The 287,515-nt window shown below is 49.0% G+C and overlaps 3 protein-coding genes across 7 annotated transcripts; 2 read left to right on the plus strand and 1 right to left on the minus strand.

Moving 5' to 3' along the window:
* Positions 1-8,706: 8,706 nt before the first annotated feature.
* On the plus strand, positions 8,707-119,967 carry SCMH1 (Scm polycomb group protein homolog 1). Of its 5 annotated transcripts, XM_030538753.1 has the most exons (16): positions 8,722-8,781; positions 10,891-10,971; positions 33,831-33,914; positions 37,516-37,584; positions 50,030-50,100; positions 51,054-51,288; positions 57,295-57,383; positions 58,600-58,843; positions 90,354-90,586; positions 92,274-92,400; positions 93,789-93,989; positions 100,617-100,799; positions 102,401-102,532; positions 106,396-106,599; positions 114,260-114,402; positions 118,051-119,967. In XM_030538753.1, the coding sequence occupies exons 3-16, from the start codon at positions 33,890-33,892 to the stop codon at positions 118,174-118,176; spliced, it is 2,082 nt and encodes a 693-aa protein (XP_030394613.1). In that variant the 5' UTR covers positions 8,722-8,781; positions 10,891-10,971; positions 33,831-33,889; the 3' UTR covers positions 118,177-119,967. The 5 variants fall into 5 exon arrangements, with proteins under 5 accessions (XP_030394612.1, XP_030394615.1, XP_030394614.1 ...); XM_030538752.1 differs by lacking the exon at positions 10,891-10,971 and having other exon boundaries at positions 8,707-8,781; XM_030538755.1 differs by lacking the exons at positions 10,891-10,971; positions 102,401-102,532 and having other exon boundaries at positions 8,707-8,781.
* A 101-nt stretch (positions 119,968-120,068) lies between these two features.
* Positions 120,069-149,503, plus strand: SLFNL1 (schlafen like 1). Its single transcript, XM_030538757.1, has 4 exons — positions 120,069-121,037; positions 140,376-141,219; positions 144,755-145,444; positions 149,346-149,503. Exons 2-4 carry the CDS (start codon positions 140,806-140,808, stop codon positions 149,475-149,477), a joined length of 1,236 nt encoding a protein of 411 aa, XP_030394617.1. The 5' UTR covers positions 120,069-121,037; positions 140,376-140,805; the 3' UTR covers positions 149,478-149,503.
* A 4,438-nt stretch (positions 149,504-153,941) lies between these two features.
* On the minus strand, positions 153,942-179,668 carry CTPS1 (CTP synthase 1). Its single transcript, XM_030539050.1, has 19 exons — positions 179,563-179,668; positions 178,328-178,505; positions 177,254-177,424; positions 176,157-176,257; positions 174,994-175,110; positions 173,028-173,111; positions 172,694-172,774; positions 170,515-170,666; positions 166,348-166,480; positions 164,874-164,962; positions 163,395-163,489; positions 162,380-162,442; positions 161,720-161,763; positions 160,563-160,659; positions 159,169-159,224; positions 158,982-159,078; positions 157,999-158,143; positions 157,087-157,177; positions 153,942-155,393 (listed from the first exon to the last, which is right to left on the minus strand). The coding sequence occupies exons 2-18, from the start codon at positions 178,491-178,493 to the stop codon at positions 157,093-157,095; spliced, it is 1,776 nt and encodes a 591-aa protein (XP_030394910.1). The 5' UTR covers positions 178,494-178,505; positions 179,563-179,668; the 3' UTR covers positions 153,942-155,393; positions 157,087-157,092.
* Positions 179,669-287,515: the final 107,847 nt, after the last annotated feature.

Here is a 287,515-nt window from a genome sequence, read left to right on the forward strand (position 1 = left end):
TTTTTAATCACGATTAATTTTTTTAAGTTAATCGCGTGAGTTTACTGCGATTAATCAGCAGCCCTACTTTTAAGAGAAAAGGGAGAGAGCATCATATGTGATAGATAGTCACGGAGCTTAATGCACTTCTGGAAAGCACACATACTACAGTGATGAGGGCTGTATAAGAACCTGAATAGAAAGAAGAGTCACAGAGAAAGTGTGTCACTTATGCTCACTCTTGAGGTTATGGCTCCATTGTCTCAGTATAACACAGCTGTTGTGGACGGTCATGATCACCCAGAAAGAGAGGGTCCCTCAGATAAATTGACCTCTCCCATGAAGGGCTTTGAATATGAGGGTTTGAATCTGACAATGATATTGAACGAGAAGCTAGTGTTGGGCTCTCAGGGCGCTGAGTTGTATTCTGAACCAATTGCAATGTTTACAGATGTATGGTTTCGTTCTTAGAGACAGTGTATTACAGTAACTGAACCTGGAAGTTATAAATTATGGGTCAATGTGGGCGTGGCAAATCCAAGACCCAGAACTGGTGTGCAGGGAACAGCGTAACTGGGAAATCTTGCTGCACTCCAAGTTCTGAATGGCAGAGAGAAGTGTAGGGAGATGTGTTGCTTAGCATCCTTGCTGGGGCAGGTATATCTGTTTTAAGGGACGGGGGTGAGATTGGTCTGTGCTAGTTACACTAGTGTGGGGGCAAATGGGTGTTGGGGGTCTGCGCTGCTAGGAGGGTGGTGCTCAGAAGAGAGACTGACTGCAGCTGAGGACTGTAGCTGTGACTAGTGGAGATCTGTGCCCTGACATCATGCCGGGGCGGCTCTAGGTATTTTGCTGCCCCAAGCAAGGCAGGCAGGCTGCCTTCAGTGGCTTGCCTGCGGGAGGTCCGCAGATTTGGCGGCATGCCTGCGGGAGGTCCGCCGAAGCCACGGGACCAGCAGACCCTCCTCAGGCATGCCACCGAAGGCAACTTGCCTGCCACCCTTGCAGCAACCGGCAGAGCGCCCCCCGTGGCTTGCCACCTCAGGCACGCGCTTGGCGTGCTGGTGCCTGGAGCCACCCCTGCATCATGCTGTGTATGTGGGGGGCATCTGTGTTTTTTGGAGGAGCTCAGTGGGAGGCTTAGTAGATGAGGCAGGGCTCCATGCTGCCAGAGAGGTGGGGGCTGTACCAGACACAAGGCCATTGTGAAGAAACTAAATTAATTCTTTGCATTGGTCTTCACAGCAGAGGTCCTGTTTTGTATTTGGTTGTCATGGTTTTTGTTCCTATGGCAACTGAGTTAGATTATTAGGGGATAGCCCAGCCAGCTTCGGCTGGTTAGGCGAGCTCTGTGTCTGTAAATAAATGATAGTTTTGTTAGCTGTCTGCTGTCTGGCCTAAAGTGATTTCTTCCTAAACCGGCTGCCCCCAAGGATATAACAGGTCCCCACATCCAAGCCATTCTACTGAGGTGACAAATGTGAGGAACTCTCCCAGACTGAGCTGTCAGTAGAAGAGGTTTTGGAACAAATTAGTAACTTAAACAATAATAAGTCACCAGATTCAGATGGTAATCACCCAGCAGTTTTGAAGAACTCAAATACACCTCTATCTTGATATAACGCTGTCCTCGGGAGTCAAAAAATCTTACCGCATTATAGGTGAAACCATGTTATACTGAACTTGATTTGATCCACTGGAGCACGCACTCCCCCCCCGAGCACTGCTTTACCGCATTATATCCGAATTAGTGTTATATCGAGCGGTGTTATATCGGGGTAGAGGTATATATGAAATTGTTGAACTGTTGTCCATAGGCTTTGGCTTCCTCTGGGCCCTGTGGATGCTCAACCCCTTGCTCCACCCCAGGCCCTGCCCCCACCATCCCTTTCCACCCAACTCTCACCTCTGCCCTGCCTCTTCCTACCTCCACCCCACCCCTTTCCCCAAGCTCCCACCTCCACCCCACCTCTTCCTGCCCAGTTTTGCTCCCTCCCCCGAGCGTTCTCTGTCCCCACTCCTCCCCCTCTGCACCTCCTGTATGCTGCAGAACAGCTGACTTGTGGCAGTCAGGGAGGCACTGGGAAGGTGTGGGAAGAGTTGATCGGGGCTGCCAGTGGATGGGAGATGCTCGAGGGGAGGGGGATGCCAGTGGGTGCTCAGCACGCGCTAATATTTTTTGGTGGGTGCTCCAGCCCTAGAGCACCCACGGAGTTGGCACCTATGCTATTGTCCCTTAATCTATAACCTGTAACATATTACTTAAATTAGCCTCTGTATAGTAAAGATAGAATTATCAGACATGTAGATGAATGTAGATGAATTCCTAGACACCATGGTGCAAATAAGTGATGGTCACATTAACACCACCCTATACCGAAAACCTACTGACGGGTATGCCTACCTTCATGCCTCCAGCTTCCATCCTGGGCACATCACACAATCCATTGTCTACAGCCAAGCACTGAGGTATAACCGCATCTGCTCTAACCCCTCAGACAGAGACCAACACCTACAAAATCTCTACCAAGCATTCTCAAAACTACAATACCCGCACGAGGAAGTAAGGAAACAGATCAACAGAGCCAGACGTGTACCCAGAAGCCTCCTACTGCAAGACAAACCCAAGAAAGAAACCAACAGGACTCCACTGGCCATCACATACAGTCCCCAGCTAAAATCCCTCCAACGCATCATCAGGGATCTACAACCCATCCTGGACAATGATCTCACACTTTCACAGGCCTTGGGTGGCAGGCCAGTCCTCGCCCACAGACAACCTGCCAACCTGAAGCATATTCTCACCAGTAACTGCACACCACAACATAGTAACTCTAGCTTAGGAACAAATCCATGCAACAAACCTCGATGCCAACTCTGCCCACATATCTACACCAGCGACACCATCACAGGACCTAACCAGATCAGCCACACCATCACCAGTTCATTCACCTGCATGTTCACCAATGTAATATACGCCATCATATGCCAGCAATGCCCCTCTGCTATGTACATCGGCCAAACTGGACAGTCTCTACGGAAAAGGATAAATGGACACAAATCAGATATTAGGAATGGCAATACACAAAAACCTGTAGGAGAACACTTCAACCTTCCTGGCTACACAATAGCAGATCTTAAGGTGGCCATCCTGCAGCAAAAACTTCAGGATCAGACTTCAAAGAGAAACTGCTGAGCTTCAGTTCATCTGCAAATTTGACACCATCTGCTCAGGATTAAACAAAGACTGTGAATGGCTTGCTAACTACAAAACCAGTTTCTCCTCCCTTGGTTTTCACACTTCAACTGCTAGAACAGGGCCTCATCCTCCCTGATTGAACTAACCTCGTTATCTCTAGCTTGCTTCTTGCTTGCATATATATACCCGCCCCTGGAAATTTCCACTACATGCATCCGACGAAGTGGGTATTCACCCACGAAAGCTCATGCTCCAAAACATCTGCTAGTCTTTAGGTGCCACAGGATTCTTTGCTGCTTTTGTAGATTAATATGTTATGTTGGGGAAGATCAACATGGCTTTTGTAAGGGAAATCATGCCTCGCCAACATTCTAAAATTCTTTGAGGGCTTCAACAAGCATATGGACTGGCGTGATCCAGTGGATATAGTGTACTTGGACTTTCAGAAAGCCTTTGACAAGGTCCCTCACCAAAGACTTTTAAGCAAAGTAAGCAGTCATGGGATAAGAGAAAAGGTCCTCTCATGGATCAGAAATTGCTTAAAAATTGGAAACAAATAGTAGGAATAAATGGTCAGTTTTCACAATGGAAAGAAATAAATAGTGGGGTCCCCCAAGGACCTGTACTGGGACCTTTGCTATTCAACTTATTCATAAATGATCTGGAAAAGGGGGTTGAATAGTGAGGTGTCAACATTCCCAGATAATACAAAATTACTTCAGATAGTTAAGTTTAAAAGCAGACTGTGAAGCATTACAAAGGGATCTCACTAAAGTGTGTGACTGGGCAACAAAATGGAACATGAAATTCAGTGTTGATAAGTGCAAAGTAAGGTAAATTGAAAAAAGATAATCCCAACTATACATATACAATAGAAGGGTCTAAATGAATGAACTGTTACCACACAAGAAAGATCTTGGAATCATCATGGATAGTTCTCTGAAAACATCTGCTCAATGTGCAATCTCACTCAAAAAAGCTAACAATGGTAGGAACCATTAAGAAAGGGATAGATAATAAAACAGAGAATATCAAATGCCACTGTATAAATCCATGGTACACCCACATCCTGAATACTGCAAAATATATATATATTAGAATTGGAAAAAGAATAGAGAAAGACAACAAAAATGATTTAGGGGTATGGAACAGCTTCCATATGAGACGAGATTAAAAAGACTGGGACTGTTCCATTTAGAAAAGAAAGCCTAAGGGAGAATATGATAGATGTATAAAAAATTGTGAGTGGTGTGGAGAAAGTGAATAGGGAAGTTCTATTTACCTCTTCACATAACACAAGAACCAGGAATCACCCAATGCAATTAATAGGCAGCAGGTTTAAAACAAACATAAGGAAGTACTTCACACAATGCAGTCAACCTGTGGAACTTGTTACCAGGAGATGTTGTGAAGGCCAAAAGTATAACTGGGTGCAAAAAAGAATTAGATAAGTTCATTGAGGATACGTCCATCAATGGCCATTAGCCAAGATGGTCAGGGACACCACCCCATGCCCTGGCTGCCAGTAGTTGGGACTGGGCCACAGAACACTAGAACTCACTTTGAAGCATCTGGTGCCGGCCATACTGAGTCAGATCAAAAGTCCATCTAGCCTAGTATCCTGTCTTCCTACAGTGGCCAATGCCAGGTGCCCCAGAAGGAATGAACAGAACAGGAAATCATTAAGCGATCCATCCCCAGCTTCTGGCAAACAGAGGCAAGGGACACCATCCCTGCCCTCCCTGGCTAATAGCCATTGATGGACCTATCCTCCATGAATTTATCTAGTTCTTTTCTGAACCTTGTTTTAGTCTTGGGTTTCACAACATCCTCTGGCAAGGAGTTTCACAGGTCGACTGTGCATTGTGTGAAAAAATACTTCCTTTTGTTTGTTTTAAACCTGCTATTTGGTGACTCCTAGTTCTTGTGTTATGAGGAGTAAATAACACTTCCTTATTTACTTTCTCCACACCAGTGATGATTTTATAGATTTCTATCATATCCCCTCTTCGTCATCTCTTTTCCAAGCAGAAAAGTCACAGTCTTATTAATCTCTCCTCATATGGCAGCCATTCCATACCTCTAATAATTTTTGTTACCCTTTTCTGAACCTTTTCCAAGTCCAATATATCTTTTTTGAGATGGGGTGACCACATTTACACGCAGTCTTCAAGATGTGGACGTACCATGGATTTGCATTGAGACAATATGATATTTTTTGTCTTATTATCTATTCCTTTCTTAATGATTCCCAACATTCTGTTTGCTTTTTTGACTGCCGCTACACATTGAGTGGATGTTTTCAGAGAACTATCCACAATGATTCCATGATCTTTCTTGAGTGGTAACAGCTAATTTAGACCCCATCATTTTATATGTATAGTTGGGATTATGTTTTCCAAAGTGCATTACTTTGCATTTATCAAGATTGAATTTCATCTGTCATTTTGTTGCCCAGTCACTCAGTTTTGAGAGATCCTTTTGTAGCTCTTCACAGTTTGCCTGGGAATTAACTATCTTGAGTGGTTTTGTATCATCTGCAAATTTTGCCACCTCACTGTTCATCCCTTTTTCCAGATCATTTGTGAATAAATTGAATAGGACTGGTCCCAGTATAACACTACTATTTACCTTTCTCCATTCTGAAAACAGACCATTTATTCCTACCTTTTGTTTCCTATCTTTTAACCAGTTACCAATCCATGAAAGGACCTTCTCACTTATCCCATGACTGCTTACTTTGCTTAAGAGCCTTTGGTGAGGGACTTTCCACTGGATCCCCCTTGTCCACAAGCTTATTGACCTCCTCAGAGAATTCTAGTAGATTGGTGAGGCATAATTTCCCTTTACAAAAAACATGTTGACTATTCCTCAACACATTATGTTCATCAATATGGCTGACAATTTTGTACTTTACTATAGTTTCAACCACTTTGCCTGGTACTGAAGTCTGGCTTACCAGCCTGTAATTGCTGAGGTCACCTCTGGAGTCCTTTTTAAAAATTGGTGTCACATTAGCTGTCTTCCAGTCATTTGGTACAGAAGCTGATTTAAATGATAGGTTACAGACGACAGTTAGTAGATAGAATAATGGGCTAGGTAGAACATTGGTCTTAGCAGTATGGCCATTTTGAGTGTGCTGGGGAAGGGATATCTTTGTTGATGTTGGTGGAGGTCATGGGGGAGGGATGCTGTTTGCTGGGGGATGTCTCTCTCCAGCTAGGGAGATCGCTGGAGGTGTTTCTGAGGTTGGTGGAGGTGCCGGTGTATTGGGGAGGTTGTGGGAGGGAACTGTGTGCAAGGAAAAGTCTCTCTAGAGCTGGGGGGGGGTGGTCACTGCATGTGTTTGTGCTAGGGGTGAGATCAGTGGGAGTTTCTATGTCTGGTGGGAGTAGAGGAGTGGAGGTGATTTTGTGGCTGGGGGGTAGCCAGGGATAGGTCATGGGGAGGCTGAGTGCCAGGGAAGAAGGGAGGTGTGGCTCAGGGTGTCTGTGCTGAGGGGTGATCGGTGCGGGGACAGTTGGGGGTGTATGCCAAGGAGAGAGGACGACAGGTTTGTGCTGGAAGATGGAAGGAGGTAGCCGAGGGGAGGTTATGGGGGCTGGGGATCAGGGTGTCTGTGCTGGGGGGGTGCCAGGGAAAGAGGGGGGTTATGCTGCAGGAATATTGGGGAGGGTGATAGCTGGGGGTATCCCAAGAAGGAGAGGGCTGTGTGGGGTGAGATGGGGGCTAGACAAGGATGTCCCAGGGAGGAGAGAGCTGTGCGGGGGGAGATGGTGGGGTGGATGGGTGCCCTGGGAGGAAGGGACTGTGTGAGGAGATATGGGGGATAGACGGAGTGCCCAGGGAGGAGGGGACTGTGTGGAGGGAGATGGATGTAGACAGGGGTGCCCCGGGAGGAGGGGACTGTGCAAGAAGAAGATGGCGATAGCAGGGGGAAGATGGGGATAACCATGGGGTGTCCTGGGAGGATGGGGCTGTGTGGGGGAAGATGGGGGTAGCGGGGGGAAGATGGGGGGTAGACAGGGGTGTCCTGGGAGGAGGGTGCTGTGCAAGGGGAATATGGGGGGGAGCGGGGGGAAGATGGGGGTAACCATGGGGTGTCCTGGGAGGACGGGGCTGTGTGGGGGAAGATGGGGGTAGCGGGGGGAAGATGGGGGTAACCAGGGGTGCCCAGGGAGGAGGGGGCTGTGCAAGCGGAAGATGGGGGTAGCGGGGGGAAGATGGGGGTAACCATGGGGTGTCCTGGGAGGACAGGGCTGTGTGGGGGAAGATGGGGGGTAACCAGGGGTGTCCCGGGAGGAGGGGGCTGTGTGGGGGGAGATGGGGGTAGTGGGGGGAAGATGGGGGTAACCAGGGGTGCCCAGGGAGGAGGGGGCTGTGTGGGAGGAGATGGAGGTAGCGGGGGGAAGATGGGGGTAACCAGGGGTGCCCAGGGAGGAGGGGGCTGTGTGGGGGGAGATGGGGTAGCGGGGGGAAGATGGGGGTAACCAGGGGTGCTCAGGGAGGAGGGGGCTGTGTGGAGGGAGATGCGGGTAGCGGGGAGAAGATGGGGGTAACCAGGGGTGTCCCGGGAGGAGGGGGCTGTGTGGGGGAAGATGGGGATAGCAGGGGGAAGATGGGGTAACCAGGGGTGCCCAGGGAGGAGGGGGCTGTGTGGGGGGTGATGGGGGCAGCGGGGGGAAGATGGGAATAACCAGGGGTGCCCAGGGAGGAGGGGGCTGTGTGGGGGGAGATGAGGTAGCGGGAGGAAGATGGGGGTAACCAGGGGTGCCCAGGGAGGAGGGGGCTGTGTGGGGGAAGATGGGGGCTAGCGGAGGGAAGATAGGGGTAACCAGGGGTGCCCAGGGAGGAGGGGGCTGTGTGGTGGGAGATGGGGGTAACCAGGGGTGCCCAGGGGGGAGGGGGCTGTGTGGGGGAGATGGGGGTAACCAGGGGTGCCCAGGGGGAGGGGGCTGTGTGGGGGAGATGGGGGTAACCAGGGGTGCCCGGGGGGGAGGGGGCTGTGTGGGGGGAGATGGGGTAGCGGGGGGGGAGATGGGGGTAACCAGGGGTGCCCGGGGGGGAGGGGGCTGTGTGGGGGGAGATGGGGTAGCGGGGGGGAGAGGGGGGTAACCAGGGGTGCCCGGGGGGGAGGGGGCTGTGTGGGGGGAGATGGGGTAGCGGGGGGGGGAGATGGGGGTAACCAGGGGTGCCCGGGGGGGAGGGGGCTGTGTGGGGGGAGATGGGGTAGCGGGGGGGAGAGGGGGGTAACCAGGGGTGCCCGGGGGGGAGGGGGCTGTGTGGGGGGAGATGGGGTAGCGGGGGGGAGAGGGGGGTAACCAGGGGTGCCCGGGGGAGGGGGCTGTGTGGGGGAGATGGGGGTAACCAGGGGTGCCCGGGGGAGGGGCCGTGCCGGGGGCAGGCGGGCGGGACCCGAGGGCCGTGCCCAGTGGGTCTCCACAGCCGCCTCCCCTCGCGCCCCCCGGCTCCTGCTGTCCCCCGGGCGGCAGGGGGCGGCGTTGGCCGGGCTCGGCGGCTCCGCTGCCTCCCTCCCTGCGCTGCGCATCGGAAACATGGCGGCGGCGAGGGACTGAGCAGCCCCAGGCTCGGCGGCCGCGCAGGTGAGGGGGCGGCGGGCGCGCGGCTCGGGCAGCGCCTGTGCCCGGGTTCTTCCGGGGAGCGCTCGGGCCAGCAGGCAGCGCCTGGGCTGCCTCGGGGCTGGGCGGGGAACCGGGCGCGCAGACACCCGGCCTGGCCCGGCCCGGCCCCCCGTCAGGGGCTCCCAGCGCGGGCCCGCCCGGCCGCCCGCCCGTCCCCAGGCCCCTGTCAGGCGGGCTGCGAGCGCCCAGCCTGGAGCGGTCCCTCCCCGGGATGGTGTCTGCCCCTGGCCCCGAGCGCAGGCCCAGTCTGGAGCCGCCTCCCCGAAGAACCCCAAGAGGGGGTGCAAAGGGCGACCCAGCCCAGGCTGGGGGGACCCTCACCTGGCCCAGGCTGTCCTGGAGAATCGCGGAGTTCTTCCAAACGGGAGTGTGGGGGCTGCAGAGCATTGCTCCATACATCAGTGTTTTCCTGACTTCCCACAGCCTTGAACCGACAGCCCTGTCTGTTCTGCCCCAGCACTTCCTAGATCTTGCTTGTGGCTTGTGTTGTTGCAGTTCTGACAGCAGCTCTGCCCTGTTGTCTTAACTCTGGGAAGATAAAAGAGCAGGACATGGAGACATCATTTTTCGTGCCATGGAAGTTAGCTAGTTTTCAGCCATAATTAAATGCAAAGCTTTTAAGGAGGGTGGGAGGTTTGTTTGTTTTTTACAAGAGAAGAGAGAAGGTCAAGCTGAGAACTCATGATTCCTTCCAGACTGTGACCCAGTCCTGTAGGATACTTCTGTTGGCAATCCCTATTGCCTTCGTGGATGCTCTGTTCAGGCATGGAAAAACTTGCAGGAGTGGGGCCTCTTTCTGTACTTACACTTTAATACTCTTTCTGTAAAAAAAAAAAAAAAGTTTAATATTTGTTGTGTGTATGTGCACTAGGCACTGCATGTCGTGTACATACATTATATGTATTGCACCGTTCTACACGGTAATTTAGTACCGTCTTGCTCAATTTCTGATGCTAGAGGAAGCCTAAAGTACAGTATAACAGCTGCCACCTGTTGCTTGATTGTCATTGCTACAGTGTGTGCTTCTGTATTATAGCCCTGATAGAGTTAAATTTCAGAAGGTGTTTGCTTTTGCTAAACTCCCAATATCTGACTAGTCAGAACTGAGTGTTATTTTTTTTTAAACCTAGGCGAGGCAGGATGGCCTTGTGGATAAAACTTCAGGCTTTCCTTTCTGGGACCAGGTTCAAGTCCAAAGCAAGACTCATAAAGAAATAAGTTGAACTGTATTAACACAGCCAGGGGAAGGGAATTTGGATGGAGCAAGCAGTGCAGTTGATGATTGGTTTGATATAGTTGTCATTTCAGTATTCTTCAGATTTGCTGGTGTTTTTGATATTTATTTGATCAACTGTGGGTATCAAAAGCTGGCTTAGAATCTAGAGTTTGCTGTGTTTTACTTAGCAAGATCTGCATATAGCTATCTAAAAAAAGCTTGGGCTGTTAGTAAAATATATTTCAGGGGGAAGATTGGAGGCGACCAGCTGCCTGTGACTTATTTATTGTTCTTTTTATTAATTTGGGGAGGTGCTCTGACAGTGTGAGGATGAGGGCCTTATAAGTGCTTAGTTAGATGGATGTATAAATTAATTCAGTAATAATACTTAGTGTTTATATGGCAGCTTTTATTCAAGGCTCTCAGAGTGCTTCATGGAAAATAATTATACCTCACAATCTCATGGAAAGTGGGTGAGTAGTATTATCCCTGGTTCACAGGAGGAGAAAAACAAGACAGCGAGAGGTGAAATGACCTGCCAAAGACAGTACAGTAACCAGCAGGCCACACTGTTGTCTTTTTAAACTGGGGAGATCACAGGAAATTCCCAGGCAGTTTTCTGCTTCTTTCTCTCTATGTGGATGCTTTGGGATGTTGCTGAAGTACTCCTCTCAATGTAGCACAATATAAAAATGAACAAGTAGAGGATGGTGCTGGAATATCTATCATTGAAAAATGTGGCCCCTTACTCCTGAGGCATTTCTGGTGTGACGTAAAGGGTAATCCCAGTGACTGGGCAGATAAATCCCATAATTACTATCCCTTGGGGCTTTTCTTTGTTTACCCTTTGAAAGGTATCTATAGGAAAACATCTGATCCTTCCACAACCCTCAGAATGATGCACTCTGACAGAACTGGAAGCAGAGCAAGAAAAGGTTTGAGACTGTTGTATAAATAGCAAGATGTTTAAAAATAAACATAGTGTCAAATTTGCTGCTGCATGTCATTGAGGTTTAGTTTACATTTTTTTTGAAGCTGCTGTGTAGAATTATGCCAGTATTTTCAAGTCTGAATGGTTAAGTCTTATTTTCAGAATTGCTGGGTACCTCAGCTTCCTTTGACCTCAGTGGAAGTTGTGGGTGTTCCGCACTTCTGAAAGTCAGGTCAATTATTTAGGTGCCTAAAATATGGAGATCAAAGCCTAACTTTAGGCTACTGAAGCTTGACTATTTTGGCCTTTGCAATATAGTATTGTTTACTTTTGTTGTTGTTGTTCATATGATAAATCCTGCCTCATACTGGCTAAAAAAATCCATGTGATGACAGTTTCTGTTTATCTTTTTGGAAATCGGTAACACTGGTCAGGAAGAGTGTTTATCAATCCAGTTTCATATATAAATAAGTACCTGCTAACTAGTTGCAGAGAGTCACCTCTCAAAAAAGGACAATAGCTTTTTCTGGACCTCCAGCTTCATTTTCCCATTTGAATGTGTGTTTCACACTTTTCCCATCCTGACCGTGATGAAGATTTCCAGATATTCTAGCTCAAGACATTTGGAACATAGTATGATCAACGCACCAAGGATTTTGTGATCGTCATCAAAGCCATATAGAATTTCACAAAGACAGTAAGGCTAGAACTCATCTCCTGCTCTGAAAACACAGATTTCTACCACTTGAGCTAAAGGACAGTTACCATTAGCTGTAGCATTATAAGATCTCTGACGCACACTTGGGTAATTCTAAAGCCATCCAATAGAGAGTGTGGTGCACATACTAATAAGTCAGTCCATTACAATAGGTAAGAGTGTATGTAACATAACAATACATATTTTTATTTGGTTTGGTTTTTTTGAACATCAAAGTTTGTTTTCCCTTGAGGCAGATATTGACCTCAAATTCTTCTTGGTCAGTATTTACCTCACAGCTCCATTAACCATAACTTTTCACTTCAGGAGGAGTCCATGTCTGTTGTTAATAACTTTATATTCTTATTTCAAAACAGCAAGCATGAGACTGAATTCACTTTATTAAAAAAAGAAAAAGAAACCTCTCCCCAAAAACCCACAAGATATGTCCAGAGGTTAGAGCAAAAGAGTGAGTCAGCCATTGCTGGCTCTATATCTTTGGGCAAGTTGTTTCACCCTCTCTGTCTTGGATTCCTGACGTATAAAATGGGGATAATACGTAACTTTGACTTAGCTGTCTGGAAGCAGTGTTTATCAAATGCCTTGACGTCCTTGGATGAAAGGTGCTGTAGAATGGCAAAGTGTTGGTATTCACCAACTAACTGACTTTTGAACTATGGGGAATATTTTTTGGGTTGGGAGGGGGGAGAAATGAGCTACACCTTTTATCTTTTTACTTTATGTAGAAGTAACACAAGAAAAGCTTGAGACAAAGGGGTGGAAAGAGCACTGATCAGATTTTGGGGGAAAACAATGAAGAAAGAAAACAGTAAAAGTGCATGTAAACAAACTAGTTGAGCATCCGTAGGGGAGAGGAGGACTGTAGCTCTGGATGGCCTTGTTTTATGCACCTTTAAAATGTGTGTGACTGCTGTCCTACAAAGCAGACCAAATATATGTTTTGTCAGGCTGCGAAATTCACATACCTGTGTGCTGAGCTGTGTTTTTATGCAGAGGCCTGTGCTTGTTACATGAACCACTCTTATTTTCAGAATCTGGAGCCATATGCTACCCGTTGCTAAGTATGTGAACTTGCACTTTGGTGCCATCATAACTGAGAATTTGATATGTCTGAGTTTCTCATAACATTAATATTTTCAACTTTGTCCGCTTCTTTTTCTTTTCTTGTCTATTTTTCCCATTGCACTGGGTATTCAGGGAATGCAGCTGAAATTCAGCTACATTTTTTGATGAGAAGGGCAAATTTTGAATCTGTTGGTTTTTAACTCTCCCATTTTTCAAGTTAGTGGAGAAGTTGGCCTCACTATGGACGGGGCTTCACCCATTTTGTGGATAGACAGGGAATCTCGGTTTGTAGGGTAGTCGATCTGTGATAAATTTGCCCAAAAGAGCAGAAGGATACTTCATGCTTTTACTGAGTTTTTCCTCATAATAAGTTTTAAATAATCCTCACAACTCCACTGTGCAGTAGGTAACAGGTCAGTATTATCTTTCCTTTGGTGATAAGGAAACTGAGGCACAGAGATCAATTGATTTGCCAAGGCCAGAGAAGGCATTTATGTCAGAGTTGAAAGTAAAACTCTGGAGTTCCTGTCTTCCAGGTCTGTGCTTGTGCCACTAGACCTAACACCTCTCTCTCTAAACTTTATTCATGCTGCCAATCAAATAGCATCAATATGGGGGGAGGGATAGCTCAGTGGTTTGAGCATTGGCCTGCTCAACCCATGATTGTGAGTTCAATCCTTGAGGGGGCCATTTAGGGATTGGGGCAAAAATCTATCTGGGGATTGGTCATGCTTTGAGCAGGGGGTTGGACTAGATGACCTCCTGAGGTCCCTTCCAACTCTGATATTCTGTGATTCTATGAATATGATCTAAATGCACAAACACTTTTTGCAAATGTCCGACAGCTGACCTGCTTAGTCCCTGTGGCTGTACTTTAATTAGCTTTTGTGCATGCCTGCATGACATAACATGAGGAATCCAGAAATCTCCTGGGGGGTTGTTTTTTGAGCTTTGCTATGTTACAGGAATGGAGCTGTTAGTGTCACTGCAAATATGTAAAACTCAGCTATCCTCCCATTCAGAAATACACAGTTCTTCTCCACTCTTGGTTCTCCTGACAATGTGCCAAAGACTGTGTGGGGCTCCTTCAGGTCAATATATTATCAAGGGAGCTGTTCCAATTCATGCATTGCTGGAGCCATATTTACTGCTGTTTGGAGAGCATGCTGAGGGCAGATGCAGTGCAATGCAATCCCAGTGGAATCGTTCTGGCTTCCCCCTAATGTGTTATTGATGTCTGTGGTGCTGGGAAGGACACTAGGAAGCGTAGTTATTTTGCAGCAAGGATTACAGCTGTGCATACTAGCTGCTTGTGTGTGTTAAAGGAAACATCTGGTGCTTCTTTCAGTTTTGGTGTCTGAACGCTGCAGTCCACATTGAAAACTGGGCTCTGCAAGTCCTGACCCAAAACTACGTTTGTATAGAACCCATAACAACATATCAGCCATGTCTCTCTTGCCTTCATGTAGTTCAACCATGGGGTTAATTAAACCATGAAGAGTATATGGCCAGTGGTTGATTAACCCTTAGAATGAGTGTCCTCATCCATAGAGTGTTGGGAGATCAGAGCTGTGAGAACTCTGCTTCAGTCTTTGTTTTCATCTACCTCCCCCTGGACAGCAGCCCTGCCATATTTCCTTTTTCAAAGCCATCTCTCCTTCCCAGCTCCAAATAAGTCATCATCTCCTCCGCCCCCAGCCCCTTGCATTCCAAATAGTAGTACACCTAGCGATTCACCTTTCCTGCTGCCAGAGAGCCTAATGCTCCCTATCCACTGTCTCTTGACAAGGGTACTAGCACATCCTCCCTGGGCCCTGTACCGGAAACTCTGCCTTTACCTGCCTTCCCAGTATCCCTGCTGTTTTCCAAGCAAAGAGCCAGCAAACAGAGGGAGGTGGAGCCCTGTATGAGGGCTGGCTGGGAAGAGGTATGTTCTCTGCAGGGGAATGTGGACCAGTAGGACTCACTCTAGGCAAGTATCCAGCTCTGGCACTGCCTTGCATTGGCCGGAAACATACTCTTCCCCAGAAACATACAAACAGCCCACCTCCTGCCATGCTGCTGCGTAGTAGTTGCCTTTAACTCTCTAGAACTGGCCAGTCCCCAGTGTTCAATGCTTGGAGATTAGCGTGTATCTCAAGGTTTACAGCATGTGGATCAGGCTAGACATTCTGAGCGAGCATTCCCTTTCCCATAATGTCTTTCTGGGAGACACTGTGGATTTTGTTCTTGGCAACTCACTTTCTGCAGCAACACCCACCACTGCAGAGGGTGAGATGTTTTTGTCTCTCTTCTTAGGGGGCATCTTTTTGATCAATCTTTGTCCCATCTTTTTACGTAACATGGGTTTTCTTGTTCAGTCACCACAGAGCTATAGGACTCTGCATGAGAAATGTTGCATGTTTGCATATTACATGAGGGGTGTGTATCTAGTCAATGGGATAGTGACCAGAAAGGGAAGATGATGGAGTTGGAATGAAGTGGTTACACAGAATCTCCTTTCTAAAAAATGATATTTTACAAAATGTAAATGGTCCTAGTGCTTGTGTTCCTGCTATCCATTGGCCACTCTTATTTATGCACTGACCCTGGGCTCTTTTGTCCTGTTCCTGCAAACTACAAGAACCACGTGAAAAACATCTCCACAGTTACTGTTCAACTAACGGGAGACTGCAAAGCTTTCAGCCTCAAACTTGCAATTTAAATTATGAATAAGTAAATTATGAATAATTAAATTCATTAAATTATGAATAATCTGATGAAGAAAGTCCTTTTTATCCTATGTATTTCTATAGATTTTAAATTCCCCCCACTATATTGCCAAGAAACTAGAGAGGAGAAAAAACTCTAAAATGTCAAAGCTATGTTGGCTTTGACTTACGCCTGCCACTTCTCTTACAGTGTTTCTAGTGCCTGCTTCTGGTTCTTGCACAGTATTATTTTGTTATTTATTGTATGCATTGCAGTAGCACAGAGGAGTCTCAGTCATGGACCTTATTGTGCTAATCACAGTAATTAACAGTCTTAGAATTCTGCTGACGTCATCAGTGATAGTGGCAGGTAAAGGTGAAACATATTTTATTAAAGCTGTATAGTGTGAACTGCTGTGTTACTTGATATTTTCATAGTCAAAATGCATATGGTTTTTATAAAGTTTTCAGGAAGTAATGTCCTTCATTAAACCAACAGGATGTCATTAAAAATTACACCTGGATGTTACTTCAAAACATGATCTAGTGTTACTACTGATAAAGCCATTGCTGGCGAGGAAACAACAGTAATGTTAGTCCTCACGAGACAATAATAAACATTTAAAATGAAGATATACTTTCTATGGAACCTTATGATTTACAGCTAACTGCCATCTGTGGATAAAGGAGGCTTTTATAACCTCTCTAAGGGAATATCATAACATCTGTATGTTTTTCAGGTCACTGGTTGATAATTTTTGTGCCACATTGAAATGAAATATATAAAACTGAAATAGCTTGAGATCCATTCTATAGTTGGAGGAAATAGGGATATTCTCCCAAACTCTGAGCACGAGAGTGAATTCCTTACTTGCAAAGCCAAAACAAGAGAGAGAGGGTGAAATCTTGGCCCTGTTGATATCAGTGAGAGTTTTGCCATTGACTTCAGCGTAGTTAGGATTTCATTTCAGATGTATTATTGTAGTGGAAGTATTGAGGCTCTCAGTAGTACATGTAGGCATTCATAATATGACTATACCACTTCTTCATTGTGTGTGTTCTGTGCAGTAGCATCTACTGAGTGCCTTCCACCAAAATGGAGACAGAATCATAGATTATTAGGGTTGGAAGGGACATATTTCTGGTATATTTTCCTAGATTAGATTTTCAGAGTGTTGGTCCATCCAACTTCATTAGCATCATTGTGGACTGTCTTGTGAGAAGCTGGAGCCACAATTGTACATGTTCATGGTAGCGAGTTTTCTCTTGTTGTTAGCTTTGGCAGTGGAAATCATTGCTATAGCAGTTTTCAGTGTCTGTAGGCCCTAAACAGTCATTCTTCTTCCGCTTTGCATATGCTCAATTTCCTGCAAAAACTTATTTCTTTGCTGTCCACATAGAGTATATCCATGTTATAACGCCATAACTCTTGGTATCTGCGGTAGCTTTGACAAGTGACTATTCTGCATACACTTCAGACAGATGTCCAAGCATTGGAGGCCCTTATACTCATTGACCTACTTTCTGTGGTGTTAGCTAGACTCCTGCATAACTGTGCATTATGAATTTAAGCATGTTCAGTGGTGCAGTTTGATATTTCAAAGTGACATAGCCTGTCCTGTATGCTCCACACAGGGTCCTGAGGTGTCAGCCACTGAAGCAAACACTGGAATCTGTGCTGGCAGCAGTATGTCAGCTTCCACCAGATGTTACTCTTTTTTTTAATTTGCATCTATCTGAATACCAGTTCAGAAGCAATGTCTCTCATGATTCCTAAGTTGTGCACCAAATCACTGGAGGTCAGAATGCTTTTAAGATCACTGCACTTGGCACAGTGTTCTGCATCTCTGTTGTCCATGAAGTCCTCACTGAAATGTTTGTGTAGTGGAGGATAGGCATTGGTGGTGCCTTTTATAGATACCTGATTTGATGTCATCCAGTGGATAGCAATGACAGCTTGTCAATACTCATCAACTGTGATCAACTATGTCTTTACACTCACAACTCTTGTTGAGTCCTTGATTCTTAGGAGTTACAAAGGACATCAAACTTGCTGAAGACTCTCTGTAGGTGACAGACCCCACTGTCTTGTCATGTCATGTTATATCTCCAGTCTGTGACTGCAGCAGTGCCAGATGAGGAGATTGCAATGAAGTCAAAACTACTCCACGCATTTCCCCCCCAGCATGGCAGTTTCTTCAACAGATGCAAACAAAATAGTTGCTCTGCTTCAGGAAGGCTTCAGTGAATTGACTATGCCTCAGACTGTCCCAAAGAATTTGATATTGTCCTTGCATTCAGCACCAGAAAGAAAGTGGTTTTAAAACTGGGTAGCCTCGTTATTGTTCTCAGTCTCACAGGAGGGCCAAGTGGTTGCTTGATGATCTTGATTTATCTATCATCACACTGAGCTTGCACTCTTCTGCATTGTTGAGACAGCTTTAATTTTCATTTACTGTGGTAAACATTCAGTGATACTAGCACATGCTGCCTCAGACTAAAGAACTCTTCTCATATTGAACCTGTTCAGTTACTGCATGTTCATGTCAGCTGAAATATCAGTAAATGCCCTCTTATATTTTGTGGTTTTATAAACTGTACAGAATATCTCGCAGGTTGTTGTAAGTCAAGCACTGTGCTGTGTAACAGTATATTTTTTCCTTGTTGGTCATACTCTGTGTGTTCTTTCGCAGCTACAGGATGAGATTTTGGTTGCTTGTGGTCATGGTTTTTTTTCATTGACATCTACTGCACTTACATTAGTCAAAGTAAGACTACGTAGAGCCACACTTCGTAGAGAATTGAGTGCCATGTGTGATTTATTTTTATTTTGGTCAGTTTCCAAACTCTTGTCCTTTCACACTCACAGAACAAACTAACTCCTTGATCCTTGCAATTAGTCCTGAGTAATCAGTTTGGGTTTTCTCACAGGGACTGGCTAAGAATTGCCATTCAGCGCTGTTCTGCTAGATGTGGTGTGTGCTGTTGGGATAGAGTAATTAAGTGGCACACAGGGACACTTGTTTTCTGTGTTGGAATCTTCAAGTATTGTTTGCGTGTTGCTGGACTTCTCTTCACACACAAACTCAACAGATTCCAGAGACAATTTCGCCTGTTTCAGTAGACTCAAGATGTTGAATTCTGGGATCCCAGCTTCCTAAGTAACAAGACAAACCAAAGTTAATTCTATGCAATATGAAATGCAAATAGCAATTGATAACAGAAATCTTCTCTGAGCTCATTTGGACTTCCCTGGACTGGTGCTGCTGCAGCTCCCTGTTTCTTCTCCCAAGAGGCATAGATGTATTACTACAGCTCTGTGTGACTGAGAAAATAAAATTAAGGTGTGTGTGTGTGTGTGTGTGTGTGTGTGTGTGTGTGTGTATGTATATACACATATACTCACTGGTTTTGCTCCCCCACTCTCTGGGGTCTGTCTGGGGTCCTCCAAGCTCCCCTTCTTCTCTTGGCTGGGCTCCGCTGTCATTGGCAGGGGCTCTGTTCTGGTGTGATCAGACTGTTGTCCTTGCTGCTCCTTCTGGTGAGATAATAGATTAGGCAAGGTCTAGTGTGTGAAAGTGTGGCATGGTTTCTGCTCTAGGCTTGTTGGGTGGGCTGTTCCCCTGTCCCCCTCCTGCTTTGTCAGGAGTTGGACTTCTGCATCTCTTCTGCCCTTGAAACAGCAACCGAGGCTCTCCTCTTTGGTATCAGCAATAGCAGGTCTGTCATCCGTTTGGCTCTGCTACATGCAATCAGGGACAGGCTGGTTCTGGCTACCTTGAATGGCTTCCACGCACCCCATGTGATACCCTAGCACCTACAATCATCTTCAGCATTTGCACTAACATCTCCCAGGTTCAAAAAAGAGATCTGGTACAAGGGTATTCTTTGAGTAGTGTCCCTGAGGGTACTCCATTTCAGGTGTGTGGAGATTTTTGGTAACAGTGCCCATTCAGCCTCCACACTTGCTCCAGACATTTTCATGCCCCGTTGTTTTATGTGGTATCTTCATTACCAGAGGTTTGCAACCATGGTAGCCCATTTGTTACAATCCTCTGCTAGTCTCTTTGTGGATGACTAGTCCTTTTCAATCTTCCCATCCATCCAACTTCATCCTACATCATCCATCCAACTTCTTTTTTTGCCTTGTGTTCTTCTGCCATCTGTTTTCACTTCCAGTGCCCATAAACATTCATCACCTGCTGAACCTCTTAAAATGTGCCCTGCAAATTGAAACTTTGTTTTCATAAGCTCTCTGACTAGCATTTGCTCGGTTCCAATAATTTCCAATGCTGTTTTGTTGGTTACCTGATCTATCCATGATATTTTCAGAATGCACGGATACATAAGGACACACATCTCGAAGAACTCCAGTTACTGCCCAAGGAGAGTAATCTCTCCTTTTCAGAGGTGAATCCTTGCCTCTGAAGGTTATATACCTGCTTGGTGTGGCAGAGCCTGGATTTCTTGGCTCCTGGGGCATGCACTAGGGCTCACTTTCCCTAGGCTTTCTCTGAGACAGTGATTTTGAATAAGAAGACTGAGTTGGAGAATTTTATTTGTGGTGAGTTGGAAGGGTTTTTGAGCCAAGAAATACTTCTGTATGTATCTCTAGGAAGAATGTGTAAGTTCCTGGAGTTTTGTTGGGGCTCTTTTGATTACGTTCAAATAATTAATTTAGTGGTATTCTGAATCATTTATATAGCACTGCTAATTTATATGCCACATTACACACTCCTGTATGTTCCCTGCCATGAACTTCACAGTTTAAATAAGACAGGGCCTGCAAAGCATAGGTGCAGGGTTTATTAAATGAAACAAAATTCCTTGAGCATGTGTGTTGAGTAGATACTTGGGGCGCAGTCCTACTCTCCTATTTGTATCTTTGCGCACGGGGTGTTGGGTTACCTCCTGTGTAGGGAGGACAGTCGCACGTTGGCATTCCACCTTGATGATGATATGGAGCCCAAATGTTTGTCTCATGCTTCCGTTTTAAAACAGTCTTCTAATATATAGTGCTGAAACTGCCTTCTAGATACTATTGCATGATTCTGCCTTCATAACACTCGAAGGCAGAATTGTATTTAAAGGACTCCAGTGAACCACATAGTAATTCCAGGGCAAACTGCAGGTTGTTTTGATTTATGCTTAAGATTTGGCATATGGCTCAATGCAAATTAAAACAGCTACATGATAGTAACTTTACAGTCATGACTGGCACCAAACTGGCCTCCTTGTTCAGTCTCATCTGAGTGCTTGGGGTATGAGTGAATTCCCCTGCTTCTTATAGACACAATCCCTCCAGGTTAGGTATAGAACTCACTGGCATGGGGCACAGTTTCACTGCTGCTGCTCAAGCTATTCCTGTTCTGTGGACACAGATCTTCATTCTTCAAGGCTGTTAGTCCCACCAGCATCAAACAAACTTCAATAAATGAAACTGAATTACAACCTGGATGTCCAGAGGCAGGGCCTGGGACTCAGGAAACATGGGTTCGGTTCTCTATTTTGTCCCTCCTTCCTGGGTGACCTCACACAAGTCACTTTGTCTCTCCATGCTTAATTCTTAATCTGTAAAATAATATTTGAGTGCCTCCTGGGTGTGCTGTGGGAATAAATATATTAAGATTGTGAGGTGCTCGGATGTTGCTGTAATGGAGGCCATCTAGGTACTTTTGATATCTCAGTGGTAAGAAAGACTGCTCCCTGGGACAGGAAGATTGGTGGATTGGCCTCTGCTGGACTGCAGCTGTGCTGGCAGGGCCCCACTGCAGCTAATAATGATTTGGGCCTAAGGTTACTGACAGCAGTGCCTCTGCAAAGCACTGTGAAACAGGAACCTGCTGCTTTTTCAAGAGCAGCTGAATGGATTTGTGGCAAGGAGGAGTCTTTGTGACCTTCCTTTCATATCTGGATCTGGCACTTGGGCACCTGTAACCCCAGGGAGGAGAAATGATAGGGCAATGCAAAGTGCTGGAAATCATTTAAGCAGCACAACCAAAGATGAAAAAATCTCCCCAGAGTAATTGAAAGACAGAGCTGCAGCCTCTGTAACCCTATCTACAGTAACAGTGGAATTCATTTTGTATGATTTGATTACTGAATCCCCTTCATGTCAGACAGTCTTCACAGTGGAGTGTTTCCCATCTCCAGGGCAACTGGAGGCAGATCTTTGCTCTGAACCTGGGCTTAGAACAGGGGTGGGTAAACTGTGGCCCGGGGCTGCATCTAACCCTCGAGCTCCTGCCAGGGAGCAGGGTCGGGGGCTTGGCCCCACTCAGTGCAGCTCCTGGAAGCAGCAACATGTCCCTCCTCCGACTCCTACGCGTAGCGGCATCCAGGGGCTAGGCACGCTGCCCCCACCCTGAGCGCCATCCCCACAGCTCCCATTGGCTGGGCGGTGCCTGCCGCATAAGAGCCAGACAGGGGACATGCTGTTGCTTCTGGGAGCTGCTTGAGGTAAGCGCTGCCTGGAGCCTGCATCCCTGACCACCTCCCACACCCTAACCCCCTGCCCCAGCCCTGATCCCCCACCTGTCCTCAAGCGCCTTGGTCCCAGCCCCTCGGTCCCAGCCCGTAGCACTGTCCTGCACTCCTAACTCCTCATCTGCAGCCCCACCCAAGACCCGACACCCCCAGCTGGAACCCTCTCGCACCCCAGCCCTCAATTTCCTGAGCATTTATGGTACACTATACGATTTCCATACCCAGATTTGGCCCTCGGGCCAAAAAGTTTGCCCACCGCTGGCTTAGAACCATCCCTCATTAGGGCTCTTCAGAATTCTCTACCTCCAAGCAGCAAAGAATCCTGTGGCACCTTATAGACTAACAGACGTTTTGGAGCATGAGCTTTCGTGGGTGAATACCCACTTCCTCAGATGCATGTAATGGAAATATCCAGGGGCAGGTATATATATGCTAGCAAGCAAGCTAGAGATAACGAGGTCGGTTCAATCAGGGAGGATGAGGCCCTGTTCTAGCAGTTGAGGTGTGAAAACCAAGAGAGGAGAAACTGGTTCTGTAATTGGCAAGCCATTCACAGTCTTTGTTCAATCCTGAGCTGATGGTGTCAAATTTGCAGATGAACTGAAGCTCAGCAGTTTCTCTTTGAAGTCTGGTCCTGAAGTTTTTTTGCTGCAGGATGGCTACAGGATTCTTTGCTGCTTTTACAGATCCAGACTAACACGGCTACCCTCTGAGGGCTTGTCTACATCAGAAAGTTGCAGCCCTGGTGAGGGAGTTACAGCGCTGCAACTTAGGAGGTGTACACATCTGCAGGGCACCACCAGCGCTGCAACTCCCTGTTTGCAGCGCTGGCCGTACTCCCGTTTTGTCTTGGGTGTAGAGGATCCAGCGCTGGTGATCAAGTATAGACACTTACCAGCGCTTTTCTTGACCTCCGTGGAATAAGCAGGTATCCCAGCATACCTGAGGAAGCCTCTGGTAATCAAACTGGTCTCCTTCCCCAGCTTGCTCTCGCGTTCCCCGAACCCCGAGCAAGCAGGTCTCCTTCCCTGAGGTTTGCTGGGTGGTTCGGGGAACGCGAGAGCAAACCGCGGCGAAGCTGGTCTCCTTCCCCAGCTTGCTCTCTTGTTCCCCGAACCCCCGAGCAAGCAGGTCTCCTTCCCTGCGGTTTGCAGGGTGGTTCGGGGAACGCGAGAGCAAACCGCGGCGAAGCTGGTCTCCTTCCCCGGTTTGCTCTCGTGTTCCCCGAACAAGCAGGTCTCCTTCCCTACGGTTTGCAGGGTGGTTCGGGGAACGCGAGAGCAAACCGCGGCGAAGCTGGTCTCCTTTCCCAGTTTGCTCTCTCGTTCCCCGAACCCCCGAGCAAGCAGGTCTCCTTCCCTACGGTTTGCAGGGTGCTTCGGGGAACGCGAGAGCAAACCGCGGTGAAGCTGGTCTCCTTTCCCGGTTTGCTCTCGCGTTCCCCGAACCCCCCTTGAAGCCGCCCAACAGCGCTGCAGTGTGGCCACATCTAACACCACTTGCAGCGCTGGTTGCTGTAAGTGTGGCCACTCTGCAGCGGTGGCCCTATACAGCTGTACTAATACAGCTGTAACAACCAGCGCTGCAAAATTTTAGATGTAGACATGGCCTGATACCTCCAAGCAGCAGACCCAGGACTTCGTTTGTAGCAAAGCTTTTACAGGGTTTTAAAAAGATTGTAAACTCAATGTATCTCAGTTAATTCGTTGGCTTGGAGGTTTTTCTCCTCAAAAGTGCTCCAATTTTAAAAAAAGTTCTGGCTTTCTGAGGAGAGTTTAAAATTTCTGTTTAGAGTTCTGGATACCAGAACTGTCATGTGTGAACTGACTAATGGCTGCTATAATCTGGTCTCCTGCCTCAGACAATGGCCAATGCCAGAAGCTTCAGCTGGAAGACATACTCCTGCCCTCCTTCCTTTACCTCACAAAATGCAGCTACTTATGCAGCACTATACCATAGAGAAGGGTTTTCGTGCTCACCCCAGTTCCAGATACCTTTTACTTTGGAACATGGGATTGATGGTCTATGTAATTTCTGTCTCAGCTGTGTAATTACAGATGATGTTCTTTATCTGAATGTCTAATCCTTTTTTGAATGGTGCTGCTGAATTGCATTGATAAGTGTCCAGCAGCAGCAACATTTATTCCCTTCTATCTGTTTTAGACGTTTCATGTTTTTAATGCTGTAGAAGTGCCTATCGTACTCTGAGAGGGGCAAATGGGAGTCCTTGAGTGACCTTCTCCACACTGTTCGTTATTGTGTATAGTTCTAATCTCTCTCCTCTTGATTTTTTTCTTTTTCATGCTAAACAATTCTGGTCTCTCTATTCTTTTCTTGTATGACATGATTTACATTTACAAAAGATGTATTGGTTTGTTTCTGTTTTGTTCTCCACATCAAAGGTGTATGTCAGGATACCTGAACTCTTTGGCACTGTGGTGTAGTAGATTGAGAGTTCCATGGCAGCTTCATTTAAATTAAAATATGGAAGTTTTAATGCATAAAATTTAAAAATGCATGAAGCAAGCAATACATAAGCCTCTGTTCTTCAATTTAAGATTAAATTCAGTTTTTTATTTTGTCTCCATATTTTCAGTTTTTGATATGCATTGTCAGTACACATACAAAGCTCTGTGGCATAACTGTCTTGTAGAAGTTGTCCTGGGGAGCTGGAAGTTACAGCCAGGGCTTTGGAGCTGTGCTCCGGCTCTGGAGTAAGCTCCAGGCAAAAACCTGCAGCTCCACCGCTCCAGAGCCGCTCCGGACTCCGCTCCAAAGCCCTGGTTACAGCAGTTCTGTAGAGGCATAGTGGGGCTTTTGACATCTAGGAGGTTGTGGGATAAGTACATTAAATGTATGTTTCTGCTAAAATGATGTTCAATTAAACTCTTTAGGTTTCAGAGTTAATGTCCTATTGAGATGAATTTGCACCCGTGACTTATTTTTTCAGAATGATAGCACTACATCAGTATACATTTGGTTCATGCTTTCAAATTTAACTTGATATTAATATGGGCTGGAAACTTACTCCTTTTTTTAAAAAAAAATGAAAGCTTTGATTCTGGAGCCAAAGCATTGCAGGATACTGGTTACAAGTATTTTTTAATTCTTAACTATTTTGTCTGATACTGAAGTAAGGTTCGCTTGCCACTGATTCCTAGGATCATGCTCAGCAGCACCTTTGCAAAAACGCACATACAATATTGGCCACCCTCTAGTCTTCCTACATAGTAGCTGTTTTTAATGCTATATTATTTATTTTTATTATTAGCTCAGTTAATTTGGTCTTTAGTTCTTTCTAAATTCCAAAATAAATCATCTGGCTGTGGAGATCTACTGGAATTTAGCTTGTCTAACTGTGCCATCACCTCTCTTTTGATACCTCTGTCACTGACAATGCCTCCTCCTTATCTGTGCAGAGTAATCTCAAGGATGCTACTTCCCTCTTATCCTGTATTGTCTCCTTATCCTCTTTGATTGCCTCCTTTATATGTTGGTGGTCCAGCTGACACACACTCCCCAGAGCACACTGCTTCTGAAGTTCTTGAAGAATTCCTCATCTATTTTAGAGCCAAATTCTTCCATCAGTTACTGGCACACAGCTTTTGTTATTTGTTCTTCAAATATCCTCCTAGCTTTCAGTCCCTTATACCATCTTGTGCATGTGCGGGCATGCATATGTACACCATTTTTCTCTTTGCTATTCCTCCTCACCTCCTTTACCTTTCTCCACTACAATTCATTCACCAAATCTGGAGGAGGAGCTGAAGGAGGCATTTTTAGAACAAATAACAGAAATAGCCAAAACACGTGATCTGATAATAATTGGGGGACTTTAACTACCCAGGCATCTGTTGAAAAAGTAATACAAAAAGAGAGAAAATGTACAGTAAGTTCTTGGAATGTGTTTGGAACAACTTCTTGTTTCAGAAAGCAGAGGAAGTAACTAGAGGGCAGCCATGTTCGAGCTGATTATGGCTAATAGAATTGGTTGTGAATCTGAATATGGAAGGCAGCTTGGTTGAAAGGGATCATGAAATGACAGATTTCATGATTCTAAGGAAAAGAAGGACTCAGAGCAGCATAATAAGAACAATGGACTTCAAAAAGGCAGACTTTAACAAACTCAGAAACCTGCAGTGTAAAGTCCCATGGGAAAAAATATCTAAGGGAAAAATGAGTTCAGAAGAGCTTCTAGTTTTTCAGAGAAACAATATTAAAGTCACAACAGAAAATCTTGCGGCCACAAAGGAAAGATAGGAAGCTAGTATGCACCAGGAGCTCTTTAATGACCTGAAAAGTCAAAAAGGCATCCTACAAAAAGTGGAAACATGGACAGATTGCTAAGGTTTGAGTTCAAAAGAATAGCACGAGAATGCAGGGACAAAATCAGAAAGGCTAAGGCACAAAATGAGTTACACCTAGCAAGGGATATAAAAGCCAGTCAGAAGGTATTTGTAAATACCTAAGGATCAACATAAAGATGAAGGGAAGTGTAGGTCCTCTGCTTAGTGTGGAAGGAGAGCTAGTAATGGATGACACCAATAAGGCTGAGGTGTTTAATGTCTGTTTGCGTCAGTCTTCACTAAAAAGGTTAATTGTGAGCAGGTGCTTAACAAATTTAATATTAACAGTAAGGGGGAAGGAACAGAAGCCTAGTGAAAGAGCAGGTTAAGGAGTGTTTAGATGAGTTAACTGTATTTTTCAAGTCAGGAAGTCCTGATGAAATTCACCCTAGGGTACTTAAGCTCGCTGAAGCAATCTCAGAACCGTTAGTGATTATCTTCAAGAACTCATGGAGAATCGTAGAATATCAGGGTTGGAAGAGACCTCAGGAGGTGATCTAGTCCAATCCCCTGCTCAAAGCAAGACCAACACTAACTAAATTGTCCCAGCCAAGACTTTGTCAAGCCGGGCCTCAAAAACCTCTAAGGATGCTTCACTCTAAGGATGATCACTACCTGTTGAGTCCAACAATCTAGCCAGCTTTCTATCCACCTTGTAGTCCATTCATCCAATCCATACTCTTTTAGCTTGCTGGCAAGAATACTGTGGGAGAGCCATATCAAAAGCTTTGCTAAAGTCAAGATATGTCACATCGACTGCTTTCCCCATATCCACAGAGCCAGTTATCTCATAATAGAAGGCAATCAGTTTGGTCAGGCATGACTTCCCCTTGGTGAATCCATGTTGACTGTTCCTGATCACCTTACTCTCCCCCAAGTGCTTCAAAATGGATTCCTTGAGTACCTGCTCCATGATTTTGCCGGGGACAGAGATGAGTCTGTATTTCCCCGGGTTCTCTTTCTTTCCTTTTTTAAATATAGGCACTATATTTGCCTTTTCCCAATTGTCCAGGGCCTCCCCCGATTGAGAATGGGTGAAGTCCCAGCGAACTAGAGAAGGGCATACATAGTATCTATTTTTAGAAAGGGAAACAGAGGGGACCCAGGAAATTATAGACCAGTCAGCCTAACTTTGATATCTGTAAAGATACTGGAACAGATTATTAAACAATCAAGTTGTAAGCATCTAGAGGATAGTAGGGTGATAAGGAGAAGCCAAGAACAAATCATGCCAAACTAACCAAATTTCCTCCTTTGATAGGGTTACTGGGCTGGGGCAGAAGGGGACATTAGATATGATGTATCCTGCATTTAGTAAGGCCTTTTGACAGAGTTCCAAACTAGGGATATGTGCTCTAGTGAAAATACTATAAGGTAAATGCAAAGCTGGTTGAAAACTCATACTCAGAGTAGTTATCAACGGTTTGCTGTCAAAGTGGGAGGATGTATTTAGTGGGTTCCTACAGGGCTCTGTCCTGGGTATGGTGGTATTCAGTATTTTCATTAGTGACTTGATTAACAGAATGGCAATTATGCTTTTAAAATGTGTGGATGACACCAAGGTGGAAGAGATTGCTAGCACTTTGGAGGATAGGATTAGAATTTAAAATTATAAACCAATTCTCCAATTTACCAAGGTAATCAACCAGGTGAAATTCAGTAAAGACAAATGCAGAGCACTGTACTTCAGAAAGGAAAAATCAAGTGCACAACTACAAAATGAGGAATAACTGGCAAGGCAGTAGTAATACTGTGGAAAAGAATCTGGGAATTATAGTGAGTTTCAAATTGAATATGAGTCAACAATATGCAAAAATGTCTAATATTCTGAGTATATTACAGGAATATTTTATGTAAGAGATGGGAGGTAATTGTCCTGCTCTGCTTGGCACTGGTGAGGCCTCAGTTGGAGTACTGTGTCAAATTCTGGGTGCCATCCTGTAGGAAAGATGTAGATAAATTGGAGAGAGTCCAGAGGAGAGCAACAAAACTGATAAAAGGTTTAGAAAACTTGACTTGTGAGAGAAGGTGAAAAAACCTGGGCGTGTTTAATCTTGAAAAAAGAAAGTCGAGGTGGGGACCCAATAACAGTCTTCAAATACATTAGGGGCTGTATAACAGGCTTTGCTGGCTCCGGAGTTAACTCAGCACCCCAGTCATTCAAATCCCTACCTGTTTACACTGGTTGAGCTCTGATTGAAAAGCAGTGGGCAGATGAGGCCAGTAACTGAGTGGGGGTACATCTCAGGGGTTAATTGGTGGAAGTATCCCCAGCACCTAGTCCTGTATAAGCAGACAGAAATGGAGTGTCAGAGGAAGAGTTGGGAGCTTGAAGGAAAGCAGAAGTAGGAAGCCCTGCCTGCTGTTGCTACAGCACCCTTACTCAGAAGCAAATTGAGAAACTGGTGACTCATTGTAAATATAAAATACAATAAAACAGTGTGGTGGGGAAGGAGTGGTTGTGGTTTGTGGTTAAGGACTGATAGGACGCAATGACTGCGCTATGACAGACCGTTATAAAGGGGATGGTGATCAATTGTTCTCCATGTCCATTGAAGGTAGGACAAGAAGTAATTGTATTAATCTGCAGCAAGGGAGATTTAGGCTTGATTTTAGGAAAACCTTTCTAACTATAAGGATAGCTAAGTTCTGGAATAGGCTTCTAAAGGAGGTTGTGGAATCCCCGTCATTGGAGGTTTTCAAGAACTGGTTAGACAAACACCTGTCATGGATGGTTTAGATATAGTTGTCATGCCTCAGTGTAGGGGATGGATTAGATGATTTCTTGAGGTTCCTACCATCCCTATATTTCTATAGAGAAGGCTCACAGAATCAAACTAGGATATTTCAGGCTTGGAATTCCCTCTAGGTGCTTCTCCAGCTTCCCTTTGTTACCACCCAGTGAAGTGTAGACAGGGTTTGGCATTTCTATCACTGTGTCACATAACTCTGCCAACACGGCGATTAAATTGCTGGTCTTGTCTCTACAGCTTCTTCTAGGTCTATTTATTGATGATAAATACCCACTGGGAATTACAGACCCCAAAACTCCTAGTGTACACAAATTCAACCTCATACCAGTTTGAGAAGGGCTAGGGTACTGACATTCCTTCCGTGGTGCTGTCTCTAGACCAGGGATTGGCAACCTTTGGCACATGACCCAGACCAGTTTGTTTACCTGCTGCATCCGCAGATTCGGCCAATCGTGGCTCCCAGCCAGTGGGGGTTGCGGGAAGTGGCGTTGGTCGAGGGATGTGCCAGCTGCCACTTCCTACAGCCACCATTGGCCTGGAGTGGCAAACTGCAGCCAGTGAGAGCTGCGATCGGTCAAACCTGCGGACGCGGCAGGTAAACACACCGGCCTGGCCCACCAGGGTGCTTACCCTGGCGGGCCGCGGACCAAACGTGGCCGATCCCTGCTCTAGACCCATCTCAGAGGCTTCCTTCTAAAAATTGGGCTCAAATAATAGGTGCCTGATAAATTTGAATCCGCTCTTACAGGTTGCAGGGAAAAGGAACTTTCTCTTTCCTACTCCCTCCATTCCCTGAATTGCCGAGGTGTAGTTGTGCCTTTGTTGTGCTAACCCTTCCCCAGTCTCCATTTTTTCTGTTCTCTCCAGTGAATAACTCTAGGATTTCTTTCTGTGGGTAAAACTGACTCGACTTTTTTGGTCAGTTTCTGAGCTGCTTATAGGGCTCTGAAAAGCAGCAATGAAATCCAACTAGACTGATCAGTTTTCACTTTGCTGCAGGTTGGGAATGCTCTGAGCAGTAGCAGGGGCAAGGGAGCTGTGTGCAGACCTAGGAAGACAGCACTGTATTGGTTTATATTTTATTCATCTGTAAAAGGTTATTTTTGCGACGGGAAAGGCTAATTTTTTTTTATTTTTTAAGGCAAAGTTGCAATAAAATGTCAACATGCTATATTGTACGTTACTTATTATGTATTGAGGATCAGGTTAATATTCAAAGAACCTGACTAAAGATTCTGGTTTTCTGGCTGAGGAGCCTTTTTAAACAAACCCTTGGATTCTGCTGAAGTTGATAGTACTTACCTGGGAAAGCCTCCTCCGTGGCCAGACAAGTGGATTTGTCAGGCCTTGTTCATTTTCATATTAGACGTCTGGTTCCAATTTGGTTATTTATAGCCATGTCTGTGGTGCTTCTTACTGGTATTTGAACACTTCACCACATTAAATATCACACCAGTTACCTTTGGAAGGCAGAGCTTTCTACATCTTCCTTCTGCTAGGCTGGTTTCTTACAGAGATAGGGATTGGTTGTTGATCGCTTCTACATCGAGAGTCTGCACTCCGGTTGTTTGGATGAAGACAGAGATTCTCTCTTCTATACTGGCTTTCCTTCTAACTAATAAATGAAGAATCTATATTTCCCTTGTGTAGCTGGCCTAGCATGTGGAACTGTGAGTGGCTCAGGGAGAGCTGCCATAGTGGCTTTGGATTTCAGACTTCTGAATAATCTGTATTTAGTTTCCAGAATCTTGCTCCTACAGTTCCCTGTGGTGTTGGTAATAACCAGGGGTCCTAGAAATCCATTTGCCGTGGAAAAATGCTGAATTTGCATTTTTACAGAGAATCTTTGGTTTTTACATTTAGTGTGTGTGAGGGAGGCAGGACATATACAGTAGAACCCTGTTTATCCAAACCTTCATTATTTCTCTGTCCATGTTAACTGAACCACCCGAGCCCCAGCTGTGCAGGGCTGACCGCCCGAACCCCGCCGCAGTCATTCCCTGACGGTTATTACGGAGAGCTGGATTATGGAGGCTCAGATGAATGGGGATCTACTGTATATCAGTAAAACATTATGTTCAGCTGATCCCTATATATATTGTGGCTAGGGAAACTAAAGTTCAGCATTTCATTTTGATCATGGAAAAATGCAGATTTTTATGTTTTGTTATTGGAGAATTTTGGGGGTTTTTATCACAGGAAACTAGGATCCCTGATAATAATATGGACCATCAATAGAGACAGGCTCCGCCTCAACTTTCTATCGTGCTGTTTACATGCTGTATGAGAGCCTTCCTAGTGGCACCTTGTAGGCAAATTACCTGGCTGTTGTCATGATAAGTCTAACTCTTCTACCTATGCTCCTGGTAGGGGGTTCTTGTCATCAGGACAGCTTAAATATGTAATTTTTAGATTGCAAATGAATTGATTGTCTTAGTCCAGCTCTTAGCAGCGAGTTGTTCACTATGAATATCATCCTACTACCGTTGTTAAGGAAGAGGGAGTCCCTATTTTTTAGTAACATATTTACATTTTCCTGTTGGGTTCCCCAGTGGCAGTGTCTGTGGAGAAGCTGAAGAGGGGACAGGCTGTGGGGACTTGGCAGTAGTCAGTCCCTCCAGCCAGGGTTGAAACCCAGGCGGAAGGGTAGTGTATAGTGCCCATGCTGCATTTGTTCCCTCTATTTAACTGTATGGTCCTTGTCACCGTAGTGTCTGAATGCCTCACACACACTAGTGAATTTACCCTCACAAATTTCCTGGTGGAGAGAGCAGTGTCATCCCCACTTCATATATGAGGAACTAAGGTGTCTAGAGATTCAGGATGGACTTTCAAACCCACCAAAGTGACTTAGACCTCACATCCCATTAGCACTCAGGAAAACTCACCTCTCGCCGAGAGTCTGTGATAGAGCAGGAAGCTGAACCCAGGTCTCCTGACCCCCTCTGTGCAGTGCTTTAAATGCAGGATCCTTCTTCTGGCCTACGGCTAGAGGACGCAGTCACAGGCTCTTAGACAGCACCTTTTAACGAAGTGAAATTATGAAAGAACAATTTAGGGAGGAGACATTGAAGTTATGCTCTCAGGTTAAAAATTATATTTTAAATCATCTTCCTCATAATTCACCTTAAATTGTTGAAATGAAAAGAAAAGAAAAAGAAAAGCTTTACAGTTTCATTTCACTACATACAGATAATGTAAAGTTTACTTTTTGCTGTTCTCTCCAATTGGTCACCAAAACAGTTTAGTCTTCTTTTTTTGTTGTTGTTGGTATTCCTGTTGATTTTGGAGATTGTTTAAGGTTGCAGACACCGGAGAGGAATGTTTTATTTTAAAAAAATCATCCATTAGACTAAAAAACTTGTCCTAAGTTTGATAAAAGGCTGTTCTACAAAATCACAATTTTGTAGCTAAATTGCACTTGACAGTGTCTCTTCAAACAGAAATCTAGCATTGCATCCTGTGATGTGCTGCAAAGAGATTCCAATTTTGGACTTGCCAACACTGTTAAATGTGGGGATTTGTATTGACACACTTGCATCTTTCATGTAGTTCAGTGTCAATACATGCTTTTGCTAGCTTTCCAGACTCTGTCACTGTGGACTTGTGTAGGGCTTAGCCCGGGGGTCTCAAACTCAAATCACCCCAAGGGCCACATGAGGGCTAGTAAGTTGGCTGGAGGGCTGCATCACTGACACCTTTTCATATAAAGGTACAAAAGCCCCCTGCCCCCACTCCACCCTTTTCATGAGGCCCTGCCCCTGCCCTTCCTCTTCCAACCCCTTCCCCAAATCCCCGCCCCTGCCCTGCCTCTTCTCTGACCCCCCCCCCCCCCCCAAAGCACTAAGCACTGCCAAACAGCTGTGGGAAGCACCTGGAGGTAGGCAGAGGTGGGAAGCACCTGGAGGTAGGCAGAGGAGCGGGGATGTGGTGTGCTGGGGCAGCAGGGGAGAGGGGAGCTTGGTGGCTGCAGGAAATAACTCTTGGGGGGGCGCAGGGAGCTTGACGGGTGCAACAAATAACTTGGCAGGCCATGTGTTTGAGACCCGTGGCTTAGCCACTTACTTTAGGAGTTTTCAATCGGGGTTTAGGCAATACAAGTGAAACTGGCCTTCAGACCTCCTGTGTTCTGGCTAAGAAGGGAAGCATGACCTTTGACCTAAATGTCTGGAGTAAATCTCCAGCTGGCTTTGATAATCAGTAATACTTTCTTATGACAAAAATACAAATCCTTTGACTTGTTGGAAATGGACTTACTAGCCAGCCCTCCTCAAACTGGGAAGCAAACACAGATCAGCAGCTAGGACTTGCATTGCAGCAGTACCAGGAAAATATTTCCTACCTCTATGTCCAGTTCCTCTTACTAATTGCACAGAATTGCCATGTGCAATTCAAACTCCAAGTCCCATGCTGGAAATTGTGGTACTCTCATCGCCAGGTTAATACTACATTTCCATGTGTTTCTTTAATAAATGTCAGGTCTCTCTGTCTCTCTCTCTCTCTCTCTCTCTCTCTCAGAGAGCAAGAACAACTCCCCACCTGGGAGCACAGAGATTGGCATATGCTGTTCTTACTAATTTGTGCCGCTTCTGCTGCTATAAATTTAAAGTTGCTTGCTTATTGGAAAAAGACCGTTCTGGTTTCAGAGGGTTTGACGGTATTGTCCACATTAGCAAACGGAGATTTTCTAAGCAGTTTGGGATGAAAAGATACTTATTCTTCTCCACGGCATACTTATTTAATATTGCAGAGACTTGTATGATGCAGAGCTGGGAATTTTATCATGTTTATTTCTTTTGTCCTAGACATCTTCAGGTAGCTAAAGCCGAGCTAGTTCAGCCTAAAGACGGCAGCAAGCGGTATAATGCGGAAGCCAGGCCCTCAGAAAGGTAAGTGGTAATGCTTGGTCTAGGAGAAGGCCCTTCGGTTGGTTAGTTTGGGTATAAACTAATGAATCAATTGCAGATCATTAGAGAGTTGGTATGAAGATGGAGAGGAAGCTCTGGGACCTGTGTAGCAGTCTGGAGCAAAGCCCGAAGAGAAGGGAATGCAGTAGGTCTCACTTGGACCGCTTGGACAGTAGTCCACATGGGTAAAAGTTAAAGAAAAATCTCTGTTGTCATTTAGTCATCCCCATGCCAGTGCAGTCTGCTCACGAGAGACACAGAGCTGAACTGCTGTGGAGACTTCAGTCTCAGTGATGCTGCGGGGTGCTGCCAGGTCAGGGCAGAGATCATTGGGGGACTAGCATGGGGGAGCTCACACTGCAGCTATCTGCACTGTACCTGCTTCATCGGTAAAACTTCAGTTCCCATTGCTGCAGAGTCCCTTCACCATCTTGTGCACAATAATAACTGTCACAGACCTTTTTAAAGAAGCACTGAGTCTGGCTTGGGTGGCAAGGCCATTTGAAGGGAGCTTTTGCTATCCTCATAGCACCCCTGCAGCATCTGGGGCATCATGTCAGGCAGAGATATTCCACTGTGAAGCCTGGTCCATGCACCATCTGCTAGTGCTCCCAGCATGATCTGAGCTGGTGCTTGCTGTTAGAAGCCTCCCCCTTCTAATGAGGCATGAAACTGAAGACCAGCTTACCTTGCGGAGATCAAATATATCACAGGAACTTAACTCTAGTTGACTGAATCTTTCATCCCATTACAAGGCTTTTGCAACTGGGAGCACAGGGAGCACTGTGCAGTTATAAGCAAGCTACCTATGTGCTGTTTGCCTAACAGAAGGATAAACCCAAGCAGTCTGTTTGCATCTTAGCAGTTCGGGACTTTTGTTCTTTAAAGAAATATTGATTTCCTTCAGTGTTGTTCCATACATGTGCATTTCACTGGAGTGATCTCATCACACTGTCTACAGAGCATGGGGGAGGGGAGAACAGTAAAAAGAGAAGCAGCCGTTGCAGTTTTGTTCACATCTGCCGCATGCGCGTGTTTATTGCAGGAGATTTCCATGCTTGATTTCTTCCTCCTTCCCTTTATTTTTTTTTTGCCTCCTTTGCTGCTCCAGAGGTTTATCCTACAGGAGCATTATCCTCTTTCTAGCACCACTTGTCCTTTAATGAAGTGAAAGTAAATGAAGGAAAACAGGGAGCACATGCTGGGAGGCAGCTGGAGGGCCTGGAAATAAAAGAGGCAGGTTGATTAGTCAGCAGCGTGGCCTCTCACACAGCTTGTCATCTTTCGCCCCGTGGAGCAGGAGGCTAGGCAGTTTTGCCGTTGTGACCTTTGTGTTGTAAATGCAGTGCCGTATGTTCCAGAATCAATGCATGTGCTGGATACAAACAGGTTCCTGTCCTATTTACCTGGTTTTCTATAACTCACTGAACTTTTTTAACTAAAGTATTTGCACATCGGAGCCCCTGTGTTCCTGGAGTTTCTTTCCCCTTTTGTTGGTTTTGTGTGCTGCTTAGGAAAGATTTTGCATTAAAAAAAATTAACTGCAGAAATGGAACTTATCCTGCAGAGAACTCAATAAAGTAATCCAGAATGCCTGAAGTAGTGAGCATTTGAACAGAGGTATGGTATGGGGGAGGGGGCACTAAGTGCCCCCATAGGTATTCTCCATCGCTGTCTTCTGAGCTTTGTCTGCTCCATCCTTGCTTTTCTCAAGAGGTGGTAGAGCATCTCCTTCCCTGTGAACTATCAGTTGTTAGTCTGCCTGGGAACACTGATTGATTGCCCAAAGGCAGTGATGAGCTGCCAAAATCTTAACAACCGGTTCCCTCCTCACCCCACAAGGGGGTCATGGCCTGCCCCCGCCCCCCAGGACTCCTGCCCCATCCAACCCCCCGCATTCCTTGATGCACCCCCCGGGACCTCTGCCCCATCCACCCCCCTTCCCTGTCCCCTGCTGCCCCCTGCCGCCCCATCCAACCCCTTCTCTCATTCCTGATGGCCCCCTGTGACCCCTGCCCCATTCAACCCCTTCTCCTGGTCCCCTGACTGCCCCTGCAACCCCTGCCCCTGACTGCCTCCCACCGCCCCATCCAACCCCCCCCTCCTTCCTGACTGCTCCTCCAGGACTCTTGTCCCTATTCAACCCCCATGTTCCCCACCCTCTGACCGCCCCAACCCCTATTCACCCCCCCAACGCCTCCCCCCGAGCTCCCCTGCACTCTATCCAGCACCCCCTTGCTCTCTGCCCTCTTACTGCGCTGCCTGGAGGTGGCTGGCGGTGCTTCAGCCGCACTGCTCGTCTGGAGCCAGGCCACACCGGGTCAGGCCGAGCTTGCAGTCTTCCCCCCTCCTCTCCCCCCCCTGCTTCCCTCGAATCAGCTCTTTGCACGGGAAGCCTGAGAGGGCTGAGAAGCAAGTGGTGGCTTTGTGCTCAGACTCCTTTTCGTGGTGGAAGAGTATATTTCATAGAGCTGCACAAAATACTTTGTAAAACAGCATTAAAATAGCTTAAAAATGCAATGTAAAATAAATGAGTTAGACTGTAATAGCAATAAGGCATGCCGGGATGTGCATTAGTCAGCTACCAGTGCATGATGCAGCCTCGTTTGATAAGCAGCTCACCCAAATAGAGACTAATAGCCTATTAATGCATGGTCTGTCGGGCTTCCATGTGTGGAGTCGCCTGTTTTGTTGCTTATCACACTTTGGGAAGGGTCTGGAGAATCCCTCCATTTTTATGCCACTTCACAGTCTGGGGCCACTATCCTCGTGAGCAGAGGACTTGAAGTGACAGCCTGTGGAGCCATCAGCACCATTTCTTGAGCAGCCAGTGGGATGCTATCTAGCTGAATTTGGCTCTCTCTGCAAGAGTTGAGCAATTCTCTGTGTCTCAGACCCTGGTGACCTGGGCAGTGAACACCCCATACTGGAGCTCAGACTCCTGATATTTTGCGTGTGATTCTTCAGGACTTTGGAGGAAATCCATTGATGTCCAAGCCCCTGGATGACCAGAAGAGAGTCTAGGTGGGGGAGGGAATAGCTGCACTGACCTTTATTTGGAAATGGGGATCTGATCCAGGCTTCCCACTCCCATAAAACAGCACAGGGGGAGGCAGCTCCCTTTCACTTTCATTTCCCCCCCTCAGAGTCTGTCCCTGAAGCCTACTAGCCTTTAGCCTCATTTAAAATGTTAAAAACTAGAAGGTGAAAGGGTTTGTTCCTTTCCTCTTGGCTCATCATTAATGATGAATATTAGCAGGTGAGAGTTGATAGAGACTGAGACCCAGTAGACACCTGAGGCCCAGTTTTCCTTCTCTTGAGTTCAGTGGGATGAGGCAGATGTAAACTGAGATGGGGGCTTGGTAGATTCTGCAGTGGATGTTGATGCAGGGAGAGCGAGTCAAACAGTGGGAGCTTCCCTCTTGTCCTGGGGTCAGTTCTTCCCTGGGAGATACAAAGTGCCTGAGTCAGAGGAAACCAAGTCAGTGTCCAGTGTGTAGCTGCGTGACCACCTCATGCTGAAGGGTAGAGCTGAATCAGGCAGGCTTCCTCACTCACATGAATGCTTTGTTTCTTGTCTTAGCCATAGACTGGAAAGATGGTAGAAAGCACAAGTATGGCCGCCCATCAGAGTCTCCTTCCCAGTACCAAGGTAAGAAGGTACTTCTCAGCTCCCTCTTGTCCCTCTCCTTGAGGTTGTTGAATTGCTGAGGACCAAAACTCACCCCATATGCTAGAAAACTGGTGCAAACTGCATTTAAGGGGCCTTGCCCATAGCAGTAGTATGTAGAAATGACTGTTTGCACAAGGGTGCATGTTCTGTTGCACTATAGGGTTTCCTTACTTCTAGGTGAACTGTTTTTCACATTCATGTGAAATGGTTAATCCAGGCCCAGTCCTGTGAGTGCAATTGTGACTGTATCTGAACACTGAATATTGCACATTCCCATTTTTCCAGCAGCAGGATGTTGGTGTCCACCCCAGTAGACTGGAGCCCCTTGTGAGTCAGCACAGCTGGCAGTTTCTTAGGAGCTGAGGGCAAGGTCTGGAGTTAGCAGCATGAGAGTTAATCACTCTTTTCCTCCCTTAGAGACCATTGGCAGGGCAGGTTGTGGTAGTGTGCAGAGCATCTGCACATTAAGTTTATAAAACTGACAGTTCCTGCTGTCTTTCAGAAGAGACGTCTGGGTGAGTTCTGACTGCTTGGGGCAGTGTAATTTATGACAAGGCCCCACTTTTTACTTATCTTTATAATCTGGGTTTGTTAGTAAGGTTTAATTTACAGATTACCCACTAAACGCATCCACTGAGCCATAAGAAATTAACAAAGCATTCCCAGAGTGAATAGTTCCTAACATAGAGCACTGCATGCCTTTGTGTAGGGCGTTCTTATGTTTCTTAGAGCCATTAAAACCTCTCCCTGCTGTGCATGGGGGCTCTATGTTGTAGGGAAGTGTTAGGTCTCTGTATGTCATTGGGCCCTGAGGTATATCCTAGGGGGCAGCTCTGGGGATTCTCATGTGTGTCTCACGACTCTGCCTGAAAACATGAGCATTATCCACCACTATAGGGCAGCCATCATTGCTTGGAGAATCCTGCCTAGGCCCCTTCTGGTGGTCTGTAGGGACTTCTTCATGATCTCCATTTTGCTGGGTGCTGCATCGTTCCAGGACATGTGGAGGATGTACTTTTTTCAGGGACGAGATTGATTTGAAAAGGTGCCCCTCTCTGAAATTTGATAAAGTGGTGTGGTTTGCTATCCTTTATCATTCTCCATCCCATCCTGAAAGTCTCCAAGCTCTCAGCCAGGGTGAGGAATTGCTAAAAAGATGCACTGTGCTCAGGATCAGTTAATTGTCTGTAAACTGAACAAGTACTTGTGTAACAATAGGAATCCCCTCACTACAACAAATGCTGACTTGCATAGAATCATAGAATATCAGGGTTGGAAGGGACCTCAGGAGACCAGGACCAATTCCCAACTAAATCATCCCAGCCAGGGCTTTGTCAAGCTTGACCTTAAAAACCTCCAAGGAAGGAGATTCCACCACCTCCGTAGGTAACCCATTCCAGTGCTTCACCACCCTCCTAGTGAAAAAGTTTTTCCTAATATCCAACTAAACCTCCCCCACTGAAACTTTTTCTGCAATCTGCTACCACAAGTACTCTTGTTCTTTTTGCGGATACAGACTAACACGGCTGCTACTCTGAAACCTGTCATTATGCAAGGCACTGCATTTAGCTGCATGGAGTGGAAATCCAACTTCATGATACAATCAATTTAGGCTTAAATAGGGACTGGGAATGGCTGAGCCATTACAAACATTGATTATCTCTCCCCTTGTAAGTATTCTCACACTTCTTATCAAACTGTCTGTACTGGGCTATCTTGATTATTACTTCAAAAGTTTTTTTCTTTTACTTAATTGGCCTCTCAGAGTTGGTAAGACAACTCCCATCTTTTCATGCTCTCTGTATGTGTGTATATATCTCCTCAATATGTGTTCCATTCTATGCATCCAAAGAAGTGGGCTGTAGCCCGCAAAAGTTTATGCTCAAATAAATTTGTTAGTCTCTAAGGTGCCCCAAGTTCGCCTGTTCTTTTTACTGAGAACAGTCTAGCAGCATTCTCTTTGGAACCCCCTTTCAGGTAGTTGAAAGGAGCTATCAAATCCCCTCCTCATTCTTCTCTTCTGCAGACTAAACAATCCCAGTTCCCTCAGCCTCTCCTCATAAATCATGTGCTCCAGCCCCCTAATCATTTTTGTGTCCCTCCGCTGGACTCTTTCCAATTTTTCCACATCCTTCTTGTAGAGTGGGGACTAAAACTGGACACAGTATTCCAGATGAGGCCTCACCGATGTCAAATAGAGGGGAATGATCACGTCCCTCGATCTGCTGGCAATGCCCCTATTTATACAGCCCAAAATGCCATTAGCCTTCTTGGCAACAAGGACACACTGTTGATTCATATCCACTTCTCATCCACTGTAACCCCAAGGTCCTTTTCTGCAAAACTGCTGCCTAGCCATTCGGTCCCTAGTCTGTAGCGGTGCATGGGATTCTTCTGTCCTAAGTGCAGGACTCTGCACTTGTCCTTATTGAACCTCATCAAATTTCTTTTGGCCCAATCCTCTAATTTGTCTAGGTCCCTCTGTATCCTGTACCTACCCTCCAGCATATCTACCACTCCTTCCAGTTTAGTGTCATCTGCAAACTTGCTGAGGGTGAAGTCCACGCCATCCTCCAGATCATTAATGAAGATATTGAACAAAACCAGCCCCAGGACCGACCCTTGGGGCACTCCGCTTGAAACTGGCTGCCAACTAGACATGGAGCCATTGATCACTACCCATTGAGCCCAACGATCTAGCCAGCTTTCTGTCCACCTTAGAGTCCATTCATCCAGCCCATACTTCTTTAACTTGCTGGCAAGAATACTGTGGCAGACAGTATCAAAAGCTTTGCTAAAGTCAAGGAATAACACATCCACTGCTTTCCCGTCATCCACAGAGCCAGTTATCTTGTCATAGAAGGCAATTAGGTTAGTCAGGCATGACTTGCCCTTGGTGAATCCATGCTGACTGTTCCTGATCACTGTCCTCTCCTCTAAGTGCTTCAGAATTGATTCCTTGAGGACCTGCTCCATGATTTTTCCAGGGAGTGAGGTGAGGCTGACTGGCCTGTAGTTCCCCAGATCCTCCTCCTTCCCTTTTTTAAAGATGGGAACGACACTAGCCTTTTTCCAGTCATCCAGGACCTCCCCCGTTTGCCATGAGTTTTCAGAGATAATGAACAATGGCTCTGCAGTCACATCCACCAACTCCTTTAGCACCCTCGGATGCAGCACATCCGGCCCCATGGACTTGTGCTCGTCCAGTTTTTCTAAATAGTCCTGAACCACTTCTTTCTCCACAGAGGGCTGGTCACCTCCTCCCCATGCTGTGCTGCCCAGTGCAGCAGTCTGGGAGCTGACCTTGTTTGTGAAGACAGAGGCAAAAAAAGCATTGAGTACATTAGCTTTTTCCACATCCTCTGTCACTAAGTTATCTCCCTCATTCCGTAAGGGGCCCACACTTTCCTTGACTTCCTTCTTGTTGCTAACATACCTGAAGAAACCCTTCTTGTTACTCTTAACATCTCTTGCTAGCTGCAACTCCAAGTGTGATTTGGCCTTCCTGATTTCACTCCTGCATGCCTGAGCAATATTTTTATACTCCTCCCTGGTCATTTGTCCAGTCTTCCACTTCTTGTAAGCTTCTTTTTTGTGTTTAAGATCAGCAAGGATTTCACTGTTAAGCCAAGCTGGTCGCCTGCCATATTTACTTTTCTTCCTACACATTGGGATGGTTTGTTCCTACAACCTCAATAAGGATCCTTTAAAATACAGCCAGCTCTCCTGGACTCCTTTCCCCCCTCATGGTATTCTCCCATAAAGCTCCACACAAGGTCTCCACACTTGGCTGTGACAGTGTAGATACAGCTGCTTTCTGGGTGAGAAAGTGTGACAAAACAGGAATTTTTCATAATATTTTGTATGACTACTGTGTGTGCCTCAGTTTCTCCTAAGTGCTATGTGGTTAACTAGGTGGGGAGAAAAGGCTGTTTGCTCATTGCAGAGACCTGGAAATCCAGGTGTGACTGGCATGTAGCTGTCTGGGTGTTGGCCCCAGACAATGGCCCAGCCAGTTGGTACCTAGCAACTAATGACTGGGGGAGCCCACCCGCTGCAGGAAGCCAGCCAGTTTTGACCAGCTGGAGAACAAAGAGCACGGTGACCATTTTTGTATGGGAAACCAGAACAAAGGGCAGAGGAGGGGCCCCTGTGGGGGTCATTATGTGTGGGCTGCTGGAAGCAGGGCTCACTCTTCTGAACTGAGACTAAAAGGGCGGTAAGAGAGCTCTGGACTCCAAACTGACCCAGATGGACCAGGCTGTAACTTTCTGTTTTCTGTGATAGTCAAGTACTTTCTATACTGTGTTCCAGACATCTGGTAAACCTTCTGCTTTTACGTTACTGGCCCAGAGTCAAGAGTTGGAGGGTGCATTGCTCCCTTTGGGTGGATAAGTCTTCCCACGTGCCCAATTCAGGTGGACTCACTGTGAGGGGAACTTACGGTGTGCAGCAGGGGTGCTGAAGGCTCCAAGACTTGGTCCCAGGAGGCAGCAAAGCCAAGGAACTTATCCCAGTGAGAGTATGACCCTAAGGGGGTTAACACATTGAAGGTGTTCCTCCCAGGACATGTTCCAGAGCTGCACGAGAGCACCAGACTCATGGCTCTGTGACACAGGGTCCTAAACACAATGTGAAAATGGTTCCTGGCAGAGTTAAAACTGGACCAAGGCACCTCTTAGGACAAGGGAGTGGCAGCACATACTGTTCTAAACCCATTAATCCTGAGTGAATTCTTATTCTGTATGTGGCAGGGCAAGAAAGTGGAGTGCACCGAGTTCCACTGGTACCTGTGGTGAATGTGTAACCTAGATTAACAGCTCTGTGTTAGCGAGAACCCTTGGAAATTACAGTAAAGTAGATCTGCAGGAATTCTGCCGTCATCAAAGAATGAAAGCCTGGCAGCTTGGGAGGGTGAAGTCTTGCGTTTTGGAAAGCCGCTAATGTGATCGGAATTGCGAGCAGAGAAGACACTGGCGTTGTCATTTTTCTATACCAAATCTGGATAGACTGTCCTGCTTTCGTATGCTGCCCTGATACTATTTAGCAGGCTCACGTATGGGCTGCAGACTTTAATGGGATGCCTTGATCAGGGTAGGGCAAATTCTCCTTGCACAGATGCGACACAAAATGCACATACATCATGTTCAGTAGGAGTGATGACCCCTTGAGGATTGAAATGCTGATGGAGCCCAAAACAGATTTCATTTAAACACATAAACAAAATCTCCAGCTTCATTCAAATTCCAGGCAAAAGAATTGCATTAAGTACAACATATGGTTGTGAATTTAAACCAGTGCAATTCAGGGAGCTAAGACTTAAATTGGTCATGAGTTCCATAGCTTGACCCCTTGTGCACACGGAGTGTTTTTCTCTAGTAAGTGGTTTTTAAAGTGGGCTAGGGCCCAGTTCTCCCACTTTTACTCACACTGATTAAGACCTTCATCGAGGATACTCATGGAGCACGGCACTGCCTAGAGCAAAGAAGAGTGACAGTATGTTCATGCTGGCAGAGTTACTCGGGGTTTTATAGCTTTGAACTTCTTGGCTCTTGTGTGTTTAAGTCCTAGCTGTAACTCTGTAGTATGTCATGTTCCTCACATCATTTCCTGGTTTTGTTATTTTGTAAGCATACTGGTTTATTTGACTCCGCCGAACAAACCCTATTTGAACGTGTGATCATTCAGGTTCATGAAAGAGTGATGCTCCTTGCATATTGGCCAAAATTTGTGTGTGGGGGGGGAGGAGTGTCTGATGAGAAGTGAATTTAGTGCTAGGGAAAGATGCCAGATAGTGCTGGAGACCAAACTCTTTTCCCGTAGAGCAGGCAGCAGAAGGGCAAGCTTTTGTCTCTCTACTCTGTCCACATGCTTCACTGCTTTCTGTTTTTAGGGGTGAGAGAGAGAGAGTTCGGTTTTCATGGTCTATTCAGTCCTTGGCGCCTCTACTGAGTCAGCCAGCAAGGGGCCCAATTAGCACCAGTTGAGATGCTAGTTTATGTGAAGAGAAGAGCTCACTAGGAACTGGACTACAGCCACCAACTCATTTTGTATAACCCGCTGAACAGCCTTTCAGCAATATTCAGTTGCTACCAACCTGGGCCCTAGAGGCAGCATGATCCATAGCCCACTATCATATCTGATTTATTTAAAGCTAGCAAAACGTACGAATAGTAACAGAATACTGAAAACAGAATATTTCACCTGTGTTATATGGGAGCTCGGACTAGATAATCCCAGTGGTCCCTTCTGGTATTATAATCGATGACTGTACCATTCCTTTAAGATGTCATCAGAAGATGGTTTGGCATCTGGCTCCTGTGCTCTCTGTAGAGTGTGCACCAGAGGTGCTAGGCTCCAGTGCAGATAGAGTTGGAATTGAATGTGCAAGTTAATAATCATGTTTGGATCAATTTGGGAAGGGACCAGAGAAGCCAAGGTTAAGATGACCAAGCCTATTATATCTATATTAAATTGTTTGCTCTGTTTCCCAGTGCAGAGCTCCGGATATGTTCTCTACTCCCTGGCCAAAAAAACTTTTGGATATATCCTGCCTTGTTCTGCATCACTGACTGCTTTCCCTTCCTTGACAAAACTCTTGTGTCAGTCCACTTGGAATCTGTAAAATGGAGTAATGATATTTGCCCACCTTTGTAAAGCACTTTGAGATCTATGGATGAAAAGCATTATACAAAGGGCTAGGAATTTTTATCACTTCTGCTACTAATACATGCATTTGTGTAGAATGCACAAGTGTAAGTCATCCAAAGTTCATCGTAAGTTATCTGTACCATTCATTGTCTACGAGGGAGTGATTTTTAAAAGAAATGTCCTGTAATTAAATGTGTACATATGTATATAAAGGAATTACCAATACAAGATTGTGGGGCCCTAAGTATGCCACATTTGTTCTTTTTTTAAAAAGTCAGTATTCATTAAACAGAGAAATCCTCTATGCCCCCCTTTTTGCTTCAGTTCTTTAAAAATAAATTGTTACCAAAAAAAACCCCTTGAGAACTGAGTCTGTTTCACTGCTGTATGTCTGCTCACGTTATAGTGAGATGGCAGCAAAGAACACTAGAGTTTAAGCTTACATAAGTTTCCATTCTAACACACTGTTTTCAGTGGCACACAGCTTTCTTCAAAATTCACTGTTCAGTCTGGAATCTTCTAGGTCTGGTCTCTGCCAAAAGGTGGATTCATTTAGAAAATTCGAGCAGAAAGGCTTTGACTGGTGTTGCATAAAAGGAGAGAGGAGGAAAATAAACCTACTTCTCCCATAGTGTAAAAAATTAAAGCTTTTTTGGGTAAAAATCTTAAAAGCACCTCAGCCCCTTTTTCAAAAGTGATTTAGGCATGTAGTGTCTGTGCAGGTTGGTTTAAACCTGGCTTATACTGGTTTAGTTTGTATGACATGTAAGAATGTCCACTCGCAAAGTTGCACTTGTTTAACTAAACCAATTTAAAATCACAGCTTTAACTGGGACAACTTTTGTGTGTAAACCAGCCCTCAGTTTGCTTTTCAGTTAAGCCTTTCATCTTCGGGATTGCAGCTATGGGAGGCCATGCTGTTTGAAGAGACAATGGGTGCTGACTAACTGCTTAAAATGCATGTCTAAGGGTATGTCTACGCTATGGGATTATTCCGATTTTACATAAACTGGTTTTGTAAAACAGATTGTATAAAGTCGAGTGCATGCTGCCACACAAAACACAATAATTCGGAGGCGTGCGTCCATGTACCGAGGCGTGCGTCGATTTCCAGAGCATTGCACTGTGGGTAGCTATCCCATAGTTCCCGCAGTCTCTCCCGCCCATTGGTATTCTGGGTTGACATCCCAGTGCATGATGGTGCAAAAACAGTGTCGCGGGTTTTTCTGGGTAAATGTCATCACTCATTCTTTCTTCCGTGAAAGCAACGGCAGACAATCATTTCGCGCCCTTTTTCCCTGGATTGCCCCGGCAGACACCATAGCATGGCAACCATGGAGCCTGTTTTGCCTTTTGTCACTGTCACCGATGTGTACTGGATGCTACTGACAGAGGCGGTACTGCAGTGCTACACAGCAGCGCTACACAGCAGCATTCATTTGCCTTTGCAAGGTAGCAGAGACGGTTACCATCCCTATTGTACCGTCTGCCATGCTGTTGTAAATTGGCGATGAGATGACGGTTATCAGTTGTTCCGTACCGTCTGCTGCTGTCATGGGTGCTCCTGGCTGGCCTTCGCTGAGGTCGACCAGGGGCGCAAAGACCAAAAATTGGAATGACTCCCCAGGTCATTCCCTCCTTTATGTTTTATCTAAAAAGAGTCGGTCCTGCCTAGAATATGGGGCAAGTGTGCTAGAGAACCAGTGTACCAGAGAGCACAGCCGCTCCATGTCAGATCCCGCAGAAATGGTGCCCCTGCAACAATCCCACCCGTTGCTTCCCTCCTCCCCCAACCCTCCTGGGCTACCGTTGCAGCGTCCCCTCATTTGTGTGATGAAGTAATAAAGAATGCAGGAGTAAGAAACACTGACTTTTTAGTGAGATAAAATGAGGGGGAGGCAGCCTCCAGCTGCTATGATAGTTCAGGCAGTACAGAATCTTTTCTTTAGACATGAAAGTGGGGGGGGAGGGCTGATGAAGCTCAGCCCCCGGTTGCTATGATGAAGACGGTTACCAGCCGTTCTGTACCATCTGCCAGGAATGACCGGGAGTCATTCCTATTTTTACCCAGGCGCCACCGGCTGACCTCACCGAGGCCAGCCAGGAGCACTCACAGGATGATGATGATGGCTATCAGTCATTTTGTACTGTACGGTCTGCCACCAGGGAGGGGAGGAGAGAGGATGCTGCTGTTCAGTACCGCCGCACCGCGCCTACCAGCAGCATGCAGTAGACCTATGATGATATTGAAAAAAGTCAAGAAACGATTTTTTTCCCTTTTCTTTCATGGGGTGGGGGTGGGGGCTAAATTGTCGAGATATACCCTGAACCACCCCGGGCAATGTGTTTGACCCTGCAGGCACTGGGAGCTCAGCCAAGAATGCAAATACTTTTTGGAGACTGCAGGGACTGTGGGATAGCTGGAGTCCTCAGCGCTTACATTAACAATCTGTCAACAGAAATATATTGGGCCATTTTAGCAGTGAAACAAGTTTTAGTACAGTGTAAAAGAATAAAAAATGCGTGCTCTACCAGTGTGCATGTAAGATTATAGATGAATTGTGTTTCTGATATTTGAGAGATAATAAGTGATCATGTCCTTACAGATTCTGTCATTGTTCTTCCTGCATATACACATGGCGCAGAGTGAAGGTTGTGTGTATAATATTAACTTTTGCATTTCCAGACCTTTGGGTGCTTAACCACAGCACCTTATATTTTCTCCTTAATAAAGCTTTTATATCAAATAATAAGCTGATTAAAAACCTGATGTGCATAATGGGAACTGTAACTGACTCTATAATTGTTCTGCCACTGGTGCTCTTGTGATGATTTGAAAATAGAGGTCTCTTGGGTGCTGTTTGGATGAATAGAAGCTAATGTCATGCAGGCTCTTGTAAAAGATCTTTTCTCATCTGCTCAGTCTAAGTGGCAGGAGTCTTGATCTGCTTGGGCCACTTCAGTAAATTCCTCATTTAATAAGAAGTCTTCTTGGGAAGTATAACACTTTCCCTGGCCCTCCATGTACCTTTGAAGAGCAGTGCAGACAGTGATAAAATGTGCTCAGCCCTTCCCCTAGTGTCAGTTTCCAGCTGAAGAAGCCTTTGCATCCTCTGTAAATCCCTGCCTGGAGGGTATGTCTGGGCTGCCATTAGACACTCACTTAGCCTGTGGTCTGGTCTACACTATGCGTTTAAACCAATTTTAGCAGCGTTAAACTGATTTAACGCTGTACCCGTCCACACTACGAGGCCCTTTATATCGGTATAAAGGGCTTTTTAAATCGGTTTCTGTACTCCTCCCCGATGAGAGGAGTAGCACTAAAATCGGTATTACCATATCGGATTAGGGTTAGTGTGGCCGCAAATGGACGGTATTGGCCTCCGAGCGGTATCCCACAGTGCACCACTGTGACCGCTCTGGACAGAAATCTGAACTCGGATGCAGTGGCCAGGTAAACAGGAAAAGCCCCGCGAAATTTTGATTTTCATTTCCTGTTAGCCCAGCATGGAGCTCTGATCAGCATGGGTGGCCATGCAGTCCCAAATCCAAAAAGAGCTCCAGCATGGACCGTACGGGAGATACTGGATTTGATCGCTGTATGGGGAGACAAATCTGTTATATCAGAGCTCCGTTACAGAAGACGAAATGCCAAAGTGTTTGAAAAAAAAAAATCTACAGGCTACACAGTGCTGCGTGACAAGCGTAACAGGAAGCCAGAGACTCAAATGGACGCTCATGGAGGGAGGGAGGGGGGACTGAGGACTCCAGCTATCCCACAGTCCCCAGCAGTCTATGAAAGTATTTGCATTCTTGGCTGAGCTCCCAATGCCTGTAGATTCAAACACATTGTCCGGTGTGGTTCAGGGAATAGCTCGTCAATTTACTCCCCCCACACGTGAAAGAAAAGGGAAAGAAATCGTTTCTTGACTTCTTTCAGTGTCACCCTATGTCTACTGAATGCTGCTGGTAGACGCGATGCTGCAGCAGTGAAGAGCAGTATCCGCTCCTCTCCCCTCCCTGGTGGCAGACGGTACAATATGACTGATATCTGTCATCACCATCAGCTGGTAACCGTCCTCATCATAGCAACTTGGGGGCTGAGCTCCATCAGCCCTCTTCCTTTCCTGTGTAAAGAAAAGATTCTGTACTGCCTGGACTATCACAGCAGCGGGATGCTGGGCTCCTCTCCTCCGCACCGCTTAATGTCCTGCCTGGACTGTCATAGCACCAGGAGGCTCCCTCCCCCTCATTTTATCTCACTAACAAGTCACTGTTTCTGATTCCTGCATTCTTTATAACTTCATGACACAAATAGGGGGGACACTGCCATGGTAGCCCAGGAGGGTTGGGGGAGGAGGGAAGCAACGGGTTGGGTTGTTGCAGGGGCACCCCTAGAATGGCATGCAGCTCATCATTTCTGCGGGATCTGACATGGAGCAGCTGTGCTCTCTGATACACTGCTTCTCCAGTACACTTGCCCCATATTCTAGGCAGGACTGACTATTTTTAGAAACCATAAAGGAGGAATTGACTCGGGGAGTCATTCCCAGTTTTACCTTTGTGCCCCTGGCCGATCTCAGCCAGGGGCACCCATGATAGCAGCAGACAGTACAGAAGGACAGATAACCGTCATCTCATTGCCAGTTTACACCGTCAGCAGACGGTACAGAACGACTGATAACAGTTTCTGCTATCATGCAAAAGCAAATGAATGCTACTGTGTAGTGCTGGAGTATCGCCTCTGTCCGTGGCATCCAGTACGCATATGGTGACTGTATTAAAAAAAAAAAAAAAAAAAAGCTGAACGGGCTCCATGGTTGCCGTGCTATGGCGTCTGCCAGGGCAATCCAGGGAAAAAGGGCGTGAAATGATTGTCTGCCGTTGCTTTCCCGGAGGAAGGAATGACTGATGACATTTACCCAGAACCACCCGCGACAATGATTTTTGCCCCATCAGACACTGGGCTCTCAACTAAGAATTCTAAGGGGCGGGGGAGACTGCGGGAACTATGGGATAGCTACAGAATAGCTACCCGCAGTGCAACGCTCCGGGAATCGACGCTAGCCTCGGACCGTGGACGCACACGCCGAATTAATGTGCTTAGTGTGGCCGCGTGCACTCGACTTTATATAATCTGTTTTATAAAACCGGTTTATGTAAAATCGGAATAATCCCGTAGTGTAGACATACCCTGAGTCTGCACTGCCACTTTCAGTGCTAAAACTTTAGTCATTCAGGTGTGTGAAAAAACACCCCCCGAGAGACAAACGTTTTAGTGCTGAAAAGTGCCAGTATAGACAGTGCTTTATCGCCGGGAGCTGCACTCCTGGCGATAAAGCTCTCACCCCTCTTTTGGGGTGGAGTTTTTTATCGCCGGGAGAGCTCTTCCCCCGGCGATAAAGCGTGTTTACACTACCCACGTCACAGCCCTGCTGGCCCGTGCTAAGGAGTTGTTTAACTACTCTATAGACAATTCGCTGGGAAACTCTGCTTTCTCCTCTGGCAGCTTACATCATCATGCAGCCTATGGGTTTGTGAGATTGGTGAGAAAAGCAGCTTGTACCCAGCACAGTGCTAACACCTCCCCCCTCCAGCCTGGAAATCCAGGATTTGGGTGGTGCATTGGGCAGGCCAATACAAGCCAGTTCTTCTCATCTCTTGGGTAGAGATCTGGCAATAATGGTGTAAGGAGCCCTGGGTGGCTGCTTTCCTGAGCTTTTTGCTGTTTTCTAGGGTCCCATTTTAATCCCCTTTCCCCTCCTCTTTGCAGGTCACTTCACCTGGGATAAATACCTGAAAGAAACATGTGCCATCCCAGCTCCTGCCCATTGCTTCAAGCAGGTAATTTGTTGGGTGGCGTCTTGGGTGCAGGGAGTGAGAGTCTGTTTGTGATCCTAGAGCTCCGATTCAGGACAAGCCTTAGAAATAGGCTCTGGCCCTTTAATCCAAGAGGGAGGAGCAGCAGGGAAAGCAGACCCTTGGCAGTACTGTGTGTGGTTAAGCAAAGATAAAAGAGATAACATTCATGTCTTGTATAAATGTATAGAATAACCCAGAGAAGTTGACTCTTAGATGTGGATAGGTGGGAACTCAAAGCTGTGTGTGTCAGCTGAGCTCAGGTGCTGGAGGGAAGTGTGTATAAGCTGGATCATTGCTTAGTGTAGTTAAGATTTAGATTTCACTGGATGCAGGCCAGTAAAGGGAGTTTCTTGCATAGCTGCCCTTCTGCAAAATTCCCTGGATCTTGGTAAGCTGTTTCACTGTCTCCTGAGCTGTAGTATCCAGCATCTGGCTATGTTGCCTGGAGATGCAGGCTGCCAAAATCATCAGTCAATTTGATGTGAGGGCCCAGGACAGAGCTAGTAGGAGCGGGTGGGTCAAGGTGCATCAGCTGAACTGTCTGTGGAGTTCCAATATAAGCCTGTGCTACAGCTGGTGCAGGCATTTGCTTGGAGCTCCTTACTTACCCACTCAAAATGTATTTGTTTTATTGTATTTTAAAAGCAAGAGACAGTCTGTGTGTGTTGGGGGCTATTAAATAGCCCCTTGTGTGTTATGCTGGTGGGTGTCTCAGATGGGGCAAGGCCCCAGAAAAAGTGCTGGCTCAAGGCGATAGATTGTGGGTGGATGGGTGCCAGGGCCTTTGTTCACTGAGCTCTCCTTACTGCTCTCTGTTTCAGCATTGGCATGGAGGGCACTGTCCATCCTCAGCTGCCAGGAGCAGTGGGTCTTGGGGCTGGGGTTCTGGGAAGCAAATGGGTCATATGTGAAGTCCTGGCTCTTGTTCTCTGCAGTCGTACACTCCGCCCAGCAATGAATTCAAGATCAGCATGAAACTAGAAGCCCAGGACCCCAGAAATACCACCTCCACCTGCATCGCCACTGTGGTGGGTCTGACAGGTGCACGGCTGCGCCTGCGTCTCGATGGCAGCGACAACAAGAATGACTTTTGGCGGCTGGTGGACTCTGCTGAAATCCAGCCCATAGGGAACTGCGAGAAGAATGGAGGGATGCTGCAGCCCCCTCTGGGTGAGCCTGAAATCCTGTCATCCGACCAATGGAAAACAGCCACAAGCTGTGGGGGGATACCTAGTACCCTTTTTGCTTTCCCTGCTCAGTACAGGAAGGCATGGACTGTACTCGCCTACCAGGGCTTGTTTCACTATGTATACTTACCAAGGGGCTGTCACTAACCTGACTTCCCTCCACGCACAAAACAGACAGGTTCTCCCACAATGCACTGGGAATCAGAGTGGCTCAGCTTACTGAGGTGCTAAGAACCATGGGATATGACCAGAAGTCCTAGCACCTCCCACAGGTGAGTGGAGCACCAGTTTGGACTCACCGACACTTGTGTGGCTTTGCAGTGTGGCTGCTCACACCTGGGCTTCGCCAGCCCGGAGGCTTAGCCCCATGTGCAGACCACGCGAGTGAATCTACTGTGCAGACATACCCTCAGTCCCACCGCACAGCTCTGGGCTGGCCTGACCATCGGCCACTGCTTGTGACTTTGGGCCACCACTTGTGTTACCTGTAAGCTGCGCACTTGGGCGGCCACGCAGGAGAAATTCAAATGCTACCCAGCTGATTAGAGAGCATGCACAGCTGCCAGCATATGTTCAGGTGCCACTCCCCCCATGTCCTGCAGCTGCTCCCGAGACCCTCCTGCTGGCTGTGCAGAGCAGGGGTGGAGGGAGGAGGGTGCTAATGTCAGGATGTCCTCCTGCCCGTGTACCCCATCTCTGCAGAGCAGGGCAGAGAGGACAGCCTGGCTCAGGAGGACTCTGAGCGTCTGAGATCTGAATGATGAGTGGTTGAGTGCCTTTCTTAAAGAAACAGTGCACTGTTTCTGAGATTTCCCCAGCAACCAGCTCACAGTTTCTTCCCTTGCCCCCCGTTTCCCATCTCTGGGGCGAGGAGACAACAGGGCTCAAGACAGAGCAGAAGAGCTTTCCATAAATGTCTTAAAAAGACAACGCACACAAACACTCTTTCTCACTGTGGATCTCACTCACCTCCCAACACATACTTGCATTAATTTTGTTGTTACTTCTTGGTTCTTCCTGCAATGCACATGTATTCTCTGTAATTTTATTCTTTCAGAGTGTATTATTTTAGTGTTTTGACTGGTCAATGCATTTCATAATTTTTATTTCTCTCTTTCACTTAAGCTTAATTCTTTGAGTAGTGAGTTCTAAAATGCCTAACTTGTCCTGGCTGGAGTAATTAATTATCCCTATGGTAACCTTTAAAAAACATACATTATATCTAGTTTTTTTGTTTCTACCAGTGGCGCACATCCCCACATACCTTGATGCACATAACAAAATGTGTTCCACACCTGGATGGCAAAAATTAGAAGGAACATTGGTGCGAGTGGTGGTCAATCTAACTTGCAAGTTACCTACTATTAAAAATCTGTGAAACACAATATACTCTTCTCATGCCATCAGCCCTTCTCTCTCAGGGCTTGCCTACATTACCCACTGGATCAACGGGCAGCGATTGATCCAGCAGGGGTCTAGTCTAGATGCGATTAATCGACCGCTGAGCGGTCTCCCGTTGACTCTGGTACTCCACCAGGGCGAGAGGCGCAGGCAGAGTCGATGGGATAGCGTCCGTCGTCGACTTACCACAGTGAAGACACCACTGTAAGTAGATCTAAGTACGTCTACTTCAGTTACATTATTCACATAGCTGAAGTTGCGTAACTTAGATCGATTCCCACCCCCTAGTGTAGACCAGGCCTCCCTTCCATCGTGTTCAGAGCATGGTCATAGAATCATAGATTATTAGGGTTGGAAGGGACCTCAGAAGATCATCTAGTCCAACCCCTTGCTCAAAGCAAGACCAATTCCCAACTAAATCCCCAAATGGCCCCCTCAAGGATTGAACTCACAACCCTGGGTTTAGCAGGCTAATGCTCAAACCACTAAGCTATCCCTCCCCCCCGATGGAGGGTACCTTATTGGACCCTTTCAATTGTAACGTAGAGAATAACCAAGGAGAAGTATGAAAGTCCAGCTCAGTCATTGCTCCTTAACCCACAGCACTTTACATTTACTTTCCAGCCATCCAGGCATACTTGTGCCCGTGTACTAAGGGCCAGCACAGAGAATTGGGTATCAAGTGTAGACGCTGGCTGGAGCACCAGCTGGATGGGTTTAAATTACTCCACTCCTCTTAATTAAGACTCCCTGCTGGGCAGCAGACTAACCCAGTTTGAGGCCGTTTAAAGGAAAAAAATACATCTGCTTCAAATAACTCTCAGTCCTGCCTTGAATGAAAGTGACAGACACAGCATTTCATCTGGGTTTTTTAAAACTTTATTTGGCTGCAGTTATGTAAATGGCCTGGATATTAGAATTCACCGTTTCTTATCGCTCAGTTAAACACCACTTCACTCATTGGCAGTGGCCACATCGGTCTCCAGTGAGCCAAACTGATGCTAACTCTGTCCCAGTCAACATGATGCTATCATTCAGCTCCCAGGTCCCCATGAGATGTTCCTGTAAACCTGTCCAGTTAGTACCTCCCTATAGAAGTGGAACAGGCTATGAGACTGTGCAGTGGAGACCATTTCCCCTAAAGCACCCTCTGGAGGGTCAGGTGGACATACTGTGTAAGCTGCCAGCTAGCCGGGACTTGGGAATGGGGAGCAAAAGAAGAGGGATCTTGGCAGGGAAAGGAATGGTGTGGGAAGGAAGCCACACAACTTACCACATGAGGATACGAGAGTCCTAGATAACTGCCAGCGCAGGGCGCTGTGACTGTGGGTTCCCCAGACCACGCTGATGTGTGTCTGCTGGGGATCTGGCCCTGTGAGTCCCTAACCCAGTTCAGTGCAGAAGACACAGGCATGAGAAATCTCAGTCCTTTGACCATAGCCACCTTTTTTCACTTCACTCAGCTGAGGCAGAAACCCTGTATGGAGTTACTTCCTGCACATCTTTGGTGAGGCCAGAATGAACCAGTTTTGGAGAACCTAGTCTGTGAGAAAGGAGGTTCCTTTGGCTGTTGAAGTAGTCCCAAACTGAAGCTTTGGAGCACACAGTGTAGAGGCCTGGGTCTGGCTTACTGGCTGGACCCCATGAGTCTTGTTGCCTTGTCATTTCCAATGGACCATAGCTGCTAAAACCTGCCTGCAGAGATGGGGACTCAGAGGGTGAGGTTGAGAGGCAGTCCACTTCCTCTAGACGCTTCATAAGAAATTGGAGTTTGGCCTCTATGGATCTTCCTGCCATGAGCAAGCTGATCATTTCTGATGCATTGTACCTCTCCCACTAACAGGCGAGTCAGATCTGCTATGTCTGTCAACATTTGATTGAGCATCATTTATAATAAATGAAGTACCAGCATTGTGCCCATAAAATCTGCTGTTGCCTGCCCACAGTAGGCAGCCTGAGATAAGATGCCCACTCAATAGGAGCAGCTGAATCTTGTGTGTGTGCAGTTACCTGGACATGCCCACGTGCATATTTTGCATATAAAGCCCAAGGATCTGTTTTGGTCCTGACAGAGGTGTTTGTGCTATTCCTCAGTCTGCCACCAGAGGGCAATAAGAGTAATCATTACAGACTTCCAGCACATCTCGTGGTTCTGTAGGTGGTAGGTAGTTTGAACTGGATGTGGAGCGTCTATCATGCTGGGTTCTGATGGGACAGTCCCTGTCACTGACCTGGTTACTCTTGTGATCTGTTTAGAGGCAGGGTTGGGGACAAGAGGTGATAGATAGTCATCCCCTTATCTGCTGATCTCTCATAGCCCAAGTACAGGTAACAAACCACACTCCTAAGCTGCTGGACCTCTGTTCCCTCTCCACAGAGCACCAAAGCCTGGCATGTGTATGTGGCACTAAATGCCAAGTCTCTCACTTGGTATCTTTCATGCCTACTGAAGCTCCATTGTTCAACTGTTGTTTCTTGGTAGCATGAATCGAAGCGGCTGCTTGCTGGTGAACTTGAGGCTGGTGGGAGGTTCTCCCCTTTCCCAAGCTTACCTGACCAGCTGGTTTTCATGCCCTGTTTCCAGCGTTCCATGACAGAACTGTGTAGATCAGCAGTTTTCAAACTATGGGTCTGGACCCCAAAGTGGATCACAGTCCCATATTAATGGGGTTGCCAGGGCTCACGTTAGACTTGCTGGGGCACAAAGCCCGAGCCCCACTGCCAGGGGCCCAAAGAGCAAGGACTTCGCCCAGGCAGGGCTTGGGCTTTGGCTTTGTCCCCCACCTTCTTCCCCTGTGAGCGGCAGGGCTCAGGTGGGCTCAGGCTGTGGTCTCCTGGTGTTATGTAGTAATTTTTTTTAGTCAGATGGGGGGTCACGATGCAATGAAGTTTGAGAACCCCGGCGTAGATAAAAATGCCAGCTTTGACTTAGCTCATTGGGACATCTCTGGCATTCAGGCCCTGTTTACAATGGCAAAACTTCCCCCTGTAGTCATCACTGCTGCAGTTCCCAGGGAACTGTCCGTGGAAATCCAGCCCCAGGGTTAACTTTGAAATGCTATATGGATTTAAAGGGCAGCCCCTTGCTAAGCATCAGAAACTGACCCTTTGGAGCTGAGGTGCCAGGCTGTCAAGCCAAGGCAGTGGCACTGGACTCCTCTTGTGAGCATGCTTTCAGGGTCTGCACTTCCTGTAGCTGCCAGCTTCCCTCCTCCCTCCCCCCCGGGCCTTCCCACTTTGCCTTGGCAGATTGCCCACGGCAGTGGGCTAGCAGAGGGGTGCTCCCTCACACCGTATCCTAGCACAATTTCTGTAGCCTGCATTTTCTGTCTTCTCCTTTGTTCTTTTATTCCTTTTTGTCTTTGTTTCTATACTCTCCCAAATCGGACTGAGAGCCTGGCCTTTCTGGGATCAGTAATGCCAACCATTAAAAAGAGCAAGCCTCATAGTTCCCTTCCTTTCCCCCATGTGGTGCTGGCAGGTGTGGAGTGGGAAGCATTGGCCGCTGGCACTGCTGTTCAGACATGCTGCGTTTTCATACTTGCTAATAGTTTAGCTTCTCAGGTACAGATCCCTGTAATGAGGAACTCCATCAGTACAGGCGCCGACATTCAACGTGCCGGGTGTGGGGAGGGAGGGGGGTTGCTCGACCCCCGGCTTTGCCCCAGGCCCCACCCCACTCCACTTTTTCCCACTCCCACCCTGCCTCTTCCCACCCCGTTCTGCCCCCTCCCCCAAGTGCGCTGCGTTCTGCTCCCCCCCCCACCCGCGAGCCTCCTGCATGCCGTGGAATAGCTGATCGCGATGAACGGGAGGGAAGGGGAGGTGCTGATCAGCAGGGCCTGCCGGCGGGCACAAGATGCTGGAGGGAGGGGGGAATGCTGATAGGGGGCCTGCTGGATTTTATCCTGTGGGTGCTCCAGCCCCTTAGCACCCACAGAGTTGGTGCCTGTGCTCATCAGTAACACGTGGAAACCCTCTTTCTCCTCAACATACCCTTCTGGTCCCCCGAAGCCCCTTCCTGGTATTGTCATGGGCATTCCTGATACCCAGGTGCCCAGCATGGTATTGGTACCAATTGCTATCACCATCTTGCCCAGCCCAGCTCCTACCTATGCCTCTATCTTAGCTGCTTGCGACTCACCTCTGTGTGAGTGAAAGGTCAGCAAGGAAGCTGCTGGCCTCCATAGTACGTATATATGCACCAGGGATAACGTCCTTGCGCATTGATATCTTCTCTGCACCCGGTTGACTGCCATGTGCAAACACTAATTCCATGCAAAGTGCTTTGTGAGCAGGGCCAGGGCAGGGGCTTTTATTACAGTGAATAAAATCGCAGCCATGTCTGATTATTTCCAAGTGGGGACCCACAGCTGACATAATCCAATCTGCACAAAGGGCCATTCCTAGCTCTCCCATGTTCAGAGGAAAATGCTGGGGGTTCTTAAGGTGCATGAAGGCTGAGACTGGATAAATAGTCTGGAGGGTTTGTGACATGCAGGGTGTTCATCAGAGCAACCTGGGCACTGCCTCACCCAATGGGCCACACCGATATTTAATAGTCTCCATCTCTGCATCTGTTCTGCAGGTTTTCGGCTGAATGCCTCCTCTTGGCCCATGTTCCTCCTGAAAACTCTGAATGGAGCAGAGATGGCTCCTCTCCGGATTTTTCATAAGGTATTGTATTGTGTGCAAAGGGCTCCCCTTGGCACAGGACACCCAGGCCAGCTCTCTGGTGTGTCGTGGAGTTAGACACCTGCGGTTGGCCCATGCCAACTGACTCCAGTTCACGGGACTCGGGCTAAGGGGCTGTTTAATTGTGGTGTAGACATTCTGGCTTGGGCTGGAACCCGAGCTCTGGGACCCTGTGAGGTGATGCTCCAGTTTGGCCAATGAAGAAGAGTCCCAGTGAGACCTGGTGACAGAGCTGCCTGAGTGGGAGCCAGGGGCGGGTGAGAGCTACCAGGGGATGGTGGAAGGTTCCAGAAGGAAGCAGAAGGTCGTCCCTGGAAGAAGGCTGAAGAGAAGGAGAGCAGCAAGAGAAGTTTGCTAGCTAGCGTGTCCAAACCAGAGAGCACAGGCACCTCCCATTGCCTTCTGATTTGAAGCTGGAGAGGGCCAAAGGCGGGAGAACAGTGGAGGATTTACCTGCTGACGTCTCCATGAGAGAGAGCTGGGCCCAGAGGAGCCTGGAGAGGGCCGGGCAGTGAGGGATGCTCCCAGCAGAGAGGCTGAGGGGATCGCCCTGGGAAGAGCAGGGTTACATTCCAGTGCGAAGGCCTGGGGTGGCTGTGCTGGCAGAGGGACAGAAGAGAGCTGAGCAGGAGTTTAGGTGTCACCAAAGGTACCAGTGTGCAGTGTGAAAGCATAGAGGTAGGCAGGATGGCCACTGGGAAAAGTGGGGTTTTAGGGCTATATACACTGGGTATGGGAATTGTACTGTGGTTGGGATTTCGTTGGGGATTCAGAGAACTATGTTTGGGAATAAAGCAGCTTCAAGGAAGGGTTGTGTTTAAGCAAGAGAGCTTGAAGTGGATTTACTGGGAACTCTGAAAGCAGGGCTGCCTGAGACACTTTCTTGCATCAGTGTGCCACTGAGGAGCTGTCACAGGGTAGCTGCATTCTGTCACCCGGTTTGTCTGGTCCCAAGTGCAGAAAGCGCAGGGTGCCATAACTAGAGACCTTGCCTAGAAGTGCACATTTTAAACCAGCCCTGGTATAAGCTGGAGCCACGTCCTTTACCCTCTGACATGGGGCTGAATTGGTTCGGCTCCATCGAGCCCTGCTCATGTGATGATGTAGGCAGGGGATTAATCCAAGCTCAGGAGAAACCGACACACACTCCCTCTTTTGTCCCTCTTTTGTAACCACCTTTCTGAACCCTCCCCTGTAGGAACCACCGTCTCCATCCCAAAACTTCTTCAAGACAGGCATGAAGCTGGAAGCAGTGGACAGGAAGAACCCACACTTCATCTGCCCGGCCACCATTGGGGAGGTGAGAGGCTCCGAGGTCCTTGTGACATTCGATGGCTGGAGAGGTGCCTTCGATTACTGGTGCCGCTATGACTCCAGGGACATCTTTCCTGTCGGCTGGTGCTCACTGACAGGAGACAACCTACAGCCCCCTGGGACGAAAGGTAAGGACCACATCCCATCTCAGCTTCCTTGTCTGCCCAGCCCCTGTAAAGCATAACAAAGCAGACAGGGACTGGCAACTATGAGTCCTGCTTTCTGTTCCTGGCTCTGCTACAGACCTGCTGTGTGTCCTTGGGTAAATTTCTGCCCTTCCTGTGCCTCAGTTTCCCCACAATATGGGAAATGGTATTTGCTCAGCTCCTGGGGCTGGTCTGAAATCCTTGATGAAAGGTGCAGAGGAATTTTGCATTTTTCCCTGAGCAGGGAATTAGTGATTTCCCTGAGCAGGGAATAGTGATTAGCAATCACTATTAACAGTAGCAATACAGTGGAGGCTAGAGAGACTCTGAAAGCAGGTTTGTAAGTCCCGGCTATTCCTGAGGAGGGAAGGACCAGGTGGCGATGCTCAGTGAGATTACTCAGCTCTTCACCCTTCCCGAGATCCCTCAGAACCTGTCCTGCCTCTTCAGAAAACAGGGTCCCTAGTGCCTTCCATCCAAACTGGCAGTCCTGGGACTGCTGGGAATATAGCAGGGGGATTAGGGTCTCATGGGGTCAGGGAGCTGGGGAGCCAGGACTGTCCTAACTGAAAGGACTCTGCTCCCTACAGGAAAGGTGAGGAGGTAAGGGAGAGGCCCATCCGGGGGCAGAGGCACAGTGCCTGCTGTTCATGGTTTTGACAGAGTTGTTTTGCTTTCCCTTAGGTTGTGCTGTCCACTGGGGACCTGGAAAAGGCAGGTCATGCGGAGACGAGAAGCTGTGTCTGCTTCTCCTCCCCGCCCCCAGCAGCCTTGTCTGCTATGGGTTCAGTGGCTGTGACCCTCTGGCCTTGAGGGTGCCCCAGTGTCTGGAAGCTACATGGGGGCTGTTGAGGTGCTCTAACACCTGTTGCCTGCCTGTAGCTGGAACTGCCCTAAAGGACAGAAGGGCTGCCACTTTCCCCAGCCATGAACATTTGGCAGTAACATGCTGGCTGGCAGGTTCAGCAGGGGAGTATAAAGCATAAACCTTCAGTGAAAGGCAGCAGCTAAATCAGTAGGTTCTTCCTTTAGCTACGCACTTCCCTTCGTCTGTGACCTTTGAAGCCAAGGATCTGGCTTTGATGGAAGCCTTCCCTGTCCTTAGTGCCGCACAGCTAGGCCGTCCTCCCAGAGCCTGATGAGCTGAGATCTCCTCCAATTTGCCTATGAATAAACCCAGATGTGAGCTCCCCTTGGATTAGGAAGATGCATCTGGCTGATGGAAGCTGAAATTCACTCTTTGTTTATCTTGGATCCCTGCCTCCAGTATAGTTAACCGTGGTGCTCCCAGCCTCCCCCACTCCCTGCTGTTGGCTTGTTTTGCCTGCTGACTCTCCCTACGCTGTCATCTTACACGCTTTACCAACAAGTGCTCAAGATGCCCAGCAGGAGGTGCTCTTGAGCCAATATGATTTACCCAGCACCTTTGAGGTCTGAGTTCCAGCCAGATTCACAACACTTCTCTGGTACTTGCAAATGGCTGAAATCCTTGTAGGTTTTGGCTGGAGGCTTCTGTTCCTTGAAGTTAACCTAGAGGGCTTTGAGGATGATTTCAGCGCAGTGGGAACTGATTCTATGAGAACTTCTGATCTGTTCAGCCTGGCTAGCCGGGTGCTCCTTCAGACCTATCTGTGCTGAGGGCTGGGGAGGAAGTGAAGAGGCATCCAGAAATGGTACATGTCCAGGGGAACAGTACTGTATCATCGGGAAACATTTTCCTACCAGTTAGCAGGTACCTGTGACAAGCTTTCCCTCTTACATTGACCTCAGCCAGGTGGTAGGCATGGGAAATAGAACCAGGAGGAGGGTGCTTCTGGATGCGATATGTGGACAGTGCTCACTCCTGTCCTGCCCGTAGGGGGAAAGAGCCTTATTCGTGGCAATTGAAAGGAAATTTCCTTGGCCGGTAGCATTTCCCCAGGAAAGTTCAGCTCAGATTCTTCTTGTCACAAGATTTTCCTTCCCCCCTCCTCCCTCTCCTGGTGAGTACTGCCCCAACTCTGTGGTTTTATCCTGAGGAAGAAAAGTGCTGAGGATCCTTTCTTTCCTTCTGTCATTAAAACCCTCACCCCATCTGTTCATTCCTAACAGCTGCCTTCCCTTTGGACAAGAAGGGATAAACACAGCTCCCTCCAGAGCCTGTGAATTGCTGCTCCTAAAGAAGCTGGGGGGAAGGTTCACCTCAGACAAACTCCAGGCAAACAGTATGCGTTTTAATATGGCTACATGGTAAAAGTTACAGGTCTACATCTTGGAACAAAGAATGCAGGCCCAACTTACAGGAGAGTTGGCTTTATCCTGGGATGCAGTGATTTGGGGGTTGCGGTGGATAATAAGCTGATCATGATTTCCTAACGTGATGATGTGGCCAAAAGAGTTAAGGCAATCCTGGGATGCATAAGCAGAAATCTCATGTAGGAGTACAGGGGTTATTTTACTTCTATATTTGGGGCTCGTGCAACCGCTGCTGGAATCCCGTGTCCAGTTCTGGTGCCCACAATTCAAGAAGGGTGTTGATAAATTGGAGAAGGTTCAGAGAAGAGTAATGAGAATGATGGAAGGATTAGAAAACCTGCCTTATAGTGATAGACAGAAGGAGCTCAATCTATTTAGCGTAACAAAGAGAAGATTAAGGAGTGACTTGATCAGTCTCTAAGTATCGTAGAACCATAGGGTTAGAAGGGACCACAGGGGTCATCTAGACTAACACCCTGCCAAGGTGCAAGATTTGTTGTGTCTAAACCATCCAAGGCAGATGGCTCCAGCCTCCTTTTGAAAACCTTGAATGAAGGCGCTTCCATAACCTCCTTAGGCAGTCTGTTCCGTTGCCCTACTCTTCTTACAGTTAGGAATTTTATCCTGAGATTTAATCTAAATCTGCCATACTGTAGTTGGAATCCATTTCCTCTTGTCCTGACCTCTGTGGTAAGAGAGAGCAACTTTTCTCCCTCTTTTTTATGGCAACTTTTCAAGTATTTTAAGACTGCTGTTATGTTCCCCCTCAGTCTCCTCTTTTTCAAACTACATATACCCAGTTCCTTCAGCATTTGCTCATATAGCCTGTATTCCATCCATTTGATCATCTTTGTTGGTCACATCCGGTTCCTTTCCAGTTTCTCTATATCCTTTCTATACAGCAGTGACCAAAACAGGACACCGTACCCCAGCTGAGGCCTAATCAGCGCCGAGTAGAGTGGTACTGTCACCTCCCATGACCTGCATGCTATGCCTCTGTTAATGCAATCCAAAATTGCAATTGCTTTTTTTGCAATAACATAGCATTGTTGACTCATGTTGAGGTGTGATCCTCCACCACTCCCAGATTCTTCACAGCAGTGCTGCTGCCAAGCCAATTTCCCCCCATTCTGTACTCGTGCATTTGATTTTTCCTACCCAAGTATAGTACCTTTCATTTGTCTTTGTTGAATTTCATTTTGTTGACATTTGCCTCGTTCTCCAATTTATCAAGAGCTCTCTGAATTTTAGCTCTGTCCTCCAAAGTGTTTGCAACCCTCCCAGCTTTGTGTCATCTGCAAAATTGATCAGTATGATCTTTGTTCCTACATCCAGGTCATTAATAAAGATGTTAAATAACCCCACTTGAGACTCCCTCCAATCCGACATCATTCCATTAATAGTTACTTTTTGTTTGAAGTTGTTTAACCAGTAATGTAGACACTTAATGGTAGTTCCACCTAGCCCACATATCTCCAGCTTACTTATCAGATGGGAATAAATGTTTAATAGCAGAGAAAGGTGTAATATGATCCAATAGTTAGATACTGAAGCTAAATAAATTCAGACTGGAAATAAGGTATACATTTTGGACAGTGAAAGTAATTAACTGTTGGAACAACTTACCGGGGTGGTGGTCGTGGATTCTCCATCACTGATGATTTTTGAATCAAGACTGGGATGTTTTTCTAAAAGTTCTCCTCTAGGGATTGTTGTGGGCCAGGTCTTTGGTCTGTGCTATCCAGATCAGAATAGATGACCACAATGGTCCCTTCTGGCCTTGGAATCTAAGAATGCATGAAAGTCACACAAAGGGTTAACTGATTAAACAGGTGGCTTCGTAGAGCAGAATACAGAGGCCTAGTGAAGTGAGCTCATGCTGAAGAAAAGCAGAGCTTCAAAGAGCTGAGGTATGTTTTGGGGTATTTTAATGCTATTTCAAGTGTAACCTGTCTGTTCCGATGGCTGCCAATGGAGGTGGAGGAGAGGCTTTTTCTGGTCATATGGCTTATCTGATGGACCACAGCATGCCCCAACGGGCCCGTCTTCAGCAGTGTTTGTTTAGGCAGAGTTTGTGTAGTTTCTGGGGACTGGCCAACCATGCTGAACGGGAACTTTCAGGAGGGCACGTGTGTGAAGAGGGGACAGAGATCAAACAAAGGGGAGGAATCGCATTGCCTTTGGTAGGTGCTCTGTGCGATGACTCACCGGGGAGTGCTCTGTGGTGCAGCACAGCCAGATGCCTGCAGATTTCAGTTTCTTTACCTCTGCATCACTGAAGCTTCTCACATGAACATGGTGCAGCCTAGAGATGTCTTTTATACCACCCAGATGAAATGTGACTGTAGGTGGATTGACACATGTAGGTATGTTTCCCTGTCCCCCTTCCTTCAGCTGCAGGGAGAGGTTGGTGGTGAGATAATCTTTCTGATATGCTCTCTCTAAATTTGCCTGCTGTGTGCGCGTGCTCATTACACTGGGTTATTTAGGAGGGAGTGGGGGTGAAATTTCTCTTTCATATCCATTGTGATGCTCGTTTTCACTAACTGTCCAGTTTAACACTTGTGGTACTCAGTATAGCTACAGTTAGGGCAGATGGGATGGCCCACAGGGAATGCTGCTGTCTTCAGAGACAGTCAACAAATTTCCCCTCTTCCTCAACCAAGCCAGTGGTGCAGAAGCCAATGGGCAATACTTGTTATGCATCTGTAATGGGGTTGGGAAAATATCCTGGGAAGCCCCTGTGTTACACCCCTTTGTTCTACTCTGCAGTGCTCTCTGGGTGGATGTGCAGAAGGGGTTGATGGACACTGCTCATACAGATACTTTAGAAGATGTCTCCACACACCGGGTCTCATGTGCTTCATAGTGTGCTGCATTCTATAGCCTCACCCTAGCCACTTGTGTTTTGTTTTTGGTTTCTCCATAGGACCAGCCTATGGATTATCCACCTAGGTGGGTCACAGCAGACAGTTCTTTGTAAAGTCATACCTGTGAATGAGTTTTCTCAGCTGACTCTTCTGTGCATTGACAGTTTCTATATCTTTTGATATATACAGATACACGTTATCTGTAAAGACACAGTTTAGATACACACCATCTCTGGAATCATCTGTGGGTACCATGCAGCTAACATGGGGGTGGACTTCCAATTGTTAAACCAAGTCCTTAAGTTTTGATCAGTGTCATAGTAATTCAGGCTAAGCCAATAGCAGGCCCAGCACCTACTTTGTAGGGGAAGTGGTGGTGACTTGTATGTTAAGGTTGCCTAACCCTTTAAAAGTGTTTCTGACCGTTTTAAGAGCAATAGGACCTCAGTGTTCAGTGAATGAGGCAGAGGTGCTGGGGAAACAATTGTGTAAACTGTGGCAGAGCTCTGACCTTGCTCCCATGGGTCTTGCGCTTCTAGGCGGTTTATGCTAGCCTCAGTGGCTCACTGTGACCCTCCACGTAGCCCTTCTCTCTCTCTAGGGCCAGGTTACAGTCTACTGAGCCCTTTTCATCTTAGACCAGCAAGGAGGTTGGGGAGAGAACTCCCACAATCTCTGTTGCCCCTGGGAGCTTATTTCAGAACAGTTTAGCCTCCTGTCCTAACAGGGGCCTGACTTCCCCTCCCAGGAGATGTTCCTGTATTGGTGGGTTGGGGGGAACCGGCCCAGGGACTCTAATGGTAGCAGCTGTTGGCAGCCAACCTTTCACTGCCAGAGTTGCTACATTTCCCTGCGCCACTACCCCACAGCTCTCCTGCTTCTCTCTTCTTCACCCTTACCTTAGGGCTCCTTTAACGATGGGTTTAGGATGTCTTCATTAGCCAGACCTTCAGCCGCACTTCCTCTCCTCTGGCTCCCTGGTTCTCCCCTTCCTGATGGGAGTGAGCCCTTTTATAGTATCAGCAGGGCTTTAATTAGAGTCAGATGGTCACATTAACTTAATGGCCTCACCTGACTCTCTGCAGGTTAATTAGAGTCAGGTGTTCTCATTAGCCTGGCGCAGCCCCTGCTCTGGTCAGTCAGGGAACAGAAAACTGTTAATCCAGTGACCAGTATACCTGCCTTCTGCTACTCTGCTGTACCCAGCTGGCTTGGGTCTGTCACAAAACATAATACTGATGATCAGAAGAGGTTGCTAGGCATTCCCATTCCTGCAGGAAGGTCAGAACTCAAGACTGATCAGGTCTTTCCCTTTTTCCCTTCATTGTTACAGAGCTTTATAGCATAGCAGGAAACACATTGTGTGTACATCACTAAAGACTCAAATTTCCTGAAAGACCTTGTACTTTCCGTTCCTATACGGAGAAGGAATCTGGAGGTGATCTGGTAGGCAGGGAAGAAGAGAGTTGATCGCTGCAGGGCCTGGATATTTCACCAATTCTAGTCGTAGTTAATGTCATAGCGCACAAGTGAGATGATACCATACTTTCTAAGCTGCATCGAGGCCCTCAAGGTTAAGTGAAGCACTGAGATATATGGAGGAATGGGAGGAGTCACTGTGCCAGCCTGTCAGCTAAAATATAATCGGTGTCTTTGGGGAGAATCTGGAAGTGAAGTGAAGAAGTTGTATAGGTCACATGTCACTTTTGTAAAAAAAATGTCTTCCGTGTTTTAAGATTTTTATTGTATTCCTCAGGGCATGTGCAGTTAGCGTTTCATTTGGTTACTCTAGGATTAATTAGGAGGTTAATTAGCTATAAGGTAAATTGCCCTAATGGGCATGGCACGGTCTCCAAGAGAAGATGTGCAGGCACCAACAAGGGAGACTTGCAAAGAAAGGTTTAGATTCCGCAGCAGTTCTCAGATGCTTGGCAGATACTCAGTGGCTTGCACAGTCCTTCCTCGTGGTCAGCAGAATGACATTGGTGGGAGAGGATCCTTGGAAGCTCTTTTTCTTTTTCTTTCCCTCCTGTAATGGTGCATGGAGAACTGCTGAACTAACATGCTCCAGGGGAACAGCACAAGAAAGGAAGGGCCTGAACTGTGGTATGCCCTCATGCAGCAGCAGGGTAGCTGATGAGGCGGCAGTGAAAGCGTTAACTTTGTTGGGGCAGGCTCTGAGCTGGAGGCAGTTCTGTGCCTTATCGGAGTGAGCTGGAAATTTGAGGAGTGGAGTTTCTGCCTTGGCACAAACCCAGCTGGCAGAGAAACTCTGAGCCCAGCCAGGCTGGAGAGAGCTAATAAAGAACACATCCTCTTGTTACTGTGCCAAGGCCAAGGAAAGTTACAGTGGGTGCAGCAGAGATCCTGGTACTCCAATCAGATAAACAACAGGCGCTTCCCTGACTCCCTTTGTTCCTGTCTGCTGTTAGCTGTCAGTGCACTGCTCCCTCTGTCAGGCTGGCGGAATTCGAGGCGGTCTTGCTCTGCTTACAAAACAAGCAAAAGTTAATAGTTTTAAATAGTTACCATGGGGATATTTTAAGTGGTGCTTGCATACACTCCCAGACTTGCCATCTGTTGCATGCTTTCTGCAGTTTGCCTGTAATTCCAGTTGGTGTGCGCTGCACAGCCCTGGTTGGCATTGGTCTGGCCAGCCATTGTGTGTTTAATTGGGAGGCAAAAGTTTCAAGAGGGAACAGAAAGCCAGGAAATGCTGAATCCCTCCGAGAAAGTTGACAAGGCTCCCTGCCCCCTTCACCCTTTGCTGCTGCTGTCATGCAATTTATTTGTTAACTGCTTGGTGGCTTCACATGGACAGAGATGATGATCAGACTCAAATAACTAGAATTTCCTCCCTGAGGCAAAGGTAACAGATATTTTGTGATTTTTGTTTGTTTGTTCCTCTCTAGCGTTGCTCAGTTTCTTCTCCTTTTTTTGAGGTTAGGGTTAGTAGGAGGTGGGGAGCTGAGTGTCCTAGTGGAGGCAGATGAACATTTGCTATTTAAATAAGGTCTTGTGCTTTAGTGCTTGATAGAGAGAGAAGAAAAAATAACTTGTGACTGTAGGGTTTGCAATTGAAAATGAATGTGATTCAGGGCTCAGGAAGCGAGGTAGTTGGCAGAACTCCAGGCCTGGGGAGCTTACGAGAGAAGGACGACAGGGCTGTCATGCCTTTCTGTACTGAGCTGGCTGGTTACTGCTTGGATTTATGGCCCTGAACTCTACAAGGTTAGGACCGCACAGATAGAACCCGTGTGCCAACAGCAGGAGCAGCAGGAATGTTCTGGCAAGAAATCTCTCCATTGAGCTACAGTGTTTGTAATGTACGTATTCTAAATGCTGCTGACTTTGGGTTTATTGCTGGAAACTAACCAGCCAGACTCTGAAACCATCTGGAGCACGGGATCACGGTACTTAGCACTAATCCCTTCTCTGCTCTGAAATGCCAAGGGAGTGACAGTTTCTCACCCTCAGCTCCCTTGAGACTGCTCCTTGAGGAAAGGGGTTTGGTCGATGCAGAGTTCGGGGTGAGGAGTTAAGGGGCACAAAGAAAGCAAAGATCCAAGGTGGAACAGCAACATCCATAGAGACCTAGACTCCAGAGGCAGCAACGGACCAGGGATACGGGATTGTGGTCTAAAAGCCAACTTCAGAAGAATTATGGGAAATTCTGAGGTGACGTGCTCACTTAGTGGCTTGGTGGCCCACTGGATAGGCATGGAGATAAAGACCTGCCGAAACAAACTACAGACTACAGCCCTTTGATCCTAATGAGCTTGGCTCCCGCTGCAAGGTGAACTCATTTGCTAGGCACGTACCTTGATCCTTCTCATAACTGTGTGCTCTGTATTACTGCTGTTGGCAGTTTGAATGGCTGTGGAGCTCACGCAAGCTCTCCCTGACAGGCTGCATCAAAGGGGCCCAGTGGAGGAGGGCATGACAGTAGGTCCTTTGTAGAGTAGTGGCAGCGAGTCTGGAATGTGGAACCTGGCCATGTGGATTCTGGGATACTCTAAGTGAGTGGACTAACAAAAGCCTCATAAAATGAGAGGGAACTTGTCCTGGAGAAAGCAGAGATGCAGGAATGTGGATCCTAATGGCTTAGAATTGAGTGACACTGGAAATCGGAGCCAACCTGTCCTTAGTGGCAGGAGGCTGCAGCCAAGTTCAATTTCCTCATCCATTTGGTTCTGAAATTTCCCCCCACCTAAGGAATTTGGACTTCATTAAGGTGGTTTCTCTCCTTTCATGCCCCAGGGGTATTTTCAAAGTCTCTACGATGTAAAAGTCTGCACACAGCATTACTTTGAGAACATTTTTTGTGAGCAGGGTGTGTGGGAGAAGGGCTTTATCAATGGGAACCTCTTACCCTTTGGTGAATACAGCCAAGGGTATCACAGTAATACTTGCTGGTGGAAACAGTCATCTGTGCTGGGCTTCTCATGCTGCTGAGCCACACTGGCAGGCAGCCTGCTTGCTTGAGACTTCAACATGTGTCCCTGGTTAAGATCTTAGAGCGTGGTGTTCATATTGTCAGGCTGGGCGCTTGGTGGTGGTTTGTGATGCATTAACATGTCTATAAGGCAGTGGTGCTCCAACCTTAGTCACCCTCGTCATCCAGATTCCATCAAGGCTGTTGGGATCTATAAAGAACCTGTTTAATGATTACATAGTATTAGACAAGAGTAATCACAGTAGCTGTATCCCTGCGGATCTTTCTATGGAGGTGTAGTCTTCCTTGGCTATGTGAGAGCTCTCTGCTCAACTCCTTTATGTGTTGGACTCGTTACAGGACCTTTAGCCAGGCTGAGAAGCTTTCAGAGCAAACATTTCAAGCATTGAGTTTGTTGTGTGTCCTGTTTTAGCCTGAAGAAGAGCTTGAAAGCTTCTCTCTGTCTCCAGTAGAAGTTGGTCTAGTTACCTCCCCCACCTTATCTTTGTTTTAGCCAGGCAGATAACAGAGCTGACAAAGTGGCTTAAGTATGCTGCCTCCAGACCCTGTCCTTTTTCAGTGGAAGGACTGAGAACTGCAAACAATTCTGCAATTCATAGAATAGAACAGGGGTCAGCAACCTTTCAGAAGTGGTGTGCCAAGTCTTCATGTATTCGCTCTAATTTAAGGTTTCACGTGCCAGTAATACATACTAACGTTTTTAGAAGGTCTCTTTCTATAAGTCTATAATATATAACTAAACTGTTGTTGTATGTGAAGTAAATAAGGGTTTTAAAATGTTTAAGAAGCTTCATTTAAAAATAAATTTAAAATGCAGAGCCCCCCAGACCGGTGGCCAGGACCCGGGCAGTGTAAATGCCACTGAAAATCAGCTCACGTGCCACCTTCGGCATGCATGCCGTAGGTTTCCTACCCCTAGAATAGTATCGTCGAAGATGAGAGTTGGAAAAGACCTCAGGAGGTCATCTAGTCCAACTCCCTTCTAAAAGCAGGACCAGCCCCAACTAAATCATCCCAGCCAGGGCTTAGTCAAGCCAGGCCTTAAAAATCTCCAAGGATGGAGATTCCACCACCTTTCTAGGGAACCCATTCCAGTGCTTTATCACCCTCCTAGTGAAATAGCTTTTCCTAATATCCAACCTAGACCTCTCCCACTGCAACTTGAGACCATTGCTCCTTGTTCTGTCATCTGCCACCACTGAGAACAGCTGAGCTCCATCCTCTTTGGAACCCCCCTTCAGGTAGTTGAAGGCTGTCAAATCCCCCCCTTATTCTTCTCTTCTGCAGACTCAACAAGCCCTGTTCCCTCAGCCTCTCCTCATAAGTCATGTGCCCCAGCCCCCTAATCATTTTTGTTGCATGCATTGTGTCATTCTGAAGTTTTTTGCCAAGGAGATTGAAAAACTCAGGGTGTTGGAAATGATTTGCTGAGTTTTCCACTTCTAGGTTATCTGTTCAAATCCAGATCCATGCTGAATGTATGAACGTCATTGCTGTCCAGTAGATTTTTGATTTATGAGAAGTCAGTGTACATAGTCCTTCCTAGAGGATATGAGAGAGACAGTAGCCTGGTGGATAGACCACTGGACTGGAACTCTGGAGACCCTGGAATAAAACCTAGCTCTGCCACTGGCCTGCTGAGTGACAGGTGCAGAGAAGGACTCGCCCCAGTTCTCCTATCTGTGAAGCATGGATAATGATACTGACTTCATTTGTAAAGTGCTTTAAGATCTACTGATGAAAAGCGCTTGATAAGAGCTATTGGTGTGTCCATGTTCCAGAAAACCCAACTAGCACAGGCACAAGTGGAGACCCCTTACTGGTCTCGTGGAAAGGCTTCAGATTGAAGAATGAGGGAGCCAAGCTACTTTAGCTCTCCTCCAGTGGAGCCCTGCGGTCAGAGTTGAGCACACATGGCTGTGTGCAACTGGCCCTGTTGAGTCCAGTGCTGTGGGTACAGGAGAGACCCTGGAGGTGTGGTATAAGCACAGGTCTGCGAATTTGGAAGTGCTGGGTTCTAGTCCCAGCTATGACCTTTCTTGGTGACCTGGAGAGAATCAGTAAACCCCTCTGGCTCCACTTTTCACTCTGTGCAAATGGAGGTGATCCTCACTTGCTCCAGAAGGGTGTTGCGAGGGTTAATGACAAATTATATCATATTAGTTACGGGATTTGAATGTGAAATGCTGAGTGAGTGATAGATTGTATTGCCTATCAGAGTTCCAGACGGCCAAGTCTAGTACCTGCTTTTCACCAACACCACAGAGTGGGTACCGTGAAAGGAGCCGCGTCACATGTAGTGGAGCTTTTGGTGGACCTTTGTAACCAGGGAACTGTATTGACATTACCGAACTCTTTTCATGCAGAACACCTAGCATCCATGATAAGGTAACGGTATGGGCAGTAACTACTGACTAGACTAGGTGTGGAGAGGTGACATTTCCCTGGGCCTGAGCCAAAGCCCGTGGACTTAGTGGGAACGTTTCCAGTGACTGCAGTGGGATTTGGATCAAGCACCATATCCTCTTACCTGGTCCACTCACCACCCTACTGATATGACTGTTGCACAGTTCTGTCAAGCACAAACTAGGGTATGGCTACACTTACAGCCGTACAGCGCTACTGCAGCAGTGCTTTGAAGTGCGAGTGTGGTCGCAGCGGCAGTGCTGGGAGAGAGCTCTCCCAGCGCTGCAGGTACTCCACCTCCCCGTGGGGAATGCTTTGCAGCGCTGTAACCTGCTGCGCTCAGGGGGGTGTTTTTTCACACCCCTGAGCAAGAAAGTTGCAGTGCTGTAAAGCGCCAGTGTAGCCAAGGCCCTAGTGTCTGCTCTACAGGCTGCAGGGCTTTGATGAACAGTGCTAGATAGAGTGAGTGTAACTTTTCATTAATAGCTCTTTTTGTCCCATATCTGAGATATGATCCTGCTCCCAGTAAATCTAAGGGACATGATGATTAAAATACCAGGGGCTCATCATACTAGTGCTCCTCATGGCGCAGCTCTGTCAGTGGGGAAAAAACAGTGAGAAACTTTGGGAGAAGCAATTGTAGGGCAGACAAGGACTAAGGCTGTTGATGCCAAGCTAGGCTTGGCCTAGTGCCGTGAGGTGCATTGCTAAGTGTGCGAGCTTGATGTCAGGCCTGCAGCCTAGCTAATTACAAGGGAAAGGACTGTTTTTTTGGCTTTCCTGGTGTTTTGTTATTTCTTTGACCCTCTGAGAGTGTTTCTATAATCTCAGAGAACTGCCTGATGGAAGAATACTCTTTCCTTGTACTCCCCTGTCGGTCTCTCTGTATCCACCTGTTGTTTCCTCTTCTCTGGTTCGATTGTAGGCTCTTTGGGGCAGGGACTGACTTTGTTTTCTGTGTTTGTACAGCACCCAGGACAATGGGGTCCCACTCCGTTGCTGGGGCTCCTAGGTGCTGCGATAATATGAAAAATAAGAGTAAAATCTTAAATAAACTGCTCTACCTACCAGCCCCTTTAAGCCTTGTGCCTAGATAATCCCACAAGGCGTTCGGTTAACAATTAACCAGTAAGCCAGAGCTGAGCAAAGATCAGAAAAAAGGTAAAAACTAGGGCTGTTGATTAATCGCAGTTAACTCGTGATTAACTCAAGAAAATGAATTGTGATGGTAAAATGAATCACGATTAATTGCACTTTTAAATCTCACTATTAAACAATAGAATACCTACTGAATTTTTAAAATATTTTTGGATGTTTTTTACATTTTCAAATCTATTGATTTCAGTTACAACACAGAATACAAAGTGTACAGTGCTCACTTTATATTATTTTATTACAAATATTTGCACTGTAAAAATTATAAACGAAATGGTATATTTCAATTCACGTCATACAAGTACTGTAGTGCAGTCTATTACTGTGAAAGTACAGCTTACAAACGTAGATTTTTTTTGTTACATAACTGCACTCAAAAACAATACAGTGTAAAACTTTAGAGTCTGCAAGTCCACTCAGTCCTACTTCTTGTTCAGCCAATCGCTAAAACAAACAAAAAACCCACCCACCGCTATGCCTACGTTCATGCCTCCAGCTTCCATCCCGGACACACCACATGATCCATCATCTACAGCCAAGCGCTGAGGTACAGCCGCATTTGCTCCAACCCCTCAGGCAGAGACCAAGACCTACAAGATCTTCACCAAGCATTCTCAAAACTGTGATACCCACACGAGGAAATAAGGAAACAAATCAACAGAGCCAGATGTGTACCCAGAAGCCTCCTGTTGCAAGACATGCCCAAGAAAGAAACCAACAGAGCTCCACTGGCCATCACCTACAGTCCTCAGCTAAAACCTCTCCAACTCATCATCAGTCACCTACAACCCACCCTGGACAATGATCCCTCGCTTTCACCGGCCTTGGGAGGCAGGCCAGTCCTCGCCCACAGACAGCCCGCCAGGCTGAAGCATATTCTCACCAGCAACCACACACTGCACCATAGTAACTCTAACTCAGGAACCAATCCATGCAACAAACCTCGATGCCAACTCTGCCCACATATCTACACCAGCAACACCATCACATGACCTAACCAGAGCAGCCACAACATCACTGGTTCATTCACTTGCACGTCCACCAATGTAATATATGCCATCATATGCCAGCAATGCCCCTCTACTATGTACATCGGCCAAACTGGACAGTCGCTACGGAAAAGGATAAATGGACACAAGTCAGATATTAGGAATGGCAACATACAAAAACCTGTAGAAGAACACTTCATTCTCCCTGGACACACAATAGCAGATTTAAAGGTGGCCATCCTGCAGCAAAAAAACTTCAGGACCAGACTTCAAAGAGAAACTGCTGAGCTTCAGTTCATTTGCAAATTTGACACCATCAGCTCAGGATTAAACAAAGACTGTGAATGACTTGCCAACTACAAAAGCAAGTTTCTCCTCCCTTGGTGTTCACACCTCAACTGCTAGAAGAGGTCCTCATCCTCCCTGATTGAACTAACCTCGTTATCTCTAGACTGATTCTTGCCTGCATATTTATACCTGCCTCTGGAAATTTCCACTACATTCATCTGACGAAGTGGGTATTCACCCACAAAAGCTTATGCTCCAATACGTCTGTTAGTCTGTGAGGTGCCACAGGACTCTTTGTCGCTATTTACAGATCCAGACTAACACAGCTACCCCTCTGATACTTAAGACAAACAAGTTTGTTTACATTTACAGGAGATAGTGCTGCTCTGTTTTACCCACATTCTGCCATATATTTCATGTTATAGTTGTCTCAGATGATGACTCACCACATGTTGTTCGTTTTAAGAACACTTTCACTGCAGATTTGACAAAACACAAAGAAAGTACCAATGTGAGATTTCTAAAGATAGCTACACCACTGGACCCAAGGTTTAAGAATCTGAAGTGCCTTCCAAAATCTGAGAGGGAGGAGGTGTGGAACATGCTTTCAGAAGAGTTAAAAGAGCAGCACTCCGATGTGGAAACTACAGAACCTGAACCACCAAAAAAGAAAATCAGCCTTCTGCTGGTGGCATCCAACTCAGATAATCATAGAATATCAGGGTGGGAAGGGACCTCAAGAGGTCGTCATGTCCAACCCCCTGCTGAAAGGGGGAATCAATCCCCAGGCAGATTTTTACCCCAGTTCCCTAAATGGCCCCCTCAAGGATTGAACTCTCAAGCCTGCGTTTAGCAGGCAATGCTCAAACCACTGAGCTACGCTGGTTAATTAAAATGAATATGCATCGGTCTGCACTGTTTCGGATCGTTATTAAGCAGAGCCATGTCCTCTGGAATGGTGGTTGAAGCCTGAAGTGACATATGAATCTTTAGTGCATCTGGCACGTAAATATGTTGCAACGCCGACTACTACGGTGCCATGTGAATGCCTGTTCTTACTTTCAAGTGATGTTGTAAACAAGAAGCGGGCAGTATTATCTCCTGCAAATGTAAACAAACTAGTTTGTCTGAGTGATTGGCTGAATAAGAAATAGGACTTGTAGGCTCTAAAGTTTTATGTCTTGTTTTTGAGTGCGGTTATTTTTTTGTACATAATTCTACTTTTATAAGTTCAACTTTCATGATAAAGAGATTGCACTAAAGTACTTGTATTGAGTGAATTGAAAAATACTATTGGTTTTTTTACAGTGCAAATATCTGTAATAAAAATAATATATAGTGAGCACTGTACACATATTCTGTGTTGTAATTGAAATCAATATATTTGAAAATGTAGAAAATATGAGAAAATGTTTAAATAAATTATATTCTATTATTGTTTAACAGTGCGATTAATCACTATTAATTTTTTTAATCGCTTACCAGCCCTAGTAAAAACCCTTAGAAATGTGCTGATTGGAACAGATACCAAGTAGAGTGGAGAAGTGTTCTAATCCTGGACATGATGCAGACATCTGGTATCTGGAGCACTAATGCAGACAGAGAAGTGAGGCCACTATATGGAGACAGTCACTGGGGATGGGAATATTCAGCAGATTAACTGTGAAAGCCTCTCTTTAGTACTACCACTACTTCTCTGATGCCATGTGTTGTAACAGTGAGCAGTGCTCTGATTCTCGGGGGGTGCCAGCTGAAGCTGGCACGTGTCACAGATACCTGGTTAGACTATGCTGCTGGCCCCGAAGTCATGGCTGTTTCCGGAGGAGTGCTCGGAGAGTTGCCAGCTTCGTGCAGAATGGAGAGGCTGGGGATTAGTGTCATCCTGCCTGCAGTGTGGGGATGTTTATTTGGCTGCTTGTTTCTCTAGAGCAGGACCAAAGCTGCTGACTCTGCTGTACAAAGCTGTTGTACCCAAGTAACATGGGGAATTTCACAGCTCAGTGTTCTGCGTCGCTGTTGGAATCCGTGCAGACATTGGCTGGGCTGGGCAGGTATCGGTCTTTCCAGTCCCAAACCCTTGCCCAGCACAGCCTACTGCTCCCTCCCTTTCACCTCTTGTGAGCAGGGGGCCAACTGGAAAAAAAACTACACTTCCAAGCTCAGCCCACAAAATAAGTTCCATCCATTTGAGTTGCCAGCATGCTATACAGTTCACAGTACATTGTGCAGGTGTCCCAGCCATGAGTCTGAGTACTCTGGGAACTCCACCAGCTTGATGCTCCCTCAGAAGGGTTTGAATATATTTGTGAGCTCTGCTCCTCCTTAGGGGAGGGACTGGGGGCAGGGTTTGGCTCTTTGGTCAGTAGTGGGGAGAGTTGTGATCTCTTTCCGAAAGACTGCAGATCTGTACTCTCCCTTTCCATTCTTACATGCTTTAATGAGCAGTGAAACTGTTCACAGGTTGACAAAGTATCGCTGGGCATCTGAGTTGACACAGCCCTGAGCTGAATGGGCAGTGCATCCTTTACTGAGCCATTGCCTGAGGGAGACACTGCTGTACTACTTACACTTGGGCACTTAAGAATGTTGCCTGGAGTGGTGTGAATCTGAGACCCATCTACTGAGCAAATCTGAGCAATTCTTGGCAATGCTGGCCCTCCCTCCAGGCTGGCTTTTGTTTAATTGTTTTATTTTCCTAAATAGAAAGGCATAAAAAATGCCAGCTAAACAGCCACAACTTAAACTAGCAGCTTCGTCAGTAACATCGAAGGCATGTGGAACTTGCCCAAACACATGCAAACGTGAATTTAAATAAAGAAGCAGTTATTCCTGCCTTGTAAAATTCTAAGCCTTTAAGAAATGGGATGCTCTTCCCCTAAATATTCATAATTGCCATGTAATTGGGTGGAACATTTTGCATATTTGATGAATCTGAGACACAATTCAGCACACGCTTTGACTTTCTAGCCACACTTATGCTTTGAGTACTCAGGTCTGGCTTGAACAGGGCCGTGTCAGGCTTGATCTACCCAAAGCAGGGGCAGAGTTACGCACGAGTGGAGAGTAGAAGGCAGTAAGCAGGATGGGGCGTGCAAAGGGACCCTAACTTTTGTATTATTGGCAGTGCTGATGCACAGTTGCCAGTTAGTGAGCTCTAAGGGGGAAGTGTGTATCTAAGCACCTCGTGATTTCCAGCAAACAAAAGCATAACCAAATCCAGACTGAATTATCCTTAGCTCAACCAGAAATTGAGCTTGAGGCAGGAATTACTGGGTGAAGTTCTCGAAGTACTTGCTCACGTCCATTCCATGCTAGATGTGTGCACACCATGTGCACAGTTGCCAGAGTCTTTTCCCTCAACGGTATCCATTGTGCCAGCTCAACTTCCTCTGGAGACATGCGGTTATATGCTGGTATAAGGGCGTCGCTGGCCACACACCCTCTCAGTTTCTTCTTACTAACCCCTCTTACTCTGGCAAGGATTTCTTCCCAATGTTTTTTGGAGATTCTCTTGTTTCTTAGTTATCATAGTTAGTGTAAATAGATAGTATCAGAGGGGTAGTCGTGTTAGTCTTGATCTGTAAAAAGCAACAAAGAGTCCTGTGGCACCTTATAGACTAGCAGTCTATAAGGTGCCACAGGACACTATCGCTTTTTATAAATAGATAGTTCCTGTCATCGAGGGACTCTTTCACCCCAGGGGCCGGACATGCCCTAGTCTCTGGGCTTCAAGTCTTGAGCCTCCTGTGGAAAACCTATGCCTGTAAGTGACCCGCACTCCAGCTGCTCAAAGTGCTTGTGGGAGACTCACATGAAGGACAAGTGCCAGATCTGTCAGGACATCAGACCCAGCAGTAAAAAAGACAGAGACATTAGGCAGAAGGCTATCCTCAGACCAGCCGAAGAGCTGAGCTGCTTCTATTCGGATCCAAGCACTTCCCTGCACCGTTCACTGGCTACTAATTCACCGCTCTTCCCTTTGGCCTGTTGGCAGCGCCCCAGGGTTTTCATGAAGTGTATGGCAATAGTAGCAGCTTTCCTCAGACCGTGAAGTGTTCAGGTCTACCAATAACTTGATGACTGGATGATCAAAGGTCGGTCGCAGGTTCAAGTACAGAACAGCATCAGCATGGTCAAAGCCACCTTCTGAGTGCTGGGTCTGCTGATAAACTAGCAGATATCAATTCTTGTCCTGGTTCAGAGAATAGAATTTATTGGGACAGTATTTGACTCAACCCAAGCCAGGGCCTTCCTGCCTGAAGACCAATTCCAGACCATGTTGGACCTGATATCCAATATCAAGGTCTATCCAATCACAACAGCTCGGATTTGCCTCAGGCTGCTGGGGCATATACTTGTACTTACATGGTCCAGCACTCAAGGCTGCTCCTCATACCCCTCCAGATATGGCTAGTGCAAGTTTACTCCTTGAGCAGACACCACTTGGACTCAGTGCTCATGGTCCCTCCTCTGGTCCTCGCATCCGTGGACGGATGGAAAGACTGGAGATTGGTAATGGTGGGGGACCTCTCATCTGTTGAGACCTAGGGTGGGGATCCCACCTCAACAACCTCAGGGCCTGTGGTCCCAAGAACTCTCCCTGCACATAAACATCCGGGAGCTCAGGGAGGTACGCTGAGCATGCCAAGTGTTCCTCCATGAGATCTCAGGCAGGTTGATGCAGGTCCTGACAGACAATACTGCGGCCATGTTTTACATCAACAAGCAGGGAGAGGCTCGATCTTCGGCCTCGTGTAAGGAGGCCAGCTGTCTGTGGGACTTCTGTGTGATGCTCTCCATTCATCTCGAGGCGTCAGATCTCCCAGGAGCCTGGACTGTACTGGCAGTTCATCTCAGGATCCTTTTCCTCTCACCACGACTGGTCCTTTTACCCAGAGGTCACAGGTTCATCTTCCAAAAACGGGGGCTCCCCAGGTGAACGTTTTCGCTACCAGGCAGAATAGGAAGTGCCATCAGTTTTGTTCACTATGCAGGCTCGGCCTGGGCTCCCTCTCCGATGCTTTCCTGCTCCTGTGGACAGATCTTATTTTACACCTTTCCCCCAATCTCCTTGGTTCACAAGGTCCTCCTAAAAATCAAACAGGACAAGGCAAGAGTTATTCTGATAGCCCCTGCATGGCCACATCAACACTAGTTTAGCGTGCTTCTGGAGCTGTTGGTAGCAACTCCCCCTTTCACTCACACACCATCCGGACCTAATTTCACCAGACCACATCCGGTTTCTTCACTCCAACCTTGCCTCCCTGCACATAATTGCATGGATGCTGCACGGCTGAACCCTGAAGAACAGGCTTTCTCGGAACAGGTCCAGCAGATCTTGCTAGATAGTAGAAAGCCTTCCACCAGGGCAATCTATTCGGACAAGTGGAAGTGCATCTCAATTTGGGCTTCTGAGCATGCTCTCTCTCCCCATCTCAATCTTTCCTGCAGTCTGTCTTGGACTGTTTGCTCCAGTTAAAGCAGCAGGGCCTGGCCCTTGCATCTATTAAGATGCATTTAGCAGCCATCTCAGCCTTCTACCCACTGGTGAACAGCAGATCAGTGTTCTTTCACAAGATGACAGTGTAGTTTCTCAAGCGCTGTAGAGGCTCTGTCCTCAAGTCTGCAAGCTGACCGCCCCTGCCTCCCATGGGACTTAAATCTGGTTCTTCCAAGACTCATGGGTTCCCCCTTCAAGCCGTTAGCATCATGCCCTCTGCTACTTCTCTCTACTAACTTTCCGTAACTGTTCTTCAAGATGTGTTGCTCATATCCATTCCATGTTGAGTGTGTTGCTGGAGAATTTTCCCTCAGTAGTAGCTGTCAGACCAGCTCTTGCACCCTCTCGGTTCCTTCTTGCAGGTAACTCCAACAGAGAGGTAGGAGGGTGGGTCATGGAGCAGACATGGGCAATACATCTCAAAGAGCAACAGTTACGAAAGATTGAGTAACTGTTTTCTTCTTCGAGTGCTTGCTCATGTCCATGCCCTATAGAAGGTCGCCTTCCTGGTGGTGATCACCTCTGGCAGAGTGGTCTTTGAAATCAAGGACCTTATGTCAGAACCACCATACACTATGTCCTTTAAGGACAAGGTCCAACTGCGCCTCCATCTGGCCTTCCTACCAAAGGTGGTGTGTCAATTCCATAACAACCAAGTCATGTCTCTACCAGTCTTCTTCCCGAAACCTCGTGAAAACTGAGGAATGGTGGCTTCACTCATTGGATGTTAAGCGTGCCCTCACTTTTTTTTATTGAGAAGACTAAACTCTTCCTCAAGTCCACGCAACTCTTCGTAGCAATAGCGAAAAGGATGAGAGGACTTCCTGTGTGAGCCCAGAGGATCTCATCCTCACCTGTATTTGGGCCTACTATGAGCAGGCGAATGTCCTGCCTTTGGCTATCTAACTACTCACTCCACAAGGCTTCGTCAGCAGCGTTTCTCACACAGGTCCCAGTCCAGGACATCTGCAGAGCTGAAACCTGATCATTTGTGCATACCTTCACATCCCACTACACCATCACCCAATAGCCCCAAGGCGATGCCACTTTCAGAAGAGTAGTGTTTCAGTCAGCTTATCCATGAACTCCGAGCCCACTCCGGGGGGACCGCGTGTGAGTCACCTTGCTTGGCATGGACATGAGCAAGCGCACGAAGAAGAAAAAACAGTTAATTAAACTTTTGTAATTGTTGTTCTTTGAGATGTGTTGCTCATGTCCGTTCCATGATCCACCATCCTACATCTCTGTTGGAGTTACTGGCAAGAAGGAACTGAGAGGGTGCAAGGTCGGTGGCACTCCTCATACAAGTGCATAACCGTGCGACTCCAGAGGGCGCTAGAACCAGTCCGACAGATACCACTGAGGGAAACTTCTCCAGCCGCCTTAAAATCTAGGAATCTGGGGATTCCACTCAATGCCTTGTCTCCTTATTAGACATATACTGGAGGCTAATCCTGCAATTCCATGTTTGAGCCTTTGCATCCAGCAAATTCCTAACAGAATTTTCTCTGAAATCAGTCTATCTTTATGTGCATGTAAACTTGCCCATCTCCATTGAATATCTCTCTAATCTCTCTTCTGGGCTGGATCACTCCCATGCCATACTAGTGGTATGGGACAGGGTCTGCCAGTCATGGGCTCTTGCAGCAAAAAGAAACCACTAACCATGTTCTCCCTCCAAGAAGAGTAACTTCAGAGCCATTTTCGGTAGAGAGAATGTTAAATAAAGATGGATGAACTGTGTGGACTTCTGGACAGAACTAGTGCCTTACCTGCTTGTTTGATCAGTGGGCATATACCACTGGTCATTATTAGAAAATCAGTTGCCAATGATTATCACATGGTGCATCAGTATTTCCCTTGCTTAGAACAGGGATCTCTGTTACGGTAACTGCTGGTAAATGCTGACTGTTTAATGGCTACTGCTGTGTCTCAAGGGAGGAGAACGACAGACAGGAAACCCTTCATCTCTATACGTATTCTACTCCACTGTACAGCCTGACCCCAGAGAGTCTTGTTTTTATTTTATTTAGGCTTGGACAAGACTGGGGGAAGCTGACAATTGATAAATGCTGTTTTCTGGTGTTGGTTAAAGTGCCAAGGAGACTTATCTTTAATAGAATCTCTCACAAAGCTTAGCTGAATTTAACAGCAAGGTGAAGCTTCAACTATTGCCAGTGCTACACACCAACTGCGTATACGTCATGGATTCCACAGCTGGGAAAAGATGTTTGTTCCTTTAGAAACTGGTGGCTTAGGTTTTTTGGCAAGGGTCTTTGCTGCTGCTGCAGCAGGCTGGAAATGCTGCAGAAGATGTATTTTTATGGAATTAATATATAAATTCTCATTCAATCAGTAATGTAATTCTGGTGTTAATTTGATACTAAATTCAATTTATTCAGCTTGGGGCCCTAAATTTCTCATTTTCAGTATGCCACAGATATTTGTTCTGGCAATATAACTGCACTGTAGAAATTGTCTAAGGGGAAGCTGGAAGTTTTGATAGTTGGGTAGAGTTCGGTATGAGCTTTTAGTACTTGGGAAGGCATAGGGAAGTGGTTATGGCTGTGGGATAAGCACACTTGCTGGATGTTCCAACTAAAATATTCAGCAGTGCAGTAGTTAATGTTGGCATTTAAGCTCCCAGTTCAATTTTTTGAGTTAATGCTCCTTTGAAGTGAGTGGGATAGTTCACACCTTTCAGAACTGTTTCAGGCTGTATGCAGACATTGCTGCATCGATTACTCTTGGGGCGCTTTTGGCAGATTTTCTTTTCAACAGTGAGGGCTTGAAACATTTTTTTTAAAAAGTTGATTCCGTTGCAAGTTTCACAGCTGCAGAATAGAGGGAGCCTGGCTTAAAATAAAGATGGCAGCAGGTTCTTGATGTGAGATCAGACTCTGGGAATTCCATGTTGTCTGAATAGAGGGAAATGGTTAGTTATCGTGCAGGATTCCTTACATGTGAAGAGAACTGATCATTCTTCCAGGAGCCAATAAGCAGGGGAAGTTCAGTTCATGGAGCTTAAGAACACGTGGAGTGATCTAAATAACAGTTAGATAACAAAGTGTCAGTCCTCTGATCATTCGTGACTCGTATAGCTATGTGGATGAGGGCTCTGGTTGCATAATCGAAGCTCACATGCAAGTGGCAGTTGCCTTCCATTCTGACATTTTGCAGCATGGCTAAGTCTGGTACCCTGTAAAATATGTAGGGAACTCTTTCCTCTCCTCCTACACAAATCTGATGAACTACGTGTCACTCCAGCATGCGGTGATGTGCCTTTAGGTCCCAGTTAACATAACTCCAGAAAGCCAGGAAAGAGATCCACTGCCATGAAAGCTCCTGAGGCCATGGCTATACTAGTCTGTTACAAAAGAGTCTTACCGAAATAGCTATTCCAGTTCCATATGCCAATAAATATTAGTATTTAACTTGAACATTACTGTATGGGCCCAGAGCAGCCCAAGTCTGTCTGTGGTCTCAGTAAGGCCTGGATTGGTTACAGGATTACATAACTGCAGTACTACCACCTGTAGCAGACGCCACAGTCATCTGGAAAATAACCAGCCATTTCAGACATTCAGCTTGTAGTGCACTTGTGCTATTGTATTTCTCATCTGTCTGGTCAAGTATTGATTCCATTCCTAATATACTCTTTCAGACATGTAGTAATAAATCTTGATTACCCCACACCCATTTTCTGTATATCTTCCCACTACATAAAGGCCTTATTTTAAAGCTAAATTAGGTTGCTGAGTGACAGTGTACTGACATTTTATCATAGTCATAGAAATCAGGGTTGGAAGGGACTTCAAGAGGTCATATAGTCCAACCCCCTGCTCAAAGCAGGACCAATCCCCAACTAAATCATCCCAGCCACAGCTTTGTCAAGCCAGGCCTTAAAAACCTCTAAGGATGGAGATTCCACAACTCCCTAGGGAACCCATTCTAGTGCTTCACCACACTCCTAGTGAAAAAGTTTTTTCTAATATCCAACCTAGACCTCCCCCACTGCAACTTGAGACCCACTGAGAACAGCTGATCGCCATCTTCTTTAGAACCCCCCTTCAGGTAGTTGAAGGCTGCTATCACATCTCCCCTCACTCTTCTCTTCTGCAGACTAAACAAGCCCAATTCTCTCTGTATCTTCTCATAAGTCATGTGCCCCAGCCCCCTGATCATTTTCATTACCCTCCACTGGACTATCTCCAATTTGTCCACATCCCTTCTGTAATGGGGGCAGGGGGTGGGCAAAACTTCATGCAACATTCCAGGTGTGGCCTCACCAGTGCCGAATAGAGGGGAATAATCACTTCCCTCGATCTGCTGGCAATGCTCCTACTAATGCAGCCCAACATGCCGTACGTCTTCTTGTCAACAAGGTCACACTGCTGACTCATATCCAGCTTCTCATCCATTGTAATTCCCAGGTCCTTTTCTGCAGAACTACTGCTTAGCCAGTCAGTCCCCAGCCTGTAGCAGTGCATGGGATTCTTCCGTCCTAAGTGCAGGACTCTGCACTTGTCCTTGTTGAACTTTATCAGGTTTCTTTTGGCCAAATCCTCCAATTTCACATCATTTACAGAGCCAAGCACATAAAAGCAAGGAAATTAAAAGTGAAATTGTCCTAAAACTCACATTATCCACCTACTAAGTACAGTGGGCCCAGTTCAGGGATGGGTTGTTGTTGTTTACCCCACTGCAGAGTGAGTACAGTGTGGGTCTAAAACACTCTGTCAGCAGTGTAGTGTTTCACGCCCACTCTGTGCTGGTGTAAACAATTCCAGCAGGTGCTGGGTAAATGGGGAGACATGCAAGCAGCTTAGACTCCCAATGGCCCAAGCACCAGGTGCAGCATGTCTCCTTTTCTCACGTAAGCTGCAGGAGAGAGAGCATGAGTCAGTTGCCCAAGAGCCCAGTGATTCATGGCCGAGATGGGAATGGAGCCCAGAGCCTTTCCTGCAGTGTCCACAGTGTGGCATCTTGTTTACAGGTTGGGGCTGGAATCCCTTCACCCTGCCAGCCTGAGCCCCCACCAGAGAGACAGTCGTACAGCACCACTGCTCTCCTCTGACAGTTGGTGGAAAATAGCGAGGGCTCTGTGACTGACAGCTGTCTCTCCTGTATCAGTGACCAGTGGGAGCGAGGGGTTGGTCTAGGAGCTGGAGGGGACACTGCTGACTTTTTCAATTAAGAGTCTTAGTTTGTATTCATCCCTCCTCCCAAGTAAACCCCTTGCTGTTGTGGCTGGTAGCTGGAGCTCATGGACTCAGTGTTGTGCACACAAGCCTCCCACAGACCACTTCTCCTAGGCTCCTCCGCTCCCACATGGCGCCTAGCCCCTTCCGACTCTGCCCTTGTCTAGGTATTAGCCCCTGGTGCTGTAGTGCCTGAGGATCTTCACAAAGCCACAGCCGTCTGGCCTCCATTCCATCACTGCGTCTTGACCCAGGGTGCTCTTCTCTGGTTCGTTTGTTGCCATTGCATTTGCACCAGCAAGGTTTGATGTCTCTCCCTGGATGTAAATGGGGAAGCTGCTCATCCCCACTCCTACCTTAGCGGTTTCCCTGAGGCTGCGGTGGGAGGAAGGTTTGAGCCCATAGCATTAAGGAGACTTTCTTGTGGCTGGGGCACCTGCCTGGAAGCTGAAGTCTCCAGCCTGCATCTAGAATAGCCTATGTGCCTAGGTGACGTTGACAACTAATCTGGGTGCTGGGTGCTGAGGGCTTCAGGATGGTAAAGCCTGTGAGACAGCTCTTTGAGGTGTAGACTAGGCCACCCCATTCCTGTGTCAGACACTTATAACCATCTAATGGCCAGAGATGGGATATGGGGTGATCAGCCACTTACTGCTCAGCTGATCCATAAGTGCATTTCCCCTTGCTGACTAGCATGTTCATCTGGGTTCTCAGAGGGCTCTCCTCACTAGATGCACAAGGACCAGCCACCTTCCCACCCACTGCTCTAGAGGTTGAAATTAATATCAGGCTGTCACGTAAGGGGTGAGTCTGCCCCTGTGAGCAAAGACTAAAGAGATAGGAATTCAGGAGGTGTTGTCATTTCAGTGCCCTTACACATGGGGAGTCCTCTAGTCTGGGAGATGAAGAGTGGCAGTTCACCTCTGGAAGCTGTTGTTTGCAACTGTTGAAGTAGACAGACATCACTGCAACAGTTACACTCAGTTCACATGTTGAAGATTTTCTCCATGACCATGAGGGTAGACATCTGATCGACATTTGCAAAAGCAATTGCCAATCTATGTGCCTCCATTTGAAACATCCATTGGTGTCTCAGGTTGGGCTCCCAAAATTAGTGAACATTCCTGAAATTTTAGGCCTTATTTATTTATTTTTTACAGATGTTTAAATTCTAGAGCAAAATGTTAATCATCGGAGCTGGGTCACTTCACTTTCTGTCCCTATGAGAATATGAGCAGATGAGTGACTAAGGGGGGATAAGGGGGCTGATGCAGAAAAACGGAAACTTGAAAAAATGGCTGAGAGGAAAAAGGGACAGTCCCCTTTAATAGTAGGCAGGTATCCCAAAGATCTGTGTTTTGATACTGGGGCAGACTGACCTTGCAGCCTGGAGAGCCCTAAGAAGGAAGTGCGAATGGACTGCATGTGCCAGCTGCAGGCAGTTGAGGTTGGGCAGTACCTTGAGTGGAGCATGCCAGGAGCTAGCACTCTGGGCTGTGGATAGCAGCCCCAGTCTGGAGGGATCAAGGGTGGAGGGTGCACCTCGCAGCTGCAATGCATTGGAAAGTTGTGAGCACTGCAAATTTGACCTTTTGCCTGCAAGTGCTAGAAGGGGCTTTCAAACAGCACTGTCTCTGTGACTGTCAGGCAGATGCTGACTGGCCCTCCTGTTTGGAATGTTCTCTGTGCATTCTCTGTGACAGGCCACTACATACGGTAGAGAAGGGGCGGGACTTGATGACAAGGCAGGTAACTTATCTGAAGAGGTAGGACTAGAACCCTGCTCCTCGGGGAGTTCAGTGCCAATGAAGTAAATGATTTAAAAATTATGTGAACCAAACTGTACCATAGAATCACTAGGGATGGTAATTCCATGCTTGAATATTAAGAATACAGCAGTAGGGATATACTGCTGACCACCTGACCAGGATGGTGATAGTGACTATGAAATTCTCAGGGAGATCAGAGAGGCTATAAAAATAAAAAACTCAATAATAATAATAATAATAATAATAATAATAATGGGAGATTTCAACTATCCCCATATGGACTGGGTACATGTCACCTCAGGACGGGATGCAGAGAGGAAGTTTCTTGATATCTTAAATGACTGCTTCTTGGAGCAGCTAGTCCTGAACCCACCAGAGGAGAGGCAATTCTTGATTTAATCCTAAATGGAGCATAGAGTCTGGTCCAAGAGGTGAACATAGGTGAACTGCTTGGTATTAATGACCATAACATAATAAAATTTAACATCCCTGTGGGGGATACCAAACCAGCCATCGCGGTAGCTTTTAATTTCAGAAAGGGAGACTACACAAAAATGGAAAGGTTAGTTAAACAGAAATTAAAAGGTACAATGCCAAAGGTGAAGTCCCTGCAAGCTTCATAGAAACTTTTTAAAGACACCGTAATAGAGGCTCAATTTAAATGTATACCCAAATTAAAAAAAAAACAAGAGGACCAAAAAAGTGTGACCATAGCTAAACAACAAAGTAAAAGCAGCAAAGAATTTTGTGGCACTTTATAGTCTAACAGATGTTTTGGAGCATGAGCTTTCGTGGGTGAATACCCGCTTTGTCGGATGAATGTAGTGGAAATTTCCAGGGGCAGGTATATATATATATGCAAGCAAGAAGCAAGCTAGAGATAACGAGATTAGTTCAATCAGAGAGGATGAGGCCCTGTTCTAGCAGTTGAAGTGTGAAAACTAAGGGAGAAGAAACTAGTTTTGTAGTTGGCAATCCATTCACAGTCTTTGTTTAATCCTGAGCAGATGATGTCAAATTTGCAGATGAAGTGAAGCTCAGCAGCTTCTCTTTGAAGTCTGGTCCTGAAGTTTTTTTGCTGCAGTATGGCCACCTTTAAGATCTGCTATTGTGCGGCCAGGAAGGTTGAAGTGTTCTACAGGTTTTTGTATTTTACCATTCCTAATATCTGATTTGTGTCCATTTATCCTTTTCCGTAGAGACTGTCCAGTTTGGCCGATGTACATAGCAGAGGGGCATTGCTGGCATATGATGGCATATATTACATTGGTGGAAGTGCAGGTGAAAATAAGTGATGGTCGCATTAACACCACCCTATACCGAAAACCTACCAACTGCTATGCCTACCTTCATGCCTCCAGCTTCCATCCCAGACACACCACACGATCCATTGTCTACAGCCAAGCACTGAGGTACAACTGCATCTGCTCTAACACCTCAGACAGAGACCAACACCTACAAAATCTCCACCAAGCATTCTCAAAACTACAATACCTGCACGAGGAAATAAGGAAACAGATCAACAGAGCCAGACGTGTACCCAGAAACCTCCTACTGCAAGACAAACCCAAGAAAGAAACCAACAGGACTCCACTGGCCATCACTTACAGTCCCCAGCTAAAACCCCTCCAACGCATCATCAGGGATCTACAACCCATCCTGGACAATGATCCCACACTTTCACAGGCCTTGGGTGGCAGGCCAGTCCTCGCCCACAGACAACCTGCCAACCTGAAGCATATTCTCACCAGTATCTGCACACCACACCATAGTAACTCTAGCTCAGGAACAAATCCATGCAACAAACCTCGATGCCAACTCTGCCAACAAATCTACACCAGCAACACCATCACAGGACCTAACCAGATCAGCCGCACCATCACTGGTTCATTCACCTGCACGTCCACCAATGTAATATACGCCATCATATGCCAGCAATGCCCCTCTGCTATGTATATCGGCCAAACTGGACAGTCTCTACAGAAAAGGATAAATGGACACAAATCAGATATTAGGAATGGCAATATACGAAAACCTGTAGGAGAACACGTCAACCTTCCTGGCCACACTATAGCAGATCTTAAGGTGGCCATACTGCAGCAAAAAAACTTCAGGACCAGACTTCAAAGAGAAGCTGCTGAACTTCAGTTCATCTGCAAATTTGACACCATCTGCTCAGGATTAAACAAAGACTGTGAATGGCTTGCCAACTACAAAACTAGTTTCTTCTCCCTTGGTTTTCACACTTCAACTGCTAGAACAGAGCCTCATCCTCCCTGATTGAACTAACCTCGTTATCTCTAGCTTGCTTCTTGCTTGCATATATATACCCGCCCCTGGAAATTTCCACTACATGCATCCGACAAAGTGGGTATTCACCCACGAAAGCTCATGCTCCAAAACTTCTGTTAGTCTATAAGGTGCCACAGGATTCTTTGCTGCTTTTATAGATCCAGACTAACACGGATACCCCTCTGATACTTAACGAAGTAAAAGAAGTAGTTAGAGGCAAAAAGGCATCCTTTAAAAAGTAGAAGTTAAATCCTATTGAAGAAAATAGAAAGGAGCATAAACTCTGCCAAGTGAAGTGTAAAAATATAATTAAGAAGGCCAAAATAGAATTTGAAGAACAGCTAGCCAAAAACTCAAAAAGTAACAGCAACAAAATGTTAATATATATCAGAAGGAGGAAGCCTACTAAACAACCAGTGGGGCCCCTGGATGGTTGAGATGCTAAAGGAGCACTCAAGGAAGCTAAGGCTATTGCAGAGAAACTAAATGAATTCTTTGCATTGGTCTTCATGGCTGAGGATGTAAGGGAGATTCCCAAACCTGAGCCCTTCTTTTTAGATGACAAATCTGAGGAGCTGTTCCAGATTGAGGTGTCACTAGAGGAAGTTTTGGAACAAATTGAGAAACTAAACAGTAATAAGTCACCAGGACCAGATGATATTCACCCAAGAGTTCTGAAGGAACTGAAATGTGATATTGCAGAACTACTAACTGTGGAATGTGAACCTATTGTTTAAATCAGTTTCTGTACCAGATGATGGGAGGATAGCTAATGTGATGCCATTTTTTAAAAAAGGCTCCAAAGGCAATCCTAGTAATCACAGGCTGGTAAGCCTAACTTCAGCACTGGGCAAATTGGTTGAAACTGTAGTAAAGAACAAAATTGTCAGACAGATAGACGAACACGATTTGTTGGGGAAGAGTCAACATGGTTTTTGTAAAGTGAAATCATGCCTCACTAATCTTCTAGAATTCTTTGAGGGGGTCAACAAGCATGTGGACAAGGGGGATCCAGGGATATAGTGTACTTAAATTTTCAGAAAGCCATTAAGAAGGTCTCTCACCAAAGGCTCTTAAGCAAAATAAGTTGTCATGGGATAAGATGGAAGTAACTGGTTTAAACATAGGATACAAGGAGTAGGAATAAATGCTCGGTTTTCAGAATGGAGAGAGGTAAATAGCCGTATCCCCCAGGGGTCTGTACTGGGACCAGTAGTGTTAAACATATTCATGAAAGAACTGGAAAAAGGGATAAACAGTGAGTTGGCCAGATTTGCAGATGATACAAAACTGCTCAACATAGTTAAGTCCAAAGCTGACTGTGAAGAGGTACAAAGGGATCTCATAAAACTCGGTGACTGGGCAACAAATGGCAGATGAAATTCGTTATTGATAAATGCAAAGTAATGCACACTGGAAAACATAATCCAACTATACATATAAAATGATGGAGTCTACATTAGCTAAATTGAATTAGAGATCTTGGAGTGATTGTGGATAGTTCTCTGAAAACATCCGTTCAAAGTGTAGCGGCAGTCAAAAAGGCTAAAAGAATGTTAGGAACCATTAGGAGAGGGGTAGATAACAAGACAGAGAATATCAGATTGCCTCTGAATAAATCCATGGTACGCCCACATCTTGAACAGTGCTTGCAGATGTGGTCACCCCATCTCAAAAAAGATATATACTGGAATTGGAAAATGCTCAGAAAGGGGCAACAAAAAGGATTAGGGGTATGGAACAGTTTTTATATGAGGAGAGACCAGTAAGACTGGGACTTTTCATCTTAGAAAAGAGATGACGGGATATGGTAGAGGTCTATAAAATCGTGACTGCTGTGAAGAAAGTAAATAAGTGTTACTTACTCTTTCTCATAACACAAGAACTAGAGGTCACCCAATTAAATGAATAGGCAGCAGGTTTAAAACAAACAGAAGGAAGTATTTCTTCACACAACGCACAGTCAACTTGTGGAACTCTTCGCAGAGGATGTTGTGAAGGCCAAGACTATAACAGGTTTCAAACAAGAACTAGATAAGTTCATGAAGGATAAGATCCATCAATGGCTATTGGCAGGGATGGTGTCCCTAGCCTCTGTTTGCCAGACTGGACTGGAAGTCAGGAGATGTGGGTTCCTATATGAGATGCAGAAAAATCATCTGCACGCTCAGCTCTGAGCTCTCTAGTGTACAGCGAAAGTTGCTGGTACCCGGGGATGGCGGCGTTTATAGATAGAAGCCACTCATATTCTGATCCACAGCTGTGTGCACGAATAATTATGGCATTGTAACCTTGTGTAAATGATGATCATCTTCGTTCTTTTGACTGCAGTTGTGATTCCAAAGAGCCCATTTCCTGTCTCTGAAGGAAGTGCCGAGAAGCCCAGCATGCACAGCAGCATGAAAACTGCTTTGGGGCCCCAACCTGAGCAAAAGCGTCGCAAATCTGGCAAGAAGCGCGGCCGGACGCCCAAGGCCTTGATCCATCACCCCATCCCTACCCCCTCCAAGTCTGTGGAGCCTCTGAAATTCCCCAAAAAGAGGGGACCAAAGCCTGGCAGTAAGGTAGGTGATGGGGTACGTGCCTGTGATCACATGTGAATGGAGTGTGCTGCGTGTGTGCCTCTGGGAGAGCAGCTATGTGTTTGTGCAGGGGGGCGCTGGAACACTTTGTATAGTGGGGGGGCTGAGAGCCGTTGAACCAAACTGTAAACCCTGGATATGATGGAAACCACTTCAAGTAAGGAGGTGCAGCAGCACCCCCAGCACCCTCCGTCCCCTATTACAGCACCTATGCTTTTGTGTGTGTAGGAGGCAAAGTCCAGCCCTAGGACTGACAGGTAATGGGAGCACACCCATGGAGTGTGGGGGTTGGGAGCGTCTCCAGACTCCAGGTCCTCAACCCAGCAGGGGCTGGCAGCACATGCACTGGGTAGGGGTGTGGAGTGGAGGGAGTAACTAGACTCCAGCCTCACACCCCCATGGATGATCATATTTAAAAGTGTCAGGAAGCCTGGCTAAGCAGGGGGTGGGGCCTGAAGAGGGTGCTGGACGGGGGATAGAGCAGGGTGGGGGCAGGGTCTGATGAGGGAGGTGGGTGGGGTAGAGCAAGGCGGGGGCGTGGTCTGATGTGGGCAGTGCAGGGTGGGAGGCGTGGTCTGATGAGGGCTGTGGGCAGGGGGGTAGAGCAAGGCGGGGAGCGTGGTCTGAGGGCGGTGGGCGGGGGGTAGAGCAGGATGGGGGCGTAGTCTGATGAGGGCTGTGGGAAGGGGGGTAGAGCAAGGCGAGGAGCGTGGTCTGAGGGCGGTGGGTGGGGGGTAGAGCAGGATGGGGGCGTAGTCTGATGAGGGCTGTGGGCAGGGGGGTAGAGCAAGGCGGGGAGCGTGGTCTGAGGGCAGTGGGCAGGGGGTAGAGCAGGATGGGGGCGTAGTCTGATGAGGGCTGTGGGAAGGGGGGTAGAGCAAGGCGGGGAGCGTGGTCTGAGGGCGGTGGGCGGGGGGTAGAGCAGGATGGGGGCGTAGTCTGATGAGGGCTGTGGGCAGGGGGGTAGAGCAAGGCGGGGAGCGTGGTCTGAGGGCGGTGGGCGGGGGGTAGAGCAGGATGGGGGCGTAGTCTGATGAGGGCTGTGGGCAGGGGGGTAGAGCAAGGCGGGGAGCGTGGTCTGAGGGCGGTGGGCGGGGGGTAGAGCAGGATGGGGGCGTAGTCTGATGAGGGTGGTGGGAGGGGGGGTTGAGCAGGATGGAGGCAGGGACAGAGAGTGGTGGAAACAGAAGGGCTGGAGGTGGGGTCTGATATGGGCTGGGGTAGAGCAGGGTGGGGATGTGGTCTGATGAGGGCAGTGCAGGATGGGAGGCGTGGTCTGATGAGGGCGCAGGGCGGGAGATAGAGCAGGGTGGGAGCGTGGTCTGATGAGGGCGCAGGGCGGGAGGTAGAGCAGGGTGGGAGCGTGGTCTGATGAGGGCGGTGGGTGGGGGCGTGGTCTGATGAGGGTGGTGGGAGGGGGGGTTGAACAGGATGGGGCAGAGTCTGATGTGGGCAGGGGGTTGAACAGGTTGGGGGCGGGGACAGACGAGGGTGGTGGGTACAGAAGGGCGGGGGGTTGGGTCTGATGTGGGTGGGGGGCTTGAGCAGAGTGGGGTCTGATGTGGGCTGCAGTAGAGCAGGGTGGGGGCGTGGTCTGATGAGGATGGTGGGGAGTGGCAGGATGGTGAGCATGTGTAAAAGGAGAACTCTTCCCAATCCCTTTCTGCAGAGGAAACCTCGGACTTTGCTGAATCCAGCCCCCACCTCTCCGACAACTAGCACGCCAGAGCCAGACACAAGCACTGTGCCCCAGGATGCTGCTACTATCCCCAACTCTGCCATGCAGGCCCCCACAGGTAAGCTGAGCTTGCCTCCTCAGGGAAGATGATGCAGTTAAGGAATCTGGGGGAACACAGAAAATATCAAGTGAAGATACCATGATTTCCAGACATGGCAGCGAGTCTGGCCAGTGTGGAAATAAGAGCGGCCTAACGCAGAGAAGAATCAGACTGGAAAGAGACCTAGAGGCTCCCCGTGCCCTCCCTCATCTCCTCCGGGGTGATTGCACTGCATTTTCCTCCCATAAATTATTGCTTAGAGGTACCTAGCGGCGTCCCCTGGGGATTGAATAGAGGGATGTCTGCATGGACACGCGAGACCTTTCACTGTGGGCTGAGGCTCACCTTGCAGCTAGATGCACAGTGCTCTCTTGGAGCCTTATGGTTGGACACACACATGCTAGCAACTCCGCCACTCCAGGAGGGGCATTTCTCCAGGTCCATACTGCTCTGAGGCAGGAAGGACTGCAGCACCCCAGTTCTCTCTGAAACTAGTAAGAGGGGGCAGGCTCTGCTGTTGAGTCACCCCAGAGCCCTGCATTAAAAGTCAGGGTGTCTGCTGCAGAGTCTTGCTGGGTTCATTGAGCTCCTAGTGGGGTGGAGAGGCAGCCAGAGTCGCTTTGGGCACAAAGGAGCCAGGGTTGAGATCCTAGAAAAACCAAGCTAAGGTTTCTGTGGGGTTCTGGTCTTGACTCAGAACTAAAGCTGACACCAGAAAGGGGAGTCTGATGCTAACTCTGCCCAGCACATGGTATGGGGCACGCTCAGCACGACCCTGTGCAAACCCGCCCACAGATTGGCATACTTGGAGCTTTAGGACAGAGGCTGTGGAGGATGCTAGCGTGGCTTGGAGGATGAGCCCAAGGGATGCGAGGAATCAGCATTGTGGGCTTGTACCTCTTCTAAATATGCCTTGTGTTGGTAGGCAGCAGACCAGTGGCTATGCTGGCTTGGTTCTGGCTTGGTTCACCCTGTTTGTGAGCATGTGACAGCAGGCAGGCCCCATGCTGGGAGGAAGGGGCAGGGCTGTGGGCGGGCGGCTCTCGTGGGGTAATGGTGAGCAGATTACAGGGCAGGCCCCATGCTGGGAGGAAGGGGCAGGTCTGTGGGCAAACGGCTCTCGTGGGGTAACGGTGAGCATGTGACAGGGCAGGCCCCATGCTGGCAGAAAGGGGCAGGACTGGGGGCAGGCAGCTCTCGTGGGGTAATGGTGAGCGGATGACAGGGCAGGCCCCATGCTGGCAAGAGGGCAGGGCTGTGGGCAGGCGTCTCTCGTGGGGTAATGGTGAGCGGATGACAGGGCAGGCCCCATGCTGGCAGGAGGGCAGGGCTGTGGCAAAGCGGGGACGGTTGTGCTGGGCAAGCAGCTCTCGCAGGATAACCTTGAACCTTCTATCTCTCTGCAGTCTGCATTTACTTGAACAAGACCAGCAGCACCGGGCCTCACTTGGACAAAAAGAAAGTTCAACAGCTACCTGACCATTTTGGACCAGCTCGGGCCTCTGTGGTGCTGCAGCAGGCAGTACAGGCCTGTATTGACTGTGCTTACCATCAGAAAACTGTCTTTTCCTTCCTGAAGCAAGGCCATGGGGGAGAGGTCATTTCAGGTAAGAACCAAGCTTTCTCCCTCCTGCCCTGCTTTCTGAGAGGTCTTTGGTGGAACCATCTCCCTGGAGCACAGCACCATCCTGATGTCAGCAGTGGCCATCCCCAACGGGGGAAGTCTCTGAGCTCCGTACTTGGCGGCTGTATAAAGCCTGAACAAGCGAGGATCGTTTCTCCAGTCATAGGTGGGGTTTGTAACATGCTTGTGCATATAAAAATAAAACTCCCATGTGCCTTTCAGCCAAGAATCACAGTGCCATTCTCAGCCACAAATCAGCGCAGTCCTTAGCTCATGGGGTGCTGTGGGAAGTGTCATTTTCTTTTCCCATTTTACAGATGAGAAAACTGAGCCACAGAGAGGTAACATGATTATCCAAGGTCACACAGCTCATTGGTGGCAGAGCTGAGAACAGAATTCAGCCTCCTTGGTTCCAATTAGCCTGAAGTCCATCCTCCCGTGTTTCATCAGTGTTCTTTGTGCTATATTGTGTTTGTTTCTTTTCAATGATACCAGCTGCTTCCTAAACCCGTAAGAGAGAGGGTAACATTTAGCAGCTTCAAGCTAATCCATGGTGGATCATGTTAGTGGTGCCCTGCCTCATTAACCATCAGTGTAGGGTGCCTGCAAATATACCCATCAGCACCAGGGAATTGTGCTCCGAGTCCTCCTGGAGGTGCCACAGAGAGAGTCCCACAGGTCTGGTACAAGGGGTTGGGAAGTGTGAACCCTTCTCTCCTGGATTTTGCCTCCATCAGGTCTGTCAGAATGCTGCTGCTAGACTCATCTGCTTGGCTCGTCACTCTGACTAAGGGCTTGGATACGCAGGGCTTTGTTGTAGACTAAGTGCTGTTTTTTCTAATTAAAATGGGTTGTGTCCACACAGCACAGTTCTTCCAAATCAACTGCGTGAATTGGATAATCCACTTTGAAGTGGATTAGGTTAATTTCAGATTGAGTTAATGTGGAGAAATGTTCATATGGACGCATCTGTATTTTGGATCAACTTGTCAGTCCTCCCACTGATATCTCAGAGTGCATCACTTCACACCAGGACTCACTTGTCTGTGTGTGTACGCTGTCTGCTGTGCTGAGCTCATGGTGACTGGATGTTACCGTGTTTAAATGGTGGCACACAGCCAGCAGCACCCCTTTTGTGATTCCACACTCCTGGAGTGTTACAGCAAACACCTGGAGATGTGCAGCAGAGGGGTTTCCTTGCAATCTAGGGAGAGGAACCAGAGCAGTCATGCCTAAACAGCAGCCACCCTGAGGAGAAAATACACGTGTACAGCTAAGCAAATGGCCGAGAGGGTCCATCCTGGGACATGGCTTAGTCCTGAAACACAGGGAAGGAGTGCTGGTGGCAGGATGACCGAGAGGGGCTGTCCTGAGATGCGGCTCACTTCTGCAACACAGGGAAGAACAGCCAAGGACAGACATGGCCTGTCAGTGCTACAATTACCTGCCCCTGCTTTAAGGAGCTGGATTGGATTTTCCCTGGTACATTGCGGATAGTGCCAAAGGCACCGAGGAAAACCCCAGTCCCGACCAGGACTTGGAGGAGGAGGAGGTGTCCCCAGAAAGCCAGAATCTTTTCTCCAGGGTAGAGTCTGACCAGACCCCGAGGAACAGAGAGCCCCCAGGAGGACACAGCCTGATAGTCCTGGGCAGAGGGCCTCGGCCAGTAAGTATGATGTGCTGTATTACAATTAAACTGTGTTGGTGGGGTTAAAGCTTTGTTCTGGGAGCCCATTAGATGCCACCATTTTGGGTGGATGTGAACTCTGCTTCTGTCCTCCTTCTCTCATGCTCAAAATGGCGTCCATGCCTCAGAATTAGAGTTCTGCAGGATTTACTTCCCTGATACTTTCATTTCCCACAGCCCCCTGCCCCCCCTCCCCAGCCCTGGTCCTGTCCTCCTTGTGGGTCCTTCTCCCAGTCATCCACTGTGGACTGCTCCCAGCTCTCCTGCCACAGTCAAGCTAATGGTACCATGGTGGTTGTAGTGTAGACATGCTTATTGAAACATCACTTACAGGAAAATAATACAATATAAAATACTTTGTTTCACAGTTTGATCAATGCCCTGAGATTCCAGCTCTGTTAGCATTTATGAGGCATAGTGCCAGAGTTAAATGCAGAGAATTAAACTCCCATCGCCTTTCTGAACAAGTCCCTTCTGTGCTCTTGGTGATCTGTAGTAAGGTTACATCCTCCGACATTAGGCCTGCCTGCAAAGGTGCACCTGGCCTCTGCAACTCCCCAGCCCCAGGCCAGGCTAACCTCCAAAACCTTCTACCTACCTCCACCGCCCCACCTATGCAAACCACTGGCCTAAGCCCCCCTGCCTACTGCAGCCTGTCATAATCTATTCCCAGATTTGGACCTTAGTGTCCAAAATATGGGAGTTAGCATGAAAACCTCCAAGCTTAGTTACCAGCTTGGACCTGGTAAAGCTGCCACCACCCAAAAAATTAGAGTGTTTTGGGGCACTCTGGTCCCCCCAAAAACCTTCCCTGGGGACCCCAAGACCCAAATCCCTTGAGTCTCACAACAAAGGGAAATAAACCTTTTCCCTTCCCCCTTCCAGGTGTTCCTGGAGAGATACACAGAAGCAAGCTCCGTGAATCTAAACAGAGAGATTCCACCCTCTCTATTTCCAGTCCTAGAAACAGAAGTACTTCCCTCTTCACCCAGAGGGTATGCAAAGTCAGGCTAGTAAATCTAACAAACACAAATTTCCCCCTGACTTCTTCCTCCCACCAATTCCCTGGTGAGCACAGACTCAATTCCCTGGAGTTCCCCACTAAAGAAAAACTCCAACAGGTCATAAAAAGAAAGCTTTATATAAAAAGAAAGAAAAAGTACATAAAAATGGTCTCTCTGTATTAAGGTGACAAATACAGGGTCAATTGCTTAAAAGAAATATGAATAAACAGCCTTATTCAAAAAGAATACAATTCAAAGCACTCCAGCAACTACACACATGTAACTACAAAAAAACAAACCTATCTTTTTGTACTTACAGCTGGGAAACAGAAGATTAGAAAGCAGGAAATAGAAAAATCCTTCCCATAGCCGAGAGGGACAGATACAAGACAAAGGACTTAGACACAAACTTCCCTCCACCCAGATTTGAAAAAGTCTTGTTTCCTGATTGGTCCTCTGGTCAGGTGTTTCAGGTTACTTCTTTCCAGGTGAAAGAGACATTAACCCTTAGCTATCTGTTTATGACACAGCCCCCCACCGCATCAACTGCCTAGGGTTAGAACAGGAGTCATGTGCAAAGAGGGAGTAAGGTGGAACTCTTCTGCCACCTCCAAGCTTTCCCCAGGTTGAGAAGGGACCATTGCAATGGCATTCTGAAACTGAGGAAAAAAACATTTTATCACTGTGATTCTGGTTCCTATGGCAATTATAATAACTACTTCTGTTTCTTGCTTCCCAGGTTCTTCACCTAACACCATAGAAAGGACCGTTAGCAACTTCCAAATGCCTGACTAATCTCCGGGCCAGGGAAAAGAAGGCCAGAGACAATGTTTGAGGACCTCAGGACAGCATTGCCGAAGAGGGATAAGAAGCCAGAGGAGTGGAGGAAGTTCTTGCAGAGAGAGGACAGAGAACATGGAGAAAGTGACTGACTGAGAGAGGCAGAGGCAGTTCCTGGAATTCATGCAAGAACAGACTGTCTTGATCGAGAACATGATGGCACCATATTCTGCCACAGCCCCACCACCTCAACTCCAACCTACTCCAGCCCTGCAATCCACGGAGAGCAATGTGTACTGGGAGCAGCAGTACCCTTCCCAAAACTCTGGCCACAGGCATTTCCCACCCCACCCACCAGACTGCAAACAGCTCCTTCACACCCATAATGGCAAACAATGGTTTCTTCCCGTGTCACTCCACATGCCAAGGAAAGACACTAGGCAGAAAACCTGCCCGTACATATGCCTGTGACTTGTGCAGCACTAACGTATGCACTTAGTACATTTGTCATGGGCTGCACATCTGCACTGTCAAGTTGTGTAAAGCTTGCCCTGTTATGCACAGTGTGCACTGGTTTATGTTCTAGTTCATGTTACAATGGACACACAGTTTTGATCAATAAATGTTCTTTGCACTATTTGATGTTCAGTAAGTGATTTTTGACAAAAGTTCAATAAACTTTCATAAAATGCCACCTCTTCCAAGCGCATAATAAAATGCCGTTTCCCAAAACTATAGCACAAAGTATTTAAAAAGCAAAATGAACTTTTTTCACTAGTTCATACAGAGCAGTGAAACCCTGCCACAATGCACAATCAAATTACATTGCAACATTTCAGCTCCTAGCCTCAAAGTAGGAGCCCAAGGCATCCCCTGACCTTTTGGCCTTGACAATTTGCTGAAGTATTTCTGAAAGTCTCTGTACCTTTCTCTCCCACTCATGAGCAAGGATCTCTCCCTGCTCCCTCAGATGTGCAAAGCACAGCAAGGCAGTGATCATCAGGCAGCTACTGCACAGCAGCCTCCCACCTCATCATGAGACAACGCCGTCTCCCTTTCAGCCTTCCACGTGCATACTCCAGTGTCATTCTGCAGCTACTCAGGCCAGAGCCGAACAGCTCCCTTTTCCTGTCCCAAGTCTCCTGTAAAAGACTTCATAAGCCAGGGAAGCCCAGGTTGAGCTGAGTCTCCCACACTGATGGGGAATCGCAGCACCATTAATGGCCATAGCCATCCTGGAAGCAAAATTTCCACTTTTCATTAAATAAAGCTGTGCGTTTCAAAAGATCCTGGTAACATGGACTCTCCAGACCAACCCACTTCATATTGGTGAACCTGCCATGGAAGTCAGCCAGGCCTAGGAGCAGCAGGGAAAAATACTCCTTGCTTTTGATGAACTCTGAGGCCTGGGGAGAGGGGCAAAGTATAGGCATATGGCAAAGGCCCTGAAAAATTCAGAAACCCCAGCCATGCAAATCCATCAACAACCTCCTGTGCATTGCCAGGCTCTGTGACCCCGGACATCAGCACATACCTCCGCGACAGCAACCCAGACAGCTGATCTGCCAACACCAAACTGGTTAGCTACTGATCAGTGGTATTGAGGGTGGTGAGCTTCCCGATAGTGATGGTCATGCCCTTCTCCACATTGAGGGCAGCTCTCATGTTGGGACGATGCCACTGCAGCTCGAGGGTTCCTCACAGGATGAGAATGGGCCCTTCCCGAGACATCTGAAGTTCTGCCTCCAGTGCTGGACACCTCAGGCCAGTATCATTACCCTTCCCCCCCACAGCCAGAGCTGGCATCCCAAACCCAGAAACAGCATCCTGTAGGGTGAAACTGCTCCAGAAAAACATTAGTCAAAATTAGCTGCTCAGTTTCATCCTTCTTCTCCTGCTCTACCAAAAATAGCTCAGCAGCACGACAGCTGCCTGCCCAGATGTGTGATCACAAATACATGTGCGGCAGCCTGAACCGCAGTACACAACTGTGTTCCTTCCATGCTGGCTGAAGCAGTTGGAAAATGGCACTGACTTGCAAAAGACAAATGACTCCTGGGATGTGATGAGAGGAATCGGGAATTCGCTGTTCTGACCCCAAGACTCAGAATTCCAGTGCCTTATGGTAGATAACCTACAATGTGCCATAAGAAGCATCCCAGAATGCACAGAGCCCAGCAGCAGGACAGCACCATGAAATACCCGCCTAGAACACTGAGCACCTCTTTTGAAAAGAGTAAATGCCATGTGTACCCTTGGATTCAAAGAAAGGAAGTAAAAGCTGGCCATGTGCACATGATTACTTCAGAATAGTTATTCCACAACTGTTAGTGCACACAGATCTGATCCACCAAACTCCACCATGCAGACAAGCCCGAAGTCATTTCCTTCTGACATCCTACCACTGGCTCCCCCTCTCACACACAGAAAAGCTTCTTGTAAAAATTTACAAAGCTGCTACATTGCCCTCCTTGGGATCCTTGGACGGGGATCTCAAGCCATGGGACAGAGAGTGCACAGAGAGCACCAGTTAGTCCTAAGGCCTCCCTTTTCCCTTTCTTGCCCAGTGTTTAGGTGGATAATGTGACACCACCCAACAGGTGTCTTAAAAGAGAATGTTCCCCTTGGCAGCTCTCCTGGCCGCAGCTGAGGGGGGCACAGCATTAGTGAACCAAAGCACAGGTTTCACCCTCCAACTGTGAGGTTGCACTCCAGACTCTCCAAAGATTGCCAGTCCTCCAGGAGTGGGTGAGGGGTGGAGCTTTTGTTGGTTCTCATGCACACACACACACCATCCCCCCCGAGATAGCCCCAAATCCTTTCCCTGACCCAATTTTTTTTTTGAAGTACTTTGAGGTCATATTTATCCAGCACTCAAGAGCAGGAAGCACAGACCCTGTCCTTGCATGCCTTTCAGTTCACCTATAAAGATAAGCTTTTCAGGCACAATAGACACACCTGATGCTTGGTGCAGCAGGCTAGTTCTTGGCCTGTCCCAAAGAGGAGAGTTCCCCAGCATTAAGCCAAGGGAAAGCAGTGGCTTTTGTTTGCTTTAGTTAGCCAGGTGATGTGGAGGTACAGGAGCTGGCTGTGCGGCCTGGGAGTTTATGTGTTCGGCTCTGTTTGTTTCTCTCTCCAGCCGTGTTTGATCGGGAACAGCACACTCTGAATCTGCCGGCAGTAAACAGCATCACCTACGTCCTCCGCTTCTTGGAGAAACTCTGCCACAACCTGCGCAGCGACAACCTCTTTGGGAACCAACCTTTCACTCTGAACCATATGCAGCACTCCCACGCGTACAGCCACGACAGGTACCTACCAGGTAGGAGCTGGGGCTGGGGGTGGGCTTTCTGGTGTCCCTCGAAGCACCATGTCCTAACCAGACTTTACCCTTCAGCTAAGAGATGGCAGTGGTGTGGACGGCAGAGTCCTGTTTGGGGGTTCACTGCACGACATCTACTGTCACTCACACATATAGGATCCCCAATGCTGCACTTTCTGCCTGTGCTCCTTGATTTCCATTTGTGCTAACAGATCTCCACCCTCTCTGCATCACTCATTCCCTGCATGGCTAATCTGAGAAATGTAACCTGATCTAGGTTACTGATCCATTTAGGAATTAGGGGGAGAGACTTTGTGTAGAGAACAGAAAGGTGATCCCATGCAGTAGGTAAATGGAAAATTTAGCTAAGTCGTACCTAAGTAATTTCTGTCGTGGCTGTGACTCTTGTCTCAGCAAGAAAGCTCAGTTTACAGCTCGGGCCTGGGAGCCACACTGCTTGCATATTGTGCATGGCTTGAGTGTGGCTCTCTTGACATGGCTGATGCTCTCACTGTCTGAAGCAACACATCCTGGGCATGTTGGCTCATGCCACTGTGCAACAGAGACTAGGTTGCAATACAGCTCTGCAATTAAAGTGCTACAAGGTAGACTTCCGGCAAAGCCTAAGTGGTGAGGGATGGAATGCCATGCGAGAGCCCATGGCAGGCTTCTGGAATCCTGCAGAGGGGATGGGAGAGGAAATCCCTCTCAAGCTCTTTGTCTCAAATTCGATAAAGGTTCCAGGGCTAATGGGTCATCCTGTCCGTTTGCTCCACCACTCCAAAATGGGTGAGTGACTAGCTTAGCAGAAGTGAAGGTAGCCCAGGGTTCATACTGGAAACCAGCTACTGTTGGCTAGTGGCTGGGAACTAGGAATCTTCAGTGTGCATACATCCTGGGGGGAAATACAACCCAAATCACAGGTAAATGCAGGCTGGAAACACTTGGGAAGCAGCAGCTTTTCTGGAAACCAAGAGGTCGTTGTGAGCAGTAAAGTGGATCTGAGCTTGCCATGTGAAATGTTGCAAAAAATCAAATACAAATCTGGAGGCATCTCATCACAGATCATCCTGTTAGATGGCCCTCTGAGACTGTTTCTGGCAGGCTGCGAACAGTGCAAGGACCTTAGTATTTGAAAATTGGAGCCATGTTGGAGGGAAGGGCATTTGGAGAAGAGCAACAGTGCTGATGAAGGAGCTGGAGAGAGAGGTTTGAAGAACTCCGGGTATAACTGGGCCAAATAATGACTAAGGGATAGAGAATTTCCTAATTGTCTAAAACCTGCATGTCTGTAAAGGCTGCACAGACTGGAGAGGAGGAATGGTTTGGGGTGAATTGAGATGTGTAACTAGGAGAAACGGCATGAAATTAATTGAAGGAGATAGAATGGCTACAGCACCTAAGGGTTGTGTGCCATCACCAATAGCTCTGATTTTCAAAATTTTGCAAAATGAAAATTAAATTCGAAGCCATCAGGATCCAGGTGGCTCCCAGAGGTTTGCCAGGCAATGTGAGGTTGTACATGGGTCATAAATGATCCATGCAGGACTGAATTTCCCAGGAAGTCTCCATTCCTAAGTAGGGCTTGTTCTCTTTTATAGACAGAAGCAGTTCATTAGACGGCACTCTGCAGGGACCAGGCCGAGGTACAAAGCGATACTCCCAAGATTCCCCTTCATACAGCGCTCCTCTCTCCCCCAAGTTACCAAAGAATGACCGTCACCCTTTGGAAGGTGAGCACAGCATCGCTTCCCAAACCTGGCTCTTTATAGTTACTCTTAACCAGTGTAGCATGATTGGATTTACAATGCCAGATCAACCCTGGGTCCAGCAAGTCTGGTTTTCAGACTCTAGCAGGGGCCAGTGCCTAAGGCTTCATAGGAAGATGAAGAAAATACAGTATCCAAGCCAGTTGCATGGAGCAACCCTATATGACCCCGGCTTTGATCATCTTGTGCCATGAAGCATGAGACTTGACTATCCTTATTTTAGTCTCTATTATTATTATAGATTGTTAACGGTCATAACATGATCCAGGCATTCTTAATCAATCCAACCACCGTATTGTACTCCATGACCACCTGCTATAGGGAGTGCCACAGGTCGACTCTGTGCTAGAGGGAACCTGCTTCCCTTTTCCAGCCATTTTCCCCCCAATATCCTATCCGGTCCCTCAGTCAACACCAATTAGTGCCTGAGAGCTCTACCAGGATTTACCTCAAAGAGCAGCATCCATGAAACCAGCTAAGTAAACCTACCTGCCCAAACCTCTTGGCTCTCGGAGATTTTCTTTTGACTTCTAAACTGCCAGTCACATGAATGCTGGGGAGGATGTGCTGGGCCACATGACCAAATGTAGCTGGATGAAAGCCCTTTCTGGCATTTGGTCCATCTGCCTGTGTGCACACGGGAGATATTTCCAGAGGGCTGATGTAGTTGGAAGCTTTCTCTGCCTAAGGATCTGAGCTGAAAGATCCAGAACTGTAGAGCTTTCTCTGTCAGTCTTTGTGTAATGGAGTAAATATGTTTTAAGCATCCTGTAGCCTTTAGACTAATAGATGTGCAATGCGAATGGCCTTGATGTAAGGATGCAGACTACATTAGCCAGGAATGAGTGTGAGCATCAGTTGCTCTGTTTAAATCTCTGTGTTCAGTAAACATTAGGAATAAAATCTGTGTCTTGGGTCACAGTGAGAATCTGTGCGGGCCATTTTCAGAGGTGAATATGATTTTCTAGCACAGTTCACTGGTCTCTAAGATTGCCTCCGGCCAATAAGTTTCCCAGGGAATAGAAATGAAAGTCACTTTCCTTTCACTCGCTTAACCCTAGCCAAGCTCAAGGCTATTGCTGCATCCAAAGTCTCAGCGTTCAGACTGACATGCAGTGTAGGGTCCAGAAATGCCCCAGTGTTGGGAACGATTAGGATGTAAGGCATCAGGGTGTTCAGTCAGTAGAGTAACAGTCTAGAAATAACTAGCAGCTAATCTGCCCTTCCAGCAATGGGTTCTCCAGCTACAAGAGGGGAAACCCTTGTCTGCACTGCAAAGAGAATGCTTGCTGGTGAGGGTTTCCAGTGCTGAATACAGTTTGGCCCTAACCTCAGTGCTTAAGTGGTGCTAATGCAGTTTGATTTGGGGCTAGGTTTGCAGCTGAATTACCATCAGCCCTAGCTCGATTTGTAGTGTTCACAGGGCCTCAGATGAGCCTGCAGTGTCACTGTTCGAATGGCTCCTCTTCGTTCATTGCACAGGAAATTTGTTTTTCCAACTTTCCTCTTTAAAAAACGGTTCATTTAATTCACCCAGAGAGAAAACAGCCTTTATAATAGGTTTACTTTAAAAGACATTAACATTTGTCATGTATGGTGCAAGATGCAGCACAGTCCAGGTGTTCCACTTTACCTACATGGGGGTCACGTTTGTCATGCGTTGGCAGGTTTGAAAGCTGGGAATTGTGACTGAATGCTGTGCTCGCAGTGTCACTTCAGCACCTCCAGCGTATCAGGGTGGAGGCTTTGGTATGCTTGGAGAATTTGCAGTCCTTCTTCAAAGAGCAGCTTGAATTCTGTGCTGGGACAAATGCATTTGATTCCCCTATACCAGCATTTTTTGTTGTTTTTTTTTTGTTTGTTTGTTTATTTTGTTTTGTTTGGAGTGGGGTGGAAGTTTGAGTAGCCACTCAAACAACTCAGAACTGTTGTAAGAGTCTCTTTGCTGGCCCTGGGAAAAGTTGCTTTTCTGGCCGGTATGGGAAGAGTGTCTTATGATGGCTGCATAGCATAACCTGTAGTACAAAAGCAATGCACCTTGGTCTATTAACCACTTTCTTCTCTTGCAGTTAGACTTAGCAGGTCCTTCACAAAGAGTTGTCTGGAATGGTTCCCTAGGGCTCTGGGCTGGCGGAGCTGACTTTGTCGTGTAGCGGCTGTGCATTCATTAACAGAATCTATCCTGACCATTCAAGACTCTTGCACAAAACATGCACAGTAATGTGCACAGCAGAGGAGGGTATCCCAGGGCATTAGATGCACTTGCTTCAGCTGTAAATCATCCCTACGAACATCATATAAACCATCCAGATGATACAGCCCACCTTCCCCCCATCTCGTCCCCAGCCTTCCCCCATCGCCTGGGGAAAAGGGGAACCTAGCAGGTGCCCCAGAAGTCAGTAAATCCTGGCTCAAGTCGAGCTGGAGAGAAAGTGAATTCCAATCCTGTGGGCCTGCATCGAGAACACCCTGCTGCCCGCTCCCACCCTCCCACTGGCACCAGGGGAGCGGTAGTGTGAGTGCGTCCATTGATCGCAGCTGCACAGGCCTTGCTCAAGCTCAGCAGCCATGTTACTAGCTGCAGTAACGTTCTATCCCTGCTAAGACCCCAGCTGCATTGCAGGGCCTCCCCACCTCTATTTGCTAGACCCTCGGGGAAGTCTTATTTTCAGTGGGGAGAACTACAGCCTGTTGGGCACGTTACTGAGCCCAGTTCTGTATATGCATAGAGCCCTCCTGGTAGATGGAAAGGGACAGTGGCTGATGGTTAATGGCACTTTGGTGCTAGAGCCAGCCTGACAGCGGCAGTGACAACGGCACGTGTCGTTATTAGAACTAACCCTGGTGATTGATGAAGAGAGCTGGGTGCTGTCTGTGTCTGGGGAAAGCCTGTGCCAGTGTCCATAAAAGGCCTGTGTCAACAACTGGAAAACCCGAGCAAAGCCAGTCAACTGGGCCCGTCCCTTGAGGGTTAGTGCCTGCAGCAAGGGAATGACCCAGAATGGGCGCAACCCAGTCCTATGACTCTGGGTCCCAAGCCAACACCTCCTTCCACTCAGCCGTTCTTAGAGCAAGGACTTAACCCTTGACTGCTAGGGGCCAGCAGTAAGGATAAGCACAGCAGGCAAGGCTTGTGTCCCATATGGGCTCTGGGCGCCACTGCCAGTTCTGTCTTCCTCTCAAGCAGCAGAACCTGTGTGTGTGTGTGTGCGAGAGAGAGAGAGTGAAGAATGGGTGGGGGGAGGGGGGGCCAATTCACTCCCTGGCCCAATTCCCCCACCCAACAGGGGGCTGAGATGGTGCTCAGTTGGGACGGAGGGTTCACATTAGTGGATGATAGCAAGGTAATGGGGAGAGCAGGAAAGAACAAATGCCTTTAACCCAGATTGTCCCAGAGCTCTTGTTCTCACTGGTGGAATTGTGAACCAGAGAAGGAATTCCCCTTCTGCGTGGATTTGGGGAACACTTCCAAATCTTATTCAGACCAGGCGACTTTCCACCCTTGTCTGCCACTGGCAGACAAAGGAAGGAGCTCATGGAAGCAGCAGGAGGATGAGAGTGTGCAGGGTGGGACTGGTGTTGATGCTACAAAAGAAACAGGTAGTGCGCACATCTTGGTATGGACCATAAACGCAGCTAACTGGTGCTCAGGAGCAGCAGGACTGAAACTTGCTAGACAAACATCCCGTTGCAGCACTTAGTAAATGACCCCTTTCTGTCTGATTTCTCCAGCACACTGTACAGGGAATGCTGCTGTTGCTGTATAGAATTGTAACTGTGTACTGCATACGCCGTATTGGTTCTGACTGCAGCTTGGTGTCTTACAGGTGAAACCTTTGTTCTGGGAGACGGCCTCCCAGGTCCCCTGGAACCTCGCCTGGACCCAATGGACTCTGCCCTGAACTCTGTCAACTCATCCAGTCCCAGCAGGAACTGCAGAGACTATCGCTTGCAGGGATACAGGCATCTGCACCAGCCTTCTAGCCTTACTCAGGGCAATGCTTCTGCCTTGCATAGGCTTAGCTCTGGGGGTAAGTCATCCGTCCAAGGCTCTTCGTTTGGCAATATGGAGCTTTGCTAGCTCCCATTACAGCTTTCTAATGCCGGCAAGTACCCGAGACTGACCTCTCCATTGTCAGTTAAACAGGCAGTTTGTTAGACATACGTTCTAGAGATGGATGGTACGTTGCTGGGTGGAGTTGTGGGTGGACAGTCAGTGAACGGCTTGGTGACTGAATCGGGATGTGGAGATCAGGGGCTGAATGAGTAGAAATGATGAGTTAGGTGTTGATTAATAGGTTGGGGTGTGTAAGTTGAAGCAGTTCAGATGATGAATCGATTGCTGAATAGATGGGGATTTGAGAGGTGATAGCTGAATGGATTTGGAAGCAGCTAAAGTGAGGAGAACTGACTAGTTAAGTTATGAATGAGGACATGCGAGGTGGATGTGTGGACAGATGGGATGCATGTTGGCCAGCTGATGAGTGGATGAGATGAACCTAGTTGGGTGGGTGCTTGCCGATCACTAGTGAAACATCAGTTATATTGTGATATATATAAAATAACTGGTATGTAGGACAGGTGCAGCGAAGCTGCTAAATGCAGTAAATCCGCATGTGTGCCAAATCCATCTGTTCGTAATGAAATGATGTGTGATTGTGTGCATAACATCACCAAGGCTGTGAGGGTTAAAACCAGCAACAATACTGCACACTTAGGAGTTGGGTCCCCTTCTCCATGGCATTGTGCACAGCTAACACCGACACCCAAGAGTCGAGATGCTGCGGGTTTCTGTGGATGACAGCTCCTCGTGAGGCAGACATGGCAGATGAAGCACTAGAAGGTAGCAGAGCGCACAGAGGGGCTGCAGCTCAGTGGAGAATTGGGTGCAGCATGTACAAACAGAGACTCTGTTAACGGCATGTTAAGGTTGAACAATTCAGTGCTCAGGAGACAGGAAATGAGAGCTGGACATTCAGCCTTCAATCTGCCTGTGCGTATGTTATAACGCAGGCTTTACTTATAGGGACACATTTTTTTAATTAGCTGCATATGTGCCATTAAGATAAGCAGTGATCAGATTTAACAGCTGCATTGTAATGCATATGCTCAAGAAGATAGAGCTACAGTATCGCGTTTACCCTTTTCTTGGCATTTCCTGACCCTTGAGTGCTTACCCATGGAAGCTTTAGTTGCTTTAAACGTATTTTTTGTATTTCTTGATTATTTTTAATAAATGAAAAGACCCCAGTTCTCTAATGGGTGCCAGTTGGCAAAGGCGAGCTTGACAAACCGTGGGCTTCGTGGGCATTTGACGGTTCAGTCGTGTCTGTAGGTGTTGCATTGCCAGACCTGGGCATGTAGTTTCCCTTAGAAATGTGCGGTTCAAGGACTCCTTTACAATCAGGGTCGGCTCCAGGCACCAGCATTCCAAGCTGGTGCTTGGGGCAGCATTCTGCAAGGGGCGTCAGTCCCTGTTGTTTTGCCCCCAAGCAGCGCGCTGAGTTGCCACTGCGGACGACGGGGGCAGTCCGTGTGCCCTTACGACAGCAGGTGCATTTCCACGGCAGCGGCAGTTCAGGGGCAGCTTCTGTTTTTAGCTGTCCGAGGTGGCTTCAGCTAAACATAGAAGCTGCAGCTGAATTGCCACCACCATGGAAACGCACCTACTGCCCTAAGGGCACAAGGACTGCCCCTGCCGCCCATGGCGGCAATTCGGCGCACTGCTTGGGGCGGCAAAAACTCTAGAGCCGGTCCTGTTTACAATGCACAAACTCCTCCCCCTGCCAGCTGTGCTGTTCCCTTCTTGTCCCTCAAAACTGGAACTTTTCTCTCTGTTAAATTGAAAACATTAAGTCAGTTTAAATTTGGCAAAAATAATGTCTGCACATTCCAAATAACCCCTCAATGTAGTGGGAGAAACAAGGAGGCTGAATTGCTGGAGCAGAGCATAGTGAAAGGCAGCAATGAGGCAGGCTCCAACGGCTGATGCTTTGACAGTCCTCCCCATGGCAGACAGGTGCACGTTGTCTCTCTCAGTGCCTACCTCCTAGTGGAGTGAAAAATCTGCTTTACTTGCCCAGGGAACCACTTTCAAACATTTGTTAGTCTGTAAAAACAAACCAAAGTTTTCCGACTTAGCAAGTGCAGTCAGTGAGCAACAGGGCCAGGCCAAGGGTCAGACCTCTCCTCTTTTTGCCACAGTTCTGTTCAGCTCTTTAGAGAAAAGCTATTCCCTTCACTCACCCATAGCTCAGAAACAGCACAAGGGATCTTGAGATGCTGTGCAGAACTCTTTACCTTCAGGAAGAGACCAAGGAGGAGTTGAGTGCTCCCTGCAAAGGCTGGTGTTGGTTAGCTTACAGCAGCACCACTATGGTAATGAGGATATGGAGGTAGATATTACCACATCTGAGGTAAAAGCCAAACTCAAACAGCTTAATGAGATGAAATCGGGGGACCCAGAGAATCTTCATCCAAGAATATTAAAGGAACTGGCACATGAAATTGCAAGCCCATTAGCAAAAATTTTTAATGAATCAGTAAACTCAGGGGTTGTACCATACGACTGGAGAATTGCTAACATAGTTCCTATTTTTAAGAAAGGGAAAAAATGTAATCCGAGTAACTATAGGCCTGTTAGTTTGACATCTGTAGTATGCAAGGTCTTGGAAAAAATTTTGAAGGAGAAAGTAGTTAAGGACATTGAGGTCAACGGTAAATGGGACAAAATACGACATGGTTTTACAAAAGGTAGATCGTGCCAAACCAACCTGATCTCCTTCTTTGAGAAGGTAAGAGATTTTTTAGATAAAGGAAACACGATGGATCTAATTTACCTCAGTTTCAGTACGGCATTTGATACAGTTCCACATGGGGAATTATTAGTTAAATTGGAAAAGATGAGGATGAATATGAAAATTGAAAGATGGATAAGGAACTGGTTAAAGGGGAGACTACAATGGGTCATACTGAAAGGTGACCTGTCAGGCTGGAAGGAGGTTACTAGTGGAGTTCCTGAGGGATCGGTTTTGGGACCAATCTTATTTAATCTTTTTATTACTGACCTTGGCACAAAAAGTGGGAATGTGCTAATAAAGTCTGCGGATGACACAAAGCTGGAGGGTATTGCCAATACAGAGAAAGACCAGGATATCCTACAGGAAGATCTGGATGACCTTGTAAACTGGAGTAATAGTAATAGGATGAAATGTAATACAGAAAAGTGCAAGGTCATGCATTTAGGGATTAATAACAAGAATTTTGGTTATAAATGGGGGACACATCCGTTGGAAGTAGCAGAGGAGGAGAAGGACCTTGGAGTATTGGTTGATCACAGGATGACTATGAGCCGCCAGTGTGATATGGCCGTTAAAAAAGCTAATGTGGTCTTGGGATGCATCAGGCGAGGTATTTCCAGTAGAGATAAGGAGGTGTTAGTAACATTATACAAGGCACTGGTGAGACCTCATTTGGAATACTGTGTGTAGTTCTGGTCTCCCATGTTTAATAAGGATGAATTCACACTGGAACAGGTACAGAGAAGGGCTACTAGGATGATCCAAGGAATGGAAAACCTGTCTTATGAAAGGAGACTGAAGAGCTTGGCTTGTTTAGCCAAACCAAAAGAAGGCTGAGGGGAGATATGATTTCTCTCTATAAATATATCAGAGGAATAAATATCAGGGAGGGAGAGGAATTATTTAAGTTTAGTATCAATGTAGACACAAGAACAAATGGATATAAACTGGACACTGGGAAGTTTAGACTTGAAATTAGACGAAGGTTTCTACCATTAGAGGAGTGAAGTTCTGGACCAGCCTTCCAATGGGAGTAGTGGGGGCAAAAGACATATCTGGCTTCAAGACTAAGCTTGATAAGTTTATGGAGGGGATGGAATGATGGGATAGCCTAATTTTGGCAACTAAGTGATCTTTGATTATTAGCAGGTAAATATGCCCGATGGGGTGAGATCTGAGTTACTACAGAGAATTCTTTCCTGGGTGCTGGCTGGTGAGTCTTGCCCACGTGCTCAGGGTTTAACTGATTGCCATATTTGGGGTCGGAAGGAATTTTCCTCCAGGGAAGATTGGCAGAGGCTCTGGAGGTTTTTCGCCTTCCTCTGCAGCGTGGGGCACAGGTCAGTGCTGGAGGATTCTCTGCACTTGAGGTCTTTAAACCATGATTTGAGGACTTCAATAACTCAGACATAAGTTAAGGGTTTGTTACAGGAGTGAGTGAGTGGGTGAGATTCTGTGGCCTGCATTGTGCAGGAGTCAGACATAGATGACCATAATGGTCCTTCTGATCTTAAGTCTATGAGACAGAGGTCCCCAAACTATGGTGTGCGCACCCCCCGAGAGGGGTGCAGAGGAACTTTTGAGGGGCATGGCTGGGCCCAGGCTAGATCCCATGGTGAGCAGGGAGGGAATGCCACCCACTCTGCTGGCCCCAGCTGCCAGTTGTCCAGGTTGCCTGTGTCTCAGCTGCCGACTCCACCCCCAGCTGTGGCCCCAGTCCTTGACCTTCTTACCCCATCTGTGTCCTCTCCCCACTCCCCCCCCACCGAGCTGCAGCCCCAGCTTGGGGAGTGAGGTGGTGTGGGCGGAGTAAGAGGGGCAAAGGTATAAAGTTTTGGGGACCACTGTGGTAGGAGCTTCCCAAACACCCAGAAAGTCCCGGATTAGAGTGATCAGGCTTTTGTTCACTGTCCTTGTTCTGCTTTGTTTACATTTTCCATCCTCCTCTGTAATTCAGACCCCCTTTCCACCCCATCCCAGAGTTCCCAAGGGCCTGGAATTGATAAGAAACAAGTGGATAAGTAAGCAGGGACAGAGTTTTGTGAGACCCTGAAAAAAATTGCACAAGCTCTGAAGCTGATGCAGCCTAGAAGGGAGGCAGTCTCGGCGTTCAGGCTGGGGGTCAGAACGGTGGGCAAGGAGGATGACCTCACCAGCTGAGCTGGATGAAGCAGGGTGAAGGTGTCTCTGATGACATGATGTCAGCAAAGAGGAAGTGCTCAGCTGTGTGACGAGCAGCAGAGCAGGCGAGTGGGATGAGGGTGGAGCCGGGCCAAGGAAAGGCTGTTGGAGCCCTTGGCAAGGACAGAATCCAGATTCCAGAATGGAGCTGCAGACAGCAGCTGTGAATGATGCACTGAATGAACTGGGAAGAGAAAGAAAAGGAGGGAGACGGGGTAGTAGTTGGAAACGCAGCTGGGCGCAGGACACCATGCTGAGCAGGGACTGTTGCAGCAGAGAGGGGAGGGCAGAGAAATCAGACAAGAGAGGCAGAAGGCGATATGGTCACAGGCACCTGGAGGGGATTGGAAGAGGGGAGCCTGCAGCTCTAGGGAGAACTGGAGGGTACTTTGTTGACCCTGCAAGAGAAAAGGGACAGCTCAGGCCCTGGCAGGTGCGTTCTTAACATGGTATCTGGCAGTGGTTCAGAAAGGATGAGACAGAAACGGGGAGGGGGTAAATCAACCTTAACTCCATCCCGTCCGCCCTGGCGCTGTGCTACCCTCAGCCCTAATTCCAACCCCCGTCCGCCCTGGCGCCGTGCTACCCTCAGCCCTATTCCCCCCCCGTCCACCCCCGCGCCCTGCTGCCCTCAGCCCTAATTCCTCACCCCCGTCCATGCCAGCACCCTGCTGCCCTCAGCCTTCATCCCACCCCCGCCTGCCCCAGCACCCTGCTGCTCTCAGCCTTCATCTCCCCCCTATCCGCGCCAGCACCCTGTTTCTCTAAGCCTTCATCCTACCCCCATCCGCGCCAGCATCCTGCTGCTCTCAGCCTTCATCGCACCCCATCTGCCCCAGCGCCATGCTGCCCTCAGCCATAATTCCCCAGTGCCCTGCTGCCCTCAGCCTTCATCTCACCCCCGTCCATGCCAGTGCCCTGCTGCTTTCATCCCGCCCCCATCCGCCCCAGCGCTCTGCTGCCTTCAGCCTTCATCCCACCCCTGTTCTTGCCAGCGCCCTGCTGCCCTCAGCCTTCATCCCATCCCTGTCTGCGCCAGCACCCTGCTGCCCTCAGCCTTCATCCTGCCCCCATCCGCCCCAGCCCGCCCTGCTGCCTTCAGCCTTCATCCCATCCCTGTCTGCGCCAGCACCCTGCTGCCCTCAGCCTTCATCCTGCCCCCATCCGCCCCAGCCCGCCCTGCTGCCTTCAGCCTTCATCCCATCCCTGTTCTCGCCAGCGCCCTGCTGCCCTCGGTGTTCATCCCACCCCCATGCACTCCAGCGCCGTGCTGCCCTCAGCCCTAATTCTCCACCCCCATCCACCCCAGCGCTCTGCTGCCCTCAGCCTTCATCCCCCCCCGTCCGCCCCAGCACCCACCTGCCCTCAGCCCTAATTCCCCACCCCCATCCACGCCCGCCCTGCTGCCCTCAGCCTTCATCCAACCCCCGTCCGCACCAGCACCCTCTGCCCTCAGCCCTAATTCCCCACCCCCATCCACGCCAGCGCCCTGCTGCCCTCAGCCTTCATCCCACCCCTGTTCTCGCCAGCGCCCTGCTGCCCTCAGCCCTAATTCTCCACCCCCATCCGCCCCAGCGCTCTGCTGCCCTCAGCCTTCATCCCACCCCCGTCTGCTCCAGCGCCCTGCTGCCCTCAGCCTGCATCCCGCCCCCGTCTGCCCCAGCACCCTGCTGCCCTCAGCCCTCATCCCGCCCCGTGCCCTGCTGCCCTCAGTCTTCATCCTGCCCCCATCCGCCCCAGCACCTTGCTGCCCTCAGCCTGCATCCCGCCACCATCCGCCCCACCACCCTGCTGCCCTCAGCCTCATGCCGCCCAGCGCCCTGCTGCCTCAGCTTCATCCCGCCCTCATCCGTTGCCAGCACCCTGCTGCCCTCAGCCTTCATCCCACCCCCGTCTGCCCCAGCACCCTGCTGCCCTCAGCCCTAATTCCCCACCCCTGTCCACCCCAGCGCCCTGCTGCCCTCAGCCCTAATTCCCCGCCCCCGTCAGCCCCAGTGCCCTGCTGTCCTCAGCCTTCATTCTGCCACTGTCAGCCCCAGCGCCCTGCTGCCCTCAGCCTTCATCCTGCCCCGTCCGCCCCAGAGCCCTGCTGCCCTCAGCCTTCATCCTGCCCCCGTCCGCCCCAGAGCCCTGCTGCCCTTCAGCTTTCATCCCGCCCTCGTCTGTGCCAGCGCTCTGCTGCCCTCAGCCTTCTATCCCCGGCCCAGCACCCTGCTGCCCTCAGCCTTCATCCCGCCCCAGAGCCCTGCTGCCCTCAGCTTTCATCCCACCCCTGTCCGCCCCAGAGCCCTGCTGCCCTCAGCCCTCATCCCACCCCCGTCCGCCCCAGCACCCTGCTGCCCTCAGCCCTCATCCCGCCCCCGTCCGCCCCAGCGCCCTGCTGCCCTCAGCCCTCATCCCGCCCCCGTCCGCCCCAGCGCCCTGCTGCTCTCAGCCTTCATCCTACACCCGTCTGCACCAGTGCCCTGCTGCTCTCAGCCCTAATTCCCCACCCCCGTCCGCCCCAGTGCCCTGCTACCCTCAGCCCTCATCCCGCCCCCGTCCATGCTATCACACTGCTGCCCTCAGCCCTACCTCCCAGCTCGTGTCTATTTCAGCGCTGTGTGGATCTCCACCCTTTCCCCCCAGCACTCTCCTCACCAGCACTGTGCTGACATCAGCCATAATGCTGATGCTCTAACTGTTTCTCTCTCATTGTCTCACTCTTCAGGGTCTGATAGATACCTTGGACCTAGAGACACCTCCCGGCTAAACAGCCGAGACCCCTCTTCCTGGACAGTGGAGGATGTGATGCATTTTGTACGAGAAGCTGACCCACAGCTGGGACCCCATGCTGATCTCTTTCGAAAACACGTAAATATATCTGTGTGTATGTCCAGCTGGAGGGCCGGATACTCCCGGTGTAAATCGGGGTGCTCCAGTGACGTTAACTCTCACAGTCATAGAGATGGAGGCAGAAAAGCGTGGGTTAGATGCTGAAGTCCAGCTCTCTGGCCAGTGCAGGGTCACCCCCAACGTACATTTACTAGGGCTGTGTTTGGAGAGATCTAACCTAGCCTTGCCAGAGTCTTCAGCACCGAAAAAGCCTGTGCCACTTATTATTTACTCCCTTTACTGAAATAATGGTCACTCCTGGAACCTTGAAATGCACCTCCCCTGTGGGGAAATGTCTCCTTCATGGTGAATCCCATTGAATGTCAGCAAATTGCTGGTCAAAAGACCCTTCCTCTCACACAGGACAGGTTTGTGTGTCTTTGTGTAGCTCTGTTAAATGTAAAACCCTGCAGTAATTCACTGAGAAGGGTATATGGTTAAAATGACAACAAGGTTGGAAACCCCAACCCTAAGGTTCCAGCAGGCACTTGTTACTTTCTACTATCCTTTCACATCCTAAAGGGTAATGCAGGTGCAGCCAGAAAAACAAGACAAGACTGTGCTGTGTGCACCTGAACCTGGGAGGTGCTGAGCACCTGGCCATGTTTCAGCAGAGCATTTAAGCACATGCTGAATTCCAAGTGGTGCTACTCAGATGCTTACATGCTCTCTGGGAATGGGGTTGGAATCCCCCAGCAGGCCTTTACGTTCCCTGAGGGCAGGTTGCAGCTGCAGGTTGAAAGTTGCATGTCCTGACTGCTGGTGACTTCCTTAAATTTTGTGATCTCGTCCTTTTGAGGAGGCACATTGGCAGCTGCTGGTGCTTGGTGGGAGACACTTTTATCAGTTGATGGTACAGATGGCTCTGAAATGGGAAGATACTTCTCAAATTATATGAGAAGAGTGCCTGGTGCTTTACCAAGGGTTAACGCCACAGGCGCTGGGTCTGCAGTTCTGAGAAATGTTTTCATGACCAAAAAAAGTGACTATTTGCAGGATAGTGCAGATTGGACTGGAAGTTTCAGAGCACTCAAATCACAGTAGCTGTTGATTGGGTTTAGGTTGAGTGGTTTGTTGTTAGGGGATTTTTGTGTGTGTGTTTCAGTGAGGCATCTAAAATCTCCCCCTGGAAACTGTCCCAGTGACAGCTTCTTGTCCGTTCAGAGCTCGTGGCCTAGCCAGGCACAGAGAATGATGAGTGATGATGTCACAAGGTGGGGGCCAGTAATAAGTTGCTAAATTTAGCAGATGCCCACTGAGCGTGCTCAGAAGTGATTCTTCAGTCACTTTGAACCAGGTGTTCCCACCCTCTCGTGCTCAGGGAGGGTTTTGTCCAGCTCAGGTTTCACGCTTCAGGCACGTTTGACATACATGGTGTGGGACTGGCTGACAATGTGGACTGTAGCCAGACTCTACCTCCAGCAGGGGGAATCACAGGAAGTGAAGTTTGCTCAGCCTTTCCAGAAACCTGCCCCGGCCCGGCAGAGACCTGCTGCTGAGGGGGTTGAATGTTTGTTCCCTTAGGCTACCGCCTGAAATTAAAGGGGGGTACACTGATGTTTGTGTCTGGCCACCCAGGGATGAGCTGACAGTTGTATTAGCTGTAACATGACTCAGCACTCAATGCAGGCGGCCCCTCAGCAGTGCTTTGAGCCTTAGGTCTCGTGCAAGCAAGTATGATTCTGGTCAGCTCCTCTTCCCACGGGGAGAGCTTTGCCTGCTACCCAGGAAGGGCTAGATCAGGGGAGGTGGGGCATAGTAAATAAATCCGAAACAAAGGAAAAATTGAGGAGAACAATTGTGGGGTTAAGGCACTGGACTGGGAGTCAGGAGGCCAAGGTTTAATTTCTGGCTGTGGCACAGATCCACTGTTGTGGCCTTAGCAAGTCACCTGATCACTCCATGCCTCTGTTTGCTCACTGCAGAATGGGAGGGCAGCCTTTGGCTCCCGTACATGGGGTGCAGTGAGGCTAAAGTGAGTGATGCTTGTAAGTGTGTTGAAATGCTTGGGTGAAAGGCACTACAAAAGTGCAGGTTAATGCAGTTAATAACCATGGGAAGTAAAGAACTCCAGCAAGCATTGCATCCTGCTGACTCTGGCCTGTCTCTTGGACAGAACCACTCAGAAGAACCAGGATTTTAAATCCCATCTTTGGACAGACTTCCTCTCCGAGTGAGGGACAGAGGGGAATCTGAAGATGAAAACATTATCATACAAAGCCCATAAAGTAATTCATTCTACTCCTCAAAATAGCACAGCCCAAAGTGCTTGTGGGATGGAATTTGGTGTTTGACACAAGCCAACATCCCTGTTCGGCTGTCTTGTGGGAGTCCTCAGAGTAGCTGTTTAATCAGTTTCACAATCACATTCACCTTTGTACTTTCAGAATTCATTTGGGGGGGCATGTCGGCTTTCCATGCTAACCCCACTGCACATTGCCAGCAGGCCAGCCCTTCCTCAGGAGTGAGGGGAAAAGGCAGACTCTTGGGGTTTAGCAGCCACTGCCCAGACCTGACAGGGCCCCAAGCATCCAACATGTTACTTCCCTTTCCCCGGGCAGTCACCCACCTGCACGTGGCACCACAGCAATGGCTGACATGGAAGGGGGGTTCCGTCTGGGCGTGACAGGAGGCACATTCTCTTTCCTGACTTCCTCCTGTGCAGTAGTGGCTACAGGAGCCTTGTTTCTCGCTGGTTTCACAGAGACATGAGGCTGTTCTTTGCAGGGACAAACCTGGGTATCTTTAGGAACAGCTGGAAACAAAGGGTGGGGGGGAGTCAGTATCATGTGGGCAGCCAGGTGGGTCTTTAACAGCCCCCATGGACCGCAGACCACAGCTTAGAGCTGCTCTAGTGCATGCCCCGAGAGCCCTCAAATACCCCCAGTTCCCCCTTATGAATGGAGTGTGCCTCAGCAAACCATCCCTGTTGTCTAACAGCCCCAGCCACGGCATGCTTTGAGTGTCCTTGATCAGCCCCCTCCAGATACCCCAGTTAAATAGAGGCACAGCTCAGGTGGGAGAGAGCTGAGAGGCAGTGGACAGAGGAAGATTGTAGCAGCTGTGATTTCCTTTTGGGGCTGAAGATGAGGTGGGGGAGACAGAGGGTGTCACTGCAAGGAATGTCGTGCTCTCTTGGACCCTGTCTTTCTCCTTCTGAACAGTAGCTCTTCCCCGCCAGGCAGTGGCACCTGAGCCAGCCTCACAGTAGGAATTACCTGCCCCCTGGTATGTCGGGTCATTCTCGTTGGGCCCAGGACGGGCAGATGGGAAGGATTCCTGCCCATTGGAGTGGCTGGGCTGGGTTGGTTGGAGCTGCAGGGCAGTGGGTTGGGAGGGAATGCCTTGGAAGTGGCTGACGCAGACGCTTGCTGGGCTGGCATCAGTCAAGTGTTCCCATGGGGTTTATAAGAACCTAGTGAATTGTAGGGAAGGAAAACCTGCCCAGCCCTGGTGCCAGCATCCTTTAGTGCCGCCCCCCACAGTACTCCTGGGAAAGCGAGTTCCAGGGGTGCCCTGGCTAAGCCAAGCAGTGATTTGGGGCTAGTGATGGCGCCAGGCAGTGCCAGGTTTGTAGGGCAGAGCAGGCCTCACTAACACTGATCTTCTCTTGCTCCCTGATGCCAGGAGATCGACGGCAAAGCCTTGCTTCTGCTGCGGAGTGATATGATGATGAAGTACATGGGGCTGAAGCTGGGTCCGGCGCTGAAGCTCACCTACCACATTGACAAACTTAAGCAAGGCAAGTTCTGAGAGGACTCTTTGCGGGACAGCTCGTGAGAATGCCGGGCTCCTGGCCACACCCAGAAGCGCCCCCCTGCAGACTGGTACGCATGCATACACCGCTGGCGCAGACGGCCCAGAAACACCTGCAGATCACTATATGGATCCATCAACCACCCTTCTTCCACTGTCAGGACCACAGTGGGCACGTGAAAGGAGACAGACAATTTGTTAGCTCCCCAGGGACCAAACAGAGCTTGACTCATGGACTTCCTGACGCAAACAGAAGAACCCCTTCCGTGCTCCCCCGCTGACGCTCGTCTGCAGAGCCAGTTCCTCTGCACCCAAGGGGACAAAGACACACTGTGTTTCAGAGTTCTTCAGCACTCTGGGCTTCTGTGGTGCTGGATCCTTTCCCCTTTGTTCCCCTGCAGGAGTGCGACTCTCTCATGTCTTTCCTCTGCCCCCGTTCCCTTGTCTCTCCTGGCTGTCTGGTCGGGCCTAGCCTTGTTTCCTCACTCTATATCAGATGAACAGCTCTGCTGCAGATCCTACGATGCTGGCATTTTCCATGCCGCCATGCCAGGCTGGGCAGGACAGGCTGTGAGAACCCAGCTCCTGGAGTTACAAATCCACTCTGAGTAACACTATGGCAAGCTTACAAGACTGTGCACCCTGTTCCCAGCCTTCTGTGAAGGGCTGTATGCCGGGGACTGCAGCCCAGAGCATGGTCACACAAGCCTGCTAGTCCTGCTGTCTTGACAGAGCAGCCTTTCCCCCTGCCCCGGGGGGCCTGTAGCTGGTGGACTTCCTCATGCTGGCGATGCCAAGGTGGCAATTCCTTTGTATTTATTTCTGACAAGGAGGGAAGCTCAGCTGGGGCAGACACGGACTGATGCCTTCCCAGTTAGCATGGGCTGTGGGCTAGAAGGGCTGGGCACCCTGTTGAATTCTTCTCTCTTTTTAAGGTGTCATCTGTTTAGGAAACAACAATGAAATGTTTTTATATCTATTATGAAATCGCAACCCTCAGAGCTCTTTACCCAGCAATGTAAAGGTTCGTCTGTCCAGATGGTACTGTTAGAATGGCCTTACCTCTCCATTTCATTCTGTCAACCATCAGCAGGTTCCAGGGGTGTGTGACCAGGGCTGGCTGTGTGACAGCAGGATCACAACTTCTGGGAAGGCCATCCCTCTCTCTGCCCTTCCTGGGCCTGTCCCAGCTCCTGCCCGGCACAGCTTGTTTCAAGCTGTTTAATGTATTTATTTGTGATGGCACTTGAGCAGTGACCCACTGTCCCATGTCTGAGTTGCTGCAGCTGTAGAGAAAGGAGGTGGAGAAGAACCTAGCCAGGTGCCCTACACCTGCCGTGGGGCAGGAACCTGCTGTCTAGGAAGCCAACGGAACTTTTTCATGAACTCCGATGGAAGCAGGCTCTTCTTCACAGATATTAGAGCCCTGCAATGGAAAACAAGGACTGGATAATACCCCGCACAATCTCACTGCCTGGGATGTGACAAGCAGAGGGAAGAGCTGCCATGCCTCTTGGTGTGCCCATGAGTCAGCTCCGAGGGCATGGTGGGGCTTGAGCACTGGCCTGCTAGCCATACGCTGAGAACATGGCCCAAAGGGACAGGATGTAGGGAAATGTCCATCACAAGCACTTCTTTCCTCTCCTGCCTTTCCCTCTCGCCGTCTGTCCTCCCCCAGCCAGGGGCTCCCTGGGTCAGAGTGCCACGGGAGCTCTTATGTGGCTCTGCTTTACCCCTAAGGGGAAATTGGAAAGAAAACCCAAACATAATAAAAGGCTATTTGTAAAACAAGGTCTCTGCTAAATCCTAGCGGCTGTCCCCAGAATAGCACGACGAACCAGGCGAGGGGCTCGGTCTCGTCGCTGTCCCATGGCCAGCAGCAGCACAGAAACCTCCTTGGTTTTCATGTTTCCTTTGCTGCTGTCCGGCTGCAGACGGGCCTCTGGCAGGCAGGTCCCAATGCAGCGCAGCCAGCACTCTCCTCTGCACTTACTTTATGTTGAGTTGTTTATAAATAAAAGAATAACCACATTACTTGGCTGGCTTTGTCAGGTGGTTAGAGAGGCCCATTCTACAGGGCTGTCAGCCCCCCACACAGCCTGGGAGCTCCGCACCCAAGGCGAGCAGGGGTCTGCCCCTGCACAGTTGCTTCTCCACGAGGGAGGGCGTTCTCTGCCGCTGGAAGCTTGTTCTGCTGGAGGCAGCAGGCACGTACAGATAGGAATGAGCCATTGGCAGGCTCCAGGCCAGTCCTGCTCCTCCATGATCTGTACATCCGGCTCCTGAGCATTTACACCTTTGAAACTACCGCAGTCAATGCAATGCACCCAGCCAGTCTGCGAGCGCTGTCTGCCTGCAGCAGCAGCTCACCTGACTTGGGATCCCAGAGCTGAGGTTCCCCAGCAGTAGATTGTGATTAATCCCTGGAACCTTTTAAACTCTGTCAGTGTCTTCTGCCCCTCTCCTCACTCCTGTCTGCACGTGGGAGAGCCCAAGGCCGTCCGGGAATTGACAAGGAGCCTAGGGAGGAGCCAGTCATTCCCAGGCCTGAGCGCTGAGGTGGGGAACGAGCTAGGGTACTTGATGCGTTGCCTGGCACCTGCTTCCCTCTGTTTCTCCCCCATGTGCTGCTGTTGCAGTGCTGGGCCTGGTGAGAGTGTTGGCCAAGCTGGGCTGCACAGGGAGCTCTAACCCAGACCTGCTCTGGGAAGTGCAGTCGATTTACAGGGGGCTCTTTCCACCAGAACAGCCTGAGCTGTGTGAGCCGCTGAGGCATTCTGCTCGTCGCCGTGCCAGGAGGGGGTTGCTCAGTCTCAGGATCGGGGCCGAGAACGGATTTTGCTACGGACCAGCAGAAGGTGAGAGCCAGTAATGAGGCCAGCCTTTCCTCTGGCCTCGCCCACCCCGCCCGGTCCCAGGGCCTCTCCCAGGGGATCAGGGCGTGATCCCCATGGCGTGGTGACAGGAGGGACCTCAGAGCTCGAGGCAGCACCAGTCCCAGGACTAGACTCAGCAGCACTGGCAGCTGGTGCTGTGATTGCTGAGCTGGTTCCCCTCGACGGCGGGGGATGTGCTCTGAGGCACCCGCCTGGGGGAGCTTTGCTGGTTGCCCCAGGGTTAGCAGCAGCAACCCCCTTCCCCTGCCCTGAAGTCCTCTGCCTCACGTGCTGCTCTGCTCCTTCCTCCCACCTGAGCCTCTCCGCTACTTCCACGACTCCAGAGCCGCACTGCATTGCTCTGCCCCCCCTCGCCCCGGCATCCCCTTGTCCACCCTCGCCCTGGCACCCTCCTGCACCCCCTCATCTGCCCTCGCCCTGGCACCCTCCTGCACCCCCTCATCTGCCCTCACCCTGGCACCCCCTGCACCCCCTCATCCACCCTCACCCCAGCACACCCCACCTCACCCCCTCGTCCGCCCTCGCCCCAGCACCCCCCGCCTCCCCCCTAACCCCCTCATCCACCCTCGCCCTGGCACCCCCCAGCACCCCCTCATCTTCCCTCGCCCCGGCACCCTCATCTCACTCCCTCATCCACCCTCACCCTAGCATCCCTGCCTCCCCCCTGCACCCCCTCGTCCGCCCTCGCCCTGGCACCTCCTGCATCCCCTCGTCCACCCTCGCCCTGGCATCCCCTGCACCCCCCTCGTCCGCCCTCACCCCAGCACCCCCACCTCACCCCCTTGTACCCCCTAGCCCCAGGACCCCCACCTGCCCCTGCACCAGCTCGTCCACCCTTGCCCCGGCACCCCCACCTCACCTCCTTGTTCCCCCTCACCTTGGGACTTCTGCATCGCACATGCCTCCCTCGTCCACCCTCACCCAGCACCCCCACCTCACCCCCTCGTCCACCCTCACCCCAGCACCCCCACCTCACCCCATGTCCCTCCCCCCTGCACTTTCTCTTCCCCCTTCGCCCCGGCAACCTCACCTTGCCCCACCTCCCCCCTGCACCCTCTCATCTGCCCTTGCCCCAGCACCACCCCTCACCCCATGTCCCCCCTCGTCCCAGGACCCCCACCTCCCCCCTGCACCTCCTCGTCCGCCCTCACCCCAGCACCCCCACCTCGCCCCTGCCTCCTCCCTGCACCTCCTCATCCACTCTCATGCTGACACCCCCACCTCGCCCCGCCTTCCCCTGCACCCCCTCGTCCACCCTCGTCCCAACACCCCCACCTCATCCCCTTGTCCCACCTCGCCCCAGGACCCCCACCTCACCCTGCCTCTCCCCTGCACTCCCTCATCCACCCTCGCCCCAGGACCCCTGCTTTCTCCCTGCACCCACTCGTCCACTCTTGCCCCGGCACCCTCACCTGACCCTGCACCCCCTCACCCTGACACCCTCACTTTGCCCCGCTTCCCCCCCGCCCCTGCTCATCTACCCTGGCTCCAGCACTCCCACCTCGCCCCCGCCTCCCCGGCACCCTCTCGTCCACCCCTTACCCCCGGCATCCCCACCTCACCCCTGGCACCCCTTTGTCCGCCCTCACCTTGGCACCTCCACCCATGTCCCCCCTCACCCCAGGACACCCACCTCGTCCCCTCCTCCCCCTTCACCCCCATGTCCTCCCGGGATCCCCACCTCACCCCTGTGTCCCCCTTGCTCTGGGACCCCCGCCTCACCCCCACCTCCCCCCTGCACCTCATCCGTCCTTGCCCTGGCACACCCACCTCACCCCTGCTTCCCCCCTGCACCGCCCTCCCCCCAGCACCCCAACTGCATCCCCCGCACCCACCCTCGCCCCAGCACCCCACCTCACCCCCCACGTCTGCCCTTGCCCCGGCAACCCCATGTCTGCCCTTGCCCCGGCAACCCCATGTCTGCCCTTGCCCCGGCATCCCCATGTCCACCCTGCATCCACCCTCGCCCCAGCACCCTCTCATCCGCCTTCATCCCAGCACCCTCGCCCTGGCACCTCCACGTCTACCCTCACCCCTGTAACCCCACCTCACCCCCCGCATGCCCCCTTGCCCCGGCACCCCCATGGCCGCCTTTGCCCCCATGGCCACCCTCACTGAGTACCCCCACCTCACGCCCCAGCATCCCCACCTTACCCCCCGTGCCTACTATTGCCCTGGCACCCCCACCTTGCCCCCACGTTCCCCCTCGTCCCGGCATCCCTGCATCCCCCCTTGCCCTGGCACCCCCATATCTGCCTTCACCCCTGCATCCACCCTTACCCAGCACTCCCACCTCATCCCCCGTGTAAGCCCTCACCCTGGTGCCCCTACTTCCACCCTTGCCCCAGCATCCCCACCTCACTCCCTGCACCCCCCAGCACTCCCTCATCTGCCCTCACTCTGGCACCCCCACCTTGCTTCCACATCCCCTCTCCCCCTGGCGCCATCGCATCCCCCCTTGCCCCGGCACCCTGTCGTCCACCCTGGCACCCCCACCTCACCCCGGCACTCCCACCTCACCCCCACGTCCACCCTTGCCCCGGCACCCCCATGTCACCCCCCGCATCTGCCTCCTCATCCCACCCCAGATCCCCTGCATGCACCCGTTCCCCTCCTTTCCCCTCACCTATCACCCCTGCCTCCGCCCTGTCCCTATCGTCAGCCCTTCCGCGTGAACCCCACACCATCCCCTGCATCTCCCCCTTCCCTCCCTGCTCTTCACCCCCTGCACCCATTCCTGCCCCCTCCTCATATCTCCCCAGCACCCCCTGCAGCCATCCTCATCCCCTCAGCCCTCCATCTTCCCCTCCCCTCCCTCCCTGCTCTTCACCCCCTACATCCAGTCCTGCACCCCCGTATCTCCCCAGCACCCCCTGCAGCCATCCTCATCCCCTCAGCCCCCCATCTCCCCCTCCCCTCTCCTCCTCACTCTTCACCCCCCTGCATCCAGTCCTGCCCCTTCCTCATATCTCCCCAGCACCCCCTGCAGCCATCCTCATCCCCTCAGCCCTCCATCTCCCCCCTCCCCTCTCCTCCTCACTCTTCACCCCTGCATCCATTCCTGCCCCCCATATCTCCCCAACACCCCCTGCAGCCATCCTCATCCCCTCAGACCTCCATCTCCCCCTCCCCTCCTCCTCACTCTTCACCCCTGCATCCATTCCTGCCCCCCATATCTCCCCAGCACCGCCTGCAGCCATCCTCATCCCCTCAGCCCTCCATCTCCCCCCTCCCCTCTCCTCCTCACTCTTCACCCCTGCATCCATTCCTGCCCCCCATATCTCCCCAACACCCCCTGCAGCCATCCTCATCCCCTCAGCCCTCCATCTCCCCCTCCCCTCCTCCTCACTCTTCACCCCTGCATCCATTCCTGCCCCCCATATCTCCCCAACACCCCCTGCAGCCATCCTCGTCCCCTCAGCCCTCCATCTTCCCCTCCCCTCCCCTCCCTCCCTGCTCTTCACCCCCTGCACCCATTCCTGCCCCCTCCTCTTATCTCCCCAGCACCCCCTGCAGCCATCCTCATCCCCTCAGCCCTCCATCACCCTCCTCCCCTCCCCTCCCCTCCCCTCCTCATTCTTCACCCCTGCATCCATTCCTGCCCCCCGTATCTCCCCAACATCCCCTGTAGCCATCCTCATCCCCTCAGCCCTCCATCTCCTCCCCTCCCCTCACCTCTTCGCTCTTCACCCCCTGCATCCATTCCTGCCCCCCGATATCTCCCCAACATCCCCTGTAGCCATCCTCATCCCCTCAGCCCTCCATCTCCCCCCTCCCCTCCCCTCTGGATCTGCCTCCTGCCCACCTCAGTGCCTGTTCTCATATGGCTCTAGTCTAGGTGATTTGCTTCAGCGCTCCCCTCCTGTACTCACCCCACTCCGGAGGTGAGGGGGGTGACTGGTTCTTTGGGCAGTGAACCACATCTTTGAAAAATCTCTGGTGCGCGAGGTGTGGTTCTGGCTTCACTGCACCCCATGGCCTTCGGGAGATGGGAGCTCTGCCCATGGTTCACAGCCACAGGTGCTGGAACTAGGGCTGCTGCAGCATCCCCCGACTTGAAGCGGTTTCTATCCTATCCAGGGTTGCCAATTTGGTTCAATGATTCTCGGCCCCCCACTGTACAAATTGTTCCAGCACCCTACTCACAGCTGATATCCACTGTCTCCACATACAGAGCATGGGCTAATGGACCTGCTGCTGTGATGGAGAGTGTTCTTGTCTGCCTGAAACTGTGTCTTTGATCTCCAGGCAGACAGTGACCTTGCAGACACTGGGGGCCACGATAGTCACACTTCATTCCAGCTTCCTGGGGGAGCAGTTCAATGGCCCTGGTTTAAAAGGCGTTGAACCAATAGAAGCTGCAGCACTAGGCCACATGGGAAGGCATGAGCAAGAACTAATCCAGGTAGAATGAGAGGGCTCCCTGGGACCAACTGCAAATGCAGATATTGGGGCACTGGTTGGCAGGGCTGTGCATGTCTGGATGTGTGAGAAGCAGACAGGATCGGAAAGCAAAGAAGCAGTAGGAGTGTGGCCCTAGGAGGAAGCCATGAGAGAGAGTATCTTTTGGGCACAAGACTAGTTGGAAAGCAGGCTTGGATTTCTGAACAAGAAACTGCCTGCTGCTGTTTGTTCCTCCATTATCCATTTCTCCTCCAGTCCAGGAATGCCCTGAACATTGGCTAACCACTGAGGCCGGCAACCGTCCTTTTGGGCCACTTCTGCCAGGTGCATGGAGCATTAATCTGCCCCATTCCAGCTAGCATGCACTTCCCTGCACAATGACCTCTCTCCTTACATCAGGCACCTCACTGATGATGCTCAATGACCTCACAATCCAGACACCTGGTTTAAAGCCATGTCCTTGCTCACAGCAGAAATGGGGAGGGCAAGGAAAGCCCTGGGTTGGCTTGTTCCTGGGTTCAGACACCAGGAGTTTTGGAAGGCTGACCAGCACTGGAGTCTTTCTGTCCTGACTGATGTGATCACCAGCCCTTTGATGGTAACCCAGCTCCTGACTTCTTGCTTTTCTGAGATCCCTGGGAACTAGGAAGGGGCAGGAGCTTCCCCCAAGCCCCCAGTCCATGGAGACTACCCTAGGACGAAGATTCAAGCCTCAGGAGTGTGCTGTCATGTGCTTTGCCTGGGGCCCCAGGTATCATTCTGGTTATAACTTGGGAGCAGCCCACTGGACTGAGTGCTGGGCTGGTGGGAGTGGGACTCAATCTTCAGGGGCGACCAGAAGCACAGTCTTTGAAAGTGATTCTCTTTCCAAGGGTGGTGGCTGGCCCTGTCTATGCACTAGTTGTGCTTTGCTGGGACTGTGATTTTTGACCAGTCAACCCCCAGTCTGGCCACAGTGAAATCAATATAAATGCACTTCTGCTCTAGCTAGCCCTGTACGGGAAGGGGAGGAAGCTGGATAGGTAGAAGGCACCTCTAGAGCAATGTGGGGCGGGGGCTGCCCTGCTCACCCCTCTCCCATAGTGCTACCAGCCCCAACCCTGTGAGTAGCACAGGCCTCACCATGTTTAGTGGCTTTACTAGTGCAGGATTTGCCATGCGAGGTTATTTTCCAGTGACCAACGTCGCCTTTTGTCTGCTCTCCCAATAGCTCAAAGTGCAACAACATCCGCACGTTAATTTGTAGCTGGTTTGTGTCCAACACTTTTTTATCCAGCCTGTGCACAAGCCATGTGACGTTTTAGCAGAAGGCCTTAGTTCTTCACGTGCTTGCTCGTGTCCATTCCATAGTAGGTGTGTTCGCTCCCCACATGCACCAGTGCTGGAGTTTTTCCCTCCACCGTATCTGTAGGGGACCGGTTCTGGCGCCCTCTGGAGTGGCGCCCGTATGGTGCGGTATAAGGGGTGCCAGCTCCCCCACCATCCTCAGTTCCTTCTTACCGCCAGTGACGGTGCTGGAACGTCATCTTGCTTCAGCAAGCCGCCTCCGTCTCAATTCACTGATAAGAACCTTCCCCGGAAATCATTGAAGTGTTATTAGTTTCCCTTAGTTAGTTCATTAGTCCTGGACAGGACTCAGCCTATAGATCGGGCATGCCTTGATCCCCAGGCTTCAAACCCTGCAATCGTGGTAAAAAAACGATGCCCATCAGCAATCCTCAGAGTAGCTGTCTGAGGTGCCTGGGCGAGATCCAAAGCAGTGACAACTGTCGGATCTGTAAAGGGTTCATACCTTGGACAACGAAGGAGCGAGACATACGTCTCCAGGTGCTCCTGATGGAATCAGCGCTAGGACCTGCACCAGAGCCATCCCGGTCATACTCTGCTCCCAGTACCGCTGTGTTGGTACGGAGGGCTCTGCCAGTGCCGTCCTTGGGCCGATGCCAATCCCCCTCCCTGGCGCCAGCCAGGAGGCAAAGAAAGGGCTGGAAGGCATGATCTCTGACATCCCATAAAGGGAAAGAGAGGGACAGAGGGGAGCAAGGACCCAAGAAGGCAGCTCCTCACCTCTGTGTAGTAGTTGGGCCCAGACTCAGGTCGAGTGGGTTAGCCCATCCCGAGGCGCCCCTGCCACCCCGGACAGTGACACGGTCCTCTGGCACCTGGACATGCCATTGACACCCAAGGCCCTGCAGGCCGTGCAGGACATCTTAGGGTATGGCTACACTTGCAGCTGTACAGCGCTGGGAGTTACAGCTGTCTTCTACAGCTGTGTAGGGAAAGCGCTGCAGTGTGGCCACATTTGCAGTGCTGTTGGGAGTGGCTGAACAGGCATTCTGGGATACCTCCGAATACCTCTGGAGGCCAATTACAGCACTTTAGGTGGCCACACTGGTGGAGAAGCGCTGCATCACCAGCGCTGCAGTCGTTATACCCCAGGAGGAGCAGGAGTACAGCCAGCGCAGCAGCCAGGGAGATGCAGTGCTGTATGTGCCTTGCAAGTGTGGACGGTGAGTAAGTTGCAGCGCTGTAAACCCACCACCAGCGCTGCAACTCTCCAGTGTAGCCAAGCCCTTAGTGTTACCGGCGTTTCCCACACCAGCCACGGCAGTGCCCTGTTCTTAGGGCAAACCCACCCTGGGACCTTTCCAGCTGTCCCCATCTGTGCGCAGGGTCATCCCTACCCATACACAAACTATACAGCTGCATAGGACACCAGGAAATTTGGGGTACAAAATTGCCCCAAATTTCCTGATGCCCTATGCAGCTGTGTGCTGCAGCCAGCTTCAGTGGCCAGCCCGATTCCCCGGACGAATGAGCCGGCTCCTCCTGGGCTGCTCACAGCAGAGCCCAGGAAAGCTGCTTCTGCCCCTGCCTGACCTTTCCCCTCAGCCCCCACCCCACCACGCCTCTTCCCACTCCTGCTCCACCCCACTCCCACTCCGCCCCTTCCCCGCCCAAACCCCGTCTCCTGAGCGATGCGTCCCAGAGGACTGCAGCAGGGGTTGGCGTCGGGTCCACCCTGCACTGGGAAGTGGAGCGACCCAGCCCCAGCCCGCTCCGCTCTGCCGGTGGTGAGTGCTGGGAGGCGATTCCCTCCTTTTCCCCAAGCCTGGGAGCTGGGGGAGCAGAGTGGAGCAGGCTGGGGCCAGGCACCACAATCAGGAAGTGTCCCGCCAGCACTCACCCACGCTGAGCTGCTAGACCTTGGCCATGGGGAGGCAGGCCTGTTGGAGCCCCCACCAGTCTTTGGATTTGGGGCACCGCTCTTCAGGCTCGAGAGGCAGATCGTCAGTGACTTGGTGCAGAGCCATGGAGCTGCATCTGTCCCTGCAGCCCCGATATCGGGACTGACCTAGCTGCTCCCGTAGCATGTGGTACTGTTCCAGGGACACAAGACAATGGTCCCGGGAGCCTCACTACCAGCACAGGTTGCCACTGGGGCGACGCTCCTCATCTTGCTGGTCGACTCGCTCCGGCACCGCTTGAGAAGCCTGAGGCGACGATCACCAGGCCGCCATCACAGATCTGCCAAATGCCATCAATCTCCGGGAGCTCAGCACAGGGACTCATCACCCTCTAAGAGATCCCTGTCACAGCACCAGGATCAACATGGTCACAATTGGGACAAGCAGTCAGCACCATCCTGGTTTCCCAGACACAGTCTCTCTTCTTCAAACTCCAGTACCAAACAGGAGTCCATACCAGCAGGCCAGGGCCCTGCACCGGGAGTACCTATATTACCGGCAGCATTGTGGCCCCAGGGCCAGTGGCTGCCCCATGGTATCCCTGGAACTCTTGGGGGTTCCCACAGCCCTCGCAAGAGCTCAGGTCAGCCTCAGGGGCTTAGGAAAAGGCACCAGGCACTGTCTCCCACCTGCTCTCTGACGTGGAGGATTCCAGGAAGAAGACCCCTCAGCTCAGCTCTACCTGGCTCCCACGGAGGAACCAGCTGAGCAGCCTTTGGAGACAGCAGGGCCTCCGGTGCTGGCTTCCTCATTCTCCTCCTCATTTCCACCTGATGAGGCAATTACGGGGGCCCCTCATCTCGTCCAGTCCTGCAGGGTGGTGCTAAGGCCCATCAGGAGCTGCTAAGAAGGGTCAACTCAAACTTGGAGCTTCATGCTGAGGAGCTGAAGGAACCCTCAGACTCCCTATTCGATGTACTCAGCTTGGCAGCCCCAGCCCAGGTGGCATTGCCCTTACAAGGGGGTGGCAAAGATCACCAAGTCCCTATGGCAGACTCTCTCATTGCTGCCCCCCATCTCCAAAAGGGTTGAACAAAAGTACTACGTGCCTGCTAAAAGATATGAATGCCTTTCTACACACCCTGCCTCAAGCACCCTGGTGGTCTGAGTCGTTAATGAACAGGAAAGGTAGGGCCAACCAGCAGTGACCCCCAAGAATAAAGACTCTTATTTATTTGGAAGGAAAATGTATTCTTCCCAGAGCTTCCAGCTGCGAGTGGCCAATCACTAGGCCCTGCTTGGCCGCTGTGATTTCAGCAGGTCCATGGCCAAGTTTGAGGATTCGCTGCCTGAGGAGCCAAGAAGGAGTTCCACGTGATCCTCGAAGAGGGCAAAGCGGTAGCAAAAGCGGCCCTCCAGGTGGCCTCAGACGTGGTGGACTCTGTGGCCAGAACAATGGCCTCAGCCATCTCAATGAGGAGAGCATCCTGGCTTCACTCGGGTCTGTCGGAGGTCCAAGAGTCTATACAGGATCTTACGCCATTACCCAGAGAGGATGCTGGGTTTGGCAGGAATGTGTTGCAATTGACATGTCTGTGAACTCCTATCCGCCTCCGGTGGCACTGCTTGGGCATCACCTACAATGGAATGGACATGAGGAAGCACTCGAAGAAAAAAAACCAGTTTCATAACTGGTGTTCGAGATGTGTTGCTCATGTCCATTCCACAACCCGCCCTCCTTCCCCACTGTCAGAGTTTCCAGCAAGAAGGAAATGAGAGCGGGGGGAGCCAGTGGTGTCCCTTATACCGCGCCATAGGGAGGCCACTCCACAGAGCGCCAGAGCCAGTCCCCTACAGATACCACTGAGGGAAAAACTTCCAGCACCGGTGTATGTGGCAAGCGCACACACCTACAATGGAATGGACAAGAGCAAGACATGAGCAAACACCCGGGCTTCAAACCTTGTGACTATTGCAAGAAACCTGTGCCAGTCAGTGATCCCCAGAGAAGCTGTTTGAAGTGCTTAGGGGAAACCCGTGTTAGCCAAAAGTGTCACATTTGCAAGAGCTTCAGACTGCAGACCAAAAAGGAGCAGGACGTTCATCTCTGAGCGCTCCTTATGGAGTCAGCCTTTACACCAGCCTCAGAGTCAACCAGATCGGACTTTACTCCCAGCCCTGCGACCTTGGTGCAGAGTGCGCTACCAGCACCGATCTCCATCCCTGGTACCAGCTAAAAAGCAAAGAGAAGCTGGGAAGGGACATTCTCTTATACCCCATAAAGAGTAGGAGAGCAAAGATCCATGAGGGACAGCTCTTCTCCAGTTGGAGGTCAGGCTCTAACTTCAGAGCAGCAGAGGCACTCAGCACCTGGTGGTGCTGTCCACGCTCGAGGCTTTTCAGGCTGCAAAGGACATTCTGTCCCTTCAGATGCCGCCCATGCCAGCCATTGAGGTGCCTCGAGGGGTAAACTTGCCTTGGGACCGTTTCAGCAGTCCCCATCAGTTCAGCACCGCTCCTCGCCATAGGGGGTGCCCTGTCAGCTCTTACCTGAGCAGCGCCACCAGACGCAGGTCGGCTTGCCTGCCAGAGTTCCCGGGGTCTGTCCCCAGACTCCAGGCAGTGTTCCTCAGGCTTGAGGCAGTGCTACCCAGTAGGCTAGAACAGACCTGCAGAGGTGCAGCACCAGTCCCCAGAGCCCTGGTGCTGGGAGCACCCGAGCCTGTCTCCCAGCTCACAGCACCGCTCTGGAGAGTCAAGACGCTGGTCCTGGGAGCCCCGTCACCAATTGCCGGTACGGTTCACCACGGGCATGTCAACTGTCTCCAACACACCAATTACTAATTTGCAGTGCTCCCTTTTGGCCTAGCAATGGTGCCAAGGGTGTTTACAAAATGCATGTTGGTGGTGACGGCCTACCTCAGGTGTCGGGGTATCCAGATTTACCTGTATCTCAATGACTGGCTCATCAAGGGCTGCTTCAGGGTCCAGGTCCAGCACAGCGTTGAGATGCAAGCCACTTGTCGAGCCCTGGGCCTGCTGATAAATGAACAAAAATCAACATTAATTCCAGTCCAATGGATAGAGTTTATCGGAGTGGTGCTCCACTCTACTACAGCCAGAGCATTCCTGCCAGAGGCCAGGTTCAGGGCAATGTCAGAGCTGATTGCCAGCATCACCACTGTGACAGGGTCAGGCCAGATGGCTACAGGAGAGTGATAGAAGGCAGATATATTAGCCCCAGGTTAAGTAGGTCTCCTTTCCCTGGGTTAGGTAACAGGGAAGATTCCAGAACAATCAGGAGCTTTCTGGAAACAATTAAGGCAGACAGGCTGATTAGAACACCTGCAGCCAATCAAGAAGCTACTAGAATCAATCAAGGCAGGCTAATCAGGGCACCTGGGTTTAAAAAGGAGCTCACTTCAGTTTGTGGTGCGCGTGTGAGGAGCTGGGAGCAAGAGGTGCAAGGAGCTGAGAGTGAGAGGCTGTGCTGCTGGAGGACTGAGGAGTACAAGTGTTAGCAGACACCAGGAGGAGGGTCCTGTGGTGAGAATAAAGAAGGTGTCTGGAGGAGGCCATGGGAGCCCAGGGAGTTGTAGCTGTCATGCAGCTGTTACAGGAGTCACTACAGACTGCTGCAATCCACCGGGCCCTGGGCTGGAACCCAGAGTACAAGGCAGGCCTTGTTTCCCCCCAAACCTCTCAGCTCCTGATCAGACACAGGACGAGTTGACCCGGACTGTGGGTTCCACCAGAGGGGAAGATCTCTGAGGCGAGCAAATCCGCCAATAGCGCAGAACCCACCAAGGTAGAGGAGGAACTTTGTCACACCACACATCCACTCACCATGGCCAGGGTCTGTCTCAGACTATTGGGTCACATGGCAGCATGCGAGACTCAGGCTGTGCCCCCTTCAGACGTGGATGGTGTCAGTCTGCTCCCCCGCCAGACATCACCTTGACAAAATCATCACAGCCCCTCCAAGGGTACTTACCTCTCTGCAGTAGTGGTCCGACCCCAGGTTAGTGTTGGAAGGAGTGCCGTTCGCAAGCCTGCAACCCACGGTCTCCCTGATTTTGGATGCGTCTGACCTCGGTGAGCACATCTCAGTACGCTGCAGATTTAAGGGTTATGGTCTTGAGAGCAGCTCACATTATATACACACGCAGGGGAGCTCAGGGACATCCGTGGACCTGTTTGCCACCAGACTGAACAAAAAGTGTCATCAGTTCTGCTCTCTCTCAGGCCTTGGCAGAGGCTTCCTTTCCGATGCTTTTCTCCTATCATGGCCAGGAGTCCTGATGTACGCCTTCCTGCCAAATCCACTTATCAGCAAAGTCCTCTAAAAAACCAAGAGGGACAAGGCACGAGTCGTCATGATCACCCTAGTGTGGCCTTGCCAGCATTGGTTTGGCATGCTCATGGACCTCACTGTGGCAGCCTCGTGGCTACTGCCCAGCTAGCGTGATCTACTCTCGCATGGTCATGGTTAGCTCCTGAACCCAAACCTCACCGCTCTCCACCTCACAGTTTGGATGCTGCATGGCTGAATCCGGAGGAACAGACCTGCTCTAGTCAGGTACAGCAGGTTCTCTTGGAAAGCAGAAAAGTCGCTCTGGTGGAGGGCTACCTGACAAAGGGGAAGTGTTTTTTTCCTTCTGGGTATCTGACAGCAACTTCTCCCCTACCCAGTCGTCTGTGTAGTCCGCTCTAAATTATCAGTTTCATTTAAAGCACCAGGGCCTTGCCTTCTCTTCGATCAAGGTGCACTTGGCAGCCATATCGGCCATCTATCCTCATGTCCAGGGTAAATTGGTATTCTAACATGAGATGTCAGTCAGGTTCCTGAAGGGCCTTGAATGGCTCTTTCTGCCAATCTGGGATCCGGTTCCCCACTGGGACCTCAACCTTGTACTCTCCAGGCTCACAGGTTCCCTCTTTGAGCCCATGGTTTCTTGTTCCCTTTCCCATCTGTCGTGGAAGGTTGCATTCCTTGTATCGATTTACCTCAGCAGGGCATGTATCCAAGAGCAAAGCCCTCACTTCGGACAAGGACAAGATCCAGCTGCAGCCCCATCTGGCTTTCCTACCTGAGATGGTGTCGCATTTCTGTTACATTTCTGTGTCAACCAGGATATCTTCCTCCCAGTGTTCTGTCCAAAGCCTCACTCTACCAATGAGGAGAGATGGCTGCACACTCTGGATGTCCGGCACACCCTGGCATTGTACGTGGAGCACACCAAGCCCTTCTGCAGATCAACCCGGCTCTTTATCACAACAGCTGACAGGATGAAGGGCCTTCTGGTGTCCCGAGAGGATTTCGAATTGGATCACCACCTGCATCTGAACTTATGAGCTAGCACAGGCTGTGCCTCCACCGATGGTGAAGGCTTAATCGACTAGGGCTCAGGTGTCTTCGGCTGCCTTCTGGCGCATGTTCTTATCCTCCGATAGAGCGGGAGGAGGGCAGGGCATGGAATGAACAAGAGCAACACATCTCAAAGAACAGTTACGAAAGGTAACAGTGTTTTGTGACTGTCGGATAAATCACATGCTGACCTTCCATTGTGGGGAACTTTCCTGGCTTATATCTGAGTCCTCGCTCACACTTCCTTTACCCAGAGGCCTCCCTGCCCTTGAGGCCTCCCCTTCCACTCTCCTGTGTGGCAGAGTCCTCGTAACCCCAACAAGGCTGGGCCCAGGATTCCAGGAGGGCTTAATCCCCAACCTTGTCGTGGTCACTCAAGGCAGGGGCTAGGGTGTAGGGACTCCGGGGTGCTCTCTGCACTGGATGCTTCCCTGACCCACTGATCATTACATACAGCTCAAAGCAAATACAATTTATTTCACAGCAATCAATTTAAAAAATAAAGAAAAATGGGAAAGGTGAAAGGAAAACCCGTCATCCCGCTCTGTGGCTTGGGGACGTCACAACCAGCATCTCTGGAACATCAGGGCAGTTCAGTCTGTTCCTCACATATCCCAGGCTCTTGCCCAGGCCCTGGCTGTGCTGCAGGGATGCTGCAGGTCAGACACTTGCTCTGGCGGGGGCCACACGTCCTCAGGCTCTAGGTGGCAGGACCCTTCTTCCCAGGGGCACCTCCGCCCTGTCGGGGTTACAATCCCCACCCCCCAGTCTGGCCTGAGGGGTCTCTTGGCTGAGACATCTCCTTGCGCTGGGCCCTCTGCCCAGGGTCCCCTTTGTCGCTCTCCCCAGCTGCTCACCGCACCCGGCAATGGACAGCTCCAGCCTCAGCTCCACCCTGACCCTGCCTCAGCGCCGCTGCTGCTCCGCCTCCAGCCCTCTGGGCTGCTTCTCTGGCCGACCCTGCCCTGCTCTCCCCTTAGCTCAGCCCCACTCTGACCCAGGCAATTCCAGCTCACAGGAGGACGGGACCCGCCTGGCCTCCTGACTCCCTCCCTGACCTGGAGCATTGGCCTCTGTCCATTGTTCCTGGGGACTGTCAGTCTCAGGGTCCTGATCTCCCATCGACCCTCCCCCTTCCTTTTGGTACTGGGAGCTAGAACCAACTCCCCTCCGGAGTTTCAGTGAGAGGCCAACAGTCCTCTTACAGTAGTGATTTAACTATCTTTAATTTGCATTTTTAGGAGTGCTAGGCGTCCTGCGGCCCTACCCTCTTCCCTGAAGACAGGGCCGTGCAACCACTAGGCAAACTAGGCGGTGGCCTAGGGCACAAGTGGTTGGGGGCACCAAAAAGCGGTGAGCCCCAGCTATGAAGGAGCCGGCGCAGCGCAGGGCGGGCAGCAGCCCTGCAAAGGTGGCAGCGCCACTAGCAGGGAGCAGCCATGCTCCTGCAGGCTGCAGCAGATGCATGCATGCGGCAGCCCCCATGCACCCTCCCCCCAGCTCCTCCTTTGCTGCGCTCAGGCTCTGCGGCTCCTGGGCATGTGAGCCGCCGCTGCCGCCTAGGTGCGGAGCCCTGAGCCTGCATTTCAAAAAAGCACTTTTCATCAGTTGCTGGAAAGTTGTCAGGTCATTTTTAAGTAGAGATATCAAATATCTGCAAATCTGTTATTGAACTTATTACTATGAATACTTGAAAAGGAGCAGGGTGTTGGGGTTTAGCTATAGGGACACATGATTTTTATACAATCCCTTGTGCTGTCACATTATTTAAAAGAGAGAAAGTGGGTGAAGTGATATCTTTTATTGGACCAACGTCTGTAAGTGAGAGGGGCAAGTTTTTGAGCTACACAGAGTTCTTCAGGTCTGAAAAGGTACTAACAGCGTCCCAGCTAAACACTAGATCTAACAGATAGTTTAGCACAAGGAGTTAACACATATTCAAGGGGACCATTCAAGGTAAAGTAGCAGCAGGAGGGATAGCTCAGTGGTTTGAGCATTGGCCTTGCTAAACCCAGGGTTGTGAATTTCAATCCTTGAGGGGGCCACTTTGGGATCTGGGGCAAAAATCAGTACTTGGTCCTGCTAGTGAAGGCAGGGAGCTGGGCTCGATGACCTTTCAAGGTCCCTTTCAGTTCTAGGAGATAGGTATATCTCCTATTATTTATTTATTTTTTACATTAACTCCCTTGTAATCCCAGGACAAAAGGGGAGATTAGTGGGTTGCAAATTGTTGTAATTAACCATAAATCCAGCATCTTTATGGAGATCATTATTTGTAATGTCTAGCTCAGGGGTAGGCAAACTATGGCACGTGTGCCAAAGGGGGCACGTGAGCTGATTTTCAGTGGCACACTCACTACCTGGGTCCTGGCCCACCGGTCCGGGAGGGCTCTGCATTTTAGATGAAGCTTCTTAAACATTTTAAAAACCTTATTTACTTTACATACAACAATAGTTTAATTATATATTATAGACTTATAGAAAGAGACCTTCTACAAACATTAACATGTATTACCGGCATATGAAACCTTAAATTAGAATGAATAAATGAAGACTTGACACACCACTTCTGAAAGGTTCCCAACCACTGGTCTGGCTAATTCAAGCTCCCAGGCTTATCTTTTAAAAAGTGTTTTGCAGGTTTCCTTTGAGGATGACGACTGATAGGTCAGATATCGAGTGATTTTTGTGGGGACTCAGCTCATGAGTTCTGAATGTTTGAAGTTGGCAATACTGAATATTACATCATGTCACCAAAGAAATTTAAGTCAAGGTTTCTCAAACTTTTTCACAGGCCGCATCTTAATATACTTATTGTTTCATGGGCCAAATCTTCCCTCTCTATATTAATTCTAATTAATAATGCCACATTATGCAGTATTGATTTTGAAATTTTATAATAAGCGATGCTCCGGGGTGAGAGAAGGGTGGGGGGGCAAGGTGGAAGTTTCACCTAGGACGCAAAATATCCTTGCACCGGCCCTGCCTGAAGAGCTCACAGCCTAAGACAACAAGCGTGAGCCGAAGAGAGAAACGGAGCTAATGAACCTTTCAAACTAGATCTCCGGTGTCCCCGCCAGCCAGTCGCGCCGTCAGGGCCCAGCTGATTTCTTATAGGTGCTGCAGCATAGCTGGCGCTGACAGGGGGGAAGGTCCTTGGCCTCAAAGCAGCAGTTCCCAAACTGTGGGTCGCGACCCCAAGCAGAATTGTTCCATCAGCAGGTCGGAGCATGGCAATGGCAAGTGTGGGGAGGTCGCCATGTCACACAATGAAGCTATTTTGCTCTACAAAATGGTGTCTGCCATGCAGTGTGAGCTTATGCACACTGTGCGCCTGGGGCCATGGGAAGCAACACATCCGAAAATGGGGTCATGCAGGGAAAATGTTTGGGAGCCACTGCGCTAGGGGCTAGTGGTTCGGGTAAGTAGCCTGTCATCAGGGTACGAGCCTGGCACTGGGTAGGCCTGGATTCAAGTGTCTGCTCTGCCACTGATTTCCTGTGTGTCCTTAGGCAAGTCACTTGGACCCAGATCTAAAGGTATTTAGATTTCTAGCTTCTACAGAAATTGACAGAGGTTGGGAGCCTAAATACCTTGTCAGTCTGGCCAAGGAAGATCAGTTGTCCACCTGTACAATAGGAATAATGACCCTGCCCTGCCCCAGGGCTGCATGAGGTAAATCCATTATAAACTGCATGGTGCACAGTGCTGCGCTGATGGGGGCCAGGTGCGTGCCTGAGCTAAGCTACATAGGAATCTATTGTGATAGGTGGCGTGACATTGGCAGAGCCCAGTCTGCTTCCAAGAATCAGCCCAATGGGGTGGCCATGGCTGGCAGCACTGTTGGAATGGGGACGAGGCCAACCCAGTGAGCCAAGAGGGGTTGGAGCTGGGAAGGCTTAGAAAGTGAGGCCAAGAGGAGGAGCTGGAAGTCAGGGACCTGGCAATGGGATTAAGAGGTTGGCCTGGTCCTTGCAGCTCTCACCTGCACCTGATGGGCTGGAGGGATACGCAGGCAGTGGGTGCACACAAGCTCCTGGCTCCAGCACTCGTGTGAGGAAGTTTTAACAGTCAGTTCCCATGGAAACTCCTGTGTGTGACTTGAATATTTGTGTTCCATGAGCGTTGGTGCTGATCAAACCCCCTCAATGCAAGGAACGTTGCTGGAGCCACTTCAGCCAATATCCCCAGCAAGTCTTCGGCAGCATTTTCATCGTCCTGGCTGTTCTCTGTCAAAGTGCACTGGAAAGTAGGGAGATGCCTCCTGGTCTGTGCTGAGTCAGCACAAACATCGCTGGCCCTGGGCATCGTGCTAAGCAGGGCAGGCGTCACCCAGCACACCCAGCCGGCGGCTCCAGTGTGTTGCAAACACACATTAGGATGCTAGTCTTGCAGTCAGGGATTCCGGTGCCCTTCCAGCTCCACCATTCATTCCTTGGTGCCCTTGGTCAAGTCACTTCCCCCTATAAAGGGGCTACCGCTACCCTCCTTTGCCGAGTGCACTGTCTGGGCTGGCTGGTTACTGGTGTCAGGGTGACAGACCGGATGCCAAGACCTGAGGCTGCAATGGTCTGGCAGAGTAAATCGTGCCACAGTCAGTGTGCACACCTGGCAGGGAACCAGGGGCAGGGGTCTTTCTCCTGAGGCTGTCCTCTGCTCCAGTAGGGCCTAGCCCAGGGCACACAGGAGGGTTGTGCTGACACACACTGGCAGCAGCTCCTCTGGGGAGCCCATCAGCCGGTGCTGTGGCGCCATGGCCCTTGCCCCAACCCAGGGACAACGTACACTGGGCATAGGAAAAAGGGCTGCTGGGACCCATAAGGACCCCCACGGTGTGTCATCCTCAGAGAGGGGAGCCAGGCAAACTGCTCCTCTCCTGCCTCAGCTGGGTCCTCCAGCTTCTCAACCCCTCAGTTTCCCCTAGGCCCTGGCACTGCCCTGCGCCAGTCCAACAGCCTCGCTCTGCCACCCCCTGCAAGCCTCACACCTCTGCCTTCCCATCAGGAATCAGGCTGTCCCTGTGACCAGCCTGCCTGGCCTGTTCAACATGTGGGGTCTTCACCACATGGGATTTGGGGGTCACGCTTCTGAGGGCACTGCTGAGGGGTTGTGGCCTGTGAAAGTGGCAGGGCCAGCAGGGCATGGGGGGCTGGGGTCACGCTCCCTGAGATACCTAGTATCACAGAGTCCCTCCCGCAGTAGGACTCCTGCCCCAGGGTGAGGGGTCAGTGAGGGCAGCAGCAGGGCTGGGCTGGCCCAGGAGCAGGGTAGGGACTGGAGTGCTGAGTGGAGCGGGGGACAGGAAGGGAGGCCCAGCGTCAGGGGCATGAAGAGGAGTGTGGTTGGCATTATGGGGGGAGAGAGCAGTTGGGAAGGAGGAGATGGAAGGCCTAAACCTGGAGAGCAGAGGGGAGTCCAGGGACCAGCAAAGGGGAGTGGGTGGGGGGAAGCAGAGGGGATACACTAAGCTGCATTTGGTCTCCATCCCAAGCACTAGCTGCTCGACACAGGCCAGGGCACATGGTGCCCAGGGCAGCGGCTGCGCCCATCACTGCTGTGCTCCTGCCATACCAGGCTCGGGGAGCCAGCCCCCTGTGCACACTCAGGATGGTGCATGGCAGGATCTTGTGATGAGGCATTTGGGCAGCCTCCTGGCAGGAGCAGGGAGCTGCCAGACTCCTGGGGAGCACAGAACAGCTCTGGGCTCTGTGCCACGCTACCTCCGCCCCTGCCCATGGCACTCCAGGAGCAGGGAAGAGGGTGCTATGCTGCTAGGGCAACTGGACAGGCAGGAGCCCAGCCTGCCATCTCAGCCTCCTCCTAGCAGCCCTCGACTCCTCCCCATCGCCTCAGTGCACTGACCAGTTAGGAGTGAAACACCTAGGGGGGTGGGCGGCAGGTTGCTGTGGTGGACCTGCCGCAGTCGTGCCTGCTGAGGGTCCCCTGGTCCCGCGGCTCCGGTGGAGCTGTCACAGGCATTCCTGTGGATGGTCCGCTGCTCCTGCAGCTCCGGTGGACCTCCCGCAGGCACAGCTGCAGTAGCTCCACCGGAGCCGCAGACCAGCGGACCCTCTCCGCAGGCACAACTGTGGCAGGTCCACCGGAGCCGCGGGACCAGCGCGCGGGGCGGCGAAATGGCCGTGCGCCTAGGGCGCTAAAAAACTAGCGCCAGTCCTACCTGGGGACTGCATGTTCTCCTGGGTGCAGTTGCATGACAGAGGCCTGGGCACTGGGCTTTCTCCCTTTGATGAAACCGACGGTGCAATGCTGCTGTCGCTGCACAGATCAGAGTCAGCCCATTTGTCAGCAGCTCTGTACTGACTTGCTCCTATTTTGCAGGTTTGCAGGCAGCTCCCCCAGCGATTGTCCGGACCCTGCTGCTAAAGCTGTGTGTGACACTCCCTCATCCCGCACTGGCTCAACTCCTGGGCCTGCAACAAGGAATCTCTGGGCCTAGCTATGCAGTCGAGGGCTGAATTGAAGGATCTGCTCTCTTCCTGGCTCATTCCTTGCAGAATATAACATTGTGCAAGGGCTGCAGCCACAACAGGTTCCTTTGGGAAAGTTCCTGAAGGCGGAAAGGTGCCTTTGGGTTTACCATGGCACTCTGCAGACCAGCAGCCCTGCCAGCAGCAGAGCACAGAGGCAGCACGATGGAAAAGAGCCACTGCTAGTCTTGTTGCCTGAAGCATTGGAACTGGAGCACCGTTACTACTGGAGACAGGGACGGGGAGCTATTGGCACTGGGAGCTGGACGGGGTTCTGAGCAATGGACGACTCACCAGAGTCATCAGCAGAGGAGCCTATGGAAGAGACAGCAGGGGAGCCGTTCGCAGGGCCCATGGAGGAGGCGCTCCCTTGCCTGACTCACGTCTACAAACTGTATATTGGGAACTTAAACCCCAAGTACTCGCGGGAGGTTCTCTGCAGCATGCTGAAGGACATTCTGGGCACCGCCAGCCTCCCCCTGCAGCGGCACGACATAGAAGTGGTGAAGAAACCGAGACGGGCCTATGCCTTGGTGCAGGTGTCCACTGAGCTGAGCCTGGAGAACGTCCTGAAGCAGCTCCAGGTTGCCTCAGACATGGAGCAACATCTCCTGAGAGAGCTAGTGATGAAAGGGAAAACCCTGGTGGTGGAGGAAGGCAGGAGAGCCTCGCCCAGTGCTAAGGAGTGCCAAGAGGTAAGCCCAGACATTGAGCTGGGACAGGCACAAGGCACTACACTAGCAGAGCGACAGCGAAGGCCCAGTGGGGCGGGCTGGACATGCTGCCTTTTGGTACTGAGATCACCAGGGCAGCAGGACAAGGGGGAGTTCTCACCCAGGAGAACCAAGGCCGCCCAGAGGACTCAGGGGGCCCGGGGTCTTCAGTGGCAGGGGGCCCCTGCTTCAGCGGTAATTTGGTGGCGGGGGGTCCTTCCGCTCCAGGACCCACTGCCAAAGTGCCCCGAAAACCCGTGGAGGGGCCCCCTGCTGCCCAATTACAGCCAAAGCAGGACCCACCGCCGAAGTGCAGCCGGCTCTTCAGCGGTGGGGGATCCCTGCCACGGGTCTTCCGGGCACTTCGGCGGCAGGTCCCGGAGCGGAAGGACCCCCCCGCCACCGAATTACCGCCGAAGACCTGGCTGCACTTTGGCGGCGGGTCCCACTTTGGCGGTAATTTGGCAGCAGGGGTCCTTCCGCCCCGGAGCAGAAGGACCCCCTGCTGCCAAAGACTGGATGTGGAAGAAGCTCCGCGGCCCAGGCCCCGCGAGAGTTTTCCGGGGACCCTGGAGCGAGTGAAGGACCCCACTCTGGGAGCCCCGAAAAACTCTCATGGGGCCCCCTGTGGGGCCTGGGGCAAATTGCCCCACTTGCCCCCCCTGGGTGGCCCTGAGGAGAACTAAGTCCCAGCAGCACTTCCATCCGAAGGCTGAGCGCTTCGTTACTCCCTCCTTCCAAGAGATGAGCCACCTCATCCCATGGGTCAGAGCAGTAGTGTGAGCTGCTAAGTAGAATTTCTTAGCAATCGGCACTGCCTGCAAGATTCCTGGCCCCCACAGTTTGCACTGCAGCAATGCCGCCTTCCTGGCTTGGCCCTGGAATGGGGAAGAGCTTCCCTGTCGACTCCAGCACTGGCTTCCCTCCGAACCACCATGTCCAGGAGATGCTCTGAGAGAGGACATGCTGAGATACAGTGCAGTCAAGACAAAGAGTCCTTGTGGCAACTTAGACACTAACATTTATTTGGGCATAAGCTTTCGTGGGCTAAATGAGGCCAATGTAATCAAGGTGGCCCATTTCAAACAGTTAACAAGAAGGTGTGAGTATCAGCAGGGGGAAATTGTCCAGCGAGATTGAAGTGGTCTCCTACTGGTTTTTGAATGTTATGATTCCTGATGTCAGATTTGTGTCCTTTTATTCTTTTGCGCAGAGACTATCCAGTTTGGCCAATGTACATGGCAGGGGGGCATTGCTGGCACATTATGGCATATATCACATTGGTAGATGTGCAGGTGAATGAGCCCCTGATGGTGTGGCTGATGTGATTATTTCCTATGATGGTGTCCCTTGAATAGATACACGGATAGAGTTGGCACTGGGGTTTGTTGCAGGGTTTGGTTCCCAGGTTAGTGTTTTTGTTGTGTGGTGTGTAGTTGCTGGTGAGTATTTGCTTCAGGTTGGGGGCCAGTAGGAGAACACTTCAATCTCCCTGGACACTCAATAACAGACTTAAAAGTGGTAATTCTTCAACAAAAAAAACTTCAAAAACAGACTCCAACGAGAAACTGCAGAACTGGAATTAATTTGCAAACTGGACACCATCAAATTAGGCCTAAATTAAGATTGGGAGTGGATGGGTCACTACAAAAACTAATTTCCCCCTGCTGATACTCCCACCCTCTTGTCAACTGTTTGAAATGGGCCACCTTGTTTACATTGGCCTCATTAACACCACAAAACTGATTTCCACCCCTTCTTGTCAACTGTTGAGAACTGCCTACTTCCACCTTAATTGAATTGGCTCATTAGCACTGACCCCCGACTTGGTGAGGCAACTCCCATCTCTTCATATGCTGTGTATTTATACCTCCCTACTGTATGTTCCACTCCATCTGATGAAGTGAGTTTTAGCCCATGAAAACTTATGCCCAAATAAATGTGTTAGTCTCTAAAATGCCACAAGGACTCCTCATTGTTTTTGCTGATACAGACTAACACGGCTACCAAGGTCCTTGTGCCACATAATCCCTCTTCATCCCTGTTTGACGGCTTCAAAGGGACTGTGCTGGCCAGGCCTTGTGCTGCCCCCTGCCCAAGGGAGGGGGGTTCACCTCCTGTGCATAGACAGAGCCAGAGCTGCTGACCCTTTTTTAATCACTAATTTGTTACTACGTTAGCCTCGAGGAGCCAGCACAGCTGAGAGAGAGCAGCTGAAGTCCGTTCCTTCTTGTGCACCATCAACAGAACTGTTTGCCATGTTCCAGTCCGTTCAAGCTGGGCAAGTCCAGCCAAGGCCAGGGGCTGTGTCTCCTGGGGCCGGATTAGGAGACAATGAGGGTTGCCCCTGTGCTACCAAGGGTATAATTTGGCCCTGTGGAACCTTTAATACAGATGATAATGTGCAGGAAGGAAAGAGTCCAGCTCAGGGCTGGCTCCAGGCACCAGCCCAGCAAGCAGGTGCTTGGGGTGGCCAACAGTGAGGGGCGGCACATCCGGCTCTTTGGCGGCAGGTCCCTCACTCCCTCTCGGAGCGAAGGACCAGCCGCCGAATTGCCACTGAAGCCTGAAGCAGCGGCGGTAGAGCTGCCACCGCAGATCGCAACTGTCGCTTTTTTTTTCCTACTTGGGGCGGCAAAAACCCTGGAGCTGGCCCTGGTCCAGCTTGACTTTCAGATCCCAGGGGAAATGGCAAGAGCTGTTAAGTAGCCAATGCATTAGAAAATGTGCTACTGGGAAGGACCCAGCAGTGTCCAGGGAGATAGGACGGTGTGATGTGGACTGACTTACACAACGGGCATCCCACTTGATTTCAGGGCAGAATTTCATTGATTTTAAGGCGAGCAGGTACTAGTATGCTCATCCAGCCTGATTTCCTGCAGAACACAGGCCAGAGAATTTCACCCAGTGATTCCTGCATCCAGGACAGTAATTTGTAGTTCTGCTCGGAAGTGTGACAGAAAATGGCATCACGGGCTCCATATTTGTTTTTTCTCCATGACTCCAGCTCAGGCATGCTCAATCTACTGCTAAAAAGACGAGCTGTGTAACTGCCAGCACTGCCAGGTCCCCCAGGACCTGAGAGTCAGGCTGGGCTCTTCCTTCTCACACATCAGCACCAGTTACAAAGACGCTGTCTGGACCCCCCCAGGCCTTCAATGGGTTTGCCCAGGGACAAGGGGGAGAATGAAGTGAACCATTCTGTGGATGCTGCACAAGAAGCCATAGTCTCCAGCGCCTTCGCCTGTCACTGGGTTGCTCTGACAGGACTAAAAGGCACAGTAAGAAGTCGGCAGCTCTGCTGGTGATTCTCACGGGGCAGATCTGAGTGCAGTCACTTGTTGCAGCAGAATTGCAATTAAATAAAAGGGCCCATGTGCTTTAAAGCCTGAATATTATTACGAGTAGGGGCCTTGTGCTGTTGTTATAACACTGGCTGCAGTCGTCCGTGTCGCCCCCACTCTGCGCTGTCTGTCCCTGCGTACACGTGACCTTTAATCTTTCTGGCTCTGCACAGAGTGACACGCAGACGGATGGTGCCAGCGCCCCAGACTCTCCCATGCTGGGGCATTTGCAGTCTGGCAAGAGCAGGCTGTGGGGGTCCGAGGAAGCCCAGCCCAGCCCTTGTTGGAAGGGCCCCCCTCAAGCCCGGAAGCTGGTGGAATGGCCGGCAGTGTCTCTGAGCGGCACCAGGTCAGACAGCGCCATCGTTCGGAGGGAGATCGTGGGCCAGGAGCGCTTGTTCTATGGCGCTTTCATGGGGAGTGAGACCAGGAACGTGGAGTTCAAGCGGGGTGGAGGGGAATACCTGAGTGGGACCCTCAAACACCACGTCCGGAAGTATGTGTGCGCCTTCCTCAACAGCGAAGGGGGCAGCCTCTTCGTGGGGGTGGAGGACAGCGGCTTCGTGCATGGGGTCAGGTGTGGGCCCAAAGAGGAGGACCGCATCCGTCTGCTCATTGACTCCATTCTGAAAGGGTTCAAGCCGCAGGTGTTCCCAGATGCCTACGCCCTGACCTTCATCCCTGTGGTCAAAGCAGAAGACACCGGCATCTTCCTGAAGGTGATCCGGCTAAGCGTCCATCTGCCCAGGCCGCAGGGGGAGCTGCTGCTTTATGAAACGGACCAGGGGGAAGTGTACCTGCGCCGGGACGGCAGCATCCAGGGACCACTCTCTGGGAGCGCCATCCAGGAGTGGTGCAGGCAGGTAACTGCCATGCAAGGGCCGCTAATAGAGCAAGGCAGCAAACTGCTGCTAAATACAGGGTGAGCCTGAGCTGCAATCCATGATGCTATTGCAGCCTGCCCTGCAGGGGAAACTGCAGCCCCCGTGCTGAAGGGATCCGAGGTGAAATTCACCCCTGAACAGACTCAGTGCAAGGCTGAATTTCACCCATCTGTGGCTTTGCTATCAGCAATGGGCCCTAGGCAAAGCCATGGGGAGATGGTTTGATCCCCAGACCCTGTCTGTCTGTCTTTCTACATACACACCTTTCCTCCCTCGCTCTCTCTGTCTGTAGACTAGGTCATGTGGCTGGAAACATTTAATCACAGTGCCTTCCGATACCCACTTTGTCCGTTCCTTGTATTTGTCCAGGTTTGTTCTGTCTTTGGCCCTCACAGCACATATGTTATGTAAAGGACGTGCCTGGGCACAGTGGGGTACAAATAACTGCGGTTGTTAACTAGCCCAGCTAGGGTGAGCAGATAGCAAATATGAAAAATCAGGACAGAGTGTGGGAGGTAATAGGCACTTATATAAGAAAAATCCCCAAATATCGGGACTGTCCTTATAACATCGGGACATTTGGTCACCCTAGCCCCAGCCAGGTAGCCCAGCTACATACACACATTACTGATCTTCAAGGTCCTGGTGGTTTCTGAGACTGGAGACAGTGAGCGCTGCTAGAGGGCTCACAAACTATTTAAAGGGATATCACCCAATTCCTAAACACCATAATTTCACCGAAGGGTTAGGAGCAAAAATACACACAGTGGAAAGTAATGCTGAGAATCCAAGAAACCACTGTTTAATGTAGCTCCAGAAAATGTAGCCATCTACCGAAGTGCCTAACACATTTTGCTTAGAAGTAATAATAAAATGATCACTCTTCATTTGGCAAAGTTGTCCATCAGTGAGTTCTGGTTTGGTGCCATTAATTGTGAGTGGATACAATGATAATGATCTTGAATTATTATAGTACGGTATTATTAATTTAACATGTAAAATGTAACTATATATTCGAGTCTTTACTTGCCTATAGTACAGTTGTTTCCCTCACCGCTGAAATCCAGCCACCTCTGAGGTGAAATGCGGCAGATTCGCTAAGGCCTAGGGTTGGATTATGGTTAGGGATCGGGCTGGTGTTAGGTTGACTGTAACTTTATGGTTAAGGCTCAGACTAAGTTTAGGTTTTGGCCTAAATTGCAGTTAGGGTTGGGGATATTTTACAGTAGGTGAAGTTACTGCTCTGCCTAGGCCTAGAGTTCAAGTTAGGCCCAATTTAGGGTTACTTCTCAGGTTAGGACTAGGGCTAGCGTGTTACTGCTCAGTGTATGGAGTGTTATGGTAAACGTTAGGTTAGGGTTACTTCTCGGTCTAGATTTAGGATTAGGAGTATCTTTAGGGTTACTGCTTGGTCTACACCTAAGCCTGGTTTAAGAGTAGGCACAGTTTAAGGTTAGGTTTTAGGTTATTGCTTAGCCTATGGCTATGCCTACAGCTAGGTTTGGGATTAGGGTTTCTTTCCAGCCTATGTCTAGTTTTAGGGTTACATTAGGGTGACTGCTCAGGGTAGAGGGAGCGGTACTGCTTGGCCTAGGTCTTGTGTTAGAGTTAGGTGTTGGTTTAGAGTTAAAGTTAGGACTAGGTTAGTTTTAGAGTTAGGAATAGTGGTCACCCTACACCCAGCATTAGCATTAGCATTAAATTTAAACCTAAATTAAAGTTAGTGTTTGAGAGAGCATTCAGCCTAGGCACTGGGTTAGGGTTCCTCTCAGCCTAGGTTTAGGGTTAGCATTAGGGCTAGTGCTAGGATTAGGGTTACTGCTTGGTCTACCCCTAGGATGAGAGCAGGGGTTGAGGTTAGGGCTACTGCTGGCCTATATGCAGGAGGGTTATTGCGGTAGCATGCAGAAAGAATGGATCTCCCAGGCCATATCACTCCCAATCCCTGCTCCAGCCATCTGCAAATTCAGTTCAGATGTACCTGCTGCCTTTTCCGCCTCATCCGGCTGAGCTGGTTCTGGGACCCACCCATCTCCCCATCTTCACTCTCCCCCAAGATGTCTTCCCTTATCGCTCCAGTGTTCAGACCATTGTCTGAATCTCTTTAGCCATTTTCCCTCCCTGTGTGGCACTGCTCTTTTAGTCTCACATCAAAGGCACTGCTCTTGCTGGATTTCTCTAGCCTGCCTCTGATGGGCTGTGTAATTTCCCATCCAACGAGCCAGTGTCGGGGAGGAGAGCTCTATAATGTAGCTTCCCCGCACCCCTCCAGAAATTCACTCTCATCATTAGCAAGAGGGTCACCTTCATATTTTTTAAGGTTTTTGTACCACCAGCTTTTTTCACTGTTCCCCCTGACTCGAGGCTCCAGCACAGAGCTTTTCACACACAACAGGCAGGGCTACTGGTGTGGCCATCACAAACACTGGCATTTTTGCAAATGTTTTTACCAGGTATCCTGGCTGACTTCTAAGCTGGGTAACTGCACAGTATCTCCCCTAGCAGGCGGCTTTGATTATAGGGAGGCACTAGCCCCATTAAGTGGGTAGTCTGATAGTTTGCTTTGGGTCCATGCCCTCCCTCTGCCTTTCTTTCTGTGCTGTCATGTTTCGTTGAAGGCTATTATTTTTATCACCAGTAACAGATGCACTGTTTGCACCCATATGGAAGGGAGGGCTGCCAGCTCTGCAAAAAGCAGTCCCTATCCTAGGTAGAAGTGGCTGGGTTTGTTTGTTTTTTCCTTCTTTCCTCAAAAGCTCTTGTAGCCTTGCTCCCTGCTTTTATAAGCGCTGGTGTAGAGGTTGGTTAACACTACACCCAAACCCAGCAAGTCACCTGCTAGAACCTCAGTTGTAATGAGCCTGCAGAGTAGCAGCTTCGCTTGCAGGTGTTCACCATGCAGTGAATGAGGCAAGGGCGTTACGGCTAGTTTCACAAAGGGGATGAGGCATTGCAATACTGTGTGTGTCAGGGTTAACTTCTGGGTGCCCTGCCATCCTGTGGCATTCACAGCCCCCCCACTCTCCCATGCAGTGCATAGGAAGTGTAGGGCCTGAGAGGGATTCACAAAAGCCAGCACAGGATCTGCCTACACTAGCCAGGAATGAAATGCTGAGGAAAGGGGCAAGGTTTAGGGATCAGCTCCACAAATGTACTTAGGTGCCTACCTCCCCTTGATCTGGGTCTTAGGCACCTGACAGGTGGGAGAGGGGGCGCCTGTCTCTGCAGAGGGTTCTCAGTCATAAATCCTCCTCTGGAGGTAGGTGCCTGAGCCAGGTCAGCCCTTTCTTGGGAAAAACAAGTGACCCCCTCACAGCCACTAACCCCATGGGTTAGGCACTGAGGTGGGAGAGTCAGGTTCATGTCCTCACTCCAATGATCATTCATTAAGATCTACACAATCGAACAGTCTCAGTAGGGGACAGAGACCCACCCGCCAATAGCCTAGTAATGAGGACTCTCACCTGGGTCCCAGGCAGCACAGGGATTCAAAGCTGACTTTCCCACAGCTCAGGTAGCCTGGGGGCCAGATGGATAGAGAGACACACCTGCTCTTTCTCCTGGCTGCCTTTTGTGCGGGCTAGCCATGCTCACAGCAAACTCCCATAGCCGGCCCTGCATGCAACCTAGGGTGAGAAGCACCCTGGAGATTAGGTGTGACCTAGGGCTCAGACCAGCTCATCAGCTAGCTACCAGGAGAAACTTAAGGGTTAGATGGGAGCTGAATGGTAACTTTGGGAATGGCAGAGGTACCCAAATGCTGGACTTCAGCACCTAAAGAAACAGTTAGGGATTTGAGTCCCTTTCTGAATCTAGCCTGTAAGTGCTGTGCCAGTGCCTCTCTCAGACAAATAGCGACTGTGCTGTTGTACATCCTCAGAAATGGACAGGAGAAGTGAGGAAGCTGGAAGAGCGGATAGAGAGTTTGATGAAGGAGAAGGAGAGCCTGCAGCAACAAATCAACCAGCAGCGGAGCCCGAATCCCAACTCTAGATTCTGCACCATCCTGTGAGACACAACAGAGCAGAAGCAGCACTACTGGAGCCAGGGGAAAAAGTAGTAAGGAAAAGAAATCAGTTTGTGTATATTTTGCATAGATTTTGAAAGTAAATTCATTCCAGTACAGAGCACTGGACTCAAGGGTAAGGCCTGCCTTGTTCATCTCTTGGCAGCATGCCGCCCTGCAGCTGATGGCTGTAACACAGTGTATTTGTTGGGAGTTTGACTCCAGCTCTAGCTGGATTTCATGCCACGTGGGAACCTGTGCATCACTGATCACTCTGACCATGAAATTACAAACCCCCTGGGACTATGAACAGTATTTCCCTTGTGAATTCAGGTGGAAACTGAGACAGTCTAAGTCCAGGGGAGAAATGTTTTCAAACCTGGCTACTTAATTCAGCCAACTAAGGAAGTCCTAAGCACCCAGAGATAGTGAGTTGGCACGTGTGTGTTTCTCATCCAAACTGGCAACTGCATGCAGATGTGGTTGCCCCATCTCAAAAAAGATATATTGGAAAAGGTTCGGAAAAGGGCAACAAATATTATTAAGGGTCTGGAACTGCTTTCATATGAGGAGCAATGATAAGACTGGGACGTTTCAGCTTGGAAAAGAGATGACAGGGGGGATATGATAGAGGTCTATAAAATCATGACTGGTGGGGAGAAAGTAAAGAAGGAAGTGTTATTTACTCCTTCTCATAACACATGAAGTAGGGGTCACCAAATGAAATTAATAGGCAGCAGGTTTAAAACAAGGAAAAGAAAATATTTCTTCCCACAACGCACAGTCAACCTGTGGAACTCCTTGCCAGAGGATGTTGTGAAGGCCAAGACTAGGGTTCAAACAAGAACTAGATAAATTCATGGAGAATAGGTCTATCAGTGGCTATTGGCCAGGATGGGTAGGGATGGTGGCCCTAGCCTCTGTTTGCCAGAAGCTGGGAATGGGCAGCAGGGGATGGATCCCTTGATGATTACCTGTTCTGTTCATTCCCTCTGGGGCTCCTGGCACTGGCCACTTTCAAAAGACAGAATACTGGGCTAGATGGACCTTTGGTGTGATCCAGCATGGCTATACTTACTGTGCAGCCACTCCAGCATGAGTAATGATTTTGTGTAGAAAGTAAGGCCAGGCCTGTTTTGAATCTTGGAGGTGTCTCACCTAAAAGGTGGTGAGGGCTAGGTCGAGCTTTTCCTTCTATTTGTAATTTAAATAAGAAAAGTAGTGCTTTTCTTGCAGCACCCTCTACTCCCTTCCTAAGCATCTTGTGATGGGCAGCATCAATTATCCATGCCCCGACAGGCAACTCTCATTGCCTCCCAGGTGGCTTTACACTGGAAGAGGGCAGGGCATATCATGGGGGGCACATGGTAGTGGGTATTATCATAAAGCAGGTCTAGGATTAGTATTTAGAAGTGCCACTGCTTTCTGAATATCTGTTCTACCGCCTTGGGAGCTTGGCGATGCTCAGTGGCTTAGCCCAACCTTCGCACTGCCACTGTAGCCTTGGACATATTTAGGTTTGGGAATTGAGCCTTCTGGAATGCTCCATAAGCAGGGGGCCTTGGCCCAAAAATCAGTCAGAGCAACTATCATAGTTCCCTGCCCATCTGAAGGGAATTAGAGACATGCCATATTGAAAGGCATGTCAACCTACAAACTTCTGCCCATGCAAGTTATGTTGGCATAAAGTCATAGGTGTATACTTGGTGCCTTGCATGGGTGTTGTGCATACTCCCCAGGAGCACTTGTGTCAAAGCACAGTGCAATGGGTAGATATGCCAAGGTGCAACTTGCTCGTGTCCAATGTCTTTTGGGAAGTGTTGGCCATGTATGGTGGGACACAAACAAATCACACAGGGACACAAGCAGACAGCACAGCTGCTTCTGGCAGCCTGACCATTTACTGCAATGGTGCCTGCTGCCGTTATCTCAGGAGGAATCAAGGGACAGCTCTATGTACCTAAAGAATCTAATCTGCATGGCTTCCCCGGCCTAACTGTACAGGGGCATGAAAAGCAGATAATGCTAAATCTCTGCGTACTGCTACACTTTTTGGTACAAGTAAATTAGTGAAAAGGCAACAGCTGTGTCCTGCTAAGTTGGAGGCAAAGTCACTATAATGGAAAATAAATGTACATACTTACCTGAGGAAGGAAGCTTACCCATGCTCAACTGCCAGGACTGCAGTGGAGTCTCAAACAAGCCATGACTCTCAGCATAGCTGGACCCCCCTGCTTTCATGTCCCCCATCCTCCTCCTCTTCTCTCCTTGCTGTTCACACAAGGGGCATATGACTCAGGCTCCTTGGAGGTATCCACAGTGGTGTACAGGGTGACAGTGAGGTCTCTGCCAAGTATGGCATACAGGTCTGCTGCTTGGCACTGGATTGATTGCTGGCCTCCTGATATGCCTGCTGTATTTCCTTTGTTTTCATGTGACATTGCTGCTAATTCATGTCACACCCCTTCTCCTGCATCACCCATGCAACCTGTCCATATGTCTATTGCTGGGCTGGAGCTGTGCCTACACAGCCTCTTCTCCCCACAGCCCCAGGAGATCCAATAACTCCTGCCTGCTCCAAGCTGGACTGCATTTGGAGGGTGTAGTTGGCAGTTGGCTGAGAGCCAACACCAGAGAGCTGCTAAGTGTGCTCACCAAGCTAGATAATCAGGAAAAAGCATTTCAAAAATCTGTGGGGCTTTAAAGGATTGGAGGAGTTTTCTGGTCTCCCTGCCCCTTGTGACCAGAAAGGTCAGCATAGGGCATTCTAGGACAGTTGCTGGAGGACTGTTAGGGTTGACATGGTTAATGCAGTGTTTACTTTGATGCTGCATCAACCTCAGTACAGCAGCCAGGGTTCAATGGCACTCAGGGACATGGCATCCTTATGTCTGCAAAAAGGGGTGCTTACATCAGTGGAAGACTAATTAAGCATATGCACATGCAAGGCAGCTTATGTCAATCTAACTTTGTAGGCCTAAGAGAAGGGAAAGTACAGATAGGTTGAAGGTCATGCTGACAAGGAAAACAACAGCTGGTAGCTACATGGAGGACAGCAGTTTCACACTAACATCAGTCAAGTACTGAAGTTTTGCATATTACTATGTGAAAGGAGAAAAGATTGAGGTCATATGATCAATGCTGTCCCCAAAGTGTTAAGGCACCCATGAGTCCCTCCCCCAAATCTGCAGCTGTGATCTCACACAGTGAGCATGAAGCCCAGGCCATAGAGAAGCAGGGTGGATGGTTCAGGGCAGTACCCTTTGCTCTGACACAACTCCAGTGGGGGGCTAAGAAGTACACTGTCCAATGTCCATGAGACACAACAAAACAAAACTGGTCCACTTGTCATTAAAAAGCCCAGAACCCTGTTGTGCAGGAGTATGGGTATTAGGAACAGAGTGCAGGATCATTTCTTCTCATTGGGCGTGCCTGATGAGTTCTGAGAGTAGAGCTCTGCAGGGTACTGCTGAAAAGTTGCCATGTTTTGTGGTAGAACTGGTCATTCTTCACAACTGGGTGATCAGAAGTGCCCTTTGTAACTGGTGAAGTTAAACAACATGGCGTTTTGCTGCGCTACAAAAGCTGAATGATATGGTTATCACTGGCTACTTTCAGCCCAGCTGCAGCTATGGAGAAAGCAAGAATGTTCCAGTATTAGAGCATCTTACGCATGGAGTCTACTAAAAAGGGAAACTGACCAGAAAAGTCCAACCCTCATCAGGAAAAGCCCATTGTCCTGAGAACCAGGCCCTAGTCCCTGATTCCAGTGACAACTCCTGTTGATTTGAACTGGGACCAGAGTTAGGTTCTCAGCACTCAAGGGCTGCAGCACAAAGATAAGCCAGGCTGAGGTAGATGAGACTGGCCATGCAATGGGAAGAAGAATAAAGGCAAAGATAGGGAAAATTAAAAAAGGACAGAGAAGTGTTGATTCCAGTATTTGGGACCTGCTGATGATGCAGAACTTCAATTCAAGTGCACTATTATCATGGTAGCAGTAAGGCTGCACTAGGAGCATTTTAGTACCACATACATCCAGCATAGAAAAGGGTGCTTGCCCTTGCTAACTAATCCAACATATTTGAGGCTATGTGGAGAAGGAGTTACTTAAATATTACACCCCACACTGCGTTGGGCCTTTATCCTGAAATCCAGAAAAAAACCATGGTAGGCTCTGAGGTATCTACTAGACATTTTATGACCAAAAGTTTAATTGTTCAACCAATAATAATATTAGAAAGGAAAATAACACACTGAAAGTGAGATCACAATACTAAAGAATTAGTCACTTTACAGCACGTCTATTTCAATATATAGATACCAGATTTTATTTTTATATATATATTTGTGTGTGTGTGTATATATATACACACACACCAACTGTCCTATAATAGTAATGGCATATATAAACCACTCCAGGAATTCTTACCAAAATTCCCCTCAATAAGATGCAACTTTACAATGGAGATTTCTTAAAATGTTTATTTAGGAACAAAGCCTGGAGGCCTGCGAGTGTCATGAGGACCCAGTATTAAGAAGAGTTTTCACACTGTTAGAATAGAGTTTTGAATAAGTTTGAGAGTCAGACAATGTAAGGGTTAATACTCAATCAGGCAAGACACAGGCACAGCTTTGCCCAAACTTTAATGAACTGAAGAGGATTTAGGACATATGACACAATACAATAAAGAAACTAGCTTCCTTTCTTCTAACTTGCTGAAGACCAAACTTTGTTTCTCACAGTGTGGCAAAAAGGCAGAACAGAAAGGAATCACCCCATATCACCCACCCCATCCTCATCTCTGGCAATTTTGAGAATATCACTAGTGGGCAGTACACATTTAAGGACTAAGCCAAATAATACTGTAGGCAAGTTGCTAAGCCCAACTTTTAGGACAATGGCACTTTTTAGTGCCTTCAGGAAGATGGACATGACAAAGAGGCAAGGGAAAGTTTCCCTTTAAAGTGTTAATAAAAATATAGCACCCTGAACTTTTCAATCCAAGGTGAATAGCAATGAGAGCTTTTAAAGGCAGCACCTGAAAACAGTTCATCTTGTTCTTTTCTATACCATCCCCTTGATGCAAGGAGTTAAGATTTCCCAGCCCAAGAAGCAGCACCAGAAAATGCTGGCATTAAAGGGCTGAAAGTTATGCCTCATTCAGGTAAAGATGGGGCTTCCTGACATTGTGGCATTTTTACATGATCTCAAGTTAATTACATCCCTGCAGAGTGACATGTCACAGTTAGGATCAGAGTTGATCACGTTCATGAACAGATTAACTCTTCTGTTCCAGGAACCAGTTTTTCCTGGTCATAAATTCACTGCTAGCACTGAAAGCACAAAAACCACCAGTGCCAAAGAGTTTTAAATAGTAGTTTTAAAAAGATAGGCTGCATAAAGCACAATAAACTGACATCCCACCTTTCCTAGCTCAGCTCTTGAGCTGAGCAAAGAAAGCCCCAAAAATTTGACCTTCTGCAAAAAGTTCAACTCTATGACAATGTGGTGCTTGGAGAAAACAGCCCAAATACCAAGCATCTGAGACACAAACTCACGCTAGTATTACCATGCATTAAGCAGCATGTGCGACTGGATTCTCCAGTGAAACTAGAGCCTGTTCCAGCATCTAGCCTTCCTGAGTTTCTGCTCTGATTCTCAGAGATGGTCATAGCTGCAGAGAAGGCCCAGAGCGGCATGCGCCGTGGCGAATGCTCCTCGGGGAGTTACAAGGATCGACAGAGGGGAACACTCAACAAAAGACAGTGAAAATTCAGAAAATAAAAAGTGACAAGGTTTTGTCATAAAATTATAAAAACATAACTTAAGAAAGCCCATAGCTGACAGCGTTCAGGCTATTGCTGTAAGAAGTCTAGAAAGTCTAACAAGACTCTGCTCCTCTTCTAGTGAAAATCCACCTGGACAAAGAGAAAGGGCAAGAGTAGGAATTATTGAAGAACAAGAGCACCAGATTTGAAGTACACAGTAGATTCAGCTCCACCTGCAGTCGTGTGACAGTCAGTGTACTTGCACCTCCCACCCTTATAGGAGTACAACATGTAGTACCTACCTCACTAGGCTCCTCTTCCCCAGAATAATTATGCCTGCTAGCTTATAGGGGGAATTATGACAATTTAAAAAAAGAAATGCATCATCTACCCCTTTGAAAGCAAGCTTGTTATATAAGACAGCACTAAAGTAAACTAGAAAACAAACACTGCAGAGCTGAAGAATAAAGTCAGGATACCTGCTCCCTTTGGCTAAGCAGTATCACATCTTATCCCAAGAAGCGAAATCCTGATTCCCTGGGCCAGTTATTAAAGCAAAAAATGACAACTGAGTTAAACTCAGATTTATGTGCTAATGTCCCCACTAACCAGGCTGTGAGGGAAATAAGTACAACGGCCTCTGGGAAGTCTTTGTATTTCCATTGATGATCTCCTAGAACGTGGCATCGCAAGCACCAGATGTCTCAATGCGATCCGCAGTATCCGTAATATCACAGGCTTTCTCAGATACTTTAGTGACTCAAGGTACCAAGAAAACTTTATGGAGGGAGAAGTGTTTTCAAGAGTATTTGTTCCAAGTGCCATCAACAACCTTTTTAGGGAGACCTACGCACATTGATCTGGTAATTTTCTGACACTCTTCACTTTTACACTGCAGTTCCTTTGAAATGACAGGAGGAAAATAACTATCCTGATCCTATGGCTGTGAACAAAAATCTTCTCTCATTCTTGAAAATACTACACGTATGTGCACAAATTCTGCTTAATTGATTAGAAAAATACCAAGTACACCTACAGGATAGGTAGAAAGTCAGAGCTGGGAGCAATGGAGAAACTAACTACACCATGTTCAGACACCAACTCCAGAAGCTTGAATTTTAGGACATTTTAAATGAAAACACCGGGGGTTTTAGTAATGACAATAAACCCGATTTCACAAGTGCCCTGCATCTGCAGCTATCTGAGTTGTGGGAGCTCAGCACCTCTGAAATTCTGGTTCATTGTTTTGACATAGGAACCTGTAGTCAGAACAACAGCTGAAAGAGTGATAGACACCTTATCTGCCTTTAAATAAGGGGCAATCAGACAGATGAGCCTATAGATAAATACATGTGATCACAGCCTAAGAACGCTAATTACAGGGCTTTTTTTCCTTCCTTTTGAAATGTTTCTACACCACATTTTTTTCCTAAGGTTTCCTTATCAAAACAGCAGCTTTTTAAATCCTCAGCTTCCCTCTCTACTTGGTCTAACGTTTCAGATCATAGTTCTATAGAATTAAATCTAGTAATTCATTAAGAGTCTCTTATTTCAAGAATGCACAGTACATTTGTTATTTAAAGAAAAAACCAAACTCATACACCTTTTTGTACTTTGCTGCATGCCCACTTTGCTAAGAAAGGGGATCAGAACTAGCAACAGTATTTCCAGACACAAAAATACCATGATCACTCAGAATGCCTCTGGCATATATGCATGAGCCATGCAAGCTGACTCATGTCATGCCAGTATTTTCCAGACTGATTTGAAGAGATGAGATGTCAGGAGGGAAGGAATGAACAGATAAAGGAGGAAAGAGACTGACGTCATGTTTTAACATTACCAGGAATTAGTCATGATTTACTGATGGGAACCTCAGTTCTGTGATCTCTGAGTCAGGCGAGCTGCTGCCACTTCTATCGCTGTAGGTGTCCCTGTAGAAGTCAGACAGCTTTAGGAAAGGGAAGCTCTAGCAGAGATTACACCACAGGACTTTGTTGTTTTATAGTGAGCACAGACCCTTTAGAGATCAGTCTGCACATCATGAGTTAGAGGGAGCTGGCTGTAAGCGTAGCAGGTCGCAGATTCTAGATGACACTCTGCTGCTCTTGTCTTTAAAGGCAGGTATCATTCCATTCAATGGTTTTTCTTGCTTAATTTTGTGGAACAGCCATCAGTGGCCTGGCTGACCTCCAGCAGCCACCACAGCTTCTCCCCAGGCACTACACAACCAGAATATCAGGGAGCTTGGCCTTTATTTACTTCTGAACAGACTTTTTTGAAACCTGAACCCTGCATGAAAAGTTAAGAATTTCTCCCAAGAGAGACATGCAAAACCCAGTAGGACACGTGTCAAACAAAGCATGGTAAGACTAAAGTCTGCAGTTTCTATGGGAATGAGGCTAAATCACAATGACATGGTTTAAATTTAGGGTCTATGCATACCCCTTGTTCTTTGCAAGGGTCTGATCCCCTTAAAAGGTAAAACCTTCAAGGTTGTGTTGGGCAGAATGACTCCACAGCCCCCCATGTAGGCCAGAGTCTTCAAAGCACAGGTTAGCCCAAGATGAAGGAGATGAAAGAAGGAGTGTTGGAAGTATGCACTTGATGACTTTGTGCTAGATATGCTGGGATCCCCATTCCTGTCAGGTCATGGAGTCCCCAGCCTTAGTGTTACAGAGTCAGCCATGGCCCATTAGAGTGCTCTGTACTATGGAAAGTTGGGCACTGAACTAGGATACTATTTCAAACCTACCTAGGTGAGAGCCTGCAGCCCTTCTGTAGATAATGTGTGAGCCTCCCTGCAGAGGCCAGCAGGAGGCCAAAGTACGGGGGTGACGGCTTTATGGGTCTGGATAGGAACTCTGGGTGATACTGAACACCAACAAAAAATGGATGCTCTAAGAGAAGAGAGAAAAGCAGGGAGCGTGTTAGGTTAATTCTGAATAATGAGTCTCTGAGAAGATCACCAAGCTGCCACATCTCATGTTGGAGGGCCTTTCTGGATAACCTCCTCACATCTTACAGCTGGCATCTGCTGCTGACAGACTGTCTAGAGCAGATGTTCTCAACCTTTCTCCTTCTGAGGCTCCCCCTACATGCTATAAACATTTCACAGCCCACCCGTGCCACAACAGTTTTTCAGTAGATTAAAAGCCAGGACCGGTATTAGGGAGTAGCAAGCAGAATAATTGCCCAGGGTCCCAAGCCACAGGGTGTCCCATGAAGCTAAGTTGCTCAGGCTTCAGCTTCAGCCTGGGGTGGAAGGGCTTGGACTTCATCTTCAGTCCTAGGCAGCAGGGCTTGGGATTCGGCTTTCTGCCCTCAGCCCCAACGAGTAACGCTAGCCCTGCTCTCTGGATTATTTGGGCGAATCCCCTGAAATCTGTTTGCAGCCCCAGGCTCCTCGTTGAGAACTGCTGGTCTAGAGAACGTCATTAGGATCTGAGCTGCACGGCCAAGCTGACAAACTCAGGACCTCTGAGTTCCAACCCCAGCTTTGGTTTCTTCTGCACTCTGGGAAGTCACCTCCTTGCTCTGTCCTTTGTATTTCTCTGTCCTCTAACTCCTAACAGCCATCACTATTTTTTACTTCAATAGCTCTGTTTGGGGAACAGACTTGAGATATAGAGATCTTGCCCTGAGCCCATAGAGAAGCTGCCATGTCAGACAAAAAACTCTCGCCCTGACACACACACACCCCAACTCCCAACACCCAACACCAATTCAAGTGCTCACCTTCCAACTCGACCACTTCCATTCGCTCTCCTTCCACATCCTGGCCTACGAATTTCAGGCCCTGCTCTTCAAAGAAGCATTTCAGTTCTGGATTCACCTGAGGAAAAGCAACAAAGTACACATGATCTCTTATGCTCATGCTCTTCAGTGAGAAAGCTTACAAAGCCCAGAACACACCAACTGATACCTCAAATCTGTGTCTGTGTCTCTCTTCCAAGAAGTCATGATCTCCATACAGTTTTCCTGCCCAGAAAGAGAGGACCTTTTACCTTCTCCTTAATTACATCCAAAGTCATGGTAAACTCCACTTAATGATGTTTCTACTCCTCTTTAACCAATTACTTTATAACCCCAGCCTATTTCCCCACCATCTTCCTCCTATGTATCCACAAATCATGCAATCTGCACTGCAGCATTGCAATAGAGCATTAGTCAGCATTAACTCCTAGGCATCCTGCCACCCAGTGGGATTTACAGACCTGAATTAGGTACCTAACTCTGCGGAGCCTAGGCACCCATGAAAGGGATTCTCAGAGACCAGCAAGCTGAAAAGAGGGCTGCCTAAATTAGCCAACAGAAACTCTGAGGAGGAGCAGGGTCTAAGCCCCACCTTCAGAGGTAGTCAGTTACCTGTCTTCACTCAGTATTCAAATCCTGGAGTCAGGCACTTGGCCAGGTCAGACACCCCATTGCTGCCAACAGCTGAGGGATTAGCACACTCACCTGTGATCTGAGACACCTGTTTTCAAATCCCCACTCTGCTGGTTTTGGAGCAAAGACTTGAACCCAGATCTCTCACATTCCAGGTGACTGTCCTAGCCACCAGGCTATTCGGTGAGAGTCTCTCTCAGTCTCCCCTGCTGAAGTTGTTCCATTTTGTATAAATAATTAAATATATAATCAGACCTGAGAGAGAGAGAAGGTGAGAAATGGATTCTGTAGTCTGGTGGTTAGAGCACCTCCTGGGGATGTGGGAGAGTCAGGTTGCAGTCCCTGTTGCAAATCAGGCAAAGTAGGAATTCAAACCTGGGTCTTCCACATCCCAGGTGAGCCACTGGGCTATTTCAGTACCATGGGACAGAGACATGTGTTTCCGCCCCCACGCCCCAAAAAATGTGTTCTGAGCACACCTACTGGATCAGGTCCCACAGGCGAAATAGGCGAGGAGTGCCTTGCCTGAGAATGGTGGTAGGGCTCAGGTATGAGCTAAGGCCCCAACCAGCAGAAACGTAGGCATATACGGAATTCAGGCATCTACAGCATAAGGCAGCAGCTGAGTATCTCGGTGGTACCTGAAGTGACACTTATGGCTTAAGGACCTTTGTGGATCTAGCCCAGAGTGACTGGTTTCCACCAGAACCTACTTCTTCCACAGTACAAGGGCTGATGTTTCATTTCCACCACAGAATGTCTAAGGAATGCCTAGCAGACAGCAGTCTTAGCCATTTTTTTTTTAAAGCATTAAACAATCTGGCTAATTTTCTATATCTCACTTCTGCCCCACTCGACACACTGTGTTCTCATGAATCATTTCAGACACTAGAAGGACCGAGAAGATATAGCAGTAAAAAAATCCCATACTCATGATCGAGTTCTTGGTTTGGAAGAGGGTTCTTCTTTTGCCAAGCCTCATGGTCCCACCCATTTGCCCAGGATTATGTTCTGGCATGTCTATGACCTAGGGGAGATTATTGAAACAGTGAACTGTGACAAACAGGAAGAAGAAAAACAAAAAACAAAAAACACCCAAACAGGATTCAAATGCAAACATCCATAGGACAATGTAAGAAAGACAAACAGAAATCTGTCTTAAGCAGCCACTCCAGGGGCCCAGCACAATTAGACATTTAATTGAGGTGTTCTTTTAATGAAGACGCAGAATTGTATTTAGTAGCTTTGGTGATATTTTGGGGCAGTTTCAGTACAAGAGATAACAAGGAGTCCAGTGGCACCTTAAAGACTAACAGATTTATTTGGGCATAAGCTTTTGTGGGTAAAAAACCTCACTTCTTCAAGAGATAGTCTCATAATAGTTGCATCTGTACAGATCCCAATGTAATCAGGGTAACAGGATTCTAACTGCAAAATCAGAGTCACCATCATTATGTGGTGGCTAAACTTACAAACTTGATATTTTAAACATACTCCTTTCCAGAGTCTGAGAGAAAGGAGCACTGTAAATTATTGTAGCTGAGGTCACAAACAACCCCAATACTTCAGTTTATTGACTGGGTTACTTAGCTGAGATTTTTATGGACTTGCAGCCCTAGTTCTGAGTGGACAGATTCAGTTGGCTCAAGAAGAAAATGTTAATGTTTGAGTAGGTTAATATTTGGCACTGTCACCACTAACTTTCTCTCTGTTTGATCATATCCACCATTCCACTATACATTTTGTTGATTGCTCTGTAGAAGTCATCCATGCTCAAAACTGCCCTTTAAACTCTCAGGAGTAAGTTCTTTGTTTTATAAAAATGCATAGATGGAAAAAAACCCTCAGTGTCTGTATATTCTACAGCATGTGAACCCGCTGTCAAAATGACAAATTGACTTAAGGTAAACCAAACAAGGACATTTATTTCCAAAATAAAAGTGCTCAATAACACAGACATCAAGAGATGCAAATTCCAATTTCAGATATTTCAGTACAAGTTTGTTTGGCTTTATCTATGCACAGAGAACACTTCCAGCTTTGAAGTGGGTTCAGAACAAATCAAACTTGAATCACACTATACTCACCACTGGATGAGTAGTTTTGGGGTCAAATTCTGTAGAATTGGCATCTGTAAAATGACATTCTTAGATTAGAAGCAAGAAGTCACACACTGAACATGAGGAAGATAGAAATGAATCCCACTCCCATACTCGTGAGCAGTACCAACTTATGCAGGGACCACTTGTGAGAGCAGAATCTGTCTCAGACACCAAACAAGCCCAGATGTATTTATTAGTCATCTTAGATAATTCCTTCTGAGTCTAGGTAGAAGTTGCCATCTTCCTGAGGACAGCAAAATCATTTGTGACATAAGCAGTGTGGGAGACCATTATGAAATACAGTAAACCAGTTTCCAATTTGCCTTAAGCATCAGGAAAAGAAACGCTTATTTTCTGGAAACTGAACCTTTTGTTTCACATTTTAATTCTAATTAGCAAGCAGACTTGAAACTGGATTACAATATTTTCTAGTATATTTGTATCTATGGTGACAAGTATCTGGTTAGCTTCTAGCTTGATGGACTGAGCAAAGTGGGTACAGTTTTCCTTTAAGACTGGTTCTTGGAGACAGATTTTTCCCCAAAAGCCATCTCCTACCCACCAAGAATGGGGAGTAGCTACAGCCATCATCCCAATTAATCCATTAATAACAGAACTCAGAAAGTTAGTTATCACTGCAATTACCTTCCCAGCCGAGAACACTGCGCGCAAACTCCACAACTGCAAGCTGCATCCCCAAGCAAACTCCTGTAGAAAGAGCGGAGAGTATGAAAATGACAGCCGGTAGTGAACTGTGAGGGTCTCCCAGATCATGCAGTAATGCGAAGCTCTGCACTTTGGCACCTGCATAGAAGTCTACAACACACAGAAATATACTGATTTATAGAGGAAGCATGTCTTGTGGCTACGGCACTGACTGGGACTCAGACCTGGGATCCATTTCCTCCTCTGTCTCAGAATACCTGTGAGCCTTTGGACAATTCAATTGCTCCCTGGGTCTCAGCTGCCCATCTGTAAAATGGGGATAATATTTCCTCTCTTAAACTACTCGTCCATATGGTCTAATTCAATTGTAAGTAAGAGTCTCTGCCCAGACAGCTAAGTGTAAAGCCCAACACAATGGGGTCCCCATCTCATTTTGGGCCCTATGTGCTACCTTAATACAGATATTAACAACTTCTTGACAGACACTGGCAGCAGTCATTTATATGCCAGGGCTGCACTGGAGAGTAAGGTATCTTTCTTTGGTATATGGAGTCAGAACACAGTAGTTTAAAAAAATTATATATATTTTCACACACAGTTGTGAATCAAGAACAATATTGAGTGCCATACTGTTAGTTTCCCTTATCTTTTCTCATTATATGCATGCATTCCAAGAATAAAATCATGGTGGAAATTATTACAATCAACCATACCCAGAAGAAATTCAGGTTTCCTCGGGAATATTAAACATTTTAAATGCTGCCTTGGTGCTCTGTTAGTTTTAAGTGTTAGTCATTAGCTATAGTATAATATACAAAACACCTGCATCAAGAGACACTATGGGGTTAAGAAAGCATTAGCACATTAACAGTCTAAAGCTTGACTGATCCACAATAGAGAGGTCTCTTATCACAGAACTAGGGTGGGATTCAAATTTTGAATGTACACCTGTTGGTTCCTTGCTTCATACTGTTGGATACGTTCTATTTCTCACCTAACAAGGGCTTCTTCTGTTTTCTTGCCCAGGAAATAGCTTGAATTTTCCCTTCTGTTCCTCGAACGCCAAACCCACCTGGAACCAGGACTCCACTGTACAAGGGAAGGGGAAAAAGAAAAAAAAAGATCCAGCTACACGAGACTTGCAGTTTTCCATACCCTCCAAACAAGTATTGCAGCTCTTCTGCTTTAAGACCTTGGAGTTAAAAGACCTGACCAATTCATTTTACTACCAAGATTTCTTTGAATATAACTGCATGCACAGTAGTGAAAAGCCTTAAGGTGCTTATAAATGACAAGGAATATCTGTACTAAAATAATCTGATGAATGGGATTAAATGACAAGATTGCCTATGACAGCAGGGGACTGGACTTGTTGACCCAACAGGTCCCTTCCAGTCCTGTCTCACAATTTTAAGATGTCTCTGCGAGAGCTGAAGGATTTTGTAGGCAAACACTTGTCAGAGCAACATTTATAAAAAAAATGTCTAGTTTCTATGTAATAAATCTCTTTGGACAGACAAACATAATATGGGCTGTAACACAAGAGGCAGTGTGGCCTAGTAGACTGAGCACTGGACTGGAACTTAAAAAGAAAATATAGGTTCTGTTTCCAGCTCTGCTACTGGCCTAAGTAGGTGCTGTTGGAAAAGTCATTTCCCTGCTCAATACTCAGTTTCCCCATCTGTAAAATGGGGACAGCAATCTCATTTAAGAGCTACAGATGAAGTGTGCAGTGTAAGTGCTAGGTGTTGTTATTACTGCTGCTCTTCACATGATCAGAAAGAGCAGGACCACATATGTAGAATAGCATATGTGTTCCGCAACAAATATCTGTTAATCAGTCTATTGCTTAGAGACAAATCAACTAAACTGTAGCACAACATGTCCCAACTGCAATCACAAAAAATACAAGGATTCTGCAGGTGATTCTTTGTATTACTGACCAATGGCAGGAAGTGGATATCTGCTTCCCTAAATAACTGATCACTAGTCATGACCCGCCACTGCTCACATGGCTCACACCACCCCCCTTCCCTGAAACCTAGTCTCTCCCTTCCTCCCCCAACGTCCCTCTTTCCTACAAAAAAACAAAACAAAACAAAACCACTGATCTCACATTTGTGCCCTCCTCTTTCTCTCAGCTTTGGCCATCCCTTCAATCTTCACCCTTCCTCATCCCACTTTTTCCCCAGTGGCCCTTCCCATGCCTCATGCTGCCCCGCACCCTTTCTCCTTCTCCTCCTCAGAACCAGCCAGTTGTACACATAGCTAGTCTGTGTAATCACATTGCTATTGCTGTCCCTCCCTCCCCAATTTGTTTGTTACAATTATGCAAAATTATATTGTAAACTCTGCAGGTCAGGGGCTCTCTCAGTGCACAGTGTCCCTGAGTACAAGCACTTCGAAAATGTCAGCAATACCAAGGGAAGTCAGATCCTCTTTGAGGAAAGGCCTATGGTTATGAACTGCTTACTCAGCACTACAGAGTTTCTGCCAGGCCTCGTGGTATCGGACTGGTTCTTCTTGTAGAGTAGCTGGTTCCAAGTCTGCAGAATCAATATACTAGGAAGAAATCCAGGAATAATCACAATGAGAGAGACTGGCACAAGACCCCCTCCCCTGATACCAAATCCTGCTGTTTAGTTTTCATTGACTCTAAATGTATGAGACTCCCTCCCTGCCAACACAGGATTGTTTCTTATTGCACATTTACTAGTGGTTTGCTTGGTCTGATTTTCCACCTGCTAGGCAATATAGCTTCTTGTTCATAATCACTACAGCCTTTAGTTACATGTACAGACACCCCGCTTTCAGGAGGTCTCTCTACCTCACTGATCAGGTTGGATGGTGACTGATAAGGCCTGAGTACTAAGTAAGGCTGAGGTCCATAGGTTTTAGACTGTATGCAACATATGAGCCACAGAGCCACACAACAATAAGGATAAAAAATTCAAACAAACAGTCTCCTTAACAGCATGTTCAATTTGCACACTGAACGTGGCAGGCATCCAGGAGAACAATTAGACTGTATTATGATGGCACATATGAAAAAGAGTTACAGTTCTGCAGGCACTCTTATCTGTAGCATCTCCTGACTTCAGGGAGTTTCACTTTTCTCTTCTCTCTCTTAAATAGCTCTTTAAGCCCCTGTGTAATGCCTACGTGCAGAAGTCCCCTGCAGCACTTAGAATCCTGTGCCCATAAGCCGGAGAGTCCTCAATCACCGACTACTGTTACAAGCAAATCCTATCAATAATCAGAGAAGAGAAATGATGGAAGGCAGCCCAGCATTTTGTACAACAGGCATTAAGTGCCAGTGCACAAGACATACTTCACTAGTCCTATTACAAACAGTGGTGCTACACACCTCCTGGATACTACTTCATATTTAGAGGCAACATGGTTTAAAGAATTTTTTCTTTAAAGTTTCAGATGAAAGATGGCAGACATTTCAGTACTGCAAGACTGTTCATGAAGCTCAGATGTGTTCCAAGAGGCTTACAGAGACAGTCAGTTTCCAGCTGGTGTCAAGATCACAGTGGAATACTAGGGCAGAGTACCATGAAGCCTGACAGTGCCACCAAGTTAGTCAGACTACCCTACAAAGAATTGGTTATAGTAAGGGCTAGAGGAAATTCAAAACGAACGCTGGCCTTCCCAACACCACCACTCAGGCTCAACACTGAACACCTAAAAAAACCAGACAGTGCACATGTATTATATAGATCCTGTTCTGAAAGCGGGAGGTGGTTTGCTATTAAGTTGTATGCATGTAACATATGTCTGGACGCTGTAATCCAAGGGGAATGAGTTATAATATTCCCGTCTGCTGAATCATTCTTAAAACTGTGAGGTGTATTCTAGATGTGTGCACAATGGTAAGCAAGAACAATCTAGTTAAGACACAAATACTACTCCAGCTGGGAAGGGGAAAAGAGAGAGCATACCTTTATCTCAAGTTTGTGGTTGATGGCCAGTGCAGAGTGTTCCAAAGCTTTGATGACAGAAGCATAGGAATCTGAGAACTTGGTGTATTTGCCAACAAGTGCAATGGAGCACGTCTCTAGCAAACGATCATATCTAGAAACACAAGACCAAAATACAAGGCTTGTTCATTGTTAATGGGAATTGATGGGTACTGAGCACTTTTTAAAATCTGTCCTAATGGGAGCTGGCCTGATAGCTGACTACTTTTAAAAAGTCTGGCCTTTAAACAGTTGTTATTCTGAATGAATGACAGTAATCTGGGGACTTCCACTATTTGATAGAGGAAAGAAAAATTCTGCTAAGTAGCCACAGAGAAGAATGGTTTGGGAGAACAGGTAATTTCTTACCTTTATTTCCAATTATTTTGGTAGGTTTTAGTTTTGTTTTGCTTTGTTTTTGATGAGCTTAGTTGTACTACATCCAAAATAGGTATTAAATTTATTAAATACAAGTCAGAGGAAAGCATAGTCAGTTTTGTTTATCTTGCACAGTACTGTCCTCTGTGAATTTTAACTCAGTCCATTCCAATGGCTGAGGGAAAAGAAGACTTCTAAATCCCATAGGAGTGCAGATTTCAACAGCCTGGCAGCGCAAGATGTTACATTCTTGTTCGCAGGATCTGGAATGCCACGGGACTCTCTGGGCCTGATCCTGATCATTCACACTCTCAGTGAAGTCAACGAAAGATGCAGGTACTCAGCACTTCTGAAATTGGGCCACTTACTGAGGTTCCAAAATATGCCTGCAAGTGCCTAACTTCAGGCACCCTGCTCTGAAAATACTGACCCGAGTTATTGTAAACTTGGAGAGCACAACTCTTGTCAATCTGAATCCCTCCAATCCTTCCATTCTGGACATTCAAACGCCTTTCTGTTTCGCCTTTAACAGCAACACCCATACATAGTAAAGGGAATACTGAAAGGCAGCCCAACTTTGGTACAATGCTGCAATAAACTGTCAGTGCACTAAACATACATCACTAGTCACATTAGTATCCAGAACACCACTATGTATAATTTGCTTTGCCTTTGTAAGCATATTTATGTAGCACAGTCATATTTAATTTAGTTTTCACCATCCAGGTGATTAGAACATATTAGAATTCTAGAGCATTAGAATACTAAAGGAGCTGAAGAGATCTGAGTCATTAGCAATTATCTTTGAGAACCCAAGGAGGACAGGAAAGATCCCAGAGGACTGGAAAAGGGCAAATATAGTACTGATCTATGAAAATGGGAACACTGACAACCCAAGGAATTACAGACGGTCAGCTTAAATTCAGTATCCAGAAAGATAATGGAGCAAATAATCAAATGATCAATTTGAAACCACCTAGAAAACATTAAGGTGATAAATAACTGTCAACATGGATTTGTCAAGAATAAAACATTAGGTTGATTTGATATGCAATTCTTTGTCAGGGTAGCAAGCCACTTGGACAGGAAGCAGCAGTAGATGTGATATACCTTGACTTTAAGGCTTTTGATATTCTTTCACATGGCTTTTTCATAAGCAAACTAGGGGAATATAGCCTAGATGAACCTAATATAAAGTGTGTGCACCACTCCTGGAAAACCATATTGAGAGAGTAATTATCAGTGGTTCACATCAAACTAGAAGGGCACATGGAGTGAAGTCTCACAGGGGTCTATCCTGGGTCCAGTTCTATTCAATATCTTCATCAGAGATTTAGATAATGGCATAGAGAGTGTACTTATAAAGTCTGCAGATGATACCAAGCTGGGAGGGGACTGCAAGTGCTTTGGAAGATAGGATTAGAATTCAATACGATATTGACAAACTGGAGAAATGGGGTCTGAAATAAATCAGATGAAATTCAATATGGACAAATGTAAAGTATTCCACTTAGAAAGGAATAATCAATTGCACAACTACAAAATGGAAAATGACTATATAGGAAGGAGTAATGCAGAAAAGGATCTGGCGGTTATAGTGGATCCCAAACTAAATATGAGTCAACAATGTAATATACTGTTGCAAAAGAAGAACACATCATTCTGGGATGTATTAGCAGGAGTGTTGTAAGCAACACACAAGCAGTAATTTTTCCACTCTACTCAGCATTGATATGATCTCAGGTGCAGCACTGTGTCCAGTTCTGGGCACCACACTTTGGGAATGATATGGACAAATTGGAAAAAGTTCAGAGAGCAACAAAAGTGACTAAAGGTCTAGAAAACATGACCTATGAAGAAATACTGAAAAAAAACGGGTTTGTTTAGTCTGGAGAAGAGAAGACTGGGGGAGGAGGGGAGGACATGCTAACAGTCTTCAAGTACTTCAAAGGCTGCTATAAAGAGGAAGGTGAAAAGTTGTTCTCCTTATTTGGTGAGGACAGGACAACAAGCAACAAGCTTAAAATTGCAGCAAGAGAGATTTAAGTTAGGAAAAAGCTTCCTAACTGTCAGGGTAGTTAAGCACTAGACTAGATTACCTAGGGAGGTTGTGGAGTCTCTGTCACTGGAGGTTTTAAAGCACAAAGTAAGAGAAACACCTGTCAGATTGGTTTAGATGATACTTTGCCCTGCCGCAGTGCCGGGGAGTGGACTAGATGACCTCTCGAGGTTCCTTCCAATCCTACATTTTTATGATTACCCTCAACTACCGTACTAGAAGCTGCTGAATCTTAAATACACCCATGAAAATTTGAGTTCGTTTCGCTGTTTTTCTCCACTAGCTTTACAAAGTAGTTCTGCAGGATCACTCATTTCTCACCCAGACACATGCAAAACAGATTGTATCAGTGGCCTCTATTAGCTGCAATGAAGCAGGGATGAGTCTGTATGGTAAAGGTGAATCAAGGATTGTTCCTTTACAAGTTTCTGAAACTTACCATTTTCTTATACCTAGGCCCTACCAAATTCATGGTCATGAAAAAGCATCACACACCATATAATCTGGTCTCCCCCTGTGAAGTCTGGTCTTTTATGTGTTTTTACCCTATACTATATAGATTTCATAGGGGAGACCAGCGTTTTTTCAAATTGTGGGTCCTGACCCAAAAGGGAGTTGCAGGGGGTCACAAAGTTATTTTGGGGGGTTGCAGTATTGCCATCCTTACTTCTGTGCTGCCTTCAGAGCTGGGTGTCTGGAGAGTGGTGGCTGTTGGCCAGGCACCCAGCTCTGAAGGCACCACCCTGCCAGCAGCAGCGCAGAAGTAAGGGTGGCAATACCATACCATGCCATCCTTACTTCTGCACTGCTGCTGGTGGCAGCTCTGCCTTCGGAGCTGGGCTCCTGGCCAGCAACCGCTGCTCTCCAGATGCCCAGCTATGAAGGCAGTGCCACCACCAGCAGCAGCACAGAAGGACAGAAGTACCCCAAGTTCCCCTACAATGACCTTGCGACCACCCCCCCGTAACTCCTTTATGGGTCAGGACCACTAAAATTACAACACCGTGAAATTTCAGATTTAAATAATTGAAATCATGAAATTTATGATTTTTAAAATTGTATGACCATGAAATTGACCAAAATGGACTGTGAATTTGGTAGGGCCCTACTTATACCTCATGGAACATAAAATGTTGAAAGCTTCAGTACATGCCTGAATGTTGACTAAACTCTGATTTCATCATTTCCCTAATGGTGGGATGTGTGTTACCCTGCTCTCCACAGGGGTACCAATATGTGCCAGGGAGTCCAAGGCAGAAGACACACCAAGAGACAGCTGCTTTGCTGGATTAGAAGTGAAATACAGAAATAATGATGATGATGTTGTTGAAATGCCTCCGATGATTCCTAAACATACATCAGTAAGTTATAGTAAGGCTGGCCTGTTCAGAATAAAAAGGAAAAATCCTAAAGCACACATTCCTGTTCCCCTTTACATTATTTTAGACATGTTTTGAAGTAGTACCAGATTACAGGCAGAGGATACAGCTCTAAGGAACTCAGTAAATAAACTGCCCAACAGTATCTTAGTTCTCTGCGTTGTTGTTGTTTTTAATAGTTAACTATCTAAAAATAAAATTTATTGTTGTGAAAACAGACATGGTGTTTTGGGGGAATTTGAAACAACACAGGCCTTCTGGGGAGCCATTCCCCAGCTGACCAGCGAAAGCCAGGGCACGATCCTATTACAAACTATCCTCGGAGGAGCCCACCTGTCAGCCATCTCCTTCCACTTCATGAGCATCCTCCTGGGCTGCTTCTCGATGGGAAGGTCAAGCCTGTGGCGGAAGTAATCAACAACTCCCTGCTCCTCTAGTAATAGAGGAACCCGGTAGATGGAAGAGACATCATGAACACAAATGACCTGTTCATAAAAAGTGAGGGTCATTAAAACATATCCATATGTATCTACAAATGATCCTAGCAGAACATCAGACAACTGGACACTACTACTTCCTTCTGCCTCCAGAAGACAACTGCGTGATCATTTAACAGTTACTCAAAATGAACAAAAACTGATTTTGAATTCAAACAGCTTATCAGAACATTCTTCCTAAATGAATGGTCTAGCCATAGCAGCTAGAGTTTGCTGATGGTGCCTCATGAAATGTGCAACTAATGGTATGAAGTAGGAATGAGCAAATCCAGTTTCCAGTTGAATGCACAGGGAAACAGAAATCTTAAGACTATCATAAGGTAAGATCTACTCTTTAAAATAATACTTGACATTGTAAGCCAGTTCCCAGTCACTAAGTGTGCACTTTACAGAACACCCAACACAACTTGGCTGTCCTCATCCTTGGCTCTTTCAGTAGAGAGATCACTGACTGAATGGGCCATAGAGGTTGAACGCCCTCCCATGCTCCCTGTTTGTTTTGCACAACTGCATCTGGTCTTGAACTGATATCACAAGCGTTTTGGGGTAGGGACTTATTTTAGGATTGTGCAGTGCCCAGTACAATTGAGCCATTTTCTGACTGGTGCCTCTAGGTACTACTATAATATAAACCAGTAATAATTGATCTCTCCAGACCAAGACTGAGGCATGTATGCAGGGCTCAGAGAAGCTTGTACTGTTGTCAAGAGAATTTGACAACTTTCACCACAACTAAATTTACAAAAAATGTTCTAAAAAACAGTTAATTTAAGACTAGCCAAACCATTCCATAGGGCTGAGAAGGGGGGTTATGTCAATATCTCTAGTCCATTCAACTCTTCGTGTTTCCAGGGAAGGGATTTGACTTGTGACACCTGTCCACTGGGAATAAGACTACACGTAAAATCTCACAAAACGTGCCATTCCAACTTTAAAAGTCCTGCTTCCTCCTGGATTCAAATGGAAGCTAATTCAGTTCTCCACAGAAAGAATTAAGCAGCAATTATTTCTCCTTATATAGTAAATAGCATTTAGCATTAAAGTGTGATTATGGTTCAAAAGGAGAGTATGAAAGAAAATGGCACCTAGTCACTTTACTGAAAATTCAATACATTTTACTTCTATCTGCCCTGCAGCTAGATTTTATTCTAGTTTACACAGCAACAGAATTTTTAGCCAAGATCCAAATGCAGAACTGGGGACAATGCCTGAACCAGTAAGACTCAGCCTGATTTTGCAGTGCTAGAATTTAGAAAACTATTTTTAAAGTGAGCTAGCTTAATCTGGAACACTTGAGACACAAATATGGTTCCCCATGAGGATTTCATAAAGTGACACTTTAAAGAGTTCTCTCTTTTAGTCTACAAAACACTTACTGGTCTAGCTTCATCTTTTGTTCATACTCAATGATTTATCTACTGACAATAATGACTGCCGATCATTTAACAAGGATTTTCTTGTACATGAAAGACATCACACTTTGGAGTGAAAAATAAATGTGTTGCAGATAGCATTAAATTTCCCTGGATAATCTCTTCTTGTGCAATCTGTCACTAATGTGAACAGGCAGATAGGAGCAATGCCCAAGTATGACCATTAGACAGCATATTTGTACAAGGAGCAGTGTGCAAAACACACTCACAAATCCCATTACATGGGACAGTGCATAGTCTTCCCTAAATGCAGACGGAATTTGGAAGGTTAACAGGTCTCAAGAATAGCCATTGGGAAACAAGAGAAATCTGTGCAATCCCATTTAATAATTGTAGGTTTATTGTACCTAGTGTACTTCTGCCTGTTCAGCCAGGTATCAGGCTTACACAGAGAGGAATTGACAAATGAGAGACACGTACTTAAGAACTGGAGAGAGGACAAACATGTAGATTTTTAGGCTATAAAAAATGCAGAGCTAACACAGAGGAGCTCTAGGCACCAAACAAAATGCTGCCCTTAGCATCTGACAAATGGCAGAAATACTGGTTATAGAGAAATGGAGAAAGTACAGCATTTTGTACCTGTTCTGGTTCTACATGACAGAACATAGAGATCTTCTCCTTTACGGAGGTGTCCAGCGGAGTGGAGCATCTGCACACAATCTAGCAGAGAAAGCAGCGATATCAAGGTTGTGAAGCAGAACAGCAGCACTCAGGTATTAATCTGACCGGTTACTAAAAACAATTTCTATGCCAAGTTCCTATCTTGGATTATTTGTTATTATAGTTTATTACTTCTATACCACCACTGGTATACAGCCGCATTCTATCATCTCAAGTCCAATTTAGATCAGGAAAGGTTGCTGAAGGATGCAGCCCCACACTTTCCAAATGAATGTAATACAGCAAAACTTACCAAGTCTGGTGAGAGACCAAGTCCTCTGAGTTCACGAACACTATTCTGGGTAGGTTTTGTTTTCTGCTCCCCTGTAGAACTTGGCTAGCAGTCAAAGAAGACCAAAATATATTATTGAACTAATGTCTAGATGTGCATATGAGTTCAACAGTCATTCAAGCCTTCAGGCCCTATGCATCATATTGTTTTAATTATGAGTCAGGAACCCTGAATTTATGATAGTCTTTCCCTCATTTCACCGCCAATTTAATCACACACAGACCCAGAGAGACTGCAGGGTATTGGGGAAGGGAGGAGGGAAAACATGAAGACTTTAGCTGGATAGAAGCTCAAGGTACCTATACCTGTGCATGCTCCCTGTATGTGAATAACATTTTACTCTTAGAGTGGAGTGGGGAAAAGTGAGAGAAGGGAGCCTGAGTTAGTTGTTCCCCACCCCCAGGAACATTTAGCAGATTAGCTGGCCTGCTGTACCTCATCTATATCCAATAATGCTGGATAATCACATCAGGTAGATGTTTCTGCTAAAATGATCACTAGTGAAATATACAGTGGTATTGTAGCAGTGTTGGTCCCAGGATATAGTAGAGACAAGGTGGGTGAGGTACTCTCTTTTACTGGACCAACTTCTGTTGGTGAGAGAGAGACAAGCTTTTGAGGTTACACAGAGCTTCTTCTGTTTAAGCTCGAAAGCTTGTTTCTCTCAGCAATAGACGTTGGTCCAGTAAAAGATCTCACCCACCTTGTCTCACCAGTGAAATAATTAGCGTCAACATTAACTGTCACTGTTAAAAGTTTCAGAGTTAAGAGGATTGTACAGCAACTTCAAAGCAGGGGAATTTGTGCAGATATCTGCACCACCAACTTGCTTTGGGATTATGTTGTGCAGATTATAAAACAATTACTAGTGACTTGACTAGGTTTTAATTTAGCTTTTAATCTTCATGTGTAGCACCCACAATTTATTTCCTTATCCATTTGACATACATTGATTTAGCTTTTCTTTTGTACAGAGTCTAATAACATTTTGCCTTGTTTATTTGATTCTCATCTGCATCAATGATTTCAGCTTCTGCACAGTCTCAGAATAGCTTTTCTTAGCTAACTTTAGATTCCTTTTTAAAGCTGCTATGGTCCCCAGGAAACTTCTCTGTCAGATCATCATGAATTAAAGGACACTCAAATCTGAGAGTCTACGCAAGGTTACAGTGTCAATTAAAACCCTCTTACTGAGGGAGACAGTTTAATCAAATTTAAAATGTACATTACATCAGAATGTAACTTTGTAACTAAAACCACTCAAACAAAAAAAAAACCACAACACTTCAGGGACTGCCTGAGAGAATATCCTGGAAATTACTGTTTTAAAGTTTGAGAAGTTATCTGATTTATTTTGTAAGTCTGAGATTACATGTCGTCTTATAGATTCTGCGTTAAGAGAGGCTGTTAAAAGGGTACTAATAAACATAGAACTCAATTCTCTGTTCCGTTGCACCTTATGTAGTCTATACCAGCACAAATTGGGTTAAAATGGTATCTACTCTGATTGATAGCATTTTACAATCACTTTACAGAAGTGTAAATGGCTGCTCAACATGCAGGAAATGGGACACTAGACTCCCAGAGTGCACTCAGTTATGAAAGACAACAGAAATAAATATTCCAAAATTGTGCAAGAAATACAGAACTTCACATTTGCTGAAATTCCCAATTATTTGCTAGGCATGCAACAGTATCCTTTGGGAGGATATAGGTATTGTAGGCTAGTTGTGAAGGTATTGTAGGCTACATCTCCACATGTTCTGAATTCTTTCCTTACGTACACACTTATGGTTTGCACTACAAACACACACTACATAGATATCTTTCAGTATATGTGTATCTATACAATATCTCTAAACAATTTATAAAATAAACCCTAATTATAAAAGAAATCCTTGGCCATCACAGCTTTTCATGGACTTACCTGGGGAACTAGACTGACATGAATATTACAGAAGTTCTCTCTTTTAGCTTTGAACTGGAACTGGCGGAAAGCCTCGATGAAGGGCATGCTTTCTATATCTCCCACTGTTCCACCAAGCTAAACAAAAGAAGATCATTTAAAATAGCATCAAACTTCTCATAACTGATACTGCCCAGTATATTTCTGGTCTCTTCACTTGGTTTAAGAAAAAAAGGAAAACAGCCTACTGCACAGCCAAAATCATTGTCATTGTGTGGACTCTCAGAAGAAACAGCAGCAGGATTTTTGCTGGGCATATGGTTTCCTTTAATGAGATGATGGGTATTGGATGATGTGTTCCATGGCATTTTTCTGTTCCTCTCAGACAACTGTACGTGGCCACATGCAGTGTAAGCCAAGCTGGCCAACAGAGGGTCCTTGGGACTCCACACTCTTCCTTCTATCCAACCATTATTTTAACCCCTTAACACCTCTTCTTATGACAGTTTGGATTGCAGAAGAAAAGCAGCTTCCCACAAGGCCAATGCTGCCCTAGGGCAGGGGTAGGCAACCTATAGCACATGTGCCGAAGGAGACACGCGAGCTGATTTTCAGTGGCACTCACGCTTTCCGGGTCCTGGCCACCAGTCTGAGGGGCTCTGCATTTTAATTTAAAATTTTTAAGAAGCTTAATTTAAAATTAAAAACCTTATTTACTTTAAATACAATAATTTAGTTATATATTATACACTTATAGAAAGAGACCTTCTAAAACATTAATGTATTACTGGCACGCCAAACCTTAAATAAGAGTGATTAAACAAAGACTCGGCACACCACTTCTGAAAGGTTGCCGACCCCTGCTCTAGGGATTGATATGCAAGGACATTTGATTCACATGCCTTATTACCCTGGAGTCCAGGCATATTAACTCTGTGCTGAAATTGAGCTCCAATGCCCTAGGAAACAAGAAATCCAAAGTACCACCACTTCTCCCTGCCAGAACACCACACTGACATGCACACAAAATGGGGTTTGTTCTTTTTGAATTGTCCCAATCAATAAGATGAAAAAAAAATTAACAAAAAAACAAACCAACCCATTCTCTACAAGGTTTAACTGCCAGTGCACAGTTCAATTTACTCTGCATGAGAATCAAGACTAAGGAGGGAAATGCTACAAACCTCAATCACACACACTTGGGGTTCAATGCCATCTTCATCCACAGGAATTCGTGCCTGCCTCATTACCCACTCCTGGATAGCATCTGTGATGTGGGGGACAACTAGAAGAGAAATAGGGACAAAGGTTAAAACCACAGTCTACATAAACTGCAGTCTAAAACTCATTGTGTAGCAAATTGAGATTAACTGGCCATTGCTTCTCATTCACATCTAATGTTGATGTGTCTTTTTAATCAAAGCATTCCTTTTAAAAAGTGGTAATTCCTAGCCATGACCTTTCAGATGAGGAGATGTAGTCCCACTCCACATCTCAGACAACTGAGCGTGATGTTTTTCAGCTGAAAGCCTCTAATACAAACTGCATTATATGCAGAGCGCGAAGAGTTTCGTTATTTTAAAACTGTCTGTGAAAGGAGTTTTACGCAAGCAGACAAAGATGACATGTTTAAAAAAAAAAAGAGCGTAACTCAGTTCACAGAGAATGCAGCTTCCATTCTGAATCACAAGAGCAGGAAGGCAGCTTTAAATGTTACTAGACTGTGTCCTACCGTATTATTTAATGAGTTATAAAAAAGCAGTGGCCCACCTTAAATCAGCCACAAGATGTCCATGATCCACAAGATACTGGCCTGAAAATGAGATTATTTGTATGCTGTGCAGTTGTAGCCATGATGGTCCCAAGATATTAGATTGACACTTTGGGTTTGTTTATACTAGAAAGTTGTCCTGCTTTAACTACAGTGATACAGTTAAAGCAACACCACTAATGTGGGCAGTTATATCACTATAACGGTGTTTCATTTTGGTATAGCTACTTCCATATTGGCACAGACCAATACTATGCTAGTATAAGGCACTGCTATACCAGTGTAACTGCACCCACACTAGGACTTGTGACATTTTAACCAATATAGTTATACTGGTACACCACTGACTGCTATAGGTATTGCAGTACAACTTTCAAGTGTAGACCAGTCCAAAGAACTATTCAGTGTCCTCTCTGTAACTCAGATGAGAGGAGAGAGATGAAGAAATACTCAAGAAAGGGGCAGATTTAGGTTTATATCTACAGAAGGTAAAGCGAAGCATTGCATCACCTTGGACAGTTTTGCCCAGGTAATCTCCCTTCCTCTCCTTGTTGATGACGTATTGATAGATTTTCCCAGTGGTCAGATTATTGTCCTTGGTGAGACGGATATCAAGGAAGCGTTCATAATTGCCCAAATCCAGGTCTACCTCCCCTCCATCATCCAGCACAAACACCTCTCCTGCAGCAAATGGTAAGATGGAAAAACAGAGAGTCAGCTAGACAAAGTACATGCAAGCAAGTTGTTTTTCTGAGGCATCTGAAAGAGTCCAGTGTAACAAGACAGCTTTTTGATGAAATAGTTTATTTTATACAATTAAATATTTTTAAAAGAATAGTTAATAAAAATAAATACCTCATAGATTAGAAAGTGGAATAGGATTAACGTGTTAAAGAATAAATCACTGCACAGCCTGTGTATAACAGACAAGATTCTGAGCTTATTTATGAGGACATAAAACTGAAGTAAAGCCCCTGAGACCAGACTTTCACTGAAATGTATTCTAACCCTTAACATCAATCAAATACATCTGTAAGGAAATATTTACAAGTTCAGCATAGTTATTTTTTAATGGAAATAACTAGTATTAATATTTGTTCTATATACTCTCAGGGTGAACCTGCACATTACAAAGGCTTTAAAGAAAATATAGAAGAAGATTTCCTTTAGAGGCAAACAGTCCTCAGTACACCTTTCTAAGAGATGTTTGTTTAAAGATCACAAATCCTCACCAACATTGTCTTATCCACTTTCTCTAGCTATTCATCTTTCTCTTTTCCCTCTCACTCAAAAACAGTTTTTTATTTCCTTCTTATGCAGATAAAAAGGTTTGGGCCCCCACTAGGCAAGTAGTCAGGTCCTACAACTGCAACAAAAAGGAGCTACCTGACAATACACAACTTTCACCTGAAATCACTGATGCATGGGAATGAGCCTTTGCTAATTTCAAACCTTCATGCTGGAGAAGGTGTAAGAGTTACAGAATAAATTGTTTATATCAGAATATGTCCCCACTCCCCACAAAAGCCTAGGACCATAAAAAATTAAATTAGAGGATTTTTATGAATGCAGAGTTCAGCTTACCATGCTCATAAGGAGAGAAGGTCCCTGCATCAATATTAATATATGGGTCAATTTTAATGGAAGTGACGTGTAACCCACATGATTTCAGGATCGTCCCAATGCTGCTTGCAATGATCCCTTTCCCAATCCCTGAGATGACACCACCTGTGACTAGAATGTACTTCATTTGTCTAAGGACCTAGAAAAGAAAATATTCTTTGTTAGACAGCAAGATCTCTCTCAATTTAAGTGGACAAAAACATATGGCCAAACCGAAAGAAGAACGTTCTCTGAAAATATCTGTGGAACAATAAGAAAAGTATAGGAAGATTAAAATCTCTGCTCTGTGAATATGTTCAAAGCAAGTATTCACAAACAGAAGGGGGCACTGACATCTACTGGACTATCAATAAGCTATGTCTAGTCCTTTTCAAACTGTATGCTTCACTACCAAATGCTGTGTGTCATGGAAGTCGTGCTGCTCCAGTTAAGTGAAGTCCCCCGCCATACTACAGGAGCAGAGTAAAAGAGCAACAGAGTCCATATTTAAATGGTTGAGGAAATTAGGCAGCGCCTGATATCTACACTGCATCTGGGAAGGAGCTTGCCAGCCGGGGGTTGCAGGGCTCAGGCTAGCGCACCTAATCTTGCTGTGCAGACACTGCAGCTGGGGCTGGAACAGAGGCTCTTATGCCTGGGAGGATTAAGGAGACTAGGGGACCGCAGATCCTGGGGCGCTGCAATGTCAAAGCACCATCCCTGCAGCTGTGTCTAGCCCTCTGGCACGTGCCCTGCTGCATTACCGCGGGCAGAACCCATTGTGCTAGGCGCTGTACAGTGACCCTCTGCCCCCGGGGAGCTGGCAATCCAGAGACCCAGGCACTCTGCCGAGGGGGCCGGGCTAGCACCCAGCGGGGTCGGGGGGGGGGGGGAAGTCATGGCCACTGGGGCAACGAGACACCCCTCCCCTCCCCAGCGCCCGCCACGCCGCCAACACACCTTAGGGCGGGCCCTGTCTTAGCCTCGCCCCCAGCTGGGCCGCAGCCCGCGCGCCCTCCCCCGGCCCGGAGCTGTCAGTGCCTGAGGGACCCCCTGCCGCCCTCCAAGAGACACCTCATCGCCCGGGGCCGCACCCCGCCGGGCCGGGCCGGGCCCGACCCCCCGTCCGCACCCCCCGCCTAGTGGCATGGTCCCGCCCGCCCGCACGTTCTCCCTGCCAGCTGCCGCCATGGTCCCGTCCTGCGCCTCGCTCTCACCGTGCCCGCTGGGCCCAGCGGCGGCGGCGCGAGGCAGGTGTGCGCGCAGGCTCGAGCCGGCTTGGAAGTGAAGCGAGCGCACGCGGCTCGCTGAGAAGACGCGCCTGCGCAATGAGCTCCACCGCTTCAGAATCGGCCGCGCTCCTCACTGCCGGGGAAGCTCTCGGCGAGGGGGCGGGGCCTGGAGGGGGCGGGGCCAGTGACTGTCGGGGAGCCCGGGCTGGGCCCTGGGGGGGGCAGTGAGAGCTGGGTCTGGCTGCCAGCTCGGGCCATGGCCAGCTGCCTGCCCCGCTGCGGAGCCTGTGGCTGCACTCGCCTGCCCCCTGCCGGCCTCTGCCCTGCTCTGGCTGTGGTGCCCCCACCGCAGCCACCAGGCCGGGAACATGGCCCCCTTCGGTTCCCTCAGAGCCTGGGCTCTGGGCCGCTTGCCATGGGCTTCAGTTAGCATTGTCTCAGGTGCCCAGTGCCCTGTGTTCAGGGCAAGGCTGTGAGCCCTGCACTGACCTAGCTCAGTGGCATAGCCAGGTTCTAACATCGGGCGAGCGAACACATCAAAAAAGGCGCCACCCGACATATCAAATTACTAATTACAGACTTTTAAATTCCTTAGACATATTTATTTGTACTTAAAATAAAAACACAAGAATGATCCAGCCACGGAAGGGTTTGCACAGCTGGCATTTCACAGGAGAACTTTAGATTATACTTGGATATACTTGAGATTCTAGAAAGTAAATGACAGAATACAGTAGTTTATAATTGTCACAGGTTTAAAAAAATATACTGTCCGTTTTTCCAGTTACTAATTTCATTTTAAAATCAGTCAATGAAAAGCACTTTATTTATAATAGATCGTAATACTAAAGTAACCAAAAAGGCATGACAAATACAAGTTTTATGAGAATTGGTGAGCAAAGATCTCATAGCTCTTTGGGACTGGACAAAGCAGTAATTTCCCTTAAAGTAGCTTTATTCATGGGGTCTTTTTTTTTTAAACAAAAGGCATCTCTACGACACAGGTTGGCAGTCTAACATTTTTGAAACACTGAGTGCTGAGTCCCTCTAGATACCTTAGACAGAAGGCTCATACACCAAGCATGGGGGGGACAGTTGTTCCCCTTTTAAGAAACAGCAAGGAAAGGACAGAGACCCCAAAGGGACTGGTTTGTGCCAACCCAGAGAGAGTGGGGCTGTTTTACTAGCTTTAGCAGGGGCTCCTAACAAGAAGGCCTCTGTGGGGGGAGAGTTCAGGAGGATTGGATTGTTTACTAGATCTGTAAACAACTCATTATTTAGTCATTAAAGTGACACCACACTCTCCTGCCAGAGATGTTAGGACCAACAGGCAGAGCCAGAGAACCTGAGACTTGCCTGTCTCCAGCCAAACACATCATGCAGCACTTTAAATGAGGGCTGCTCGAAAATGGGTGCCAGGCTACTACGAGTCCATGTTATAAACCGCAAAACAAAGGGACTCACTTCATATTTGTAGTTTTCAAACCACAGGGCCGTAGGAATTTCCCCACCACCCCAGAATCCTGAATTCACTCCTCGCCTCCTTTCCCAGCACCCCAGCCCAACCCAGGAGGCTGGGGATGACCTTTGTGTGGAAACCTTGTGCTGTGGTTGTTGCACGCCAACAAGTAGGGAACACGTTTGGGCCGCAGTCTGCTGTACTTGATGAGCCCCAAGTCCATGCATGTAAATCAGAAGAGAAATCTGCCCTTGATTATTTCCGCTCAGAAGTGTGGAGGAAAAAACAACAACAAAAAATGTCATTGGGTGCCCAATATTTATCTGGTGTTCCTGAGCTCTGCTGCCTGATGAACTCAAATCAAGGCCACATCTCTCAATCTCTGTACAAACCCTTGTGATAACACAGGCCACAAGGAGCCAGGGAGATGGGCTGCCTCTTGCAGCATGACAGGGGAGCATATAAGGAAGGTTTCATTTTTGTTACCAAATATTATTTGACTTCCTAGGAACTACCCCCCGAAGCAGATTTCCCCCCTTAAAACGTGCTTCAGAAACGTCAACACTAAAACTGCTTGTCCACAGGTTTAAAAGTGTAGTATCTCAACGAAATGGAAACGCACATTTATTTCTTCCAATAGATAAGCAAGTTGAAAGGCGCAGCTTCTTCCTTGTGCTTATAGTGCAGCAAGTGTAGCCAGCAGAAGTAAGCATTCCTGTGCAAAATGCTATTCTGCGCCTGCCTTGCTGGGGGACAGATGGGGGAATAGATGCCTAGATCTACTTTGCAGAAGACTGGAAAGAATTTGATCTATTTAGATTAGTCTCTGAAATATGTTTTTTTAAATATTTAGGACTTAACAGATCACGTAGATGGTGAAACAGCTAATACTGCGCATGGAATAAATCACTGGGTTTGGGGGAACGTTTTTGGGCGGGCAAATCGGTTTAGGGCTTGCGATGGTGAGAGCCAGCACTGGGACAAAAAGCTGTTTCTTCCTCCAGCAAGATGAGCAGAGGGCAAGAAACCAATGAGGGTCCTAACAATGGAGAGACCCTCCGCCGGGATCCTGGGGCCGAGGGAGAGCGCTGTAGCTTTAAGAAATATGCAGCAAGTATTCCAGGGTGCCTTAGAGTCAGCTCACATCTATGGGGAGTTTGCAGGAGGCTCTTCCAACTAGATTAGTCTGAATAAGCGCTAGATGGGGTGATATATTAGCGAGACTGGCTGCTCAAGAGGTGTTTGCCTTCCCCACCGCGCAGCTGCCTCACTCTGCATGGGCTTGCCGGGGGCCAACAGGGTTGCTGCTCCTCAGCCTCCCTCCCCCGCCATGCTGGGGGGCTGTGCTGCCGCCCCTTCCCCTCCCAGCAGATCCCACTCCTGCCTGGGTGGCGTGTGCCAATCGGGGCTCGGCTTAGTGAGCCGGGCAGCTGCGGGTGGGCGCGAGCCTCCTCCTCCTCCTCACCGGGGAGCCGGAGCAGAGGTGAGCTGGGGTGGGGAGCCGCCTCACGGCTCCTCGGGGGGAGGGAGCTGCCACTGGAGAGGGTGCCTCAGGGCAGGGGGTGCAGGGAGCTGCCACAGGGCTGGTGGGGGGTGGGGGCGCAAGGTGGAAGTTTTGCCTAGGGCATGAAACTTCCTTGCACTGGTCCTGGCTGCAAGGTGCCACTTTTGTAAAGTGTGCTCAGGAGGAGCAGCTGCTCCCCCTGCTTCCCCCCAGCTACGCTACTGCGAGCTATACTTTTCTCCAGTGATCCTGAAGGCAGGATTGCCTCCTCCTGGAGGCTGTGCCTCTAGCAGGCAGCCATCATGCAGGATTCTCCTCTAGCTCCGGGGTTCTCATACTGTGGGTAGGGACCCCAAAGTGGGTCATGACCTCATTTTAATGGGGTTGCCAGGGCCAGCATTAGACTTGCTGGGACCAGGGGCCAGGGCCGGCTTTAGGGTGTGCGGGGCCCGATTTGAAGGAGCAGCCACCGAAATGGCACAGAAGATAGCGGCAATGATTGAGTTGCCACTGAAGATAGCAGCGGCAATTCGGCAGCAGCTCAATCGGTTGCTGCTGTTTCCGTCAGCACTTCAGTGGAGGGTCCTTCCTCAGCAGCAGTTGTCTTCCGGAGCCTTACCTTGCAGGGCCCCTCTTCCGGGCGCTGTGGGGCCCGATTCACAGGAATCGGGGGAATTGGCCTAAAGCCGGCCATGCCCGGGGCAGAAGCTGAAGCCCAAGCTTCACCCCCACCTGGGGCAGTGGGGCTCGCAAGGCTGGTCTTGCCATGAGGTGAACTGAGGCGGCTGCCTCAGGTTCCAGACTGTGGGGTGCCACTAGGACCCAGAGTGTAGAAAAGTGTGTCTGCTGCTGGTGCATATGTATTCTCTCTGCTCTAGATGCACAGAGATGGTGGAGTGCTGTGCTGGAGGAAGGAAGGCACAAGAGACATAACAGGAAGGCAGGAGAATCGGTGAAAGGGAATAACAGAAAGCAGCAGGAGCTGCAGAGAGAGAGAAGAGGAGGACCCTCTTATGTACCTCTCCAGCACCCCCAGGAGCCTGGACTGATTAACACCAGCTTCTCAGGGAGCTTCCTGTTTCCTGCTACTTCCCTGAACCCACTTGAGGAGAACAGGCAGTCAACTGAAGTAGTAGGAGCTGGTTAGGCCCTTAAGACTGTGATATATTCCCTCACTCAGGCCCGGCTACCAGACTCCTTATTTGTCCCCTTCAATTGAGTGTTGAGAGCCACTATAGCTGGCACAGAACAGCAATCATGAGAGAAGAAAACGCCCCTGTGGGGCAGCATTCAGAAAAAGAAAGAAAGCAAAGGAAGGTTTTCTATCTAAGCAGGAAGGAGCTCTCCTGAGATACACAGACACAAATGTTCATGGTGAGCCTTCCGGCCCCAGTGAGGATGGGAGTGGTGAGGAGATGCCTGATCTTCCAGTTAGTCAGAGTGCAGGTGACCTGGCAGCTACTGCAGCATCCACATCTCCATCTCAAATGGATGTAGCCAAGCACATTCCTGAAGAAAAGTCTAGATCAGAGAAGAGTGTGGTGAAGGCACAAGAAACAGCAGCTGCTGAGTTTTGTTCCTTAAGTCTAGATGATCCAGGACTGTGGACCCACTTGAGCAGTAGCCTGAGGGACTTCCTTGTACTGCATGGGCCACAGCAAGTGAAAAACTTCATGTTCTCCAAAGACAATGAAAATAGAAGTTTCCATCCAACACATTACTGGCATGAAATCCCCAATGGTAACTAAGTGGAGAAGCCATGGCTTATGTACTCAAAAACCCAGAATACTGCATATTGTTTTTGTTGCAAATGCTTCCTGTCTAATGTTCCAGCGACATTGGGTTCTACAGGAACAAGGAACGAAGGACTGGAAAAATCTGGCTGGAAATCTGGCATGCCATGAGAAGGCAGCAAATCACCAGAAAGCATTCCATAGGTGGAAAGAGCTTGAGATGAGACTAAGGTTAAAGGCGGCCATAGGTGATTAAGAGAAGATTGCGTTAGACTCTCTTTACTGGCAAAATGTTCTGAAAAGGCTCATTGCCATTGTGAGAATGCTTGCTGCCCAAAACCTAGCACTGCGTGGCACTTCAGGTCAGCTGTATGTGCCAAACAATGGAAATGTCCTTAAAATTGTGGAGCTGATGGCTGAGTTTGATGATGTAATCCAGGAGCATCTAAGAAGAGTTAGCACCCAAGAAATGTACACACATCACTACCTTGGAAAAACAATTCAAAATGAACTCATATAGTTACTGGGAACAAAAGTCAAACAGAAGATTATGGCAGATCTGAAGTCAGCAAGATATTACTTTGGTGAAGAGTTCTGTGGCACCTTATAGACTAACAAACCTATTGGAGCATGAGCTTTCGTGGGTGAATACCCACTTCATCGGATGCATGTAGTGGAAATTTCCAGCGCTTGTCCTTGTTGAATCTCATCAGGTTTCTTTTGACCCAATCCTTTAATTTGTCTAGATCTCTCTGTATGCTGTCCCTACCCTCCAGCGTATCTACCATTCCTCCCAGTTTAGTGTAATCTGCAAACTTGCTGAGGGTGCAGTCCAGTGATTTCCCTACACCCCTCCTGAATTTCTCCAACATCCTCCCCAGTTTTGTGAACTAATTACATGCCAATTTAGTGACTGTTTGGAAATTTGAACTGAAATTGAAACATTAATACACACTTTAAAAGCATATACAGTGTATGATAAAATACGTGTATCTGAAAAAGTATAATAGATTTGAGAAGTAAGAACATAGACTAGCTTCCTTATACAGCTGTTTATGACAATGTCAGTGCATTCATTTTGGTGATGTTGGCCAACCTAATAATTTCAAATGATGATTTGTAAGCAAAGTCTAAATGAGCTCTCCCTGACAGCTAGTGATGAGCTGAGGCTGGGGGGAAAGGCTTCAGGACCAGGTTGTATTTACATTCACACCTAATCTACCTAGATATCTAGCAAAAAAAACTGTGTTGCCAAAGTGATTTTGGCTGGGGTTGGGTTACAAACATAGGAGTGTGCACTGGGTGTGCCCAGGCACACCCTAATGCCTGTGGGCCAGATCTGGCCTGTGGGATATTCCCCCCGTGGTGCAGCAGGCCCTGCACCGCTCTCAGAAGCAGCCGGTATGGCACCACATCCCTGGGGCCCCAGGATGGGGGAGCAGAGGGCGCTGTGCGTTGCTCCAGGCACCTTCCCCTGCAGCTCCCATTGGCCGGGAACGGGGAACCGTGGCCAATGGGAGCTTTGGGGGAGCTACCTGGAGGCGTGGCAAGGGCAGCACGCGGAGCCCTGTGTTCCCCCCACAGGGGCCACACAGGAACGTGGTGAGTGGTGCAGCATGGGGCCAGGGCAGGCAGGCAGAGAGAGCACTGCTGTAGGTAAGCGACGCCAAGCCAGAGACCGAACTCCTCCTGCACCCCACCCCCCAACTCCCTGCCCTGAGGTCCCTGCCTGCACCCCATACCTCTCCTGCACCCCAACTCCCTGCCCCCTGCCTGCACCCCGCACCCCTCCTGTACCCCAAATCCCCTGCCCTAAGCCCCCTCCCTGCACCTCGCATCCCAACCCCTGTCCTGAGCCCCCTGCTGCACCCTGCACTCCCATGCACTCCAACTCTCTGCCCTGAGCCCCCTCCTGCACTCCACATCCCTCTTGCACCCCAACTTCTGCCCTGAGCCCCCTCCGGCACTTCACACCCCCTCCCACACCCTGCACTCCCTCTCATACCCCAACCTTTATGATGTTTGCCTTTAAAAAAAAATTCCCTGGGTGAACACCGTAATGAAATGTGCTGCACACACCTATGGTTACAAATCACTTGGATGTTTGTTTGTGGGGGGGAATGAAATGTTCTTATTGTATGAGTAAAGGGCAGTAGAACTGTACTTTACCTGTGCTGATTGAGGGCCTCACTGTTTAAAGACAGAGCTGATTAGGCTCCATAGAGAGTCTTTTGTTCTGTTAAGTGACCACTGCAGCTGAAATCACTGATAATCGGGTTTAAGTGCTGAGTCCTGCTGTGGGGACAGTGTTTCTGTGGAAGAGACAGCCCAGACTGCACTAGCCAGGGCCAGCTTTAGGAAGTGCGGGGCCCAATTCGAACAGTTTCAACGGGGCCCCGGAGGGATGACTAAAAAAAAAAACACTTAAAAAAAAACACGTGGGGCTTGTGCTCATGGGGTGGTGCTCTGAGTCCTCAGTGGCATTTCGGTGGCGGGTCCTTCACTTGCTCCAGGTCTTTGGCGGCACTGAAGGACCCACCGCCGAAGTGACACCAAAGACCCGGAGCACCACCAGGTGAGTAAAAATTAAAAAGGCATCTCTAGCCAGGGAAGGGATTCTCACTCGGCACGGGGCCCTCTTAGGCACAGGGCCCGATTTGGGGGAATTGGTGGAATAGGCCTAAAGCCGGCCTTGGCACTAGCAATCAGGTTCCCCCACTGAAATCACTGAGAGCTGGGTGGAACCTCAAGAGACCAATTTGCAGAAGTCACAGTGGTGGGTGGCAGCTGCGGCAGCCCAGAGCCCTTTAAATCCAGCCCCAGCCCAGCCACTGGAACCGCGGGCGGGGGGTTTAAAGGGCTCTGGGCTGACCATCACCACGGCAGCCCAGAGCCCTTTAAATCCGGCCCCAGCCCAGCTGCCAGAGCCGCAGGCCGGGGTTAAAGGGCTCAGGGCTGAGCGCTTGTACCAGCTTACTTTCACCTCTGGGCACAACGAACAGTAGTGGTCAGAGTGAACAGTGAGCAGCTGGAGGAATGAGCAAGGTGTCTTCTTGCCCCCCACCTGGCAGGTGTACTCACGTGAAAGCACCTCTGAACTCTGAGTCTCCACTGACCAAGGACAACATCAGTGAGTGGGGTGCGATGGAGGGAAAAGTGAGAGGCACATTAAATAAACATTTGTTTGTTGGACTATATTTTAGTGACTTTGCTCCAGAATGCTAGATTTGTGACTGAGAATGGAAACTTATATGTTTCCCAGTAGGCCAAGATTTTTAAAATGCATTATTTGTCAAGGTTGTTATCTCACATCGTTGCTATCTTCAGAGTTCATTATGTTGGGGAGTTTCTGTACTAAACATTTTTATTATTATAATTAATTTTTACATAAGAATGGTCATACTGGGTCAGACCAATGGCCCAGTACCCCGTCTTCGGACAGTGGTCAAGGCCAGGTGCTTCAGAGGGAATGAACAGAACAGGTAATCATCAAGTGATCCATCTCCTGTTGCCCATTCCCAGCTTCTGGCAAACAGGCTAGGGACACTTAGAGCATGGTGTTGCATCCCTCCCCATCCTGGCTAATAGCCACTGATGGACCTGTTCTCCAGGAATTTATCTAGTTCTTTTTTTTAATCCTGTTTTAGTTTTGGTCTTCAGAGCAAAGAGTTCCACAGGTTGACTTTATGTTGAGTGAAGAAGTACTTCTATTTGTTTTTTTAAAATCTGCTGCCTATTAATTTCATTGGGTGACTGCTAGTTCTTGTGTTATGTGTAGGATTAAATAACATTTCCTTATTCACTTTCTTCACATCAGTCAAGATTTTATAGACCTCTATCATATCCCCCCTTAGTCGTCTCTTTTCTAAGCTGAAAATTCCCAGTCATTTTAATCTGTCCTCCTGTTTCATACCCTTAATCATTTCAGTTGCCCATCTCTGTACCTTTTCCCATTACAATATATCTTTTTTGGGATGGGGTGACCAGATCTGCACACACTATTCAAGGTGTGCACATACCATGGATTTATATAGACGCAATATGATATTTTCTGTCTTATTATCTATCCCTTTCTTAATGATTCTCAACATTCTGTTTGCTTTTTTGACTGCTGCTGCACATTGAGTGGATGTTTTCAGAGAACTATCCACAATAACTCCAAGATCTCTTTCTTGAGTGTTAACAGCTAATTCAGACTTCATCATTTTGTATGTATAGTTGAGATTACTTTCCCATGTGCATTACTTTGCATTTATCAACATTGAATTTCATCTGCCATTTTGTTGCCCAGTCACGCAGTTTTGTGAGATCCCTTTGTAACTCTTAGCAGTCTGCCTGGCACTTAACTATCTTGAATAGTTTTGTATCATCTTCAAATTTTGCCACCTCACTGCTTATCAATTTTTCCAGATCATTTATGAATATGTTGAACAGTAATGGTCCCAATACCGACCCCTCAGGGATACCACTGTTTATCTCTCGCCATTCTGAAAACTGATAATTTATTCCTGCCCTTTGTTTCCCATTTTTTAACCAGTTACTGATCCATGAGAGGACTTCCCTCTTATCCCATGATGGCTTACTTTTCAAAAGTCGATTTAAATTAAACACATTTTTTAAAAAAATGTATATTTTTAAAGAAATCTAGACCTGTTATATGTTTTGGTGTAACTTGCATTATCCTTATGTTAAATTTGCATTATCCTAACAAAACATTTACTTTATTCATATCTCTTTTATATGTTACAGGTCAAAGTAGAAATGAAAAGACAAAAAACAATACAACAATGTTTCCACCTCAAAAGGCCTCAAAAACTAACCAAGGTGAAGAACACATCAAGAACCAAGAATATATCAACACGTCATCTGAAGGCTCAAGTGGTATATCTACATCCGACCAGCTTGAAAGCACAAATACAGCTACCTACTGAAGAAACATTGTCTCCAAAACCTAAAGACAGTTCCCGATGTTTGTTGGTCAAAGTGTTTCCATTTATTGAAGTTACAAAAGATGGCTACTGGTGCACCTCTTGCAAAAAAAGCTGATGAAGAAGGAAAGCTTCCCAATGCTATAATTGGTAAAAGTGGAGGAGTTTGGTTTGTCAAAGCAATCAGCAAAGCTAGTACTGACAACTACGTGAAAAAGCTGCAAAACACCAGGCCTCTGGAGTGCATCAACATGCATAAAGCCTTATAGGCCCACTTTCAAAGCCAATTTTAGAAGTACTTAATGAGGCTTAATAAGAATGCTGGAGACACAACACAGTTCACGCGAACAAACATGGCTGTGGCATCCTACTTTCTATTTAAGCAAAAGATACCACATCCTACAAACTGGAGGCCAATGTTAAGTGCATTGTCACTTGTTCATCCTAAAGTGGAACACTGGTTCTGAACAAGACCAGGAAATGCTCACTGTCTTTCTGCAAGAAACTCAACTGACTGGCTAGAAGCATGCGGTGCAACAGTGAAAGATTCAACAGTTGAAAAAGTGAAGAACTCTTACCACGTTCAAAAATTTGCATACATGGCTGATGAATTCACTGATGCAAATGAGCATCAAGTATTAAGTCATTGTGTACGTTATCTTGATGTCAGGAGTAGGCCGGTAGATGCATTTCTAGATGTTCAAGTTATAGAAGACACATCGGCTGCATCTTTGACAATTCACATCTTAAAAGAATTAAATTCTTGTCAATTGGACCCAAACAGATGGCTGCTTGTGCATTTGATGGAGCTGCAGACTTCTCTGGAAGATATGGTGGAGTACAAGCTTTGCTCAGAGAAAAGTGTAATCCTCTTCTCTCCTATACACAATACAGAAGCCATCTACTCCAACTGGCACTAGTACGAGCTGCAGAATCTTCAAAAGATATTAAAAAAGCTATACATTTAATGTCTTCATTATATTATTTTTTCACCAAGAGTCCAAAGAGACTGAATATCTTGGAAAATATAAAAGATACACTGGGACTGATGTTCAAATTAGTCCAACCTGGGAAAACCCACTGGCTTTCTCATGAACCATCCTTGGCTGTTGTCTTAAAATTATTCCAGCTGTTATTACTGGCTTTGGAAAGTATCTACCAAGATGGGATGGATCTAAGTAGCGAGGCTGGTGGATTACTTTTGCTACTACGTTCAGAGAAGACTATTGCCATTCTCTCTCTCGTAAGTCTACTGTTGAAACTGCTTGGGTCATTACACAATGCCATCCAGGCATCTGCTACAACAGTAGTAGGTCTTTGTCCAGCAATAGAAGCTACATTTGGATCAATCAGAGAGCTATCCATTGAAAAAGTACTGGAAGAAGCAAAGACTTCAGTCCAGAAGTTGACTAATGAAGGCATTTATATTGAATCCTTAAGTGAAGAAGACAAGAAGTGTTTGTTAAGACAAATGAAAAAGTACACAGACTTGATTCTTAAAAATCTACAGCAGCAACTTCTAGATTCTACTCAACCTCTTGTAGCTTTTACAAATCCCTGTCCTATAAAATACCAACAGCTGAGTGGAGTGAGGCACTACCAGCAATGGGGTCGCCATGTGATCAGGACAGAATAGAGAATTTGAACACAGAGTGGAATATCATATGACGAATGAATGAAGATTTGACTTCAACTTCTTTTTTATCATCACTAGTGGCTCAACCTGATCTTTGTGTTCTGTTTCCTGGGATGAAAGAAGTAGGAATTCAGCTCTTGCTACTCCAGTCACAACAGCTACAGTTGAGCGTTCTTTTTCATCATTGAATAGACTTTTGTGTTCTGAAAGAAGTTGTCTTCTGCTGTTCATGTGGATGAACCAATGAGCATATCAGTTGAAGGAATGGAAGTACCGGAGACATGAGAAGCCCCTAAAGATGAACACGTTGCATTCAAGAAGTTCATTAACAGAGTTGTGCAAAATTATAACAAGAAACCAAGAAGGATGTAGACGTCGTGCTTCATAGAAGGCTTGAGTAGCCAACGTTAATTTGTGTGATGATTTTAAAACATGAGTTAAATGTAATAAAATGGTCATGAAACATTTTTCAGTTTTTACTATGGTGCCATACAGCCCACCTTCACCCTCATAGTCTCACCCCTCATCGGCCCAGACGCCCCCTGTAAATTCGAACACCCCCCCATTTCAATTCCTGGGGAAATCACTGGTGCAGTCCACGCCAACCTCCAGATCACTAATGAAGATATTGAACAAAACCGGCCCCACGACTGACCTTCGGGCACTCCGCTTGATACTGGCTGCCAACTAGACATGAAGCCATTGATCACTACCTGTTGAGCCCGACGATCTAGCCAGCTTTCTATCCACCTTATAGTCCATTCATCCAACCCATACTTCTTTAACTTGCTGGCAAGAATACTGTGGGGGACTGTATCAAAAGCTTTGCTAAACTCAAGGAATAACACGTCCACTGCTTTCCCCTCATCCACAGGGCCAGTTATCTCCTCATAGAAGGCAATTAAGTTAGTCAGACATGACTTGCCCTTGGTAAATCCATGCTGATTGTTCCTGATCACTTTCCTCTCCTCTAAATGCTTCAGAATTGATTCCTTGAGGACCTGCTCCATGATTTTTCCAGGGACTGAGATGAGGCTGACTGGCCTGTAGTTCCCCAGATCCTCCTCCTTCCATTTTTTAAAGATGGGCACTCCATTAGCCTTTTTCCACTCATCCAGGACCTCCCCGATCGCCATGAGTTTTCAAAGATAATGAACAATGGCTCTGCAATCACCTCTGCCAACTCCTATAGCACCCTCAGATGCAGGGCATCTGGCCCCATAGACTTGTGTTCATCCAGCTTTTTTAAATAGTCCTGAACCACTTCTTTCTCCATAGAGGGCTGGTCACCTCCGCCCCATGCTGTGCTGCCCAGTGCAGCAGTCTGGGAGCTGACCTTGTTTATGAAGACAGAGTCAAAAAAATCATTAAAAGCAGCAAAGAATCCTGTGGCACCTTATAGACTAACAGACATTTTGGAGCATGAGCTTTCGTGGGTGAATACCCACTTTGTCAGATGCATGACGAAGGATTCTTTGCTGCTTTTACAGACCCAGACTAACATGGCTACCCCTCTGATAAAATAATCATTGAGTACATTAACTTTTTCCACATCCTCTGTCACTAGGTTGCCTCTCTCATTCAGCAAGGGGCCCACACTTGCCTTGACTTTCTTCTTGTTGCTAACATACTTGAAGAAACCCTTCTTGTTACTCTTAACATCCCTTGCTAGCTGCAACTCCAAGTGTGATTTGGCCTTCCTGATTTCACTCCTGCATGCTTGAGCAATATTTTTGTACTCCTCCCTGGTCATTTGTCCAATCTTATGCTTCCAGCAAGGATTTCACTTTTAAGCAAAGCTGTTCGCCTGCCATATTTGCTAATTTTTCTACACATCGGGATGGTTTGTTCCTGCAACCTCAATAAGAATTCTTTAAAATACAGCCAGCTTTCCTGGACTCCTTTCCCCCTCATGTTATTCTCCCAGGAGATCCTGCCCATCAGTTCCCTGAGGGAGTCAAAGTCTGCTTTTCTGAAGTCCAGGGTCCATATTCTGCTGCTTCTTCTTGTGTCAGGATCTTGAACTCAACGATCTCATGGTCACTGCCTGCCGGTTTCCCATCCACTTTTGCTTCCCCTACTAATTCTTCCTGGTTTGTGAGCAGCAGGTCAAGAAGAGCTTTGCCCCTAGTTGGTTCCTCTAGCACTTGCACCAGGAAATTGTCCCCTACGCTTTCCAAAAGCTTCCTGGATTGTCTGTGCACTGCTGTATTGCTCTCCCAGCAGATATGAGGGTGATTGAAGTCTCCCATGAGAACAAGGCCTGCGATCTAGTAACTTCTGCTAGTTGCTGGAAGAAAGCCTCATCCTCCTGGTCTATAGTAGACTCCCACCATGACATCATCCTTCTTGCTCACACTTCTAAACTTAATCCAGACTCTCAGGTTTTTCCTGCAGTTTCATATTGGAGCTCTGAGCAGTCATAGAATATCAGGGTTGGAAGGACCTCAGGAGGTCATCTAGTCCAATCCCCTACTCAAAGCAGGGCTAATCCCCAGACAGGTTTTTACCTCAGTTCCCTAAATGGCCCCCTCAAGGATTGAACTCACAACCCTGGGTTTAGCAGACCAATGCTCAAACCACTGACCTATCCCACCCCCCATATTGCTCTCTTACATATAATGCAGCTCCCCCATCTTTTCTGCCCTGCTGTCCTTCCTGAACAGTTTATATCCATCCATGATAGTACTCCAGTCATGTGAGTTAGCCCACCAAGTCTCTGTTATTCCAATCACATCATAGTTCCTTGACTGTGCCAGGACTTCCAGTTCTTCCTGCTTGTTTCCCAGGCTTCTTGTATTTGTGCATAGGCGCTTAAGATAACTCGCTGATTGTCCTGCTTTCTCAGTATGAGACAGGAGTCCTCCCCTCTTGTGCTCTCCTGCTTGTGCTTCCTCCTGGTATCCCATTTCCCCACTTACCTCAGGGCTTTGGTCTCCTTCCCCCAGTGAACCTAGTTAGCATCTGTCAAGGTTTTTCCCCACTTTGAATTTTAGCGTCCAAAAAGTGGGGACCTGCATGGACTCTTCTAAGCTTAATTCTTAGCTTAGATCTGATAACACTGCCACCAGCCAAAAATATAGTGTTTGGCATACTTCCTGTTCCCCCAAAAAACTTTCCTGGGAACCCAAGACCCAAACCCCTTGGATCTTAAAACAAGGAGAAATAAACCATCCCCCCTTCTTTCCCCCACCAGACTTTCCCCTCCCTGGGTTGCCTTGGGAAGCTATACAGGTCCAAACTCCTTGGATCTTAAAACAAAGAGGAATTAACCATTCCCTTCCTCCTTTTCCCCCCACCAATCCCTGGTGAGTCCAGACTCAATCCCCTTGGGTTCCAAAACAAGGAAAAATCAATCAGGTTCTTAAAAAGAAAGCTTTTAATTAAAGAAAGAAAAAGTAAAATTTATCTCTGTAAAATCAGGATGGTAAATGCTTACAGGGTATTCAGATTCATATAGACTAGAGGGACTCCTCCCTACCCCAGCCTAAGATTCAAAGTTACAGCAAACAGAGGTAAAAATCCTTCCAGCAAAATATACATTTACAAGTTAAGAAAACAAACTTAAGACTAATCCGCCTTTCCTGGCTTGTACTTACTATTTTGAAACATGAGAGACTGATTCAGAAAGATTGGAGAAAACCTGGGTGTACGTCTGGTCAGTCTTAGCCCCAAGAGCAAACAACCCCCAAAACAAAAAGCACAAACAGAAACTTCCCTCCAACGAGATTTGAAAATATCTTGTCCCCCGATTGGTCCTCTGGTCAGGTGTCAGCCAGGTTTACTGAGCTTCTTAACCCTTTACAGGTAAAAGAGACATTAACCCTTAACTATCTGTTTATGACAGCATCAGTTTTCAAAAGTGCCTTCTTTCACCTCCAGCTTCCTAGGAAATTTCATCCCTTTCTCCTGGACACGGTCCTGGCACAGTGATCCACGAGGCTATATGACTGAAATTAGACTGTATTAGGAGCTGAATGTGAAGATGATGCAGAGGCTCCAGCTGGCACAGAATATGGCTCAGGCTGCCGTGAGTACAGAAAATCCGTCCACTGTGCTCCTAGTGCTCAAATCCCGCCACTGGCTCCCAGTCAGCTTCTGAAGCCAGTTTAAGGGCTAGGTCCTAATTTTCAAAGACATTTACGGATCAAGCCCTAGCTACATCAAAAACCAAATTTTGATGTATGATCCACTGCAACAGCTGCCCTCCTCTGGGACAATGTAGTTCACACAGGTCAGAATGAAGCATATGAAAACTGGAGACGAAGCATTATTTGTTGAGGTGATCCTGTTCAGGAGCAGCTCCAGGCACCAGCATGCCAAGGTCGTGCCTGGGGCAGCAAGCCAGACAGGGCTCTCTGCTGGTCACCACGAGGGCGGCAGGCAGGTTGCCTTTGGCGGCATGCTTGCGGAGCATCCACTGGTCCCGCAGCTTTGGCGGACCTCCCGCAGGCATGCCGCCAAATCCGCGGGACTGGGGACCTCCCACAGGCAAGCCGCCGAAGGCAGCCTGCCTGCCATACTTGGGGCAGCAAAATACCTAGAGCCGCCCCGATCCTGTTATACCAATAAAATAAAAACCAACAGTATCTTATTAAGGGGATAAGGCAAAATGTCATGTTTATTGGGAATACAGAAAGAATCATAGTAAGCAGTCACTTATAGCTATAACATTCCATTCAATTTCACATTCATTCACACATTCATTCATACATATGCAGGTTCTACAAGATTGTTATCATAGTTACCAGCCTTAGAGTTGCTCATGCTAAGCCACTGGCCAGGTGGCCTGGACACGAGGATGGAGCTGAGTCTTGTCAGATGCACGTTCGATGCTCCTGGAGGGTGGTTGGAGAACCAGACTCGAAGTTCTCAGTCTTCAGAGTCTGTCTTTATAGGGATTCATCCTCATTTAAATCTATAGGGTTTGCTTTGTCATGCAGCTCTCACGTTTGAAGTGATAGTTCATCATGCAGATGGCCCAACAGTGACGGCTTGTTGTTATCTTGTTCTTCAGTTCTTCGGCCCCTTCGTCCTTGGGGCAGTTGGGGGTGGATTCCGGTTTGCCCTCCAGGGTCATCCGGTTATCTCCATCCTGCGCATTCTTAGGCCGAATGTTCCTGGGTAGTTATTATTTATTAGGCTGGCACTTCAACCTTTTATTACTAATTCAAACATACATTTACAATCACACCCTATTTCACTTAACATAACTATTCTCTAATAATTAGGGCATGACAGAGACCAATGAATCTATTCATGCCACTTGTCACACATGAAAAGAAAACAAGCAAGATAGGAATGTAAAACTGGAGGAACAACAAATCTTGTTCCTGAGTTTAGAAAAAACATTTGTAACGTTGTTATCTTATCACTTTTAGGACAAACTCTTTGTCTCTAAATGTTTTTCTACAATTAGCATAGACCTTGCAAACTGGCAGGCCTGTTTCAATTAGCACACACTCAGCAGGTGGAGAGAGAGCTGAGAGACATATTTCTTTCTAGTGATCAGGCCAAATCTGGGGTCTGGTCTGGAATCATTCTTTCTTACAATCCAGCTATGGAACGATCTTCTAGAGAACATCAAGGCAAATCCAGAGTCTGGCCATCTTTAGGAAATGTTGTAAAGACTTCCCCTGAGAAAGCCTTTCCACCATAAGTGAGAGGCACAATTCAAACATCGCTTGTTTTCCGAAATCCTTCACAATTGCACCCAAAAATACAAAAACAGAAAAAGTCTACCCCAAGCAGAGTTTTGAACCTGTAAAGGGAGAAGTGTTAGAGACTCCATGAAGTCCACTGGGGACTTGGCTATTATTATTGATTTTACATGGAAAACACTTAGATAAATGCTTGCTTTTTGGACAGTAAGTAGCTTGGGATATATCCCAACATGGTGAAATAAAAAAACCCCACTGTAACAGACAGTGAATAGGACCAAATCCAATAAGTGATCAGTTTGTGACTAGGAAAACAAGCTTCTCAATCTGGCCCATAGTTAAGAACAAATATCCCAAAATGGAGTTTGGGATCCCGGTCCTCTAAGGAGAGTCTGAAATGGCTCCATTGAGGTCATGTCTGAACAACAGTGCTTGAAAATGTATAAAGTAAGTATTATGTGGCTGCATTACATATATCCAGAAATGAGACATCCCTAAGGGATTGATAGGTGCTCTCCTATTTTGAGGAAGATCTATGGCCTGTGTTATACAGGAGGTCAGACTAGATCATCACAGTGGTTCCTTCTGGCCTTGGAATCTCTGAATCCTGCTTAGGAAAGGTTAAACCTTGGCATTATCCTTACCCCAGACCAGCTAGATCATGACTTTAAGAACTCACCACAGTCAATTTAGAAATAGTCCTAGTTCAATGTAGTGTTCTCTAGTGCCTCTTCCACAGGATGGGTGGATAGTCCTGTTCAGACCAATGTAGGATAGGTGAGTAGACTGAAGAGGCCAGTATGGAAGCAGTACAGACTTCCTCAGCTTCTCATTCTGCTCCCGTTGGTAGATAATTGTTGAAAGTTGAATATGCTATTTATAACCTTCTGCTAAATACACAGGCTGAGGAGCATCATGATAACCAGGCTGGCAGTGTTCTGTGACACCCATTGAGAATAATACAAAAGGGGTGCAGAAAATTGGGGTATTCTACTTTCACAGAGAGAAGGGAATCTTCTGGCTCCTCTTGGAGGTTAACTGCTGTTCCTGGTTTGCAGAAGAAGCAGAACAGAATAAAACACTAGTTAGGAACAATTGTATCAGCTAAAAAAAGGAGAAGTAGCGAACAGAGCAAGGGCTGTCAGTTGGCCGTACTGAGCTGAAGTTGGCAGTGGAGCCAGCTCCTATGGAAGTCAGTGAGTGTTTGGCAATTGACTTCTATAGAAGCAGGATTAGGCCCTATAACTGTACAGGAATGTTCTAGTGCAGGGGTTCTCAGACTTCATTGTGCTGCATCCCCCTTCTGACAACAAAAATTACTACATGATCCGGGGGAGGGGCAAAGTCCAAGCCCCAACCTGACCAACCCTGGTGGGGGATGTGGCATTATAAGTGTAATATAATATTTCATTAGAAGGTGACAGGGCTAGAAAGAGTTAATTAACTCACAGACTGACCTGACCCTTCAAAATTTTTTTCCAAGACCTTGCATACTACAGATGTCAAACTAACAGGCCCATAGGCGGCGGGTTATATGTGCTCGAGGCGCCCGGGCTCCAGGAATATTCAGGGCCGGGTGCCCTGCTCCAGCCATATTTGGAGCTGAGTCTCTCCCCTGGCCCTGCCTGGATGGGGTCCTGGCCCCCGTGGGTCTCACCCCACCGCCCGCCGCATCCCTGCCTGGAGCGGGTCCCGGTCTCCACCTTCCACCCCTCCCTCTGCGTCCCCCCTCCCCCGCGTCCCTGCCTGCTTCAGTTCCCGGCAGAACTGCTGTCTGCTGCCCCAGGGTCCTAGCGCCTCCCACCCGCTAATGGCAAGGCAGGCTGCCCTTACCCTGCTCTTCTGCCCTATCCCTGAGCCTCTCCAACGCCCCAAACCCTCATCCTCAGCCCCAACCCTCATCCCCCTGCACCCTGATCCTCATCCCCAGCCAGAGCCGTCATCCCCCTGCACCCTAATCCTCATCCCCAGCCAGAGCCCTCATCCCCCCGCACCCTAATCCTCATCCCCAGCCAGAGCCCTCATCCCTCTGAACCCTGATCCTCATCCCCAGCCAGAGCCCTCATCCCTCTGCACCCTAATCCGCATCCCCAGCCAGAGCCCTCATCCCTCTGCACCCTGATCCTCTGTCCCAGCCAGAGCCCTCATCCCTCTGCACCCTAATCCTCATCCCCAGCCAGAGCCCTCATCCCTCTGCATCATGATCCTCTGCCCCAGCCAGAGCCCTCATCCCTCTGCACCCTAATCCTCATCCCCAGCCAGAGCCCTCATCCCTCTGCACCCTGATCCTCATCCCCAGCCAGAGCCCTCATCCCCCTGCACCCTGATCCTCATCCCCAGCCAAAGCCCTCATCCCCCTGCACCCTGATCCTCTGTCCCAGCCAGAGCCCTCATCCCTCTGCACCCTAATCCTCATCCCCAGCCAGAGCCCTCATCCCTCTGCACCCTGATCCTCTGCCCCAGCCAGAGCCCTCATCCCTCTGCACCCTAATCCTCATCCCCAGCCAGAGCCCTCATCCCTCTGCACCCTGATCCTCATCCCCAGCCAGAGCCCTCATCCCTCTGCACCCTGATCCTCATCCCCAGCCAGAGCCCTCATCCCCCTGCACCCTGATCCTCATCCCCAGCCAGAGCCCTCATCCCCCTGCACCCTGATCCTCATCCCCAGCCAGAGCCCTCATCTCCCTGCACCCTGATCCTCATACCCAGCCAGAGCCCTCATCCCCCTTGTCACGGAGTGTGGGGAGTCCGGCCCTGCACCCCTCTTCCTGGTAACCACAGTGACTCTCGGCCAGCCAGTAAAACAGAAGGTTTATTGGACAACAGGAACACAGGTTACAGCAGAGCTTGCAGGCACAGTGAGGACCCCTCCACCGAGTCCTTCTGGGCTTTCAGGGTGCTTGGATCCTAGCTAGGATACCCTGAATTCCACCCACACAGCCCCAAGCCCAAACTCAAACTGCTTCCCTCCTGCCGCTCCCTTCCTTTGTCCCCTTCCCGGGCAAAGGTGTTAACGTTTCCCCTCCCTTATCTAGCTCAGGTTACAGGCCCTGGCATCGTCCATCCCCTAAGTCCTCCCCTGCTCTCCCACTCCCCACACAGACAGTCCCTACTGCATCACATCTCTCCCCCTTTGAGACTGAACTGAGCAGGGTCACTCTGCCCATTGACCTGGGGAAGTTCAGGGCCCCCTCTCCGGGACAACGCATCCGCTGTCAGGTTGGCACTTCCCTTCACATGGACCACGTCCATGTCATAGTCCTGCAGGAGCAGGCTCCACCTCAGGAGCTTGGCGTTGGCTCCTTTCATCTGGTGCAGCCAGGTCAGGGGAGAGTGGTCAGTGTAAACGGTGAAGTGTCGCCCAAAGAGATATGGCTCTAGCTTCTTAAGGGCCCATACCATGGCCAGGCATTCCTTCTCGATGGCCGCGTAGCTTTGTTCCCGGGGTAGCAGCTTCTCACTCAGGTACACGATGGGGTGTCTCTCCCCCTTTTCATCCTCCTGCATTAACACCGCCCCCAGTCCCGTGTCTCAGGCATTGGTGAACACCATAAAGGGTTTGTCAAAATCTGGGTTTGCCAGAACTGGGCCGCTAACCAGAGCCTCCTTCAGAGCCCGGAAAGCCTCCTGGCACTGCTCAGTCCAGATCACCTTGTCTGGCTTCCCCTTTTTGCACAGTTCAGTGATGGGGCCGGCTATGGCACTAAAGTGGGGCACGAACCTTCGATAGTACCCCGCCATCCCAATAAAGGCCTGGACCTGCTTTTTGGTTTGGAGAGCAGGCCAGTCTCTGATCACCTCCACCTTGGCTGGTTCCGGCTTCAGGCAGCCGCTCCCCACCCGATGGCCCAGGTAAGATACTTCAGCCTTCCCCACCTTGCACTTCTCAGCCTTTATTGTTAAACCAGCCTTTCGGAGTCAGTCCAGGACTTGTTTAACCTGGGACATGTGGTCCTCCCAGGTCTGGCTGAAGACGCAGATGTTGTCAATATACGCCACAGCAAAACTCTCCATCCCCCTCAGTAGCTGATCCACCAGGCGCTGGAAGGTGGCCGGCGCTCCCTTGAGGCCGAAGGGCAGGGTCAGAAACTCATAGAGCCCCAGAGGGGTGATAAAGGCCGATTTCAGCCTGGCATCTGCGTCCAGCGGCACTTGCCAGTAGCCTTTGGTAAGATCCATAGTGGTAAGGTACCGAGCACCTCCCAGCTTGTCTAGAAGCTCGTCATGCCTGGGCATAGGGTAGGCATCAGATACGGTGATGGCATTGAGCTTTCGATAGGCCACACAGAACCGGATTGACCCATCCTTCTTGGGGACCAGCACCACTGGCGAGGCCCAAGGGCTGGAAGACGGCTGGATCACCCCCAAAGCCAGCATATCCCTGACCTCTCTTTCAAGATCCTGAGCAGTTTTACCAGGGACCCGAAAAGGGGAGCATCTTATAGGGGGATGTGACCCAGTCTCCACCCGGTGGACGGTCAAATTAGTGCATCCAGGCTGGTTGGAAAACAGCTGTCGGTATAGATGCAGCACCCCCCTGATCTCAGCGTGCTGGCCCGGGGTCAGCTGATCAGAGAGGGGAATCGCCTCCAGGGGGGAACCCGCTTTGGTCCCTGCCCCTCCCAATGTCCACACACGGACAACACCACATTCCCCCTGTCATAGTATGGTTTCATCATGCTCACATGGTACACCCGACGGTGATGTGCCCGGTTTGACAGCTCCACCACATAGTTTACCTCATTCAGTTGCTTGATAACCTTGAAGGGCCCTTCCCAGGCGGCCTGGAGTTTGTTTCTCCTCACGGGGATGAGAACCATCACCTGATCCCCGGTGGCGAAGGCACGGGCCCGTGCCGTGCGGTCATACCAGACCTTCTGCCTCCTCTGGGCTCGGGCCAGATTCTCCCTGGCCAGGCCCATGAGCTCGGCCAGTCTTTCCCGGAAGGTCAGGACATACTCCACCACTGACTCTCCCTCGGGAGCAGCCTTCCCCTCCCATTCGTCCCTCATCAGGTCTAGGGGCCCCCTTACCCACCTTCCATACAACAGTTCGAAAGGTGAAAACCTGGTAGATTCCTGGGGTACCTCCCTGTACGCAAACAGCAGGTGAGGTAAGTACTTGTCCCAATCCTGCAGGTGCTGGTTCATAAATGTTTTTAGCATCATCTTCAGCGTCCCGTTGAACCTTTCTACCAGCCCGTTGGACTGGGGGTGATACGCTGAGGCCCAGTTGTGCTGGACCCCACATTTCTGCCATAAGGACCGGAGCAGGGCCGACATGAAGTTGGACCCCTGGTCCGTTAAGACCTCCTTGGGGAACCCCACCCGGCTGAAAATTGTCAGCAGCGCATCTGCCACTGTGTCTGCTTCGATAGAGGACAAGGCCACCGCCTTGGGCTAGCGAGTGGCAAAATCCGCCACCACCAGGATGTATTTCTTCCCTGACCGGATCATCTTGCTGAGGGGTCCCACTATGTCCATGGCCACCTTCTGGAAAGGTTCTTCTATGATGGGTAAAGGCCTCAAAGCCGCTTTCCCCTTGTCCCGGGCCTTCTCCACCCTCTGGCAGGGGTCACAGGATTGGCAGTACTGTCAGACATGGGTAAAGACCCCAGGCCAGTAAAAGTTCTGTAGCAGCCTCTGCCTGGTGCACCGGATTCCCTGGTGCCCTGCGAGAGGGATGTCATGGGCCAGGTACAGCAGCTTGTGACGAAACTTCTGGGGAACCACCAGCTGCCTCCTGATCTCCCATGACTCTACTTCCCCTGGGGGAGCCCATTCTTGGTACAGGAACCCCTTCTCCCACAGGAACCTCTCCTTGCACCCTCTCCTCATGGTCTGTACCGCACTAAGGTCAGCCCGGTCCCTGTGCTTCCGCAAGGAGGGATCTTTCTGCAACTCGGCCTGGAACTCAGCAGCTGGGACAGGGATGGGGACCGGCTCTCTCTTGCTGGCTGGGTCTGAGGCCGCAGCCTCTCTGAACTGAGAAGTGCAAGGTGGGGATGGCTGAAGTATCTTACCTGGGCCATCGGGTGGGGAGCGGCTGCCTGAAGCCGGAACCAGCCAAGGTGGAGGTGATCAGAGACTGGCCTGCTCCCCAAACCCTCCCTGGGTTAGGGTCCTGCACCTCGGGTCGAGTACCTTCCCCATTGTCGGGGTGCAGTGCCCTTTGCCGACACTGACTACAAGTCACGACCAGGGCACTCTGGGTGTTACTAGGCCAGTCCTCGAGGTCCCCTCCCATTAACACGTCAGTGGGCAAATATCGGTGTACCCCCACATCCTTGGGGCCCTCCTTGGCCCCCCATTTCAGGCGTACCCTTGCCACAGACACCTTGAGTGGGGTCCCGCCCATGCCCATCAGGGTCAGGTAGGTGTCGGGCACCATCCGATCTGAGGCCACCACCTCGGGCCGGGCCAGCGTCACCTCTGCGCCTGTGTCCCAGTACCCAATGACCTTCCTCCCATCTACCTCCAGGGAAACAATGCACTCCTTCCGGAGGGGCAGCCCCGCGCCCATCCGGTAAACCAAAAACCCGGAGCCTGGAGCATCCACAGGTGGTATGTTGCCAACCCCCTTTCCTGGGAATGTAGCCCCTCCTCCGATTGGGTTTTTACCCAGTCCACCCTCTGTGGGTTGGGTCTGCTTGGTCTGTCCCTGAGCTTGGGGCACTGGGCCCGTATGTGACCTCGTTGGCCACAGCGATAGCAGCCCATGTCTTGTGGGTCCCCTTGAGTGGGTCGGATGGACCTGCAGCTGGATGTTCCCCTTATGGGAGGGTTCTCCATAGGACCCCGCTGGGAGGTCCCATGATGACTCTCTCTCTGCGTTGAGGCAGGCTTGCTCCTTCGAGACTCCTCCCTGCCATCCCCTGCCCGACTGTCCACAAATTGGTCGGCCAGCTGGCCTGCATGCTGTGGGTTCTCCGGCTTCTGGTCCATCAACCACAGCCTCAGGTCGGACGGGCACTGCTCGTACAGGTGCTCCAGTATGAATAGGTCAAGCAGGTCCTCTTTAGTTTGGGCCCCAGCTGTCCACTTGCGGGCATACCCCTGCGCCCGGTTGACCAGTTGTAGGTATGTGACCTCACAGGTTTTACGCTGGCTCCGGAACTTTTTCCGGTACATCTCAGGAGTCAGCCCAAACTCGCGGAGCAGGGCCTGTTTGAACAGTTCGTAGTCCCCTGCCTCCGCCCCTTTCAGTCGGCTGTACGCCTCCACGGCTGTGGAGTCTAGTAAGGGGGTGAGAACTGCAATCCTGTCTGCAGGGTCAACCCTGTGCAGCTCGCACGCATTCTCAAAGGCCATCAGGAAGGTATCTATGTCCTCCCCTTCCTTACGTTGGGGCAGCAAGTGCTTATCAAAGCTCTTTGTAGGCTTGGGTCCCCCCTCACTCACCGCAGCCGAGGCCTCACTTCTCCTCAGCTGGGCCAGGTCCAGCTCATGTTTACGCTGTTTCTCCTTCTCCTCCCGCTCATGTTTACGCTGGTTCTCCTCATGTTTACGCTGTTTCGCCTTCTCCTCCAGCTTTTGCCTCTTTAACTCGAGCTTCTCCCTTTCATATTCCAGCCGCATCCGCTCCACGGATGCCGAGCGTTGCCGGGAGGATCCCCTGCTGGCCGGGGGTGTCACGGTGCCCTCGGTATACACTGGGCTCCTCCCCGCCCTTCCCCTAGGCCTAGGAAGGGGGGGTCTCGGGAAGCCCTCGTCCGCCGGCTGACCACTCCCGGGGGGACAGACACTGGTGCCTGCGCTACATCTGCCCAGCTGCTTCCCTCAGAGACAGGGCTCCGTTCATTCGTGCGGTCTCCCTGCTCCAGCTGGGCAATCAGCTGGTCCTTGCTGAGCCTCCCTGGGTGCAGCCCCCTCTGCTTGCACAGCTCCAGCAGGTCACACTTGCGCCGCTTGGCATACATCTTCCTGCTGGACACTCACAGGCCGGGGTGCTCGCTGCTCCCCACGGTTTCCAGGGGGATCCCTAGTGCACCAGCCCTTCGTGAGGTCACCACCTCTCTGCCAGGGTCGAGCTGCAGACTCCTCCGCCCCTGGGACCGCTCACTGCAATCCCCCGGGGGACCCTTTACTGCAAAGTCCTTCTCACTGGGCACACACTCCCAGGGGTTAACCACCCCTTTGTTTTATGCTCCCCAGTCACTTACTGCAGGAAGCGCCGTCCACGGGGTGCAGTATCTCCCGCCGCTGCCACCAGTTGTCACGGAGTGTGGGGGAGTCCGGCCCTGCACCCCTCTTCCTGGGACCCACAGTGACTCTCAGCCAGCCAGTAAAACAGAAGGTTTATTGGACAACAGGAACACAGGTTACAGCAGGGCTTGCAGGCACAGTCAGGACCCCTCCACCGAGTCCTTCTGGGCTTTCAGGGTGCTTGGATCCTAGCTAGGATACCCTGAATTCCGCCCATACAGCCCCAAGCCCAAACTCCAACTGCTTCCCTCCTGCCACTCCCTTCCTTTGTCCCCTTCCCGGGCAAAGGTGTTAACGTTTCCCCTCCCTTACCTAGCTCAGGTTACAGGCCCTGGCATTGTCCATCCCCTAAAGTCCTCCCCTGCTCTCCCACTCCCCACACAGACAGTCCCTACTCCATCATACCCCTTCACCCTGATCCTCATCCCCAGCCAGATCCCTCGTCCTCTGCGTCCTGATCCTCATCCCCAGCCAGAGCCCTCATCCCCCTGCACCCTGATCCTCATCCCCAGACAGAGCCCTCATCCCTCTGCACCCTGATCCTCATCCCCAGCCAGAGCCCTCATCCCTCTGCACCCTAATCCTCATCTCCAGCCAGAGCCCTCATCCCTCTGCACCCTGATCCTCATCCCCAGCCAGAGCCCTCATCCCCCCACACCCTGATCCTCATCCCCAACCAGAGCCCTCATCCCCCTGCACCCTAATCCTCATCACAGCCAGAGCCCTCATCCCCCCACACCCTGATCCTCATCCCCAACCAGAGCCCTCATCCCTCTACACCCTGATCCTCATCCCCAGACAGAGCCCTCATCCCCCTGCACCCTGATCCTCATCCCCAGACAGAGCCCTCATCCCTCTGCACCCTAATCCTCATCCCCAGCCAGAGCCCTCATCCCTCTGCACCCGGATCATCATCCTCAGCCAGAGCCCTCATCACCCTGCACCCAGATCCTCATCCCCAGCCACAGCCCTCATCCCCCTGCACCTTAATCCTCTGCCCCAGCGAAAGCCCTCATCCCCCTGCACCCTGATCCTAATCCTCAGCCAGAGCCCTCATCCCCCTGCACCCTGATCCTCATCCCCAGCCAGAGCCCTCATCCCTCTGCACCCTAATCCTCATCCCCTGCCAGAGCCCTCATCCTCCTGCACTCTTATCCTCATCCACAGCCAGAGCCCTCATCCCCCTGCACCCTAATCCTCATCCCCAGCCAGAGCCCTCATCCCCCTGCACCCTAATCCTCATCCACAGCCAGAACCCTTATCCCTCTGCACCCTAATCCTCATTCCCAGCCACAGCCCTCATCCCTCTGCACCCTGATCCTCATCTATAGCCAGAGCCCTCATCCCCTTGCAACCTAATCCTCATCTCCAGCCAGAGCCCTCATCCCCCGCACCCTGATCCTCATCTCCAGCCAGAGCCCTCATCCCCCCGCACCCTGATCCCCATCCCCAGCCAGAGTCCTCATCCCCCTGCACCCTGATCCTCATCCCTAGCCAGAGCCCTCATCCTCCTGCACCCTAATCCTCATCCCCAGCCAGAGCCCTCATCCCCCTGCACCCTGATCCTCATCCCCAGCCAGAGCCCTCATCCCCCTGTACCTTGATCCTCATCCCCAGCCAGAGCCCTCATCCCCCTGCACCCTGATCCTCATCCCCAGCCAGATCCCTCATCCCCTGCACCCTGATCCTCATCCCCAGCCAGATCCCTCATCCCTCTGCACCCTCATCCTCATCCCCAGCCAGAGCCCCCATCCCCCTGCACCTTGATCCTCATCCCCAGCCAGAGCCTTCATCCCCCCGCACCCTGATCCTCTGTCCTAGCCAGAGCCCTCATCCCACTGCACCCTAGTCCTCATCACAGCCAGAGCCCTCATCCCCCCGCACCCTGATCCTCATCCCCAGCCAGAGCCCTCATCACCCTGCACCCTAATCCTCATCCCCAGCCAGAGCCCTCAGCCCCCTGCACCCTGATCCTCATCCCCAGCCAGAGCCCTCATCCCCCTGCACCCTGATCATCATCCCCAGCCAGAGCCCTCATCCCCCTGCACCCTGATCCTCATCCCCAGCCAGAGCCCTCATCCCCCTGCACCCTGATTCTCATCCCCAGCCAGAGCCCTCATCCTCCTCGCACCCTAATCCTCATCCCAGCCAGAGCCCTCATCCCTCTGCACCCTGATCCTCATCCCCAGCCAGAGCCCTCATCCCTCTGCACCCTGATCCTCATCTCCAGCCAGAGCCCTCATCGCTCTGCACCCAAATCCTCATCTCCAGCCAGAGCCCCCTCCCCGCAGCACGAATCCCATCATCCTCAGCCCCAATCCTCATTCCCCTTCAGCCTGATCCCCTGCTCCAGCCCTGAGCCCTCCCACATCATGAAACCCTCATCCTCAGCCCCAACCCTGATTCCCCTGCACCCTGATCCTCTGCCCCATCTCTGAGCTCCCCCACGTCATGAACCCCTCATCCTCATCCTCAGCCCCAACCCTCATTCCCCTGCAGCCTGATCTTCTGCCCCAGCGTGCACCCCCTTCCTACACCCCCAACCGCAGCCCAGAGCCTGCACCCAAACTCTGTCCCAAAGCCTGCACCCCTCACCCCCTCCTGCACACCCACCCCATGCCCTTGCCCAGAGCCTGCACCCAGCACCCAAACTCCCTCCCAGAGCCTGCACCCCTCACCCCTTCCTACACCCCCACCCCCACCCCAGAGCCTGAACCCAAACTCTGTCCTAAAGCCTGCACCCCTCATCCCCTCCTGCACACCCACCCCCTGCCCAGCCAGGAGCCTGCACCCAGCACCCAAACTCCATCCCAAAACCTGCACCCCTCTTGCACCCTAATCCCCAGCCCTGGACCTGCACCTCAGACCTCCCCCCTGAAACCCCGCCCAGAGTCTTAGGCAGGTGGAGGTGGAGTTTGAGGGGGCGGAGCTGGGGGGCGGGTTCTGGGCACCACCAAAATTTCTACAAACTTGCCTCCCATGAACAGGCCTATAGTTACTCAGATCACTTCTTTTCCCCTTTCTTAAAAATAGGAACTATGGCCTTGGCTACACTGGCGCTTTACAGCGCTGCAACTTTCTCGCTCAGGGGTGTGAAAAAAACACCCCCCTGAGCGCTGTAAAGCGCCAGTGTAAACAGTGCCACAGCGCTGGGAGCACGGCTCCCAGCGCTGCAAGCTAATCCCCACAGGGAGGTGGAGTACATGCAGCGCTGGGAGAGCCCTCTCCCAAGCCAAGCCCTTAGTTAGCAATTCTCCAGTCTTAGGGTACAACCCCTGAGTTTATTGATTCATTAAAATATCTTGCTAATGGGCTTGTAATTTCATGTGCTAGTTCCTTTAATATGTAAATGAATAGAGCTTTGAAATGCAAGTCTGCATTGTTAGAAGTATCTATTGGGTGTCCGGGAAGTGGGCGGGCAAAGCCCGCCCACTACCAAAGGATCCTCCCCCAGCCTAAGGGGAGGAACCACAGGGCCACAGAACCCACTGAGTTTGGGGGACAACTAAGAAAAGAACAGGGACAGGAGTGAGGTCAAAGGGTCAGAAGGAGGGAACCTAACGGGGACACCGAGCAGAGAACCCGGACAGCACCCACTGCTCCTCGAAGGCGTCAAGGGAGCCAGTGGACGCCGCCCAGAGGAACCCCGCCCAGATGCGTGATCGGACCATGGAGCGGAAGCAAGCCCCACAGTCACTGGAGTCTCCATCGGCCAACCTCCCCTCCCTGGTCGCGTGGATGGCCTGTTTCGCCAGGGCGAGGAGGAGATTGACCAGGAGGCATTGTTAGAAGTAGAAGGGTAGGTGTTTGCTTAGGTCTTGTGATGTAAGCAAACAAGTCTTGTCTATGGCTATAGTTTTGATTCAAAGATCAAAAAAGGAATATTAACATTTAGGAAGATACTTAAGTGAAATCGTATTATTGTCTATATGTCTCTTTGAAGGTTGTGGTAACCTGTATCTGAACTGTTTAATGGATAAATTACCCTGTGCTAATTGCCAGGATGTTTAGGAGAGGGAGAGTTAAGCCTATTGCTTTCTCAGGCCAAAAGGCTGCTGGAAATATATAAGAACCCTGGGACACAATCCTGCTTCATCTCAGATCTGCTTTGGGTTTCAAGAGGGGGAAACCTTAAGCCATAAGGATTGAGCTCTCCAATCACTGACTGGAGTCACCCTGAGCATGGACATTGGACTATAACCTATGCACTATTTCTAAAAGGACTTTTGGCAACTACAAGCTAATCTCTGGTATGTATCTGAACCTCAAGAGTTGAATTCAAGTCTGTATGCATATTGATCTTTTAACCAACACTCTCTCTCTTTTCTTTTTAAATAAATTTTAGTTTAGTTAATAAGAATTGGTTTTGTCTGCCCCGTTTTGTTTGCAGTTCACCCTAACTGAGTGACCTCAACTGGCTCACATGGGCAGCCCCATCACAGGGGGACAAAGCTGAAGGGCAGGGGGCCTTACCTGAGTCCTGCTGCCAAGGGTTGAAGCCCTTGGGCTTTGGCCCCAGGCATTGCGGCTCAGGCTTTGGCTTCAGCCCCAGGCCTCGAAACGTCTAAGCCAGCCCTGGTGACCCCATTAAAATGGGGTCATGACCCACATTAGGGTCCAGACTCAAAGTTTGAGAACTGTTGATCTAGTGTGAAATCCTAGCCCCACTGAAGTCAGTGGCAGCTTTGCCATTTCACATCTAGTATTTATGTCTAGTTTCTCATAGACTCATAGACTCTAGGACTGGAAGGGACCGCGAGAGGTCATCGAGTCCAGTCCCCTGCCCTCATGGCAGGACCAAATACTGTCTAGACCATCCTTAATAGACATTTATCTAACCTACTCTTAAATATCTCCAGAGATGGAGATTCCACAACTTCCCTAGGCAATCTACTCCAGTGTTTAACTATCCTGACAGTTAGGAACTTTTTCCTAATGTCCAACCTAAATCTCCCTTGCTGCAGTTTAAGTCCATTGCTTCTTGTTCTATCATTGGAGGCTAAGGTGAACAAGTTTTCTCCCTCCTCCTGATGACACCCTTTTAGATACCTGAAAACTGCTATCATGTCCCCTCTCAGTCTTCTCTTTTCCAAACTAAACAAACCCAATTCCTTCAGCCTTCCTTCATAGGTCATGTTCTCAAGACCTTTAATCATTCTTGTTGCTCTTCTCTGGACCCTCTCCAATTTCTCCACATCTTTCTTGAAATGCGGTGCCCAGAACTGGACACAATACTCGAGTTGAGGCCTAACCAGCGCAGAGTAAAGCGGAAGAATGACTTCTCGTGTCTTGTTTACAACACACCTGTTAATGCATTCCAGAATCACGTTTGCTTTTTTTGCAACAGTATCACACTGTTGACTCATATTAAGCTTGTGGTCTACTATGACCCCTAGATCTCTTTCTGCCATACTCCTTCCTAGACAGTCGCTTCCCATTCTGTATGTGTGAAACTGATTGTTCCTTCCTAGGTGGAGCACTTTGCATTTATCTTTATTGAACTTCATCCTGTTTACCTCAGACCATTTCTCCAATTTGTCCAGATCATTTTGAATTTTGACCCTGTCCTCCAAAGCAGTTGCAATCCCTCCCAGTTTGGTATCGTCCGCAAACTTAATAAGCGTACTTTATATGCCAACATCTAAATCATTGATGAAGATATTGAACAGAACCGGTCCCAAAACAGACCCCTGCGGAACCCCACTTGTTATACCTTTCATTTTAATATGTCCCAAGTTGATGGGATTTCTTCCACTTCCTTTGCTGACACTTTCACAGTCTGATCCATTTTGTTATCCAGAAGTTTTTTCTTAATAGTCATCACAAATTTTCCCATTTTAAATTTCACCCCATTATTTCTTGTTCTTGAATGATCCTAAATCAAGAGTTCTCAGATATTTTCATAGAGATGTGGATTATATCTTAACAGAGAGATGCTTTATGTACACTTCAGTCACAGAACTTCCCTGTAGTAACTGCAATTGGTGATATGAAAAAGTAATATTGGGAAATAAATAATCTGAACCCTCAATTTCATATTGCTACACATTATTACCCCAGGCTGCTTTTTTGTATTATTTGTTTTTCCTTTTCTCTTTTTTCAGGCACACATCTCCTTCTCCTAACTGGATTTCTGCAAGTGAAGAACATAACTTTTTATTTTTGAATGCTAAACTCCACTTGCCACTGTCTGTCCCATCTCTTCAGTGCTGTGCAGTCCTCAGATGTGTCCTCTGTTTCTCCAGTTTTAGTTTTTCTATCATAGCTTCATGTCCTTTACGTTTTTGTTTTATTTTATGGATTGTCACTTATACTTCACTTGAATTATGTATTAAACTTTAGTGTCCTCAACAGAAGTTTTCTAATTGTATGAGGAAATATTATGATGGTTTCAGAAGTTAAATTTTGTAGTCCCTGATAACTGAGGGTTTGAGCAGCGATCGATCCAGTGGGGGTCGATTTATTGCGTCTAGTATAGACGCGACAAATTGACCACCGAGCGCTCTCCTGTCGACTCCGGTACTCCACCAGAACAAGAAGCGCAAACGGAGTCAACGGGAGAGCAGCAGCTGTTGACTTACTGCAGTGAAGACACCGCGGTAAGTAGAGCTAAGTACGTCGACATCAGCTATGCTATTCACGTAGCTGAAGTTGCGTATCTTAGATCGACCCCGCGTGGTAGTGTAGATTAGCCCTGAGTGTAGTTTTTTCTAGAGAGAGTTTCCTGACTTTGTGCTGCGTGTTATTCACTCCAAAGCTGAAGCACTTACATATTCTCAAACAAAAGGGTTAAGATTGAAACTGCATTACAACTAAGTCCAGTAGCATCCAAAACTTGTGTACTTTCTCTACAAAACTTCTACACCTAAAAATACCAACCAAAAATGATAGAAAACCAGGAAATGAACAGGACCCACATTTTCTCCCATCCTCCTCCTCTGAACCACACCTCATAACACAAGGTGAACTGAATGACCTTGTCAGGGATTTGGAACTACCTAAGAGTAAGGCAGAGCTGTTGGACTCCAGACTACAGCAGTGGAATCTCCTGGCAGGCTATCAGGGCAAATAGAGCCCATCAATGCTTGCAGACTATTGCTGGACAGTGACAAGAGATGCTCCATTTAATGAATACAAGAGACAAGCCAAGAAGCGCCGAGTAGACACTGAATAGGACTAAACTATGTACATAATAGTTTTTTGCCTTTTGTTTCATAATAAATTTTATTTATATAATCCTTTTGCTGATTTTTAAAGTGTTACATAAACAGGACAGGTGAAATATTATCATGTAAAGCAACCATAAACACATGAAAAGACCTAGGTTTACAATTTATGATTAAAACTCTACTATCTACACAATATACATAGACATAAAATGTAAAAACTTAAATATCTTAGAAACAGTAGCCAATCAGTTGTTTTAATTGTCATATTTGAATTCAGCACCTCAAAATACATAATGAATATCACATTTTATCTCTGAAGCAGACGACTTCTCAAAAATTGTAGACCAGAGTTATTATTGCTTCCATGATCACACAATTCCCATTAGTGTTTACTTCATTAAAAACATTAAAGAGGTCTCTATCCATATCCAAATCAGATCCCGGCGGTCTGTAGCACACCCCAAGCACTATCTCAGAGGAGGCTCTAGCAGCTTTCTTCCCCAATGTGATTTTTGCCCAGACAGACTCTGTCTTCTCCATTTCATTCTTTCTTATTTCTTTACAGTTAACCTCATCATTGATATACAATGCTTCTCCACCATCTTTGCCTGTATTTCTGTCTTCCCTAAACAGCACATAGCCTTCAATACCTGTACTCCAGTCATGACTACTATTTCACCACGTTTCTGTTATCGTTAGGGCCGGCTCTAAGTTTTTTGCCGCCTCAAGCAAAAATTTTGTTGGCTGCCCACAACCCCAGCCCTGGGCTCTCCACCCCCCACCAGTGCCCTCCCCCACCCGCACCCCCTGCTGCCCCAGCCCTGGGCTCTCTCTTCCCCCACATCCGCACACCCTGCTACCCCAGCCCTGGGCTCTCCACCCCCAAAGTGACCTCCTTGTTTACCACAGCAATCCCTGTTTACACTTGCAGTGGGGATCAAACTGTTTCTCCTATTTTTATTTCACTTTTGTATAAATCTCGCCCTCCGCCCGTCCCCTGCAACCCCGTCTTTAGTGCTCCAAATGCACATGGAAGGCATAGAGACTAACCCTCAAACCTTGAAAGGGATGGGGATCTAGTAAAGAGGGTTCGGGCAGAGGAGAGGGTGTGGGGTGCTTGGGGGCTCTACACTGGCCGAGAAGCGGGGTGTGATGTGCTCGCGGAGGAGGGTGGGGGAGGAGATGTGCAGGGGAAGGGGGAGGTGCAGGAGGAGAGGCTGGGGGAGGGTACAAGGGGAGAGGTGCGGGTGAAGTGGGAGGTGTGGGAAAATCAGGGTGTAATGTGCTCACGGAGGAGGGGGAGGAGGAGAGGGGGTATCAGGAGGGTTGCAGGAGAAGAGGTGCAGGGGAAGGGGGAGGTGCAGGAGGAGAGGCTGGAGGAGGGTGCAAGGGGAGAGGTGCAGGTGAAGGGAGAGTACAAGGGGAAGGGGTTCGGTGAAGGAGCGATGGGGGGAGGTACAAGTGGAGGGGCTGTGAGTGGGATGGGGAGGTGCAAGGACTGAGAGGGGCAGGCACTGACAGCTGCTTCCCCAGCCCCGTGCAGGTAGAGCCGAAAGGACGGACACTGACCCCCCAGGTGCCCGAGCTGCAGAGGTTCCCCGGTGGGGCAGTATCCCCAGCTGCCCTGCTCAGAGCCGGGCTCTGCCTCGCCCCTCCCCGGCACTGTGGGGGCCTGGGACAAGCAGCACAGGGCTGAGGTGGAGAAGCTGGGCAGCAGGCTGGGTCTGGGGGCAGGAGGGGGCAGCTCGGGCTGCCCAGCCACTAGCCCTGTTAGTGCGCGAGCTGGGATCCGCGCCCCTTGCCCAGCCCGGCAGCGCTCTGCACAGCCCACTCGGGTGGGGAAACGCTGTGCCACCCTGGGGAGACAGCAGTGGTGGCAGCAGGACCCCTCCTCCGTCCCTGCATCCCAGGTCCCTCTTCCCTCCCTCCCCAGCTCCTCACACACTCCGGGAGCCCCTCTTGCTGCTGCAGCCTGGACTTGGCTCGAGGGGACGATGCTCTGGCTCTCCTGCAGCAGGGCTCTGGCCAGGGCCAGCTCATGGCTTTCTCCCGCCCCAAGCAAAAAAAAAAAAAAAAAAAGGAGGCCAGAGTGGTGCCCCTTGGAAAGTGCCACCCCAAGCACATGCTTGAAGTGCTGGTGCCTAGAGCTGGCCCTGGTTATCCCTATAATATCTGGTTTCATTTCCTGCACCAGTAACTTTAATTCCTCTATTTTGTTACCTAGGCTCCTCGCATTGGTGTACAAACATCTTAATTTTTGCTGTTTGGCTTTGCTCACATTCTTTACTCGATTAGGCCCAGTCATTCTACCACCAGTATCACCTATTAGACTGGTATCTACACAACCCTTCCTCCTTATGTCCATTCTCCTACCCACGGCTGTATCCCTTCTTACTTTGTTTACTTCCCTCTCAATGTTAAAATCCAGCGTGGAGATTACCTGGACATCTCCCAACCATCTTCCCCCAATTCCTAGTTTAAAGTTCTCTTAACCGGTTGTGCCAGCCTCCATCCTAGAAATCTATTTCATAGATCATAGAATCATAGATTATCAGGATTGGAAGGGACCTCAGGAGGTCATCTAGTCCAATCCCCTGCTCAAAGCAGGACCAATCCACCAATTTCCCTCCCTACTCAGGCGAAGTTCATCCTGAGAGAACAGTCCTCTGTCCGTGAATGCCTCTCAGTGGCCATACATCCCAAAGCCCTCCTTATAGCACCACTGCCTGAGCCATCTGTTGATTGTCATAATCTTGTCACACCTTTGTTGCCCTTCTCTAGGAAGAGGCAGAATCCCACTAAAGATCACCTGAGCTTCGATTTTCTTAAGCATCTTTTCCAGCCTGGCATAGTCTTCCTTGATATGTTCCAGCGAGAATCTAGCCGTATCATTCGTTCCCACATGAAGGACAATCAGCAGATTCCTTACCTCTCCTGTTAGGATCCTCTTCAGCCTCAGGTCCACATCCTGGCAGACTGCCCACCCTTCTGTTCTCTGGATCAGCTCTGGTTACAGGCCTGTCTATTCTTCTCAGTAAGGAATCCCCAGTCATGTAGACCTGCCTTTTCCTGCTGATGGTGCGATTCTCTGGTCTATCCTCTGTTCTCTATGGCTAAGTCCTCTCAATTCCTATTCTCCCTTGCAATCCCCCACAACCCATCCCGTATCCTTCTGGACAGGGCCGGCTTTAGGTCGATTTGCCCGATTCCTCCGAATCGGGCTCTGCGCCTGAAGGGGCCCGCACTCGCTGTCTCCCAGAAGCAAAGTTCTGCGTCTCCCAGAAGCAGCAGCTGTTGCTGCTAGGCAATGAGAGACGCTGGCCGGCAGAGGGCTGAGGCTGAGGCAGACGGGGCTGTTGCAGGTCAGGAGGGGGAAGGGTGGGGGGGAGAAGGCACACGTGCTTTGCAGCCCAGCTGCTGGGGCTTCCAACGGTGAGTGTTTGACCCTGTGATTCCCTGAAGGTTTGTAATATTGGGTTGGTTTTGTGGTTTTCATGGTGTTGCTGTTTGAGGGTGAGTTTGTGCCTGCCTGTATCTGTTTTGAAACTAAAGTCGGGATCATGTCATGGAACCCAGGAAAAAAGCCTGGAGCTGGTACTTAGTGCTGTGAACTCCAGGTGAGAGAGAGAGGGAGGTTTGGAGGAGGAAATCAAATATAGCAAGAGAGGAGAATGCGAAAGGTCTGCAACATGGCACGGCAGGCTGAGACTTTTATCTCCACCCCACCCCACCACAGAAGGGGAAACTGAGGCACAGTGTGATCTGATTCCCTCTCCAAACTATTTTGCAAAGGAAGGGGACTAGGGCTCCTATCCAAACCAGTTCCCTTCCCATCAACTCTGCTTTCCCTGCTGAAGACCGCTGTAGGGGCTGAATATTTCCATTAAACTATGGCTCCTTCATTTGCCCTGCAACAATAAAATAGACCGGCTTTTGGGGGCGGGGGTGAATAGCCCCATCCAAAGCTGTGTAGATATTAAGATTTTTTTGAGGAGGGGCATGATAATATTCTAGATCAATCAAATGCCCAGCTCAGCTTTCTAGCCATCCAGCAGCTCTAGGGCAGGGAAGGAAGGTGGTCTTGGTGCAGAGTGGTCCCAAAACAGGGGTGAATGTAGCCGGAGGTTGTGGGGGTCCACTTGAAATCCCACCTAATGCAGCCACACAGAATCACTGGCAGCGCTGGGAGAGACCAGGAGTGGAAGCAGGTGGCCTGGGGGTGAGGGGACATTGCCCTCAGTCCTGGGCTCTGGGATGGACTAGGCTGGGTGGTGGGTACAGTCTAGTCTTCCAGCCTGTTGCTCTAACTGGAGTTTGTGGTTTTCATCTGGCTCCACTGAAAAGATCAAACAAGCCCAGTAGAAAAGGGGAGTGAGAGAGGCAGGAAGGAGTTTGTAAGGGGTTTAAGTGACCCATCAGCGAAAGAGTAAAACCAGAGTTTGACTGGGTTTCCCCCCAGCCACCACTCCTGCAAACACTGAGGAAGGGGCAGCTCCATCCCCCACTGAGGCTATGGTGAGGGGCATCAGGGGAGGAAGGAAGCCACATGGCAGTCCCTTCCACCCAGCACCCCTCTCCATCCCCCAAACTCTGTACCAAAGCCTGCACCCACCCCTCCACACTCCCTCCCAGAGCCTGCACCCCTCCACCCTTCCTGCACCCCACCCCGTGCCCCAGCCCGGAGCCTGCACCCAGCACCCAAATTCCATCCCACTCAGCCCTGGGCAAAGCTCCTTGGTCTGGCTCCCAGCCCCTCTCCAAGGGTTGCAGCTGTCTGGAGGTGCCTGCCTGCCACACCTTCCTCAGTCACACTTCATTCATTCAATAGGGCAATTGATTACAAAGTGGAGGAAAGATCTTATTCTACTTCTAGCAAAAAGACATTTTTCTTTTACCTTATATACTACCTTAGGGGCCCGCTATAACATATTACCAAGGTTCAATACAAAGTCATGTAAAAGTTATACAAAAATGCATAATGCAGAGATTTATCTACAACTGCATTTGACTGCTGTGTGCAGTAATGTAGTGACCCCTGGGTCTCTGAATGAGGCTATATACTCGGGGAAGGGGGGGCAGGGTGCAGCGGCGAGTCGGGGGTGAGCGGGTGGGCAAGCGGCAGGTGGGCAAAGAGGCAAGCAGTGAGCCAGCAGGGGTTCTAGGGGCAGGCATGGGGGTTTCTGGCAGGGGAGGGAGAAAGTGAAAGGAGGCAAGTGGTGGGTGGGGGACTGACTAGGAGAAACGCAGCAAGTCAGTGGGGGACTAGGGGGTGAAGAGGGGTGTGATGATGGGGCCGAGCAGGGAGGGGGTGGGTCCTATTTTACTGCTGTGATCTGGTCACCCTGTGTGTGCCAGGTTTCAGAGTAGCAGCCGTGTTAGTCTGTATCTGCAAAAAGAACAGGAGTAATTGTGGCACCTTAGAGACTAACAATTTTTTTTCAACATAAGCTTTAATGGGCTACAGCTTACTTCTTCGGATGAATAGAATGGAATACTTCTCTTTGTCTATGTGTGCCGTTTCTCTTCCCCACCCCCCACCTTCCTCTTTGGCCCACAGCTGCTTCGACAGGGTGGCGCTGAGGAAGAAGGGTTTGTTTCTGCGAGGCGGATGGTGCTGGGGGGAAGGAGGGGGCATAAAATAAACATTATTGAAGAAAATCAGTTGTACAACTATCAAAACAAATTATTTTCCTAATATGAAAGTGAAAATCTATAATTAATATTCTTTTAGAATGCGGTGACTTCTATCAATATGGGCAAGAGATCAAGAGATATTGGTAGAAAGTACCCAAGTGGGAGTAAGAAAAGAGCCATATACAATATGATGTAATGTATGTAATATTTAATTTTGTTATTATGTATACAGTCATGGAAAGTAAATAATACATGGAAGAAATGAAAGGTGTTTGGTTTTATTTTTGTAGTCATCCCTGCTGGGGCCCCGTCGAAACTGTTCGAATTGGGCCCTGCACTTGCTAAAGCCGGCCCTGCTTCTGGGGCTCATATTTGGTGTTATCTCCATCTCCCTCTTCCTATAGGACTAGCTGCTCTTCTCTTTTTCCTTGTTGTCTCACCTTAGCGACCACCTGCTGTGCCCCTTCTTCATTTTCCAACTCTGCAAACCTGTTCCTGAGCTCTATTTCTCCTTCACTGGCCCGTCTTTTCCTCTGCTTGGTTCTTAGTCACATGCTTCCACTATCCACTTTCCTCACCCAGCAGTCTCCTCTCAGAATTCTTTGGTCCCGCTTCCATCTGCAAGTCTGAGCTTATCCCTTCAGCCTCCTCATGTCTTTGCTCCATCATCAGCTCAGACCCCCTTCTAAACTCGACTAGAGTTTCCACCTGCATCTCCAGCCCTCGGATCTTTTCTTCCATCAGCTCTATCAGGCAGCACTTCATGCAGACAAAACTCTTTTCAGGTACCCCCTCCAGGATCATGTACATGCCACAGCTTCCACATCCAGTCATCCTCATTGTGTCTTCTACTTCTTGGGTCACTACAACTGCTGCCTCTGTTTCTGTCATAGGCTTCCCACCTAAATCCTGTAAATCCGGGAAACACAAACCAACCCAAAACACCACCTCCCACAGCAAAACAAACCCCCAACAAGCACCAAACACGCTAGCACACCACACACTCCCTTCAGTAGCCTGTGTGTTCCTCTGCCTGCCTCTCTTCGTCTTCCCCCAAACTCACCCTGTAAACTCCCACTCAAACTCCCCTGTTTACAGCTCTGTTTGCTGGCTCCTGTGCCACTGCTGCTGTCTGTGCCACTGAATGACTGGCTGGCTACCACAGGAGTCTGTAAATCACTTGTATTACTGGAAGCCAGTTGCACATTTAATTATGGAGCAGCTAATTATGTTCCATGATACTTTAAAACATGCCAGTACATTAGCACATTTGAGCAGAGCACTTTTGGTGCATTACATTGGCTTTGCAGGCCACAAACTCCATGGGCCTTTTCTTTGACAGGTTTCTGCAGCACTTCATAAGTAGGCTACAGGTTCATCTTGTGTCAGAGCACATGTGCTCACATCTATGTATATGCGTGTGTGTGTCTGTCGGGGTGCTTTCATGCTCTATGGCAATGGTCCTCAACCTATTTATCATTGTGGGCAGCATACCTGTATGGCCCCAAGAATGTCACATGGGCTGCAACTGTGTGCTGATTGGGCCACAAACGCAGGCTGAGAACCACTGCTCTGTGGGATATTCTGCAATCTCTGTTTATTTGTCCAGTAGTAAAGAGAACAGGAGTCCCAGCAGTTTCATGGCTTCAGAGTTAAGCTAGTGACCCTCTATTCTCAGGACACTCAGTCACTTCACAGTTTTATGGTTGAGAGGCTCATCTTTGACCAGCCGTGTGCTTTTGCTACATTTCTTCTCAAACAGAACTATCTCCCACCTCTCAGGAGAGAGCACTACACAGCAAGTTTGGCACATCAGTGATGGTGCCAGTTCAGTGCTTTCCACTCAACAGAGCTGCTATTTGTACACGCATGAAATCTGCTGACTTTCATGACAACATGAATTTGTACTGCCATTAGCCCTGCAGAGCCACCTCAGGTAAGAAGGAAGGATCTGGGTTCTATTGCTTCTTGTGCATCATCAATACAGTTGTTTCCTAAATTCTAGTCACACACTGGGGTTACACAGGTGTCACTGAGGGCATAATCTAAACACTGGGGTTGCACAGATGTCACGAAGAGCCTGATTTGACCAGCTGAACTCTTATTCTTGGCTATGATGCATGGAGAGAAAGGGACCAAACTTGACTCTCAGATCTGAAGGGCAGTTGGCAGGCCAGGCAGTTAGAGAAAATGAGTGATATCTTCACCCCATTTCCAGCCCTTTTACACCACGTAATAGGCCAGAGATGCATAAAGGATCCTTAAAAGACCTGTTTCCAGTTGCAGGAGGATTCTCTTGCTACAGGAATTGTAGAGATAGACAGAGGTGGCCCCCCACTGCAAGTCCTAGTCTAGGGGTTGTGTCAGGGACAGTTGATATGGGGCTACAGCATGTAGCAGTGCTGAGATTTGGGATAGTGCTGGAACTGGACAATCTAGGTGGGCTACCATAACTTAGGGTGCATAAGTGATTTAAAGTCTCCCTCGCCATGGGCCATAGTGTGGCCTACACACTGAATCTCATCCAGCATCATTTTAGCTTTGAACTCAGCACAGTTGATCCGAAATAATTGCCAAATGATAGTCATGGGACTCCACAATGCCATGTTTGCAGATCCACCTTTAAACAACTATCAGTTATGTACTTTGGCTTTTTAGTGTTGCCTCTAATTTTGCTAGCAGGATACTCCCTTGGAGACTTCTCCACCACTTCTTTAAACTAGAGCCCGTTTTTATCTATGGGCCAAATACAGGCCTGGAGTAAGCTGGTGCAACTCTGTTGATGTCACTGGCTTTGTACATTCTTACACCATTCTGAGTCTGGGCGTGTGTTTGCTATCACATGCTATCTACACATATCTGTTTTCCACAGGTGGGACAGAAGTTTGGCAAGTCTCTGGGGAAGGGCGTAGGCAAGCTTTGAAGCTGCAATAGAACTCAAGAGCAATTTGATGCTGTCAACCCAATGTCAGATTATCCAGTTCAGTAATAACTCTTGTCCTAATCAAGCGATACGTGACTAAGGCAAAAATCCTGTGTCTCTTTTACCAGAACTGTCCACTAGATGGTAGCGTTGATCAGTAAAAGAGCAATGGGGAGTGGAAAAAGCTAAAGCAACAAACAGGTCACCATGTGATAGTGCCATCTAGACAGATCTTTCTGATCAGTTTTCAGCAAGGAGAAGTGCCGTGACACCCTACAAATGTTAGATGGGATCTGCAGATAGTGCCCTTCTAAATGTGGATCTGACATTGCACAGTAGAGACAATCAGAGGTTTCCCTCTGTATTGTAGAGGTTGTGAAGCTGTGACCCTTGCTTGCAGGTCCTGTTCCTTTCAGTGAGGTCTCTTCATCTGCAAGGCTCCTTCTACCTATTTTTTTTCTTTCTCCATGGAGAGAAAGAATCTGCTCTCTCCCGTTGCTGGTGCAGTCAAGAAGGAGGCAGGGAATGAGGCTGCCAGAGAGTGCCAGAGAGACCAAAAATGGTAGCAGATAGGAGGTAGGAGAACATCTATAACCTGACGGGAGGGTAAGATGAGGGGGCTGGGAATAGAGCAGAGTAGTACAATACAAAAGGAGGGATAGGAGGAAAAATTGCTGTTATAGTTCTGAAGGCAGCATGGGCCCATGACTAGTCCTCAGGAGGGCTGGGTTCTAGACCTAGACAAATTAGAGGATTGGGCCAAAAGAAATCTGATGAGCTTCAACAAGGACAAGTGCAGAGTCCTGCACTTAGGACTGAAGACTCCCATGCACTGCTACAGGCTAGGGACCCACTGGCTAAGCAGCAGTTCTGCAGAAAAGGACCTGGGGATTACAGTGAACGAGAAGCTGGATATGAGTCAGCAGTGTCCCCTTGTTGCCAAGAAGGCTAACGGCATATTGGGCTGTATTAGTAGGAGCATTGCCAGCAGATCAAGGGACGTGATGCAAAGGAAAGATAGGAACAATAGTAAAGGCCAATATGGCTCCATCAAGAGCTCTTTAATGATCTGCAAATAAAAAAATGGAATCCTACAAAAAGTGGAGAAAAAGGACAGATTGTTAAGGATGAATAGCACAAGCATGCAGGGACAAAATCAGAAAGGCTGAGGGATAAAATGAGTTACACCTAGCAAGGGATAAAAAAGGCAATATGAAGAGGCTTTCTAAATGCATAAGGAGCAAGAGAAAGATAAAGGAAAGTGTAGGTCCACTGCTAGTGGTCAAGGAGAGCTAATAATGGACCACATCTAGAAGGCTGAGGTGTTTAATGTCTATTTTGTGTATATCTTCACTAAAATGGTAAATTGTGAGCAGACACCTAACACAATTAATTTTAATAAAAAGGGTGGGTAGGAGCACCAGCCAAAATAGGGAAAGGGTAGGTTAAAGAATATTTAGATAAATTAGAGAGATGAAGTGGGGAAGGAATATCTTTTATTGGACCAACTTCTGCTGGTGAGAGGGGCAAGCTTTCGGCCACACACATCTCTTCATCAGGTCTGGGAAAGGAACTTCCAGCTTCAGAGCAAAATGCAATGTGGGACAGATTGTTTAGCAATCTCTCACCAACAGAAGTTGGTCCAATAAAAGATATTACCTCGCCCACTTTGTCTCTCTAATATCCTAGGACCAACACAGCTACAACTGCACTGCATGGATAACTTGGACATATTCAAGTCAATAAGGCTAGGGTATTTAAGGAACTAGCTGAAGCAATCTCAGACTCATTAGTGAATTCATGGAGGACGGTGAGGTCCCAAAGAACTAGAGAAGGGCAAACATAGTACCAATCATTAAAAGGGGGAACAAAGAGGACCCAGGAACTATATAGACCAGTTAGGCTAACTTTGCTATCTGGAAAGATACTGGAACAAGTTATTAATCAATTTGTAAGCACCTAGAGGATAACAGGCTTATTAGGAATAGCTGACATGGATTTTTCAAGAACAAATCATGCCAAATCATCCTAATTTCCTTTTTTGACAGTGTTACTGGCCTACTGGATAGGAAGGAATCAATAGATGTGATAGATGTTGATTTTAGTAAGGCTTTTGACACAATCCTACATGACATTCTTATGAGCAAACTGGGGAAATGTGATCTAAATGAAATTACAATAAAGTGGGTACAAAATTGGTTGAAAGACCGTACTGACAGAACAGTTATCAGTGGTTCACCATCAGACTGGGAGGGCACATCTAGTGGTTTCCCACAAGCATCTGGCCTGGGTCTAGTATCATTCAATATTTTCATTAATGACTTGGATAATGGAGTGCTTATAAAAGCACATCAGTCTTCTTGATGTCGTCCATTATTAGCTTTCTTTCCCCACATATGCTTATGAAATGTGTTGAAGACTCCAAGCTAGGAGGGGTTGCAGGCACTTTGCAGGCCAAGATTAAAACTGAAAATGCTCTTCACAAATCAGAGAAATGGTCTGAACTCAACAAGATGAAATTCAATAAAGACAAGTGCAAAGTACTACACTTATGAAGGCAAAATCAAATGCACAGTTACAAAATGGAAGATAACTGGCTACGTGTTAGTAGTGCTGAAAAGGATCCGGGGGTTACAGTGGATCACAAATATGAATCCAAAAAGTGAGGAGTTACAAAAAAGGCTGATATCATTCAGGGGTGTGTTAACAGGAGTGCCCTATGAAAGACACCGGAGGCAATTGTCCCACTCTACTTGACAATGCCAAGGCCTCATTTGTAGTATTATGTCCAGTTCTGGGTGACAAACTCTAAGGAAGATGCGAACAAATTGGAAAAAAAAGTCCACAGATAATCTACAAAAATTAGAAAGGGTTTAGAAAAGCTGACTTCTGAGGAAAGTTTTAAAAAACTGGGCAGGTTTAGTCTTGAGAAAAGTTGCCTGGGATGGACAGATAAGATGTCTCCAGATATGTTAAGGACTGTCATAAAGAGAATGGTGATCAATTGTTCTCCGTTTCCACTAAAGGGAGCACAAGAAGTAATGGGCTTAATCTGAAGCAAGGGATATTTAGGTTAGATATTAGAAAAGACTTTCTGATGTAAGGGTAGTCAAAATCTGGAACAGGCTTCCAAGGGGGGTTGTGGAATCCCCATCTGTAGTAGAGCGCGGCCGGGACTCGACCCTCCTTGAGGGGGGAGTGTAGCCACACCAGCTCGCCTCACTCCTTCTGCCTCGGGCCCGTCCCTTGCTGCGGGGTTGAGCACGAGAGACCAGTATATAAGTACGCTCCGGCCCTTGGGCGGGGCGGGCAACACACACAGTCTATGCTCAGGCCTTTCAGCAGGAGCTGAGCAACAAGGTAACAGTATATATATAAGCCCAGGCCCTTAGGCAGGACAGGGCAGCACACAGTCTATGCTCAGGCCTTTCAGCAGGGACTGAGCAACAAGAGAGCTGAGACGGCCTCCTCAGGTCAGGAGAGGGGGAGTTTGCCACCCAAGAAGTGGGTGGCAGGGGGGGCGCAGGCCCTCCCACTCCACTGCATCCCAGCCCGGGGCCCTAGCAGCTGTTAACGCTGCTGACAGTCAGTGGGGGATCCTGACCGAAACACACTGACATCGGCTCAGGTCAGCCTGCAGCCTGACTGGGGTCGGCTGCCCCCGGGCCACTTCCAACCTCCCCCTCACTGGGTACCTGCCCTCTGCCAGCATCGTCCGGGGAGTCCCACATCATGGGTTCCTCAGGGTGTCCAGCGTCGGGAGGTCCAGTCCACTCCTTGGGGTACCGGGCACCGGGAGGTCCAACCCACTCCTCGGGGTACCGGGCGTTGGGAGGTCCAGTCCACTCCTCGGGGTATCGGGTGTCGGGAGGTCTGATCCACTCCTCGGGGTACCGGGCATCGGGAGGTCCAGTCCACTCCTTGGGGTACTGGGGTTCGGGAGGTCCAACCCACTCCTCGGGGTACCGGGTGTCGGGAGGTCCAACCCACTCCTCGGGGTACCGGGCGTCGGGAGGTCTGATCCACTCCTCGGGGTACCGGGCATCAGGAGGTCCAGTCCACTCCTTGGGGTACTGGGGTTCGGGAGGTCCAACCCACTCCTCGGGGTACCGGGCGTCGGGAGGTCCAGTCCACTCCTCGGGGTACCGGGAGGTCCAGGCAGCTCCTCGGGGTACCGGGCATCGGGAGGTCCAACCCACTCCTCAGGGTATCGGGTGTCGGGAGGTCCAGGCAGCTCCTCCACAGGCCGAGCGTCGGACCGCTCAGTCGGCTCCTCTGAGTGCCAGCCCCGGGGGAGGTCAGGCCAGTACCCCTCTGGGTACCGGGCACGGGGTAGGCCGGGCCCAGCAGGAGCTCAGGCCCTAGCGTCTGCTCTCTCTGGCTGCCTTCCTCTAACTGAGCCCTGGGGCTGGGCTTTTGTACTTCCTGTCCCGCCCCTTGACTTCCGGGGGGCGGGGACAGGCGGTGGGGGCTCCGCCCATGGCCGCGCCCTTTCTGGCCTGTTCTCCTCAGGAGCGTGGGGGAGTGGGGCCCCCTCACTACACCATCCCTGGACATTTTTAAGAACAGGTTGGACAAACACCTGCCAGGGATGGTGTAGGTTTACTAGAGCCTGCCTCAGTGCAGGGGGTTGGACTAGGTGACCTCTCGAGGTCCCTTCCAGCCCCACATTTCTATGACGTACAGACAAAAAGTGTTATATAAGAGCTAGGTATTGTTGTTATGATTAGTGGCTCTGCCACCATCTTGTGTGCAACCTCCGGCAAGTAACCTCATCTCTTTGTGCTCTTGTTTCCTCAGCAGTACAATGAGGATAATAACATTTACTTTTCAGTGAACCGCTTCGAGATCTACAGCTAGAATGTTCTCTATAAGAGTTAGCCATTGCTATTGAGTGTGATTTCCTGACCACTGACTGTATGCTGCATGGTGCAGGTCATTGAGGAGGACCTGGTCCTTTCCCCAAAGTGCTTACGGTCTGTGCAACACAGCTCAGGCACATCTAACAACCACGAGACGTGCCACGGGCAGGCAAAATGCTGGTGTTTTCCCTCTTTTAACAAAATATCATTTCCTTCATTGGCGGGTCACTGCTGAGGGGCTTTGCAAGGGACGTGTGATTTGAGACACTGGAAAGAAGGTTGGATGTTTTGGGGGGGGCTACAGCCCACCCCTCCCTGTTCCCTTTCAGGCAATGTGTTTCTCATGGGAAGCAGGGAGTGAGCAGGCTCTACGCCCCCAAGGATGCTGTCGGGAGGCCCTAGCACAGTTGTGCAAGGGGAGGAAGAAAGCTTTGTGTGCCCTTCCCTGTCTGGATGACTGTGTGAGATCCATCACAGTCTGACCCAGCCAGGATAGCATGGTCCGATTAGTGTTTGTATGAGAACCATTAGGATTTCATTGCCTATGAACATAGAGTTCCAGAGTGGATAAGCCCAGGGTCCCTCTACCCCAGGAAGCTGACTCTGACAGACAATAGCCAGTACCATCTGCTCCATGAGAAGGTGCAAGAACGCTGTAGTGGGCAATTCTGAAACAACCAACCAGTGGGGTAAGCGCCTTCCTAAGCTTAGGTAATAAGTGGCTGGCTTTTGCCCTGAATTGTAAGTAGGGTGACCAGATGTCCGATTTTATAGGGACAGTCTCAATTTTGGGGTCTTTTTCTTATATAGACTCCTATTACCCCCCTCCCCTGTCCTGATTTTTCACACTTGCTGTCTCATCACGCTAATTGTAAGGTCCCTTATATTTTATCCTATCCTATTTAGGAATGCCATCATTTGGAGAATTTATATCGATCTCTTTAATGCTATCTATTGATCATAGGCATTTCTCTGGTGCCTTGCAGTCAGGTGTCTAAGCACCATTAAAATAGCATACATTTTTGTGTTTTTATGTTTAACTTAAATTTTCCCTACTGTTGGGCAAAGTCCATTAACAACTTCTCTTCTCATTGACCAATGAGAATAATTGCTCCCTGTCCTCTTTATTGTAATGAAATGCAATCATTGTAAAAATATCTCAGAGAACAGCTTAGCAGATACTACGGATGCCACTACTGATTTTTGAATGAGGCTTGGTTCACAGAGGACAAAGGGCAAGGTGAATAGCTGTGCAGGGTGCTCATTCAGGTGACATAGCATGAGAATTTCACCCTGGGCATATTAGCAGGTTCTGCCAGCAAACACCAGCCATCTGTCATTATCTGTCTGTAATGTGTTGGTTGGTGTTACTGTGTATTTGTATTGCAGTAGCACCTGGAGACCCAATCCAGATCAAGGTCCATTGAGCTAGTTGCCAGCTGTCTGGTTTTTGACCAGAAAATCCAGTTCAAAAGGGAATCTGGCAGTATCCGGTCAGATCTACTGACTGGACACTAAAAGTCTGGTTACTGTGGGCAGAGGGGGAAGTGGCAGCCTATTGCCCAGCCCTGATGCAGCGGCTCCCGCAGAAGCACGCATGCACCGCTGTGGGCCACCCCTTTGAGGAGCACGGTTTGCAAGGCTGCAGTGGAGGACAACGTGTGGAGGCCCATGGCAAGTGGGGTAAGGGGCTCCCAGCGGGCATGGGTTGTTCCCTGGGGAAGGAACGCAAGCTGCCCTGCCAGCCAGCGCTTCGCCCTGCTGCGCTTTCAGGCAGTGCCAGTTCTGGGGCAGGGAGTGCTCAAGTGGACAGAGAAGGGGGCTGTCGGACAGACAGGTCAGAGGGAGATGGGGGGCTGCTGTGCAGGAGGGCTGCATCCTAGCTCACCAAGACAGCTGCCTGGCTGCTCCCGTGCAGCCGCAGCGCTCTTCTGACCTGCATTGCCAGGCAGCCTGCTGGAGCTGGGGTTTGTAAGTCCCTTAGGGTTACTTGGGCTGGAGTTGAGCGGGGAGAGCAGCGAATGACAGGGGGTGGAGGGGAGAGGAGTGAGTCAGGGGCAGGGCAGAAGGGGTCCATTTTACAGACATTAGGAAGTTCGCCACCTTTTGGCCACAGGAGTAAGGACAGTCCCTGCCCCAACCAGCTTATGTTCTAAATAGACAAGACAGACAAAGGCTGGGAGAAACAGAGACTTCTTACCCCTTTAACGGATGGGGACTGAGTCACAAAGATGCAAGTAATTTGCCAAAGGTTGTTGCACAAGAACTGTGGCAGGAGCAGAAAGTGAATTCAGATCTCCTGAGTCCTTGTGAGTGGCATAAACCACACACAAGAGCATCATTGATCTGCCAAGAACAGGTGCCTCCACGTATCAGGCTCCCCAGGGGCCTCTTTCCCCAAGTGTCTTCTGATTTAAAAAAAATGTAACATTCCTTTCTGCAGTGCAGAAACTAAGCATGTGCCTCAGTCAGCCAGCAGCATGCACAGCCGTGGGAACCCTGGACAGCAGGTGCACTTGGCTAAGGGATGAAGGGCATAGCATGGCCTTGGTAAGAGAAGCTTGGCACAGACATATATAGATCTCACTGACAGTGCAGAGTGGGTGAGTGTGATGGGTTGAATCACAGAAACCACCTTGGGGCTGCCAACTGATGTGCCAAGACTACTTCTGCCCCTGCTTTCCCTGCCAGCTTGCGACCCCAGCACCCTGTCTTGCTGAGCCAGACACTCCTGTCTGCTCCAACAAAGACTCAGGGTCTGAACCACGTGCCCCAAAGCTGCAGACTTAACTGAAAGCAGCTTAAGAAGTGTTCCTGTCTTTAACACTCAGATGCCCAACTCCCAATAGGGTCCAAACCCCAAATAAATCCATTTTATACTGTATAAAGCTTATATGGGGTAAACTCATAAATTGTTCACCCTCTATAACATTGATACAGAGATATGCAGAACTCTTTGCCTCCCCTCAGGTATTAATACATACTCTGCGTTAATTAATAAGTAAAAAGCGATCTTATTAAATACAGAAAGTAGGATTTAAGTGGTTTCAAGCAGTAACAGACAGAACCAAGTGAACTACCAAGCAAAATAAAATAAAACACGCAAGTCTAAGCCTAATACAATAATAAAACTGAATACAGATAAACTCTCACCCTCAGAGATGTTTCAATAAATTTCTTTCACAGACTGGATGCCTTCCTAGTCTGGGCACAATCCTGTCCCCTGGTACAGCCCTTGTTCCAGCTCAGGTGGTAGCTAGAGGATTTCTCATGACTGCAGTCCCCTTTGTTCTGTTCCACCCCCTTATATAGCTTTGGCACAATGTAGGAATATTTTGTCTCTCTGGGTCCCCTCCCCCTTTCTCAATGGAAAGACACCAGGTTAAAGATGGATTCCAGTTCAGGTGACATGATCATATGTCACTGCAGGACTTCATTGCCCACTTGCCAGCACACAGGTATACAGAAAGACTTACAAGTAAAACAGAGCCAACTGCAGACAATTGTCCTGGTTGATGTGAGACATCAAGATTCCAAACCACCATTAATGGCCCACACTTTTCACAATTACAAAAGGCCCTCGGGGTTATATTTCATATTTCTAGTTTCAGATACAAGAATGATACATTCATACAAATAGGGTGAACACAATCAGTAGATTGTAAGTTTTTTAATGATCCCTTACAAGAGACCTTTTGCATGAAGCATATTCCAGTCATTAGCATATTTTCATAAAATCATATAGAGTGCAATGTCACAGTGACAGGCTGATAGAAGGTTGGAGACTTTCTGCTAAGGGGGACGGAGACACCCATCTGTCGCCCTGACCGTTCATCCCGGGAGGTATGCTGCCTGCCAGGGGCCCATATCCGAGATGTTACAGAGGCATTGTCGAGGATTATCCGGCCTTCTGACCACTACCCCATGCTACTCATCCATGTGGGCACAAATGATACTGCGAGGTGTGACACTGAGCAGATCAAGAGTGACTACAGGGCTCTGGGAGTACGGGTTAAGGAGTTTGGAGCGCAGGTGGTATTCTCTTCGATTCTTCCTGTTGAAGGTAGGGGCCCGGGCAGAGACAGATGCATCGTGGAGGTGAATGCCTGGTTGCGAAGATGGTGTCGCCAGGAGGGCTTTGGCTTCCTCGACCATGGGATGCTATTCGAGGAAGGACTGCTAGGCACAGATGGCGTTCACCTTTCCAAGAGGGGAAAGGCCTTATTTGCGCACAGACTGGCTAACCTAGTAAGGAGGGCTTTAAACTAGGTTCGACGGGGACAGGTGAGCAAACCCCACAGGTAAGTGGGGAACATGACCTGGGAGATGGGTTGGAAACAGGAGGGAGCACAGGCTATAATGGCAGTGAGGAAGGAGGGTCAGGGCAAAGCTGGGAGGCAAGATCAAACCAGTATCTTAGATGCTTATATACAAATGCAAGAAGTATGGGTAATAAGCAGGAAGAACTGGAAGTGCTAATAAATAAATACAACTATGACATTGTTGGCATTACTGAAACTTGGTGGGATAATACACATGACTGGAATGTTGGTGTGGATGGGTATAGTTTGCTCAGGAAGGATAGACAGGGGAAAAAGGGAGGAGGTATTGCCTTATATATTAAAAATGCACACACTTGGACTGAGGTGGAGATGGACATAGGAGACGGAAGTGTTGAGAGTCTCTGGGTTAGGATAAAAGGGGTAAAAAACACAGGTGATGTCGTGCTGGGAGTCTACTACAGGCCACCTAATCCGGTGGAAGAGGTGGATGACGCTTTTTTCAAACAACTAACAAAATCATCCAAAGCCCAAGATTTGGTGGTGATGGGGGACTTCAACTATCCAGATATATGTTGGGAAAATGACACCGCAGGGCACAGACTATCCAATAAGTTCCTGGACTGCATTGCAGACAACTTTTTATTTCAGAAAGTTGAAAAAGCTACTGGGGGAAAGCTGTTCTAGACTTGATTTTAACAAATAGGGAGGAACTTGTTGAGAATTTGAAAGTAGAAGGAAGCTTGGGTGAAAGTGATCATGAAATCATAGAGTTTGCAATTCTAAGGAAGGGTAGAAGGGAATACAGCAAAATAGAGGCAATGGATTTCAGGAAGGCGGATTTTGGTAAGCTCAGAGAGCTGATAGGTAAGGTCCCATGGGAATCAAGACTGAGAGGAAAAAAAACTGAGGAGAGTTGGCAGTTTTTCAAAGAGACGCTATTAAGGGCCCAAAAGCAAGCTATTCCAATGGTTAGGAAAGATAGAAAATGTGGCAAAAGACCACCTTGGCTTACCCTTGAGATCTTGCGTGACCTACAAAATAAAAAGGCATCGTATAAAAAATGGAAACTAGGTCAGATTACAAAGGATGAATATAGGCAAATAACACAGGAATGCAGAGGCAAGATTAGAAAGGCAAAGGCACAAAATGAACTCAAACTAGCTATGGGAATAAAGGGAAACAAGAAGACTTTTTATCAATACATTAGAAGCAAGAGGAAGACCAAGGACAGGGTAGGCCCACTGCTCAATGAGGAGGGGGAAACAGTAACGGGAGACTTGGAAATGGCAGAGATGCTTAATGACTTCTTTGTTTCGGTCTTCACTGAGAAGTCTGAAGGAATGTCTAATATAGTGAATGCTTACGGGAAGAGGGTAGGTTTAGAAGATAAAATAAAAAAAGAGCAAGTAAAAAATCACTTAGAAAAGATAGATGCCTGCAAGTCACCAGGGCCTGATGAAATGCATCCTAGAATACTCAAGGAGTTAATAGAAGAGGTATCTGGGCCTCTAGCTATTATCTTTGGGAAATCATGGGAGACGGGGGAGATTCCAGAAGACTGGAAGGGGGCAAATATAGTGCCCATCTATAAAAAGGGAAATAAAAACAACCCAGGAAACTACAGACCAGTTAGTTTAACTTCTGTGCCAGGGAAGATAATGGAGCAAGTAATTAAATAAATCATCTGCAAACACTTGGAAGGTGGTAAGGTGATAGGGAATAGCCAGCATGGATTTGTAAGGAACAAATCATGTCAAACTAATCTCATAGCGTTCTTTGATAGGATAACGAGCCTTGTGGATAAGGGAGAAGCAGTGGATGTGATATACCTAGACTTTAGTAAGGCATTTGATACAGTCTCGCATGATATTCTTATAGATAAACTAGGAAAGTACAATTTAGATGGGGCTACTATAAGGTGGGTGCATAACTGGCTGGATAACCGTATTCAGAGAGTAGTTGTTAAGGGCTCCCAATCTTGCTGGAAAGGTATAACAAGTGGGGTTCCACAGGGGACTGTTTTGGGACCGGTTCTGTTCAATATCTTCATCAATGATTTAGATGTTGGCATAGAAAGTACACTTATTAAGTTTGCGGACGATACCAAACTGGGAGGGACTGCAACTGCTTTGGAGGACAGGGTCAAAATTCAAAATGATCTGGACAAATTGGAGAAATGGTCTGAGGTAAACAGGATGAAGTTCAATAAAGATAAATGCAAAGTGCTCCACCTAGGAAGGAACAATCAGTTTCACACATACAGAATGGGAAGAGACTGTCTAGGAAGGAGTATGGCAGAAAGAGATCTAGGGGTCATAGTAGACCACAAGCTTAATATGAGTCAACAGTGTGATACTGTTGCAAAAAAGCAAACGTGATTCTGGGATGCATTAACAGGTGTGTTGTAAACAAGACACGAGAAGTCATTCTTCCGCTTTACTCTTCGCTGGTCAGGCCTCAGCTGGAGTATTGTGTCCAGTTCTGGGCACCGCATTTCAAGAAAGATGTGGAGAAATTGGAGAGGGTCCAGAGAAGAGCAACAAGAATGATTAAAGGTCTTGAGAACATGACCTATGAAGGAAGGCTGAAGGAATTAGGTTTGTTTAGTTTGGAAAAGAGAAGACTGAGAGGGGACATGATAGCAGTTTTCAGGTATCTAAAAGGGTGTCATCAGGAGGAGGGAGAAAACTTGTTCACCTTAGCCTCCAATGATAGAACAAGAAGCAATGGGCTTAAACTGCAGCAAGGGAGATTTAGGCTGGACATTAGGAAAAAGTTCCTAACTGTCAGGGTAGTTAAACACTGGACTAGATTGCCTAGGGAAGTTGTGGAATCTCCATCTCTGGAGATATTTAAGAGTAGGTTAGATAAATGGCTATTAGGGATGGTCTAGACAATATTTGGTCCTGCCATGAGGGCAGGGGACTGGACTCGATAACCTCTCGAGGTCCCTTCCAGTCCTGGAGTCTATGAGTCTATGAGGATGGTGTTAATGTGACCATCACTTATTTGCACCATGGTGTCTAGGAAGTGGACCTCCCGCGTAGGTTGGTCCAGGCTGAGGTTGATGGTGGGGTGGAAGCTGTTGAAATTGTGATGGAATTTTTCCAGATTCTCCTTCCCATGGGTCCAGATGATGAAGATGTCATCAACGTAGTGTAGGTAGAGAAAGGGCGTGAGTGAACGAGAGCTGAGGAAGTGTTGTTCTAGGTCAGCCATAAAAATATTGGCATATTGTGGGGCCATGTGGGTGCCCATAGCGGTGCCACTGATCTGAAGATATATATTGTCATCAAATTTGAAATAGTTGTGTGTGGGGATAAAGGCACAGAGCTCAGCAGCCAGTTGTGCTGTGGCATCATCAGGGATATTGTTCATGATAGCTTGTATTCCATCTGTGTGTGGGATGTTTGTGTAGAGAGCCTCTATATCCATGGTGGCTAAGATGGTGTTTTCTGGAAGGTCACCAATGCATTGTAGTTTCCTCAGGAAATCAGTGGTGTCACGGAGATAGCTGGGAGTGCTGGTGGCTTAGGGTCTGAGTAGAGTCCACATATCCAGACAGTCCTTCAGTGACAGTATCAGAGGGGTAGCCGTTTTAGTCTGGATCTGTAAAAGCAGCAAAGAATCCTGTGGCACCTTATAGACTAACAGAGGTTTTGGAGCATGAGCTTTCGTGGGTGAATACCCACTTCCTCAGATGCATGTAGTGGAAATATCCAGGGGCAGGTATATATATGCTAGCAAGCAAGCTCAGTGAGAGTGTCAATGCCCGAGATGATGGGAGGTCCAGGATTTCCGGGTTTGTAGATCTTGGGTAATAGATAGAATAACCCTGGTCGGGGCTCTAAGGGTATGTTGATTTGTTCCAGTGTTAATGTAGGGTGTGTCCTGAGTAGATAGTGCAGTTTCTTAGTGTATTCCTCAGTGGGATCTGAGGGAAGTGGCCTGTAGAATTTGGTATTGGAGAGTTGTCTGACGGCCTCCTTTTGGAGCAAAAAAACTTCAGGACCAGACTTCAAAGAGAAACTGCTGAGCTTCAGTTCATCTGCAAATTTGACACCATCAGCTCAGGATTAAACAAAGACTGCTCATGCTCCAAAACGTCTGTTAGTCTATAAGGTGCCACAGGATTCTTTGCTGCTTTTACAGATCCAGCCTAACACGGCTACCCCTCTGATACTTGAGGGAGAGAAAGTGAAAGTGCTCAGAGAAAAGCCGTCTGGTCATGTGGGGTCAGATCTCACTGCCCATTGGTAATACCTGCCACATGCAGCATCCTGCCAGTCAGCCAGGCAGCATGCAGAGTGGCAAAAAGCAGCCAAGAGCAGGCAGGGAAGAGAATTGAGGGGGTTTCTCTTTCCCAACCGTGGGTGTGTTGTGTGCACATCATGAAGCTGCAGAGAGACTCAGCCCTGGCTGGGTGGGGCTCAGTTTTGGAGTAAATGAATGAGCAGCAATGCAATTAATACTGAAGACTCCAAAGAGAGAGAGTGTTTGTGAGAGGGACTCACAGATGGACCTACTCAGAGACCAGCCTGTGACAAAGAGGAGACACCCCGTCCCCAGAACCATCCCGTTTCAGCCCTGCTCACACCAGTCAGCATTAGGGGCTGTTTGGAGTCAGAGATACCATGTCCAAAGAAACCCCCTCAAAGGGAATGGGCCAGGCCTACCACAGCTGCCTCATCCCTGGCCCGCTGGTGGTAGGGGTTACAGGGAGGTCTGAAAAGAGCTGACTTCCATATCAAACCCATCTCCAGCTGTTAGCAGCACTGCCACGTCTGCCTCATCAACTAGGGCAGTGTGAGCGCACCAGACTGGTGTTACCATCTCGCAGAATCCTGTCCCCCTCAGGAGCTGTCCAAATTAATGGCTACCGAGCAGGCCCTAGTACTGAACTGAAACAGTTCTCCAGGTACACAACCCTACGGGCAGTGTGTATTCGGAACTACCATTGCTGGCTGCAGGGAGGAATATGAGGAGGAATAGTGAAGAAGCACTAAACCACCACTTGTATGAGTGCTAGTTCCTCCTGAACGCAGCACAGGGACAATGAACCGTAACTGAGCAAAGTCACACATCCAACTCACTTAGGGTAGCTGGCAAAGAATGATCCCTTCCTTCTTCCTTTGGGATGCAGAGTTCAGCTGCATAATGCAAACTTGTTTAAACAACACAAGAAGCTAAACAGTCTTTTTATATATTTATATCTGAATTGATTTTCAGTCAGTTTCCTGGTTAGGAGACTCGGTTATTAACTGGTTAGAGCAGATGGACTGGGATTTAGGACTCTTGGGGTTCTATTGCTGACTCACTGAGTGACCTTAAGTGACTCTTGTCATTCCTCTGTGCCTCAGTTTCCATATTTTGAAGATTCAGAAAATCAAGGGATTTCAGTGGCTTTCTGAATATATGGCAGCTAAATATTTTCCAGTACCTGTTGGTAATCAAGAAGATCAGATAAATTGATATATTCACAAACATGGAATTCAAAGAACCAAATGCATATAAAAGTACATATCACATATAGCTCACAGTATCAGAGGGATAGCCGTGTTAGTCTGGATCTGTAAAAGCAGCAAAGAATCCTGTGGCACCTTATAGACTAACAGATGTTTTGGAGCATGAGCTTTCATGGGTAAATATCCACTTCATAGATTCATAGACTCTAGGACTGGAAGGGACCTCGAGAGGTCATCGAGTCCAGTCCCCTTCCCTCATGGTAGGACTAAATACTGTCTAGACCATTCCTGATAGACATTTATCTAACCTACTCTTAAATATCTCCAGAGATGGAGATTCCACAGCCTCCCTAGGCAATTTATTCGTGTTTAACTACCCTGACAGTTAGAAACTTTTTCATAATGTCCAACCTAAATCTCCCTTGCTGCAGTTTAAACCCATTGCTTCTTCTTCTGTCATTAGAGACTAAGGTGAACAAGTTTTCTCCCTCTTCCTGATGACACTCTTTTAGATACCTGAAAACTGCTATCATGTCCCCTCTCAGTCTTCTCTTTTCCAAACTAAATAAACCCCATTCTTTCAGCCTTCCTTCGTAGGTCATGTTCTCAAGACCTTTAATTATTCTTGTTGCTCTTCTCTGGACCCTCTCCAATTTTTCCACATCTTTCTTGAAATGCGGTGCCCAGAACTGGACACAATACTCCAGTTGAGGCCTAACCAGCGCAGAGTAAAGTGGACGAATGACTTCTCGTGTCTTGTTTACAACACACCTGTTAATGCATCCCAGAATCACGTTTGCTTTTTTTGCAACAGTATCACACTGTTGACTCATATTTAGCTTGTGGTCCACTATGACCCCTAGCTCTCTTTCTGCCATACTCCTTCCCAGACAGTCTCTTCCCATTCTGTATGTGTGAAACTGATTGTTTCTTCCTAAGTGGAGCACTTTGCATTTGTCTTTACTGAACTTCATCCGGTTTACCTCAGACCATTTCTCCAATTTGTTCAGATCATTTTGAATTTTGACCTTGTCCTCCGCCTGACGCCCTTTCTCTGAGGTTTCCAGGTTATATAAGTCTTAAAGGTATGAAGTCTTTCCAAGGCTCCTAAGGTTTTAAAGGTACTGCCGGCAGCCGACGGACCACACTCCTTTCGGTCCGGAGAGTCCTGATCTACTCCTGGGCTGGTACGCCCTGGGAGTTGATCGGGGGTCCCCTTCCTACTAGGTTTGGTGGGGATCCGGGTTCTGAGGTTTCTCACCTTGACAGCTGTGTTAAGAATGTGCCTGTGTGTGTGAGGGCCAAGCGGCCAGCGTGAGTGACAGCTGTGGGAAGACGCCCCGAGCCTCCTGCGAAGCGAAAGCTCATTACCGGGAGTGTCTCGAAAGCAAGCCCCACAGCTGAGCTTGGAGAGATTGTGAAGCTTCCCAGCTGGCAGGCCTTGGTAAGTGGCTAGCCTGTTGGGTGTGTGTGTGTTTCCCCATCCCTTTTCCCTTCCTTTCCATGACCTATGACCCTGTGACCGCTCCTTGAGCTCTGTCCTCCCAGGACCGCAGGGTCCCTTTCTCTGTCCACTGGAGCCATAAGCTCCCTTCCCTTCTCAGAGAGGAGGGAAGCCCCCAGGAAACCGTACCGCTGGGTCCATAGCTTCAGAGGCATCGTTGGCTTAAAGGCTGGTGCTCTGGGCTGACGACAGGCGTACAGGGACCGCGGGTTCTCCAGAGGGAAACCCGTCCCATCCTTTACCTTCCTTGTAGGTACCTGCTGTATGGCGGGTCAGCGAAAGCCTACTCCTATTTCCCCTGCCCAGGGCAGGTAGAGAGGCCATTGGTGTTAGAACTGTGGCAATCCTGATCAGCGTTCCCTTGTGTGAGTGGCTTGAGTAAAAGAGGGCTGGTCAATCTAAAGGGATTCCTATCCCACCAAAAGGCACTCCTGCTGCTTATATGTATGTGCACCGTGGCTCGTCGACATGTAAATATTTGCAGAAATGGAATTGGTATACCAGAGATGACCCGAAACTGCAATTTCCCATAGAGGGCAGCTTCGATCTTGACAGGATCGTGCACCTCCGGGGTGCCCTTCTTGCCAATTCTGTAGGGCAGGGACAGTTCGATGCTTATTTTGAATGGCATGATGAAATGGGTAAAAGATGTCAGGAATCCCAAGTTAGGGGTCTAAAAGATACCCAAGAGAAATTAAAAACCCAACGTAAAGAAGCATGGGAAAAGTTGAATAGTGCTCAAAATATGCCCAACCCCCCTTTAATAGACGTGGTTCCCCTTTGCCCATCCAAAACGTGCCCAAAACCGACTGCCCTGAAAAAACTGATGCCTTCACCGTCTTCTGATGAACTAATTGAATTGTTCTCAGAATATCGGCAATGGCCAGATAATCCTGCTCCTATTCCTCCTCCATATAATCCGTATGATCAGGATGATTCCCCAATCACGAATTCCACAACAGGATCTGGAAACGGAGGAAGCCTTCATAGCTCTGCCTCCTCATCTCCCCCGGGTTCTAGCAGACCAACACCTCCTATGATCCCTCCAAGTGAATCCACGTCTCAGTCGACTCTGTCATCAGAGTTGAGAGACGCTTTCTGTGCATTAACAACAACTACAGAGCTGTTGATGACCCAGTGGCAACTTGCGGCAAGGGAAGAAAACGTAAATTGGGAGGAGGAAGATATTGATTGGGAAAAGGTGTCTCCAAACTCCCCGCTGCAACGGTTGTCAGGTACCATATCCGAAATGAAGCAGCTCATGACATCACCAAAATATAAACCCATTCTAGAAAATTCCTCTCCCGACCGTGATATTGTAGCCCTTCACGCTCGCAGTAGAACTTTACTGCGTAAGGCTACACAGATTAAAGCCCCACCCGAGACCGTTACCAGCTTTCCTCTTCGTCAATTGCCAGGCCCAGGAGGGTTAGTAACTGTACATGCCCCCTGGTCACCTGGCGATCTTTACAACTTTATTGAAAAGTTTCCAAAAATCAGGGAAAATCCCGTTAAATTCCAAGAACAATTGGGTATGATAGTCAGGTGCTATAACCCCTCACATGCTGATATGCACCAATTGTGTTAGGCTATTGTGCCCAAAGAAACCCTTACCCGCCTCTATGAAAGGGCAAATTGGCCAGATGACCCTGGAAACATATCTGAGGCTGAATTTAACCAAAGAAGAAATGACTTAGTTAACGAGGTTCTCTCCGTATGCCCAAAGAAAACGGACTGGGCAAAAATAAACGCCTGTAAGCAAAATAAGGGAGAAAATCCGGCCGACTTTATGGAGCGTATTAAGCAAGTGTTTGAAAGGTATTCGGGGATTGAAAATGCGGAAAATGCAGCTACGCAGGCTATAGTGGCTGCCTTTGTGCAAGGACTCTTGCCAAAGGTGGGAGAACAGTTAAGGATTAATATAGTAGATTGGGAAGGCAGAAATTTAGAAGGAATTTTGGTAGCGGCACAACATTTCTACCGTCAGTTAGAAAGAAAAAAGGATGAAACAGAGTCTAAGCTTATGGCCTTACAAATCCAGACTATGCAGGGTTCCGCTGAGAAAGGGCCCAGGCGAAGACCAAAACAGGCAGTAACTAAAGCTCAACCTTATACTGGGAATAACCCCTTGACTAACCCTAGCCCCACGGCCTGTTTCTTATGTGGGCAAGAAGGACATTGGAAAGCCAATTGCCCTCGACTGGGAAAAGTCCAGTGCAGATATTGCAAAAAGGAGGGACACCTTATTAAAGACTGCCCCACGCGACCCCCTAGACAGTACCCAAAGCAGGAGGGATTGCCTTTTCCTGCTCCGCCGCCCCCGGCCCTTAATTATTAGGAATGCCAGGAGACCAATAACGTCGTCGTTGCCCCCCTTATTCATGTGGATCAGGCTGGTCCAACAGTTTCTTGTCTAATCAATGGTGTCCCTACCCCCTGCTTGGTTGATACAGGAGCTCCTAGATCTACCCTAAGGGCACAAGACTTCTCCACTGTGCCCCTTTCTTCCGAGGTTGTGACTGCGGTGGGGGTAGGAAATACTCCCATTCTCCACCCTGTGTCATCCCCCTTATCTATATCTATTGGTCCTCTTTCTGCTGACCATGCCTTCCTCCTCAGTCCGTGTTCCCCTGTCAATCTTTTAGGAAAGGACTTATTGTGCAAACTCAATTGCACTATCTTTTGTTCCCCGGACGGGGTCTTTTTAGAGGTCCCAGATCTGGCTCACAATAAGGTTCTAGGCCTCCTACAAACTGATCCAGCACCAGATCGGGAGCCTGAACCCAGTCTTTCCTTGTTGCAACAGGAACTACTGGCGAAGGTATCCCCCTCACTGTGGGCTGAACATGCAAACCAAGTACGACGCATTTGTTCTGCTCAACCTGTTAAAATTCGCCTAAATCCAAGCAAACCTCTTCCTAGAGTCCGGCAGTATCCCCTCTCCCAGCAAGCTGAGGAGGGAATTCGCCCAGTACTCTCTGCTCTGCTCAAACAAGGAGTCATAGTACCGACAGTGAGTGAATGTAACTCTCCCATTCTACCTGTGCGAAAACCCAGGAAAAATACCTGGTGATTCATACAGGATTTGCGTGCCATTAATGCTGCTGTCCTCCCGACTTTTCCAGTAGTTCCCAATCCTGCTACTATTCTTTCTTGTATACCTCCAACCGCCCAGTATTTTTCTGTAATTGATTTGTGTTCTGCTTTCTTTTCTATCCCCATTCATATAGATAGCCAGTTCCTTTTTGCTTTTACTTATCAGGGTGCTCAGTACACTTGGACCAGACTACCCCAAGGCTATACTGAATCCCCTACTATCTTTTCTCAAATCTTAAAAAAGGATCTGGATGATATCCTATTTCCAAAAAGGTCCGTCCTAATCCAGTATGTCGATGATCTGTTGCTTGCATCCGACTCCCTGGAAGCTTCAAAAATGGATACGTTAGTTTTACTCCAAGCCCTAGCCCAAAAGGGCCATAAGGCTTCAAAAGAAAAGTTACAACTCTGTCTCCCCATGGTTCACTATCTGGGCCATGATATTTCCGCGGGTCAACGTGCCTTATCCTCTTCGCGGGTACAGGCAATTCAACAAATTCCTAGGCCGATCACAAAAAAGCAGCTCAGAGGATTTCTGGGAATGGCAGGCTATTGTAGACAATGGATTACGCGTCTCTTGTGCGGCCCTTGCAAGATTTGACCCTCAATAAAGTCACTGACCCTATTCCATGGCCTGTAAAAGCAGAAAAAGCATTTCAGCAAATTAAAATTGCTTTAGCTAAAGCTCCCGCTCTAGGCCTACCTGATTATAAAAAACCTTTCACCATCTTCTGTCATGAAAAGGAGGGTTCAGCCCAGGGTGTTCTTACTCAAACCCATGGAGAGAAAAACAGACCCATAGCTTATTTCAGTTCTTCATTGGATCCGGTGGCAGCTGGGTTACCCCCTTGTCTTCGGTCTGTTGCGGCAGCTGCAATGTTAGTTGAAGCTTCCGCCTCTCTAGTTCTCGGCAGCCCTTTAACTGTTGCCGTCCCTCATGCCGTTACCACTCTTCTAAGCAAAAGTAAAACACAGTACCTCTCAAATTCCAGGCTTACCAAGTATGAAATGCTACTTTTAAATGCAGCAAATGTTACCTTAACTAGATGCCCAGTGCTTAATCCTGCTTCCCTCTTGCCTACAGCAGATGATGGCAAACCCCATGATTGTTTGTCTGTAACCGCTGAGTTGTCTGTCCCTAGAGCTGATCTACAAGATGTTCCTCTACAAAATCCAGAGCTCATTTATTTTGTAGATGGTTCCTGCTTAAGAAATTCAGATGGCCAGTTGGTTGCTGGATACGCAGTTTGTGATCAACAAAGCATTATAGAAGCATTTTCTCTTCCTTCTGTAAGGTCTGCACAAGTTGCAGAATTATTTGCCCTCACTAGGGCTTGCTGTTTAGCATTCGGAACTTCGGTTACTATTTATACTGATTCACGCTATGCCTTTGGAGTAGTGCATGATTATGGGCAGTTATGGAAATATAGAGGATTTCTTACTTCTACCAGAGCACCTATTAGCCACGGCCCATATGTTAATGCTCTTTTATCTGCCTTACAATTACCCTCTGCCATTGCTGTGGTTAAATGTGCAGCCCATCAAAAGCCCCATGACGATGTTACTCGAGGAAATGCCCTGGCAGATGCCTCCGCCAGGCAGGCGGCCCTTTCCGGGTCTACGGCTCCTACTGAAATATTTGCTCTTTCTATGTCCCAGCCCATCTCCTTAGTTGACTCTCTGCAGGACCTAGTACTTACGCAGGAGTCAGCACCAGAGGATGAGAAGGACCGCTGGAGACAGTCCGGCTGTTCCAAACATCCGGATGATGCCTTGTGGTATGCACCAGACGGCCGCCTGGTAGCACCCTTGGCTCTGCTTCCTCACCTTGCCCGGCTAGCACACGGGTTAGCCCATGTAGGCAAGGAAGGAATGATTGCATCTGTACTTAAATACTGGTATGCTCCAAAGTTCACGAGCATCACCCAGCAGTACTGTCGAACGTGTCCCATCTGTTTAGCATATAACAGTGGGCGATCTTTTCAAACAACCCAGGCAGCACATCCGCCGCCGTGGGAACCATTTGTAAATATCCAAATAGACTTCATAAGTATGCCTAAGTGCTGTTCGTATGAGTATGTACTTGTATGTGTATGCATGTACTCCGGGTGGGTGGAAGCGTACCCGTGTGCAAAGGCAGACTCGACTACAGTGGCAAAAAAATTGCTCAAGGAATTTATTCCTCGCTTTGGACTCCCTGTCTCAATTAACAGTGACAAGGGAACCCATTTTACTGGTCAAATCACTCAACAAATCTGTAAGGCCCTCCGTATAGACCAGCGTTTACACTGTGCTCACCACCCTCAAAGTGCCAGAACGGTAGAACGGAAAAATGGGGACCTAAAAAACAAACTGGCAAAATTGTGCGCAGAAACAGGCCTCAAGTGGCCAGATGCACTCCCTCTGGCGTTAATGCAAATGAGAAACACTCCCATGCGCAAGCATGGATTATCTCCTCATGAGATTCTCATGGATAGACCAATGAGGATGCCAGTGTCCTCGCCTCTTTCCCCTAACTCCATAAATTTACAACTCTGTGATGAAAACGTGTTAGAATATTGCAAGGCACTAATTAGACATGTTAGATTTGTTCATTCACAGGTCCAGAGTGCCCTACCAGATCCAGCCGAGACTGCATGCCATCCCTTGGAGCCTGGTGACTGGGTTTGCTGTAAGGTGTTCCAGCGAAAGTCCGCTTTGGAGCCCAGGTGGAAGGGTCCGTTCCAGGTCTTGCTAACTACCCATACTGCAGTGAAGTGCCAAGGACTCCCAAATTGGGTACACGCGTCTCATTGCAAGAAGGTAGCACCTCCTTTGGATCCCGCCAGCGCCCCGTTCATTCCACAGCCCCAGTCGGCAGCGTCAACAGGTGAACCCGAGCGGAAACCCAAGTACCACCTTCGAGGTCAGCAGGTTGTATAATCCATCATGTCTGACCCACAAACCAAAATCAAAGAGACTGCACGAGTGCGAAGATGGCTGATGCCCTCTGTTTGGTTCATCTCCGCCCTGATGTTTCTTATGTTCCTTCTAAACATTTATGACTCTTTCCTGCTCGCAGGAGCTGTTCAAAAGGCCACTCCGCTGTCCTTCCCGTCAACGCCGGAACCGAAAGTTGCAACCACTCCACGCTCTCTCGTGTGTGGGGTAAAGACTTTTGCTGCTGGAAAAGGGGAAAAGGCGACCCCACGTTCTCCCTTGTGTGGTGTAAAGACTTTTGCTACGGGAAAAAAGGCAAAGGCGAAAAGGCCTCGAGAAACCTCCGAAGTTAATCCACCAAAGACTCTTACTGTTGAAGACGTAAAAAATTGGCTGTGGTATAAGAGGCGGTACATAGTGTGGTGGCAGGGAGGGAATTGTGGTCCGGAGTCATGGCGATGTGGGGTGAACTGGATATTGGGATTTATTCCCAGTATAGGTGTTTGCCACACAGGTCAGGTCCCTTGGCCATGCCAGACCATTCCAGACCTACTAGACGAATCCCATCCTTCCCTTGCTCCCCCCATGGCCTCCCCTTTAGTTAAGCCTCCCGTAGTAACTCCATCCCTCAATATCTCAAAAGATCATACCCGTTCCGAGCCCCAGTCTGACCCATATTTACCCAAAACCTCGACTGTTATACAATGGCCCAGACCCTCTTTTTCTGGTGATTTGTTTCTTATTGCGCATCCAAGTTAATTTTTCTCATTGCATAGCCATGTATATGAACAGTATGTTAAATGGGATGCGTTTGGTACGGTGTATCTCAGTTACCGTAATGTAACCTCTTATGTTACTTATACAGGAGAACCTGACCAAGCTGAGATTTATATAGACACATGGGACACTGACCATAATATAGATCTCGTGCTAGTCCCAGGCACTTGTTGGCCATATAGTAAAAAGGGTCCAGAATGTTTTATAGTCACCCATGCTACCCGAACTAATGTTACAGTTGAAAAGATATGCCTAACCACTGTAGGATTTCTTTGTGTCCAGGATCTCCCCCTCACTGCAAATATCACTTGTACTCTACTTCAATACACCCCTTCCCATTTGATTGACACTTCATTGGCCAAGGAGGGCATTCAGGTTCAAAACCAACAATTATGGTATGAGCCTACAGAAAAACCTCACTTATCAGGATTTAAATGGACAATCCTCAATGCCACTTTAGGAACCATCCGTTTCTCCCTTCCCCTCACTCACCTTCAAATCACCGCCACTTACTCTAACAGCTCTAAGGGCGCGGCCATACGCCTAATGGAACAACAAGCTCAACTTAAAAATAGCAGAAAAAGGAGAGGTATTGCTGATGTTCTTCTGCAAGGTGCTAACACTGCAGCCTCAGCTTGGACTATTTACAAAACACAGCAACATGAGGGTCATCTGGGGCAATTAGACCAGGCCGCAGAGTTTATCTCTGGGGCTCAGATTACTGAGGAGAAGGCCGGAATAGGCGAACTCCATACTATCTCAGCACTAAGCATTGTTACCCAGGACCTGCTTAAGAGTATGGTCCATCAGGTTACTGTATCAGAAAAGGCATTGCAGTGGGATCAGGCGTGTTCAGAAGTACAGGATTATCTCAATACCATCCTTTTCTCCATACGTAAGGACCTCGAACAGCAGCGCTGGCCCACTGCCCTTACTAATACATCTGGTGTACCCCCCGATTTGTGGCCATGGAGACATACTTGAAAGTTTTCTGGATGGAAGTGTTGGCGCTCACAGTGTTCCTTCTGGGCTTATGGGCCCGTGAAAGGATTTTGGGCTCCCACTTATCGTATTCTCCCAGGCCCTTGGGGTGGTTGCTTGTGGGACTGGGTAATCCATTGAGAAGTTTGGGAAATTAAGCCCCCTGGCGGTCCTAACCGCTTCTTAATCGGTGCCCCGGCTATAACTCCTGACCTTTGGATAGGTCTGGGTAATCTCTGGACCTATTGGCCCTTACAGCCCCCGCAACTACAATGCTTTAGAAAACTACACCCCGGAGAGGTGGTAACTGTCCATCACCGGGTATGTTGGGAGGGTCTTGGCAACCTGCGAGACTTAGCCTCCCATACCCTTTTGTCTGCCAATAGCAGTTGTGTTCATGTTAATTCATCAGTCATCCATGATGTGGCCTTTAATCTCCTCACCAATTCAGGTACTCATGATATTTACTGGCCCGCAGAAAAGGATTATCAGGTTTCTTTGCAGTTTCAAGTCCCTTTCGACTGGACGTCTGTTATCCCTGACCAATTTCACTCATTGTTATCTCTCCTGCCAGAAATCCAATCTATTTCACAATTGCAAACTCAAATTAATTATTTAGAAACTGTTTATCAGGAAGCTAAGCACGCCCTCCAAACTGTTCACTTGGTATCTTCCCTCTGTGTTAAAGGCGACATTCTTTGCCAATTCACAAAAAGTGTTCAGTCACCCCAACACCCCTGGTACGTATGGATCCTCCTTGGCATTGGCACATTTGCTGTTGTGTGTCTCTGCTGCTGGTGCTGCTGTTGTTGCTGGTCACATTGCACATGCCCTTGTTCAACTTCCTTTTCCCATACCCCACCACAGTTAATATCCCTTAACCCTGTAAGGCCAGCAATGGAATCCAACTCCACCGACACTGATGACAACATCTATGTCACTTTAAGGCCTTCCTTCCAAAGGGTTAACTATCCTGTTCCTAATGTTCCTAATCCTTCCCCTAACGCTCCCCGAGAAGATAATCTCAGCCAGGAAGCACAGGACCAAACAACCATTGAACGCATAGCACAGGAACTGATAAATATCCCCCTTTCAGACATTGATGAAGTGTTTGCTGCCGTATAAATTAATAGACAGCAAACAAAGGAGGGAATGATAAAGAAAATAAACCCTAGGCCCCGGAGCCAGGTCTTGATTAAGCTAATAATTAAATCAAGGCCATAGACCTCAATCATACTAACATATAGAAGGTAAGAAAAATAATCATGAATAATTATAACACACCTGAGGCTAACTCTTTGATTTTATTATACACAAACCATAAATAATGCTGCTAAACAATAAAATGCTGCTAAAAGGGGTTAGAACTGACATAAAGTCCCTTAAATAACCAGTCCATCACTGCCGGAATATACTAACAGCTTCTAGTTCATTATAGTTCATTAAGTTGCTCGTGTAAGCATAAAATATAACTCATGATAATTTGGCCAAAGGTACAAACAATATGTATTTTTGGACACAAGTTCCTCAAAAAGCTTAGCGACGCGTAACAGCTTAACTGCAAGTAAGGGAAAACCGAGGTGTCAATGTCCTGACAATTACGAAAACTTTCCATGAGGAAGTAAAAAAGAACAGGCTTGCAATTTTTAGCTCACTTATGATATATAAAAATATTAATAGCAATTGTTTCCAAAAGATGTCATGTATTAGCCAAATAAGGTAATGACGGATGTATAAGCTCATATGATAATTTGAGGTTTTAAGCTTTATAAGCACACGTATCACTGCTGTAAGGCAGAGCGACTTACCCCTTGTTAGGGGATTTGTCGTCTCTCCGTATGTACACATGTATCTCTGATTAATCAATAAAGAAGAGCCTCAGGCTGTCTGATCAACTCAACACGGTGGTGGTCATTTCCACGACATCTGCAAACTTAATAAGCGTACTTTCTATGCCAACATCTATGTCGTTGATGAAGATATTGAACACAGCTGGTCCCAAAAAAAACCCCTGCGGAACCCCACTTGTTATACCTTTCCAGCAGGATTGGGAGCCATTAATAACTACTCTCTGAGTACGGTTATCCAGCCAGTTATCAGATTCATCAAATGCATGTAGTGGCATGCATTTAGTGGCCACTACATGCATCTGACGAAGTGGGTATTCACCCACGAAAGCTCATGCTCCAAAACGTCTGTTAGTCTATAAGGTGCCACAGGATTCTTTGCTGCTTATATAGCTCACATACACTTGTCTGCTGCAAAAATGCTTCTCAAGGGACACTTTGAAATCTTAACTGATTGGATTATTCATCTTTATGAAATGTATGAAAAATACAGGGCCTTCCAGTTAATTCAATCACTGGCTAATTTGATCTTCTGCTTAATTTGATCAAAACTCTTGGAACTAAACTACTTGCATTTACAATCTCATACATTTAGGTGAGTATTATTAATGGATAATTCACTCACTGGCCATTTAGGCCTGTGGGCAACTGCATGTGAAAAAATGTGCTACTAATTTGTGCATGAATTTGCCACACTTGCCTGTACAAATTGGGTAATTATGGGCAAGATTTTCAGGAATACCTAAGGGATATAGGAGCACCAGTTCCATTGACTTGCAATTGGATTGCTTCTCATAACTCACTCCCTCAAGCATTTTTGAAAATCCCACCCAACTTGTGCCATTAGGCAGACAGTTGCATATGGGCAGGTTAGAAAAATCAATCCCTTAATAAACTGTGCAGGAGATAGAAGAATAAAGGGCTCAGAGTAGACCTAGGATATGAAAACATAGACAGTACCTACCTCCTATGTTACTGAGACTCCTTATTGATACTAGAAGAACTATCATGTGCCATACAAGCTGTGATGTACACCCTGAGTTCACAGGTATAGCTAGATCAGCTGCTTATTTCAGTCAAGGTGCTAGGAAGATACTTGAGCAGGATAGGTGGCATGTCTTGCATCAGCACACATGGGTTGTACTGCGCTCTAATGAGCTCCATTCATGTTGTGCTGGTACTTGTTTTAGCAAGAAAAGTGTGCTGACTAGTTCTGCAAATCACAGGTGCTCAGGTGCGGTGATCCATGTGTTTTATGTAAACAAATTTCTGGCCCTGTTATCTCTGCAGTGAAGCAGTTTGAATTTTTGACTTGATCTCACTCTCTTGAACTCTCCAGCACAAGCCTAAGCATGGTTGTCAGAGAGCTACCACTGTAGCAGACCTTAAAGAGACTCTTTTCTCTCTGCCATCACCCCAGGGCTACGAACCTGACTGTGTTTACACAAGAACAATTCAAATGGACCAAAGGAATTTTAATCCTGAATAATCTCCATATTCCTTCAAAAATAGCAAAGGATTCTGTTGTGGCGTCAGCTGCCCTTGTCCAGCTCATCGTATCCTACATCTGCTAAGGCAAGGCAGTCAAAATAATAGCCCAGAAGGACTTAATTGGGACACTGTTGGTTACCATAACATAATCAGAGAGACAAGGTGGGTGAAGTAATATCTTTTATTGGACCAACTTCAGTTGGTGAGAGAGACAAGCTTTGGATCTTACTAAGAACTTTTCTTTAGGGCTGGGAACCACCTTTGTATTTAGATGTATAGACTCATAGACATTAAGGCTGGAAGGGACCATCATGATAATCTAGTCTGACCTCTTGCACACTGCAGGACACAGAACCTTGCCCACCCCCTCCTGTAATACACCCATAACCTCTGGCTGAGTTCAATTAATGCTTTAAATACTTCAAGTTACAGAGAATCCACCATTTACACTTGTTTAAACTTGCAAGTGACTTGTACCCCATGCTGCAAAGGAAGGCGACTCCCACCCCCAGGGTCTCTGTCGCAACCTAAATTGGGAGGGAATTCCTTCCCAACCCCAAATATGGCAATCAGTTGAACCCTGAGCACGTCAGCAAGACCCTCCAGCCAGAAACTTGAGAAAGAACTCTCTGTAGTAACTCAGAGCCCTCCCAGTTTACTTCTCCATCTCTAGCCATTGGGGATATCAGCTGTTAGTAGTCACAGATGGCCATATGCCATTGTAGGCAGTCTCATCATATTATCGCCTCCATAAACCTATCAAGATCAGTCTTGAAGCCAGTTAGGTTTTTTGCCTCCATTACTCCCCCTGGGAGGCTGTTCCAGCACTTCACTTCTCTGATGGTTAGAAACCTTCATCTAATATCAAGCCTAAACTTGTTGATGGACAATTTATGTCCATTTGTTCTTGTGTCAACATTGGTCCTTAAGTTAAATAACTCCACTGCCTCCCTTGTTTTTATCTCTCTGATGTATTTATAGAGAGCAATCATATCTCCCCTCAGCCTTTTTTTGGTTAGGCTAAACAAGCCAAGCTTGTTGAGTCTCCTCTTATAAGGCAGGTTTTCCATTCTTCTGATCATCCTGGTTGCCCTTCTCTGCACCTGTTCCAGCCTGAATTCATCTTTCTTAAACATGGGAGATGAGAATTGCACAGTATTCCAGATGAGGTCACACCAGTGCCTGGTATAACGGCAAAAACATTACCCTGTCTCTACTGGAAATACCTCACCTGATGCATCCTAGGACTGCATTAGCCTTTATCACGGCCATATAACTTTGGCGGCTCAGAGTCATCTTGTGATCAATACACCCAGGTCTTTCTCCTCCTCTGTCACTACCAACTGATACGTCCCAGGGAATAGCAAAAATTCTTGTTGTTTGTTCCTAAGTGCATGACCTTGCACTTTGCACTGCTAAATTTCATCCTGTTTTTATTACTCCAGTTTTCAAGGTCATCTGGATTTTCACTAAAATATTCCAGTCCTCCTCCATATCAACAATAAATATCAATTTTGTGTCATCCACAAATTGTATTAGCACACTCCCACTTTTTGTGCCAAGGTCATTAATGAAAATGTTAAATAAGATTGATTCCAAGACTGAGCCCTGAGGAACTCCGCTAGTAACCTCTCTCCAGCCTGATGCTTCACCTTTCAGTATGACCCATTGTAGTCTCCCCATTAACCAGTTCCTTGCCCACCTTTCAGTTCCCATATTAATCCCCATCTTTTCCAATTTAACCAGTGGTGAGCTGGAGCTGGTTCGCACCGGTTCACGTGAACCGGTTGTTAAATTTAGAAGCCGGTTTAGAACCGGTTGTTAAAGGGGTGAGCAAACTCTGGCCTGCGGGGACGTCCTGTCCGGCCTGCCTGAGCTCCCAGCTGGGGAGGCTCCCCTGGCCCTCCCTCACCTTCCCCCCCTCGCAGAGCCTCAACGTGTCATGCCACCAGCGCCAGCGCTCTGGATCGCTCTTGGGCAGCTCGGCAGCTCCTGCCACTTTGAGCGGCATGGTAAGGGGGTGGGGCTGCAAGCTCCAGTGGGCCACATGGCATCCATACGTGCTGCCGTGAGCAGTATGGTAAGGGGTCCAGGCCGGGCCTGGGAGGAGGGATTGGATAAGGGGCAGGGAGCGGTTGGAGGGGGCGGAGGTTCTGGGGGGGAAGTGGTCAGGGGACGGGGAATAGAGGGGGTTGGGTAGGCTTGGGAGTTCCGGGGATCTGTCAGGGTGGTGGTGGATGGGGGGTCGGGGTGGTCAGGGGACAGGGAGCAGGGTGAGTTGGGTAGGGGGTGGGGTTCTGGGGAGCCTTTGGGGGGGAGTCTCCGGAGGGAGTGGTCAGGAGACAAGGAGCAGAGGGGGGTTGATGGGTTGTGGGTTCTTAGGGGGGCAGTTGGGGGCAGGACATGGGTAGGGGTCAGATGAGGGGGACAGGCTGTTTTGGGAGGCACAGCCTTCCCTACTCAGCCCCCAATACAATTTTGTAACCCCGATGTCTGGGGCACAGTCCCCTTGGAGGGAGGCTCCAGGATCTGGGCCCTGCCATATGTGCTGGGTTCCTTGGGCACCCCACAAACCCACAGAGGCTGGGAACCAGGTCCAGGAACTTCCAGAGGCAAGGAGCCACTGCTGAGAGCAGCCCCCTTCCATTAAACCAGGCCCCTGCCACCTCTGCCTCTGCTCTCCTCTGCAGGGCACGTAGGCCCCATCCTCCAAGGTATTTAGGCACCTAACTCTTATTGGTTTAACTGGGAGTTAGGCACCTAACTACCTCTGAGGCTCTGTCCAAAAGCCCCTTGCCTAGAACAGAGTCCACCTCTGCCTAATCTGACTGCGACTGAGACTATTACAGTCCCTGCAGGGACTGAGGCCCCCAGGTTCCCCACGATCAGGTCTGTGTCCAAAACAGGAGTCGAGTCCTCTCGCCCCCTGTGCATTGCTGGTCCAGCCTGGAGCTCAGCCCGCTCTGCAATCCTGCCACTCCCTGCGTCTGCGACTCTGGGAGAGGTGACTGTCAGCTCGCAGGGGCTCTGCTCCCCAGCACAGGCTGGGGCAAAGGAGCACAAGGTAGAGCCTGCAGCTGCAGCGAACCAGGCTGCACAGCAGAGAGGTCCCTGGGGCAGGTGTTGGGGGAGCAGAGAGCAGGTGTGCTCAGGGGCAGTTATCATTCTTCTCCACTCACCGTGGATGTTTCAGCAGGATGTGTGAGTGTAGAAGAATAAACCTCACAGAGGAGGCTGGGCCACCCAGGGCCACAGCAAGCCGGGGTGAAGGCAGACATCTGCCTCCCTCGCAGAGCCCCACTGCTGCAGTTGCATTCTATTATCCTGGCAATGAATCGCCCCTCAGTGTGCCTCCACCTCAGATTGAATATGGGGCTGCTGCTATCACATCTGTCTAGGGGGTAGGAGCTGCACACTCATCTCCTGTTCCCTGCTCTGCCAGGGGAATTAAAGGCTCGATGCCTCAGTTTCCCCATTTGTAAGGTGGGGAAACTAATAATCTTTCCTTGAGCAATTTCATGGATGTTTGCTATATGCCAAGAGCTCCTTGTTGGGAGGGACTGTGTATTTGCAATTATTCTATAGCCTCTGGTCCTTTCCTCGATTCTGGGCTTTTAAAACTAGGGAAAGCTTTGCGTGCGGGGGTGGGGGTGGGCAGGAATGGGAGGGATTCACTGGCTGTGTCTAGGGTGGATCTGTCCTGGTTGATGGGAGCGGTACCTGAGCTGCAGACATCTGCCACACCCCAGCTGGGTGTCAGAGGGAACCGCGAGCCCTGATGCGAGGGAGGAATGCCGGGAGAAGTTTAGCAGAAGCGACGGCCTCTGCTAGATGTGTCCAAATGCTGCATCTCTGCTGGGGGAGCAGACGGTGCCATAGGGAGGGAATTGGGGTGACAGGGGCACCCAGCAGCATGAGTTGCTGTGCTGTTCTCACTGCCCTTGCCCACTTGAGAACTGCCACAGGGCAAACGGGGGCTTCCACCTCAAGGATCCAGGTTCAAACCCTGTCCTAGTCCGCCACTGGCAGAGGTGGCGAGTCTCATGCCAGCCCCAAGCAGTCAGGTGCCTGCCTCCAAACTGTGAGTGCACAGTCAGCTCCCCACCATCCACAGGCTAGCAGTGGTTTCCTGCACCAGTGAATCATTCATGAGTGGATAGAGCCAGGCCTACACTTGTGAATGATGGACACAAGTTGTTCCTACCACCCATCTCAAGCCTCCTTATTCTGTGCCTTGCAGGGTACAAGTAATCTCCAGGGGTAGGGGAGGAGACAGACCCCTGTGCTAACTTCACTCCGATGTGTTGGTCATTACAGGAGCACTGTGCTAGGTGCTGTACAGACCATGAGAGACAGTCCCTGCCCCCAAGAGCTTAAAGTCTGGCCAGCCAAGCCAGCCACAGGCAGCTGTATTATCGCCATAGGGCGGCTGGTACACAGAGGGACTGCACAAGCGCTCCCCACCCCCGCGCTAGCCCAGGCTCAGCCCTAGGCTGCTCTCAGGGCAGGGTTTGTTTCTGGAGTTGCTCTGTGATCATTGGGGCGGGGGAGGGAGGGGAAGAGAGGCCATTTTCTAGAGCAAATGGATCCTTAGGAATGGTCCTGCTGCGCCCCCCTTTTACACACTGCTGGGTGGGAATTTAATCCTGGTGAGATCTAAGGGCGGGTTGCAGCACCATGGAGTTTTATTAGCCTGGGAACAGGGAGAAGCCCTTGAGGCTGAAGCCTTCATTTGCCAGGGTGCCCTGGCGAGCCAGCCACCACTGCAATAATTACCACTGTAAACCCACAGCAGCTCCCCAATAAACATGAACAATGCGCCTCTTCCTCGTGAAATCACACAGCCGGGGACTGCAGCGTCATACGCTGCCCAGCGGCAGCGGTGGCTCAGCTGCAGGAGCCCTGTGCTCGTCTCTGAAAGGCTGGCAGGCAGGGGAGCGCTGGAACGGAGCTCGCGGAGGCAGGGCCAGCCCGACGTTGCCCAGCTGAAAGCAGCATTCGCAATAAATCATGAGCCAGAGGGGCACCCAGTGGAGCAGACACAGCTCTGCGGACACCGGAGCTCCTGGTGAGTGAGACCTTGTCCTGGGCCAAGCTGCTTTTCTGGGGACCTGGGGGCTGCGCCTCTGGGCTGGTTTTTCATTTGAATGAATTCAGTGCTGCCGAAAGGTGCCGGATCGACAGCCCTGAGGGCGCACGAAGCAGGTACAGCACACGCTGTGTCCATGCGGGCTCCCCCTGCCCTGCCAATGTGCCTCACACCAGAGCCACAGGGATTCCTGCTAGGGTGATAGGCTAGGGAACTCCCAGTCAAAAAGGGACCCTAGTGGGTACAGTCAGCACCACTGACTAGGCCATTAAAATTCCAGCTGACGGCGTGGTGGGACTAAGGCAGGCTCTGTGCCTGCCTGGATTCTGTGCAGCTCCTGGAAACGGAGACATGGCCAGGGGCTCCCATGTGCTGCTCCACCCCACATGCCAGCTCCGCAGCTCCCATTGGCCAGGAACAGCAACCAATCATAGACTCTCAGGGCTGGGAGGGACTTCAGGAGGTCATCAGTCCACAGTAGCGTAGCTAGGGTGGGACTGGGGCAGCGGCCACTCTCTTGCTGAGCACAAGTGGCGCCTTTTCAATTTCTTGGCGCCTTTTTAATTTTTACTCACCTGGCAGTGCTTTTACAGATGGGGTGGCGCTCCGGGTCTTCGGCCGCAGTTCAGCAGCGGGTCCTTCACTCGCTCCAGGTGTGTGTGGTGGCACCATAGGAGCTGCCACCGAAATGCCACCAAAGACCCGACGTGCTGCCCCATTAGTAAAAGCACCGCAGTGGGTGGCGCCTTTTTTAGTGATCGCTCCCCCTGTTCGCTACACCTGGCTATGCCACTGCTAGTACAACCCCCTGCTCAAAGCAGGACCAACACCAACTAAATCATCCCAGCCAGGGCTTTGTCAAGCTGGGCCTTAAAAACCTCAAAGGTTGGAGATTCCACCCCCTCCCTAGGTAACCCATTCCAGGGCTTCACCACCCTCCTAGTGAAATAGTGTTTCCTAAAATCCAACCTAAACCTCCCCCACTGCAACTTGAGACCATTGCTCCTTGTTCTGTCATCTGCTACCACTGAGAACAGTCTAGATCCATCCTCTATGGAACCCCCTTTCAGGTAGTTGAAAGCAGGTATCAAATCACCCTTCATTCTTCTCTTCTGCAGACTAAACAACCCCAGTTCCCTCAATTTCTCCTCATAAGTCATGTGCTCCAGCCCTCTAACCATTTTTGTTGCCCTCCGCTGGACTCTTTCCAATTTTTCCACATCCTTCTTGTAGTGTGGAGCCCAAAACTGAACACAGTGCTCCAGATGAGGCCTCACCAATGCCGAATAGAGGGGAATGACCACTTCCCCCGATCTCAGAGCTGTAACTAGGTATTTTTGCACCCGTGGCAAGAATATAAAATTGCGCCCTCTCCCAGGGCTGGCTCTTCAGCGGCAATTCGATGGCGAGTCCCTCAATCCTTCTTGGAGGGAAGGGCCTGCCGCCAAATTGCCACTGAAGAATGAATGAAGAGGTGGCGGTAGAGCCTGTGATTTTTGGTGGGGTCTAGTTCATGATTTTTGACTGCTTGGGCTGGTAATGTTGCTTCCAAGATGGTGTTTGGTTCCAGTCCAGTTCCAGTCCAGAGAGGGACTCACAGGTTAAGAGAGGAGGAAGGTGCCGGATATCAGCAGTGGCCACTAGGGATCAACATGTGTCCTGAGAATGCTGAGAGTTCAGGTTTGCAGGGCAGGATCAGGGGTAGCAGGTTTGTAGAAATTTTGGTTGTGCCCAGAACCCGCCCCTGCCCAAACTCTGCCCCCACACCTGCCCGAGGCTCTGGGAGGGGGTTTGGGTGAGGGAGGAGGTCTGGAGTGCAGGACCCAGGCTGGGGCAGGGGGTTGGGGTGCAGCCTCTGGGAGGTGGTTTGGGGATGGGAGGGGTGCAGAGGGATGGGGTGCAGGGGTGAGGGCTATGGGTGGTGGCTGCAGATGAGGTGTTTGGAGTGTGGGAGGGGCTCAGGGCAAGAGTAAGGGTGAGGGCTCTGTCTGGGGCTGGGAATGGGAGGTTTGGGGTGTGAGAGGGGCTCAGGGCTGGGGCAGAGGGTTGGGGTGTGGGGGCCTGTGTGGGACTGGGGATGAGGTGTTGGGGGTGCTGGAGGGGCTCAGGGCTCAGGCAGAGGTTTGAAGGTGCGGTGGGGGGGTGAAAGCTCTGACTGGGGGTGTGGGTTCTGGGGTGGGGCAGGGCTGGGGATGAGTTTGGGGTGCAGACAGGCTGCTCCAGGACAGGGGCCAGCGTGGAGGACTCCCCCCAGCCCTTTCCCTGCCGGCAGCAGCAAGCTCTGGGGGAGGAGCCCCCCTTTCCTGCCCCCCCCAGCAGCACACTCATCCCCACCAGTGTCACTGCTCCTAGCTCCCCTCTCAGGTCCAGGAATCTCCCTCGCCTCCCCCATGGTGAGTGCCGGGGGGTGCTGCATGTGTCGCCTCGCCTGCTCTTGCCCCTGACTGTAGCTTCACTGGGAGTGAGGGATGGGGCTGCCTCCTTGCCCAATGTGGGGGCAGGAGCGGTGACTGCGGGTGGAGGGGAGGGGGGCGTTGTGCTGCTGGAGGGTCCCATTGGAAAATGAAAGGGTCTGAAGGGGAAGGGCAGGCTCAGAGTCAGTCTGTCCTGTCAGTCGGATACGGGGCACTAGGACCCTGCAGCAGCAGTTGCTGCAGGGGAAAGAGAGACTCTGCTCCGGGGAAGGGGGCTGGGGGGAGTAAGTCGGGGCCGGGAGACACTCAGACGAGGCATGGGGGGGTGGCAGGTCGGGCAGGGGGGAAGATCACCTGGGTTACAAACATCTCTGTGTCAGCAGCTTTTTCTTTCCCTTTTCCTCTCCACCGCTTTCTGCACCCCCTGGCTTTGTGTGCCCGAGGGAAGTGCCTTACTTGCCTTGCCCTTTTTACGGCACTGCTCGATCTGCTGGCAATGCCCCTACTTAGACAGCCCAAAATGCTGTTAGCCTTCCTGGCAGCAAGGGCACACTGCTGACTCAGATCCAGCTTCTCGTCCACTGTAACCCCTAGGTCCTTTTCTGCAGAACTTGCATGGTGTCAAGTGTCAGAGGCGTAGCTGTGTTAGTCTGGATCTGAAAATGCAGCAGAGTCCTGTGGCACCTTATACACTAACTGACCTATTGGAGCGTGAGCTTTCATGGGTGAAAGCCCTTGGTTTTCACACCTCAACTGCTAGAAGAGGGCCTCATACTCTCTGATTGAATGAACCTCGTTATCTCTAGTCTGATTCTTGCTTGCATATATATACACCCGCCTCTGGAAATTTCCACTACATGCATCTGACGAAGTGAGTATTCACCCATGAAAGCTCATGCTCCAATATGTCTGTTAGTCTATAAGGTGCCACAGGACTCTTTGCCACTTCTGTAGCCTAGCCATTCAGTCCCTAGTCTGTAATAGTGTATGGGATTCTTCCATCCTAAATGCAGGACTCTGCACTTGTCCTTGTTGAACCTCATCAGGTTTCTTTTGCCTCAATCCTCTAATTTGTCTAGGTCCCTCTGTATCCTATCCAGGGTATCTACCACTCCTCCCAGTTTAGTGTCATCCACAAACTTGCTCAGGGTGCAGTCCACACCATCCTCCAGATCATTAATGAAGATATTGAACAAAACTGGCCCCAGGACTGACCCTTGGGGCACTCCGCTTGAAACTGGCTGCCAACTAGACATGGAGCCACTGATCACTATCCGTTGAGCCTAATGACCTAGTCAGCTTTCTATTCACATTATAGTCCATTCATCCAGCCATGCCTCTTTAACTTGCTGGCAAGAATACTGTGAGATGCTTTCCCAGGCTTGAGATGAGGAAAGAGCCCTGTCCTGCAGCATTGCCAGGGACCTCCAACATGTGGGGCGAGGCAGTGTGAGCAGATGGGCAGAGGCGGCTTCCTGGAACTGCTGGGCCTGGCCACCACTAAAACCTCGGGTCGGTATAATAATGTTGCCTAGGGATAGGAGTTCTCATGACACTTTTATTCCAGCAAAAGCCTAGTGTAGACAGTTACACTGGCCAAAGTGCTCTCTTGCCACTGCATGCTGCATCTCCACTAGGAGGCACCGCAGGCAGAGCTGTTGCCGTATAACCCTGTATCTGTCTAGCTGGGTAGACCTGGCCCGGCTTTGAAGGGGAGGGAAGGCTTAGCCCATGGGAAGTGGCGTGAAAGGAGGTGCAAAGCCCAGGGCAGAGATGCCGAGAGGTTTGAATGAGGGGGAATGAAATATTGTTCTGTGGAGGGTGAACCTAATCCTCCACACTCTGGAGCAACCTGCTTCCCACCTCCAGGGTCTGGGTTCCCATTGTAGACTGCCCTGGTCCTAAGTGGGTTCCTACTTCTGTTTGGGTTCCCACATTGGCCCTCCTGGCTCCTATGTGGGTTCCCTCATTTCGGTGGGGCCTCTCTGCCCCAGCCCCTTTCTCTCTAAGGGCCTCGGTCTTCACCGCCCCTTCCCTGGGTGGGGTCTCAGACAGAGCCCCTGTCTCAGAAACTCCCCCTTTCTGCCTCAGGGAGCAGTGCCTCTTTAAATGTCCCCCTTTGTGGCAGTGGAAGCACTTTCTGGGTCTTCCCCCCACCACGTCCCTACTCCTGCTTGTTTGGGGCCTATCCCTTCCTTCTGGGCTGGCCCAGGTCTTGGGAGTCCTGTAGGGGCACTCTCTCTTCAGGTGCCCTGAACTCCTCTCAGACCCAACAAGCAGGGGGTGCCTTTTCTGGGTGGAGTCTCTCTGGCCCCTCCCAGTAGGGACACTCCCTCCTGTAGTGTCCCCATTGCCTACAGGCGAAGCAGTTCAGAGTTCCCAGTCCTGGCCTCTCGCCCTTGGGGCCAGATCTCTTTGTTTGGTCTGGGTGCCGACCCCTGCAGCAGCCAGAACAACTCCCTCTGCTGCTCGGCGAGCCGAGCCACCCAGGCCTTCCAATAGAAGTCTCTTTTCTCCACCATTTTGTCTCAGTCTCTCAATGTGGCATAATCTGTCTAGTCCTCGCTCTTGCCTAGTATCGGGGTGGACCGCCTGTGCCTGCATCTCCACCACATGTGACGGGGTTGGGACTCATCACCACTGTGCCTCCTGCTGGGCGCTCTGGTAATTAGCTCAGTCTATGGGAAGCGCACTTTGCTGGCGGTGTCCTGTCCGTCTCTTGTCCTCCCTTGACATCTGGACCTGTGTTGCTCCCCGCTTGATGGTGTCCTTCTTCAGGCCACTGCTCTCTGGTAGTGCCCCCTAGTCCATCCTCACCCCCTTCCGTGGGGGGGGGAGGGAAAGCGGGATGAGCAACAGTCCTTGCACCTGCCTCAGTGGCCAACCACAGCCCCCAAAGTCTAGCCCCTTGTCTCAAGGGCCGGCTGCAAGTTGTCTCAGCCACCACATGGCCAGGTGCAGTACAAGAGGGAAGGGGGGGACTCACGCCCGCCCACTACTCTGGGTCCCAACCCAGGGGCCATCTAGTGGCAGACCCCTGCTCTCCCCTTGTCCAACTGTCCCTGGGCCACTTCCCCTCTGGCCCCTCACACCCTCTAGGCCCTTTCTATCAGGGCCCACAGTCTGGCAAGTCTTGAGCCGGAGCCTTACTATGCTCCCCATGAGCCTGCCCAGCACTGCTCTGCCCGAGGTGCCAGTCTCCTGCTCTGGACACAGACCTTCCTCCATGAAGGTTTGGGACAGACTGCCTGCTGCACTCCTGGGCAGCCTTTATATAGGGCCTAGCCTAGCCCTGATTGGCTGGCTTTAATCTCAGCTCTGATTAGCTCTCAGCAGGCCCTTCCCTGATTGGCTGCTGGTCTGCGCAGCCACTCTGGCCTACTCAAGCCCCCTCTTGCATGGGTGTGGGCAGTCACCCCACCACAGTCATCAACTGTTGTTACCAGGCTGTGGCCTGGGCTGCAGGGCCGGCTCCAGGCATCAGGGGAGCCAGCACATGCCTGGGGCGGCATTTCGGCCATTCTTGGGGCAGCAGAGTCCGGGCAGCTTCAGCAGTTCAGGCGGCGGCGGCAGTCCGAGCTGCCTTTTTGTTTTTGTTTTTCCTTGTGGTGGTAAAAATGGTGGAGCCGGCCCTGCTGGGCTGGGGTCACTCAAGTGGTCAGCTCCTCAGCACAGTCTACCAGAGTGGCTCCAGCCTGGGCAGGGCCCAAGCAGCCCACAAACAAGCAGTCTTCAAGGGCAGGCCTTGGCCTGGGTGGACCCCAGGCAGCCAGCAAGCAAACAGTCTTGACAGGGCTGACTCTAGCCTGGACGGGGCCTCGGTGGCCAGCCAACAAACACCCTCCAGCCAACAAACACCCTCCAGGGAGCTCCTGTCCTGGGCTAGAGCCTCCTTGCACCGTGTAGGGGGTCAGCCACCTGGGATGGGGTGGCAGGGGAAGCAGGCCCACTCTACTCCACCGCATCCCAGCCCAAGGCCCTGGCAGGGGCAGGATTGGCTGCCCCTGCGTCGGCAGGGATCCGGCCACAACACGCCAGCTGAGCCGTGCCAGGCTCTGCAGCCGGCTGCTCCAGGGCTGCCCCTGGGCTACTTCCTGCCTCCCTGGGGTTTGGTACCTGCGGCCTCCAGGCCTCTTCTGGCTCCTTGGGGTAAACCGCAGTGGGGACTCCGGGCAAATCCTCGTCCATGCCTGGGGATCGGGAACAGCCAGGAGTGGGATCCTCTCGGGGCCTCTGGAGAACAGGCTGAGCGTCCTCCTCTCTTGCAGGCTCTCCCACAACTGTGCTGCACGGCCGGCCTTTTATACTTCCTGCCACGCCCCAGTCCTTACAGCAAGGGGGGTGGGGCAATATAGGCCCCACCCTCCAAGGGGCCTGTAGGGGGTCTCTCGCTCTCCCACGTGGAGGGAGACCACTCAGTCTCACTACACTCCCTGTTTACAGGGAGCGGGAGTAGCTGGTGGCCTCGGAGGCAGAGCTCCTGCAGTGCCTCAGGCATTTGGCACAAGTTGTGGATGATGTGCAGTTGTTGTGTCACCTTATAGGTGACGTCCTCCTGCTGCAAAGGAATGAGGACACGTCAGAGACTCAGACACCACCGCGGAACTGGGGGATTAAGGGCACCTGGGACCAGCCGCATTTCCACCTAGCACCCGCCCACCTCTGAGGGATGGAGTCCCCCTCCTGACCCCCAGAATGGAGTCTTGTTGTCCTTTCTAGTGACCTCCCGTGCCAACTCCCTGCTTGTAGGGTGAGCTCCTGCCACCTCCCCCCCCAGTGCCCGACAGCTGTTGCACCTCCAATCCACAGCTCAAGTTTTCAGACCCCTCTCTCCCACTCCCACCCAGGTTGGGCAGGGAGGGGGCTCTAGCGGGGTGGGGGGCAGGAGGGAATCTGGCAGCAGTGAAGTGGGATGTGGGGAGGTTGAGACCTTTCCCCAAGTCATCCCAGTCACTAATGCTGAAGCCGCAGGATGGCAGCCCTGCTGGTGGCTCGGGTGACAGGAGAGGCTCACAGAGGGCACTTACAGGACTCTGCTGCCCTTCCCAAGAACATAAGTCTGTGATGAGGCAATGCTTGTCATTCATTAGCCTTGCTAACGAGCTGGGCTGGAGCTGCTCCGGGGACAAGCTGGCTCCCTCCTGCTCAAGGAGGTGAATTCATCTCCCTTCCCAGTAGCACCTGCTCTCACTCTCATTCCCCACCAGTCGCCTTGCTGCCAGGCCGACCAATGGCCAGAGGAGGGAATGAGGCCTGAGCCCCCCCTCCAATCTCCTGAGTCTAATGCAGCCGCTCACCTTGTCCCCCAGCAGCTGCTGGGCTTGCCCCAGGAGGGAGTAAGTGAGGAGTAGCCCAGCCTGGCTGACACATAGCAGGGGGTCGTAGATGGCCAGTACGGCCGTCCGCAGGAAGAAGCTTCTCTGCCCCTCCGAGAATAACTTTCCAAAGACCTGAAACCAAACGGATGTGAGGCTTTGGCAAATTGCCCAGAAGCAGGCTCCAAATCCTGGACTAGAACGGCAACTCGGTCTAGTGGCTCCAGGGGGCAGCCACCCGCACTGCCAGAATTGTGCCCTGCCCTGGCAGAGCGGCCTTACCTCCCCGACCCTGGCTTCATTTTTATAGCCAAGGAGCCTGCTGTCCTGGTGCCAGTCCCAGAGCCACAGCTCTTCGGCCTCGTGGATGGTCAGGTCTGGGAAAGAGAGAGACACACACACATTTGTCATTCTGGTTGCAGGGCTTGTGTCCTTCCAATCCCATTGGTGGCTGCACAGTGGGCAGAGTCCTTCGCTGTGTGCCTGGCCCGACAGAATTGCAGGGGCTGGTGTAGAACACAGAAAGAGAGAGAGAGAGAGACTCGTCCTCCAGCCGGGGTCACTCGGAGACAAATTGGCTGGGGTCCCAGTCTCACTCGTCTAGCAGGGGCCATTTCCCAGCTGGGTTCCTTACCCCTCTGGTGCAGCAACAGTTGGTAGAGCCGGAAAACTCTCTCCCTGGCCTGCCAGCTGATGTCCTTGTCTGGGTCACCGATGAACAGTGCCAGCTATGCCACATAGTGACCCATCTCGGGGAATTCGCCTGAGTTCTAATGGACAGGAGAGGGAGAGGGGACTCCATCAGCATTTTCCTGTCAGCTCCCAGTCCCCACTTGGGCCAGGACTCCCCTTCCCCTCAGCCCCTCAGCAGGAGATGCTAGAGGATAGGAGCTAGAGCTAGACTCTTAATTTTCTCTGCCCACAAGCAAGCCTGGAGCACAGGGATGCGGGCAGAGCCCTCCATGAGGATTTGCTTCCCCAGCTGCTCCAGGATGACAGGAAGGCATGAACCTGGAGCATGCTCCCCTTAAAAGCGAGAGTCGCCACTTCACCATAGGGTGACCAGATGTCCAAATTTTATAGGGACAGTCCCAATTTTTGGGTCTTTTTCTTATATAGGCTCCTATTACCCTCCACCCCGTCTCAATTTTTCACATTTGCTGTCTGGTCACCCTACTTCACCAGGACAAGAAGAATTTGACTCAAGCCAGGCTCATTCTCTGCTTTGACTCTGCCTCCCCAAGAGGGGCACTTCAAACCCACAGCCCCTGCAGCAGCAGATCCTACAGCCCGCTGGAGTCAGCCCACCCCTGCCTGGAGTCAGGAAGCTGGGGTCAGTGGCCACTTACATCGAAGTCAGGGAGGGTGACGATGGAGGTAAGCAGGGCCGCACTGCTCCTAATGACCGTGGCTTTCTTGTGTGATACCCTGGACACTATCCAGTAGTTAATGTGCTGTGGGGAAAGGAGGCAGCTCAGGATGAATGGGCCGGTGCATGTGTTGTGCTAATAAGCCCCTCCCCATCCCCAGGGTGCTGAGATATTGTATGCAGGTGGAATATCTGATTCATTGATCACAGAGCTTTAGAAGGGGATTGTTTCCCCCAGGACGATGCTTGTATCCTGCAGGTCACAACTTCTCATTGTCTCTCTAGATTGGGACAATGCTCAGTGGCGGGGCTAGTACCATCCTCCCTGAACTCCTGATTCCTGAATAGTTCACCAGGAAGGACACAGACCCCTCACCCCTCCCTGGGTCTCAAGTCCTTAGTTGGGTGAAGGGGCTGAGTGGGAGCACAATCCCCACAGGAATCTCGGGGTCCGTCAGAGACAAGGGCTGATTCTCTGGGGCCCTCCTGTTTCTCTAGGAATGAGCCTGTGACTCTTCTCTGAGGATCATCTTCTGGATCTCACAGGAGGGCCATCTTCAGACTCTCACTCCCCAAGCCAGCCAGGGGCCCCATGGTTAGTGCTCAACAGAACCAGGCAGAGCTCTGGCTTGAAGTCCCAGCTCCTTCCTCTGTCCTTCAAGGAGGAAGGGCCTGACACTGAATTGATTGCACTGACTGCCCTGAGCAAGGATGCCCCACTGGGGGCCCATCTAGGAGGACAGACTGGAAAATGGATCGAATAGTTATGGTAAAATTGCCCCCACCCCTCTCATCAGGCTCACCTCCAAGATGTAGTGGAGCTTGTTGGTATCTGGGGACTTTGCCAGCAGGTTCCCCAGCATGGCATCCAGGAGGTCTGGCATGACCCTATGCAGATCCCGCAAAGCAAGGGAGAGCCATGGGTCAAACTTAGGGAAAGTGGGGCTACACCTGTCACAGGATGGGAAGAGGGGTCTCTGGGAAGCACTGGTGAGACCCCCAAACACATATCCTGGCCTCTCTCATTCACATCCCATTGCAGACAATTAGCAAGGATTTGTGGCATGATGAGAGCTGGCTCCTCAATCTACAATTTAGCTGATCTACCTGTACTTGAGTGGTGTCTGTCCACGTGCCCAGGGTGAAAACGGCGTGCAGGGCAGCTCGGAGGAGGTGGGTCTCCAGCTCCGGCTCCAAGGCAGGTGTCATGGTGCTGGCAAAGGAGAGGAACCGGTATTAGACTGTGCAGTGCGGGGGTGGGATTGGCACCGACATGGATGTGAAACTGCAGGGAAATAGGCAGAGGCTGGCAAGAATGGAAACTGATGCACCGAACCAGGGAACGATAAGGCCAAGGTTTCCCAGACAGGCAATGGCAGGGCAGGAATGGCACCTGTTCTCTGAAGCCTGCTGCCCCTCCTGTATCTGATCCTGGGAGTCAGCCTCTCCCCAAAGCCATTGCATCGTTACTGGAGTGAAAAGAACAGAACAGCCAGGAAAGGGAAAGGAGCCACCCTTGGGAGGTGACTTGGGAGTGGAAGGGGCAGTGACTCCCAGCCATGGGCCTGAGGAGCACCGGGGTTAAGGGAACCGGGCAAGAGCGTCTTGGTATCTGAGGTTGGCCACAGCGATCAGGCAGTTGGCCAGGACGGCGCCAGGCAGAGAGTCATCAGGAAGCTCTTCAATGAGCTCCTGGGAGAGACAAAGGAGCATGTGAGATTTGGGCCTCACTGACACTTCCCAAGGAGGAGATTACACAGCCAGGGCCTCACACAGCCAGCAGGATCCCCCCAGCTGCCTTCCGCTCCTCCGATTCCTGTCCATTAGTTCTCCCATCTCTTCTCCCCAATCTTCAGACCCAGCAATCCCTGCCCTCAGCTGCCCCTCCAGCACCAGCCATCCCCCAACCATAGACCCAGGGAGACCCCTGCCACTCCCATGTCTCTGTCCACCCTCCAGCTACTGGGCACTGTGTCTCACTCACCACAATCCTCTCCACCACAGCCGCCTTGCAGCAGTGTGGCTCCAGTGTGTCCTGCCCTCTCTGCTGTGCAGCGAGACACGCGGGGTGGATCGCATGCAGGAACACAAGCTGCTGGGCCTCGTCCTGTGCCCACAAGGACTGGGGTTAGGGTACAGAAAGCCAGTTAGCCAGGGACCTCCCTGCCCCAGCCACACCAGCTGCAGGACTTAGGCCTGAATGGGGGATAGTGGGGACCCGCCTAGTGTCCAAATCACCCACGACTCCTACACAAGCAGGGTCAGGAACTGGGACAGTGCCTGTGGGGGGAGGAGACCCCGGCCAGTGTGTGACAAACGCCCCCAGCTTGGGGGTCCCAGATCATGGAGGAGAAAGGTCTCCATTAGGGGTGGTGGCTCATAAGGGCCAAGACCCTCTGCAGGGGGTCGGGATGCTGGGAAGGAGCAGGACAATCTCGGTTCCAGCACAGCTGGGGAATGTTTGTACCTTTTCTTGGCCCTGGAGCTGCTCTCGGATGTTTTTGAGAGCAGCCTCCTCTGTTACCACGTCAACCCATTCCTCCTCCTCCTCCTCGGAGTCCCTGGTGGACCCTGCACCAGGGAGAGAAGGGGGCAGGGTGACTCCTGCTGCCACTCGGGGGAAGGACTGGGGCATGACGGGACAATGTGCCCCCTTCCCACCTCCAGGACATAGGGCACCTCAGGCCCCACACTCCCCCCTCTCAGTGATGTCGTCAGCCCCCAGCTCCTTCAGGAGCCCATAGCAAAGAGATCCACCCCCAGTCCTGGACTCCCTGGGAGGTGCCCCCCCCCGCTGACCCTCGCCCAATGGAGCAGCAAGGACCAAAATGGCAGCATCTAGTGTTAGTGAGGTTCACGTGGCTCAGGCCAGACCCCTGAGCTGGGGACCCGCCCCCATAGCACTGCTCGAGGGCCTGGGCCCAGGGTGTTCACAGCCCCCTCCTCACCCCTCCCTGAGCCCAGCCTGGCTCCTCACCTGGAACAAAGCAGTAGCGTCCATCGGCCAAGCTGCTGTCCGAGTCGCAGGCGCTGCTGCTGTCCCATGGGGAGCGGGCCGAGCAGCTGGGGCTCGGAGAGGGATCCTCCACCTCCTGCCCTGGGAAGGGTGGAAGGTCCTCACTGACCGGGCAGGGCGATGCCTCCTGATGGAACTCGGGGCTGGGCTCCTGGGGCCGCTGCTGCCCACACAACAAGCCCCGGAGCCACCCTGCCCAGTTGCGCTCCTGGGCTGGGTCCTGCCTGCCCAGCCACATCCTGGCTCAGCTCCATTTTGGCCAGGTCGATGCCTTTCCCACCTCAGCACCTGCGCTGGGAGCAGGTTTCCTCTTCCAGAAGGCTGGGCACTTCCACCTCCTCGCCCGACCGGGAGCTCCTTCCGCGCCAGTGGGGACGGAGGGGCCGCTCCGCTCCGCTCCTGGGGAAGATGGCAGCTTCTTCCCTCAGGCTCTGGGGCCACCTACAGAGCCTTCTTCCTGAACATCCTCAGGAACCTGGCCATCCTGGAACCGAGCGGGGAGCAGGCGTGAGTCTGTGGTCAAGGCAGCCTCTCACTAACCAGCCTGTTTGGTCCCTCCCCATCCCTGCTCCAGCCAGAGCAGCTCCTTCCCCCCACCCACAGGAGTGCAGGGAGTGCAAGCTACACACACTGGTAGGAGTTCATTGCATGATCTGCTCTCCCTCAACGCTCCTCCTCGTCATCCCTGGGGCTGCAAGAACCGGGGAGTCTCGTCCTTTTCGAGCACTGGGGTCAGTCACAAAGACCATCGCTCACTTTGGGCAAACAGCTCCCTCCCTCCTGCCAGCCCAGGACACACTCACACTCCCCCACCCCCCACCCAGGCTAGAGAAGGAAGAGAACCCAGGAGTCCAGACTTCTCCTGGGAAACCATTCCCCCCTTCAAAGTCCCTAGGCATAGCAAGACCAGAGCCCCCTCGTTTTCCATTGATTTCCATCCTCAGCAGCTCACCGGGTCTGCTCAGAGACTCTCAGCCTGGGGAACAGTCTCCCACAAGGGAAGGGCTGGGAGCCCCATTGCTGGGCCCTTGCCAAACACACTGGAAACAGCTCTGGAGAAGCCACTTCCTGGTCTGAGAATGAGAGGCTCCTGGGGGCTGTTTGCAAATTCAATCTCCTTTGGGAGAGATTCTCTCCCCCTCTTTCTGCCTCTCCCTGGACAGACAGGGGACGCCACCAGGGAACCCTAATGTCACTCACTTGCTTTGGTGACAGAGTGATGGATGGAGGATGTTCAGTGTCATCCCTCGCCCTTCTCCTCACTCTCCAAGCCCAAGGCAGGCTGGAGAGGGGGGTGGTGACCTGAGGAGTTACCCTGCCGAGCCAGCAGGCAGGGTGATGACACGGGCGATCGGCTGGCTGTGAAAACAAGAGTCTGTCTTATTGCCAAGGGACAGAGAAACTTGGCCAGCAGCAGGCAGTGCAGAACATCACCCTAGGGTGGGGGTGACAGTGCCTCCGGGATCCTGACATCCCAGCACTTTACACACCTTCCTGGAGCCTCCCCACCCCCCTGGGCTGTCGGGACTGTGACCCCAACCCTACTGATGAGAAACAGGCCTGGGGAGGGGAAGCTACTGGCTCAGGGTCACACCAAGGGTCAGATGTATGGATGGGACCCAGCAGCCCTTCTTTCCAGGCCCCTTCGCTAACCACTGCTACACACTCCCTCCCACAGCTGGCAGTTACAAGCAGGCCCTCATGGCCGCTCCCCCTGCCTATGAGAGGGAATGTGCTCTGCTGGAGTGACCGGACCAGGGGATTGGGAGTCAGGACTCCCGAGTTCCATTGCTGGGTTTCCTATTGGTTCCACTGCTGGTTGTTTTCCTTTTCCTGGGGGACTTTGGGCAAGTTGCTCCCCGCTCTAGGGCTCTGTCCCCAGTAGTCAAAGTAGGATTTAATACTTTCCTGCTATTGGAAAGTGCTGGGAGAATCCCCCAGCAAGAGCTGCTCTGACAGTGCTAAGCAGCATCTGAGCATTCAAGGTTGGAGCACACTGCCCAGGAGGCGTGTTTGGCTCTGGGGTTTCACTTCAGCCCAGTCTATAGAGAGGGGCCCAGCCATGGAGTTTGGCTCAAGAAGACCAATTCTCCAATTGTTAAGGGTGTTTTGAATTCCAATCCTGTGCTCCAAAGTGCTTGGAGTCATTTGCAAATTTTAGAAGCATACTCTCCACTCCATTTTCCAAATCATTAATGAAAATATTGAATAGTACCAGACCCCGGACTGATCCCTGCCTGACCCACTAGGTACACTCTCTCCGTTGGACAGCCAAACATGGAGAAGGGCTCTTGGAGTCTTGGCTTTCAACCAGCTCTGCACCCACATTACACTAACTGCATCTAGACCACATTTCCCTCGCTCGCTTGTGAGAATGTCCTGTGGGACTGTGTCAAAAGCCTTAGTAACACCAAGATAGATCACATCAAATGTTTACCCACCTGCACTAGGCCCGGAACCCTGTCAAAGAAGGAAAAAGGATTGGTTTGGAATGATTTGTTCTTGACAAATCCACGCTCACTAGTCCTAAGAACTAAAGTATCCTGTAGGTGCTGCTGACAAACTTATTGTTTAAGAATGTATTCCAGGATCTCTCCAGCTCTGGAGTGAGGCTAGCTAGTCTGTAAGTCCCAGGGGTCTCTTTGTTCCCCTTTTAAAGATAGATCCTGTCTTGTTCGTGGACGGGAATATGTTCTTTTTCAGGGATCTCAGATGAGAACTGGAGCACAACACCTGGTTTGTTAAGGCCACAGAAATAGAGGCAGAAACCTCTTCTCTCCTGCTGGCAAAGAACCCCAGGTACCTAAAAGACAGGGACTCACATCCCCAAATAGGTTTTAAAAAGGCAATGGTTAAAAGATTTGGCCCTGACAATTTCTTGTTTCCACAGACTAGACATTTGAGCAAACTTTAGAATTCCTTGGTGCTAAACACCGTGAAACTCCCCTTTCTCCTTCACAGAGGGTTTTAATGCCCCTTATCTAACTCAGGCTCATGACTGCCCAGAGTTCGAGAACTGTCCCTGTTCCCATTGGACAGATGGGGAGGAGCCTGAGGTCCAGAGAAGGGAAGTGACCTCCCCAAGGGCCTACACAGCAAGGAGGTGGCAGAGCCAAAAAGAGAAGCCACCAGTCCTGACTCCTGTTCTAATGGACAAAAAAAAACCCAGAGGCAGGGATAGAACCCAGGAATCAAGATGGTGGGGAAATTTCATTGAAACCATTTCTGTCAGAAAACCCCGTTCAGACTAAACCAGTTTGTTTCTTGAAATGATAACAAGTGGGAGGAAAGTTCTTTGCAAAAAGATTTTGTTGCAAAACAAAAGCATCTCCTTTGTCACAGTGTGTTAAATTGTCTTGTCCCACATAAAGAGAAGACACTTCGATCTCAAAAATTAGATAAGATGCTTCAGTCTGAGCTAAGTAGTTGCTGCTCTTAATTTCAAAATAAAAAATACAAAGAAAAGAGACTATTTCAGCTATTCTATTATGTCATAATCTGCTCTGAATAAACAAGATAGGACACTTCATATTATGCACTACTCCTAGTGACACTGTCCAATGGATTCCCATCCTCCACCCACCATGAGGTAGGTAGGAGCAGATCATTATTATCTCTACTTGAAAGAGGGAGAAGCTAAGGCTGAGAAAGGAGAATTGACTTGTCTTAGGTCACACAGCCAGCCAGTGGCAGAGTTGGGAATAGGACCCAAGAGCCCTGATTTCAAAGTAATCATTGGATCTTGAATTTCATACATTGAATGACATGAATAAAATGCTCTCAGATGAGCTCCAGACCAACAACAGTGCACAGTAATTATTCAGCAAGTATTTTAGGAGAACTGCAATGTTGGAGAGAATTCTGAACTGCCCAGAGACAATTAAAGCAGAGAAGCAGCAAAATTAATCAAACATAGAACTCGTTATGACTTATTTACTTGGTTTTAAAAGAGAACAACAAGGACTTGAGTCTCCTCGCTGTCAATAACCCTTGCTCAGCCAATCAGGGTAGACTGAGGACGGGAGGCTGAGGGTTCTCACCAGAGAGCCCCAGGGATGGCCCACAGAGGTCACTGGTGGGATCACTGCCCGAGCACAATTTCAGCACCGCATTTTTCTCTCTCTCTCTCTCTGTCTCTCCTGGTGTTGGGAGGGGAACAGGAGAAAGGACAAAAGAAGCAAGAGATGAAGAGAAAGGAGGGAGGGAGGGATGGATGGATGGAGGAAAAGATGACTCAAAAAGGACAAACCCTAATGTCCCCAGTGATTCTAAGGGACAAAATCTCGGGTGCAGAATAAAATTCTGCCTCCTTACGCTCGTGTTTTCCATGCCTAGAATTCAACTGTCACCAGATGGATCAGACTGAACAGGTTTTAAACCTCAAGGAGGCTCTTACCTTCTAAACAGGGACATCTGTTTTCTAGTAAAATCACTAAAGGGAAGGAGAAAACTTGAAAGAGGTTCCTTCTGGCGCTCCCGTCCGTGAACCTGAATGCTCTCTCAGTCCTCAAAGAAAGACCTTGAGAAGGAGACTTGCTGAAGCAAAGCCACAGGAGTCTCTGAGGTTTCCCTGTCCCCTCGCCCCTGTCCTGCCTGGATAATGTCAGCATCTCTCTGTGAGGTCACCACCTCCCACCACCTTTGAGGTCCCGCAAAAGTCCTTTGTGATGTCACTGCCACACCCCTCCCTTGCTGTGCTAATGTCCTGCCCCTGGACAGGCACTTTGGAGGTTTGAGCTACTCCCTGTGGATCACCTCACTCAAGGAGCGTTCGTTCTAGGAAGCAAGCTGGCTAGACAGTAAAACATCAGACGCTGCTCCCAGTGCTCCACTCAGTTTTTCAGAAATTAGTCAACTTGATGGCCAGAAGAGATCATTAGAGCATCTAATCTGACCCCCTGCATATAACAGGCCTCCTGTATGACACAATAGCTTCTTTTGGGGCAAACACATTCCAGAAAGGCATCTAGTCTTCATGAAATGACATTAGGAAATGGCGAATACCACTTTCCTTGGTAGTTTGTTCCCGTGGCGAATCAGCCTTGCTGTTGAATATTTGTGCCTTGTTTGTAATATGAATTTGTCTCTTTTCACCTTCCAGCCATTGGGTCTTGTTATGCCTTTCTCTGCTAGATTAAAGAGCCCTTTAATACCCAATATTTTCTCTCCATTAAGGCACTTCAACACTTCAATGAAGTCACCTTTCAATCTTCTTTTGATAAGCTGAACAGGTCGAGCTCTTTCAATAGCTCACTAGAAGGCATTTTTCTCCAGCCCTCAGAACATTTGGTGGCTCTTTGCTGCCCCAGCTCTGATGTCACAACATCTTTCTCAAACGAGGACACCAAAACTGGATGCAATATTCCAATATCAGTCTCACTGATGCTGTGTCACCTCCTGAGACGTTATTGACATAATCTGTAACTGTATAGATCACCGTTGCAACCACTGTTCTATATTTGCAGCCACTATTGTATAAAGGTTGTTGTGTAAGGGGTCTATGGAGAGGTTATGCTTGGCTGATTGTATTTATGCTATCTGTTTACGTGTATCATTTTTGTCATTGATGTTATGAATATCGGCTTTATACTGTCCGTATTTCAAACTTGTGCTATGCTTTCGGGGTACACCCCAGACAAGTTGGTGTCAGTTCTGCCTAGCCTGCTTGATGGCCCACTAAGGAGTCTGCTCAGTGTCCCATTTGCAGTTTCTCCCACTTCACCCACCTGCAGGGTTTGAAGCAGCAGAACAATGAGCATTGAGCATTGAGCAACGCAGTGAGTGGTGGCACTACAAATCGTGGCGTACGCGTCCAGTGAGCTGTACTGCTTGCCACAGTCAGATACAGCACCAGCGCAGCTGCAGGGAGTGACAGTACAGTCAGGGCCAGCTTTAGGAAGTGCGGGGCCCGATTCGAACAGTTTAGACGGGGCCCTGGCAGGGATGACTTAAAAAAAAACATGTAAAAAACCACATGGGGCTTGCACTCACCAGGCGATGCTCCAAGTCTTTGGCAGCACTTCGATGGTGGGTCCTTCACTTGCTCCAGGTCTTTGCTGGCACTGAAGGACCTATTGCTGAAGTGCCACCAAAGACCCGGAGAGAGTGAAGGACCTTCCGCCAAAGTGCTGCCGAAGACCCGGTAGGGAACCAGTAGTTAAGATTTTGGCAGCTCATCACTGAATTTAACTAATAATTTCCCATGTGGAGCTGTATAAAATGCTTTACTGAAATCCAGGTAAATTAGATCTGCTGCATTTCCTATCTCTAAAAAATCAATTATCTTCTCAAAGAAAGAGATCAGGTTGGTCTGGCACAATCTACCTTTTGTAAAACCGTATTGTATTTTATCCCAATTACCATTAACCTCTGTGTCCTTAACTACTTTCTCTTTCAAAATTTGTTCCAAGGCCTTGCATAGATTGAGATCAAACTAATGGGCCTGTAGTTTCCTGCATCACCTTTCCCCCCATTTCTTAAAAATAGGTACTATATTAGCAGTTCTCCAGTCACAGAGTGCTACCCCCGAGTTTATGAATTCATTAAAAATTCTGTGCTATTGGGCTTGCAATTTCATATGCAAGTTTCTTTAATACTTTTGGATGAAGATTATCTGGGCCCCCTGATTTAGTCCCATTAAGCTGCTTGAGTTTGACTTCCACATTGGATGTGGTAATTTCTACTTAGAATCATAGAAGATTAAGGTTGGAAGAGACCTGAGGAGGTCATCTAGTCCACCCCCTGCTCAAGTAGAACCAACCCTAACTAAATCATCCCAGCCAGGGCTTTCTCAAGCTGGGCCTTAAAAACCTCTAAGGATGAAGATTCCACCACCTTTCTGGGGAACCCATTCCAGTATTTACCACATTCCTAGTGAAACAGTTTTTCCTAATATCCAACCTAAACCTCCCCCACTGCAATTTGAGACCATTGCCCCTTTTTCTGCCATCTGGTGCCACTGAGAACAGTCTAGATCCATCCTCTTTGGAACCCCCTTTCAGGTAGTTGAAAGCAGCTATCAAATCCCCCCTCATTCTTCTCTTCTGCAGACTAAACAATCCCAGTTCCCTCAGCCTCTCCTCATAAGTCATGTGCTCCAGCCCCCTAATCATTTTTGTTGCCCTCCACTGGACTCTTTCCAATTTTTTCACATCCTTCTTGTAGTGTGGGGCCCAAAACTGGACACAGTACTCCAGATGAGGCCTCACCAATGCCGAATAGAGGGGAATGATCACATCCCTCGATCTACTGGCAATGCCCCTACTTATACAGCCCAAAATGCCATTAGCTTTCTTGGCAACAAGGTTCACACTGTTGACTCATATCCAGCTTCTTGTCCACTGTAACCCCTAGGTGCTTTTCTGCAGAACTGCTGCCTAGCCATTTGGTCCCTAGTCCGTAGCAGTGCACGGGATTCTTCCGTCCTAAGTGCAGGACTCTGCACTTGTCCTTGTTGAACCTCATCAGATTTCTTTTGGCCCAATCCTCCAATTTGTCTAGGTCCCTCTGTAGGCTATGTCTACTCTCCAGTGTATCTACCACTCCTCCCAATTTAGTATTATCTGCAAACTTGCTGAGGGTGCAATCCACGCCATCCTCCAGATCATCAATGAAGATATTGAACAAAACTGGCCCCAGGACTGACCCCTGGGGCACTTGGCTTGATACTGGCTGCCAACTAGACATGGAGCCATTGATCACTACCCACTGAGCCTGACAATCTAGACAGCTTTCTATTCACCTTATAGTCCATTCATCCAGCCCATACTTCTTTAACTTGCTGGCAAGAATACTGTGGGAGACTGTATCAAAAGCGTTGCTAAAGTCAAGGAATAACATGTCCACTGCTTTCCCCTCATCCACAGATCTTGTCCTCTGCCTGGTTCTCATAGTCACATGCTTCCACTGGCCACTTTCCTCACCCAGCAGCCTCCCCTCAGAGTTCTCCAGTCCAGCTTGTATCTGCGAGTCTTCACTTTTCCCTTCAGCCTCCTCTCTCCTTCCCCCCATCCATCTGCTCAAATCCCCTTCAAACCTCAACTATAGTTTCTACCTGCATCTCCAAACCTTGGTTCTTCCATCAGCCTTATCAGGTGGCACTTCATACAAATGACGCTCTTTTCAGGTACCTGTTCCAGGATAATGTACATTCCACAGCTTCCACATCCAATCAGCTTCATTGTCGCTTCCCTTCCTGGGGTCTCTACCCCTGCTGCCTCTGTAGCTGTCACAGCCTTCCACCTAAATGCCTGTCAAGGAGAAAAAGGGAAAACACACACACAAAACAAAACCAGAACACCACATACACCCTTCCCCACACTCCCCTGACAAACTCCCCCTCAAACTCCTCTGTGCCCACCTATGTTTGTGACTCCTGGGCTCCTGTCCTGCTGGCTGACTCCTTGTCTGCCTTTATAGGTCCCATAATCAGGGCTCTGCTGTGATCAAAGGCTCGGCTATTCTCAAAGCACACTGCCCCCTACCAGTCCCTGCAAACTAACACACACACACACACACACACACACACACACACACACACACACACACACACACACACACACACACACAGTAAGCAAGCAAACTGGAGAACTCACTGTGAAAGAATGCACCCCTGTGTCCACACCTTACACATACTTGTAATAATCTTTGTACAATGTATATCTTGCAAAGTATCATTTGAAAACTCATAATTTGCTGCTCTCTATTGTCTTGATAAAATATGTGTGACAACACTGCATGTGAGGTTATAAGATTCTCTGTATAGTGTTATTAACACAGGTTCCAAATGGAGGTTGGCAAACAGGTCAGTCTCAAACAAAAGAATCTGCACTCTGCTTAATTTGCATTTGAGCAGTAAACAGAGTCATCAAGCAGGAGGGAGACAAAGAGAGTTCAGACAGGTAGAAAAACCCATAGAGAATAGCCTTACATAGAGACAGTCTGTCTCCTGAATCTCAGCTAGCGATGTGTTCCAAGAGGGGGGCTGACACTATGAAAAGGAGGAATAAACTTCCCAAGGCACCCCCTCCTTTCTCTCTCTCTCTCTCTCTCTCTCTCTCTGTCCATTTATTCACTGATTGAGAAGGGACAAAGAAAGCAGCCGTTCAGTTTGGCCAGTACGACTGCTGAGAACATGTGGTGAGAAAACGTTGCTTTGAATTGAACATAGTTTGTTAAGTTAGGCACCAGTTGTGTTTTATCTTTATTTTCCGTGTAGCCATTTCTGACTTTTGTGCCTCGTTACTTGTATGCTCTTAAAATCTCTCTTTGTCGTTAATGAACTTGTTTTATTGTTTTATCTAATCCAGTCTGTTTAAATTGAAGTGTCTGAAAAACTATTTGAAATAATAAACTGGCATATTATCATCTTACAGAAATAACTGACTTACATACTTGTGTTTTCCAGGGGAGGGCCGGGCGGTACAGGACATACATTTCTGGGAGAAATGCTAAGACTGGAAATGTGCTAGGGTCACCCTGCACGATACCCACGGCTGGGGAGAGCTGGGTGTGGCTGTCTGCCTGCAGCACACACACAGACATACCTGGGATGTACATGCTGGAGGCTGTTTGGGAGCAGTCCTAGACTGGAAGCTACAGCAGCAAGGCATTGCAAAGAGCACCTCTGGCTGGAAGGGAGGGATGACACAGCTCCTCATTGGTCTAGATTGTATCCTGGGTATGTCACACTCACTCTCTGCCCCTTATGGAGCTGGGGCTTGTTTCCCTTCTCCTCCAACAGCTCTCTGCTCAAACTCCCCTGACTCTGGCTCTGTTTGCTGGCTCCTGTGCTGCTCCTGTGACACTTTGGGTGTGACTACACAGCCTGGGTTCCATGACTGCAAGAGTGGGAGGAGGCCAAGCTCTGCCCACAACAGCCCAACTCTCCCCTTCCCCCCTTTCTTCCCTTACTCTCCCTTCTGACCAGCCCAAAGTCCTTGGGTGATGGGTCCTTTCTGCTTCCCCAACCCGGCCGGTCACCCGCACCCCGGGGAGCCTCTGCTGTAGTTTTAGTAGCTGACAGGTGAGGCCCAGCTGCTGGCATGTGGATCAATGCAGAGAAGGCCATGGGTGCTGGCCAATCCTGCCAGGTCATAGCGCGCTCCCTCCCCTAGCCGAGGTGGGCAGGGGGCGGAGAGGAGACAATGGCCCTATGGGCATCGAAATCTGTTGCAGAGGTGGGGATGAGGGGCAAGGTCAAAGTGGCAGAGGAATTAATGCTTAACTATCTCACAGAGAGCACATATGTTTAGTTTGTTAAAATGTGGGTGGCCCCCAGCCCCCTGGCCTCCGCTGGTTCTGGCGCTGGTGCTACATAGCAAAGAAAAACTCATGGCTGGCCCATGCCAGCTGACTTGGGCTTGCAGGATTTGGTCTGCAGGGCTGTTTCATTGCTCTGTTGACTTCTGGGCTTGGGCTAGAGCCCAGACTCTATTACCCTGAGGGGTGGGAAGTCAACACAGCAATGAAACAGCCTGAGCCCCATGTGCCTGAGTTGGCTGGCTTGGGCCAACTGTGGGTTTTTCTTCGCTGTTTAGTCATATCCTCAGAGTACCTTTCCCAGACTAGAAGCATTCTGTGTAAGCTTGAAAGCTTGTCTCTCTCACCACCAGAAGTTGGTCCAATAACAGATATTACCTCTCCCACCTTGTCTCTCTAATATCCTGGGACCAACACGGCTACAACAGCAGCAAACAACCTTATAGACTAACAGACGTATTGGAGCATGAGCTTTCGTGGGTGCATCCGACGAAGTGGGTATTCATCCACGAAAGCTCATGCTCCAATACGTCTGTTAGTCTATAAGATGCCACAGGACTCTTGCTGCTTTTACAGATCCAGACTAACACGGGTACCCCTCTGATACACAGCTACAACAATACTGCAAATAACATAATCAGTCAGCACCCAAGATACAGCGTTCCAGCTGTCTAAGGGCTCGCGCATTGCAAGGAGCTGAGTTCCCTTGGCTCCCACTGAAGTCTCTGCAAACAGAGGTGCTGAACATCTCAGAGGCTTTGATCCCATTGGCAAACCTGTGGTTCTGCACAGTTGCTATTGCTGCTTTTCTTAAGGCTTTGCCATGGTGTGCGGCATGTGGCACTTCGGAGTGATTTCATTTAGGAAGTAGAACTGCTGAGAAGTCTTTTTTCCCTTTATGTGCTAGTGCTGCAGCTGCATCCGATTTTGCTTGTGATTAGATCCGATTCTGGCCTTTTTATAGCATCCAAATGAAGATGTTTAGCTTTTGTTCTCTAAATGCGTCATAATAACGGGAGGGATTTCATTTGTCATTCTGTGCATTTGTGCAAATTACAAATGCACCATGTAATGCCGCTGCAGGGTGATACGTGCATGGTTGTTCCTCTTGAGATTCTGAGCTGTCTTCTGTAACCAAGTAACTTAAAAGGACAATATCAGCCATAGGCACTGACTTCCTGATTTCCTGGGGGTGCTCAACCCCTGCTCTGTCCCACTCCACCTTCTCCCAAGGTCCCATCCCTACCCCACCTGTTCCCACCCCCCGTTCCGCCCCCTCTCCGCCCCTTCCCACCCCGTTCTGCCCCCTCCCCCGAGGAAGCTCTGTAGATGACTGGTTTGTCCCCATACTGGGTGGGGGGGCACAATCTAAAGGGGAGGTCACGTGTCCTCCCTGGCCAACTCCACCCCTGTGCCCTGCCGGGGCCACCACGCTCTCACCGCCCCACGTTACCTGCTGGGGGGATGCTCTGTCCTCCCACTCCGCCTGTCCCCCAGGCACATTCCGCTGCTCTCCCTGGCAGGAGGGAGCCGCTTCTCATGCCAGCCCCTCCTGGTCACTGCTCTGCAGCCTGGCAGCTGGGGAGTGTGGCTGAGCGAGCCAGAAATGGGTCAAGGGAGGGGGCTTTGGCTCACTCATCCCTGGTCTCTAGCACCTGAGCCCAGGCAGGGAGCAGAAGCTGCCTCCCCAGCCAGGCTCTGTCAGGCAGCTGCCAGTCCGCCCCTTCCACTCTTGGCCCCTCCACTCCCCAGCATCTAGGGAAGGCCCCGGAGATGTCACCCAGCCCCACTCAGCCCCTCTTCTTCCTTCCCCGACTTCTCCCTCTCCCCTCAACACCTCCTGCATGCTGCTGAACAGCTGAGAAAGGCGGGTGAGAGGCATTGGGGGGAGGGGGAGAAGTGTAGAGCTGAAGAATGAAATTGTTTCTTTTCTTTAATTACTATTATTATTAAGACTTTATTAATATGACTTTATTTTGTATCAAATGAACAAACAGAACTTCAGCTGTTTTAACATTGTTTTAACATTGTAACTCCTGTTTACCATTTGCCTCCCAACACTGTAAATTGTTCATTACACTTGTTTTGATAAGACTCCATATTGTAACAAACTCCATTTTGAAATGCTCACTCCATTTTGCAAAACCCTGCTGTCACCTTATTAACTTATTTAGATGTGTGAATGAGGGATGCATGGATAACGGAATCAACCTCCAGCCTCAGCCTCTTCTGATTAAGTGAAGTGCAAACCCCACTGGCTGAAGATGCAGATAACAGCCCTGACAAAGTGAGAAGAGTCCACCCCAAAGGAAAAGAACAAAGGTGCAATTGAAACAGGACCAAGGTCAGGTCCCAGGCTGAAAGTCACATCTGCAGTTGACAAGTGATCAGCCACACAGTACCCAGGGGCAACGTAACACAGCAAGACCCAGAGACTTGTTCAAACTAAAGCCTACAAAAAGGATGGATGAGATAGAAGACTTTGGGTAACGTTCTGCTGCCAACATCAAAGGGCATCAGTGCATGCCCGACAGAGACCCTGCTCTTCCTCGTGCCTGGCTTTCCTGGCCAGTTAGCTGCCACAAGCTGTGAACTCATGCTGCGAAATCAAGCTATGTTCAGGAATGGCAACTATACAACAGCTGCAGAACATTTGACTGTGCAGCCCGTGGGCAAGCGGCGGGGTGGGGCTGCTGGGTTCGCTCCCTGCCTGGGGGGTTGGGGGGCCTGCCTCACAGCCCCGTGTGCGCATGCACCACACTCCAACCGCCCTAACGGCCAGAACTGCACATGACTCTGTCTCCCGCTCCCCCTGCTTGGGGTACAACAGCTTCACTTCTGGGGCCCGCTGAGGTGGAAGCGCTGGGTATGAGGCAGAGCTGATAAGTGCCAAGCAAGGGGCGGGGCACCTGGCCTGGGCTCATGTCACGGAGTATGGGGGAGTCCGGCCCTGCACCCCTCTTCCTGGGACTCTCAGTGACTCTCAGCCAGCCGGTAAAACAGAAGGTTTATTGGACAACAGGAATGCAGGTTACAGCAGAGCTTGGAGGCACAACCAGGACCCTTCAATCAAGTCCTTCTGGGGGTTCAGGGTGGTTGGATCCCAGCTTGGGATTCCCTGAATTCCCCCACCCAGCCCCAAACCAAAACTGACCAAACTCTCCCTAGCAGGCTCTCGCCCTGGGCCAAGGTGTTTTCTCCCCCCTCCCCCCCCAGCCTGGCTCAGGTTACAGGCCCAGGCCCAGGTCCTGTCCCTCACCTGAAGTCACCCCCCTGCTCTCCCATCCCCCACACCAACAGTTCCTACTCCATCACAGCTTGAGCCTCAGCTCGGGCGGGGGTACTGGGCTGAGACACCTCCTAAGCCCTCTCTTTGGTTGGGGGTGAGGTGGCTACTGCGCTGGTTGGTCCCAGGGTGGCCTCCTTAGTGATCGTGGGGCGGGGGGGTGTTGAACTGTCTGTGGGCAGCCAGGAAATCCCTAGGGGAGACGTGTGTGTATGTGTCTTGCACCTGCCCTGCCCTGCCTACTGCCCCCTTCCCTGGTCCAGGGACCTTCTCCCTCCCCGGCCCCATCACACTGCCGCCCCCTTTCCTCCCCAGGCTCCCTGCGGCCCCTGTATTTGTGTGTTGGACAGTCACATCCAATCCCTTCACACTGCCCCCCTTTCCCCTCCCCTTAGTTCATAGCCCCAGAAAATCCCTTCAAACTGTCCCTTTCTCCTCTCCCCTTATTTCATGGGGGGATGACGAGCCAAACGGGCAGTGGCGGTGAGGCTTTATACTTGGGAGAAGGGGTTGTTTCCTCAGGGCTGGGCGGCGCTGGGAGGGGTGCTGGGGGGAGGTGTTTCGCGGGGCTGGGTGGTGCTGGGGGTGTGTGTTTTGGTAGGGTTGGGGTGTTTCGGCCCTCAGCTATTTTCTGTGGAGTAATATGGCCCAGTGACACCATCACAGGACCTAACCAGATCAGCCACACCATCACTGGTTCATTCACCTGCATGTCCACCAATGTAATATATGCCATCATATGCCAGCAGTGCCCCTCTGCTATGTACATCGGCCAAACTGGACAGTCTCTACGGAAAAGGATAAATGGACACAAATCAGATATTAGGAATGGCAATATACAAAAACCTGTAGGAGAACACTTCAACCTCCCTGGCCACACCATAGCAGACCTTAAGGTGGCCATCCTGCAGCAAAAAACTTCAGGGCCAGACTTCAAAGAGAAACTGCGGAGCTTCAATTCATCTGCAAATTTGACACCATCAGCTCAGGATTAAACAAAGACTGTGAATGACTTGCCAATTACAAAACCAGTTTCTCCTCCCTTGGTTTTCACACCTCAACTGCTAGAACAGGGCCTTATCCTCCCTGATTGAACTAACCTCGTTATCTCTAGCTTGCCTGCATATATATACCTGCCCCTGGAAATTTCCACTACATGCTTCTGACAAAGTGGGTATTCACCCACGAAAGCTCATGCTCCAAAACGTCTGTTAGTCTATAAGGTGCCACAGGATTCTTTGCTGCTTTTACAGATCCAGACTAACACGGCTACCCCTCTGATAATATGGCCCTTGCCGCTTTACAAGGTGTGCAGGCCTGTATTAGATATTAGCTATTGGTTATAAATCAAATTGTGTTATCATAATAAACATGGCATATTGCCTTGTCCCCTGAAAAGATCCTGTGTGGTTTTACCTGCAGAACAGGAGCTGATCGGCATGGCCTGCCGCTGACAGGAGGTGCTGAGGGGAGAGAGAGGAACTGTCTGACAGTGGGTGCTAAACATCCAGTCCTGGATCACCCATGGAGTGGGCACCTATGACAGCAGCCTTAAAATGCTGGTCCCTCATTCTACTTTTATTCACACTGGTGTAGATCAGAAGTATGCCAGTGCACCTGGCACAAGAGAACAGAATCAGGCCCATAATGTATTAACTTTTAATATAGGTTTGTAGTGTAACATGACAATGTCGACACTTTGAAATGTATTTTTTCAAACATTTTTCTCTCTACAGGTTGGAAACATTCCCCCCCTTCATCCCCAAATTACACTAATAAACATCACCCTCCAGGGCTGCTGAACTGGACAGACCTTGACTGAAGAGCAGTCACCTGGAACTTCCTAGGTCTCTCGTGACATGCATAGGTGGCAGGTTATATATATTCGGGGTGCCCGAGCACCAGGAATATTCAGGGCTGGGGGCCCTGCTCCAGCAATATTTGGAGCTGGGTCTCTCCCCTGGCCCTGCCTGGATCGGGCCCCGGCCCCTGTGGGCCTCTCGCCCTCGCTGCCGCATCTCTGCCTGGAGCGGGTCCCGGCCTTCGCCTGCCACCCCTCCCCCTGCGTGTCCCCCCCGCCGCGTCCCTGCCTGCTCCTGCTGCCGGAGTGGAAAGGCTCCCGGCAGAACTGCTGTCTGCTGCCCCTGGCTCCTAGTTCCTGCCATCTGCTAATGGCAGGGCAGGCTGCCCTTACCCTGCCCTTCGGCCCTAGCCCTGAGCCCTTCCAACGCTCCAAACCCCTCATCCCCAGCCACAGCCCTCATCCCCCTGCACCCTAGTCCTCTGCCCCAGCCCTGAGCCCCCTCCCCGAAGCATGAACCCCTCATCCTCAGCCCCAACCCTCATCCCTCCGCACCCTGATCCTCTGCCCCAGCTCTGAGCCCCCTCCCCGAAGCATGAACCCCTCATCCTCAGCCCCAACCCTCATCCCTCCACACCCTCATCCTTTGCCCCAGCCCTGAGCCCCCCCTGCAGCAAGATCCCCTCATCCTCAGCCCCACAGCCCTCACCCCACAACCCAACCCTCTTCCCTAGCCCTGAGTGCCCCCACATCATGAAACCCTCATCCTCAGCCCCACAACCTTCACCCCTGCACTCCCTCCTATCCCCAAACTCCCTCCCAGAGCGTTCACCACCTCCCCCTTCCTACACCCCCACCCCCAGCCCAGAGCCTGCACCCAAACTCCGTCCCAAAGCCTGCACCCCTCACACCCTCCTGCACACCCACCCCCTGCCCCAGCCCGGAGCCTGCATCCAGCACCCAAACTCCATCCCAAAGCCTGCACCCCTCCTGCACCCTGATCCCCAGCCCAGGACCTGCACCCTAGACCTCCCAGAAACCCCGCCCAGAGCCTTAGGTAAGTGGGGGCAGAGTTGGGGGGCGGGTTCTGGGCACCACCAAAATTTCTACAAACTTGCCACCCATGGTGACATGATTACATGGTAACTTGAATGTTTGATTTCAAATGAAAATTCCTGTGAGCTGACCCTTTAGGTGTTATATTTCCATTAATGAAACATGCTAATCCCCTTGTAGCTCTGAGAATGTTAAACTTGCTAATAGGGCAAGCCTTTCATGCTAGCAATAGTCATGTCATCTCACGAGCAGCACACAGGTGTTAGCTGATCTTGGAAGGGGTTCATGTGTCACTTTTGTCCTGTAGAAGCCAAGGTGCCTGAAACAAAATAATCCAGGGGCACACCCACATTTTGTGCAGCTGGAAAATTGTAACTGAGACCCTGAGATAAGCAAGGTTTGGATGTCCCTGTAGTTAGTCTGACCTCACCCCTTGTTACTGTTGGACACATCTACACTGCAATTAAACACCATGGCTGGCCTGTGCCAGCTGACTCGGGCTCACAGGGCTCGGGCTAAGGGGCTGTTTAATTGTGGTGTGGACGTTTGGGCTGGGGCTGCAGCCTGAGTTCTAGGACCCTCCCTCCTTGCAAGGTCCCTGAGCCTGAATGTCGACACCGCAGTTAAACAGCTCCTTAGCCCAAGCCGCTGACAAAGGCCAACTGTGGGTGTGTATTGCATTCTAGACGTCTCCATGGTGTCCTAACAATATAGCAAAACAATTGTTTCTACCTCACGTACTATAGTGATGTTCTAAAACTAAATTTCTCAAGCTTTTTGTATCTGGGACACAAAAAACCACCGGCATTTTTTTTCTGCTAGCTGACAATTCCACTTTGTGTTTGTCTTCTTTGTTAAGTGGTGTTACAGCTGCTAGTGCAATGGGGCCCTGAACCTCAACCAGAGTCTCTTGGAACTACAACAATATAAATAATAGTGTGTCTAAGTCTATCTATCAGTCCTGAAACAAAACCAAAGCCCCTTCATCTAAAAATATCAGTTCAAATGTCTAATTAATAATGACATACGATTCCATTATTTACAAACCCAAACATTTACCAGCAAGGCAATGAATAGCTAAGAACATCATAATTCTTACACCACAAAATAACAAGCAAATGTGTTATTCTTCTAAAGAATAAAGAAGTATATACTTTATCACAGCCACCTTAGTGCTGACCCTTGGGTTGCTGGGTTTTAAGCATATTATTTTTTCATGTTCAGTTCAAGGGATAAGGTTAAGTGAGAATTATATCAGTTATTCGGACACAGCCTGGCCTCCATGCAGGCTGCTTTGTCATGTTCTAGTGACACAGAGCAGCCTCAAACCTACTGTAACAGAGCAGCTGGGGAATCTATGTTTCATGTCATGATGAAAAATGTTTGACAACTACAATGTGTTTATTATGTGAGCAGTCTAAGACTGACGATGCCCTGAACTATTATGTTCTTTGCTTTTAAGTACTTAGATTCTGCATATGATGTGTTAAATAATTATACTATTGTCACAGAGCAACCCTAATGGAATTTTGAAACAAGGATTATTGCTTGTGGATCTTCAAAGGTTTGCTTGTTTTTAAACACCGGTTTTAAATGAATCTGAGGACCATGACTGGATTATTACATTAAAGCAGTGAGTGGCACTAACCAAGCAATTCATTTCTCAGTACACTCCTGACAAGATGCACGCTGGCAGTTTGTAATGTTAGTCAGACATGCACAACCCAGCCCAGCCAGCCTTCCATTTCACACTTAGCAATAAGCACGAACGGAGTCAGACCCGAGGCTAGAGCCAGGTTTTCTAAACTCCAGCATGGCGCTGCTTGTGCAGGGTTCTGTAACCCAGATACTGTACGTGGTGCAGGCCTGAGCGACACAGGAGAGCGGTAACAGGGTCATTCCGAAAGAGAAGCTGAGGAGAAAGCCAAGTGAACTCAGTAGAATAGAATCTCTGAGTCAGCCACAGCTCTCCGAACCCAATAGTGCAGTGGATGTGTCCAAGGAGTTTCCTAATTCATTTCACCCTTGGGAATCCATTCACAACCACAACCTGGAATCAGAGTCATAACAACATCAGCTCCCTGTGCCCTCCAAAGGAGCTGTGAGAACAAGCAGCCCGTGGGCACCTGAACTATTGAGATTAAACTGATCTCTGATGCAAAAGCCGAACCTATTCCAATCATCTGGCCTGGGTGGTAGTGACGAGAATGCAGAGTCATAGTGGCTGTTATTCCCAGGAGTACTCTTCCCACTGCCCCGATTAAGCAGATGGTTCATTAGATTGGGTAGCTATGGCTTCCCTTCCTCCAACAGCACCTAAACTAATGTAACATATAATTGGAAGAGACAGGCAGGCACCTGTGTGATGAATGCTGCAACCACCATGAAAACCTTTCAAGTAAACATTGGCTTTCTCTTCACAGCCCATAAGAGTAAGAGTCATGACACTGTGCCTCATGTTTAACTGAGGCTAGTGCCTTTCGTCTGGTAGCAGAGTGATCACTTAAATGCTGGGGCATCCTATAGATTCCAAGGCCAGAAGAGACCATTGTGATCATCTAGTCTGGCGTCCTGTATCACTTCCCTGAATTAATTCCTGTTTGAACGAGAGTGTATCTGTTAGAAGAACACCCAGGAATGGAGACTCCATCAGAGTAATTGGTCCAATGGCTAATTGCCCTAGTGTCAAAAATTTGTGCCTTATTTCCAGTCTGCACTTGTCTAGCTTCAGCTGGCAGCTATTGGGCCTTTCTGTACCTTTCTCTGCTAGAGTAAAGAGACCTCTGTTATAATAACTTTGTTCCCCATTTAGGAACTTATAAACGGTGATCAAGTCACCCCTTAACCTTCTCTTTGTTAAGCCAAACAAACTGACCTCCTTGAGTCTATTACTGCAAGGCAGGTTTTCCAATCCTTTAATCATTCTCACGGCTCTTCACTGAATCCTCTCCAATTTATCAGAAGCCTTGAACTGTGGGCATCAGAATTGGACACAATATTCCAGCCACAGTCACACCAGCATCAAATACAAAGATAAAATAACCTCTCAATTTCAGGGCATTTGGACAGTTCTAACATCAGTAACAAATGGGGCAAGGGGTTAGATTCATTTTTATTTTCAATGGGTCCTATGCTCAAGTGGTGTAAATTGCTATCTCTCCATTGAAGTTCACTGTCTTACAATTCACACCAGCTAAGCATCTGTCCCAGAGTGTTTCTAGCAATTCTTCTGTGTCTGGAATTGTTGCAGAGATAATATAACCTCTCTACTCCTGTTAGATATTCCCATTTATACATCTAAAGATCACATATAGCCCTGTTGGCCTGTGCAGGGCCGGTTTTATGACCCACAGGGCCCAATTGGAATACTCGGCAGTGGTCCGGGGCTTCAGCGGCACATTGGTGGTGGGGGGTCTGCTCCGGGTCTTCTGCAGCACCAAAGGACCCCCCGCTGCTGAAATGCCACTGAAGACCCCCGGAGCAGACCCCCCACTTTGCTGAAATGCCGCCGGCCCCCCCACCACCAAAATGCCACCGAAGACCCTTGGAGCAAGACCCCTTAGGCGCTGGAGTGTGGCCTTCTTCAGCACAGGGCCTGATTCCGGGGAATCGGAAGAATCAGCATAAAGCCGGCCCTGGGCCTATGTCACACTGAGAACTTGTGTTCAGCTGATTATTTACTATGAGTCTGAGTCCCTGTTTCCCTGGATAGAGTCCCCTATCCTGCAATCATGGCCTGCGTTCTCAGTTCCCAGCTATAGACATTTACTTTTAGTTGTATTAAAGCACATATTGGTTGCTTGCACTCAATTTATCAGATGATCCAGATCACTCTGTATCAGTGACCTGTCCTCTTCATTATTTATGACTCCACCAGTCTTTGTGTCATCTGCCAGCTTTATCAATGATGATTTTATATTATCTTCCACTTCATTGATTAAAATGTTAAATAGAGCGGGGCTAAGAATCGCTCCCCGCTGGAGTCTACTAGAAACGCACCTGCTCGACAATGATTCTCCATTCATAATTACATTATGAGACTTATCAATTAGCCAGTTTTTAGTCCACAACATTTGCCTGTTAATTTTGTATTGTTCTATTTTTTAAATCTAAACGCCATGTAGTACCAAGTAAAATGCCTTAGAGAAGCCTAAGTATATTCCATCAAACTGTTACTTTTTATCAGCCAAACTTGAAAACTCATCAAAAGAGATATCAGCTTATTTTGACAGGATCTCTTTTTGCTAAGGCACCTAACATCATAGTATCTAAAAGCTGCTATCTCAGGTGATGTCCTGAGAGATAGCAGCATTAAAATGTGGTTGGTAAACCCCGAATTGCTGTGAATGCCTCTTTTTGTGCTTTCTCCTTGGTGTCCCCTTGTCTGACCATTCCTAAAGGCTGGTGATTAATAGACCAAGCCAAAGTGCACAAGTCAATCAGCAGCAAATGTCAGATTGAATAGAAGGCATAAATGTCTCCTTTTAAATGCAGTCCATGTATAATCAATACCCTCTTATTATTCCCCAATGCTCATGATTTGTCTGCACAAGGACTTTTGATTGGGAAGCCTGGAATTATTGAGAGAACGTAAACAACAAGCTTGAGACAATTGATTTGAACACAGCAAGTCAAAGACAAGGGTGATATTGAACAAACTAGACCATATCAGAACAGAGACCCTCTCACAGAATGGAAATTCTGAGATTTGACTAGCTCTAGTGAGGTCCCAAGACACTGGCTCAGGAAAATAGCTACTTGTGTCATGCAGTCATCAGTAGCTGAATGCCAAGAGCAATGTAGCACAGAATCATAGAGGCAAGAGGTGGCAAAGGCCTTTCTGTTTCCTCTCATCCATCTCTTTGCCGGTGCAGGGTTGTTCCCTACAGACGTCTCTGTAATGCTTTGTCCAATCTAATTTTAAATCTCAAAGGCAATGATGTTTCTCACAAACCCTAATACATCTCGGTTTAGGTAACTACTGTTGTGAACACCCTGGAGCAGAACTGCAGGTAGCAGAGGAGGGAAAGCCTAGGAGAAAAGCTAGCCACCATATTTCATGGCAAACCATGGAGTGGACTTAAAGGAAGTGGTGGAACTGCACAAGTGTATTCTGTTGCTGACTCTGCATGGTACAGAAGTATTCTGTATGGTACAGTAGTATTGGGCTACTTTTGCACTGATTGAGTCACCATCGGAGCAGATTGACCACGAGAAGAAGTATTAACTTTCCCTGGTAAACATGACACCATCACTCGCCCAACATAGAGGATAAACTAAGGGGTGGAGTGTCTCCTCTGTGAGGCAAAAAGCAGCTTAAGAGTATTTTCTGTCATCATTCCAGCCTAAGATCTTGTCTACACTGCACGGTTTTGTTGATGCAAGTTACGCTGACAATCAAAAACCGGTAATAATAACCAGTAAATAATAACATCCTTTGTGCTTGTTCACACAATGCTCCTTCTGTCGGCAAAATGCATCCTCACTTGGTGCTCTGGCATTGACAGTGAAAGCAGTGCACTGTCCATAGCTATTCCATTGTGCTACTCGCCACCTTCTGCAGCAATGACCTATGGGAAGGTGGAGTGGATCGCAGTGCATCATGGGTGCGGGCTCAATGTCCCATGATGCAGTATTTTCTGTTCCATCATTCCATGGGCTTCTGATTGCATTTTGTGGCATTTCTTAATGGCCCCCTTTACTGTGTACCTGACGTTTATCTTCTGATATGATGGATCCCTCGCTGGTCTCTACTGTTGTGGCCAATGTTTGAATATATTGTGGATGGTCATGCAGTATATCATAAACTTTCAGTCTGAACAGGAATCACAGCGGCCTGGCCTCAGGGCCATCCAGAGGATTCAGGGGGCCTGGGGCAGGGCCCGTGCAAGGATGTTTCGCGACCTAGGTGAAACTTCCACCTTACGCCCTCCCCATCCCCGAGCCCCCGCCCTGAGACGCCCCCCCACGGCAGCTCCCCTCCTCCGCCCTGAGGCAGCCCCCCCCGCCCCAGCTCACCACTGCTCCGCCTCCACCCTGAGCACGCCATTGCTGCTTCACTTCTCCGACTTCCCAGGGTTGTGGCACCTAAGCTGATTGGCACCACAAGCCTGGGAGGCGGGAGAAGTGAAGCAGCCATGGTGCGCTCAGGGAGGAGGTGGGGCAGGAGTGAACTGGGGTGGGGAGTTCCCCTGTGTGCCCTCCCCCTTACTTGCTGCAGGCAGCCCTCCCCGCGCTCCCCTGCTCCAACTCCCTAC

The sequence above is a fragment of the Gopherus evgoodei genome, chromosome 20, assembly GCF_007399415.2.
Source record: "Gopherus evgoodei ecotype Sinaloan lineage chromosome 20, rGopEvg1_v1.p, whole genome shotgun sequence".
NCBI lineage: Eukaryota > Metazoa > Chordata > Testudines > Testudinidae > Gopherus > Gopherus evgoodei.

Excerpts from the sequence above, each read along its gene's own strand:
- SCMH1 (XM_030538752.1), top strand. The coding sequence starts at position 33,890 with ATGCGGAAGCCAGGCCCTCAGAAAG. Across the intron at positions 106,600-114,259 it reads GCATAGGCTTAGCTCTGGGG|GGTCTGATAGATACCTTGGA; the intron begins GTAAGTCATCCG and ends CTCACTCTTCAG. Across the intron at positions 114,403-118,050 it reads CTGATCTCTTTCGAAAACAC|GAGATCGACGGCAAAGCCTT; the intron begins GTAAATATATCT and ends CCCTGATGCCAG.
- SLFNL1 (XM_030538757.1), top strand. The coding sequence starts at position 140,806 with ATGGACGACTCACCAGAGTCATCAGCAGAGGAGCCTATGGAAGAGACA. Across the intron at positions 141,220-144,754 it reads GTGCTAAGGAGTGCCAAGAG|AGTGACACGCAGACGGATGG; the intron begins GTAAGCCCAGAC and ends GGCTCTGCACAG. Across the intron at positions 145,445-149,345 it reads TCCAGGAGTGGTGCAGGCAG|AAATGGACAGGAGAAGTGAG; the intron begins GTAACTGCCATG and ends GTACATCCTCAG.
- CTPS1 (XM_030539050.1), bottom strand. The coding sequence starts at position 178,493 with ATGAAGTACATTCTAGTCACAGGTGGTGTCATCTCAGGGATTGGGAAA. Across the intron at positions 175,111-176,156 it reads CCCAAGTGTGTGTGATTGAG|CTTGGTGGAACAGTGGGAGA; the intron begins GTTTGTAGCATT and ends TCTTTTGTTTAG. Across the intron at positions 162,443-163,394 it reads ACAGAAGAAGCCCTTGTTAG|GAGTTTGCTTGGGGATGCAG; the intron begins GTGAGAAATAGA and ends CTCTTTCTACAG.